The sequence below is a fragment of the Pseudorca crassidens genome, chromosome 12 (genome assembly GCF_039906515.1).
Source record: "Pseudorca crassidens isolate mPseCra1 chromosome 12, mPseCra1.hap1, whole genome shotgun sequence".
NCBI lineage: Eukaryota > Metazoa > Chordata > Mammalia > Artiodactyla > Delphinidae > Pseudorca > Pseudorca crassidens.
Genome location: NC_090307.1, coordinates 57078048 through 57366405, shown reverse-complemented (window position 1 = coordinate 57366405; position 288358 = coordinate 57078048). Strand labels below are relative to the sequence as shown.

General features: G+C 41.8%; 3 protein-coding genes, 1 non-coding gene and 1 pseudogene across 6 annotated transcripts; 2 read left to right on the top strand and 3 right to left on the bottom strand.

Moving 5' to 3' along the window:
* The first annotated feature begins 1937 nt into the window (after positions 1-1937).
* Positions 1938-84753, top strand: LPIN2 (lipin 2). 3 transcript variants are annotated; one of them, XM_067699590.1, is made up of 21 exons: positions 1938-2064; positions 45023-45223; positions 53131-53226; positions 55448-55749; positions 61904-62011; positions 62638-62761; positions 63267-63579; positions 66292-66426; positions 66577-66676; positions 69516-69703; positions 71908-72001; positions 74011-74080; positions 74790-74879; positions 75611-75693; positions 76767-76911; positions 78175-78323; positions 78958-79044; positions 80009-80161; positions 80449-80563; positions 81175-81278; positions 81581-84753. In XM_067699590.1, exons 2-21 carry the CDS (start codon positions 45032-45034, stop codon positions 81723-81725), a joined length of 2793 nt encoding a protein of 930 aa, XP_067555691.1. In that variant the 5' UTR covers positions 1938-2064; positions 45023-45031; the 3' UTR covers positions 81726-84753. The 3 variants fall into 3 exon arrangements, 2 of the variants coding, with proteins under 2 accessions (XP_067555691.1, XP_067555690.1); XR_010933119.1 differs by lacking the exon at positions 81581-84753 and having other exon boundaries at positions 1940-2064; positions 80009-80171; XM_067699589.1 differs by lacking the exon at positions 66292-66426 and having other exon boundaries at positions 1940-2064.
* Positions 84754-87214: 2461 nt separating this feature from the next.
* Positions 87215-138063, bottom strand: EMILIN2 (elastin microfibril interfacer 2). The gene is made up of 8 exons (XM_067699587.1): positions 137832-138063; positions 137173-137295; positions 114088-114263; positions 105882-107792; positions 91982-92350; positions 90626-90658; positions 89947-90075; positions 87215-88232 (listed from the first exon to the last, which is right to left on the bottom strand). The coding sequence occupies exons 1-8, from the start codon at positions 137963-137965 to the stop codon at positions 87895-87897; spliced, it is 3213 nt and encodes a 1070-aa protein (XP_067555688.1). The 5' UTR covers positions 137966-138063; the 3' UTR covers positions 87215-87894.
* Positions 111594-111700, top strand: LOC137204236 (U6 spliceosomal RNA). Its single transcript, XR_010933474.1, has one exon. It is a non-coding gene; the product is annotated as a U6 spliceosomal RNA (small nuclear RNA).
* Positions 138064-159164: 21101 nt separating the features above from the next.
* SMCHD1 (structural maintenance of chromosomes flexible hinge domain containing 1) lies at positions 159165-288010 on the bottom strand. Its single transcript, XM_067699586.1, has 48 exons — positions 287486-288010; positions 278074-278149; positions 277255-277416; positions 272763-272845; positions 271970-272100; positions 256548-256662; positions 256306-256425; positions 252224-252390; positions 250166-250256; positions 249248-249458; positions 246729-246849; positions 246467-246650; positions 244349-244543; positions 242718-242831; positions 242039-242145; positions 241224-241306; positions 240926-241039; positions 236611-236688; positions 236412-236531; positions 232604-232748; positions 227082-227178; positions 225642-225714; positions 223516-223655; positions 222746-222880; positions 220548-220775; positions 217552-217700; positions 216099-216187; positions 215344-215462; positions 212135-212302; positions 208867-208992; positions 206636-206715; positions 206244-206401; positions 204016-204131; positions 202900-202964; positions 197225-197312; positions 196472-196603; positions 195424-195573; positions 188902-189028; positions 188613-188732; positions 187548-187633; positions 186794-186916; positions 185135-185325; positions 183237-183346; positions 182778-182848; positions 176545-176716; positions 167833-167991; positions 167438-167540; positions 159165-160221 (listed from the first exon to the last, which is right to left on the bottom strand). Exons 1-48 carry the CDS (start codon positions 287660-287662, stop codon positions 160197-160199), a joined length of 5994 nt encoding a protein of 1997 aa, XP_067555687.1. The 5' UTR covers positions 287663-288010; the 3' UTR covers positions 159165-160196.
* Positions 191662-195415, bottom strand: LOC137203445 (essential MCU regulator, mitochondrial pseudogene; annotated as a pseudogene).
* Positions 288011-288358: the final 348 nt, after the last annotated feature.

Below are 288358 nucleotides of genomic sequence, written 5' to 3'. Positions count from 1 at the left end.
AGTTTGTTGGTGACTCTGGCCTGATGAACGTCAGGGGCGGAGGAGAAATGAAGGCTGTGAAGAAATGAAAAAGGGGGGCCTCCTCTTTCCAGGGAGCTTGGCTGGGGAGTGAAGCTGGCAGAAAAGTTGATGGCCTGGGGACAAGAAAGTCTACTACTTCTTCTCCTGCTTCTCCTCCACCCCGCGCCCCTCGCGGCTCCCTGGTGGGAGACGCCTGAGCCTGCTAACGCTGAGGGGGTGAGTCCAGAGTTGGGGGAAGGGACACGGAGCGGAAGGGGGTGGGGTCACTACATGTGAAGGAAGAGTTTCCTTCCTCCTACATTCCAGTGGACTCAGTGGGAATCCGGGGCTCCCCACACACTTCTTAGGTGTCAGGGGAAGGGAGTGAAGGCCTATCGTGCAACAGGTATTTCATGAGTCTCTGTTTTGCTTAGGGGGTGGTGTAAAGCAGGTAGACACCAGAGAATGAGAAAATCGTAGACACCTGAACCAATCATTCAGCTGAGGGATCAAATCTCAGGTGGGTTTGGAGGAAGGGAGGATGTCTAAGGCTTCCTGAATGATGAAAGGAAGGAAGGAAGCCTGGCAGAATAGTTCCTTCCCAAGGCAGGAGGTAGTGAAAATAGCCTGAAAGAAACAGGAAAAATCCAAGTGGGAAAAATGGAAAGAAAAAAAAAAAGCAAACAGCAACAGCACGCTCCGGGTCCCAGACGCTAAGCTAAATTAGGCACTTTACATGTAATGGTGTGCCGTGGGAAAGTCATTACTGTTTCCATTCTATTGATGTAGAAACTGAGGATCCAGCTATTCTTCTCGCTTTAATTCCACTTCTCCAGAGCAGAGTGAAATGCTCCTGAAATATGAAGGGGGAAGTCCAGTCCTTGTCTTTGAGAATTTTTTTCTGCTCGTGAAGCCAGGTGAAAGGCACCGAAGAGGAAAATTCTACTAGTGACCTTGGGCCTAGGAAACCACCTTCGTTTCCCCTGGGCCTCGGTTTAGGATGGGGCAAAGCTTGGCTGAATGCTTGAGAAAGGCAGAAGGAACTTGGATGAGGAAGTGGTTGCCCGGGTTCCTTCTGCAGAACCAGCCCGGGGGCCCCTATGGCAGGGCGCTGGTCCCCCGGTCGCAGCACAGCCCAGTCACACCACAGCCCATCTCTGGGAAGAGACTGTGCTGCGGCTGGCTCGGCACGCAGGAGCTTTATATAAATGCCTATTTTTCAGTATGCTCAAAGGTATCCCCCACAGGACGCGTATTGAGAAATTAATGGCATTTGGTAGGAACACATGTACTTCCATCCATAACTTTCAATAGCGGCAAAAGCAGCAAAGAGATCAAAACCAGTGTGCAACAATAATATACAGCCCTGGCAATCCATTTCTTTAAACAGTATATTTTTAAAAGGGGATGTGTAGTAGGACTTGGGGTGGGGGTGGGGGGGAGAAAGTAAGCAAAGAAGCAGATGCTCTACTGGTGATCAAAAGTGGATTATAAAACATTCATGCCGTGAGCATTTTTTGCACTTTAATATTTCTTTTTCGGTAATTGGGCTCTTAAGATCCACGTGACCCGCCGCGGTTGCCATGGGGACCAGAAGAAACTTGATTGCGGAAAAGTAACGTTCGGGTTGCAGCAAGCACTCGAAAGGCCGGGGCCTTCCCTGGAGCGCGGTAGATGGGCAGCGCGGCGGCGCGCGGGGCGGCTGAGCAGGAGGGAGTCCGCCGGGCGGCGCGCGGCCGGGAGCTGGCGGCGGAGCGCGGCGTCACGTGGCGGGGAGGGGCCTGCGCACCGCCCGCTGCCGCCGCTGCCGCCGCCGCGCCCGCCGCGCCGCGCCGTGCCGTGTCCCATTCATGAGGGCCGCCCGGCTCGACTGCGGCCCAAGCGGCTCCCGAGGCAGCGGCGGCGGCGGGCGCCCGGGCCCCGCGCGCGCCCCCGGCCGGCCCCGCCTCCTCGGCCGCCCGCGAGCGCGCCCAGCCGGGCCGGTCCTCATCGTCGCCGTTCGGCCGCCGCTTGCCTTCGGCCGCCTGCGGGCGCCAGCGCGGGGCGGGAGCAGAGTCGCTGCAGGTAAGCGGCGGTGCCGGGCCGGGGTCCTCGGCGGCGGGGTCTCCAGCGCGGCGCGGGCGCCGGGCCGCCCGGCAGAGGCCGGGACCCTCGGGCCCGCGCTGGCCGAGCCCCCTGCTCGCGCCCCGCCGCCGGCGTCATCTAGAAACACGGACTCGCGGGGTGGGCTGGGGGGTCGCGGCGGGCGGAGAGACTGAAAAATTTGGTGCCCCCGCCGCGCGAGCGGAGGGTCACTTCAGACCCCCTCCTCCTGGCTCTGCGGTGCGGAAGCTGGAGCTGCGGCCCCGGAGACGCTCGGCCCAGCGGGTCCCGGTGAGGGAAGCGCCGCCGGAGGCCGCGTTTCCATTCAGCTCCCGGGCCTGGGGGAGGGGGCCCGGCACGTGATACGCATCGCGGCGGGGGCCCGGGAAGTTGCTGTTATTCCTCTGCGGCCGTTCGTTTGCCCGGCGTCTCCGCCTCAGGGCTGTAGACCGGATCCCCAGTGTGAGTAGTTTTTCACCTCCCAAACCCCCTCCCCTCTGCACATCTTAATCTGTGTCGAACATGTTAAGGTACAGTTGATGCTGAGGGTTGCTCTCTCAACTTCTAACCCCGCGGGTCATCGTTTCTCCCCCTGCCCGGACAAACTGAGACTGTTCTTATTGAAAACTAGGGATGTCGTTTGGAAGGCACACTTACGAAAAACAGGACCAGAAAGATCATCCTTCCTTTCAGAAAGTGTTGGAACTCTGAATATTTGGAAATGTTAAGAATTACTTAACAAACCGCTAGGCTGATTTAAAATGCACGTTTGGGGATTATTTTTCCATACCTTTTTTTTTTCTTCTTCCTTTTCCCTAACTGAAAAAGTGTCTCTTGCCTTGGTGTCACGCCAGGCCCTGTTGAAGATGCTTGGTAAGCGCTACTGGTTATTAAAACTTGGCCTGGCTAGTTTGTAATGCTTTGAACAACACAAAGTCAGTTTTGAAATATATTTTGAAGAATTTACAAGTTAATTAGTGCCCCCTTAATGGCTTATATGTCGATGGTTTGATACTGATTGTGCTCAGCGGTTTCAGATTGAAAAGTGCGGCAGGTGTGGCAGGTGTAGCAGAGGTGGGAGCGGCGGGGGAAGGATTCGAGTAATGTAGCCCTCGGTGGCTGGTCCCCTAGTGCAGCATCCTCTTTGCCCGAAGGGCAGTTACCCTCAGGCCATACTCGGCCAGAGTATGAGAAGCAGGCCCAAGGACACGTGTGGAAGAGCATTGGACGGTGTGGGTGGCTGCTTCCCTCCACTTACATGTGGTGGTGATGTATCACATTGCAGTATCTCCAGGCCCAGGTGTGGGTGGTGATGGCTGTAGAATGCTAGAAATGAGATGGTAGGTGCTAATGATGGATGGCATGGTTGAGAACTAACAGAGAAGCTTTGTTTTGGAGGAACAGGAAAGGGGAGCATAGGAGAGCCATCCAAAACTACAGTGAAGCCACTGGGAAGAAGCACATAATAGGGTCAGCTGGGGCTCCGTGTCCTGTATTGTTACATTCTTATAGCCATAGAAGGTACTCCTCACCTGGACTGTCATGTTTTGGTTACTGACTGTGTTGTCTCCTGCGCTAGACCGAGTCCTTGAAGGCCAGACTCATAGCTGCCGGCACCCAGCGCAGAGCCAGCTTTTAGAAGAGACCCCTGCGGAGGTCTGTAGAATGAAGGTAGGAAGCAGCAGGCAGTGTGACCCGAGGGCCAGTTCACTCAGCTGTCCTGAATTGTGAGCTTTGGATGAATAATCCTGGCAGTGCCACTCACTAGAGGTGGTAGAAGGTTAAGTTAAGCTGACGAGCATTGCAGTGAACATTTTGCAATGTTTAGTTTAAATATTAATATCGAGTTTAAATATAGCTTGGTTCTCTGTGTCGACAGCTATTTCTCCTGGGTGTGTGTCTTCATATAGGCATTTCCTCATATGTGACAGCACGGGCACACTGGGCTTGTCTTGTTAGGAGGTAGAATGAGCTGCCTCCCGTGGGTGCTTCGCAGCCTGTCCGGAAGTTTCCCTTTAAGTCTGAGTTAAGTCTGCCCGCCTTTAATTTAAATCCTTTCCTTTTTGATGGGACCCCAGCGGCTGTCACTGCGTGTGTATGTGTGTGCACATTGAGTTTCTCATCAATCGCTGGGCAGTGGTTTGAGACCTTTATTTTGAAAGCCTGTTTTGATCTTATTCCCTTCATTTAGAAGTAAGTTTTCTTTCTGGCTGAGCCCCAGAGTTCTCTGACCTCTCATTTGCCTTCTTAATGATGAGACGGCTCACAGGTTGGCAAGCAGAGCCATCGGTTGGCAGAATCCTATATAAATGATGTCTTACTAAAACTTTGAGGATAGTTGCCACAGGCTGGAGCAGTAAGCTTTATGGCTATATTTTGGTAATATGGTATCTGAATAAGAAGTCGTCTTGGCGACTTTGCTGGCTATTAGCTCTGATTTTTGGAATCCACCTTCCCTGCCTTGGGCTTGATTCTTTATTTTAGTAACACACTGTTACTACCACTAAACACTTTACATGTGTGGCGTCCTGTAGTCTAGGATAATAATGGAGAAGTTGCTCACCCCCAGGGTCCAGGTGAAGTCACTTGGTATCTCTGTGAGTCCGTGGCAGCCTGTGTGGTGTGGCCACTCCAGCCTCTGCGGTGCTCCTCTCAGCCGCCCTGACTGACAACAGGAAGCTGGGCCCAGGTGGTCTGGCCCTGCTGTGGGACCCTGGGACTGGAGGATTCTGCCCTAAGTTTCCATTCCATCAAGAGGGAAGGAGAAGGAAAAAAGAATCCACTAGGAGATAAACGGTGCTGCGATGCAAGATAAAGCCCTTAGTGTGACTTTGGGATTAGAATGATGATACAGCACACATTTTTTCTTATTTGATGCACTGATGATAGTTTAGAATCTTTTTCCTCTGAAGGCTTTGAATGCTAAGTTTCAGTGCCGCTGTTTGTCAGTTAGATTGGTGTTAAAATTGCTACAAGGAAGTGAGGAAGGAAGGAGCCAGAGTTCATTCCCCCTTGTAAAGCGTGGCGCTGCGGTTGCAGCATCAGATCCTTTTCCTGCCTTCATCGCACGTCCGTACAAGGAGGGTGTGGCCAAAAGGCAAGGGGTTTATGTGTTGTTAGGAGTGGGACCTTTTAAAATTATTTTTAGGTTATTTAGGTCAAATGTATAATTTGAGAGACTACTAGAAGGTGATCTTTTAAAAAGCCATTTGGAATGTGCTGCCTGTTTTTGTAATCTCAGAATTTAGAACTTTATTATGTGGTGTTTATTTTGTGGTGTTTGTGTCTATCTGTCATATATTTTAAACATGAACTATCCAAGTAAGGCTTTCCTGCTTCTTTGGAGGAGAAACATTGGCTTCCAGAAAAGCACTCCTTGTAGAGTCTGGGTAGCTGGTGGATCTCCTTCAACTGACTTTTTGGCATATTTGGACAGTTTCAAAAGTCTTTACTTCTGTAGTTAACTTTATGAAGAGTAACTGCGTTTGTTGCCTTTATCTCATTTCATATCCTTATTTTTTGTACCAGTTCCCTTCACTTTATTGTTTAGTTATAGGTAAATTTGTCTGAACTGTCTCAACTTATTTTTTTCAACCAGGCAGAGTATAAGTAAAATTCAAAGTGGTTTACAAATTCTAAGTTGTTTTCAACTTCAAGCATCTTTTTCATCTTTCCTGTTCATGAATCTGCAATGGTCTGTTCTCGCCTATTTTAGCAAATCTGAGTTTCCCTGTGCTCTCAGTTCAGTTTTTTCCCAGCGGTCTCCACCTGTGTATTCAGTCCTCAAGACTCACTTCCCTTGATCAGCTGCAGGAGGCAAACCCTTCACAGTGTTGATGATATGGTTGCTGCTTTGCTTGTTCTGTGCTGCATTGTGTTTGCTCTCAAGTCACCTGGGGCTTTCCTCTAGCCTTAACCAGGATTAGAGGAAATAACGACTGTCTCCTTAATTTTCAGACACTCCCTGCGACCAATTTGCCTCCTTTGCTCTGTAAATGTTGAACCGAGGGCCGGAGTAGGAGAGACAGATAGTGTTGGGTGGAATAAGAAGCCAGCCTTAAAGGTTTGTCAGATTCTAGTAGAGAAAGGACAGCTTGAGGAGGCGGAGGAACATTTAAACATGGGCACTGTTGGGGGACGGTTGTGGGGACTGGATCTGTAAATTTAAAAGTCTCTGTGAAGGGGAAAGAGGGGAAGGGTCGGGCCCTCACAGGTTGATGAGCAGGAGGAATCGGATGGAGGGAGCCTGAGCGGCTGTGCAGACCTGGTACTTGCAGGGCATTGGGGGCTTTGAAGGTCTGTTGTGCTTTCTCCTATTATTTTGATTTTTAACTTTTTGGTCATTTGTTAATTTGTTGTATGTTTTACGTAACATTATAGGGAGTGTAAAGGAACATGGATTTGAAAAGTTTAAGAAACATGATTAGAGTCCCTAATATTTCAAAGAGAAGAGGTACCATTATCTAGGTTTAAAAATTATTTGGTTTTGGTGGTTATAATTAAGTAGTTATGGACAAAGAGGAGAAGCTGAGGATGGGGAAAGCATCCTTCAGAAACTCTAAGGCTGGAACTAGTGACTTTCCTGCAAGAAGGAAGATAGGTGTATGGTACCAAGTCACACCTTTAGTGACTGATTGAATTTCTGCATTTACCTATTTCTGAAATATAATGGAAGGGAGGGTTTAACCCATCTGTTTTTAAATCTGTAGTAGGATGTTTTCTTTTTTATAGAGAAAGTATCTTAATTATAAACAAAAACGTTCATTGGTTAATCTGGAATTGAAATCTACCTAAAAGCCTTTTTTCTACCTCTGAATAAACAAACGGGAGTTGTACAACGGCCAGGATGGTTCTCATCTGTTCAGTTCACGATGATGTGACAATTCTGGCTCCCAGCAAGATAGGTGTGTCCTGCTGTACTAGAGACGTGCTGTTTCATTCATTCTAAAAGAGAGGCCCTTCAAAGGTAGGAGCTATTCAATATAAAATCATCTGTTAATTTTATTGTGTGATTTTGTATTGTTATCAACTGTGAGACAGCAGAACCATCAGACAGTTCATGTGAATTAAGAAATCTGAGTTGCTGCTCCCTGATGTGATATGGTACTTCCCCCAAAGGTTGAGTCGTAGGTCTGTGATCCTTGTAAAGTGATGCGTCTTTTTTCTGAACCAGCCTAAGTCCAGGAATGCTTGGGCTTACAGCAGACCCGTAGGGAATATACTTTTTGTTTCCTTTAAGATTCTGTGTGAATATACTTTTTGCTTCTTTAGGATTCTACGTGTCATTATTTTTTTCTTTGTAAAACATTCCAAAGCATCTGCCCACATATTATATTTCTTTAAAATTTCAACAGTTTTCTGGATGAATTTCGAATAATGTTAACAGTCATCTCTACATATGACCTACACAGAGACAGGCCTTATTCAGGGAAGTATCACTTAAGAGAGAAAGCTCTCTGTTTTATCATTTAAAATGTGTGTTAAACAAATACCTTTTGAGAAAGGACTGATCTTTTGTTGCAGGGTTTTCTCACTGGCTCAGCCAATTAAAAAAACTTGCCTAAGTAATGTTATTTGAAAAGTAAGAATTTGGAATTTGGGGGTCTTTAAAAGATAGCTACTGAGACTCTTGGTCTGTAAAATGGTGCTGATGCCTACTTTTTAGGAACACTGAATTTCTAGGAGGTGTTTGATGTTTGTGAAAGGTTGCCATTACTGTTGCAGTTACATGATTGAACACTTTCTTTGCGTGAGGGCTTGTGGTTTACACAAATTATCTCAAGAGCCACAATGACCCTGCAAGATGGAGATAGTAGTCCCATTTTCTAGGTGATGCTGGTGGGGTTGAAAGAGCTTTGCTGAAGGCTCGCAGCTTTGTGGTGGCGTTGCCCTGACTCCATCACCACCAGACTGCCCAAGGACCGTAAGGATTCTCCTGCGTCTCCTTGACGTCAATTTTAGGGTTTTGTTTTGACTTGATTAGGTAGAACTGGAGAACTTATTCTTAGTGTCAGCATCTATAAACTGCTAGAAAGATAGCACCTGCTCTATAGGAGGCTTGGGTTTCTCTGAATCATTTATATGTGCAAAACCAACTGTGCCAGGGCGAGAAAAGCCAGCGGAGGGAACAGTGGAGGTGATGCCCCCCTCCCGCCCCCCACCCCGGGCGGCTCTGGAACGAATTGGATGATGTGAAGCTGATTTCCCTCTGCCCGCTTCCACAGCGTGATCACATTGCTATGATGAGTCAGGACAGAGTGTTTAAAACGGGGCCCCTAAACGCTGGCTAAATATTGCTCTCAGCTGAGCCTGAGAGGAAGGTGGTTCTATTTAGTGTTGAGAAGGAGAGCTGGGCTCAGCCATATAGTTTGTCAGACTCCAAACCCACCCCTTCTTGAAGGATCTTCCCAGGTACCTTTGACTGCTGATTTGAGGAGCGTCCTCTGTGACCCCTGGTTACCTGGGACTGGACCACGCATAGCAGCACTGAGGTCCAACATTCCGGAGTTGGACGGAGCTTCCAGCTTCCTCCTCCATATAGGAGCCTCGTTCCCCCTCCACCCATGGGGGCAGCTGGCTGAAACCCCTGATGTTGTTGAGTACCTGAGTTTGAGTTTTTGTGAACTGGTGCTCTCGTCACTGTATCATTTGACTCACTTGCCAACTACATCTGCAGAAAGATTCTAATGGAGGTTTTGTTTTGTTTTGTTGGCTGCGGTGGGTTGTCGTTGCCGCATGTGGGCTTTCTCTAGTTGCAGCAGGTGGGAGCTACTCTTCGTTGCGGGCTGCTCTCATTGCAGTGGCTTCTCCTTGCGGAGCACGGGCTCTAGGTGCACAGGCTTTGGTAGTTGTGGCACGCAGGCTTAGTAGTTGTGGCACATGGGCTCTAGAGTGCAGGCTCCGTAGCTGTGGTGCACGGGCTTAGTTGCCCTGCAGCGTGTGGGATCTTCCTGGACCAGGGATCGAACCTTTGGCCCCTACATTGACAGGCAGATTCTTAACCACTGCGCCACCAAGGAAGTCCTCTACGGAGCTTTAATGGTGTTTTATTTACTGTGAATAAATTAATGACTTGGGATTTATCAGTTCTTCAGTGCAGGGGAACTTCCCATTAAACAGAAATACATTCATAGACCTTCAGGAATTTCCAAGTCCTGGAACACACTTTTGGTGTTCAGTTTACTCAGTTGTCTCATCTGTAACGTGGAGACCACAGTACCTTCTGCTGGGCTGATTCTGAAGGTTTGAGGAGGTTGTGTGTTAAACCAGAGCCTCAAGCCACCCCAAGGAGCAGAGGCAGGGTGGCAGGCTGGGAGCTCTGACTGGACAAGGGACACCAGCGTCTAGAGGCTCAGGGCAAAGGGCAGAAAGGCGAGTAGAACAGCCGCCTTGCCCTGAAGTAGCTTGTATTCTTGTAGGGGTATGCTGTTATTCTTGCCATAGAATGGAAAAGGGCTTTTGTGTTAGGACATTTTGCTGCTCCAAGCTGTGCAGGGAGGGATTGAGAAAGGAGTACTGTACACGGGGATTGAAAGGGAGCAAAGGAAGCATCTGGGAGAGAGCTTCAGTGCTTACATTTTTAGCATGAGAATATGATGTTCAGTTGAAAGATGTTTATGTCTCAAAAATATTGCTTTCTGTGCTTGAAATTTCTTCCTTGACCCAGAACGTTTACCTTTATAGTGTCAAATAGGAAATATATTTTCGTGATTGAGCAGTTTTGTATGTGTCTTAGGCACTACGCATGTCTACAAATTTAAGCCTTGTGATTTTGGCTGTCGTTTTATCTCTGGCTGTATAAGTTTTGTTGTCCAGGCCTGCAGGTAGAGCCTTATTTTTGTAGTATCTAGAAAACAGAGCTGTCTTATGTATCTGGTATATATAGTGCAGGTGAATACTTAACTAAAACTTAACTAAAAGAAAAAAATTCTCTTGCTGACTAGTTTATCACGTCTCTAAGTAGTTGACATTTTTCTGCAAGCTCTAATCATTTTCAGAAAAATTTCCTTAGATTATAAAGCTACATAAAATTTTATTCTCTACTAGTTGAAAACTACTAATATACCTGTGTTGTTAGGATAGCTGATCTTTTTTTTCATCTGCTGAATGTCATCCTTTTAAATGTTGGCTAAATCTTTTGCTGATATCCTTGCCATAGAATGGAAAAGTGCTTTTGTGTTAGGACATTTCCCTGCTCCAAGTGAATCAACTAGATAACTTGATAGGAACTTTGCTGTATTTATTTATTTAATAAATTTATTATTTATTTATTTATCTTTGGCTGCGCTGGGCCTTCGTTGCTGCGCGCGGGCTTTCTCTAGTTGTGGCGAGCTGGGGCTCCTCTTGGTTTGCTGTGTGTAGGCTTCTCATTGCGGTGGCTTCTCTTGTGGAGCACAGGTTCTAGGCACGCGGGCTTCAGTAATTGTGGCACATGGGCTCAGTAGTTGTGGCTCGCAAGCTCTAGAGCACAGGCTCAGTAATTGTGGTGCATGGGCTTAGTTGCTCCGCGACATGTGGGATCTTCGCGGACCAGGGCTTGAACCCGTGTCCCCTGCCTTGGCAGGCAGATTGTTTACTACTGTGCCACCAGGGAAGTCTGAACTTTGCTGTAGTTAAATTTCCTGGTTCATTTGTTTTGTCTTGTTAATGAGAGATACCTGAGTCTCAAATGGACCACAGGGCTGATGCTGAGAGTTGGAAGAGAGCTTTTCCTAATTAAAAGCAGAAGAAAACAAAGCCCCACAGCTCGTATTTGCTGGGTATTTGCTCGTATTTGCTGGGTGTTTATTTTTCTTTTCTTTAGTAGTTTTCATTCCTGTGAATAAGATTCATTTTATAAGCCTGCATCACATAATAATTCTTTTCATCTTAAAACATCTTTAAGTTTTTTTTTTTAATGTATAGTTTAAAAATTCAAATGGGACTTTGAGGTATGCGGTGAAAAGCACGAGAGTCTCTTCCTCAGGGCTGTTGACTGCTTCTTAGAAGCAGCTGCTTCAACTCTTTTACCTGTTTCTTGTGGGGCTTGATTCCATGCTTGTTAGTTGTCATGTTGGCTTGTGTGTCGGGCCCCCAATTTCCGACAGAGCTCCAGACCCCTCGCCTGGTCTCCGTGACCCTCGCCTGCCTTGGGTCCCTGTGTCGGGTCCGTTTCCCACTTCTCCCTCGGCCTCCTGGTCCTGCTGGGCGTGGAGGAAAGCTTCACCGGAGGGCAAGTCCATAAGGTTTACGCATCTGGAAATGTGTTCTAGCCTCGTCCTTCATCGGGAGGCTGGCTGTAGAATGCTAGAGCGGAAATACTTTTCCTTTAGAATTTTGAATTGTTACTGTTGAGAAGTCCCAAACTTTTAAATGCCCGTGTCTCCCCCTCCCCGCCCCTCTTCCCGTCCTCTCCCCTCTCCAGGTGCTCTCGCCTGCTCTTTCTCCTCATGATCCCCAGCCCTGGTGGTGGCTGCGCTGGGCTGGGTGTGATGGGGCCCCGCGGCCCCGCCCTGGTGGCTTGCGAGCGTGTCTGTCCCCTGGTCTCGGTGGGTCAGAGGCCGGGAGGACACCCAGGGTAGTGGGCGCCCATCGGCCTGTGTGGCTTCACCCCCCGCAGAGCTCCCTGCAGCCACGCATCCTCTGCCCGAGCCCCGCGCGGTGTCTCTGAACCTTTCCCTCCAGGACACTGCGGGGCCCTGGACACCATCCACGGCTCCTCCCACCGTGACGGCCTTCTGTGGAGCCCGGCAGGGCGGCTGCCGCTTCTCCGCTGTGCTGGGCCCCGTGGGAACGTTCAGTTTGGAAAATTGTGGCTTTGACTCGGAAATTTTCTTATAGTTGTCATGGTTTTTGACATCTCTCCACCGAGGAGGGCTTTTGAGCCCTTACTGTCTAGTCCTCCTTTTTTTCTCCATCCGTCTTTCATCTTTCAAAAACTTGACCTCTTCCATTTCCTCTAAACGTTCTCCTCGTACTTAACAGTTACTCCTGTTACATTTCTTTCCTGTTGTGTTGGTGAGTGGATTCGTTTGCTAGGGCCACCGTCACAAAGTGCCACAAACGGATGGATTAAATAACAGAAATGTGTTGTCTCAAAGTTCTGGAGGCAGCAAGTCTGAGGTCGATGTGTCAGTGGGGCCGGTTCCTTGAGGGCCTCTCGGTTAGCTGGCGACATTGGGCATTCCTTGTAGGTGGCAGCACCTGGAGCATTGTCTCATGTCCTCACGGCGTTCTCCCCGTGTGTGTGTCTGTTTGTCTTTGTCCAGATATCCCCTTTTTATAAGGGAGCCAGTCATTGGTTTAGGGCCCGCCCTAATGACCTCGTTTTAACTCAGTTACCTCTGTAAAGATCCTATTTCCGAATAAGGTCGCCTGCTGAGGCGTTGAGGGTGAGAACGTCAGCTTACTCTGGGGGCACAGTTCAGCTCCTTAACAGTGAGTTTCAAGAGGGAATGAAGATAAAGTGTGTAATGTCCTTTGTGTCAACAGAATGTCTAGTTATTATAGCATTTTAAAAGATGCTTTTAGTCCCATCCGTCTTCACCAAGGTCAGAAAGCAACTCTGAGGAAGCAATTTTTAGATTACAACTGGAGATTTTTGTTCAGACTGTGTGACTGCTAAAATTTCCACTGGTTTCCTGAATGTTTTATAACGTAGTATCTGAGTCACCTCATTTTCTACTCTGGCTTTGTTTCTAAAGTAATTTGCAGGTTGGCAAAATGCCTAAAGAAAGAACAGCACCACTGTCTTGTGAGAAAGTGAATCCTGAGTCCGTCCCGGCGTAGTTAGGTGAACAGTGTCGGCCGGGCCCTGGTGCTCTGGCTCCCATGTTAGTTAGCTGTGCTCTATTTCCTTTTCAGATGTGGCTGTTACCTGAAGTCACCCCTCCTGCCCTTCCTCCCATACACTCTTTGACTTCCTTCATGATAGTTATCCCAGTCTAGAATTGTGTTTTTCATTTGTTGCCCCTCTCTCTCCTTAGCATTAGAATCTAAGTGCTGGGAGGGGAGGTACCTTGTCAGCCAAGTTCATGGCTTGATGCCATCTCAGAATCGAACAGCGAACAGCACATCAAAGTAGATGCTGCTTTTAAACAGATCGATGTGTGAAACGGGCTTTATTTTCCAACATTTCAAATGTTGCCTCACTGACTCGCTGTTGCTCTTGGAAATCCTTCTCTCTCATCTTGCAGGAGCTCGAGTGCAGGTCAGATCGTGAGCCCCCGCGGGCGCAGCCTCACCTGGTGTCTGCGGAGCTGTGTGACACTAGGGCACCACTCAGTGATGTGCGTGTCGGGTGGTGCTGGCAGCAGCGGCGCAGCTGCTCCCGCATCCTTTATCCACCCAGGTGTCCACCCAGAGCCCCGAGAGGGATGTCCCCCTCCTGACACGTCTGAAAACTACCGGGGTCCCGGGCGGCACTGTGCACGGTCCAGCATGAAGTTGGAGCTGTGTGTGTTTTCATTGTCATTGCTGGAAGACTCGCCCAGGTCCACAGCCTCGCCCAGGTCCCCGGGCCCCTCTGCAGCCGCGGTCTGGGATGCCCGGAGCTGGGTGGCCACACGGGAGGGAGTTCACATTCCTGGGTCCCGGCCTCCTGGTTGCCACGTGCTCTCTAACTGAGGTATTCCCAGAAAGAAGAGTAGAAGGCAGTGAATTTGTGCTTCCTGATCTAGAAGACTTCCCTCTGAGAAACTGGGGGCTGCATTTCTGAGAGTTAAATGCAAGGGAGCCTGGAGTTTGGCTGTGCAGTGCTCCCTTGCACAGTTTGGAAATCTGTGTTACAGGAGCTGAGGAATTCTCCTGATCACTTTTATGACATCAGTTAAGTAAGCTGATGGGTTGGTGCTTGTTTTTTTCTTGTTTGTTTAATTAGTGTGCTGCTAGTAATGAGGGAAGACCCTCCTCTCCGCTGCTGGAGTCATTAAAAGGTGATTGATGCAGTGAGAGAGGTTGGTCTAATTGTTTATGCGGCAGAAGTCACCTTTTAACTAGAATTGTGGCACCATGACCCCTGGTCCCATTGCAGCTCACTGACACCTCGGATGGTGTCTAGAAGGCGAGGGCTGAGCTTTGACCTCACTAATACTCCCTTGAATTTGAGATAAGTTTAGAGAAATACAAGCCTCCAGAATCGAAGTTGTGTGTTCGTGAAGCATTGAATCTGGCACCTCTCACGCAGAGGTTTACAATCAGCCTTGGGGTTCCTGGCAAATGTAGAGAACCTGGTGCCGGTGGCAAGGTCTCTGTAAAACCAAATGGTGGGGAGGGGGGAATGGGGTGTGGTTCTGTTGTTCTGGGGTGCGTGTGTGCATGATACTTGCTGAATAGACACATGCATATGTACATACTGTCCTGGGATGTGAGCAAATAGTCATTTCTTTCCTGCAGCCTCACGCTGCCTGCTGAGGTGGGAGTGATGGATGGTGATAATTGATGGACATTATTCATGATGAAAAATACTGCTGTTTAAATTACAGATGCTTATGTTATTAATAAGTCTGAAGTTTACCCCTAAGATCTAATTACCTCAAATTCTTCAGTTTTGCACTCCATTACAAATGGGTAATAAGGAAGCTGTTCGTACTCCTATAAAAAAATGTCTCTCTGAAGGAATATGACTAAAAACGTATGCAATCAAATGGTACTTTGCCCACTTCAGTGGCAATATATGCATTTCAGTGACGCTGTTATGATGAAAAACATTTTGAACACTCCTTCCTTTTTAAATTGCTTCAGTCTTGAAATATATCTTTTATGCTCAGTGGTGGAAGATCTTTACCCTTCGAGGTAGGTTAGGTTTTTGGAAATAGCCATAAGTCATTCAGAGCAACGTCTGGTGGACCAGGCACGTCAGAGAGATGAATCATACTTACTTTGTACTGTTTAAGTGTTGTGACTGCATAGTAATGTTACTGGTTTTTATCCTGTGTAGCACCTACATTTAATTTAAAGGTAGTTCTTTCAGAAAAAAAAGAAGAGTACTAATAAGATGCTGGACAGTGGTACAAAAATGGGATTGGTTTATTTTGTAGCCTCCGCAGTGATTAAAGGACAGCATTCACGTTAAGTAGAGTTAGGTAGCGTGGGGAAGATGCCTTCCTTGTCTCTTGGGGAGGGCAGTCTGCTCTGGGCACAGGGTGGGGGAGTAGCTGGATCTAGTAGTTGTTACCTGAAGACCCTTTCCTATACCTCTAGGGCTCTTCTCACCCATGTCAGTCCTAATTTGGCTCTTTGGGGCTGGAATATGAATTCGACTCGTGCTATTTGCACAAACAGGCTGAAGGGTAGACCTCATTTGGATGGGCCTTAGGCAACAGGGAAGTGGTTTGGGAAGCTAAAACAAAGAGATAAGAAGAGCTGTTGATCGAAGTGGGAATTAGGTCATAAGTCATTTGTTTACTTTCCTGTGTCCCTCACTAAATAGTGGGCTCCTTGATGGCAGGGATGCTAGCCTAACAGTCACCCGTTAGGCACCTACGGGGCATAGGTCTCAGAGCTTTTCAGTACAGATCTTCCTCGGCTTACGATGGGGTTACATCCTGATGAACCCATCCTAATTTGGAAAGATCCTAAATCGAAAATGCATTTAATACGCCTCACCTACCAAACATCATAGCTTGGCCTAGCCTACCTTAAACATGCTCAGCACAGTTCAGTAGCCTACAGTTGGGCAGGATCATCTCACAAAGCCTATTTTATTATGAAGTGTTGACTGTCTCATGTGACTGATTGAATAGTGCACTGAGAGTGGAAAACAGAATGGGTGTCTGGGTGCAGAATGGCTGTAAGCGCATGGGTTGTTTGCCCTCGGGATCGCGTGGCTGACGGGAGCTGGGGCTGCCTCCGCTCAGCGTCACGAGAGGGGTTCGTAGGGCAGGCCTGTCACTAGCCAGGAAAGGATCAAAATTCAAAGTGTGAAGGAGGGTTTCTACTGAACGCGTGTTGCTTTCACACCATTATAAAGTAAAAATTCACAGGCCAAACCATTGTAAGCCGGGGGCCGTCTGTACATCGTTTTCTAATGAAAGAAGGAAGCGATCTAATATCTGCGAAGTACCTAGTAGTTTCCAGGTGCTACTGCTACTGAACCAAACTTGGGTCCACTCGCCCACACGCAATAAAGCCAGCAGTAAAGCCACTCTGCTGACCCTGGGTCGTGGTGAAGGCAAGTGCAGCGTTTATTTCAGGGAGTCCAGGGCAGCTTGTGCTCCAAACACCCGAACTCCCCATGGCTTTCAGCAAAGCATCTTTAAAGGCAAGATGAGGGAGGGGCGTCCCAGCTCGTGCACACAGTTCTCTGATCGGCTGATGTTGAGGTAACTTGGTTGATGGTAAGGTAACAGGGTGGTGTCCCATTATCAGTCCTTAGGTGCCGGTAGGTCTCATGGTCATCAAGTAGTTAATTTCTTCCATTTGGTGGGAGTTTTAGCGTCTGTAAAAACAGCTCAGGAAGTGTGCATCAGATACCGTTCTCTAGGTACTTCAGAGAGGAGCTGCGGCCGAGGATGTGGGGAGGGGTCTGTCCCAGGAAGGCCCCGTAGGGCCCTGCTTACACCACCTCCTTGAACTGTGGAAGCAGTCCTCTCTGGCCACCGCTGTGACCCTGGGGAGGGGTTGGCTCTCTGGAGGGGTTGTATGAGGCTCAGGTCAGACTGAAGCTTAGGACGGTTACGTGTCAGGGTACCTGGTAAGTGGTGGAACGATAATTTAAAACTCAGTCTCTAAATTCGGAGCCCAAGCTGTGTGTGTGCCTGCCTGGCCCACCTCTAACCAGAACCAGTGTATAAATACAGGGCCACACGCTATCTAGATAAACCCATGGTTCACAGCTGGAAGAATTTTGCTCCCAGGGGACACTCAGAAACAGTGGAGGCGTTTTTGATTGTCACAGCTGGGGAAACTGCCACTGACATTGAGTGAGGAGGTAAGTGGTGCTAAACCCTCCACACACTGGAAAGGTTTTTCTACATCCTCAACACTTTTCAATTTGGTTTTTTAAAAAAATAGCCATCAGTGAGTATGAAGTGGTATTTCATTGTGGTTTTGATCTGCATTTCTTTGATGATTAATGATGTAGAGCAATCTTTTCATGTACTTATTGGCCATTTTCTTCAGAGAGATGCTTAAGCCTTTTGCCCGTATTTTAATTGGGTTGCCTTCTGTTGTTGAGTTGTAAAAGTTCTTTACATATTCTGGACATGAAACTCTTATTAGATATATGATTTGCAGATCCTTTCTCCCATTCCATAGGTTATTTTTTCACTGTCTTGATAAGGTCCTTTGATGAAGGAAATAAGTTTTAGGGAGTTCCCTGGTGGCTTAGTGGTTAGGATTCTGGGCTTTTACTGCCGTGGCCAGGGCTCAGTCCCTGGTCAGGGAACTGAGATCCTGCAAGCCGCATGGTGTGGCCAAAAAAAAAGGAAAGAAAGTTTTAAATTTTGATGCAATCCAGTTTATCTTTCATTACTCATGTTTTTGGTGTTATATCTAAGAATCATTAAGTTTCGTGGTTTTACCTCTTATTTAGGTCTTTGATCCATTTTCAGTTAATTATTCTATATACAGTGTCTTATACATTGTGTCTTTTGTATGTGTGAATTAAACACCAACAGTATGGTTAATTGGAAAGGCTCTGGAGTCAGAGTTGTCTCTGAACCATATGTGGAAGAGACTGTTCTTTCCCCATTGAATGGACTTGGCACCCTTGTCAGAAAACAATTGGCCATATATATTTGGGTTTATTTCTAGACTCTGGAATCTGTTCCATTGGTGTATATGTCTATCTTTAAGCCAGTACCACATTGTTTTGATTACCGTAGCTTTATAATAAGTTTTGGAATCAGGAACTTTGTTCTTTTTCAAGGTTGTTTTGGCCCCTTGCAATTCCATATCAATTTGAGGACTGACTTTCTGTATCTGCAAAAAAAAAAAAAAAAAAAAGAAAAAAATCTGTTGGGATTTTGATAGGGATTGCATTGAATCTGTAGATTGCTTTGGGTACTATTGACATCTCAACAATATTAAGTCTTTGTATCCATGAACATAAGATATCTCTCTATTTTAGTCCTTTTAAATTTAGCAATGTTTTGTAATTATAAATATGTAAATGTTCAGCTCTTTGGCTAATTTCATTTCTAGATATTTTATTCTTTTAGATTTATTGTATTTGAGATTTTTAAATATTTATTTATTTTTGGCCGCGTTGGGTCTTCGTTACTGTGTGCAGTCTTTCTCTAGTTGCGGTGAGCGTGGGCTACTCTTCGCTGTGGTGCGCGGGCTTCTCATGGCAGTGGCTTCTCTTGCTGTGGAGCACGGGCTCTAGGAGCACAGGCTTCAGTAGTTGAGGCATGCAGGCTCAGTTGTTGTGGCTCGCGGGCTTAGTTGCTACGCAGCATGTGGGATCTTCCTGGACCAGGGATCGAACCCGTGTCCCCTGCACTGGCAGGCAGATTCTTAACCACGGAGCCACCAGGTAAGTCCCTGTATTTGAGATTTTTAAAATATCTAGCACATCAAATTTGAGTTCCAAATTAAGTATTGTGTCCTAGAAGTTACTATGGAGACATCTTGAGGTTTGAAACTAAGTGGATTAGGGTTTGAACCTGGATTTGGCACTTTAAAAAATTAGCTGGTGGGGCTTCCCTGGTGGCGCAGTGGTTGGGAATCCTCCTGCCAATGCAAGGCACACAGGTTCAAGCCCTGGTCCTGGATGATCCCATGTGCTGCGGAGCAACTAAGCCCGTGTGCCACAACTACTGAGCCTGTACTCTAGGACCCGTGAGCCTCAACTACTGAGCCCACGTGCCACAACTACTGAGCCCCGTGTGCCTAGAGCCCATGCTCCACAACAAGAGAAGCCACTACAATGAGAAGCCTGCACACCACAAGAGAGTAGCCCCTGCTCACCACAACTAGAGAAAGCCCGCACACAGCAACAAAGACCCAACACAGCCAGAATAAATAGATTTAAAAAAAAACTAAGTTTTAACCAACTTGGTCACTATTAGTTGGTAACCTTGGATATAGTACATAATTCCTCTGAGCCTCTGTTTTTTCATTTGTAAGATATAGGGATAAAGCAAATCTGTCTTTCACAGAAGTTGTATAGATCAGAGATAATATGTGCAAAGGACTAACTCTGGAGTGTGACTCAGAGTTAGACACTAAATAAATAATGCTGGGTTGCCAATATTGTGTTTCCTTGTATGGTTTCAATGTAAATACTGGTTTACTGTACAGTTTCTCATGAACATTTAGCTTATATTACCTTTGTTTGCTTATTTCTTTTCACGTCCAGAAGTTTTATGATTAAAGTATACATTAAAAACTTGAGTAAAATTAATTTGCTGCGAAGGCTAGTGATTTTTACATAAAGTATATACCCTGTTTCTCAGAGAACCTTATGAAGTATGTTGAGTCTGGAAGAAAAATAAATTGTAATAAAATGTCACACTCATTTTTTGTTTCAGTGGTGCAGCATACTTAGAAGAGGGGGAACCTTTCTTCCAGTGTTGCTGCTTTCAGATGCCTCTGTGCTTTCTTGGATCCTGTGTGCGCCCAGACATTGCAGGGTTAAATGTTAGACATGTTACTAGCATTTAACCTCTCTGTAGCAAAGGTGACTTAAGGCTTTACCTTCAACGAAGGGTGCAGCTACTCCTGCCATCTTGGAATTGCATTCTTCTGTACGTGTGTAATATAACTGTATACATCTGGGTACCAGTACCACAAGTTTTACTTTTTTAAATACATCTTAGAGGAACTTTTTTTGTTGTTGTTGCACTTTGTGGCATGTGGGATCTTAGTTCCCCAACCAGGGATCGAACCTGCACCCCCTGCAGTGGAAGCACAGAGTCTTAACTGCTGGACTGCCAGGGAAGTCCAGGGGAACTTTATATTGAAGTAGGCAGATTCAGCCTCTGAAAGGCAGTAATCTAACAATTCTGATTTTTTGTTTTAATTTAAATTTCACTAGTTAAGTAAAATCTGGTAACAGACTTAAACGTAGCACTAGAATCTTCCAATTGTAAAAGTAAATTCCTTAAGTTATTCTCGTAGCAGCGTGGTTTAGTCATGTTTGCTGTTCATTACCCAAAGAACACAGTGACCTGTGTACAAGAATTTGAGATGGGGAGGGAAGGGTGATGGGAATGCAGTCAGGTTGAGAAACATGGAAGTTGGAAAAAGAAACAGAAACTGGGAGAGCAGGCTGACCACAGAAACCAAGCGGGGTTTCCAGGCTCCATTGGATGCCCCTTTAAGGCTACAGACCATCTGTCCTGTGGGGTGGCTCTTAGCCGCACTCATGATGATTCTTTATTAAAATGATAGTCCCAACTGCTTGGGTGGTATTTTGCTTAAGCCTGCTAACATGATAGCAAGCAAGTTGTGAATTAGACACCAACAACATGGTTAAAAGCAGAGGCTCTGGAGTCAAGCAGGCCCTGGTGTACATCCTGGCTTCTCCATGTAAGATGTGAACAGGTTCTTGATGTTCCTGATAGTTTGTGCTTTGTATACTTGTCTGTTGAAATCCTGGTATACTTATTATTATTTGTTTGAATTTTATATATGATAGAATTTTTATTCTCCCCAAGAAACTGCATATCCAAGAGATTATTGCTGAGTTCCTGGCTTCTGAGTAATTACTCGGCATTACCGTAGCAATTTGTTTATCCAGATGGAAGACGGCAGGAAGGAGAGTATCAGCTAATTACCAATATTTTTAAAATAGAGAAAATTGTAAGCAATTTTTTGGAGATGAAATCACAGCAGCAAAATAATTAAAACCACCATCACCAGTTTTTCAAGTGGTCCAGAAAATCTTTAGTGAAAAATGTTGTGTGGAACCAGCTATAGAAGTGGAAATGCCTCTTAGGAGGCGAGGAATGTGAGTGTGACTGACACGGGTCCCTACAGGACGCTGATCTCACAATTTGTGACATTTTCTCCTGTTTTTCTCCGGATTGTGTTAATAATCTCATCTGTCCTTGATTACTTCATTTGTTTGTTGTAATTTCCTTTGGCGAGCTCTGAGCCATTCCCGTGGACCCAGAGTGGGGAACCCCAGCCCTGTGTCTCCTGACGTTACCTGTACTTGGTGTCACTCCTGTTGCGATGCACTGTGTGCTTCTGCTAGGTGTGAGTTTATAGCAGAGAATTTGTTGTTAAAGATTAAAGGACCACACTTTTAAAATTATATACTGTTTTTTGAATTTGATAATAAAACGATTTATGTTTCAACAGGATTCCTAGAGTGTGAGCAAAATGGGGTGACACAGCCCTCATACAGAAAATTGCTTATTTTCTTGGAGTGTTGCCCCTGAGTGTTACCCTGGGTACAGGACCATTGCAAACTGCTATTCAGAGGGTGAAATGAGAGAAGAAATAGACAAACATTTAAACTGAAACAGTTGTGATTAACATGATGCAGACACACACACCCCCAGTGAGGCTGCTGCCCTGGGGGTTCTGAGCAGGGCAGAGGGTTTCCCACTTGGCTTTATTCTATTGGAAGTGTTGTCCAGAATGTGGGACACAAGTCAAGCCATGGTTCTTCTGATCCTTAATTGGGCCGTTTAAGCTTTGCTCTTAACGATCCCACACTTGACTGCTGCGGACAACCCACTATTGTCTCTCTGGTCTCAAAATATGGGGTGAAAGTTTGACCTAAAACATTAGTCAGAGAAATACAGCTCAGAGATCGTTTAGTCCCAGACTCCTTAAACTGGGGTGAGTACACTGAGGATATTTTAGGCCATTTGTACAGTAAACATGGTACATTAACCCTGGAACTTGGTAGAAGAAAACTTTGACCAGTTAGCCTTTTTTTCCCCGTCATATTTAAAAAAATGGATGTTTCAAAGTAGCATGCAAAACGTGTTGAATTTTAAAGGTAAAATGTCGTCTTCAAGAAGATTATTGTTGGGAGAGTCACTTTAAGCCGGGCCTTCTGACCTCAGGAGACGCTTCCTGTTTTTTCTCCTCTTTTCCTAGAATGACCTGTTTGTGTTTGATCATTCATTCATTCACAGCTCAAGTGAAATTGTCACTAACTATGCTGTTTAGAGTTTTGGGGGTTGTATGAGGACATAATGAAATACTGGAACTTGAGTAGATGGGATAGCCATTCTCCAATAAGTGGCTAAACTACAGAAGTTTGGAAAACCTCGGAGTGGTATCGAGAAGAATTTCTCTTGGTTTTGAAGAAAGCATATCTGTCCCTTTTGGGTTGTTTTCATGGGCAAACATTAATTACAAGTAATTCCAGATATGGAAAGAAAAATTTTATATGCATTAGTGTAGGCTCTGGTCCTTTTCTGTGTGGGTCTCTGCCATGAGTGGCCTTGAAAATGCAGCAATGCACCTGAGTTAATTCCTTCACTGTAGAATAATTATGGTGGAGATTATGAACTCTTTGTAACTGAGGCTTTAAAAAATATTTTCATCATAATTTTTTACTAATGAAAACTTCTTAGCTTTCTCACCTCTTCATTGGTAATTCAGTAGAAATATGTTGCTATTCCACATTATGACCACTGGGGGGAGTAGATTATGTATCAATATTTTCATGTTTTGCAGTAAAAACAGTATAACTTGTGGCATAAAGGTATTTCTGTTTAACCAATTAGCCCAATTTCAATTAAAAAATTTCATGTTAGGAAATTATAAATTCTTACATTTTTTAAGAAGCCCTTTATACCTAGTCTCATACATTTATGGGATTAGTGGTGGAAAAAAATAAAGAAGGTATATGTTTTACAAGCATCATCAGCTGTGGAATCGGAACAAGATTCTGACTCTCCTGGCCAGCATTTAAGTTTTGCGTCCCTGAGCTAGCTTTCAACGAATCTTTTTCTTGAAAGATTTAAGTCTTGGAAAAAAAGGCTTCCAACTTCCACCTGCCTTTTTGTTTTTTTTTTTTTTAAGATTATTGAAGATGCTGTGCAAAAATAAAAAGTAGTTTTTCTTGACGCACAACCATTTATTCTTCTCTTAGCCTGTAGATAAAAAGTCTTGACAATACAGTAGCATTTTTCTTTGAAAAAAAATCATAGGGATGATGAAGAATTGTTGGTTGTGATTTTTAAATTTTATTGACCAAGTCTGAAAAGCGCCACCACCAAGTTAGGGAAGCGGCAGGTCCCAGCCTGGGGGCAGGCGGTGCCCAGATGCAGCAGGAGGTGCGCGCCCTTGTGCGGAATTGGTGTTGGGGGGGTGAGCTCACCCTCTGTCTGGGTCTGTGGTCCATACTTTTTGCCGTCAGAGCATCTGAGAGTCATGGATCCAAACCACATGGTGAGACAGCACCCAGGCTCGCCGGAAGCCCAGGTGGCTGGCCTGGAGCCTGCACGTTGTGTAAGAGGCGGTGAGGTCAAAGTTGCCGGACGGCCTCTGCCCTCCTGGCTCAGGCCTCGCTCCCTCTCTCCTGTCGGACCCCTTCTCCCAGCACTTCCGTGGGGGCCTCAACCTGGCAGCATGTGCCCACTGAGCGGGTGGCCTTGGGATGATTGCCTGACCTCTCTGGGCCTCAGTTTCCTCACATTTAAAATGGATCAGGGTTTTCGCATTTGTCTTTTCCCTGTGTCTTCGCTCTCCACCCACCCTCCTACTTAGTTTCCCCTCTCCTGTTGTTCCACTGGCATATTTTCTTGTCTCTTCCAACTTCTATTTCCTCTGCTTTTCCCTCTTCCCCATCTTCCTTGTAGCTTCTCCGGAATCCCCTTTCTCCTTCTCACTTCGCCTTCTCCCTGACTTCCTACTTCTCCATTCTTTCCCACGGGCAGCACCCCAGTGTGGGTTTTTATTACCATCTGATGCTGAGGATCTGGGACTGCAGGGGGACATGGAGGAAGGAAGAGGTTTAAAATTTTATACACTGTGTAATAGACCAAAAAAATCACTTCCCTTGTGAAAGGGGGAATTTGTGTACGTGACGTGTATTGACTTGGATTACAAGTGCCCGTGGGCCCTTCATGTTAATGTGTGGGTAGAAGGCAGTATAATGCTTTGAATGCAGGATACATTTTCCCATTTCTAATTTTGGTGAAATTTGTTTTAAATTTTGCCATTTAACGTTTTTGTTATGTGTATCTTGGTGGTATATTGCTGTAGTAAATATTACCAACAGCCCCTTGGTCAAATATTTGGAAGTTTTGTCTTCTGCGATGTTTAGACATAGAGAAAAAGTTTAATGATGTGAACATTATTAAATATCTGAGGATCAGTTAGTATATTGATGAATTTAACTACTTCTGTGGAATGATGAAAACTCCTGTCACGCTCAGCTCTCCATTAATGGAACTCTGGCTGAATGTTCCTTTCCGCCCTTGTTCTCAAGATTGTCTCAGGACTGTAAAGTGGTGCTCTAGTAGAAATATAATGGGAGGCACATTGTCATTTAAAAATTTCTAGTAACATTAAAAAATAAAAAAAGGTAAAATTAATTTTAAGAATATATCTTATTTAACTCAGTATATCCAAAGTATTTTCATTTCAACAAGTAACCTTATATATATATATATATATATATAAAATAATGAAATTTCACATTTTGTGTGTTTTATACTTACAGCGCATATCATTTGGCACTAGCCACATTGCAAACGTAGTCATGTGGTTAATGGCTATTTTTAACAGCACAGTCCTAGACACTGGCTTGCAAAAAATAGTGTATTTTAATTTAAAAATTGACGTTTTGTCTCTGTGTTAGTGTGTTTTAGGTTTTTAGAAAAATTCACTTGAAGTTTCTGTATGTTGACTTACTAACAGCTGGAAAGGAAATACCAGGATGTTTGAATTTTAGTGTTGTATTGCCATACTCTTGAAGTTAAATTGTTTGTTATTATATTATGTAATGTTACTGTTACAACGTTAATATAACTAATGCTATGTTAGCATACAGTAACAAATTGTTATTATAACTTGTTCATTATTTACAGTGCTGAGCAGGTTAGCTCCCATTCAGAATTGTGAAAATATATTGGGTCATGGCAATATGACAAAGCAAAACATTTCAGTGATTTGAGTTCTATAAAGCATATGTCACCTGGCTGTCTTTGGGAAGCTCACTGATGCTTAGAAAGTATATGTAAACTGTGTTCCCTTACATGATTAATGTATTGAAGATTACTTCTTATGTGTAGTTGTTTTGATTTCTAAAAAATGAGGATGTAATTGATTTAGGGAATCATTAACTCAATTCGTGTCCCGTGTGATGGAAGCACAGTGAGGCTCCTGTGCTTGGGCAGGACTTGGTACCTATCAGTGTAAACATGCAGCACAGCCCATCCCATGCCCCTGCTTATCTGCTTCAGAGGGACAGGGTTGAGGCTTTCAGCAAATCTTACTGGTAAAGTCATGCATACATTGCTTTTTTTTTTTTTTTTTTTGAAGAGCCATTTCCTTTCAGTTTTAACCATATTACTGTGTCTGCAGACAGTTTGCCCAGCAGAACAGCTTTTCTGTTTTGCTAACTTAGAAGTGTGCCTTCATCTCTGAAAATAAGACATTCTGATGAACTAGTTCAGTTATAAGATGTTTTCCTTGGAAGATGATAGTGAAGATGAGGAGGAGAAGGTTGCTGAAGGTGTTTACGGTGGAAGGGCCCCTGCTGGCATCTTGGTGAGTTACATCCACCAGCTTCTGCCTCCCCGCTTTCTCCACCTGGGATATGCTGTGAGGAGGGGGCGGGAAGACCGCCGGGGAGATCGGCTGATGCCTTTTCCTTGGAAAATGTACCATCAGAATGAATTTTATTAACTTTTAAATGTTGTACTCAACAGGAATCTTTGGCTACCTGCTCTCCCTCCTTCACTCTACACCGTCTCTCTCCCCTTTTCTATTTATTATTTAACAAATAATAACTTTCTGCCTAGAAAAAAATGAAGTTGCTGCTTTAAACTGAGAATTTTTATGAAACTAGGTTTCCCAGGAAATGTATCTCGTTTCACATTCTCTTTGCATCTAAGTGTAGTAGTTGAGGAATAAAAACCATTGAAAAGGTTTCTGGGTTTTTTCCCCTGTCTTTCAGATTTTTTGACTGCCTTCACCCAGTTCCCCATCCCCCAGCCTGCCTCTGGTGGCCCTAAATCTGATCTCTCTCTATGAGTTTGTTGGTTTGTTTTATGATTTTTGTTGTCCTAGCCAAATATTTGAAAACTAAACTAATATTTTGAAACTGGCATCTTACTCTGATACGTGATGGGGAAGAGTGACAGCAGTCTTTTTTCTCCTGTGATGGCAAACAGAATTTCTAATCTTGAAATATGTGGGGAAAAATGCAGATTGTCTGAGTTTTTTTATCTAGAGTTTCCTCTCTTATGAGACATAAAATAAAACAGGTCACATGAAAGTGTAAGTTTTTAGAAGTCTGCATTAAGGAAACAATCAGGTGAATTAAGGACAATATAATTTAACTTTACCCATGGAAGCCTTTTCTGTAAAAATGATTTGAAGTAAATACAGTGAGGTGAAGGTAGCTTTTAGAAAATGAGGGGTGTACATTTTTATGAAAACAAGTGTACAATAAACAAGACAAATTATACAGTTTCTAAAATCTGTGGCTCATGATCAGGTTGATTTTAGTTTTAAAGTTGTGCAAATTTTTGTCACCTTTAAAAATGTTACACATCTGTGTGCTTTTTGCCTTTGGACCTGTTGGCAAAAATGTACTCGCTGGGGATCTCGGGAACTGGTGGAACTAGACATCGTTTGACTAGGAATGGAAGTCAGGGGCTACGGAGAGAGGTCATTTACTTTTGAAATTTCATTTTAATAGTACGGAGTATATGTATATACGGATTCCTGCGCACTTGTTGTAAAGGTCAGAAGGGAGAAGGGTGAACACAGCTGGCTGTGAAATAGTTTAAAAGTTCATTTAGTGAGTAGCACCAGCACACGCAAACCGCTCATCACAGGAAGAAGTTTGCTTCCTGCTGCTGGTGTCTTCTAGAGCGAGGGCAGCCGGTGTTTGGGCTGCATTTTATGACATTTCTTTTTGTGTTAACGTTATAACATTGAAGTTGCATGAGTCACCTCCCAGCTCCAAGAGAAACTTGTTTTTTCTGAATGGCTGGTGTTCAGGACACGGGATTTGCTATCGGCTGAATGAGCTGTGCTGATTGTGTAGGAGACTTTGTAACCTGGGTGTGGGCGGTGAGGGGGAATCTCAGGGTCCAGGCCCTCAGTGACCCCGACGCTCCTTGCTGGTCGTATGCTGTTTGCGCACACCTCCTGTTGGAACGTGAAAGTCTCCATCATAAAGGAGATGATTTTATGTGTTTGGAATGTAAATGTAAAAATCTCATAATTTAAAAAACCATGAGGAAACTTCTGGGCTTTGTTAGAAATGGGGAATTTTTTAAAAAAATCGTACTTCTATAATTTTTAAACAAAAGAATATAATTCCTTTATTTGGCAAGGAAAAGGCCAAGTTATTTCATATTCAAATAACCTTGAAGTTACAAAATAATCTGCTGGCCTTATTTTCCCCCACTTATTTTAAATTACTTTGCATTTTTTAAATTAGGGCAGAATGTACTACAGGAGTTCTTAGCCAAAGTTGTAATCCTAAGAAATGCTCCTAGAATCGAATCTTTCTGTGGGTTAGAGCTGGAAGGGGCCCTGGAGTGCATCTGGCCGCTCTTACTAGAGGTGAGAACCCCTGCACGGGGGTTAGGAGGACCTGTTCAGGCCGTCCTCGCTCCTCTGTGCTCTTTATCAAAGGGCCTGCTCGAGTCTAAAAAGCTCCCCTTTTTCAGAGAGAACTTTGTATGTTTATATTGTTTACTGCGCGATGCAGTAACATAAACAGAGGTGGAAGACAGCAAGTCACCCTGTAGGCGGGGCAAGTGCCTTATGCTGAGTTGGGTGCAGAAGTGGCCGCCCCCAGCTTGGTGCAACTGATATCACCCCCTGCCTCACGGAATCCTGGAACCACACTGGTGAATGGATCTCAAACCAAATGCTTTCCTCTAGGTGGACAGTGGTCACAACACTAATTAAATATTTAGTTGCACAGAATTTCATTTCCTCACAGAAATGTGGTGATGTTACCAGTCAGGCAGTTTGGGGGAGCACATTCTCCAAGAATCTTTGTTTTTACAACTTGATTGATTGCCTGTTAATACTGAGATCTCAGATGAGCTCAGGAATTTGGGGGAGGGTAGCTTAGAGGCTGTGGCCAGAAGTATGTACAGGCTGTTTGAAAGTTATTTATTATCCATTTTGCATTTATGCTCCATCTGTTTTCAGGAGAGACTTAGTGGTGGCCCACTGTTAAAGCACACGCTGCTCTGCACTGCTGTGTGGTGCGTGACTGAACCACCAGCTTGAAACAAAATTCTCTTCGTTCAGCAAATACTTATCGTGCCACACTGAATCCACTAGGTGCTCACAGATCTTTTTTTTTTTTAAATAAATTTATTTATTTCTTTTTGGCTGCGTTGGGTCTTCGTTGCTGTGTGCAGGGTTTCTCTAGCTGCGGCAAGCAGGGGCTACTCTTCCTTGAGCGGGCTTCTCATTGTGGTGGCTTCTCGTTGCGGAGCATGGGCTCTAGGCATGAGGGCTTCAGTAGTTGTGGCACGTAGGCTCAGTAGTTGTGGCTTGCAGGCTCAGTAGTTGTGGTACACGGGCTTAGTTGCTCCACGGCATGTGGGATCTTCCTGGATAAGGGCTCGAACCCGTGTCCCCTGCATTGGCAGGCCGATTCTTAACCACTGCGCCACCAGGGAAGCCCTCACGGATCTTTTTGTTTGCTGTTACTAATATGTCTGAATTATTTGCTGCTCTGAGTTTGTGAGTAGCACAGCTGGACAGATTTCCACCAGATGGCCGTGTGACGAGCACCTTATTTAGTTTGCCTGGATGCTCGGTCCTGGGAGCCCGGCCGTTGGCCCCATAGACCTGGGTGAGCCCAGGACTGCAGGTCTGGTCCAGGGCCACTTTGTGCATAGGATTGGAATTCCATCCCGTGTCTCTAGCTGTCTCGACCAGATGTCGGTGCAGTCTAGAGGGATTGGACACAACTCCCTGAAAGGATCAGAATAAAATCATTAACCTCGGGACTTCTCTGGTGGCGCAGTGGTTAAGAATCCGCCTGCCAATGCAGGGGAGACGGGGTTCGAGCCCTCGCCCTGGAAAATCCCACATGCTAGGGAGCAACAAAGCCCACGTGCCACAATTACTGAACCTGCGCTCTGGAGCCTGCAAACCACAACTACTGAACCTGTGCGCCTAGAGCCCGTGCTCCGCAACAAGAGAAGCCACTGCAGTGAGAAGCCCTCACACCGCAACGAAGAGTAGCCCCTGCTTGCTGCAACTAGAGAAAGCCCGCGCACAGCAGTGAAGACCCAATGCAGCCAAAAATAAAATAAAACAAATAAATTTATATATATAAAAAAAAGTTAACCTCTCTCAGCAAAACTCTTATCATTATATATAATTTGTGTTTTATATTCATATCTTAGGTATTAAATAATTCAAAACCAACCCAGTTCTTCTGAAGAAAAGATTAGACACCATTTCTAGAATCATTCTTGCATAGGTACCGTACATTGTCTCTTTGAAAGTAGGGAAAATGTTTATTTGATACTTTTGCTGTTTTGCTGCTTGTTCTAAAAAAAATACATATATAGGGCTTCCCTGGTGGCGCAGTGGTTGGGAGTCCGCCTGCCGATGCAGGGGACGCGGGTTCGTGCCCGGGTCCGGGAGGATCTCACGTGCCGCGGGGCGGCTGGGCCCGTGGGCCATGGCCACTGGGCCTGCGCGTCCTGAGCCTGTGCTCCGCAACAGGAGAGGCCACAACAGTGAGAGGCCCGCGTACTGCAAAAAAAAAAAAATATATATATATATATATATATATATATATCTTTTGTATTTGTTTCTTCTTTGAAGCCTATTGCATAACCTAGAATCATCTTTGCTTAATTTAAGACATTTAGGAAGGGTATTTTTCAATGGGTGGAAATAACAATATGCTGATCTTATTTTGTTGGATATCGTTTCATCTCTGCGACGAAATCATGTCAGAACTGTGTGTGCCCTTGGTGTAGCATCTCGGCCTCAGTCTGGATCTGTGTGGAAAAGACCTTCGTCAGAAACGTGCCTGAAGCCGGTTCCGGGAAGGCTGGAGGGGAGCTGTGTTATCTCTAGAGTGTGTCACTTGCTGAGATGCGGCTGAACTCCACTTGACCTGCGCGTAGAGAGGCTGCATTCAGTCAGGTCAAGGGGCAGTAGCTGAGATTGTAAAAACCTTTGGTCATCTTTGTTTTACATTCTAACAAAGCATGAAGTCATAACCGGAACCGTAATAGACACTCAGAAGATTGCAATTATGTTGGAAATGTCATTCCTTCAAGGGAGGCGGGACAGGACAGGCACACCCCTGGGTTCTGTCCCTCCCTGAACGCTGACGCACTTGCCTGCGGTCATCAGACACAGCTTGACAAGCTGCCATTTGGGGTCACATGTCCCTGTCACTTGGGGTGGCCTGGCCATCGGGATTCCTCAGGCCTCCTGGGTGATTGCTGAGCTGGACGGTCACCAGAGCCCCTGCTGAGCTTTAAGTGTAAAATATAGATTTCCCAGACAGACAGTCAGAACTGGGGAGGCAGTGGAGCCCGGGAATTGTTTTGTCTTTAAAGCTGCAGACTTTGTTCAGATTTTTCCTGCTACAGGCCTTTTCTGTTGGAGGATCCAGCCTGGGTTTGCGTGTAGTTGGTCACGTCTGTCATCTTCCAGTCACTGACCGCCCTCAGTCTTCCCTTTTGTGACATAAACTGCTGAGGTGAGTGCTGGTCAGTTACTCTGTGGAGCTCCCCTCAGCTGGAGTTTGTCTGTGGTGTCTCCTGATTAGATGGAGGTCGTGTGTTTGTGGCAGGAACAGCACAGCGGTGATGTGCTCTTGTCAGTGAGTCATGAGGGGTCCCTGGTGTTGGTTCTCTTGTTACTGGGGAGTTTCCCTACTTAATATTAAGGCGGCGTCTGTCAGATTTCTCTCCTGTGAAGTTACTTTTTCCTTTGGCAAGGAGTTTATATCTTGGGGAAGATAACTTGAGAATATACAAATACCTTGTTTCTCTTCAAAGTTTCATCCTCTATTTTTAACACCCTATGTCTGCCACAGGTACTGTAGTGTTCTAACAGTGGTCTTTTATTTCCCTCATTCTTTATGCATTGGAATTCATCTTTGAGAGAAATCTGTCCCTTCTCCCTACTTTTTTGATTTATATCAGTGTGGCCTCAAGAATATTCTGTAGGTTATAATCTGTCCTTATTTTGTTGCTCAGATTGTTCTGGGCACTCTTTCACATTGGCTTCTGTGTTCCTTTAAAATGCCCCTAATCCTTTGATTTTGAGCTCGGGATTCCTACTTTCTGGCACCATGAGATGTCCCAGCCCTGGGACCTTTTACTGGAGGATGGTATTTATTTATTTATTTAAAAATTTTTTTGGGCCATGCCATGTGGCATGTGGGATCTTCGTTCCCCGACCAGGGACCGAACCCAGGCCCCCTACAGTGAGTGGAAGCACGGAGCCTTAACCACTGGACCGCCAGGGAAGTCCCTGGAGGATGGTATTTAGAAACTAGGATCTGGGCTGTAGGTGTGCGTGCTGCTTCTAGTGTCTTTGATTCTCCATCGTGGCAGAGGGAGTAGGGATATTAAACACGTGTTCTAGCCCAGGTGTAAGCACGTCTGTACTTGTCCATCCGTCCATGGAGACTTCCGATGCCTGTCCACCACCACAGGGTTCATGTTAGCCTTCCTTCTAGGAAATTGTATTTTTAGAAGCTTCCCAGGTGTTGGGATTACTCAGACTTGGGGATACGAATCTGGATCCAAAGGCTCTTGTGGCTTTGAGTACTCACTACTGATGGACAGTCTCCGACTCAGTGAATCATCATTTTCCATTCTGGCTTAGTCGTCACTTCTTCTGACACTGAAAAGAATTACTTATTTATTTTTAAAATTTTATTTATTTTTATATTTGGCTGTTTTGGTTCTTCATTGCTGCGTGCAGGTTTTCTCTGGTTGCATCCAGCGGGGGCTACTCTTTGTTGGCGGTGCGCAAGCTGCTCGTTGTGGTGGCTTCTCTTGTTGTGGAGCCCGGGCTGTAGGCGCACGGCTTCAGTAGTTGAAGCACGCGGGCTCAGTAGCTGTGGCTCGTGGGCTCTAGAGTGCAGGCTCAGTAGTTGTGGCACACAGGCTTAGTTGCTCTGTGGCATGTGGAATCCTCCTGGACCAGGGCTCGAACCCGTGTCCCCTGCATTGGCAGGCAGATTCTTGACCACTGTGCCACCAGGGAAGTCTTGAAAAGAATTTTTATGTCCCTCTTAGCCCTTGTAACTAAGGGATCTCAGCCTCCTAGGAGTAAAAGTCCCCAGGTCTTTGTAGTGGAGTAGAAACCCATCCATTTTCATGGCTAGCATTCTTACAAAACTTTTTCAGAGAAACTGAGCACACCTGAGGGGGAATGTTCAGTGGTTTGAATGCAGAGGAAGGCCGTGTGTATATTAATAAACACACAGTCCATGCAAACAAGTGACACACCAGTTGCCCTAAATTTCACTAAAACCAAATTTATCTTAATCCTTGCTTTTCTTTTTGATAAGGCAGTATGCATTTTTTTTTTTTTTTCTAAAGTGTAGCTTGCTTTCGAAAGCAGGTATTTTCTCTTATCAGGCATCAAGAGGATAAGCCCTTCAGCCTTGGCTGTTGAGGATGTTTGGTTTGTGAACTTTAGACCTCCATGTGCTTGTCAGGTTAGCAGCTGTGAAGTTAGTTAAAGTAGTTGCAGCGAGTGGCCTTCAAATCCTTCTGGATCGTTCATCTGGCTTGTTTCTACCTGAGCTTAACCAGGTACCATGTGATGCAAGTGGAGAGCCTTTCAACCCAGGGAATTAACACATTGGGACAAGTTGAAAATTTGAACTTAATTTATCTGTGATATTAACTAAGGTTCTTTGAGGGCATGAGAGGGAGATGGATTAAGTTTAACATGTCTTTCTGTAGACCTGCAAACTCCAAGAATATGTCCATTTGTTGCCATCTCACAGCTGTAATTTCAATTGCAAAAGAGTCCTGATGTCAATTCCTGACTTCTAGGTCAGTGAGTAAATGGAAAGAACTTCAAGTAAAGTCGTATGTTTCAAAGGAAATTGTATCCTACCAATGTCTGACTAAAGTGATAGTTATCACTGAAAATACTACATATGTATGGTTTATATAGAAACTTGCTAAGATTGTGTGCCTTTCATGTGTGAAAGTGAGCCAATCAGATTTCCTGTTTTATTTTCAGTTGCTTATTAGTTATCAGTGATCACCACCAAAATAGGTTAGCCACAAGTTTTTATCCAAGAAAGTTTAGGATGAGAACATGTTCCTTAAAACATACATTTATGATCAAAATGTAATCACATCTTGAAGGCTACTCCTGATGAAAAGCGTTAACATTTTTCGTGTGTGGTAGCATGCGGCAGAATCGTGGCCTTCTAAAAGCCCTTATGAAATTCCTCCTCATTCGTAGCCCTGAAAATTACAAAAACTTGGCATTGGTGTGTTTAGGAGCTTGTGGCCCCAGGATACAGAAAGAGCCCGGGTGTTTGAGGCAGACATATCTGAGCTTTTGTTTGTGCTTGTCACTGTGTAACCGCCTGACTCCTGGTATGTTGCCTGTTTTCTCTGAGCCCCAGTTTTCTTGCTTGTTCAGTGCATCTAAGCTAACATTACCTCACCTAACCGGGAGGATTCAGTGAGATGAGGTGTGTACAATGGTGTTTACCCCATCACTGCCCCACGGAAGAGTACTGAATCGTAGCTTAGGTTACATGTGGTTTCTCAAGGCTGCACATAGTTTCAAATGTTAGGACGTGAGTAAATGAAGAGTTTGAATTGTCACCAGTATAAGTGGACCTATTTTAAGAAACTCGCATATATGAAAATCCAAGCTCATAAAACAGTTAAATTATTACCATTTTGTACAATGATTTAAGGAGGGATTTATCTTAATAGCAAACTCCTCTGAGTGCACTGAAGACATCTTTAAAACAATACTACTCCTAAGTATTTACCCAAATGAAGTGAAGCTATGTTCACACCAAAGCCTGTACACAGGTATTTTAGTAGCTTCATTTGTAGTCTCCCCAAACTGGAAACAACCCAGGTGTCTATCAACTGGTGGATGGATAAGCAAACTTTGGGACGTCCATACAGTGGGATACTACTTAACACCACCAAGGAACAAATTGCTGATACCTGCAAGAATATTGGTTAATCTCAAACGCGTGATGCTAAGTGAAAGATGCCATATTCCAAAGGGTACGTACTCTGGCTCCATTGATAAGGCATTCTGGAAAAGGCAAGACTATCGGGACAGAGAACAGGTCAGTGGTTGGCTTGGGATGAGGAAAAAGGATAGACTACAAAAGGGCATAGGGGCATTTGGGGTGGCAGTCTAGTTCTGTGTCTTGATTATCTTGATGTTGGTGATTGTTACGTGGTTGCATGGTTAAAACTATGAAAGGGTTAATTTTACTCCATGTAAAGTACGCCTCATTTTTAAAAATCTGTCTTGATAAGTTCAAGGTACCGCTATTTGAAATCTTAAAATTGCATTTCGTAGCAGAGTTGGCTTGAACATTTAGCTCGTTTTTATGTGCTGATAGGTATAACCATTACACAAAGGGTGACTAATGTCTTTCATGATTAATTATGAAGAGTCTTAAACTCAGTACAATTTCTTAGTGATTTTCCTTCCACGTTTCTCTCTCGTCTCTGGTGAGGATAAACGTTCCCTGTAACATTCTGATCTGTCACCTCAGGTACAGGTGGATTAGAACTGGGCATATTTTACACCATGACAAGAAGAGCTAAGAACTAAATTGCCAAAAGCTTCGTTACTCTGCCGTTTGGGGACTGAAGGGAAAAGCGGTGAAGAGCAATGCAGGGATGAGAACCATTGAGCTTCATAGAGCTGACTCCGGGTTCGGAGCAGGTTTGGTCATGGGAGTGATGTGAGGGTGAGGAAAGTCCTCGGGGCCTCCTCATGTGCTGCTTGCCACACATTTTATTCTGCGTAGTGACATCTGAAGGTAGGCGTCAGATTGAGCATTTAGCTCCCCTTGCTCTGTTACAGTTCTGTTGAAGAAAATGAACGTCCAGGTACATTGCTGAGCTTTAGGAAAATGAAACCATTGCGACCAGCCTTTTAGTGTGAAGGCTGTGCCTTGTGGTGTTGGGCGTTTGCCTGTGAGTAGACTGGCTGGTAGAAAACGATGACCTGAGTGTGTCCTGTGTCATCTGTTTTTCGTGACCGTCTTGCCCCGGCCCCTGACTTCCCCCCAGGCCCGGGCTCATCCGCCACAGCGGCTGGGCTGCGGGCTGCTCAGTGCTCTGCACAGCAACCTGCACGGATGTCCTTTGTTCTCACAGGGATATTTTTAGATTTACCCATCGGAGGCGGGTGTCATTCTTAACTGTCACCCACGTAGACTAGATTTATCCAGTTTTTTTTGGTGAGATCTTCAGGAGCATCTGGAGAAAAGCATTAAGTTCTGAATATCTGAGCATTGATATCGGAACGTCGGGTTGGCCTCCACTGTTGGCATTTTTTTAAAGTATATACGTACGTTACATACATATACATTTAAAAATACATACACAGTCTCTTCATCTGCCTCTGCCTTCTCTCATTAGGTTACAGTGCAGCACATAGTGTGTGCTCCTCCTCCTTGCTGCTCTGTTCACCAGACCTCGCGTTCATTGCTCCATCCATTCCTTGATCCAGAAATGTTCCTTAAGGACTTCCTCCTGCAAGGCACCGTGCCAGGCTCTGGGGCGACGGTGAAGCGGCGACACTTCTCCTTCCTTGGTCAGAACCGAGGGTCTGGAGGTGGGATGGACAGTGACCACGTGGGCCATGCTGTGTGGGGAGGGCGGGCACCCTGGGCCCACCCAGCCCTGCGCCGCCTCCTGCTTTCTTCCTGACCGTCCTTGCCCATCTCTTTCTGACCTTCTTTTCCATTGTGCTCTGGGTGTTCACAGTCTGTTGTGGACAGGCTTTATTTGTTCCCATCTCCTTCTCATCCAAGAAGCCTGAAACATCCTTGCTCCTCAAATAAAATATTAGATTGACAGCCAGAGTCGTTGATGGATGGAGAAGAAAACTGGTGTTGGATTTTGAAGGGTTGTCTTGAAAGTTATTGGACCAGGGACTGTGGTGGAGGGCGGGGAATTGATGGTTTTTGAAGATGAAATAGGTGACACTTACGTTCTTCCTTTAGTTGTATCTGTTGAAAACCTGGAGCAAATAGTTGATAAAGCTTAGGCCTCACCTCAGGAAAGAACATATATTGCTGTGGTGGCAAAGTGTCTTCCCTGTGTTGAACATTACTCAGCCCGAGATAATTGCTCATCTACTTTGTAGATAGTGTGGTGAGCTCATAGAGAAGTGAGCATTGAGCAGAAGTCCAGATGCCAGCTCAGGAAGAGTTCCAGAACTCCCGTCTTCCCAGCACCCAAGGCTTTAAGCCTTTGCAGCGTCCTTTTTACCAGAGTGATTTTGGAAGCAGCAAGAATAGGTATGATTTTATCATAGGGGCTCTTTTACATGGAGCTCTGCTTCCCTAATCCGGCTCAGCTTCATAATCAATTATTAAACTTTTTTTTTTTCTTTTTTTGCGGTCCGCGGGCCTCTCACTGTTGTGGCCTCTCCCGTTGTGGAGCACAGGCTCCGGACGCGCAGGCTCAGCGGCCATGGCTCATGGGCCCAGCCGCTCCGTGGCATGTGGGATCTTCCTGGACCGGGGCAAGAACCCGCGTCCCCTGCATCGGCAGGCGGACCCTCATCCACTGCGCCACCAGGGAAGCCCTAAACTTTTTTTAAAATTCAAGAAAATTTGCGTTTTTAAAAACTGTTCAGGATGATTTTCATGTACGAAAAATTTTGAACCAGTATAGTAAGTAAAATTCTTGAAGTTCAGCCTTACTGGGAAGTTCCCCACCAAATCTGCCCTTTTTGCTTCCCTAAGTTGATTTCTTCACTCATTTAAGCAATATTTGCTGAATCCCAGCTAGGTGCCAGATGTGTTTCTAGCTCAGCTTAGAACTTGTGGCTTGATCCTGACTGTCCTCTCCCTTCCCTCCCAGAACAGCCCTGCTGCCTCAGTCCCCCCTCTGCCTCTTCTGCTCTTGGAGCTGTGCTGTCTCTTGCTGGAATTGGTTGTAAGAGCTTCCGAGGTGGTCTCTGCCTCTAGCCTCCGCTTCCCCAGTTCGTCCTCCCCACCCCCTTGCCCCTGCCTGCTCCTGGCTGCTTGCCCAGATGCCCTGAGGGTGAGTCCAAGGCCTTGCATCATCTCACCTTTGCCTCAGGCTCCACATACCCTCCCCAGTCCCTGTCCTCCAGGAACCTCCTTTGTTTGGCCTGATAAACCCTGCCATTTTCGCCCCTAGAACAAATACATCCTGAAGCCTTTCTTGACTCTCCCATGCGGGTTTTCTTCTCCCTTTGTCTAGTCTTCCTAAGTCACCAAAATAGCGTGATCACAAGTTACTATGTAAATTAAGACAGTATTTATGCCTCTTTCTCTTGCTAGGCCCAGGACTTCTGAGGGAAAGAGGGCAGAGTTTTATATCGTAGGGACTTACTGTGGTGCCTGGCAAGAAGCAGGTACTCAGTTTTGCTTGACTCTTAAGAAAATCGTCCCAGACACAGCCTGGGATGATGGCTGTTTTGATAGGTGGATTACACATCCTCTGTTGTGTTTTCCTTGCAGGAGTCGCGCAGTCCTGCGTGATTGTTTCTAACTTCAGTCAGCAGAGGTATTCCTTTGAGGGGCCTTTCCTGGATAAGGCTTTCACAGCCCTCCTTTTCCATCCCGACAGGAAGGCCATGTGGAGAACTGCCGGGGGACCCTGGCTGTTGGGCTGTGGACTCCCGCACGGGGCCTTGTGGTCTGGGGATGGCGGAGCCCCCTGCCCTGCGGGGCCCTGACCCCGTGCTCTGGACAGGACACTGGGGGCAGTGCATGTGGGTGCACGGCCAGCGGCGTTTCTCAGGGACCTGGGGCTCCAGAAGGTCCGAGGGGCTCACGGACCGTCTGTTTGTGGGGCCCTGAGCCTGAGGACCTCCCCTCGTTGAGGGCGAGGGACATTCCTGGTGCTGCTGTTTCCTGTTCTGATTTTATAAAGCAAGAATTAAAGGCAGCTACTGTAAAATAAGAAAAATTAAACACATTGGCATTCTGCTCTGATGGTGAAAGAGACAAAACAAAACGGAGAGGTGTTGCCTTGAGTCTCTGCGGGAACCTGTCCCCAGGGCGTCTCCTGGGCCCTGGGACGTGTCTTGACTGAGTTAAGCCCCCGGGGGACAGGCAAGTCCCCTAGGCCCCTGCCCTCCCGGGGTGCAGCCGGGAGAAGCTGCACCTTCGGGGAAGTGACTGCAGATCTTGCGGTGGGGGGGTGGGGGGGAGGCAGGCATATGAAATTTCGAGACTCCCGTTGAAGGTCAAGTGAGGTATGTTTGAGAAAGTTCTTGAAAGATAAGTGCTACTCAAATGCAGAATGTAAGCTTGGTTGCCTGGAGCATAGGTGGGAGCCAGATGGTAAGAGGTCACGGTATGCTAGTGTTTGTTTCCTGAAGTTTCTAGAAGGTTCTGTTCCCTCATAGCACATTCTGTCTGTGAGCGGACGGTTGGAATGTTGAGGGCAAGTTCTTTGATAAAAGCTGTTCTTCTCTGTCCCTCGTGATCTCTCAGGACATCCACTTTGTGGGGGTCCAGCAGCGGGTGGTGGCCAACCCTGCAGGGAGGCAGGAGGGTGGGTGTGGCTTTTTTGGACCCTGTAATCACTTCACATTTGTGTGGCCAACCAAGTAGCATTATGTGAAAATAATGCTCCTGTTACTGGAAGCAGCAAGATATCTGGGGATATCAAGGCTTTTATCATCATTGCTTAGAACATTTCTGTCACTTAGAGATGCAGTTAAGGACATAGGCTCCAGTATCAGACTTGAGTTTGAATATCGGCTTTACCACTAAGTGCAGCGACCTTGGACAATTCTGAGCCTCCCTTCCCTCCTGTAAATGGGAATATTGATACCAAAGTCCTGGGTGGTTCTGAAGATTATATGAGATAATGTACAGGTTAACACAGCACTTGACATGTGATGGACGTGTAACAGCTGTAGCTGTGTTTGTTAGTGGTAGTAACTAGTAGTACCAGCTAACTAGTAGTACCCAGCATTAAGAAGGTAAACTTAAAGCTTACGAAACAGACTTTGATTATATATAAGCGTGGTTAACAATGTATCCATTTTTGTATTGATAACAATTTAGAAATCATAATATTTTAATAGCTACCTATGTCTCTGTGGTTACTCTTCCCTAGTAAAAGTGAGTTTTGATTGAACATGTCACCTTTAAATGGTTTGGGGGCAGTTTTTATCGGAGGGGGTTTTATTTGAACCCACTTACAGATGCATTCCATTTATAAATCTCTACTGCATATCACGATGATTGACTTTAGTTTCTCTGATGCTCAGGAAAAGCTGCTAAGCAAACCTTTAAACCTTTGGTAAATAATTGAATCTTGAAAGCTGCCCATCTATTCCAGATACTAGTGTATGTTTACTTTAAAATGTTTGATAAGAAAAGTCTGATCGTGGGCACCACTGAATTTCATGCATGAAGGACTATTTGGTCTGTTGGCTTTTGTGTGTGAAGGGCCATTTGGGCTCTAATAAGTATTTTAGTCGGTTACTGTCTACTGGTTCTTTCCGTTGTCAGTCTAGTGATCTGTAAGTGCCTCCCTGTCTTGGGAGCTCCCAGCATGTTAGCCGGCTCGTGTGCATTGTGCTCTCAGCATGGAAGCCTGGCCCCAGACACACACTGTGCACTGAGTGGATTGGGCATTGGTCAGGCCTGTCTGTGCCATAGTGTCTAGTTTGGGATCTTCCATTTAAAGGAAGTCAGTTCTCTAGTTTGTCATAAAAGTGAAAGTAAACCCAGTCATTTCAGCTATTTTAAGGACTAAGAATGCTTATCTCAGAATAGATGACACCCAGTTGGGTTGTACAGTAAACTCTTTGGTGTGTGGTGGTGTCCTTTAGAAGAGGGTGGTACATATGCAGTGGGATTTCTGGTGGACCTAGTAACCAGGGCTGTCTGTCTGGTATTGGGATAAGCCTCCTCATGAAAGGGGTGAGTCTCTGTCTACTGGAAGTATCCCAGAATTGAAAAGCAGTGTAGCATATGATGCTTAAGAAGATACTTGTCTTCAGCAGCTCAGGCTGCTATAACAAAATACCACAGACTGGGTGGTTTAAACAACAAGGATTTTCCCACAGTTTTGGAGGTGGGGAAGACCAAGATCAAGGTACTGGCCAATTCAGTTCCCAGTGAGGGCCCTCTCCCTGGCTTGCAGACAGCCGCCTTCTCACTGTATCCCCACGTGGTGAGGACCATGCTCTTGTCTCCTCATCTCTTTATTTATTTTATTTTATTTTATTTTTTTGCGGTACGCGGGCCTCTCACTGTTGTGGCCTCTCCCGTTGCGGAGCACAGGCTCCGGACGCGTAGGCTCAGCGGCCATGGCTCATGGGCCCAGCCGCTCCGTGGCATGTGGGATCTTCCCGGACCGGGGCACGAACCCATGTCCCCCGCATCGGCAGGCGGACTCTCAACCACTGTGCCACCAGGGAAGCCCCTCCCCCTCTCTTTATTAAGGGCATCGATCTCATCATGCGGCCCCACCCTCATGATCTTGTCTAAGCCTAATTACCTCCCAGACATCCCACCTCCAAATACTGTCACACGAGGGGTTAGGGCTTCAACATAGGAATTTGGGGGGCGGGGTGCACACTCAGTCCATAACAATACTTCACCTTTCCAAGCCTCAGTTTCATTATCTTAAACATATACCTGTAACCACCTATAAAGTGGTCCTGAGATGATAGTGCATGTATAAGCTTGAGAATTTGGTACATAGTGAGGTCTCAAAAAATTGTGATGATTGTTAACATTACCGTATTTCAGAGATGTGATAAAAGTGTTTTTGGTATTTGTTGAAAGACAGGACTGGATAACTTTTTCCAGTTCTGAGAATCAGTAAGTGCATTTTAATATTTTCCTTTGTGCCTTTGAGCCTGGGGACAGGGATGCGGCTCTGTGGGCATCCTTCAGGCACACGTTGCTCCTTCTGTGTGTGCATGTTTACATTAGTTGCTGTCTTTGTCTTGTTTCTGAATTTTCATGTGTCTTCTGTCACTCTGTTCTTGAATTCATTTCCCCGTCTTTTTTTTCCTCATCATTCACTCATCATAAAACGTGATGAATAGTTTACGATGTATATAATTTTGCTGTATTTTTAAATCTTTATTTCAAAAGCCAGTGTCTTCAGTGGGGGTGTCCCCCACATGTGAGTGGGTTACTTCATCCTCTGTCTTTTCTGCCCCTGTTCAGAGTCCCGCTTCCCTAGGTGTTGACGGGGACAGACTGGTGTCAGGGGCCTGACTCTTTTCTCACTGGGCTCTATCGTGGCTCCTGCTGGGCTGGTCGTGTAGAAGTAAAGAGTTAGGTGCAAGATTTGGCTTAAAGAGGAAGCTGTTTACCCAGCTCTTTCCCCAGCCTGGATAGGGTGCCCCTTGTCCCCGCTGTGGAGGCACCAGGCCTCCCTTTACTTTGTTTTCCCAGCCTTCGTGATATGAACAGGGTTGTTTTATATCTGCTGAGAGAAAACCAGTGATGTGACAGCCTGTGTTTTTCTACATTTAGCAACTGGCATTTACACAATAGACTTTCTTGTATAGCGGCATATCCTTTGACCATGGTAATTAAAATCATCTCGAATAGATGTAGTTACACTTAATTATGGATTCTGTCCTCTAATTGATGTAAGCTTATGACACATTTAGTTTATAAGACTGTTGTTTATGGCTGAATGTAGATGCTTAAGTTATCATTTTTCAGTTTCTTTTAAGAAAAGCCCTATATAATTTGTTAGGAATTTTTTTTTAGATTTGTAACGAAACTCATTTTAAAATTGCTGCCATCATCAGTCAAGCATAATACAAAGATTGATTACGTGGGTGCTGTTTGCTATGACAGGCAAAAAGGGTGTTGTGAACACATGTTACTTACAGAATATAAAAATTCTGATGGACTGTTCTAGGTTGCTGAAAAATACTAAAAGAGAGTGAAAAGATGAACTACTTAGGACTAAATTTCATTTCACTTCTGTTTTTGGAGACATTCTTAACATATAAAAATTGTACAGCGTGACCCCAAAAATAAGGAACAAAAAGATGTTTATTCCCTTTTCCTCTAAGTTAGTTGTAGTGCTCTTTTATAAAACAAAATTTAATTTTCCGCATCATTAGCCATTAGGTAAATGCAAATTAAAACCAGTATCACTGCATACCTGTCATCATGGCTATAATAAAAAGTAGTGACAATGCCAAGTGCTGGCCAGGGATGCAGAGACACTGTATCTCTCAGACATTGCTGGCCGGAGTGGAGAATGGTACAGCAACTCTGGTGGCAGTGTCTTTAAAAACTAAGCATGCGATCCCCATTCAGCCCAGCAGTCACATTCCTGGGCATTTTACCCTAGTCAACTGAAAACTTATTTTCACACAAAAACCTGTACGTGAATGCTTATCGCAGTTTTCTTTGTGATAGCCAAAAAATCTGAAATAGCTCAACTGTTCCTCACAAGTGAATGGTTAAACTATGGTGTATCCACACCATGAACTACTAGGCATCAATAAAGGGGAACAAACTGTTGATACATGCACCAACCTGGATGAATCTCCATAGAAATATGAGTGGGAAAAGGCAGTCCCAAAAGGTTAGATACTGTGTGATTCTATTTGTATAACCTCCTTAAAAATGGCAAAAATCTCAGAAATGAAGAACAGATTAGTGGTTGCCAGGGATTAAGGGGGGAGGGCAGACAGAAGGCAAGTAGGTGTGTGTGTGACTATAAAAGGCCAATAGGACAGGTCTTTGTGACGATGGAAATGTTCTGAATCTTAACTGAATCAGAGTTGATACCCAATTGAGCTACTGCACTAGAATTTTGCCAGATGTTACCATTGGGGGAAAGTGGGTAAAGTATACGTGGGATCTCTTTCTGTTATTAGTTACAACTACATGTATGTGAATCCACAATTATCACAATACAAGGTTAATTTTTAGAATATGAGATGTAATGCGAATATTCTGATAAAACACTCCTGCACGTTTCTTTTTTATTCTCTTTTGTTGATGGTTCGTTTGACCATTCATCCCATGAATATTTAAGAAATCATTATTGCGCGCTTGATACGTGCTTAATTTGGCCTTACTATAGAGTTCAAATCAGTTATTGTAGACCTGAAATCATACCAGCTTGTAGCTGTTTTAGAATTTGCCTCATAAAGGACGCCTGCCGCTGTATCCTGCTGTTTATTGGTACGTTTTGCAGCTGGTTTACATCCTCAAAGCCAGCTCCGTCTGTAAGTGCGTTTTGGAGCCTTGGTAGCATTAGCTTTAAAATATTCAAAACGTTTTCCAGGGTAAAGTTATTGTGGCTCTGCTCCATGGCATTAAACTGATGGGCCTTGATTACTGGGTATAAGAGCAGGAAATCCGGGCACTGCCCGTGGGTGCTGGCTCTCCTGTGAAGAGCAGTGGGTTTTTCTGCAGCAGGGGTGCTGGCAGGTCCCTGGGTTGTCCCGTGGATGGCATTCTTCTAGTTCAGCTTTGGACTTACCTGACAGCATAGAATGTGCCCTCTGGGGACTTTTTTGAGCATGTAACTTTGAACTCCAGGTAGCTCAAAGGCTTTTGATCTGGGTTTAGAAAGACAGCCGTGCTTATGGTGAATACCCTGCAGAATAGGCTGTCGGGTCTCTGGTTGGGTGGAAGTCGGCTTCCGGATGAGCAGAGCTGTGGGGGGTCTCTGGTTCCATCTGCATCCCTCCTGTCCTCAGGAGAATGAGTTGTGCTTAGTTGTGCTTTAACACTCTGCCAGGAGAGCCAGTGTCTAATGAGAGAACTGTGGTCGTATGGATAAATTTGACAGCCCTAGGACTAAAGTGTGGCTATTTTTTTCCTAACGAATGAAGAGTTGGGGGCACAGCCCCCCATCCTGTGGCCAGATGAAGCGTGTGGTGGCCCTGCGCCCCGGTTGGGTACCCTTGCCGCCTTTTTGACCCTTTCTGGAGGACCCTTTACAGTCTGGTGACCCTGATTTGAATAGTGCATTGCAGTTAAGGTCCAAGATTAAAACCCTTTTCTGTGCTTTGAACTTTGTGGGACGTGAATATATGTTCTAGTGAGTTGTGTTGAAGCACTGAAGGGATTTTCCTTCAAAGTACTGTTATAAATTGGTTAGACCCGGCCTAGCTCACCAGTTTGTTTGTTAATCTAGCGTGTCTCTGAACCATAGTCGATTAATTCCGTAGAAAACCCATCTCTCACTTACCTTCCAACAGGAGCTGCGTGATTTCAGGTTCCTCTTGGGGGTGATGGGGTGATCTTCAGTCACTTCTCTGCTTAGCTGCTTGGTCGGAGTGGATGCACTTTCCCCAGGTCCCCAGTTGTCTTGGGCAGGAGGGCCGTGTGGCAGTCGGGGCTCTTTGGGGGTCTCTGTGGGTTCTGAACTTTGCGGGGAACGCCTAGTGGCAGCAGGCCCGATCTGCGATGCTGGAAAGGGAAAGGGGACTTCTGCATGCCCGGCTGGGCTGCCTGTCAGCAGCAAGGCGGACGGACGGTGTGGGGCTGCCGACACATGGAAGTGTGAAGCGGGCGCATCAGCCTGAGTCGCAGGGGCCCAGCGTGTGCAGGGCTAATCACAGTCTGGAGTACGGACGAGCCATGTAGTTTTAGGCCCTGCGGTCTTTTCTCTGTCGCTGTCATTAGACCCACAAACTCAGCGTTAACATCTCATCCGCTTTTTTTCCTTGTCTTTTATAGTCTCAAACCATGAATTACGTGGGGCAGCTGGCCGGGCAGGTGATTGTCACTGTGAAGGAGCTCTACAAGGGCATTAACCAGGCCACACTGTCTGGCTGCATCGATGTCGTGGTGGTGCGGCAGCAGGACGGCTCCTACCAGTGCTCGCCCTTCCACGTGCGCTTCGGGAAGCTGGGCGTCCTGCGGTCCAAAGAGAAAGTGGTGAGTGCGGGCCTCCTGTCCTCCAGGAGGATGAGACGCCGGGGGTGGGGGTGGGGCAGAGTAAACCGTTCCTGTGAGCTCTCGGGACCTCTGTGTGTGTGTTTCTGTTTTGAAAACCCATATGCTTTTGAAGACAGCGGTATGGGAAGTCCGTCTTTAGTACTGTTTTTGAAGTTGCTTTTAAATTCAAAAAGCCCTATTACAGGAAGTCTAGGGGGAAAAAGAGGTGAACATCATCTTAATAATCCTATATGTTGCAACTCAGAAAATCAAAACAGAAACTAGAATTGTAAATGGGGAAATCAGGTGTATTTAGAAAAAGTTCCTCTACCTTTTACAGCACTTTAAAATATTTAATGTAATGCCTTCAGACCAGTTGTGAATGGAATGGATAGGCATGCTCAAGAGTACCTGTGTCTAAATGAAATACATTAATGCCAAATTTGTGCGTTTATTTTGACAAAGCTGTAAAATCTTACTTGTAATCTAAAGTTTATTGTAAACACCAGGACTTTTTCCCAAATCTGACTGAAATGAAAATCCACAGGCTTTTATTTATTTCAGGGAAGATTCTTTCAGAAAGAAGGTATTTGTGTTGGTTTTTTTTTTGCTTTTTTTTACATCCTCTTTCCTTCAGGTTATGGAGCACTTGGAAAGTCTGTTAGTATACCTGATCTGATATCAATCATGTTAGAAAAAGCTGAGCTAACAGTAAACTTCGCGGGTACATAGTAGTATTTTTCTTTCTACTCCTGTCCCACAGTATCTACTTAAGCAGCATAAGGAGATGTTGTCAGGATTTTCAAGCGCAGTGAAAGAATCCACACCGTTTTGTAGCACAGAAGTATGTGTTAGAGGACCATTGTCCTAAGTTGAAAACATCTGTTTTCAGATTTCAGCTAATAACATAGCTGATCCTATTCTTTTTTTTTTTTTTTTTTTTTTTTTGGCTGCGTTGGGCCTTCGGTGCTGTGCGCGCGCTTTCTCTAGTTGCAGCGAGCGGGGGCTATTTTTCGTTGCAGTGTGCAGGCTTCTCATTGCGATGGCTTCTCTTACTGCAGAGCACAGACTCTAGGTGCGCAGGCTTCAGTAGTTGTGGCGCGCAGGTTTCAGTAGTTGTGGCGCGCAGGCTCTAGAGCGCAGACTCAGTAGTTCTGGCGCACGGGCTTAGTTGCTCCACGGCATGTGGGATCTTCCCAGACCAGCGCTCGAACCTGTGTCCCCTGCATTGGCAGGCGGATTCTTAACCACCAGGCCACCAGGGAAGTCCCTGATCTTATTCTTTAAAATAGACATTTCCCTCTATTTTAATTGAACTTATGTTATTTTGAAAGTGACTGGAGAGCCATGTTTCAGGGTGGCAGGGCTTGTGTGGTCTGGCCTCTGTTCAGAGTCACTTCGGAAACCAAAAGCAGTGGTGATGTACTGAGTGAGTTGGAAACTTTCCATTGCAAAACAGTGTTCAGCCACAATTTAGCTTCTCCAGAATTTTTTCTTTCTTCTGGTAACACTAACCTGTAGTACTTTAGACCGTATCTGCTTTGGAAGCATCAGCAACAAACTGTTTATGCACTGAAACGTCCCATTAATTGTGCCAGGATCTATTTGTAAAATGGCTTACAAGCCTTCCGCACCCCGCCGCCCCTTTCCCATCTATGATCTGGGTTTTTGATCAGCAGATTGGATAAGTCTTCTGGCCTTCAAACTGGAACCCGCAGGCTGATGTATATAAGCATTTGTGCATCTGTAAATGCGACTGGGCAGATAAGAGCTCTCTTTCTGCATGCTGTATGCTTCTAATTAAGAAAGTAGACAGTTGCTGTATGAGGCTACGCAAATCATAGTGCTCAATATCTTGTCAAACCCTTAACTTTTAGTAGAAGTCTATCCAGTGAGACCCAGGAAAAGAGAAAAGTTCTTTCCCTTGGTAGCCCAGAGACCCAGAGGATATATTTGGGAGGAAATTCGGCTATTTGAACCAAAGCGTAGCATTCCTGTGACAGTAAAACCAAAACCATGTCTGCCCTGAGACACTCTGGCAGTTTGGATGAACTGTTGGTGTTATTTTAGGTCATTCTGGATTAGGGAAAGCTGTCCATTGACTTTAAATTAAGAACCCAGTTTTCAAATATGGGGACACCTATGAAGTGGACTTGAAATCATAACCACCTTAAAACCTCTGGTTAGAAAGATGCAATATAATAATTTTCCCACTGCCATTGCTATGTTCTTGTTTGATAGAACACAGTACTCCCTGTATATTTCATAACTCAGCAGTTGAATTTCAGAAGGTAAACCTGCACTTGATATTTTTAGATACTAATTTTGTTGATTTAACACAACTGATGATTTAATTACTTATCAAAGTTAAATAACCCAGTGTATTAGGACAGTTTCCATTGTGGATGACAGAAATCCACCTCACACTAGCTTAGGCAGAAAAGGAATTAAATTGGCTTGTGGAAGTAAAGTACGCGGGTGTTTGAACGAGTCAGGGCTTTACTTAGAGCCTCTGAAGGTGTTGACAGGACCGTCTCCCCTCACCTCTCAGCTCTGCTTCCTTTTGTGTCTGTCTGTCTCATGCAAGATGGCTGCCAGTATCTTCAAGCTGACTTCCACTGACTTCCCAGAGGGAAGACAGCGTCTCCTGCCTACAGAAGGACCAGTGTTAGCCGCCCTGTCAGCCTGGGGTCGCGTGTCTCAGGAACTAGTCACTGTAGGTGGGGGTGGAATATATTGACTGGCCTGGCTTGGGCAGCAGCCCCACTGCCACTCTCTGCAGCTGCACCGGAAATAGATGGCCTGGAATAGAGGAGACTAGATCCCCAAAGGAGACCAGAGACATTCTTACCCAAAGGATGGCCTGCCAAGACGAGTGTCTGCTACAGCCAGCATTTCTCAAAATCAGTTCTGTTTCAACATCTGTCACATATGTTGAGCAAGATTAAGGCACAGTGTAGGAAGTATGACTATATGGAAATGAGTGTTTTAGAAACCAGTTTACCAGAAGTAGTAACATCAAAATGAGTGTCCTCTTTACAGTCGTCACCTCGGGAAGCATTTATTCCAGCTTGGTGCCGTCTCAGAATATTTTTAGTGTTTTTCCTTTGCGACCTAAAGAACTCATGGCATGCACATTCCTTTAAGTATGCTCCGTATTGGCACAATTTGATATTAGGTTTAATTTTTGGAGAGAACCAAGCTCCATTGAGAGTCAAATCAAGAGACTAAAGTAGTCGTATTAAGAAATGTCGTATTTGATCCCTAAAAATACGGGCTGTAAATATAAACCAAAGGGTTAACTTTTCTAAAATAGTTTTAAAACAGACTTTGAATTTGCATCCTAAAGAAGCGTCATTCCGTTTTCCCAGCTACATTAGATAAATGGGTAACCTGCAGAGGTGAAAATTTTGAAGGACGATATTAGTTTGAATCTTTTATTTTTTATTAAAGTAAAATAACTTTAAATATTTCATTTGTACTGTTTAACTTTAAAATTTTATATAACAGCAAGTCAACGAACATGGCTATTTAAATTATTTTATATGTCTAACTTCTAGTTGAAAAAATGTAATTAAGTCATCCTGAGAAACTTGAAATCTGGCATTACAGAGTGAATTTAGTTTTTCCCTATCTTCTTGCCTATAGTCCAGAAAAAAAATTTTTTTCATTACTTTTTCTGTTCCCACATAACTTTTTCAGTTAGAAACATTCTTCCTATGATTGTGGAAGAAGCTGCTATTATTACAGCTGCTTTCGAAACCTTAGATGATGCGAGATGCTATGTGACTTCAACTAGTTTATTATGAAGAAAAAGCTTAAACACTTATCTGAAAGCGTGTTTTTCTTCAGCCTGGGAATTTCTGGCAGTACTTTGTTTTAGAAGAGTTAGGAGTTCATGCCATACACAACTTTTTTAGCAGTAAATGTTCCCAGTAATAGAAAGCACTAAGAAGGCTGGCTGGGATATGAGTTAGGGTTAGTGTTTGTCCTATGGAAACTGCTTCATGCAGCCCTTTCTTTTAAAAAGTAGAAGAAAAATGAGTTTTTTGTAAAATAATCATTTTATTAACATTTCTGAAATTACATAGGGATTTTTTAGTATAGGATTTTAAACTTATTTTGTATTCAATTCTTAGTTGCCTGTTTTTCTGATTTCCTTTTATAGTGTTATCCTTTTTTTTTTACAGCTTTATTTTATAATTAACACACAATAAACTGCACATATTCAAAGGATATATTTGGTAAGTTTAAACATGTGTGTGCACCCATGAAACCATCACCACCATCAAGATACGGAGTGTTTCGTTGTCCTGTCTTCTTAGTTTCCTCCACTCCGTGACAGTTCCTCAGTCTTTGTTTTTTATGATTTTCACATTTTTTTAGCTTATGTTAATTTTAGATGTACAGACAAATTGCAAATGCAGTTTTAAAAGTTTCCATAATCCTTCACCCAACCTCTTCCCCTAATGTTCACGTTTCACAAAACCATAGTTACAATGATCAGAACCGGGAAATTAACATCAGTATAAACCATTAGGAAAAGACCTTATTACGATTTCACCAGTTTTTCCACTACTGTCTTCTGTTTCGGGATCCCGTGTTGCTCTCACCCTGTCTTCTCTGGCATATGACCTTGACTTCTGTCAAGGTCTTTCCATACAACCTTGACTTCTGAAGAGTACAGCACAGTTACAGTGTAGATTGTCCCTCAGTGTGAATTTGTCTGGTGTTTTCTCCTTTTGGTGAGAATAACGCCGCGCGGGGGTGTGCCCTTCCTGGTGCCTCCGCTGAGGAGCCCCGCCCTGCTGCTGTCTCCTTCCTGGTGATGTTAACTCTGATCACTTGCTGAATGGTGTCTGCAAGGTTTCTTGGCTGTGAGTTTATCTGTGGGAAGAAGCGTTGAGACTGCGCATACCCTGTTTCTTGTCGTGCTTCCACCATGAATTTTAGCTTTTACACGGTGGACTTTGCAGCGGCTATTGCTGTGGTGTTTCCCGAATGGTGACTTTCTATTTCCATTCTTCCTGCTCCAATTATTAATTGAAACTGTACTTTGTCAAAGAGCTTTTCTTCTCTTATCTACTTAATTATTCAGTTATTTAATTAGATCAGTATGGACTCACGGATATTAATTTTGCCCTGTGGGTTATAGTCATTATTTCTGTAGTTGCTGAGATTGTCCCAGATTTGGCTGTTGGATGCCCCCTCCAGTTGAGTCCTTTCGAAACGCTCCCATCATGTTTTGAGCACTTCCTTACTCTCTGGCACCATAAGATACTCCAGGAGACTCTACTTTCCCTGCCTCGGCCCCAGAATTATTTTTATTTCTCCAAGGAGCCTTGGTTCCTGTTACTGGAGAACAGTATCTGGAAACAAAGACGTGGTCACTGGATGTGCTCATTAGCCTGAGGTATAATTGCTTGTAGGCCCTCTCAGCCCCCAGAGCTAGAAAGTCCATGTATGTATATACATACACGTGCCCACACCTGCATCTGCGTCCGTCTGAAAATCGGGAGTTCACAGTGATTCCTCCCTCTCCAGCCGATCGCCACAGGGTTCTTCCTCGTCTCCATATTTGTAGCTTCTTTCTCTGACGGTGAGAAACATGCTTCTCATTATCTACAGTATATTCACGTATTTGTTCAGTACTAGAATACACATAAAGTAGTTTCAGAATTGCTGACCCATGTCTGTGATTAAAAAAAAATTACTAACTACAGTACAATATTTGTTTATAGTTCTTTTTGTCTTCGGACTTAGAATTCTGTAGTCAACATACCGTTTTTCAAAGTTACTTAGTTTTCTTCTTCTTCCCTTCAGTGTGGTTATGTTATTCATACGTAGAATTTTCAAAACAAGCCTTGACAGCATATGTCAACTAATATTTTTTAATATGATGTTACTTATTCCGTGGCTCCTGGGAAGATGGAGCTGCCTTCCATGACTGGACGTGAACCAGGGCTCAGTCTCTGGTCAGAAGCGGTCGTTGGTCTTCCTTGGGACACACCCAGCAGACTCTACAGTTGTTCGCACCACGAGGGCCATGCAGAGCTAAGGACACTGAGGTTATGGACTGTTATACTTCTGTCTATATTATGCCTTTGTGTGTTCATCTTTGTATCCCCTGAACAGTCTAAAACCGGAGTTTACAAGTTATCCGTAAGAGTTTTGAAAGTTGGTATTTATTTTTGTAAAATATTTAAGAGCATTTATTCACAGCTTACAGATAAGCAGTTACATTATTTTTAAGTGATATGGTAGTACCTGATATATATATGTGTATGTGTATATATATATGTATATATGTGTGTGTGTGTGTGTATATAAAAACAAACATTCCTCACTTTGCATGGTAGTACAGACCATAAAAATGGGCAAGCTGAAACCCTGCAAAAGGAAGCTTAGTCGATGAGGGAAATTAGGATTCTTCCACGACCTCTGTAAGCTTTGGTCAAAACTTTTAAAAACTCCTACTCTTAGTTATAAATATATAAGAAAATGAAAAATAGTAAAATGGTGTTTTGTGCACTGCAATTTAAAACATTAGAAACAATGAGAACTAAATTTCTTTGTAAAAAACTCGTCAGGAGTAGTTTGAACAGGGCTTACCTTCTTGATGTAACACGCTATGGAACAAGCATCTTTTCTTTGTCTTGGTAAATTGTCCTACTCCTTTCTAAGTCTGCATCAGCTTCTAGCTTTTCATCCTTTGAAATTCCCATGTCATGAAGTATCTCTGGGAGTTGCTTCGACCTGCAGGTTTCTGCCTGTGTCCCTTCCTGTGGGTCTTCATCCTTTTGTCTCAGCCATGTTCCTCCTTTCTGGTAGAAACTCACCTCCAGGTTCCTCTGGCAGCTCATCCTGAGTCTCCTGTTCGCAAGGTCGGCTCTTTCTTCTGTAACTGCTGATGTTGAGTTTGATTTTACTTCCAGCACTAGTACTGTTTGTTTGTTTACTGCTCTCTGATCTCGGCCAGTTGCCTCTTTCAATGATCCATTGTATAAAATGTCAACTGGCTTTATCACTGGGAGACCAGGAGGCAACACAACCACATGCTTTGCCGCCTGTGTCTGAGCTGAGTAACAGATGTGCTGGGACTGGTCACCGACAGACTTTGAAAAAGTGACGTGATGAGTTACTGATCGTGATGGGCATCTCTTATGTACGTGCAGTCGCTCTTCTGTATCCATGGGTTCTGCATCCAAGGATTCACCCAACCTCGGATCAAAAATATGTGGAAAAAAATTTTTCCAGGAAATTCCCAAAGCAAAACTTGAATTTGCTGCATGCTGGCAAGTATTTACATAACATTTATGTTGTATTAGGTATTATAAGTAACCTAGAGATGATCTAAAGTACACAGGAGGATGTGTGGAGGTTATATGCAAATGCTACACCCTTTTATATGTAAGGGACTTGGGCATGAGTGGATTTGAGTATCTGAGGAGGATCCTGGAGCCAACCCCCTGCGGACACCGCAGGATGGCTGTGGGGACCTGTGGATGGAAGAGCTGGTGGTGAAACATGTGCCGCTCCTGCAGTTCCGCAGTCAGCATACTGTGGTAACTGAGATTTCTGCTGATCTGAGCCTCGCACGGTGAGGCCTGGCTGTGCTGTAACCTCCAGAGGGGCTCAAGTGTGTGTTGACGATGACATTTCCCCCATTTTATGACGTTTGAGAAATTAAATATATTTTAAAAATTTGTCATGAAAGTAGGTGATGGAACGTTTACTTTCAGTCTGGTGGTGTAGGGGTGGGACGTGGGGCAGGAGGTGGGGTCTCTCTGGGGCCGTCACCCTGGGAGCCTCAGTACTACGTTTGGCCTGAGAGCCCAGAATCTAGGCTTAGCTGAGCCTGAATGACAGACTCTTGACGCCAAGTCACACTTTGTTTCTCCTCGTAGATCGACATAGAAATCAATGGCGATGCAGTGGATCTTCACATGAAATTGGGTGACAACGGGGAGGCTTTCTTTGTGGAGGAGACCGAAGAGGAGTATGTAAGTCCTGGTGGGTCACATCTACTTCACACATTGTGTCAGGCCCACGGTGCACATCCCAGAGCAGAACGTTTAGCTTTCATGGTGAGCTGTGTGGACAATTGTTGCTGGTTAGACAAGCTTTAGTTTTAGGTTGAAGAACTCGGCTGTCAGAAAGGAGCTGGAGGGGCAGGAAGTTTCCCCGCACGAGTTCCAGGCTGCAGGGTGTGCTGAAGGCCTTGGCACTTACCCCTCTTGTGAGCTTCCAGTGACTTGATTAAGTGGTGTCTGTACAGTTTACACCTTGGCCTGAATACGCTCAGTTCCACCTGAATAATCACGGCGTATCTCTTCAGGCCGTGTCTGCGTGTGTACACGTGTGACCTTTAAATTTGGGAAACATGTTTTGCCGTTTTCGTTGGGGACATTACATCCCAAACCTTGAAGAGTCAGGTGCATTAGTTTATTAAAGTCTCAAGAGATTTAAATTAATTGGCCTCTGCCCTTTATGAATGATTATTGCACGTTTGGCCTCTTTCAGCAAGAGAGCACGATTTGCCCCCTCACGTATCCACTGATGTGAATGTTCCTGAGCTGTTCTTGATTGATTTAAAGTGGATCTTTATAAAACTTCTTACAAGGGGACTTCCCTGGGGGCGCAGTGGTTGAGAATCCGCCTGCCGGTGCAGGGGACACGGGTTCGATCCCTGTTCCGGGAAGGTCCCACATGCCGCGGAGCAAATAAGCCCGTGCGCCACAACTACCGAGCCTGCGCTCTAGAGCCCACGAGCCACAACTACTGAGCCTGCGTGCCGCAACTACTGAAGCCCGCGTGCCTAGAGACCGTGCTCCTCAACAAGAGAAGCTGCCGCATTGAGGAAGCCCGCGCACCGCAACTAGAGAAAGCCCACGTGCAGCAACAAAGACCCAACGCAGCCAAAACTAAATAATTTTTTTTAAAAGTAAAAAAAAAAAAGCAACTTCTTAGAAGGCATTGTTAATCTTTGATCATAAAGAATAAAATCTCAGCAAAAACAATAAGCTTCAAGTTGTTAAGGGCATGGACGGAGATACTTTTTTGGTTTTGAAGATGAACTGCCAGTTTGATGTCATAAATTCACAAAGAAAAGATAAACAATAGCAGAATGAGATTGTTTGCCAGTTTTTACTTTAGCCTGGAAGCCAGCTGCGTCAGTACTGTTCTGTAAACAGCAAAGAAACAGTGTTTATGAAGGGGAACCTACCAGACCAATATTCTTCCTAGTATCTTAATTACTTGTTTTTATATTACGTTATTTGCATTTACTTGGCCTAGAGAAAAATTTTCCTCATCAGAGACAGAGGCAAAAGGCAGAATGAAACAGTAAGCGAGTTATCTTAAGAGTAAAACACTTTTGATGTAACCTGTCGCACTGATTAGGCTCCAAATAAATCAGCAGATGCGGTCAGTGAGAGGACTAGGTTCCTGAGGGTCTGTTGCTTGCTTCTCACATCAGTTCTCATGATTCCGTTTAAAACTGTGCTTAGCAAGGTCAACCTGGAGAGTGTCAGCTTTCCAGCCTTTTTTTTCCCTATTCCATGTATGACCAAGTTGACCAGATTTTCTTTAGTATAATGTGCTTTTCTTTACAAATTAAAAAATTTAATTCATTCAACAACCCTGGAATTACTGCTCTCTGCTACAGAGTATGAAGAAAAGTCCCTCTCTCCAGGGGCTCACAGTTTAAAGGGGGATAAACATTACCCGAACCCACCTGACTTCCAGTTACTGACCTTTTGTTTCTCTCACTGTCGTCATTTAACTGTATGTCATCAGCACCCCTGCCAAGTCAGAGCTCTGGGTGGAACTTTGTCCTTTAACTAGCTGCACGGTAGTCCCTAGTGTGGGTGTACCACAATGCCGTTCCCTGAACTGTGCTCGCACCGATGGACATCGAGCTCATCCACCCCTGCAGCACGTGCATTGGCTGAGCTTCCGCGTGCTCCGTGCTGACTCGGCACGTCGATTCCTCCACTGCTCAGCGACATGGACCCGCATGAGCTGACGCTAAGCCCTGCAGGGGGGTGGAGGCCTATCTAGGTAGGGTGGGCAGTGCCTGAGCTCAGTGTGACACATTCTTACCTTTGGGAACTAGGTAGGTATTCTTTCTACCGCTGTGAAATTTAGATCCACCAAAAATGGTGGTGGTTTTGATGTACTGTTGGTCACTGACAACTTTTCTTTCTCCGTATTCTCTTGAAGGAAGAGCTTCCTGCTTACCTCGCCACCTCACCCATCCCTACTGAAGATCAGTTCTTTACAGATATTGACCCCCCTTTGGTGAAACCAGGTGGAAGTGAAAGACCATCACAGAGTTCAGACGTCTCCCACGTTCTGGAAACAGAGACAGTTTTCACCCCCAGTTCTGTGAAAAAGAAAAAACGAAGGAGGAAGAAATGCAAACAGGACAGTAAGAAGGACGAGCAGGCCGCTTCCCCTGCTGCAGAAGACGCCGTGGGTGTGGGGCTGAGCTCGGACGATGACGAGGCGGCCCAGTCGGCAAGGTAGGCTGGGGGTGGGGTGGGGGGTCTCCTTGCGCATGTGCTGTGGGCGGAGCTCGGCTGCAGCCGGTGCTGGTGCTTCTCCCCTGGGTCTGCAGTCTGAGGTTTGGACTTGTTTTTCCCCTGTTGGCAGTTTATCGTGGAATAAGTGGGAGAGGCATTTTCTTTTTTCCTTTCTGCAACTGTACAAAATGTGCTGTCAGACACCTTGCTGTGGCACTAAAATATCGCTTGAAGCCGACTGGCATTGTGTCTCATTTTACCCAGTAAGTTTCCAAAAGCCAAGGAAATCATACGTCACATAGAAGATCTGAACCTAGTGCCTGGCGGGCAGTTGGGACGCCGGGGGTGTTTCCCTACCCTGCTGTTGGTGCTCTGTCTGTCTGTTCCTGAGTTCAAGGTGGTGGTTTTGAGTTTATCATCAACATCCTAGTAAGCTGAGGGGGAAGGAGGGTTTTGTTTTTGTTTTGAAGTGAGAAATCTTGATCACTGTTATTTACCAGCTCAGTAGAAGAACTCAAAATAGATGACAGTTTTCAAGTCAATGCTGTCTGGGGTTTAAAACGTAACAGTTTGGGGTAAACTATGTACTTTTTCATTCAGTACTCGACTTTCATAAGACTCTCTTCCCCCGTTCCGCTGGGTGGCGGCCGCGGCGCTGGACGGACCATGGGTGTGGCAGCAGGGTGGTTCTTTCCCTTGGTGACTGCTGGACAAGTGATCCTGAATGTCCACACCCTGATTGAATTGGGGTGCAGGGAGGGTGGCCTTATGAGGTCGACGCTGTCACTGTATGCTCGCACCTCGGCTGCTGGAAGGAGAGATCGTGCCCCCCTTGCTGGGAAGGTTACTGCTGTTCAGGTTCTCTTCATCATGGAGAAGAGGGGAGGTAACCAAACGTATACCAAGCATACACTCTACCTTGACGTCTAGTGTTTTATTTACCAAGCTTTTATTTTAAATAGTCAAGTCAAGAAAAAAACTTACTAATATGTTGTTGTTATAATTATGCTGTTAGTGAATAAGGTAGTAGAATAATCCCTTTTTGGCAAAACTGTTAACTTGTTTTCTAAAATTTTAAAATCTGGATTGTAAATCCCAGAACAGACTCCTACATTTAATAATAATCTTTCATACGTGAAATTTTTCCTACTCATCAGCTGTCACATGGTGATTCACTCCCCCCGCAATGAACGTATGAGACCTGGGTTTCTGTTCTGATCGAAGGCAGAATTCTTGTTAGAACCAGACAACAGGAGGCCGTAGTGGGACAGTACTTTAGACTCTGCAGAGCAGTGTAAACCATTTGTACATACAAAACTTTAGTCTGCAATAACAAATTTGTGTGCCTTTTTTTTTTTTCAGAATCAAAACACTAGGTGGGAAGAGCTTAATTTTAAAAGTTCTGAACTCTACTTTTATATCACTGATTCCCAAAAGAATTTTAAGCTAATAAAGAAAAGTTCCACAGTTTCTTTTTTTTAATATATGTTTTTTTCTTATTCCTTCATTTATGGCCTCATTGGGTCTTTGTTGCCGTGCTTGGGCTTTCTCCAGTTGGCGGCGAGCAGGGGCTACTCTTCGTTGTAGTGCGCAAGCTTCTCATTGTGGTGGCTTCTCGTTGCAGAGCACGGGCTGTAGACGCGAGGGCTTCAGTAGTTGTGGCTCGCAGGCTCTAGAGCACAGGTTCAGCAGCCGTGGCGCGTGGGCTTAGTTGCTCCGCGGCATGTGGGATCCTCACGGACCAGGGCTCGAACCCGTGTCCCCTGCATTGGCAGGCAGATTCTTAACCACTGCGCCACCAGGGAAGTCCCACAATTTCTTAAAAAGGCACTCTTCCCATCCTTTTCTTCCTGCTTTCAATTTTTTAAGGGCTCTTTCTCCTTTGCTTCCCTAGGAATACAAACTAAGAGACCCTTTCAGATCTTCCATTCCTTGATTTCAGTGCTATTAAGAAGAGTGTAGGGACTCCCCTGGCAGTCCAGTGGTTAGGACTCCGTGCGTCCACTGCAGGGGGCAGGGTTGGGTCCCTGGTCGGGGAACTGAGACCCCGCATGCTGTGCAGCACTACCCCCCCAAAAGAGAACAAAACGGTGAACTACAAGGTGAATGTAAACAGTTCCTTTAAAAGTTTTGGCTTATTTATAATGTGTAGGTAGGCAGGAAACATGTTCTTTTGAGAAAAACTTGAAATACACGCACCTGGAAATTTTATTTGGGATAGCACTATAATACTCCCTTAGGCACCTTAATTCCTGAAAATATTTTTGCTAACTAAAACTTCCAGGATCTACCAGAAAAGACGCTGAAGTAACGTTTTGCCTCTGTAAAGGGCTGTTGACACGTGTCCTTTGTTATATATAATAGAGCAACACTTAGAACTCCTAAACAACCCGCAGCTTCAATTTAGGAAGGTGAAACATTTCTAAAACATGCAGAGTCACGTGCTAAGTGCACAAGTCATTGTTCTAAAGGAATTTTGTAAGTGAATGCACTGCAGAAGTATTAGTGCATGCCTTCCTTTTCCAGATTGTACGAAAGGCTCTATCAACCCAATCTGTAGGAGTGCTGGTCTGGTCCGCAGCGACAAATGCAAGACAAAATGTAACGGTCGTGCAGGTGTCGGCCTGAAATTCACGCTGAGCTGATAAGGGAGAGGACGGGGCCGTTACACGTCCGATTGTGGTCACTCTGGCCTTCGTTTCTTAGTCTGTGAAATCCGAGGACTGAACTGCATGGCTTGACAGACCCCTTCCCGCTCAGCATCCAGATTCTAAAATCGGAAATTTGGAGGAAGATATTCAGGGTCAAAAGTATTAACAGCATGTTAAAGAGCACATTAAAGAATCTGAGAGAAAAAGATTAGGAAATCAACTGCGTTTGCAGTTATGAGATCCACAGATTATGGGGATTTGGGGAATTTGTAGCTTTTAAATACCTTCCCCTCCTCAGCCCCTACTGGGTAGGAAAGAAATTTTGTTTTCAGAGAAGTTACCTAAACTTTGTTTTCAGAGAAGTTACCTAAACTTGATAAATAACATTCTATTTAAACTCCTTACTTTTCAAGAATGTCATTGATAATAGAATTAAGGTTAATTTAGGCTCCTTGAAGGAGGCAGCAGAAAGATGAAATTACTCTTGGAAGCAGGTTGGTGTTGTGTAGCCAGAGGAAACCCCTTTGTGGGAGCTGGAGAGGTCTAACCCGCACAGGGCTTTGTGGGAGCTGTGCCTGATGGGTCTCCCCTCCTGAAGGTGGGCTTCGGGCTTGAGTATAGCGTGGAAGCCTTGTCCGTCATTCCAGAGGACGGATGGATGGATGTACAAGTGTATATGTATTAAACACAGTGCACCTGGGCACTTGTAGCCTCTGGGAAGGAGGAGACTTTTCACGTGGGATAATGCTATATCACAGTCTTGAGTGCAAACATTTAAAACACTCAGCCGCTGGAAATGCAGTAACCGCAATGGAGGGTTACAACTATGCCGTCAGAAAGGAAACTCTACTTCTAATCCACCAGAGCAGACACACTTGGAGAGTTAGATCTGGGGGCCGAGTGGCAGGGGCCTGGGACCGCGTGTTCCCCTCCCCATCGTTCTGATCCAGGAGACACGTTGCCCAGCTCTCTTCTGCCCTGTCGTGAGGTATCTTTTGTGGGAAGAGTCCTGTATCCTAAAGCAAACTTGGATCATTAGTCACAGTGAGATCGATTGATCGGACACTGAGGGTGAGGGTCAGCGCTGTGCTGTGTTGACAGTGGTGAACTTTGGTCGGGGTAGTTAGCAGCCCGCTTTATCTCTTACGTACTTGCCGCCAGCTATGTAGACTAAAACTTATCTAGTCCTTCTGATTTATCCCACGTAAATAATTCAGGCTCCGGATTTTGACTTTGTCTTGGTTTTTGTCCCCGTTCTTTAAAAACTGAGGTATAACTTACATACAATAATATTCATGGATCTAAGTGTGCAGTTCAGTGAATTTTGATAGTTGTATACATCATGTAATTTCTGGCTTTTGAATGAGAAAAATAATCGTTTTAAAAAGTGAAGCTGAGCTTGGAGTCGTGGTGCTGGGGCGTCTGTGAAGGCTGAAGTGCTCTAGACACACTTCTCACGAACTTCAGCTGAACCTCCGCCAACCACCCTGACCCAGCCTTAGACCATCTGTTCGGCCGCGGATCCTCTGCTGTTCACCGTTAATGCAGCTATTTGTCCTGTCCTGTGTTTCAATGTAAATAGAGTCAGTGTTCATACTATTTCTCCACGTTCTAATCTATACTCTCCCTTATTACATCCTCGTGTCACATACTTAAAGTGACCGCGTCGTGCTTGGCCTCGCTGGCTGCCTGTCCTCAGCCATGTGTGCCGTTTTGAACATGCTTGGCAGATTTTTAGTGAGTCACAGGACAGAAAGGAACCTCAGCATCAGCAACCTTTTCTATCACTCTGATGGGTCTAAGCTAATGGGCTCTATTTTTGTCCGGATCCGCCCAGAGAAGACCATGTCCTGCCTTCCTGGGCTTGTAAATTCTTAAATGGTGCCTGGTCTCTCTCTCTCTCTCTCTTTTTTTCAATATTTTATTAAATCCAGTTTGCTTTGCTGTATTATTCTTGGCTTACCTTTTATACTGTGGTGAAATACGTTCCCAAAACAAAATACGTTTAATAAAAAATTTTCTACGGCATTTACGTTGCTCTTTTCAAACCACTTTCAAATGTATGAATAGTAGTGGGCCACGCTGTACTATCCTTTCAGATTTGGCAAATAAGGACTGTTCGTAGCATCCAGTTTTCCCTTTTTGCTTCTATACCACTTGAATTTCCTCTTTTAAGATATGGAGTATTTTTACCTGGATTTCAGCCTTTTTCAAGTATATGTATCTTTCCCCTTGAATGAGGTGGTATGCCAGAGCTTAATCCTTCTGAGAGAAAGAAGATTAGGGTTAGGTAAACCTTAAATTAGGAAATGCAGCTACTTGGAAAAATAGTTACGTGTCAGAGTTAGTGGTAAATCAGAGCATGTTAAATTAAGGTGTAAAGAGAGAAAAGAGATAATACAAATTAATAAAATGGTTTCTATCCCTATTTTTAGTCTCGCAGATTAAGCGATAGACCGTCTCATCATTTCACATCTTACATCTGTCCTGGTAGAACATTGAATTTTCTGTAAGAAGCTCTTAAATTTGCTTTATATAGTGTTTTACACTTTTCAGAGTTTTTTCCCTACTTTTCTGTATACTTTTCAGGGCTTTCACCACGACACACCACATAAATCTCGCATCAACTCTTATCAAATAGACGGGACAAGAGAAAAATTTCCAACTTAAAGATGAAAAACTGGGGCCCACAGTGCTCCTGAGGGGTGTTTTCAAGGTTATATGGCAAGGTAGTTCTATTAATTTTGCAAATTCAAGAAAAACAAAGGGTAAATTAATTAAAACCTTACTAGCATTAGTTAAGTCTCCTACAGTTCCAAGGTCTGTGAATGAATTTTGGAAGCATTTATCATACTTCGGTGTCATCTTCCTCGCATCCCTACATCACATAGATTCTAAGAGAAAGTTCTCAAGTAATGCTTGGGCCCAACCAAGAAGAAAATAAGTTCTGGGTTTTGGGTAGTTTTGAGCCATAGCTCTTGTCTTCAGTTGTTTGCTTGCTTACATTTTCTGTAATGTGCAGGAGAGTGTAGTGGAAAAGAGCAAGGGCTGCTTGTTGGGAATCCAACTACCTGGGAGCTTTTTTACTTTGGGCAAATTACTAAACTCCCGTAGATCCTTGATTACCTAATACCTAAAATAAGACTTTACTACTTCCGATTTGTAAGAATTGGACGCAATATATGTAAAGCCTTAGTTTTCTTCTGGTAGGCTCTGAATCAAATGCCCCTAACAGATGTAAAAAGGAGTTTTTAACCCCACCTTCTTTTCTGTTCCTCCTGTTTATCCCATGTTTAAATGCTGATTGCAGTGGTGTCCGGTGTGTAGCAACAGTGAACCCTCTTCTCCTTCATATTTTCCTTTTAAGAGAGTTAGTTATTAATCATTTGACTTTCTTCATTTGTATAACTTAGAACAGTGTGTCAGTGAGAATTGGGGGATATTTTAAAGCTGACATAGATGTCATTGTTTGGTCTCTCTCCCCCCCCGCCACCCCTTCACAGAGGATCTTCAAATGCTTCCTTAAAGGAGGACGAGTACAAGGAGCCTCTGCTTTTCCATTCTGGAGACCACTACCCCTTATCTGATGGGGACTGGTCCCCCTTAGACACGTAAGTATTTTTGAAATTTCTCCATTTCTTAAAGGAAGGATATACTGATAGCTTTTCTGTTACTCGACTTGATGATATTTCCACGTCTCTCACACAGAAGAGGAACTGAATGTGTGCTTTTAACACAGATATAGACCTTTCCTCTCAATAATTATTTTGTTCCTAAACTTGATCTGACTTATTCTCAGAGTTGGCCAGTGTAGACCTGTATCATCAGCATAGAATTTGACCCTCTACAATTCTTTTTCGTGTCAACTACTAACTGTAACTGTGGTTAATACTGTGAAGAAACGTGCAGTCACACTTTGTGTTCAAATCCAGTTTCTCTCTGTATTATGTTAACCCATCTTGACATGCATTTTCTCTGCTATAAATTACCTTTCTCATTGATTTCTTGTGAGAATCAAGTGGGATAATACATATTATTGAGGACCCGGGAAGTCCACAATAAATGCTAGTTGGCATTGTTTTTGTTATTATTAAAGAGCTCAAGTGGAAAGGTAGCCTTTATATCTGCGGGTGAAATTGATATATTCAAACATATTTCTTTTCATCTCTTGAGCTTGGCAAGAATGAGGTTCCTGACTTATTAAGAGTCATCACATTTCTTTGTCCTGTGTTTGCAGCCCCTACACCCCGGCGGTGTGTCCTAAGAGCGACTCAGAGCTGGAGGTGAAACCCACCGGGAGCCTGCTCAGATCCGAGTCCCACATGGAGTGGACGTGGGGAGGGTTCCCGGAGTCCACCAAGGTAGAGGGTTCGCCGGCCTGCGGAGTTGAGGATGAGGTCACAGGAACATAAGTGGTGGTGGTGCCCTCGTGTGGTCGCATAAGCGAAGCCGAGTTAACATCTCTGATAACGTTTGTGCTATATTTATAGCGGAAGGAATCCAACATTATTTTGTGTGTTCCTATTTCATAAATAATGTTGATTGTTAACATTTTAATCAGGAAAATTTTTTAAGTTCCTAAAGGAAACTAAAATTTCCACTGAAATTTTAAAATAGGAAATTGATTACGAAAGCTTTTTTGCCAGCTCAGGGTGAAAGAAGGAAGAATTGGAAAGATGCATTTCCTGAGAGGGGAAAAAAAAAATGTTTAGACCCTCTATTTTTTTTTAAATACACATTTTGCTTATTTATGTGATCGCATTGAGATTTGACTGCCCACGGTAACAAACTGCCCACAACGTTTGTTACGTTGTTAACAAACACCTTTGACAGTAGTTTAATTTCTAAACAATTCGCCTGTTTCAGGTCAGCAAAAGAGAGAGATCTAGGACAGCTATGATTACTCCATCAGAAAATACCCATTTTCGGGTAATTCCCAGCGAGGACAACCTCCTAAGTGAAGTTGAGAAGGATGCTTCCATGGGGGAGACGGTCTGTACCATCGTGAAGCCCAAGCCCCGGGCCCCAGGGAAGCAGAGGAGTGGAGCAGCCCTGGCATCGGGGCCTCGGGAGCCCCCCGAGGGGTCGGATGCCCACCACCCTCCTCCCCCGTCCTTCGCCGAGGCACCCTCAGAAGCTAAACCAGCCGCTAAAGCCGACTCGCCCTCGAAGAAAAGAGGTAATTGGTGGTTTGGTTTGGCCTCGGCTGCCCGAAATCTAGGTGGTAAATCTCTCCAGGGTTTCAGTTAATACTCGGGGGCTGCCGTTGTGTCTGTGCTCCTGACTGGGACCTGCCGCACTCAGAGGGGGCTCAGGCGCCCCTGGAGGTAACTCTGACCTCCTCCCTCTCCCGGCCGTGGCTGCTCAGGCCCCTGAGAAGCATTTACTGAAAAACTTACGAAAGCATTAAAATCAGTGAATGACTAAAGTTAACCCCTTTAATGACTAGGTGTGTCAATAACGTGACGTAGAATCCCAGACAGTTACGTTTAACAGAAAAAATTAGACTAGAGAAGTGCTCACACCTGAGACATCTGGTTAGTTGAGGCCAAGCCACTGCACTTTTGGTGCAGTAATATGGACCTTAAATAAATGCACACCAGTTACTAGTGTGTGTTCTCTTCCTTTGATTGTTGATTGGAATCCTCTAACAGTTAGAAGACAGGGTGCAGCTCCTGGCTCTGCAGCTCTCACTTTGGAAAGTAGTTGACATCCATCAGAACATTCTTACTGTTGAAAAATATAAAGTTGACATTGATACTGGTTACAGTATATCTGAACACTGGCTTTGGGCCTATTTTTAGGGAAGTAAAACCTTCCCTAAAAATATTCAATTGTCACATAGAGCCAAACACCTACTTCACTTTGCAAAACATGCCAGCACCATAAGTTAGACGATCACAAACTGACTTAATAGCCACTACAGGTATGGGCCTTCAGGGTCACTCAGAAGCAGTTCATTTAAAATAAAAGAATGTGACTGTCAGGGGTGTTCGTGGCCACATGTGCTCACCCGGCCGGTGAGGAACTAGGTACCTGCTTCTTCCTAGCTCAGCCCATCTTTTCAAATCACGTGTGCTACTCTAAGAACTGCTAAGGGGGTATCCCGTGTTCCGGTTTTAGTCCAGGGAATAATGACCCCTGTTCTCGGCACTCAAGGCAGGAATAGACTGGAGAGAGAACACCGAGTGGTGGTTTCCACCGTGGATTTGGCCTCATTCTTTTTTCCCCCAACTTTTTTTTTTTTTTTGCGGTACGCGGGCCTCTCACTGTTGTGGCCTCTCCTGTCGCGGAGCACAGGCTCCGGACGCGCAGGCTCAGCGGCCATGGCTCACGGGCCCAGCCGCTCCACGGCATGTGGGATCTTCCCGGACCGGGGCACGAACCCGCGTCCCCTGCATCGGCAGGTGGACACTCAGCCACTGCCCCACCAGGGAAGCCCTGCATTTGGTTTTTGTGTTTAACCTTTTTTGTTTAGAACAGCTCGTGTGCTTGTGCGCACACGAGCGCACACACGCACACACCCGCCACTACCACTCTTTCCCTCTCTGCACCCATGATACTGACCTTTTGAAGAGCCCAGGCTATTGTCTTGTGTACTTACTTTCTCACAGTCTGGATGTATCTGATTGTTTTTTCAAAGGGACATTCCCGTATTTCCTTAAACTGGAACTTAAGTCTTCTAACATTAAAAAAGTAAAAATAAACAAGTGAAACTAAGTTTACTAACGTATTCTATCTAAAGCAGTAATTTCAAACTATTATAGTTTTAACAAGTAATTAATGTAGACGTTATGGAGCTATTTTACATTTTTTATAGTAAGCCTTGGAAAGCTGGTATGTGTTTTTCGTTTTTTTTTTAACATCATTGTTCTTTGGATATATACAAATTAAAACCAGAATGACCAGAATAAAAATAGTAGCGCCATCATATGTTGGTGAGGAAGCAGAGGCATTGGATCATAATTTTGGGAAAATATACTAGACAAGTGAAAATTACGTTCACACAAAAACCTGTATGGTAATTTTAATAGCAGATTTATACTTAATAGTCTCAAACTAGAAATAACCCAGATGTCCTTTGAATGGTGAATGGTTAAGCAACCTGTAATAAGTGCTTCATACCATGAAATACTAAGGGAAAAAAAGGAACAAACTAGTGATAATACGCAAGAACTTGGATGAATCTGAGGAAATTATGATGAGTAAAGATAGCAAGCAAGCCAATGTGAAAAAGTTACATGTGGTATGATTCTATTTATATAACATGCTTGAAGTTACCAAGTTAGAGAAGGGAAGAACAGATTAGCGGCAGCTGGGGGTTAGCAGTGGGGTGGGGGAGGGAACAAGAGAGAAGTGGGTAGAGCTGTAAACGGTCGCAGCAGGATCTGTGTGGTGACAGTATTTTATATTGACTGTGATGGTAGACGCATGAAATGCACGTGTTGAAATAGCACAGAACTAAAGATAAACACGCACACACTTCTCACGTTTTACAGACCTCACTCAGATTAGGTCAGGTCACGTGCACAGCAGCCACGTGTGGCAGTGATGAGTGGGCAGCACAGCTCTAGAGGCGTGATTGGATTTGGGTTAAATATTCTTTATTTTTTGAATTGAAGATGCTCCCTACTGCATCTCATCATGTCCCACTATGAGATGCTAACCGTGATCCTGTGTCGAAGGCATTGACTGCCAGGTTTGCCCACGGTGAGGGGTCCTGCCCTCCACAGGCACCGAGTGAGCACCCTGTTCCCCGCAAGCCTCCCCTCGTGGCTTTAGAATGATGGCCTCTTTCTCCATGCTGGTAGTCACATCAGGTTCGGGTTCGGTCTCCTTTGTTCGTGCTGTAAATATAATAAACGTTAACCTTCAAGTGTAAACGATTTAGGGCCCAGGATTATTCACGTGAGAGCAGGTGAAAGAATGCGTGACTCAGCGCGTGTTTATTGGGCGGCTGTCAGGAGTGCGACCCTGACGCCCTCTTCCATTCGCGTGGATGATGAGAACCCACACAGGGAAAGAGGTTAGTTGACACCTTTAAAAATACAACGTAATTCCAATCATCGTCTGTTTTATTACTTGCAAACCTTTGTTTTCTTGCAGAGTTGTAAATGAAGAATAACCAAGTTCTCATCTCCAATGGTTTTTTTTTTTTTTTTTTAAACGAAAACAGGTGTCCACAAGAGAAGCCAGCACCAGGGACCTGATGATATTTACCTGGATGACCTGAAGGCGCTAGAACCTGAGGTCGCAGCTCTCTATTTCCCCAAAAGGTAGTGGATTTTATATTGAAGGGTGGGCAGCTCTGAAATATTCTCTATGTTTCTAGAGCAGAGCATTCTGTCTGAGAAAAAAGAGCATGGGGATGGTATCCTTTAGCTAATAAGTTGGATGATTGCTTCAGATTTTGGAAAATTCAGAAATTGTACATGTGTTGTTTTGACTGTAGTGATTTGAAATTAATAATTTACCTATTTATGAAAACATTTTCAATACAGTAAGAAGGTAAGGTGTACTAGTGAAGCCTACGTAAGGGCCTAACAGTGGGTGTGACTTCAGTTTAGCAACTCCTGTTCATTAGCATTTGTTTCCTTTACTATGTATTTTAAAGGTAAAATATCTTTATTCAGAGATGCTTTGCAAAGAAGGCCTCCACTCTTCACTGAGTCTCCGCTTGCAGTCCTGGGTCTGGTGGGGCCCCTTCTAGGGCCTGCGCACCCCTGGAGCTCAGCTCTCCGCAACCCCTGGCACCCCCTCCCCCTTCTCCGTGACTCTCACCTTGGAATAACACCGAGATCTCAGCAGCGATAGACTTGCACTGTTTTCCCAAGGTCACTTCCATTCTTGGGGAAATTCCATGATAATACTCCATCTATGATTATAAAAAACAATTTACTTTTCTCGTGAGAAGTATGGCTTGAATATACTGAGCCATAGTCACACATAATTAAACATTTTTAGGTAAATTATTGAAAAGCATGTCTTAAGTTTTTATTTAAAATAGAAAGATGGGATTGAACAGAAGATACTTAAATTTTTACAGATAGTTTTGGAAGATCCTTAAAACTCCTTCCTAGCTTTCTGCCCTACATTGTCTCCAAGTATACACTTCTTTTGAAGTAATAGCTGGGTTTTTAAGGTGAGAGAACTGAAAACTGGTCCTTTTTTTTTTCCAATAAGAAAGTTAAAATGTAAGCTGTCTTAAAATTATCTCTTTGTTTCCAATCTCCCAGTCCTTAATCATTTATTTACGCTGGGATTCCTAAGACAGATTTCTTAGTTTCCCTTTTAAAAAATGGGGAAGCGTGACTACTGCAGTGGGGCCTCCCTGTGCTGTTATAACTTCACCATCTGGGACTGTTGCCATTCACCAAGCCTTACCTCAGAAGCTGGTTGTTTCTAGAGACATTCATCAACACTGAGAGACAGTGAGATTATTGAAATGCTTGTAAGCATTTGTTTTATCATCGTGGCCATTGCCGTCTTGACTGAATAGCCAGTATTTGTAATTAGAGCTCAACTTTGCCCTAAATCACATCAGTCTCTTGGGTTTGGCGGCCTGTTGAGTCAGGTGGGTCCTCTGTGCTTTTAAGTGGTGGCGTCGGTGAGGGTCACACCAGCTGCTCTGACTGATAAAACTCAAGACCTTGGTGGCTTGACCACAGCAGTTGATTTCTTGCTCACGTGATGCTGTTCTAGTGCTGGTGTTTGGTGGGAGGCCTTGCACACAGGCTCAGGAGCGCAAGCTCCTTCCATCCTGAGCCTCCACCATGCCCTCCGGGGCCTCAGTGGGGAAAGGAGAGGATCACGTGGGGCAGTTTACTCAGGGGCCCAGCTTGGGGAGGACACAGCACACGCCTTCTGTCCACATGGACAGCTCAGTCATCTGATCAAGTGGCCACACGTGACTGCAGGGGGGGCCTAGCCGTGTGCCTAGGAGGTTGAAGACAAGGGTGTTTGTGTTTTACTCCAGGGGTCGGCCTGCACTGGGACCCCAGCGTAACAGCAGGTTTTGCTGCTTTAGGTGGCTTTGGCTTTTTCACCATTTCCAGTGAGGAACACATTCTGTTGATCCGATTGATCTCAGTATTGTGATATGTGTGTACATTGCTCTTAGGAGAGAGAATTCCCAAAAACCTAAAGCTTTCTTCAGAGGCTCAGATACAAAACATGATCGTGTTCGAAACTGCTTTCTATTTATGACATAGCTGTACTCTGCTGCCACCTACTGTTCAAATTTCAGATTTTTCCCTAACGGTCATATAACTTCACTGGATAGCCCATACATTCATATACTGGCTTTTTTTAAAAAAAAAAAAGTAAAAGAATTTGAAAATTCTAGAACAGTATTTCAATGTGACGTTGAAATAGAGCAGTAAACATTCATGACTAACAGACTTAACGGCGTCATTTCCTTGGTTTTTTTTTCTCTCAAACTTATGCTCCATTACAGAAAGTTTCCTTTAGGATCAGCTTCTAAAACCTTATTTAGAAAAGTGAAAATATTGAATACCCTCGACTTTGGTTCTGGCGCTCACTAGTGTAAAACAGCTTATTTCTAGTTTCTCACTACATTTTCTTTCTTGAGGTGTGTCTAGGCTCCTGAGAATTTTCACTTGGTTAATTTCTTTGTTGTATTTCGTGAAGTAACAGATGATTTAGAAAAGCCTTGTTTTTAAAAATAATACAATCTTGGACTACAGCATTTTCTACAGGATGTACATAGCACTGCAGCCTTTTCTAGGAAGTTAAGATCAAAAGGTTTTCAAACATCAGATTTTTCTTAATTACTCTGTCATTTTCATCATACGATGTAAATAAATGCTTATAACTCTTTTGCCCCTTTAAGTCAGAACTGCCACCTTTGAAAAGTTCGCATTACTGTGAATGACAGTAGTGATGTTTGTGACGTGTTCACTGTATCCAGTTAATTCCTCAGCAGTGCTGTTAGGTTATTTCAGTGTCATCTGTGATAGGATTTTCAGCACTCCCTAAGGAAAGCCGCGTCCGATGGCAGGTCAGCCTGCTCCTGTTCACAGCGCCCAGGGAGCCCTGTGGTTGGGAAGCTGGGAACGCGGGCAGCTGTGTGAAGGCCATACTTTCCTCCCGCAGCGAGTCGGAGCCCGGCTCCAGGCAGTGGCCCGAGTCCGACACGCTCTCTGGCTCCCAGTCCCCACAGTCTGTGGGCAGCGCGGCCGCCGACAGCGGCACCGAGTGCCTCTCAGACTCTGCCATGGACTTGCCCGACGTCACCCTGTCCCTCTGCGGGGGCCTCAGCGAGAACGGAGAGATTTCTAAAGGTAGGCCAGCAGTCACGCCTGCCCCACTGAGAAAGCAGCCTTGAGCCGTTGTGGGAATCCAGCTCGCGGGGTCTTGTGCAGGTAACCGGGGTCCCCCTTTGCTGTCGGACTCTTGGCCCTTCACTTAGGTACCTTGTGTTGGGGTGACGCCACAGGTAAATGGGTGGCAGATGGCACGTGTCTGGGGCCGAGGTCTTGGGCGGCCCGCCTGCTGGGCGGCCGGGGTCAGTGCAGCTCTGGCCACCTTCTCTTCTGTAAGGTTGTTGGAAGAGTAGTTGTGGGACTGGGGCCTGGCTGCCCCAAGTCTGAGACAGGAGAGGAGGGCCTGAGGCTGCCAAAATTGATTGTCTTCTGAGTAGATGGATGTTTCTGGCTAAAGGTAGAAGGGATTACTTTCTGTCTCATCTTGAGAGTTGGCGCAGGAGAGTAAAGGTGCTCAAGACAAGACAAGGGAGCTGCTTAGCGGGGCCGGTTCAGACGACTCTGCTGTGGCTTGAGCAGCCGTGTGTACGTCTGTCCCAAGTTATTTGGCCTTTCTGGTTTTCCCTCCTTTTGTAAACTGAACTCTTCTTAATGTTTTCTCAGTTTGGCTAGTGGCCCTTGATTGACTTTCCTCTAAGGAAAGATTTTCTTTTTACAACTAACATCATCCTTCATCTTCTGCATGTGGCAGGCCAGGCACCCTGAGCCTCACGTCTGTGCTTCCCTGAATCTTCTTTTTCTTAGCGTCACAGGGTGATCACTGTGCCTCTTTTCCACCTCTTAATTCTATTTGTTTGTTTTACTTTTTGCTAGAAATTAAGAGCGTGTTATTACGGCCAGTGGTTCCTTCTAGGGACAAAGTTAAATAGGTCACATTTTAATTATAATCCTCATAAGCCTTCACTTTAAAAAATATAGGTGGAGGAGGGGATATACAATTTATGTAAACTATAAAATTTATACTTAAAAAGAATATTGTTCACTTAGGTAGAGTTTGTCATTGGGGGAGGCAGAAACGGCAAGTAAAAGTAATAAATATACAGACTGCCAGGAGGAGCAACCCCAGGGAGAATTGCCTCTGTTGGCCTGCATCAGAGCACAGGGTTGCGATCAGCATACAGAAGTTCATGTGCAGTTCTCGTTTATTCTGCAAGAGCTTGGAATTTATTTCTTGACGAGACCCTACGCCAAATTCTGGTGTGTGTTTGGTTTCTTTCCTCCAAGCATTGTAAAATGTTCTGATTGTTTTTTCTAACGTAGCTTGTACTTGTGCACTTAATGCTGTAAGACCCCCACGAGTATTCCCCAGGTATGCAGTCTCTCCTGCTTAGAAGAATGAAGCTCAGTTTTCACTGGTTACGGAGTGGAGCGTGTGCACGTCTGTGCCTTCGTATCTTCCTCCCTCTCGCCACATCTGTAATCTATTTTCCTAGGAGTCCTGGTTTATCCCTTTCTCCCATTTTTCTTTTTTTTAATTTTTTTTACATCTTTATTGGAGTATAATTGCTTTACAATGGTGTGTTAGTTTCTGCTTTATAACAAAGGGAATCAGTTATACATATACATGTGTTCCCATATCTCTTCCCTCTTGCGTCTCCCTCCCTCCCACCCTCCCTATCCCACCCCTCCAGGCGGTCACAAAGCACCGAGCTGATCTCCCTGTGCTATGCGGCTGCTTCCCACTAGCTATCTACCTTACGTTTGGTAGTGTATATATGTCCATGCCTCTCTCTCTCTCGCTTTGTCACAGCTTACCCTTCCCCCTCCCCATATCCTCAAGTCCATTCTCTAGTAGGTCTGTGTCTTTATTCCTGTCTTACCCCTAGGTTCTTCATGACATTTTTTTTTCTTAAATTCTATATATGTATGTGTTAGCATACGGTATTTGTCTTTCTCTTTCTGACTTACTTCCATTTTTCTTTGTTTGTTTGTTTGGTTTTTGGTTTTTAGTTTTGTTTTATCCCATCTGCGGGAGGAGTGGTAGCAGAGGAGGAGTAGAAAAGAAGTGTTCTTTCTTGTCCTGGGGGGGAAAAACCCTCAAGTGTCTGACATTTGCTTTTGATGCATATAAAAAAGTTAGTTGGGTTTCTTGTTTGTTTGTTTTAAAGGACTTTTTAAAAATCTTATAATCCCTTCAATGTAGGTAGTATTGTGATAATCTCATATGGGTATTTATTTATGTAATCTCTAACCAAATGGATAATTATTGTTTTACACTGCAGAGAAATTTATGGAGCATATCATTACTTACCATGAATTTGCAGAAAACCCTGGACTTATAGACAATCCCAACCTTGTAATACGGATATATAACCGGTAAATACTCTTGCTTTTGTAATTATTAAATACTCTTGCAGGTTTTTTTCCCCAAGTGCTGTTTTTAACCATTACAGTCTTTCTTGCTATAAAATATGACATTTCATATAAACGAGCTAATGGGCAGTGAGTGACTCTGAAGTGAAGGTAAAGCCTCAGCTTTATTTTCAAATGAGGTGTTGAAATGCTACTCTGTTTTATATTGGGTGGGCCAAAAAGTGCCTTCAGTTTTTTAAGTAAAATTAAAGGCACATTTTTCATTTTCACCAAGAACTTTATTGAACAACGTATTCACCCTTTTGTTCCACTGCCTTCTGCCATTTTTCAGGCAACTTTGTAATTCCATCTTCCCAAAACTTTTTATCTTTTTTGAGCAAAGAACTGTTCCAGGTGCCTTTTGCAGTCTTCTAGGGAATTGAAAATTTCTTCCATTAAGAGAATTTTGTAAAGACCGAAATGAATGGAAATCCGAAGGTGCAATGTCTGGTGAATACGGCAGATGAATCAGAGCTTCCCAGACAGGCTGTAACAGTTTTTGCCTGGCCATCAAAGAAACATGCAGTCTTGTGTTATCCTGGTGGAAGATTACCCGTTTTCTGTTGATTAATTCCAGTCACTTTTTGTCAAGTGCTGCTTTCAAGTTGGTCTAATTGGGAGAGGTACTTGTTGGAATTAATCATTTGGTTTTCCGGAAGGAGCTCATAATAGAGGACTCCCTTCCATCCCCACCACATATACAACATCACCTTCTTTGGATGAAGACTGGCCTTTGGTGTGGTCGGTGGTGGTTCATTTCGCTTGCCCCACGCTCTCTTCCGTTCCACATTGTTGTACAGTATCCACTTTTCATCACCCATCACAATTTGCTTTAAAAACGGAATGTTTTCATTACATTTCAATAGAGAATCACATGCAGAAATATGGTCAAGAAGGTTTTTTCCCCTTAACTTAATGGGGAACCCAAACATCAAAGCGATTCCCATGACCAGGCTGGTGCAAATGATTTTCATACTCATATTTTGAGTATGTCAGCTATCTCCCATGTGGTATAACGTTGATTGTTCTCAATTATGGTTTTGGTTTGATTGCTGTCAACTTCAGCTGGTCTGCCCTGACTGTGGAGCATCATCCAGCGAAAATCTCCAGCACGAAACTTCACAAACCACTTTTGAAACGTTCAGTCACAGCACCTTCTCCATACACTGCACAAATCTTTGTGTGCGTTTCAGTTGCATTTTTACCTTTCTTGAAATCATAAAGCATAATATGCTGAAAATGTTGCTTTTTTCTTCCAGCTTCAGTGTTAAAATGGCTACACAAAAATTCACCAGTTTTGATGTCTTTCTTTCTTTTAAATTTATTTATTTTTGGTTGCATTGGGTCTTCGTTGCTGCGCGCAGGCTTTCTCTACTTGCGGCGAGTGGGGGCTACTCTTCGTTGTGGTGTGTGGGCTTCTCATTGCGGTGGCTTCTCTTGTTGCGGAGCACGGGCTCTAGGTGCGCAGGCTTCAGTAGTTGTGGCACGTGGGCTCAGTAGTTGTGGCTCACGAGCTCTAGAGCGCAGGTCAGTAGTTGTGGCGCACGGACTTAGTTGCTCCACAGCATGTGGGATCTTCCTGGACCGGGGATCAAACCCCTGTCCCCTGCATTGGCAGGCGGGTGCTTAACCACTGCGCCACCAGGGAAGCCCCATAAGTCTTTTTTTAAATGCATGCTGATGTGACACCTGTCACAATACAATCTAACAAAATTGTTTCAAATGAAGTTAAAGACAACTGAGTGCTACTAGAGCCATCCTACGGAAATAACCGAGCAAACCTTTTGGCCCACCCAGTACATTGTGCTGCTTCTCTGCTCAGAGAAGTTTGGCTTGAAGCAAAGATTACTTATGTGGCAAGCAACTGAGCTGATCATCTTTTCATTGAAGAGAATAAGGCATTTTATGTGGTATTTCTCCCTCCCGCCCTCTCCTCTGTTGTGTGACGGTCTTGCACGGTTTTACTCTCACAGTTACTACAACTGGGCGTTGGCGGCTCCCATGATCCTCAGCCTGCAGGTCTTCCAGAAGAGCTTACCTAAGGTGAGATCCTCCGCTGTTTGTTGCCCCCCTCAGAGGTATCTACAGCATGTAGTGCTTCGAAAAATCCAGATGTGCATATTTCTAAACTGGGTACTGTTCAGTTTGATTTAATATTCTAAAATTAGTATTATCACTCAAATTATCTCATACCCCAAAGTGTAGGAAATTACCTGGGCTGCCATATCTTTGCCATTTTTACTAGATATTTATACCGGTTTCTGATGATATATGAAGGTTGAGAGATTTTACTGATTGTTAGTTAAATATAGAATAAGTGAAAACATTTCCTCCCGTTAATATGGAAAGAAGCAGCGAGAAGAGGGTGATGTGGCCGCCAGAAGCGTGGCATCGGTGTGGTTCATTCAGCTGGTGGTTAAAACATGTAGAACATGAAGCTTTGCTCTGAATCTGTCCACCAAGACGACATCATCAGCCTAGCTGGTCCTCATAACTCATGAGAACCACGTTTCCCAAGGGTAGAGAAATGAGAGCAGGCTGCCTGCCAGCCCCTAAGAGGGCTGCTCCTACGTAGCCAGACCACCCAACCTCATACCACAGAACTGCCACAAAAGAGGACACTGTCCATCTTTCAGAGGAGTCTGAGAGGTGTGGAAAGCGTTGCTCACCATCCTGCACATTAATGGTTGAAAGGAGTCGAGTGCCTTGTGACTGACAGATGGCTAGACTCACCTGTGTTGATTGTTTTCAGGCCACAGTTGAGTCCTGGGTCAAAGATAAGATGCCAAAGAAATCTGGTCGCTGGTGGTTTTGGCGTAAGAGAGAGAGCATAACCAAACAGGTAACTGAGCTGGAGGTGATCCTTTCCATGGGCTGAAAAGAAGTGAATCTTTGGTTTATTCAAAAGAAACCTTTTTGCCAAGCACAAGTCGGGCCACATAATGCTCTTTTAATAATGTAGTCACCGTGTTTAAACAGTTACGTGGGCAGGGCTGATGCTAGGTGCTTCCCATGCGGCATTACCTCTCACCTTTACGACAGCCCAGCAGTGTAGATGTTTGGATCCCTGTTTTACAGGTGAGGAAGCTGGAGCACAAGGAGGTGACGTAGCTCGACCGAGGGCACGTAACTGGTGAGGGCTGGAGCTGGGCTGTGACCTTAAGTCTGCCCCAAGAGCTGATGCCGTTTCCACCGTGCCGCGTTACCGGCTGGAAGCCAGAGCTTGCCACCTTCCCCCGCTGGCGGGAGGGGCATCAGTCCCCCCGTTCTGCAGGTCCAGCATCCCTGCCGCGGACCTAGTTTTATTATGCTGTGTGACTGAGCTGGTGCTCTCTCAACAATTCCTGCCCCTGACTTTGTGGAGGCAGCTTTTTGCACAAACAGCATATGACTTCTCTCTCAGGTTTCTGTCCTTTTGGCTCAAACTAGAGGAAGTTTGTTTCTTAAGCGTTTTTAAGTTGCGGATTCAGAAAGCAGTTTTGCTTGTCCCTGGAGAGAGCTACTGTACTGAGGAACTTTTGCTTGTCCGTAGGGGGAGAACTGCACATTGTCATTGTTATCTTGCCGTTCCAGCTGCCAGAGGCCAAGGAAGGGAAATCGGAGGTGCCGCCGCCCATCGACCGGCCGTCGAGCGCGAAGGAGCCAGCCAGTGGCAGGTGGGGGCCCCCGGTCTCTCCAGGCTCCCCCGCCTCAGCCACTGCATTCAAGCTGATGTTGGCCGTTTTGTTTAATTCTTAGTCAGAAATGTCTTTGTCCTGTGGACGTGCATGACAGTCAGTGGCTTCCTTCTGCTGCTCAGTTAGCAGATGATAACTTCCGCTTTTCTTTAAAAAATATCATCAGCTTCAGGACTCCCCTGGCGGTCCAGTGTTAGGACTCAGCACTCTCACTGCTGGGGCCCCAGGTTCAGTCCCTGGTCAGGAAACCAAGATTCTGCAAGCCGTGCCGTGTAGCATGGGGGTGTGTGTGGGGTGTGTGTGCGCGCGTCTGCGTGTGCGTAGACTATATCATCAGCTTACAGTAAATATACTCCTCACTGCTTCCTGAATACCTTGCTCCTGTCCTGGAGCCATGGACTCGGATGCCCTGAAATGCAGGCCTTTGGGAAGCAGATCTTGCGGAATTGTGAGATGTGCTGTCCCTGGTGCCCTGCTCCCTGGCTGTCAGGCACAGCAGGGGAGACGTAACAGGATCTGAGTTGGGCGTGGGTCCCTTTCATTTCTTGGAAGGAGTAGAGCTGCCTTGGACATGTGGATTGGCTGCCCCGTGGATTGGTGCCACGACATACCCCATTCTTGTTTCTGCCACCCTGTTTCTTCCTCCATCAGGTTCTTTTCTCTTCCCTTTTCTCTAAACACTTGGGTTTATCTATCTTCTTGCTCTTTACCCTCTTCTTTTGAAAGGACTGTATAAAATCTTGTTAGTTTCTTAAATCACTAAGAAAGATTTTAAAGATTTGTATCTTTAGAAACATACACATCCTTTTCAACAAGAATCAGCGGGCCTAGTAGCATTCACTGGTTGTAGCAGAAAATGGCCAGTCACAGTGGGCGAGTAACCGCCGGCCAGTTGTAGAGGGAGGAGGAATACACAGGTGTGTACCCTGGGTCTGGGGAACGGCTCCTCCTAGAATGGATTTGGGATCTCTTTCTCTTCTTGATCCTAAATGAAAAGCTGTCGTCTGTAAAACGTCCCGCTGCCTCTTCAGTAACGGGGTTGTGTTGAACAGGCCGGCTGAGGAAGACTCATCGAGTGACGAGGGGTCCCAGGAGCTGGAAGAATCCATCCAAGTGGACCCCATCCCTACGGAGCCGCCGAGCCACAGCAGCACCACCTCCTATAAGAAGTCTCTTCGTCTGTCCTCAGACCAGATCGTGAGTTGCATGTGGTCTGGGTGGATCCAAGTCACGTGAGCTCAGTAACCGTTTAACTCGACGGGTCTCCTCTCCTGTCCACCTGGCCCCAAGCCTTACACACGTGGCCCAGCGTGTGGTCGTGGAAATGCTCACCTACGTCCGGGACAGCAGCGTCCCTCACACTGGGACCACCTGAGGACCTGCAGCACGCTTCCTCCTCCTCCACCCCCGGGCCTCCCACCTCCGTGTCTGGGAGTGAACCAGGGCATCTGTGTTCTCAGCCTGTTTCCAGGATGAATGTTTTTTTTGTTGTTGTTTGTTTTTTTAAAGAATTGTGTTGCATTCTTTTTCCTTTTTTAATTAATTTTTGGCTGTGTTGGGTCTTCGTTTCTGTGCGAGGGCTTTCTCTAGTTGGGGCAAGCGGGGGCCACTCTTCATCGCAGTGCGCGGGCCTCTCACTGTCGCAGCCTCTCTTGTTGCGGAGCACAGGCTCCAGACGCACAGGCTCAGTTAGTTGTGGCTCACGGGCCTAGTTGCTCCGTGGCACGTGGGATCTTCCCAGACCAGGGCTCGAACCCGTGTCCCCTGCATTGGCAGGCAGATTCTCAACCACTGCGCCACCAGGGAAGCCCCCTCCAGGATGAATCTTATACGTCTGGCCCAGCACTGGGCCACACACTGTCTTTTAGGAGCCGCAACCATAGGGAAATGACATTTTCTTACTTAGATGCAGTTTCCCCCTTCCTTTTTATTTCCCACTCCCTGACTTCCACCCATTTTCAATATGAAATTGTCCTGCTGTGCTCCAGGGCAGTCCCGGGTACAGAGGAAAAGGTTGGCGGGGGGCGGGGTGGGTTGTGATCAGAAGAGTGCCTGGCACCTAACACGTGGTTCAGGCAGTGGCTCGTGTGAGCCACGGGCGCAGCCCCGAGCCATCCTTCCTGAGCTGGGATCCCAAAACACTGCTGCTGGTTTGGGGAATGTTCAGATTCTATTCAAAAACTGTGTTTTCCGCTGATTTTCTTGGCTTTTTTTTTTTTTTTTTTTTTTTAAACAGTTACTATGTCTTGTGTATTTCCGTGCATTCTTTCTGTGTTCACACACACACATTTATATATTTAAGAGGCTGGGATCCTTCTTCACGTAACATTGTATCATAAGCAGTTTCTCTGACCACATATTCCTGGAAAGTGTGACTTAATTGTTGCATGTAATTCCATCAAAGTGATGTGCTATTAATTTTCAAAACTCTGATTTTTATTCTTATACTTCTTATAAAAGGCAAAACTGAAGCTCCAAGACGGCCCAAATGACGTCGTGTTTAGCATTACAACCCAGTATCAAGGCACCTGCCGCTGTGCGGGGACCATTTACCTGTGGGACTGGAACGACAAGGTCATCATTTCTGACATCGACGGGACGATAACCAAGTAAGCAGGAGCCTTGGGGTGACAGGGAAGGGGGCCCAGCTCAGTGTGTGGTGGTGGTGGGGGTCCCTCACCTGGGCAACCAGCCACCATCAGGAGAGTTTTTAAACTGTACACACTGAGATGCCCTGAGTGCAGTCCCCACAGAGTCATCTTATGGAGGGAGGAAATAGGTGGGACCGTACAGATATAACGTCAAAAATGACACTTGGGGAATTCCCTGGAGGCCCAGTGGTTACGAGTGCGGTGGCCCAGGTTCAGTCCCTGGTTGGGGAACTGAGATCCCGCAAGCCGTGCAGCGCAGCCAAAAAAAAAATATTAATGATAACTTCGGAGGATTTAGTTATTTGGTCTCCAGATTCTGGTATCGGGGGGAAGAAGCAGCTGTTGAGATTAGGGAGGAGAAAAACAGGATGTGTGGTGGTCAATTCCCTCATGTCTGATTGCTCTTCTGCAACCCTGGACCCCGGTGGGGTCCTTGTCTCCTGTGCACAGGCCAAGGAAACCGCCGTTGGGCATTGTCCCTCCACCTCTCCCCCGTCCGGCAGCTGCTGGCAGCTCGTATTTAACTAAATAGGTAAACACTTGGCTTTACATGCTTGATTCCTGATACCTTTGTCTGTTTCTGCCCTCTTAGGTCTGATGCTTTAGGACAGATCCTTCCACAGCTGGGTAAAGACTGGACTCATCAGGGTATCGCAAAGCTCTACCATTCCATCAATGAGTAGGTATCCCGACCCACGTGTCTGGTGAGCTAGAATTTTGCTTGAAAAAGCTAGGAAAAGGTGTTCATCAGCCAGTCCACAGAAATCTTGTTCATACGCCAGCTATTCCCGCTCTCCTTTCCCACCCCTTCCTAGAGCCTCACGCAGGGGAAAGTGTGAGCCGCCATCTGTGGGACAGGAGCTCTGTGCCCGGCATGGTATGCGTTGTTACGCATGTTAACCTTGTCATCTTGTTTTCACAGGGCTGTGGGTTGTAGGCACTGCCTGTGTCTATAATCATAGCTGTACTTGGGGGTTTTAGCTGTAATTTAACAGGAGAGCCAATTTTCAGGTTTGGTTTTTTGAGTATTTTTAATTGTATTGCTTTAAGTAGGTCATGCATGCATGGGGTAATCAATTTACCATGGGGTCCTCTCTGTCAGAGTACTTTTTTTGTGAGAAAATAGTGCCTTGGCCTTTGTGGGATCCCAGTACCTATGAGTTAAGTTGATCTGCAGAATTACAGTGTCTTAAGCACAAGTTGAAAATGTCATAATATGAAAATTATGAGTATGTCAGTTACCCAGGTAAAGTTTTGCTCCTTGTTTTATGGAATGATTTGCATTCTGGAAATTGCCTATATAAGTGAAATCCTTTGTGTCTTTCATCTATAGCAGATTGTTTAAAGATAACCTCAAATCTTTGTCTGTTTTGTCATTTGGCTTCCATGGACCAGACGCTGAAGCTATATCATTACTTGTAAATTTAGCGTAATCCCTAGTTGCATGTACCTCCATTTTCCACCCATGGCGTTTTTGATGGGATGGTGAGATCTTTCTAATCCTAACAATTTTTTCTATTAAATTTAAGAATTTGATTTTCATAGTAAACGAGAGGAACTTTATTTGGACCTTTAAAAAGAAAAACGCATTTTCCCCCCTTTAGCCAAAGCACACGGGCTAAACAGGACGCGTTCTCTTTCAGGAATGGCTACAAGTTCCTGTACTGCTCCGCCCGCGCCATCGGCATGGCCGACATGACCCGCGGCTACCTGCACTGGGTCAACGACAAGGGCACGATCCTGCCCCGCGGCCCCCTGATGCTGTCCCCCAGCAGCCTGTTCTCCGCCTTCCACAGGTGCCTCTGTGTGCGTATGCGTGCGTGTGCGTGCACCTGCGCGCACACGGGGGCCTGACGAGAGCTTCTGCATCTTGGTTCCGTATTGTTCTAACTCACACATAGCTCACCTGGTCTGTGTCAGACACGGTTGAGAAGTCAGGTTGGCAAAGAAGGAGAAAGACACCGGTTATGAAGGATTAAAAACATTGGTTGGTTGTGAGCACTGTAAAGTCTTTTTAGGACCACATACCAAGGAAAGCTACCGTTTTGGATTTGGTGATTATATTTGTATTTTCTTCTCCTAGGGAAGTAATAGAAAAGAAACCAGAGAAGTTCAAAATTGAGTGTCTAAATGATATCAGGAACCTCTTTGCCCCGTCTAAGCAGCCCTTCTATGCGGCCTTTGGAAACCGTCCAAACGTAAGTGTGTCTTCTGGGCTACACACTCGGATGTGGTGTGTGAAACTCAGAGGAGTGTACTTTTAGGGTATAGCCCTGTGTTAGTTCTCAGACCAGTTGTATAGGCACAGTGAATGTCTGTTCTGCTGATATCTGCTGTAAATTTTCTCCAGCGGTCAGGAAGGGCCTGTCGGTGGAGATGTGGTGTGTGACACCACAGAATGTAGGTGTGTGACAGAGGGCACGCCCTCTGTCTCTGTGGCTTCCATTCCATTTCCTCAAGCAGTTCCGACTCATGTTCTGAGTGATTCTAAGCCGAGTCTTGGATTCACCCCAGAACCAGGTCTCGAGGGCCCCCCTTGATTACCGCTTCCCATCTGCTGCTCCGAGGCCCCTGGCGTCTCCGTGGCGCCCAAGTTTTCTGGCTTCCCGAGCGCCCTCTGCGGTGGCTCCGCTCTTGAGTTTGTGTTTGTCTAAAGCTCGGCCCCAGTGGCAGAGCTGCGCCGCGCCAGCGTCACGTGATTTCCGCACACAGTCTCCCGTCGAGGCGATTTTCTGGCTCGCAGGAACCGCAGGACCATCTCCTCATTTCTTCTCTCTGTAACCACCCTGCCCCATGTTTTCTGCTGCAGGATGTCTACGCTTACACACAAGTTGGAGTTCCAGACTGCAGGATCTTCACCGTGAACCCCAAGGGTGAGCTGATACAAGAGAGGACCAAAGGAAACAAGTCATCGTAAGTGCGTTCCCACCCCTCAGCCTGGAGCCCCGCAGCCAGGGGCCAAGGATCAGAACTGCACCTGCCTCTGCAGGCTTTCCTCTCTGCCGCGGTGTCTTCTCCTCTGCCGTAGCTGTTGGGGGGGGGTTGCTGAGGGGCCTAGACTTTGAGGAGGGTGGCAGTGCCCTGAGAAGGAGGCCTGTCTGGGATCCTTCCCATCTGTGGAATCTGAGTAACTGGCTGTACAACCTACAGTCTGTGCTCTCAGATCAACTGATGAGTAACAGTTGCTGTGCTTCCTCCCCACTTCCTTCTGCCAGGTATCACAGACTGAGCGAGCTCGTGGAACACGTGTTCCCACTTCTCAACAAGGAACAGAATTCCGCCTTTCCGTGCCCGGAGTTCAGCTCCTTCTGCTACTGGCGAGACCCGATCCCTGAGGTGGACCTGGACGACCTGGCCTGAGGCCGCACCTCCAGAGGGAGGCCCTCCGTCACTCGCCACGCAGCAAGGGAAGGTGACCAGCCCTTCTGCTGGACAGAGGACATGGGGTCCCCTCCCGGCCACAGGTGTGGGACAAGACGTGCTGACAGTTGGGCACCAGCAGGGACGGGAAAGCTGCTGGGGCTGGAACCGCCTTCCCCCTTCCCCCTCCCAGGCCCTGAGGGGCTGCTGTTCGGTGCCGCGGCCGGAGCCGCGAGGGGAGCTCGGGCCTGAGGCCGGAGGCCTGGGCTCTTTTCACTGGCCTGTCCTCCCACACGCTCTGTGTTGTGTGCTGGGTGCTCCTTTAATTGCCTGATTTAAAAAGAAGGAAAAAGAAGCTAAGAGTGGACCAAAATGTTGCACAAAGTAAAGTGTTCTAATTTCCACTGGGCAGTTGAAAGTGTTTCTCTCAAAAGGAGGGCTTTCTTCAGGGGATCAGGGTCCAGTGGTGATGTCGGTCCAAACCGCCTGTGCACGTTTCTTCTGTGGCTCCTCCCTCCCTGCTCCACGGAAACGGGACGCTTGCTCGGGCCCCCGGGGTGACAAACGTGGGCTTCGGGGGAACATAAGGTCCTTATATCATTGCCTTCTCACCTGTGACTATTCCACGGTGGGGACCTGAACTGAGGTGTCGTGTCTCGGACTGGCAGGAAGGAGCAGGTCTTGCAGGATGTATGTGATGCCCGTAAGAGCCTTCCTAGCAGCAGGAGTTGGTTAAACAGCAAGGAACAGCTCTGTTCTTAGGGAGGCCTTGGAAATGCAGGTGAGCACTTGTGACGGGTCCTGGGAAGGGTCCTTTCTCCGTCCCCCTGCCTGCAGTCCAGTTTCCCAGCCTGGTTGTGATGAGCTCTTGTCGGACCCGAGCAGGCCGCCCCAGAGAAGGGGGGTTCTGTCCACAAGCCTCTGCAGAGCTGTGAGCACGAGCCTGCAGAGGTGAGGCTGGGTGTGGACGGTCCCCTTGGTGTTAGAATCGAGAAAACTATTAGACAGGAGCTCTCCTGAGAGCAGCAGGGCCCACACACAGCCCTGCGTTGGGTGAGAGAGCAGTGGGCAGGTTCCAGAGCGGAGGGCGGGCGCCCGATGGGAACGCTGCAGAGCAGTGCAGGCCCGGCCCCCGGCCCCCACGGTTTCCTTTCCCACCTGTGCTTTCCCTGTGCTGGTCTGGCAGGGGCACTCTTCCTTGTAGTTTGCTCCACCGAAATAATAGCTGATCTAGAGCTGGGGAAATGGGGGCGGTTATTTTCCAGATTGGAGAGTTGAAAGTCCCTGACTCGGTTGAGCCGTGTTTCCCAGTGCTGTTGGGTGCAGGGACGATGGCACAGTCCCCGGCACGCAGCTCTCAGTGGCAGAGGCTGGCGGAGCCACACACGCTTCCTCCGGTGCAAACCGTCCCGCCGTAAATAGCTCAAGGACTCATCATTTAAAGAATTTATTTATGTACAGTAGGCCAGGGAAAATAGGTTGTGCTTGTATGAAGTTCTGCCCAGTTAGTGAAATCAATTCCTTGTACGGTGGCCCTGCAGTTACTTCATCTCATAGATGCCATCGGCCTGTCGCCCCACGTTTGCTTTAGGCAGTTACCCTGAGCTTCGTAGGGCTTTGCTATGTGCGGTACGGAAATCTTGATAACGCACCTTCTGTAGTCTTTTGTTGGCTGTCCTTTAAGGAGTTTCTGACTAGACACTTTCTTTTTCTCGATAAGCTCTTCTCTCTGGACACAGGGGCATCTTAGAGGGTCGAACCTGGGAACCCAGGTCTCCCGGCCCTGCACTGAGGGTGGCTGACCCCTCTGCCTGGGGGCCATCAGCACTAGACTTTATCATTTTGTCACCGCAGATTGATCCAGTGGGTACATACGCTAATTAACCTGAGTCTTTTTCCTTATTTAAAGGAGTCCCTTTTGCTGAAAGTAGATGATTACTATTACTATAGTGTTAAGAAAGTGTTAAGTTTGTGCTGAAAATCCATTGCCATTTGCTACAAATGACATTTGTTCTTTCTGTGAAAGAGAGATGCCCTCGAGTGTGTTTGTACACAGACCCTTCTGATGGGAGCTAATGAAGGAGCAGCAGCCTCTCGCTGCTTTCGGGGACGGGCAACGTCACGGGGTGGGGGGGGCGAGGTGGACTGGGCTCTTCTAATCGCTCTCTCCGCTGCTCCACTGGTGAAATGGCCGTGGCCCCTTTCCCTCTTTCCAGTCCAACCCGACTTGAGTATCTGCCTTGGTGTCCGCGTGCTGAAGCTTGTATGGCTCTAGTGTTGACATCTGCATCTCTGCAGGGCTTACGAAGTGCGCGCGTGGGCCCAGAGCATGCAGACTTGGCCCGCGTGTCCGTATCGTGTTTGCTGTGCTTTAAAGTGCTTTAAAACATCTGCATAGTTTTCAGCTGGAAAAAGAAAAAGCTTACTAGTGTGATGTCATGAAATGAAAGCTGTTGACAGTCTAGGAACAAGAGCCAGCTCACCATCCGGAAAGTACGCGTGCCTTTGGCTGCACGTGGCCCTTCTGGAGGGTGTCCTTGAAGCTGCAGGCAAGACCGAAGAAATGGGCAGAGAGTAAACGCTCAGGTTTTGCAAGTTGGTGAAAACAGACTCTCCCAGGGAATTTTATCATCTTTTCAAGTATCATCATAGTTACTCTGGGAAGCCTTGTCTTCCTCTGTTTTAGAGAATGCTGGGTTTAATGAAACTGGTTGAAGATTGAGTTTTTGTTTAAAGTAAGTGCTCTTTCCAGGTGAAAACTACTTTATTTGGTTTGTTTTAAAGGTAAGAAAGGGAAGGGAACACTTTACTCTTTTAATTTAATCATTACGTTCAGTCTGTGATGACATATTTGATTATTAGGCACAGCAGTGCCACTAACAAGTTTTTTAAGTTGTCAGAAATTGTAAACATCAGTTCAGTACTTAGTTTATGGCGAAGACAACTGTCTTAAGATAAATGGCTCATTTTGGTGCAGTGTTTGATGTTCAAAACAAAATGTTACAACAATAAACGAACGTAAACTGAACGCATCTGACTCTCTCCTTCAGAGGACATTAAATCCTTTTCTCTAAACTCTTGCCAGAAATTGATAATTTCCATAAATTAGCATTTTGATCTTTGCTGACACTTACATTTGTGTATAGAAAGGACTTCTTTTTTGGTGCTTGTGTTTATAAAACCTGACTCCAGAGTGAGGCTACACCCACAGGAGCTAACCTCTCTTGCTTTGTAGGTTCTGCCAGGCAGTGACCCATTCATACATACGTGATTTCTAGGGGAGTCTCCCTGGCACCCTCCAGGCTGCTTCCCCCGCCCCTCAGCCCTTCAGGGGTCCCCTGAGCGCCTTGCATTAAACCCTTCCTCTGGTGAATACTACTTAGCCGTCCTGATGTTTTCATCAGCTGTTAGGAGAGTCAAAGTGGTCTTGGATCAAAAACCACATCCCCCGTGTTATGTTATTCGCGTATCTTTATCCCCCAGACGGCTAAGCACACACTGAGCCTGCGGGCTCTCACTAGCCGCTGGAGAGTGCGCCTCCGCCTCCACGTGGGGAAGCTGCCGCCACTCGAAGCAACAGAGTGGGCTGGGTGAGAGGTGGGGGGTGGGGGGGAGGAGGGAGCCGCGGCTCTGTGCGGTGTGCTCTGCGAGAGGAGGGAAGAGCTCAGACAGGGAGGTTCACTATCAGGAACTGGAACTGGCCGCCAGCGCTTGGGCAGGAGCGGGGGAGTGCCGAGAGCCCGTCTCCACCGCGGCCCCCGCTGCGCCACCAGACTCTGCGCTGTCCTTTCCCGTTGATGGGATGGGACGGGGACAGCGTGCGTGGATGTGTAGGAAGTGGGTGTGGATGCGTGTAAAGCCACGTTTCACATGTCTCTGATCACAAATACGTCTTTCCTTTCAAACTGCAAATTGTGAGAAATAAGGTGATAGGGTCACTGAGAAAGGTTAATGCACTAACATGGGAGTGACGTCAAATGAGGTTTGCACTGATTTGCAGTCTTTACCGCTGGTCGTCTTTCGTTTTTCACCATTTAAGTGTGAGGCCATTTGCTGATGTTAGATGTGGGGGCAGAACGTCCCGGTCCTGTCTCTGCTTCTCTGGGGGTGGGGGGGCGCCCTGACCTTCTTCTCAGCAACCCCTTGTTTCAGAAGTTGTAACCTTGTGCCTGATCGGAGTCCAGGGGCCTGGTCCACACGTCTCACTCCCAGGCTCACAGCGCCGGGCCGCTGACGTCTGGAGGAGCTGCTCCGAGCCTCCCAGCCTGAGCTCAGCCCAGATTGCTTCTCTCTGTGGAAGAGGACAGCCTTTCCCTTCTACAGACGCTGACTCCTGTGAACCACGGTCCAGCTTTCATCCCACTGAAGTCAACGCAGGACCTGCTGCAGTCGTGGATAGAGAGCGGAACTTCTCCGTTGTCAATAAATGAGTCAGGATGCACCGGCAGAGGCGGTGTTTCACTTACTGCTCTAAGCACCGACTGTGGAGTGGAGGAAAGTAATTCTCTACCTTCTGTCTGCTCCCTGCCTTTCCGGCTATTGAGCATTTGTCCCCTTTGGCACCAGGTAAGGTCTTTAAAGGGGGTGTGAGGTGGAGAGGGCAGAAGCGTGTGCCCACTGGGTTTTCCTGAAAATGCTCCACTGCAGTGGGGTTTTTCCCATGAGTCATTTCTAGGAAGCCACTGCTAGCCAATTCCCCAGCTGTAGAGATGGGACAAGCGTGCTGGCCCACCCCCATGCTGCGGACAGAGAGGCCCCGCCTTCCGTTCTTGGCCCCTTCGCCCTAGCTGGTGGAGGGGGTGAGGGAGAAGGCCGGCCTCTCTGTCCACTGGCCGCCCTGGGCTCTCATTTGCAAGCAGTCCTGGAAAAAACATTCTTACAGCATAAGAGTAACTTAGTGGCTTGATGTCGGCCAAGGAAACTTGTTTCTATTGTCCACATCTTTCCCTGGGGCTCTGGGGAGCCCCAGTGGCACTTGGTTGGCCAACAGGTTTTACCAACCCGATTAGCAAAGACCACGCGGAGCTAAGGGTCTGGTGTGGCTGCCCGTAGAGGAGTGGGGGGCCTGGGCTTCCCGGGAACAGAGCGTGCTCTCCACGGGAGGAGTCCTGCTTTCCTCAGATGACCTCGGTGTTCAGTGTGGTCGGTTTTGTGTTGGGCCTCTTGTTGCCTGGGAGCTCAGGAGTCCTTACAGCTGCATCTGCTGTGAGCTGGGCAGCTGCGGGTTCAGTGTGAATGTCCAGCGCCCCCTGGAGGAGCCCCCTTTTCAGCTGTGGGGCTCACATGGGGACTCTGACCTCCAAGCACATCTAGTCTGTCTGTCTGTACAAGCCAAGAACAACCCCCAAGTGCACGGCGTGCATGCTGAGGGATAACAGGTGCATGGTTGAGATGAATTGAATCAGGCTTACTTTCTGCAGCCATTGAAGTCATTTACTGTAGTTTGCTTTTCGGCAGCAACTCTCAATCCAGAAGGCACCAGACTGAACTGGAAGTGTTTTACATCTTTATTGACACTCCCTGTCTTGCACTTAAGTCGTACATGTCATTCAAGGAGCCCAACAAGCCACATGACAGTCTCTCTCGTGTCCCTCTCAGCCAGGCAAACCCGGGGTGGGGGGGGGAGGGGTGGCGAGCCAAACCTGGGACAGCCCACTGTCCACCCTAGGTCTGTGGTGGCACGTGCCACTTCAGTGTTTAAACTCTTCTCCCACATGCAGGGTAAGTGAAGACAGAAGCAGCTGGCAACAGCTCTGCTCCAGCAAAGCCTGGCCACTGGTGCCAGCTCTGCCTCCTCTCAGCGGCTCGTCCTTCTCCAGCAGCAGGGCGTGATCCCACCAGGCAGCAGTTGGAGCCTCCGCGGTCAGCACCCTGTACGCCCAGCACAGGCCCCTCGGAGAGAGCGCGGGCCACGGCAGAGCCACAGGTGGGAGCTGGGAGACGCAGGGGAGGAGCCGGCGGGCAGGCAGGGGCGCTTCCGACTCTTAGGCGTCGGGGCCACGTTGGCCCGTGGTTTGCTCCTTGCTGCCTTGGCAGCCAGGCCTGGCCTTTACCTGGGGAGGTGGTGGGGTGTCTGCAGGAAACTAGACCAGTGCTCCAGTCACACACACGCTGAATACATTAAAGCTGCCGAGTTCCTACAACTCTCCCCTTCCTTTGCCCGGCCACCTCAGAGGTGGGACAGGAAAGGATATAAGAAAACCCCACTAAACGTGGAGTACATTTCGTCAAAGTCTGTGTGAGCCAACCTGCCCCCGGTCACCACGATGTTGACGCCGTCCCCTGCCTTCAAGTGCACAATAAGGTGGAACGCCCCCGGGCCCCCACAAGTGTGGACGGCCCCCTGGGGCCGGTGGTACTCCAGGAATTCTCTCTTGTAGCCGGCCGTGTGCAGCTGTGCCACGCTGGCGTTGGCGACCGAAAGGACGGCTTCCACGTACGTGTCCCTCTCGGGGGTGAGCGTGGCCGTGATCAGGTAGCGCCCGTCGTACGGAGCTGTGAAGACCCCTGGTAGGAGGAAAGCAGACACGGTGTTCACGTGACGCCATCACAGCCTTTTGCGACCAGCTGACAACCCAGATGAAGGCAGACCAGCCTCTGGGGTTGCCCTGAGTGGCCTGGGTTTGGGCTCAAAGTCCTGCTCAGCCTCCCCCCGGGAGGCAGGCGCACTCAGGGGCGCAGCCCCTCTGCATACTAAACCCACCCAACGACGGTGACAGTCCCCTTGGCCCACACTGCTCTCTGCACTGACCTGGTCCTCGCTGCAGACCCAGCAGCAGCCTGAGGGAAAACTGGCCCGTTCCCCCTCACCGCCTGTCCTGGCTGCCTCTGGGGAGTTTTCTCTGTCACTGAAAGCACCTCGAGGCCAACTTAGAATCGACCTCACGGGCACAATAGCCACAGAACGCCTTAGCTGCCTTCTGGGGAGGCAGGACCAAAAACTCCCCACAAGGTCGGTCATTAACGTAGGAAGAAGAGACACCGAGCCAGGGGTGCAGCCACAGCCAGCCCTCCTCCGGTGGAAGAGCCAGGCTCCCTGCTGGACCAGTACCCAGCTGGCATCCACGCGCAGCCGCGAGCTGGTATTTAGACACGCTCTGGGGCTGGGAAGGCAGGGGAAGGGCTGGTCGGAAGTGGGGGGGATAAGGTTCGCAGATGTTGCCCATTTGCAAAGCAGCGGCACATGGGCCCACAGCCAGACCCAGTGCTGGCAGGAGTGGCCATTGCCCAAGGGCTCGGGAAGGGGGCTGGACATGGGCCACTGACCACGGGCTGAGAAGGAATCTGAGGGGCCTGAGTCTTTAACCTGCCCTGAAATGTGCCAGGCCGCCCAGCTCCCTTGCCCAGCTCTTCTCAGTAAATTTAGAGCCTGGGGACAGACGGACCCCAGCACTCCGGGCACATGGCCAGCGTCTGCTCAGGGTCACGCAGAACTCCCTTTACTGAAGACCTGCTGGAGAGAGCATGGGCATCCTGGGAACAGGAGAGAAATGAAGGTCACGGTCCCTGTGTGCCGAGAGCACCTGGCCTGTCGGCGTGGACAAGCTGTCCCCATAGCCGAGACTGCGCGGAGTGAGGGCCCCAGGGGAAGCCCAACTTGAGCACAAAGCGAAGCAGCCTTCTCACACCGCCGCCTCCAAGCCCGTTAAAACCAGAGTGTGATGCCGAGCTTCACGCCCCTGGGCCTGGAGGCCAGGAGCCCCGTTTTTCTACGCTCTGCACTTCACTCACTCTGATGCTCGCTAAAACCCGAGGCCCGTGGTCCTGAGACCCGGGGCCAGGGCGGCAACTCACATCTCTGCTCGCAGAGAGCCGATTCCCTCCCAGGGGCCACACAGAGCCCCGGCCACAGCAGCACGTGACACCCAGGTCCGCTGGTGCCTGTGGGCGGGGGGACAGCGGCGGACCAGGGGGTCCTGGCTCTCCTCCCGCAGGCACGATGCCCACGGCCCCGAGGACAGCAGCCCAGGCACCGGGGTGGCCTCCCGTCCCCGCTGTTCTCGGGGGCTGGGGACCACATGGACCGAACCCCCGTCAGGGCGAGCGGTTCTGCCCCAGAGCAGGCGCCCCGCACTGCTGCTGACCCACTTGGGGCTCAGAAACCAGGAATCCCGCAGGCGGCGGCGTGGGCGCACCTGTCGTGGCAGCGGGGAGGGACCTTCCTCGCAGCCTCCCGGCTGGGAGAGGCCTCCCGAGCGGCCGTGTGTGCGGGCGGACTCACCGGTGCTGGGGTCGTACACGTCCCCGTCGTTCACCAGCACTTTGTTAAAGAGGACGACGCCCGCATCGCTGGGGAAAGGCTTCCGGGTGAGCCCCGCAGAGAAGGACACCAGAGACGGCGCCGGGACCCCTGGGCGGAGAGAGGATGCGCCTTCAGTCAGGCCCCGTGCCGAGGCCTGCGCGCCGTCCCGAGGGGCTGCCTGGGCCTTGCATTTCGCCTCAAAGTGGGCACACCCCCTCCTCACACCCTGGGCCCAACAGCGCCCTTGTCAAGAGGGGCAGGCAGTTGGTGGGAGTGCGCATGTGTGGATTGCGTTGGCCGCTGCGTGAGATGGGAGGCTTCGCGCATGCGTGGGCCTTGTGCATGCTGTCTGGGGTGGGGGCGCTGAGGCCCCACAAGGTGCTTCTGTGTGAGTGCTTCTGAGATGAGAGCTGGGAGGCTGCGCGCGCACACGCGAGGCGGGGGCTTTGTGCATGCGTGATGCTATGCGGCGGGGGGGTGGGGGCGGTGCACGCACGCGCGTTTGTGTTCGTGCACACGCGAGCAAGTGAGCCGGGGAGGGCTGCACCCGTGCTAATCGCCCAGAGGGAGGAGACAGGACCCGCCGTGGGGGCGGGGGGGGGCGGGACAGGGGCTGCCCAGGACCACCCGCCTCGGCCTCCCGTCCCGGCTAACGTACCTGGGGAGGCTACAGGCGGTGACTTGGGGTACCCTGAAAAACAAAACGCAGATGCAGTGTCAAAGCCCTAATAGCGCACCTCATTTTCCTGAGCCCCTCCTTTTCTGCCTGTTCCTCACACTGTGTGTAAGTAGACATTAAGAGCACCCACTCCCAGCTGCCTGCACAGAGAAGACAGCCCTGAGGACGAACTGGCTGGGGGAATAGGAAGAAGATGGACTGGAGCCTTGGGGCCCAAGCCGGCGAGCAGGCTCCAGACTGACATGTCCACTCCCACGCTCGCCCTCCAGGAGCAGGGACTGTTCACTAGCTTTGCCCCCAGGTAGACTGGATGCAGTGTTTGTCGTGTGGATGCGTGGAAGGAAGGACAGACATACAAAGGAACAAATTGCCCAAAAGTATGTAAGCATCCAAGATACGTGGAACAGAAGGAAAACTGTCATCTTAGAAAAGTCCCCACACCTGCCTAAGGGAGCTGGGATCACTGGAGCTTGGGGTGGCTGAGAAGGAACGGCAGTGACCCCCACCTGCCCAGCAGGCACGGCGCTTCATTCAGGCAGGCTGTCCGTGCCTGTGGCTCAGTGCCTCCAACCGGCAGCTTGGTTGAACTCTGAGGCGACTGGTTGGTACTATCCTGTGACAGCTGACGTGAACTACCCCAAGCAGCGTCACGTGTTTATATGCGCTAGCCCAGAGCCTCAGCTTCCTCATCTGTCAGTAGAATATCAACTTCACGGTGCTGTAGGGAAAGCTGTAGAGCCAGCCCCTAGTTCAGCCCCTGGCATGCAGTGGGTGTCCCATAAATGCTCCCTTTTCCTTCTCCCACCTGCCTTCACCTCCTCCACCACCACGGTGCTGACCTTCCAACTCACATGAAGCACTTAACTGGCCAAGCACTGACCTAGGCTTTTCTCCATCCTCACAATAACTCTCTGAAGTCCTATTATTATCTTCCCTTTGCCGTTGACAGAGCTAAGCCTTACAATGACATAGCTAGGGTTGGAGCCAGAACCTTCCAGCCTACCCACTTTGATGTGTGCTCATCTTTGTGGCTACGCAAGCTCCTGGTATCCTCTTGGTTTCCCCGGTACACTTCCTGCTAGGGAGATCAAGGAGCTGCCTGTGTGGTCCATGGTCCAGGTATTACAGCCCATGGCCCAAATCTATTTCTAAGTATGATGTACTATCCCCAGAGTACCACAGAACCTTTGGAGAGCCAAGTTTTGGACCTTGTACCCTGAAGGCTGCACCCATGACCCGCAGAGACCCTGCAGCAGCCCCCTGGGGCTCAGGCTGCCCCCTCTGTGCATCCTCACCTTCCGTAGCTCAGATGGCCCAGCAGCGGGGGACCCTTACCTGGTGCTCCCGCGTAGCCTTCGGCCCTGGGGATGGGCCCCTGCCCAGTCTGGCCGTCCACGCCCCGGGGCAGTCCTCGCCCCGACATGCCCATCCTGCCCGGGGGCCCGGCCTCTCCAGTCTCCATAATGACCCCGGTGGAGCCAGGCAAGAAGGGCAGCCCCGTCCAGCCTGGCCGCAGCAGCGGGGGCAGTGGCCGGGGGCGTCTCTTGGGCAGGACAGGCTGCTGGCCTATGTACGGCTGCTGTCCAGAGTCCTTGGACGGCGGTGGAGGGGTCAGCGCTGGAGCAGATGGCTTGGTGGGGGCCTCTGCCGGGTGCGGGGCCTTCCCTTGGGGCAGAGGCTGGGGTGCTGCTGAGGGCTCCTCCGCTGAGCATTTGGAAAGTGGAAAGAAATACACAGGGTTCAAAACCTCAGACTTGACTGCTCGACCACAGGCCTCCTCTGTGAGACTTCCGTGGGTATGGCTCCCCGGAAGGTGTGTGCTTGGGGGGCTGGCCTGTGGCCTCTGCGGGGTCCCTGGGCTGGGCCCACCAGCAGACACAAGAGCAGCCACCACAGAGTGGGGACAGCCTGCCTGGACCCCCTGCCCAGGGGAGGGGGACCTTCACCCTCTTTCTTCATGATGGTCGTACTCTCCAAAACAGCACCCGAACCTCCCTGATTTCACTACATGGTGATACCACAGGGGTATCTGCCTGCCTGCTGCCACCCACGGCCTTGCATTCTCTCAAACAAGCTAGTCTCACGGTCGCAGTGGACAGCCTCACAAGCCGAGGACCTGCTGGGTGCAGACATCACGGGACCCAGGCAGGTGTCAGGGAGCTCGGGCTGCCTCTGCAGCAGGCACAGCTCCCAAAGGAGCGGCAGTGCCCCCCACCTCTCACCACAGCCTTAAGATCACCAACTGAGGGAATTTCCACTGCAGAAAAGTCGTGATTCACATTTCCCTGCCCTCTTGGGATGGCGCTATGCCACAAGCGGGAAGCTGCCACCCTTTCCTCCTATGAATACATTCCTGGAACTAACCTTCCAGGAAGCCCTTCCTGAAGGCCTGTAAGACATCTAAAAATAACCAGGATTGGTCACAATACCATCCTCAAAAGCCAAACCCCACCCACCTCCTCAATCTGTATTATGCCTGCAATGGCCCAGCTTCCAAGGCTACAAAATTATGACCAAGCAAAATCAGTAACTGCATTGTGCCCCACTGCCTAGTTTTGTTTTAAAACTCACAAAGGTAATTATGGCAGATCGAACCCATGCTCCCCCTCCACTCACAGGTTGCTAGCCCACCTCCAGCCCCAAAGGGAGACTATTTCTCAAATAGCCTTTCCCACCCAGTACTCCATGAGAGGATTAATCCCTAAGGAAAATGATTTGAATGAAGTGACCACTTTTTAATTTCCCCCATGGATGGTACAGAACTAATACCATTCTAGATGCACTGAAGATAAGTTAATTCACACCATACAGTGGAAAGGCATCAGGCCTTAATTCTCTTCAGGACTCTGGTGGGAAGAGTTGAGCTGGGCATAGAAACTGAGGCAGAGCAATTCCCGACACGGGGACACCACCAGCCACAGTGAAGGACAAGAGTGAGAAAGGAAACCAATGAACAAAAAGGAACTTTAAAGAGATAATGCAAGAAAATAAACATGTAATAAGGCGTGCTCCTCACTAGCAAGGATGAGCACAGGCTTCTCCAAGTGTGTAACTTTAGCTTCTGCACTAAATAAACTGCTTCATTGCGTGCTCTCCCACACGTACTGTGCTGCTAATAAACGCTGTGCCTGCTTTAAACAAAAACAAAGTAATAATCTCAGAAACAGAAGACACTGCATCCAAAGTATAAGAACAGATTGGTATTGAGAGAGGCCTAACCAGAGAATAAAGATGAGTCTTTGCTGATTAAAAATATACTTGCCAAAATAAGAAAATTCAATGAAATAGTTGGTAGATAAAATCAGGGTGCTCTTTCAGAAGGTAGACCAGGGAGAGAAAATAATGGACAATAGGAGAGAAACCATAGGAAAATTAGACTCTTTCCAACCCAGAAGTCTTTCCCGAAAAGAAAGATCAGAAAAACGGGTGTAGGGATGATGAGGTAGTAAGGAGAAACTCAAATACACAATTTCTCAGAACTAAGAAAGATCCCAGCACAATTATTAAATGAAAGACCCAAACCAAAGCATATTCAGAACACTGAGGATAAAGAGAAGACCACACAAACTGTCAGGGGAAAACTAAAAAGTGACCTCAAATCAGAAGGTCATCACCAGGCTTCTCAACAACAGTACTGGAAACCAGAAGACAAAAGAACACCTTCAAATTTTGAGGGAATATCACTGCTAACCTTGAATTCTATACCCAGCTAAAATATCTGCCAGTTGTGAAACTAGAATAAAGACATTTCCAGGCATGCACTATTTAAAGACAAACAAACAAGCAAAACTGTCGAGCACCCTTTCTTAGAAAGCTATTGGAAAATGTACTCCACTGAAACAAGAGAGTAAACCATGGAAGAAAGAAATGCAGAGTAAAGGAAAGGGTCTAAGACAGGAGAGAGGTTCAAGAAATTTCTAGGATGGTAGTTGAAGGAAGTTTCAGATTGAAAGCCTGAGAGCAAGTCCAGAGAATAAGCAGTCCAGACTGGGTCAGGAAGAGAGAACTCCCGGAGAGAGGTCACTGATTTAAAAAATGGAACTGACAAATGATCTGATAATTTTTATGGTATTGAGAGGGTGTCAGAGAGTGAGAAGAATCCAAAACAGATATGTAAAATCTAGCAAATAATAATGCAGCACCACTACTAATTCAGAGGAAAGCAAAACGAAAAGCAACGTGATCATATTTGGCCATTACTGAGCTGTTTAGCTCCTCATAGCATAAATACTGACGTGATTTTTGTGGCATAACTCCACTGGGAGCTGGGAGGAGGGGAAGCAGGGGGAGACACGAGAGAGCCTAATAGGCTAATGTCCACAGCTGATAAGTAATATATATAATGTCAAATAATACCCATAGAGAGATATCTAAAGCTAATAAATTGATGGTAAACATCAGGGGGAGAAAACAGCTGAAAGTGGCACGTGGCCACCTCTAGGGTGAGAAGGGTAACAGGGAAAAGGGGGCAGGAAAGCTGGTTTTCATTATGAACTTCTCAGAACTATTTCATTTTTATAAGACATAATTATGGAAGACACCCAGGGCCTGTTTCTAAACTTTTCCCTCCAGTCCAAGCTCAGGTCCTTCCCTGTCTGTCTCCCCTTCCTCCTCACGCTGTTTCCAGGCTCACAAGCTGGCCTCCCTCCCAGGGGCACAGGCTCCTGCCCTCGTCCCTCCTCCCTTCTCTGCTGGAGATGCTCCTCCAGCATCTCTCCTCTCTCCTCCATCTCTTTCCTTCCACCCCACCAGCTCCTTCCCTTTAGACCATGTTTATGTGTCTCCACCCAAAATTTAAAAACAAGTACTTTTCCTCAGTCCTACAACCCTCAATGAATTACAGTTGACAAAGCACCTAAAAACAGCCAAGTACAAGCCCGTCAACTGGGTCCTTATTTTGGTACCTATCCCCCCCAAACCCTTTAAACCAGCCCTCTTTCTCTGAAGCCCCCCTGTCTGTCGCTTGTCCCATCACCTAGTCCAGGTGCTCTCGCTTATCACACACACCCCCGATCTGGGCTAAGTCCAGCTGATTCTAATTTTGAATCGTCCTTTGGGTCCTTCCTCCACATCTTTCTCAGAATACTCTTAGAACGCGTCCTAGTCATCTTCCCTGCTCAGAAATCTCCGGTTGTCCTCCACTGCTCATAAAATCCAACAGAATCTCCTGTGTCATCCGTGTCCCCACCCCCTGCCCCATCGCCTCCTGCCCCCTTCAGTACGCCCACGGGGGCCCGGCTCTCAGCTGAGCATCCCTGCCTTTGTGCTTTGCTGTTCGCACTCCCTAAAATGCCTCTTCAGGTGCCCTCACCGAAACACACCTCTCCCTGCAGTCCCGGTTCAGATACCCGCTCCTCGTGAAGCTGGCATGAATCTGCCCAGTAGGGCTTGAACATCCTGCCTCCGAACCATGAACCACTTTGGCCTCTCGGGGGTCTTTGCAGGTTTTTTTCATCTCTCCTTTCTTGCTAGATGATGAGCGCTTGAGGACACATTTTAATGATCTTTTATCCCCAGGGCCTGGCACGTGACATTGAGACATCTAAGTATTTGGTGAATGAAGGCAGGCTGGAAGTACAGCAGGTACCATGGGCTGCACCCTCACTCCTGCCAACCATTAAATGAGGCGCCCTAATTTTGCCAACGATAATCGTTCTGGGGTCCTATAAGGGCAATGCCAGTACCTAGAGTCAGTGATGGTTCTCTTTTCCGTTCATCACTCCCTCAACACCCAGGCTTGTCATAGCAAGTGGAAGGCAGGGGGAAACAAATGAACAACCTGCTTGGCCCAAATATCCTCCGCCAGTCTCCGTGGGGAGTCCGTCCAGCACGCTGCGCAGGACAGGCAGCTCCAAAACACCACTCACGTCACAGCAAAGACGGTCATGAGAAAGCGGCCCTGGATCCAGGCTGCTCCCCAGCCCTGGCCCCCAGCACGGGCTCAGCCCAGTGCGTCACGTGGTGTTTCTAAAGCACACATTCATTACATGGTTGTAACAAAGGTTGGACAGCATGTTGCTCACTCTGGAAAGATGACTCTCGTCTTTCCAAAGCGAACATATGTTTCTAATCCAGAGAGTGACCATTTGTACTGAGTTCCTCGTAAGAGCCAAGTGTTGCTGCCCATGTTTCACGTGCGAGGAATGATCGGCCATACGTGTGCTTGCTCTCGTTCCAGAACTTGCCCCAAGGCGTTGGTCCTGATGCCACAGTGTGGCCTTGTGCCACTGTGTGCGGGATGGGCAGGGCCACAGCCTTACCAAGGATGGACCTGACCCCAGGTAGGAAAGGCCACTCCCTCTCCATTAAAGTTCTTATTAAAAGCCAATTTCAACCTTGCTAAGACAAAGACCTGCCTAAGGAAGTCCGCAACAGTCCACGAGACTGACATGCCTTCCTCCGCTCTCAGGAGCCTGGGTGGCCTGGCTCCTCCTGCAGCCGCCACACAACCCTGCAGAGTGGCAGCTAAATCGCCCAAGTTCCGGCCCCGTGGCTGTGCCTGGCCACTTGGTGGTATCTTGTCACAGAGCAGGGATGTGGGGACAGACACGGGCCTTGGACGTTAGTCTTGTTGGTGGTGTGGCTGAGGGAAAGCCACAGAAACCTCCTGAGTTATCAGCTCAGCCATCAATCGGGCTAAACCGGCAAAGACTCCTGACAAGCAGGCGGAATCGGTGCCAGTCAGATGAAGTGATGGGTGCAGGGGCACGTCCCTGACTGTAAAACACTGCAAACGTCAAGGGCAATTCCCAGTTGGGGGGAAGCTGAGCTGCCTGGCCTCCCAAGGGTGTGTCTGCTGACCAAACCCTGCAACTCCGGGGGACTATTTTAACGAGGTCAATCAAGCCTTATGACTTCATATTTTCTTTCTTTCTTTCTTTCTTTCTTGGCCACGCCGCACAGCTTGCAGGACCTTAGGTCCTTGACCAGGGACTGAACCTGCGCCCTCAGCAGTCACAGCGTGGAGTCCTAACGACTGGACTTCCACAGAATTCCCAAGACTTATGACTTAAAAAAAACGATCCACATGCTGACATACAGCAGGCTAAGTGGACAGAGGGCCACACTGCCCGGCAAAGCTCAGCTCTTGGGAAGCGCCTGAGAAACGCGAGGCTCAGCGGGAGGTTCTGCGGGACTCTGGTGCTCTCACTGACGGGCACAGGGCGGGCCCGAGGCAGGGGCTTCCGAGGAGACGCTTGCTGGTCTCCCTGCAGAAAGGCTGAGGGAAGACAGGCCGTAGAGGCATGTGAAGGACTCTCAGGACTGGGGAGACAACCCACAGAAACCCTGCACTGCTCCCCTGACAACAGAGGAAGGGAAACCATGCGTTCGCAGGAACGGTCCTACTCTGAGCAAATGGCAGTCGAAATGCTGCTTTGGGCTTTGGTTGGAATGAAGAGGAAAAGCATTCAAGCTCGTCCAAGGGGCGCCGTGGTTTCATCACAGAAGGGCCCGGACCGACTCTTCCTCTAGAGGACAGAGCCCACTGGCCCAGCCGAGAAAGGAGTCCAGACGTGATCACACAGAAGCTGGTGGAATCAGCCTCAACAGGGGAAACAGGCCGGCATTTCTGAAAAGTACAACCTAGAGAACACTGACACAGAGAGACGGCTCCGGCCGCTCCTGTTGACATCGGGGGCAGCTCATGTGGGACGGAGACTCATTCGATGTCACTGAATCCCAGAGAGGCCGACCCAAGCATCAGCGCCACTGGGGGATTTTTTTTGGTAGAAATTCACCAGCTGATTCTAAGTTGTATATGGAAATGCAGAGAGAGGATCTACCTGATTTTCAGCCTCACTATAAAGCGGTAGTAGTCAAGGCCTAAGGAGACACGTCAACAGCGAAGAGCAGAGTCCCCCAGTGGATGTGCACGTCACGGTGGAGCTTGCGTGGGTGGCGCTGGGTCAAGTCCGGGATTTTATCCTCTCTCCTCACCGCCCTCCCGCCCCCGCTTCTCTTCTTTCTGGGCACGGCAGCCCCAGTGCCGCCTCTGAGGGGGCCTGCCTTCCACTTCTGGGACCAGAGCTAGGGGGTTCTTTGTTTTAATTACAAATTTAATTACAAATTCCTGGATCTGACCTCATCCCTGCTGAGCAGGAATCTCCCGAGTGAGCCCGGAGTCCTTATTTTTGTAAAGCTCACAGAGGATTTTGCACGCAGCTGTGGGAGAGCCCTCCCGGAACATGGCAGTTCTAAAGTCAACGTTAAGATGGAGAAAGGCAGCTGCAACTTTCACCAACTAAAGAGCTTTACAACAACCAGATGCTCACAGGGCAAAAGGGCAGGTATCGTCTGGAGTTGGTGTGGTCTGAGTGTGGGCAGTTTGTTTAGCCTTATATGTATTTATAAAACTCTGACTTACTCCATCATAATATCTTGGACCTACACTGGCCCCAAACTCAGCCAATTTCAAGTTGAGGGCCAAAACCCTCATAACACTGGCATCAGGCCACACTTCCCCTGGCCATGCTTTACGGTTAAATGCTTATTTGAAAAATCTGTGCTTTTTCATTCTTACAGCACAGCTTAGGCTAAGCAACTGGATAAAGATGGGATCCTTAAATCTGTAATACCCCTGAATGAAACGTTATTAATATAATTCAAAACTAAAAATAGAACTACCATATGATCCAGCCATCCCACTCCTGGGCATCTATCTGGAGAAAACCATCATCTGAAAGGATACACGCACCCCAATGTTCACTGCAGCACTATTTACAACAGCCAAGACATGGAAGCAACCTAAGTGTTCATTGACAGAGGAATGGATAAAGATGATGTGGTTCATATATACAACGGAATACTATTCAGCCATAAAAAAGAATGAAATAATGCCATTTGAAATAACATGGATGGACCTAGAGATTATCATACTAAGTGAAGTAAGTCAGACAAAGACAAATGTCATATACTATCACTCATACGTGGAATCAAATTTTGTAAAAATGAAACAAATGAACTTGTTTACAACACAGAATCAGACTTACAGATATCGAAAACCAACTTATGGTTACCAAAGGGAAAGTGTCAGGGGGAGAGGGATAAATCAGGAGCTTGGGATGAACACACACACACTACTATATACGCTAGATAACCAACAAGGACCTACTGTATAGCACAGGGAACTCTACTCAGTATTCTGGGATCACCTATATGAGAGAAGAATCTACAAAAAAGAATATATGAATATGTATAACTGAATCACTTTGCTGTACACCTGAAACTAACACAACATTGTAAATCAACTATACTCCAACAAAATTAAAATTTAAAAGGAGAGAAAAAAAGTATTTATGAGAAATTGCCCTAAGACATTTGCAGAAGAGGTGGCAGATTAGAAAGAGGAAGCAGTGCCGCTGTCACTGGAGTTGCTGAAACAGTGCTGCGACGTCCGGCAGGCATGGTCCTTCTTGGAACCGTGACGCAGGGGAGGAGAGCTTCCCTGACGCGCAGACTATTCCCCTGCCCCATCTCGGCTCGGGTGGGAGCCCCAGGTTTCTCAGCAACGGGAACTCCCCTTATGTCCCAACTGGGAGGGGAACAGCAGAAACGTCACAGTCTGGTCCCGGGGCCCCGGCAGAAAGCAGACTCTGGCTTTCAGCCACGCTGGGGGCAGACCCTGGAGCTGCCAGCGACAGAACGACCCCTACCCGACAATTTCAGTCAACTTGGGGACAAGCTGCAGCTAAAGGAAAGGGACAGGGTGCTGGGGAGATGGTGTGAAGAACCAACACTGAAAACGGGAGCCAGTGGGACGGGGCACAGAAGCCCAAAGCCTAGGGCCACATCCACAGAAGAACAAAGGACTTCCCCATCTCCTTGCCCTTCAGAAGCTAATTTATTTGAACATGAATCCTGAATGCTAGGAAGGGGAGATTTCTAGGCTTTTTACACTTTCTCCCTGACTCCCAGTTTAGAAAAGAAGAAAAGGAAAGGGAAAGAGGAAAGAGACAAAACCCTCTGGCTTTCTAGAAACATTTGACAGAGCAGCCAGGAGCCCCACACCCAGGGCCCTCATCCCATGTCTGCGGTGTGGACAAGCCTGCTCTCACTCCTCTGAGGCTGCAGGCCCGGGGGCTGGTAGGAGGAGAAAGAGAGAAGTTCACCCAGGAGCAGAATGAACATCCACCATAGGGGACAGAGGGTCGACATCACAGCTGGCATTTACTGAGGGACTCCCAGGTGCCAGGCACTACTTAATACTCCACTAGTTAGGAATAGTAATCCTCATACTAACTTTCTGAAGTACTATCATGATTCGCTCCAATTAACAGGTGGAGAAAGTGAGGCATTAAGTAGATAAATAACTTGCCCAAAGTCACAAAGAATGTGTAGAGTAGCTGGGATTGCAAACCTGGGAAATAATAATCACTTCCTGGCTCTAAATTCTCCAAGAGTTTCTCATGATACTTAAAATCCGTTATCACAGCCTATAAAATCCCACCTCATCTGACTCCTACTCCCTGACCTCACTGCCTAAGACTTTCCCCCTTGCTCATAGACCTGATCAAACTGGCATTCTGAATCCTCAATCAGGACAAACACATTCCTGCCTCAGGGCCTTTGAACATGCTTTTTCCCTCTGCCGGGAACACAGATCTCTGCAGGGCTCGCTACCTCGTCTTATTCACGTCTCTGCTCAAATGTCATCTCCACTGAGCAACCCTCCCCGACCTCTGATCTAAAATACAAAGTCCCCCGTCCTCTATCACCCTCTCTGTTGGGTCTTTCCCCACACACTGATCGCCAGCTGAAATCAGATCTTCATTTGCTGAGCTGTGCATTACGTGTCTTACGCTCTAGAGTGTAAGGTCCTTCAGGGCTGAAACGCCAGCCCTAGGACATGACTCAGTAAGCATCTGTTGAGTGAATGACTACATAAATGAAGGGGTGGGGCATATGGGGCCCAGGGGTGTCACACCCACATCACAGAGCGTTAAGGTGAGACAGTCATGAAAATACAGTGGTTCTTCACCTTTTAGAAGTTAGGCAGTGCTGGGCTTCCCTGGTGGTGCAGTGGTTAAGAATCTGCCTGCCAGTGCAGGGGACATGGGTTCGAGCCCTGATGCGGGAAGATCCCACATGCCACGGAGCAACTAAGCCCGTGTGCCACAACTACTGAGCCCGCACTCTAGAGCCCGTGAGCCACAACTACTGAGCCCGCATGCCGCAACTACTGGCAACTACTGAAGCCTGCGCGCCTAGAGCCCGTGCTCTGCAAATGAGAAGCCACCACAATGAGAAGCCCATGCGCCGCAATGAAGAGCAGCCCCTGCTCGCCACAACTAGAGAAAGCTGCACACAGCAACGAAGAACCAAAGCAGCCAAAAAATAAATTAATTAACCGAAAAAAAAAAAAAAGAAGTTAGGCAGTGCTGAGTCCTAGATGACAGGCATGGACCTTTCGTCCAAAAAAGTAACCAAACATTTTTGTTTGGTTTATAATCTCAAGGATCAGAGGGATAAATTGGGAGACTGGGATTGACATATACACACTACTATACATAAAATAAAATAGATAAGTAATAAGAACCTACTGTGTAGCACAGGGAATTCTATTCAATACTCTGTAATGACCTATATGGAAAAGAATCTAAAAAAGAGTGGATATGTGGATATGTATAACTGATTCACTTTGCTGTACAGCAGAAACTAACACAACATTGTAAATCAACTCTACTCCAATAAAAATTAATTTTAAAAAAATCTCAAGAATCTCTTTTAAACCCCAGGGAGGAACATCTGCACCAACGACGCAGGAGGTGGCAGGTAACAAACAGACTCGGATCTATCTGAGCGTCAGCTGAAGCCCCTTCTGCTCCCCCGGCTGCCTCGTGGGTAGTTCTGCCCCCTCCGGGTGCTTCTAAAGAAAAGAAGGGGGTCTGTGAACAGGGCGGTAGAAACAGCAGAGTGTGAGTCCCTGGCCCAGCAATGTGGCTTCTGGTGGCTACATCCTGCATTCTCAGCTCTGGACCTTGGCTCGCAGTGGGAGAGATGATGACTGTCGTTAATATTCCCTCTGTCCTGACGCCCACCAGCCGCATCACCTTGCCTTGACAAGTGGAATGTGGCAGAAGGGACACCATGCCAGCTCCGGGCCTCGCCTGGAAGAGGCTTCCGCTTTCACCATGTGATAAGTCTGACTACCCGAGACCACCTGCTGTGAGGAGGCCCAAGTCAGCCACACGAAGAGACAGGATGGCTGTGTGGAGGGACCCCTGAGGCACCGGACACGTGACCCGTCTGCCTGGCCCTCCCAGCCCAGCCGGGCCCACCAGCCCCCTGACTGCAGCTGAGTGAGTGACTCACGCTGACACCAAATGGAGCAGAAGAACTGCCAAGCCAGTTTCCTGACCCGCAGAGTAATGGAAAATGATACAGCTCTGTTGCTTTAAGCCACCAGGATCTGGAGTAGGCTGTCACACAGCAGTAAATAACGGGCCCATTTACACAACTCCTCAGCAGGGATGTCCTCCCCTCCTGCTTTGCTGAACCCTACCCACCCCTCAGTATGAGCTCCAGTAACGCCAACGCCTCCTTCCAGAAGCTTCTCTCATCACTCCACCTCACCCTTCACTCCACCAGCCCCTGAACGCTCAACCTCCTCATCTTTGGAGGCTCCCTCCTCCGAGAAGCCCTCCCTGACTTCCACAGTGGCCATGTGCCTGTGCCCGTGACCATCTCTGTCTGCCTGTTTCCCCTCAGAATGTCACTGTCACACACACTGTCACACATCCACATACTGCACAGACATAGCTCATTACTCCCACAAAGTACGGGTTCAGTAAGATCCAATGAACTAAAAGGATAAACCCTGACACCACTCACTGGGCCCTAACACACCACCTCATTCATCCTCTCTGCAGACCAGTGCATGTCGTTAGCCCCGTGACTGAAAACGCCTGGAGCGTGAGGGTCGTGCTACTCACCTCTGCACCCCTCACAGAGCCCTGCGCATAGTAGGTGCTCAATAAATGTACTGTTGACTCTTTTTTTTTTTTTTTTTGGCTGCGTTGGGTCTTCGTTGCTGCGCCCGGGCTATCTCTAGTTGTGGTGAGCAGGGGCTACTCCTCGTTGCAGTGCACGGGCTTCTCATTGCGGTGGCTTCTCTTGTTGTGGAGCACGGGCTCTAGGTGCGCGGGCTTCAGTAATTGTGGCTCTCAGGCTCTAGAGCACAGGCTCAGTAGTTGTGGCGCAGCATTTGGGATCTTCCCGGACTGGGGCTTGAACCCGTGTCCCCTGCACTGGCAGGCGGATTCTTAACCACTGCACCACCAGGGAAGCCCCTGTACTGTTGACTCTTAACTGGTCCATGTGACCTGAACTCCAGATTCACCCACAGACCTCTCATGCTCCGGTTCTCCTAGACCTGGATGCACTGCAAGGATGGACAGACTCTGCCTGTTTGTCTCTTTCCAATCAATGAAATTCTCGGAAATCCATGCTTTCTACACTCAGAACAATGAGTTCATTCCGAAAGGATCATCTTTTGGAAGCCACATTCTCTTTAAAGGCGCTCACCCCCGACCCCTCCTTTCACAGCCAAGCGTGAAGGAGTAAACACAGCTTCCCACGCTGCCTGGGAGCTGCAAATCAACTGGAAATATCTGGTTCAATCTGTTGTTAAAAAGCACAGTCCAGACAGAACTGTCACCATGAGGGACAATCATTCTATGAATACACACATAGTCCTGTGACCTTTACCCAACATTCCAGAGATAGGGGAGCTGTGTGGGCCTGGGGGGAGGGGAGGGGGAGGGTTATAAATATAGGGACTGCCTGGGTAATTCCTTATCTACAAACTCCTTATCTCTGGGAAGGTTCAAAGCACTTCCCACCCACCACCTGGGACCCTCCCGCCTCCTGTGGACCAGGCCCTGGCTCTCCCCAGCCAGGCCAGGGCTCCTCTGCTTCTCCCACTCCAGCCTCCCCTTCTCAGGCTGTAAGTCTCAGATAGGACCTGATCCTAAAATTCTACAAGCTCACACCAGGCCAGGAACTTGCATCAACAGGTAAGGGCCTTTGTCACCTGTAGCTGAGCAAGGTGGAAAGGTGATAAAGGCCAACAAAGAAGACAGGACTGGTCAGGAAGTGGGGTCCTCTCGGGCACATGGCTGGCCCTCCCCAAGTCCTCATGGACCCAGTAAGTGTGCGTTCATCTCTGGGAGACATAGGGGAGATGTGTGCAGGCCTGGAGGACAGCGCCTGGGGTCCTCACCCCACCTCCACCACTTCCCAGCTGTGCGACCTTGGAACACATCCCTGAGGGGACTAGGCCAGTGCTGATTCAAATAAAAAGCGCTCAATAAATGTGAGCTCCCCGCTCATCCCTCCCGCGTGCATTAGAAAAGGCTGGCTCAGTACTGAGGCTACTGAATCCAGGTACAAGGGAGGCTCTACCCTTCAGGGATGACGTGCTGAACCCCCAAATAACAGAAATTAACTTGACTATATCACTCAATACTATTAAGGGACCATTCATCCACTCAATTCATTAATTCATTCAACAAACATTTGTCGAGTGTGTCACGTGCAGCCAGCATTGCCCTAAGCGCAACTTATGAGCGTCCTTGTTCTGGACACTATGGGGCTTTAAACAGTTACTGCCCCTGAAGTGCTTTTGTCCACGGTCCTGTCTCTGTCTTTGGAAAGGAATACAATGCATTCTACCTGCCATCACGTAGGCCCTAGATTTTAGGGAACAAGAGGATGCTCAAAGCGGATGCTCTGTCATGATAATGACAGAGATTATGACACCAGCAAACAGAAGTGATGCTCACACGGAGGTGAATGGACACACACAGGAGACTCCCTGAGTAGAAAACAAGACAACATATCCACTGCCCCAAGCTGTTATGCCACAGATCTGACCCCGACTCTAAGCTCACAGACATGACAGTATAGATCAACCTTCTACCACCTACCTGCGGGGAAGGACCGGTTCTCCTTTTGTATTTTCAATTTGCTGTCGGCTGATCATTTGCAAAATGCACAGATCATGTGCTTGAACGCTACGGTGACGTCAAATTATGTTAAAAGTTTCTAAATACTTTCTCTCGCTGTTGGTATTTGCCTTAATGTTACCCAGCACCCAACGATTCACAAACTGGCCCCCACCTATGAAGCACACTTCGGTTAGCAGTGATGTAGTTAATTCCACAAACCATCCAAAACCTAGCATAATACGTGTTGCAAACAATTACAAGAAATGGAATTGTAAAGGTCCACTTACTTGCCGATGGTTGAAATCTGATCAGGTCTTGCAAGTCCGTAGAAATCTGGAAAACATGGCTATAGAACTGCTGGACTGAATTCTTCAGGCCAGAGATGTCTCTGGAATGTGTCCGGAGCGTCCCGTTCATCTGCCTGACACAACTCCAGAGGCTGCTGACATGCTTGTTGAGCCCTTCCTTGATTTTCTGAAGACTTCCTGAGATGGAGTCCAGTTTGCTGCAGGTTTTCTCCATATGAGACACCCTGTCCTCCACCACAGAGACCCCCCTCTGGACCCCGTGTGTCTTCTCCTTACAAGCGTCCAGCTCGGCGAGGACCTGGCCCTGCAGCCGCTGCCACCTCTCCTCCAGCTGGTCGCAGCAAGGCACCGAGGCGGCCGGGGGAGACGGGAGGGGTTCAGCCCCCTTAGGAGACCCACGCCCTGCAGCCTTTTTACCTTCTCTACCACTGCTCAGCTCATTATGAAGATGACTCACGTGGTCTTCTGTGTGGTTTAGTTGAGAATAAAGAAAACTAAAATTCTGTTGAAGTCTCTGGATGCTACGCTCGGTTTCTTGAAACTTCCTATGCATTGTGTCATTCAGAGATTTCAAAAGGCTCAAAGCGTCACCTGCTGAAGGGTCGTCTCCATTTCGCAAAGTATCTTCTCTCCCACGAGGCTCTCCCTGGAAGTTCTGTAGGCACATATCCTCCACCACTTGCACTTTGTCCTTCAGGTGGTTTAACTCCACCATGACCTGTTCGTTCCCAGCCCCCGACCCATCAGGCGGGGCTGACGCTGGGGGAGCAAGTTCTGCCTCCGAGCCGTTGGCCATCGCCAGGAGAGCGCTCCCCAGCCGCTCCTCCAGAGACTGTATTTTCTGATCAAGAAGGTGCTTCAAGTCATCTACCTCCCCACTGATGGTCCCCCGGAGGGTTTCTTCAATGTAAAAGCAGTGTTCCTCTGCATTCTTCTCTGTCACGTTGATCCTTGCATCCAGTTCATTCCATCTGGCATCAAAGTCCACATCTGGCTCTGGAACTACGAGGCGGTCAAACTCATTGTCTAGTCGTCCGTTCAGCATTCTAGTCGCTTCAGCAACTCTTTCAATTTTCTGGTCTAACGTCTTGACCTGTTGCCCAAAGTCACCATTCTTGGCACCGTCACAGCAGTTTGCCCTGGTTGGAGGGTCTTGGACCCGGGCTCGAAGGTCACTGATTTCTTTTCTCAGGTTGGTTTCCTTCTCTCCTATAAGCTCCATCACTCCCAGGTAGCTGCTCCCATAGTCATCACAGTGCTGCTGGAGACCAATTAGCTTATACTCACACGAGTTCTTCAGATCAGCCAGCTTCCTGTCCATTCCCTCCATGAGCTCCTCTCTCAGGGCATCAATCTGACTATCGACATACGCTTGGTAGAGCTCATTGGTCGTCATGGTGACCGTAGGGCCCTGGGCCGCCTCCTGGAGCTGTCTGAGCTGCCCTTCATAGCCCTTCACCTTCCCATCCAGCTCTTCCAGCTTGCTACTCTTGGTCTTCAGGGCATCCTTGACTTCAGCCAATTCAGACTTGATGTCCTTCATGCCAGATTCCTTACTGTTGAGGACACCAGGAAGCTGGACCGTTTCTGGTTCTCCACCCACGGCACTGTCGGGCACTGGCTGGGGGTGCAGGTTACTGAGCCACGATGCCAGCATTTTGCTGGCATCATCCTGAATGGAGTGTTTGAGGTTTTCATTCACTCCAGCAATGGAAGACTGGAGATCAAGCACTGTCCTTGTGAGTCGGAGAACCTTCTCCTCAAGCACCTGGATTTTCTTTTCCTGAAGTTCTAGGGGCCCCTGTTTTGGATCTACGGTCCGACTTAGCTCTGCTGCAGGAGTTGGTGACAAAGTCTTCCCAGGCTCTGAGACTCGACTTGGTTCATTGTCTGTTACAAAGAAAGAGTTGGACATGACTTAACATCTTCTACCTTTACCCAGTTTCTGCAAAGACAATAAACAGGGTATTCAAGGGATTCACTTACAGCTCCCTTCTCACTGCAGGTAATTATTGTGCCAGAGTCGAAAAGACTATGGGCTTTAAGTAAAAGAGACCTCCAGGGGCATTCTGGCTCTGCTGTTTACAGCCTGCCCTCGAGCAGGCTAACTCACTTCTGTGAACTATAATCCCCTCATCTACGAAGCAGAGGCACTATCTTCCCTCTTGGGTTGTTAAGAGGATATTTACACGGCACATAATAGATACTCAATGGCCTCTTTCACCCTGAAGGGAAAATTCTTGATTTGCGTTATCATATGAACATACATCATTCCCTCATTAGTAACTGCACCCACACCCCGGTGGTTGACTGCATGCTGTAAAACCACAAGAACCCACTTGAGATCCACCCATTAGCAGTTGGGTGGTATGATATCACACGAGCAACAAGTTATCCTCCAAGCAACCCCTAAACGTTTGCTTACTTTTAATAGCATCCCCGTGCTAAAAGACTCTCATAGACATTGTTCAGTGCTGTCATGCAGCTGGAGAAACTAACAGCAAACGAGAGATAAAGCAACAGAGTCTACTGGCGTCTGCCAACAACAGAGCTACGTGGCCCTAAGCAGTGAGAGTCACTAAGTCAAAGAATACAAACATTGAATTGGTTTGTGGCCAAGCCCCACGTGGCTTGCTGGATCCTAGTTCCGGGACCAGGGATCCAACCCGTGCCCCGTGCAGTGGAAGCACAGAGTCCTAGCCACTGGACCGCCAAGGAATTCCCCAAACATTCCATTTTTGATAATCCTACTTTAAGAAATGTACCCTGCAAGGAAACAGTCCAAAAGAAAAAAATTATTATAAAATAATTGTGATGAGTCATAAAATGAAAATAAACTAACGTACAGAGAGAGAAATTAAACAAAAAGCAGGTTATCAGAATCTGAGGCACTGGACTTCCCTGGTGGTGCAGTGCTTAAGAATCTGCCTGCCAATGCAGGGAACACAGGTTCGAGCCCTGGTCCGGGAAGGTCCCACATGCTGTGGAGCAACTAAGCCTGTGCACCACAACTACTGAGCCTGTGCTCCGGAGCCCGCGAGCCACAACTGCTGAGCCCGTGTGCCACAACTACTGAAGCTCAAGTGCCTAGAGCCCGTGCTCTGCAACAAGAGAAGCCACTGCAATGAGAAGCCCGCGCACCGCAACAAAGAGTAGCCCCCGCTCACCACAACTAGAGAAAGCCCGCACGCAGCAACGAAGACCCAACGCAGCCAAAAATAAATAAATAAATTTATTTTTTTTTTAAATCTGAGGCACTAGGAGAATAAGCAGCAAACCACGCCCTTGAACACAGAATACAAGGAATTCTAGAATACCATCGACAAGCCTACAGATGATACTGAGACCTAGCGTGTAAAGTGGAAAAAGTCACACACGACATAGATTACAATGAAATAAAATGCATTAATGTAAACTGACAAACACTGGAAGTAAATTTAGAATGTTGTCGATATTTGAGCTTCATGTTCATTGTTTTCTCCTCCTCTAAACTTTTGAAGATGATCATATCAACAGTTATCATTCACTAAAATCAACATAGTGTTAAAACCAAGACTGGAATTCAGATGTCTAAATTCCCAAGGAGAAAACTAGAAAGAACACCTTGTTTTCCATACTGAAAAATGTATTCTATCTCAGGACACCAGAAATAAAATTCATTGAATCACATACAAATGAAATGTTGTTCTGAGCAAAGGAAATTTTTTTCTAAGGGCTGGAGAAGCAGGGAAGGATCAGGATGTAAGCAGAGGTTTTCTTCATACACTGCTGGTGACTATAAGAATTGTTACCACTTTTTGGAAGGATAATTTGGCAAGTGTATCAAAATACTCAGAATCCTTTTGACTCTGCAATTACACTTCTAGAAATTTATTCTAGTAAATAATAAGGATGAATCCAAAAATTTAACAGGAAAGAATACTATCTATAATAATGAAAAATTGCAAACAGTCTAAAGGACCAACGGTACAGGATAATGTCCAAACAATCACACTCCATGAAGCCATGAAGTGATATTGTAGTATATTTAATGACATGAATGTTTTTTCATGAAGTTAAAAAATAAGTTCCAGAAACAGTATGTTCATTACAGTGATAGTGGGTTGAGGATAGGCGCTTCCTTTCATTCTCTTCCGAAATCTCACTAGAATGGCATAAAACAAAACAAGCAAAACAAACCCCAACCAAGTCACATATAAAAAATTGGGAATCAGAATGGTTTTGGACATTTTCACAGTGCATTGGAAACTAGAAGAAAAAAAATTTTAATTGAAATACAGTTGATTTACAATGTTATGTTAGTTTCAGGTGTACAGCAAAGTGATTCAGATATATATATATGTATATATATTCTTTTTCAGGTTCTTTTCCCACACAGGTTATTATAAAATATTGAGTATAGTTCCATGTGCTATACAGTAGGTCCTTGTTATCTATTTTGTATGTAGTAGTGTGTATATATTAATCCCAAATTCCCAATTTATCCCTCCCCCGCAGTTTTCCTCTTTGGTAACCATAAGTTTGTTTTCTATGTCTGTGAGTCTCTTTCTGTTTTTCAAATAAGTTCATTTGTATCATTTTTTTAGATTCCACATATAAGTGGTATCATATGACATTTGTCTCTGACTTACTTCATTTAGTATGATAATCTATAGATCCATCCATGTTGCTGCCAATGGCATTATTTCATTCTTTTTATGGCTGAGTAATATTCCGTTGTATGTATACACACCACATCTTCTTTATCCATTCACCTGTCAATGGACACTTAGGTTGCTTCCATGTCCTGGCTATTGTAAATAGTGCTGCAATGAACACTGGGGTGCATGCATCTTTTCAAATTATAGTTTTATCTGGATATATGCCCAAAAGTGTGATCGCTGGATCATACGGTAGCTCTATTTTTAGCTTTTTAAGGAACCTTCATATTGTTCTTCATAGTGGCCGCACCAATTTACATTCCCACCAACAGTGTAGGAGCGTTCCTTTTTGGAAACTAGAAGAAAATTGAGTGATGCTTTCAAAATTCTAAAGGAAAATTATTTCCAACCTAGAATTCTGAAGCTGGAGTAAATATATTTTCAGAATATCAAAAAGTTTACCTCCCATGCAATCCTCTCATGAAACTACTAGAAGATGTGCTCTACCAAAACAAGGGAATAAACTGAGAAAAAGCAAGCAGCGGGTACAGGAAGCAGGGAACGGATGGGAGAGAAGTCAGTTAAGGTCACAGGGTGGCAGCTGTGAACAAGGACAAGCAGATGACCAGTCCAGGTGGGGCAGGTGAGAAGGCTCTAGGAGAGATTTCTTCAAGGAGATGAAACCGATGTGTCTGAACAAAACGAGGGGACATGCAGATAACCAGCGGAGAGTCTGGGTTGAAATAGGGATAAAAATATAGAAAACCAAGCAAAGGAAAACATGCTTATTAACTCTAGAGAAATCCAGAAACAGTGTAGGAAAGGCAGCATGTTCATAGTACACTACAGAGCTCCGCTGTAAACATTATATAACTACTACAATGTAACCAATAAATACTGAACAGATAAAAACACAGTATAACTGAATGGAAAGGATGGCAGTATAGGAGCCCCATGTTAGATGAAAGGGACTTAAATCCTCACCTTCCATAATGAGAAGTCAAGGGGTGTGGAGGTAAATTCCAAAAGACCACCTAAAGAGTTTAAAGCAGTGCTCACTTCAGCAGCACATTTACTAAAATTGGAATGATACAAAGAAGATTAGCATGGTCCCTGCACAAGGATGACAGGTAAATTTGTGAAGCATTACATATTTTTAAGCAACCTAAGTGTCCATCGATAGATGAATGGATAAAGAAGATGTGGTATATATATACAACGGGATACTGCTCAGCCATAAAAAAGAATGAAACAATGCCATTGGCAACAATATGGGTGGATCTGAAGGGTTTTATGCTTAGAGAAATAAAAGTCAGACAGAGAAAGACAAATACTCTGTGTTATCATTTATATGTGGAATCTAAAAAATAAAACAAATAGATGTATATAACAAAACAGAAACAAACTCACAGATACAGAGAACAAACTGGTAGTTACCAGTGGGGAGAAGGAAGGGGGGAGGGGCAAGACAGAGGTAGAGGATTAAGAGGTACAAACTATGTAAAAAATAAATAAGAAACAAGGACAACACAGGGAAATATAGCCATTATTTTGCAATAACTTTAAATGAAGTATAATCTATAAAAATACTGAATCACTGTGTTGTACACCTGTAATTAATATAGTATTGTAAATCTATACTTCAATTATTTTAATTTTTAAAGAGTTTAAAGTAATTACCCCTGAGAAGGGAAAGTGGGAGAGAAAGGGAATTTGCTAATACCCCTGAGAAGGGAAAGTGGGAGAAAAAGTGCTTTTCCTAATAGTCCTTATAAAGCTACTGAACTCATTAAACTACATGTATGTTTAAACTTTTATAAAATAAAAAGTAAAACTAAACAAAACAGAAATAAACTGTCCACTATGATCCAACACGCCCCCTCACTACTTGTCTAGTGTCTGCCTTTCATGAGGTCAGGGACTGTGTCTGCCTTGATTTTCTCTTTTCCTAAGAACCTAGTATAGAGCCTGCAGATATAGAATAAATATTTGTGGGATGAATGAATGAATTTTTCTTTAACAAAATGTATGTGCAGAAATAGAAAAGAGAATAGTGTTCTATAGTAAAATGTTAACAGTAGTTGTCATTTGGTGGTGAGATTATGTGTACTTAAATATTTTTCCTATAAACATTCTGTAATAGATATGCATTACTTTTATAATAAAAATTATTTTAAAGTCTGTTTTACGGACAATATTGGGAAACACCACTAGTTTCAAAATCGAAAACACAGGACTTCCCTGGTGGCACAGTGGTCAAGAATCCACCTGCCAATGCAGGGGACACAGGCTCAAGCCCTGGTCCGGGAAGATCCCACATGCCGCGGAGCAACAAAGTCCGTGCACCACAGCTACTGAGCCTGCGCTCTAGAGCCCGTGAGCCGCAACTACTGAGCCTGCAGGCCGCAACTACTGAAGCCCATGCGCATACAGCCCATGCTCCGCAACAAGAGAAGCCACCACAGTGAGAAGCCCGCACCCCGCGACGAAGAGTAGCCCCTGCTCGCCACAATTAGAGAAAGCCCGCGCACAGCAACGAAGACCCAATGCAGACAAAAAAAACCCCAAAACAAACTGAAAACACCTCATGGGAAAATATAATCATTTAAAGATGACTTAAACATTTAACTCATAAGAAAATCTAGGTTTTTCTCACTGAACTTTAAAAAACAAGAAAGATAAAGTAATGTAGAATAAAATGTCAAAATATTTTTATCCATAAAAGTCAGTTTCTTAATGTTACACTTAAAAGCCAAGGTGAAAATTGTCATTGCTTGCTAAGCTATTCATTGAGTTTGTGCTACTTCACTTAAAAAAAAATCAAAAGCAAATTTAAGAACAGCCTCATTGGACACTTCTAACTTGGGGCTTAGCTTTGCAAATATCTCACCCCAAACAGAATAAGAATGATTCTATTTACCTTTTTTTCTTTTGGAAAAAGAAACAATTTTAGTTTCTTCAAATTCAGGTTTATGGGAGCTTGTACATGAAAAGTAAAGTAAAAACAACCCAAGCATCATTACCTCGTTACACTTGACTCTCTTTTGTCTGTGCCTCAGGCCACACAAGGCTGAGACCAGCAGCATCTCCCACTCTAAGGCCTTGGCTTTCACAACCAGTTGGCCCTAACAAAGCAATTTACTTTTTTTTTTTTTTTTTTTGCGGTACGCGGGCCTCTCACTGTTGTGGCCTCTCCCGTTGCGCAGCACAGGCTCCGGACGCGCAGGCTCAGCGGCCATGGCTCACGGGCCCAGCCGCTCCGCGGCATGTGGGATCTTCCCGGACCGGGGCACGAACCCGTGTCTCCTGCATCGGCAGGCAGACTCTCAACCACTGCGCCACCAGGGAAGCCCGCAATTTACTTTTTAAAAGTCTGTCTTCCGATCGCTACTGCTTCTGCAATTAAATTTGTGTGCCATGTGTCTACTGCAGGCATATGTGCGTGTTTTGGGCAGAACTTGGAAAGCTCCACGCCATAACTCATAAATCCTGTAGTGAGAAGGAGCAGGGGCGGCCGGCAAAGCAGAGCGCAAGTCAGAAGGTACCTGTGGCTTTCTTCACGCTGTTTCTCGGCCGAGCGGGCGTGGGGCGGGGCGTCTTCATGGGGTCTCTGGGACCTTCTTGGCAGTCCCCTCCCCTGAAGCCAGGGCAGCACCTCCATTCCAGCTGTGTCACCGTCTTGTACCTGGTGACGTATCTGGGTCTGACATTCACACGATAACTGCCGAAGAAAAAAGGTGGCATCTCTCTTTACTGGCTGCTGTTGCAAACACCCCCGGTCCCCCTGGCTGAATCCGAATGAAGACGCTCCAGGTCACTGCTCTCTCCAGGCTGACCCAGCAGGGACCACTGGTCTCCTCTAGTCCAGCCCTGCCCCCTCCTTCCTCCAGCTCCTGCATCCACCTGCCCCCAGGTCCCCTCCCACTAAAGGCTGGAGAAACAGACAACTCAGAAAAACTTGGCCCATGAATCTCATTGGATGTGGACATTGTTCACAAACCGGGCTTTTATTTCACCGACAAACTTATACAATTCGCTGCTTTGTGGGGGTTTTTCCAAGGTAAGTCAGGACCATTTGGTTTGTGTTTTAGAGAGACACCCCGGGTGCCCTCACCTCCCATGGCCCCTTGTGTATTCATCTCGGCACCCTCTTTCCCAACACCAACAAAGGGAGCAGCGAGCCCCTGGAGACGCATCTCACGCTATTTGTGTTCAGATCTTTTTAAAAAGATGCCCCGGTCCACACGGCTAATGACAGAAATAAGGAAGCAGAATTGGAACCATTCAAAAATCCCGTTTATGGTGCACTTGTGTATCACATAGAGACCCTGGCAACAAGCTGGAAAGTCCTTTAGACCCAGGGCTGGACCTCAGCCCAGAACACACAGCGCTCAGAGGGACCAACCAGGAGCTCACCCCGCAGCGGCCCTCCCTGCTCACAGCACAGAGGCAAGCCGGCTCCTGGGTCACCCCGGCTTCTCCTTCTGACTGGGAACGACAGCTCTCTTGAACCTCGTCACTTTCTCTTCGTTTCCAACACCCCAGCACGAGCAGCTAGCCCCCTTTTGGGACCGATTCCCAGAAAGAAACGGGCTTTGCATCACGTCCTCAGGGCTGCTGTGTGCTGCTCAGGGGGGCATCCGGGGGCCTGATGCCAGCCTAGTGACTCCATCAGGCCCCGGCCTTGTGGCAGGTAGAGTTCAAAGCTACATTCCTGAGAAAATTACAAATGGCTAAATGTAATGGACTTCTGGCATCCTCCCTGAGGGTCCAAACCATGACACCCCAAACCTCACATGCCAGGAACCACCTCACGTGCCAGGACAGGCAAGGTGACCCTTCAGAATTCCAGGAGGGCCCGCTGACAGCACTGCCCCAGTGGGAGTGTCCCAGCACTTCACTGACCCGTCTCACCTGGTCTTGTAGGGCAGTGGTTCTCAACCTTGGCCGTGTGTTAGAATTACCAGGGACCTGTGAAAAACTACCCACGCTGGGGTCCCACCCTCAGAAGCTCTGATTTAATCGGTCTGCAGTGCGGCCTGGGTGTGTGGATTTTGAGACGCTTGGGTGGGAAGCGTTTGAAGGAAAACTGATGAGAAAGCCCAATAAGTAAAACAGAAAAGAAGGGCTGCTCAGGGGGTCAGGGGCAAAGCAGGTGCAAGACCTGCCTTCCCGGTTCTTCATTCTCTCATTCCCGCCACGTCCCCCATCAAGGCCCCACTATATACATCATTCCTTTTTCACAAATGAGAAAACAGAGGCTCGTAGAGGTTAAGTGACTTCTCCCAGTTCCAATGGTCAGGAAGGTCCAGGACTGGACTTTGAAGCCATGTGCTCGCCTGGACCCCGCAGGGCCCTCCCAGCGCACAGAAGCAGCCAGTCTTGCTGGCAACTGCCTTCAATGTGAAGCAACCGCGCCCACCCAGACATGTTCCAAAAGGGCCCACAAGCTGGGTAAGAAGGCAGCCTGAGCACTTAATTCGGTCCAGGTCCACACTAGCCCTCAGCCCCCTAGCACCCCACCTACCAAAGGCATCCTCTGTGTGGTCCCAGAAACTACAGGAAAAGAAAGAAAAATTCCACTTCGTTGTTTTGCAGGCTCAAGCGCAGCATAATGCTGGAAAAATGTGTCATCTCCGAAGAACTTGGTTCCTCTGAGCATTGAGGACTGAATGTGAAAATGTGTCTGCTCTGGGGTTTTCTCCGTGTGCCGGGAGATGACGGCCCTCATGAAACCCTTCTGGCCGTGGCTGAGCTGGGCCGAGGGGCCCAAACCCCGCAGCTTTGATGCCGAGGGACGACCCCCCACCCCACCCGGGGGACTTAGCCCCTCACCGCCCAGCCGAGCGCAAGAAAGTTCTTGCTTTTCCAACACACTTCATTCTTTTCGCTGAAGGCAGTGATGATTTCAGCGCTAGCGCATAACTTAGGAAAGCTCCCTGGAGCACCCTCCTTCCTCTCCGCCCCACCCCCCACCCCCACCCCCCACCCCTATTGCTCTAGGTTTCCGGTTTCAGTGGACTTCAGGTTGACTGCATCTCCAACCAAGTTTCCAGCCCCGCGTGTGAAAGCAGTGACAGCTGGAAGCCACTGGGGGCCACCTGAGCTCACGGCCACATGTCTGTGCCCGAGAACACGATCCCTGAGGCACCGGCAGGTCCCCAGGACTCATTTCAGGGGGGCGTGATGGGGGGAGGCGGGTCTGTCCAGCCCCACAGCCCTACTGGGATATCCTGGCAGAAACCGGGCTGCTGCTTCCACTGGGGCAGCCAAGGGGCCCCCCAGAGGATGGGGGAGCACCAGGCAGGACTCCCAGGCCTGCCCGCATGCCCTGGATCTGCGGGACAGTATCCTGGCCAGGGGGCCTTAAAAAAAAATGCCTAGGCCTTTACCCTCAAAATTCTAATTTCACTGGTCTGAGGTGGGGGGACCCAGGTGTCTGTACCTTTCAAAAACTCCCCACGTAATCGCCAAGCGCAGCCAGAGTTGAGAAGCACCCCAGACCCAGGCACCCAGGGGCCCAACAACCAGGCAGCAGCCCAAGCGTCACCCCAGGGCCCCTGGGAAGTGGGTGTTTGGAAGATGCTCCGTGGACATTTACTAAATCAGCAAACTGCACCCAGCTGGGGGCGGCCAAGGAAGGGCCCGCAGCCAAAGGGACAGAGTCACTGCCCGGCGGGGCTGGAGCCCGGGGGCTGACTGGGCTCCAGCCTTGGTCCCCATCCCAGCCTCGGGTCAGGTCTGTAACAGCATCCCTTCCAGGGGGAGCCCCGATCAGCTGCCTCAGGCACCCCTGGAGGTGGGCAGTGAGCTGCCCCACAGCCCTGTCCACTCTCCCCAACTCTCCCCCCCCCCTCCTCTCAAGCCCTTTTCGGGGGTGAGACAAGGGGTCACCATTTTTACAAGTTCAGTCACGATGTCAAGGCACCAGATGGGCCCAGGAGATGCTAATGAGAAGGAAGTTGGAAGAAAAGGACTGCAAGAGTTGAATCAGAGCTCAGGGACCACATGACGAAGTGTCCCTGTTAAAACAGAATGGGACAAAGTGTACATCCATTTGATGTCACCCCCACCAAGACTCCTTCCCACTGGTGGGAGGTGAGACCTCGCCTCACCTGCTTCCATTCACACTTGTATTTGCTCATCCAGAGTTCCTCCTCCCCGCCAACCGCGGGGCCCTTGAGGGCAAGAACGCCTGTTGGCTCTGCTCTCTACAGGACCCCCACTTTTCAACACAGTGTCTGTCCTATTGTGCTTAATAAATAACTGAGTATTAATCGTTAATCAGTAACTGATTGATCAAACAATTAATTAATGACACTAGGCCTACTTTTGACAAGGTTTGGGGAAGTCCAGTGTCCATAATAACAACCCCAGAGCGACCCTCAGGTCTAACCCAGCTGAACCCAGGAGGTTCAGTCCTCCCAGAACCCAGTCGAGCTCCAGGGTCCACAGTCACGTGAACAGGACAAGAATCAAACACCAGAAGGTGAGCCAGCGCTGGGCTTTCCAAGACAGCCATTAACCGGGGGGCGGGTGTTTAAATGTAAACTGATTAAAATTAAATAAAACCGAACATCTACTTCCTCAGTCACACTATCCACATTTCATGAGCTTTACAGCCACAGTGACTATGGTATTAAATAAACAAAGTGAATATCTCCAACATCACAGAAAGTTCTGTCGGACAGGACTGGGCGAGAGCGTCGCAAGATTGTCAAGGGAACAGCAACGGGCTCACGTCTATCTGTTCATCTGATTTCTCCTCCCATCTCCCCAGCACTGCAAGTAGAACATTGCTCTGAAATAACCACACATCACTGGCACAGGACCATCTAGACAGTGGTTCCACAAAGTAAGGATCTTTTCCCCGCGTTTAGTGTCCACCTGTATTTTATTTTAACACTCTGCACAAACTGAAAACCCAGAGGACCCTGGGGGCACTCATTTGACTGGGATTTCTCCCAAGAATGGACTTGACAGTAAACTCCTCTCCCTCCTCCCGTCCCTGGCTTGCCTCCCAAAACCTGGAGTCAACTCTTGTTGCTTCATTCCGTGTGTGTAGCTCCGCCCAGTATCAATCAGAATGGGACAGAGGATGGAAAAGAGGCGCTTCCCCTCCCTGGTAGGGAGCACCCAGGCCTGGGGAACTAACCACCTCCCCAGGGACAAGGAAAGTCCACACGAAAAGGTGAGAAATCATCTGCCAGAGTTTCCAAACGCGCACCCAGGGCAGACCTGGGTGTCTGGCATTCAGCCACTGCTCCAGGTTTTCCACAGGGCGGTTCACTCCAGCCACAGCAATCCCATTGTTTAAAAACTGTGGTACAGTTACGTAAGTATTGTAAGTACACATTACATAAAATGTACCATCTTAACCGTTCTTAACAGTGCAGTTCAGTAGCACTAAGTACGTTCACAGTGTTGTGCAAACCTCACCACCACCCACCTCCAGAACTTTTGCATCACCCCAAACTGAAACCCCGCACCCATATTAAACACTAACTCCCCATTGCCCGCCCCAACCCCTGGGAACCAGCATTCTACTTCCTGTCTCTAGGAATCTGACTGCTCTAGGGACCTCATATAGGTAGAATCGTACAGTATTTGTCCTTTTGTGACTGGCTTGTGTCACTTAGCATAATGTCCTTGTAGGCGAGGAAAAGACTTTGCCTGTACCCTCTTAGATTTGTTCCTGGAGTCTGTGAATTAAACTGACAAAAGACAGATTAACAGGAGAAAAAGACTACAAATGTTATTGATATGAATATTTTTACGTGCATGGGGGCTTCAGGAAAGAAGTGAAAACTCAAAGTAGCAGTTAGACTCAGAGGCTTATGTACCATTTTAACAAAGGATGATAAAATGTGGAGAAGGAATCAGACAAAGGAAAGGGAGTTTGGGCTTCTAGGGGCAATAAGTTGTGGGAATGTGGGTAGGACACTAATGGGTGATAACGGCTATTTTAGTAAGGTTTCTTTTTTTTTTGCGGTACGCGGGCCTCTCACTGTTGTGGCCTCTCCTGTTGCAGAGCACAGGCTCCGGACGCGCAGGCTCAGCAGCCATGGCTCACAGGCCCAGCCGCTCCGTGGCATGTGGGATCTTCCTGGACCGGGGCACGAACCCGTGTCCCCTGCATCGGCAGGCAGACTCTCAACCACTGCACCACCAGGGAAGACCAGTAAGGTTTGTTTATACAGACTCCTCTCTGTGCTGGCTCTCTGTCTCTGGTGATTAGGGTCACACCCCTCATCCCGGTATAGGAGAGGCAGGAAACTCACACCCCGCTTTTGGGAATAAATGGGAAGGGCAGAAAGGTCTTGTCTCTGAGGTTTCTCAGTGGCCTTCAGCTCAAAATAATCAATATGGAAAAGTGGCATGTTTTGAGGTGGTCTGCCCTGATCCCCTTCATCTCAGGCTCATCCATATTATAGCATGTATCAAGATTTCCTTTTTAAGGGGGCTTCCCTGGTGGCTCAGTGCTTAAGAATCTGCCTGCCAATGCAGGGGACACGGGTTTGAGCCCTGGTCCAGGAAGATCCCACATGCCGCAGAGCAACTAGGCCCGTGCACCACAACTACTGAGCCTGCGCTCTAGAGCCCGTGAGCCACAACTACTGAGCCCACGTGCCACAATTACTGAAGCCTGTGCGCCTCGAGCCCGTGCTCCACAAGAGAAGCCATTGCAATGAGAAGCCCGCGCACCACAACGAAGAGTAGCCCCCACTCGCAACAACTAGAGAAAGCCCGCGTGCAGCAACGAAGACCCAACACAGCCAAATAAATGAATAAATTTATTTTAACAAATTTCCTTTTTTACACAGAAATTCACTTTTACAAAGTTGGGTCTCAGTGCTCTAATTTAGAAATTGCCAAGACAGTGGACTGAGTTTCTAGGAACTGCTTGTGACAAATGGGTTTGCTTTCTCTTTTGTTGTCATTCTACCAATCAATGAATAAATAAGTGAACTTTTTATTAAAGTAACACTTTGCCAAAAGTAAATACAGCAGTGGCTATAAAGTTTGAAACAGAAGGGATTTCAGGACTACATGAAGGAAAAGTTGTTCTGCACTAGCAGAAGAGACACTTCCATCTGAATCCACTGTGTCTACTGACGATCAAAAAATTGGCCATTTGAGGGGCTTCCCTGGTGGCGCAGTGGTTAAGAATCCACCTGCCAATGCAGGGAACACAGGTTCAAGTCCTGGTCCGGGAAGATCACGTGTACCATGGAGCAACTAAGCCCGTGAGCCACAACTACTGAGCCTGTGCTCTAGAGCCCGCGAGCCACAACTACTGAGCCCATGTGACACAACTACTGAGCCCGCGTGCCACAACTACTGAGCCCGCGCACTGCAACTACTGAAGCCCGTGCACCTAGAGCCTGTGCTCCACAACAAGAGAAGCCACTGCAATGAGAAGCCCGCGCACTGCAACAAAGAGTAGCCCCTGCTCGCTGCTACTAGAGAAAGCCCGCACGCAGCAACAAAGACCCAACGCAGCCAAAAATAAATAAATAAATTTGTAAAAAAGAAAAATTGGCCATTTGAAACCACGTGCAAGACAATCTGAGGAGGTGACTCTGGTCCCCAAGGCTAACTGTCCACATTCTGAAAAAGTCTCCCCCCACGAGAGAGTGAAGAAACCAGATAGCCTTCTTCCAGGTTAGAGCACATCACACACACAAATCACAGTTCTCATCTTATCTTTTTCTGCTACATTGCACATTTTTAATTAGATCCCTGCCTGGAGAAATTAATAACGTGGAAGGAAAGAAATGCTCAATATTTTGCTTGACTCCTTAGGACAAACCACTTAAGTTTTAAAAGTCAGAAGGCTTGGGCAAATATATTTCTGAAATACAAAATGCATCTGATGAATCTCGAAGTCATATAGAGGCACCTAATTAAAATCAGATTACAATACAGCTTTGTACATTTTTTTTTTTCTTTTGGCTGTGCTGGGTCTTCGTTGCTGCGTGTGGGCTTTCTCTAGTTGCGGTGAGTGGGGGCTACTCTTCATTGTGGAGCACAAGCTCTAGATGCACAGGCTTTAGTAGTTGCAGCACGTGGGATCAATAGTTGTGGCACACAGGCTCAGTAGTTGTGGCTTGCGGGCTCTAGAGCACGGGCTCAGTAGTTGTGGCGCATGGGCTTAATTGTCCTGCGGCATGTGGGATCTTCCTGGACCAGGGGTGGAACCCATGCCTGCCAATGCAGCGGATTCTTAACCACTGGACCACCAGGGAAGTCCCTGCTTTGTACATTTCTTAAATCACAGACCCTAGACCAAGGCAGTGTGCTCAAAATGAAAGTGTATGTATAGCAGATTGTCTGTTTCCCAGTACAAAGGAGATTCTTGCTGGAGAAACCACAATTGTAAGCTGTTTCTTTTTCCATTTCTTCTTGAATTAATTTCCTTCCGTATTTAGAGTGGCAAGTTAGATTCAAACCCTAAAACCCTCTTTACTTCTCAGCCATTTTCTCTGATCATACAGCATAATGAGTAGAATAAGTTTTCCCCATGACGGATCACCCTCCTTAACCCTGAGGACAGAAAAAATTCTACAGTCCTGAAAGAAAGGTGATTGAAGGAAAGCCCAGCGGCTCAACTGAGAGGCTGTCCCAACTCGGCTGCAACAGACAGTGAAGTGTCATTTTCAGATTTACCATAAGAGCGGCCTGTACCTTCCTTCGGAGCAAACTTGCATTGCTAAAAATGACATCATCTCCAAGCGCGGGGCGCGCCCAGCAGCATGAAATACAGTTTACGCGTGTGTGCTATGGAGTCCGCATTCTTGGTTTTAACTTCCTCACTTGGGGAAATACATGACAGAGCTCAAGTCTGCAGTGGGGGAAGGGCGAGCGAGCGCGGAGGCCTCCAGGGCCCGAGCACCACCCCGGCTTTCTGGCGGCAGAATAATCCAACACTAACGAAGGCCCACGTTCCCCTAACAATTCTTTTGGGGAAGGGCCATCGCCGCTGCAGGCTGCTTTCCGCAACTCCATTGTACAGGATTCCATTTCTCGAACTCACATCTCATCTCCTCATCCCCGGAGTCAGGATCACAGAGCACCCTCCGCCCCAATCGCGCCCAGATGCGCTCATTCCCCATGTTCCCACGGTGTGGCCCGGAAAACAGCTGCGGCCTCAGCCTTTGGCGTGATGCTCACCCCAAGGGTGACTTTCTGTGGTTCGGGAATGCAAATGTTTCTTCTCAGAGCCACTGAATAATTCTTGATCATTTCCTCTTTCTTTAAGAGGAAAAATGATTTCCTCAAATTCTCCTACAGAAGTCACAATAATTTCGAAAGCCCTTTTCCTGTGTGTCCCCTGCCTCGGTTTGCAACATTCCTCCCCCCTCAGGCTCCAGTCACTCTGTGCTTTCTCTTTCTCAACTTCCATATCCGCCAGCCACCCTTCAGCTTGCAGCTAGCTGCCCACCCGTCATTCTCAGTACAAGCAGCCCTCTGGATCGGCGGTTCCGTGTCTGCAGGTTCAACCCACAGCAGATTGAAAATATTCATGCAAAAAAAAAAAAATTCCTGGAAAGTTCCAAAAAGCAAAACGAATTTGTCATGCACCCAGCCACTATGTATTTATATAGCATTTACATTGTATTGGGTATTATAAGTTATCCAGAGGTGATTTAAAGTATACAGGAGGATGTGCATAAGTTATATGCAAATATTATGCCATTTTATATAAGGGACTTGAGCATCTGTGGATTTTGGTATCTGTGGGAGGTCCCGGAACCAATCCCCTATGGAGCCCAAGGGACGACTGTACTGCTTTTCCAAACAGAAAGGGAACTGGCTATGATACCCCATCTGTAATCAATTTTGGACCTTTGGATGGTGACCACGGATGGTGGCAAGCTCTTAAACAGGCCTCACCTGGAACTTGGTGGCAGTCACTTAGAAGCTTAGAAAATCCTAAGACAGTAGGAGTTTCTCTGCAGGTATAAAGACAACATTTTCTTCCTTTGGGCCAATTCATTCTCATTAAAAAAAAAAAGAAATCTGGGAATTGAAAACACAGGAACACTTATATTTCTTTTCTAATTTATATCACACTGGGGGAAAACAGGACCAAACTGTTATAACCTAGTTTCATATTTCTCACATTGTCCAGGCGAACCCCGTATTACTTTGTGTCTTTTAAATCCACACTGAACAAAGTAGAGACATTTACATTTGCCTGCCCTCTGCTTAGAGGAAGCATGGTTTTTCTTTGGAAGATGCTACCACAACCCGGCCCACCTCCAGGCCTGAAGGTGTAGACAAGGAGAGGGGGAGAGGCAAGATAAAAAGAAGCATTTTGCTTCTTTGCTTTTAAATAGAAAGGGGTGATGGAGGCTGTGGAGGAGAAAGAAGCGAGGAGGAACTTTTCTCCAAGGAGACTTGGGGTGGCCGACGGATTTTTAAGGCTGGTAACACCTGCCACGTCCGTTAAGCCATGTGTGTCGCTACAGTATTCACTGAGCCCTCGTGCTCATACCGGCTTGTAGAACTGGATTGTTCTTAAGAACCTGAGGGTGTGGTGTTCCGTACCTCGGCCAGACCCATGTGGTTCCGAGAAAACCCCCCGGAACCCAGGTACTCAGGGACTGCAGGACAAGAGAGTGTGGGAAATGTCCCAACCTAGAGGGAAGCTTCCAGGCATCACAGTTCTTGTAAATTGAGGGGAAGTGAGACAAATACACAGACTTGGAGGTGAAGAGGAGAAGTGGCTTGCTTTCAATCTCCTTAAAATCTTTTTTTTTTTTTTTTTTTGCGGTACGCGGGCCTCTCACTGTTGTGGCCTCTCCCGTTGCGGAGCACAGGCTCCGGACACGCAGGCCCAGCAGCCACAACTCACAGGCCCAGCCGCTCCGCGGCCTGTGGGATCTTCGTGGACCGGGGCACGAACCCGTGTCCCCTGCATCGGCAGGCAGACCCTCAACCACTGAGCCACCAGGGAAGCCCTAAAATCATTTTTTTTAAGAAAAATTACATAGATTGCATTATCTTTTGTTTATTTAAATAAAACCACTAAGATCTGTGGTTTGCATAGTAGCTCTCATCCTCCTCATAAGCTGGGGCCTAAGCTGTCCCATTACCCAAAATCTTCAGTACAATTTACTTCAATGAGTCTTTGCAAATAAAATATACAAGCAAACATAGTATTTTCAAAGACATCTCAAAAATAATCTTTAAAATAATTCCCTATATTTTCAGTATTTAACTTTCTCAAAATGCACTTTTTTTTTTAAACATCTCTATTGGAGTATAATTGCTTTACAATGCTGTGTTAGTTTCTGCTGTATAACAAAGTGAATCAGCTATACATATACATATATCCCCATATCTCCTCCCTCTTCTGTCTCCCTCCCACCCTCCCTATCCCACCCCTCTAGGTGGTCACAAAGCACTGAGCTGATCTCCCTGTGCTATGCGGCTGCTTCCCACTAGCTATCTATTTTATGTTTGGTAGTGTATATATGTCCATGCCCCTCTCTCACTTCATCCCAGCTTACCCTTCCCCCTCCCCATGTCCTCAAGTCCATTCTCTACATCTGCGTCTTTATTCCTGTCCTGCCCCTAGCTTCTTCAGAACCAAGGTTTTTTTTTTAGATTCCATATATATGGTTAGCATACGGTATCTGTTTTACGCTTTCTGACTTACTTCACTCTGTATGACAGACTCTAGGTCCATCCACCTCACTATAAATAACTCAATTTTGTTTCTTTTCATGGCTGAGTAATATTCCATTGTATGTATGTGCCACATCTTCTTTATCCATTCATCTGTCGATGGACACTTAGGTTGCTTCCATGTCCTGGCTGTTGTAAATAGAGCTGCAACGAACACTGTGGTACATGACTCTTTTTGAATTATGGCTTTCTCAGGGTATACGCCCAGTAGTGGGATTGCTGGGTCGTATGGTAGTTCTATTTTTCAAAATGCACTTCTGTCTTTGGTCACTGTATCCTCCCAATTACACCAAGCCATTTCTTAGAGCTGTGTAACATGAATCCTCCCAAAATCAAAGCTGTATCATACTTCACCCAGAGAGTCAATGTATGCTTACACCTTGGTAAAAGAGCTTTCCAAGGTCACAATGAGATGACCAGTTCAGGAATCTAAACGACAATGTATATCATTACTTTGCTTGATTTAACTGGAGTCTATCATATCACAAATCCTCATTTTAGCTGCAAGCCACTGTATTTTCATTCATCATGAACAATCATTTCAAAGACTATACGTATGTCACAATTTCCATTTTAAAAACAGCCACGGGGCTTCCCTGGTGGCGCAGTGGTTGAGAGTCCGCCTGCCGATGCAGGGGACACGGGTTCGTGCCCCGGTCCGGGAAGATCCCACATGCCGCGGAGCGGCTGGGCCCGTGCACCATGGCCGCTGAACCTGCGCGTCCGGAGCCTGTGCTCCGCAACGGGAGACGCCACAACAGTGAGAGGCCCGCGTACCACAAAAAACAAAACAAAACAAAACAAAACACACAGCCACGGACAGTTGTTCAAACTTATGGTCTCCGGGCCTGAAACCTGAAAACCAAACTTGGCACATATGAGTCTTAACAACGGGAGGAAAAACAAGCTAAAACCTTTCTCTCCCAAGAATGAACGTTAATGCAAACTATGGGCTCTGGGTGATGATGTGTCAGTGTAGATTCATCAGCGGTAAGAAATGCACTGCACTGGTGGGGATGTCGATAGTGTGGGAAGCTGTGCATGTGTGGGGACAGGGGTTTATGAGAAATCTCTTACCTTCCCCTTGGTTTGCTGTAAACCTTAAACTACTCCAAAAAAATATAGTCTTAATAAAAAAAATTCACATGCTTTCTCTTTCATCCATTCATTCAGTAAACAACCTACGGGTGCCCACCAGGACCACACTAGGGCTTTCCTTGGGCCACCAGTATCTACTATGGAAGAACCATACTTAGCTGCAGCCCATATACTCCTATTATCCATAACAGTCACTGTTCTAGTGCCAACTCAGCCAAAGAACAGTTACATCAGACAGGACATATGTAATTATTTTTACCATAAGGCAAAACTATGGGCTGCTTCTATAAGAATAGACCCAACTGCCCACATGCAGGATTAGAGTTGATTCCTGATCAACAAAGGTGGTGAATAATGAGGTCCTGATCGTTCTGTGGATAAAGGCAATACTGCCATAACCTCCAAACAACAGTCCATGAACGAATTCACTTCTTTCACAAGGTATGGTCCTTTTTACCCACACTGTTGACAACGGACTCACAGATGCTCAGAGACCCTAAATCTCAGCAGTGCTACTGCGCGTGAAGCACAGCGAAGTGGTCACCTGGCCGTTCCCACTCGGTCACTGCTCAGCCCTCCACGGGCAGACCCACTTCTTCCGCTACCTCAGCACCGCCCACCAGGGACCCCAGCCAGGCTCCCGACAGGGCCCCTCCTGCCGTCCCCCAGACCCCTCCATCCTCTCCCCTGTCAAATTGCCAGATTAACATTCGGAAGCTCTGCTGGCGTCCCTGATCTAAAACCTTCCATGACTCCCCTTCGCCTAAACGATAAAGCCCGAACTCCCAACCCTGGGTTACGGCTTGAATTCTCTGTCACCCCCAGAATGTTGGAGTCCGAATCCCAGTACCTGGGAATGTGGCCTTATTTGGAGGTAGGGTCTTAGAGGGGTAAGCAAGTTACCAGGAGAGCATCTGGGTGGGCCCTAGCCCTCATAAATAAGGGGAATGTGGACAGAGACATACAGGGAGACGGTGACCACCTACAAGCCAAGGGGAGAGGCCGGGAACAGAGGCCCCTGCACAGCCCGTCAGAGGGACCAGTCCTGCGGACACCGAGACTTACTCCTCCCTTCACCCCCTTCTCCAGGCCCTGGCTAACATCCTCTCTTGGCCTCTGCTGGCATCCTCTCCCATATGCATATATTTTCAACTGGAACCTGCCTTCAAAGCCCTGCTAGGATGTCACCACCTACAAACAAGTTCTCAGATTCCTCCTGGCTGGAAATAGTTTCCTCCACCTCTGAACATCCTCAGCTGTTTGTGCTTCTCTCATTGCAATTCTCTTGCCTACCTTTTACTTTGTAATTATTTCTGTTTATGTCTTATTTCACCTACTGGACATGAACTTCTGGAGGGCAAGAGAGAGGTCGGGCTCCTTGCTGTGTCCCCATGGGGCCTAGTCCTGGGCCAGACAGGGGCCGTGCCCAAAAATATTTGTTTAATGAAACCAAGGAACAAAGACTCTTCAAATAATAAGCCTACTTTAACCCTACTGAGCTGTGTGCCAATTCGAAATGGTGTATGCTAATTACGCAGCCTCAATTCAACATTTCCCGGGGCGAAAATGTGCAATGTGTTTTTCTTACTCCATTATGTTTTATCCAGCGTTCTACATCTGTTATGTATTTACCATCTCAATGGGTCTTCGGATAAATCAGAGCAGTAACCTTACTATCAGTATAAATGAGTTTCCACACTGTATTTCACCAGGAGTCCTCAGCTATAAAACAACTGTATACAAATGGTGGTGGACACATACAAAGGAATCCTACTGGACAATAAAAAGTAATCAGCTATCGTTCCACAGTACAACATGGATGTACCTTAACATAACCATGCTGAATGAAAAAACCTAACGTGATACCACAGACTGTATGACTCGACATAAATCTCTGCAAACTCATCTGCAGTGATGGAAAACAGATCATCAGTTACCTGAGGAGGGAATGTGTGTGGGCAGCTGGAGGAAAGGATTACAAAGGGGTGTGAGGACATTCTTGGGGGTGATGGAGATTCTCCATATCCTGGTGTGATGTTGGTTTCACAGGTACAGACACATGTTAAATTATACAACTTTAAATATGTACAGTTCATGTAAATTATACCTCCATAAAGCTGTTTTTTATATATATATGTACATGTTGTATATAATATATGTATTTTATATATAAGCATATATTTTATATATAACATACACCTTATATATATTTTTTTATGCATTCAGGTACTTTAAAATCTCATCAGGGACTTCCCTGGTGGCACAGTGGTTAAGAATCCACCTGCCAATGCAGGAGACACAGGTTCGAGCCCTGGTCAGGGAAGATCCCACATGCTGCGGAGCAAGTAAGCCCACGCGCCACAGCTACTGAGCCTGTGCTCTAGAGCCCGCGAGCCACAACTACTGAGCCCATGTGCCACAACTACTGAAGCCTGCATGCCTAGAGCTTGTGCTCCCAACAAGAGAAGCCACCGCAATGTGAAGCCTGCACAGCGCAACGAAGAGTAGCCCCCGCTCGCAGCAACCAGAGAAAAGCCTGTGCGCACAGCAACAAAGACCCAACGCAGCCAAAAATAAAATAAATTAAAAAAGAAAAAAAATCTCATCAGAATTGCAAAAGCAAAGTGCTAGATAGTCTTGACTATCTGATTATATATCTCAGTGAAGAGAAAACCCAAACCAGCATTATTAAGTCTTTTTCAGAGTTTCAAAATGAGGATTTAACTAGAGTTTTGTTGTTTTTGTTTTTTTTTTAATGTATCAGATTACTGTTCAGACACACAACCAATTGTTTTATCTACTGGGAACTCAGGCCTAATATTTATTTTTGTACTTTTGAAGGTATGGACCAGTGATTAAGGAAAATACAACAGAATTTTCCTTTTTACAGCCACCTTCAAATTGCCATTTTGTGTAAAATAACACAAAACGTCAAAGATGTAGATGAACATTTTAGACATATGACAAAGAGTGGCTCCTCACCAGGATGGCTATTTCCCACTGTCGATTCTGCTAAGGAGGGCTTAGAGGGCGTCGTGCAAATTGGTTCAGGAAACAAGCCATGAACGGTATTTCTGCCTTCCCTCCCTCCTGCACCGTCAGTGAGCAGTGCAGGGTTACATCTTGCTAGTTGTTTTCTGCAGTGATGCAACAGAACGACTCCCAGATACCTTGAGAGTGGCCAGAAGATGACGCAACATGTTGGGATGAGAACAGGCACATCGTTTATCATGACGGAGCCAGGGCCCTGACGCTGCACTGCGGTCCTGGAAAGCTGCTGCCCGAGCAGACAGCAGCTGGGGCATCTCCAAGGTGGGCCACCTGATGTATAAACCAGGCCTGAGCACCATCAGGGCCACGGCCGGCCTAGAGATTCTGTAATGTTCAAAATATCCAGAAAGGCTCGCGATGCCTCCCTGCGCAAGGCCGTCATCCCCCCAGCATGTGAGAGCTCTTGGGGTTGAAACCAACAAGAGCCAGAGAATCACTTTATTGGTGAAAAGATCTCTAGTGAAGGGCTGGATTGTGAAACTCGTCCCTGCCCCGAGCTCTGTTGCAATCACCACCACAGCTTTCGGGCTCCGCTTTCAAGATACACGGAAAAGCTTCAATTAGCAGAACACAAGTGGCATTTTCACCACCATGGTTTAGAAAAAAAAAAAAAAAAATCTAGGTACTTCTCTAACGATCCTTTAACAGCATCCGGGCTGGGCAGACGCAGGGAAGCAGCTTTCAGCAAGAGGGAAATCTCTAGTACCTCGTAACGGGCCATGAGCAAATCTCAGACAAGATGATCTAGTAAAGCCCGCACATGCGAGTGACCCTAACCATCACAAATGTGGAGAAAGATGGGAGAACGACGGGAAAAGCTGAGAAGTCTCACGGCAGATTCCCTTTTGTCGGAAGGTCAGCTTGAGAAGACCTCATCTAAACTACCTGTCTCAAATTTCTTTGAACCAAATGCTCAGCAAAATACACTGTCCTGAAAGGCTGATGCTGCAAAGAATAATTTTTAGGCGTATTCCTTAATCTTCTAGTATTTTTTTAGGTGGAAAAAAAAAAAAAGAAGCAGCTGGGTCCTGACACACCCAGAAAAGTTTGCTTCCACAGCATTTTCGAACCAGGAATTTGGTTCGTTTGAAACCTCCCTACTTTTTTTCAGCACCCATCACCACTTTAAAACAGGAAGGAAAGAAGAAAACTTATTGGTGAGCTTCGTTTTCATCATTTCATTATTTTTTCCAGTGGGAACTGCTGTCATACTGAAAACTACTCTGTTCTTCTCTTGATCCTCGCAGGAAAATCGTTCGTCAGGCAAAGCCACGCTCACGTCGTTTTATCAAGTGGGTCATTGTTATTTTTAAGTCCAGAAAAGTGCTTCGTCAAGCACAGAAGCAGTTAATTCTGAGTAGTGAAACAGTCATGTAACCAACGATAAATCAGAACATTTGGGTGACAGTCTGGAAGTAATCTGAACACTGGCAGTCTGTCAGTTTTCGGTTTTAAAAAAAGTATGTAAAACACTGGGTAACTGTCATACACAGTACCTGCCTCATTATTCACACTCAGTAAACATGAATAACATCTTAATGTTCCCAGCACAAGGAAGAGGAGTTTTTCCAAGAGCAAAGAGTTAAAACAGCGTGCTCTTGGCTGGATGCAAGATGGCCTGGGCCTCAGCGAAGGCATCCCTGAACACCCAGCTGACCTGGCTCTACGGCCCCGCCATGGACACCCAAACACCTGCAGAACCAGGAACCAAGGTTCCCATGGCAACCAGAGCACTTATTTAAATCGACTGTAACCGCTTGCGTGCTTTCCCCAAAGACACTCTACGAGTGGCTCTGCTTCCAAAACAACCTCTGGGTTTAACTTCACATTGAAAAGTCGATTTCAATCATTTCATTTTCTTAATTATTATCTTAGGTCACTGAATGTATTTATTTCATTCTTAAGCACCTCAGCCGTTCTCTAACTTGGCGGGAAAGTCAAAGTCTTCAAAGAGGAGACCACCCGAGAAGCAAAAAATCCAAACAGTGAGAACACGGGGTGTTCGTTAGACATGGCTGGTGACAGCTCGGTCACCTCCCCCATAATGTAGAGATGAGGAAAACGCGCCTCAGAGAAGCTGAGTGACTAGCCTGAAGTCACACAGCTCAGCGGTGGTAGAGGTCGGGCCAGAAGCCGCATTTTCTATCTCCTCTTCCAGAACACATTGGCCACACCAGCCAGCCTCGAGGAACTCCCTCAGGGGACACCTGCCCCCTGACCTTCCCCCGCCATCTCCCCTTTTCTCGCTGTCTCAGAACTTTAATTCAATGACCAAGTGCCAAAGTGGTGGAATCACGGATCGTTGGAGGAAGACCGGTTAATGGGAATAACATGAGGTTTCACAAAAACAAACTCTTTTCCTTAAGGCCATAACCGCTATGTGAATCCTATTCATTCTTCTCCAAGATAAGAAAGCTAGAAAGTATAGTCCATAAGCATAAAGTTCTTTTTCCAAGACCTCAATCTCTGCCCTACCTAATCTCCTGGCTGAGCTTGTGATGAGAATAAAATAAAATAATGAACGTGAAAATGTTCTGGAAACACCAAAGGGCTCTACAAACACAGCATCTTATCTACTGGGACCCCAGGAGGAGGAAAAGAGGAAAAAAGGCTAAAGAGCAAAGCCACTTGAAAGGAAGGCCTGAGAAGCCCAGGGAGGCAGAAAAGGCTGGTAAGGACAGGAACCCGAAGAGGGGGAGGCAGCAGGGCCCTAAGCAGCTCTAGGCGCCTCTGTGCAGGTACTCCTTCCCCAGGGCTTGATTTGGGGTCCCTCGGTACCAAGGAGCAAGCGCTCGTCACAGCCAACGAATCGCAAGACGTTGGCTAAAAAACAGAAGGAAGAGACACTCCCTCAAAGCTATACACACAAAAGGCACATTTTGAATCGAAAGGAATTCTCTTTCTAGAGACATAACACACGTAGAATTGGCTCTAGAAGATGTAAGCCCTCATTCCCCCCCCCCCCCCCCCCGATCTCAAGTGTTTTTCTCTTTTTAAGCTTTTCCTGGTTGAGATTGCTCCCTCATAGAAAACGTTTCTTCCAAATGAATGACCATCTGCTCCCCCTAGAATTGAAGGATTAAAGTAGTTTTGGAAACTCGGCACTTGGAATTCACACCTGCTGCAAATTCACAAATTCTCCCTCTGTTATCACAGCAGCAAAGGCTCCTCGAGTGGGCCTCACCCAGCTCCCCTGCCTGACTGATGAGATTTTTTTTTTTTTTAAGGGCTATTAGGAAAAATTTCACCAAGACTCTACACACCCAAGAAAGCGGATGGGGGCCGGGCTGGGTGGACGCTGATAAACCCCCGTGAGTTTGCAGTATCAGAGGGAAGTGAATACAGGGGAATAACCCTGCCTTACATCTGGGGTCCTCCGTGTTCTTACCAGCGAGGCAGCTGCTCTGCACACTGGATGCCCCCGAACGCCTCAAATACTAACAGCAGTCAGCTGGACCAAGCTGAGTGGGAGGGTCCAGGAAGGAGAAGAAAGACAGTGCTGTTTGCCACCAGCCGTGCACCCAAGCATGGCCAGCCCACGTGGAAGGGGGCTCTAAGGGAGCTCAGGCCCTCCCCTCCCCCTCCCATCACACCAGGGCTGTCAGTGCCACAGCGTCACACATGGTCGCGCGCACACACACACCCCCTCGGGCCGCTCCTCAGAGGGTGTGGGTTTAGACAGCAAGGGGTGCGGGGGTGTGGGGTGGGAAGAGCCTAAGGCTTAGAAATGACAGACCTGGATTTGGGGGTCCAGGCTCTGCTACTTCCTGACTACATGCCCTCCTGTAAAATTGGGATAATGCCCTGGGGTTGCTGTAAAGATGGAAGATAATGAACATAAAGGGGCTCATCACGTTACAAGGATGTGCTCTGGGGAGAGATTCTCACCAAGTCAGCCCTGGACACTGTATCAATCCTCCCAAGAACATCAACCTGCCCAATTCCCACCTCACAGGAAGAATTCTAAGTCGCCCACATCCCCATGTCTCCCAAAAGGTGTCCCTAAAACCAGCCCATGACCAAGACTGACCCTCTCCATGCTCAGGTGCCGCTGCGGAGACCCCAGACTCGGACGTGGATCCCCAGGGACCATCCCAAGTGCTACGTGGTGGGTGTGTGTGGGGGGCAGTGTGACAGTGACAGTCTACCAAACGGGCGGAACTGCCAGAGGTTTTTTTTTTTTTTTTTTACAATGAATCAGAAAAACTCTTCAATGCAATGAAATTTTAAAAGATTTATGCCTTCCTTAACATGGAAGTGTAAAGTGAAACAATGATCTCAGAGGGAGAAAAAATCCTTAGATCCATCTTAAGAATTAGGAGTAAATGGTAAAGCACGACCCAACTTTACGCTACTTCAGAGTCTACAGCTGCTGCCCTTCCTCCTCAGCGGATAATTATCACCAGATAATTCCCCTTATCTCCTCTTCAGGTCCGATCAGCCACCCTTAGGAATTAGCTGAGGGAAGACAAAGCGGTGTCTGTTGACACAATCCTGTGCTTTGGGGATCCAGACCGCTCCCACATCTAGTGCGCAAGAGACACAGACCGACAGATAGAGCCCTCATTTTAAATTCCTAGTGATAGAAAAGTCTTCATAAGAATTAAGAATTCTCTGCACACAAGAATGGTATCACTACCTCACAAGCATCAGGACATGAGTTTTTTTTTTTTTTTTTTTTTTTTTTGCGGTATGCGGGCCTCTCACCTCTGTGGCCTCTCCCGTTGCGGAGCACAGGCTCCAGACGCGCAGGCTCAGCAGCCATGGCTCACGGGCCCAGCCGCTCCGCGGCACGTGGGATCTTCCCGGACCGGGGCACGAACCCGTGTCCCCTGCATCGGCAGGCGGACTCTCAACCACTGCGCCACCGGGGAAGCCCAGGACACGAGCTTTGAATGGTTTTTCCGGAAGCATACTTTTACCTCCATCCCCCGGTGACAAGTTTCAAGGTGGTGGCTCAGCCGGGGGGCACAGGTGTGGCTTCCCCAATGTCTCAAGCTCCACCACTCCAGCCTCCCTAGTAGTATCCTTTAAACAACCAGCCTAACAACCCAAACAAAGAAAGCAAATCGGCCAGTGATTTCATAACATAAGAAACTGCACAGCACGGTGGACAGTGTGAAAAATGATGTGGTCCACTGTATCCTCACAAATGACCCCCGGGAAAGAGAGTAAAGCACATGGGCGTGAACACACATGCACATGCTTGCACACAGACCAATGATGCTCACTCACTTTTATATGGGAATTGCCTTCCGTGAAAGAAGGTGGAAATGTTCCTAGTAGTTGAGTAGTATGCTAGTGACAGAAGGCACACACTCAGACACACACATATACACACTCTCTCTCTCTCTGTGTCTGTCTGTCTCTCTCTATTGTTACAGGGACAGAGGCCGGTCCACAAAGGCCAGGTTTGGAGGCAGCTCAGCCACTTACCTGTCAGGCGACCACAGGAAAGTCAGGGAACTTCTTGCCTTGTTTATTCATTGGTAAAATGGGGACAGTGGTATTCATCTTGAAGGGATGTTGCAAGAATTAAACTAACATATGGAATGAACAGCCTTAACACAGTGCCTGACACACAGAAGGTTCTTTACGGCTTCAGGAAAGTGATTACTCAAAATGTCCACAAATCACACAGAAACCCTCTCTGCTCCCAGTTTCACAGGACGACACCCAAATTCACAGTCTGGAATCTAAGTCTCTCCATATATGCAAACGGAGCATCGTCTAAACCTTCCAGAAGCATACCCGTGCTAGGTCCCCACAGCCCATGGCGGCTGAGCGCCCAACGCCTCGCCGGGCTCAGAAGTTCTCCTCTTGTTGCAGGACTTCCCCATAGAACCCCTCGTTTCCCTGACGATTTCCCCTCAGTCTCAGAGCATATTCAGTCTCTCCCTTTGGCTTTTTCACTTTTGTCCTAAAACATGCCGAGTTTTCTAATTCTTCACCTGCTCAACTTCCTTTTTCCACCAAAACCTTTGCAACACACTTGATCCCTGGTAAAGGGGTTTCCTCACGACCCATGCCCTGAATCTCACCCAAGTTACAAGGCCTATACCCCCCGCTGACCTGAAGTTGCCTCCTTCTGTATAAGCAAATCTTCCTGCTGCCTAAAAGCCCTGGCCTTTCTGGTCCCCTCGGCCTTCCGGGCTTCTCCTCCCGGGGTCTCTAAGATGGATCTCCCTCCTCTGAAGTCTTGGCTTTGCTCTCTCTCCTCTCTTGGCTTCTCTTCCTCCGTTCTCTCCACCGCCCCTAACAATTCAGCTCTGCTCCGACTCTGTGAAGTCCTCACGGGCTCCTACCTGCTTCTCCCAGACACTCGACTGTCACCAGCAGCTAAACTTCACTCCTCATTCAAGCATCTTGCCAGCCTCCACGCCTGCACGTCCCACACCCGGAAAGGATCCCGCAGTAACTCCAGGCTGAGTTTCCCAAGAACCTTCACTTCCACAGGTCTCAGGTTCTAAGGATCAAATAATGAAAACCTGACAACACCTGTGAATTGAGAGGCGTTACTCAGGCTCCTGGACTCATCAGAAACACCTGGGAAATTCCGTGTTAAATGCCCCTTAGAACCAGAGACACAGGCAGTGTGACAGCACTGTGCCCTCTGACAGGTTACACAACTCAATGTGACCAAGAGCAATTCAATTTCGACCTCATGCTCTGCCTACAGCAAGTGGGGAATCTCTTCTAAGTTTCTGCTTGTTTTGTTGGGAAGGGGGGTTGTTTGTTTTTCCTTTCAGTTCTCACCCCAGCCCATGTGCAATGATCCAGGGACCACTACCACCTCATAGGCCTGAAGGCTCATCTACTGCCTTCTGACATAAGGTTTCCTGCAGCACAAGTTCCAGTCTGTCCCTCTGCTTTGCCCAAGACAGATCCGCCTACTGGCTATTCTTTGCTGTAAAGACAACTGTGCTCTGAGACAATCAGTTTATTCTTAGGGGAAAACAATTAATTTCAACCATCACATGCGTTCCCCAACAGCCACTGATTCACATCAGCTCATCCTCTGATATCTGGCTTACACAAAAACACAAAGACTTGCCAGATGACCACTGAATGAATGTAATGTATGTAACAAAATCTGTACTCTGTTGCTTCACTTCCTCTTTTTTTTTTTTTTTTTTTTAAGACAGTGAAACCTTTATAAGGAAGAAGATTAATTCTTCCCTTGGTCTTTAAGGACCATTCTCTCCTGACAACCACTTAGCTGAATCCCCCAAATCTAACTTGAAAAAACAACAATCGCACACTGTCAAGCAAGTTGTTCCTGGGGACTTTAGAAATCTACAACACCTACAACCGAAGAGGTCAGTTTTATGGGGACATTTGGACAAAACTCGCCTGTTCACTGGCTAGAGCAAACCTCTAGAGCAAACCTCTCAGCTAATCCTACATGTAAGTTTTCAGCAGTATACATTTTGGAATCTTCTCTGTGCCCCAGAACACACAATATGGATCTAATTAGGCCCAGCTGCTTTACGTTAGTAATAAAATTGAAAGAAAAAGAGAGAGAGAAGTGGAGGTCGGTGGCTTTGTTCGTCCCCTCCTATGCCCGGCGATGGCCAGGCCGGTGCATCCCCAACGCTGACTCCAGGCAAAACACGCTCCTTAAAAACCCCAGCGAGCCTGGTACCCTGCTCAGCGCTGAAACTTTTCAGCTGCTGAGTTTTCACTCGCTGGAAGAGATTTACTGAGCGGCTGGAGCCCAGCGCTCTGACCCCACCCCCGCGGCCCCGGCGCGCCCCGCCCGCCCCTCGGCTCCCGGGACTTACACGAGCGCGGACGGACAGGGCATCTGGTTCCAGGCACAGTTGTACTGAGCCTGAATAAAACTCTCACTTCCTTCCAGCACCGAGCAGCTCACGTTCTTGTTCACGATGTAGGCGCACCAGTTCCTGGGGTGGAGAGAGAGGGAGAAGGGCACGGTATAAACCGGGAGAACAATGAGGCTGGGGGAGACGGGACGAGCCGACCCGGCGGCTGACCGCGCGGGGCTCGGGGAGCTCGTCGTCCTCGCGGAGGCGGGAGCACGACCAGCAGATATTCGGACGGTGCGCGGGTGCGCCTTTGGAGAGAGTGCACCTTTATCCCACAAAAGACAGACGGGAAGAGCCCCCACGGCCCCAGGGGCCCCAGTAATTCCCGGGGGGAGTTTCCTGATCGCCCTGCTCTGCGGGACACTCCCTGCGCCCCACGGCCCCGGAGGCAGCACTGCTGGAGGCGAGGGCGAGGTTGCCCGGGACGCCCCGCGCCGGCCACGGAGCGCGCGGCCACCGCGGAAGAGGCGCCGCCCCGGCAGCCCGAGGGGGAACCCCGGCTGCGGCTCCTCGCCTCGGCAGGGCAGCTTCGGGGCCGGCGGCCGGTCGGGGAAGGGCAGGCGGGGGCCCACGGCTGTAGGCCGTCCTGGGGCAAGGAGAGGCCGCGCACTTACTTGTTCCTGGCGCTGGGCCGCGCGGGGTGCCTGGGCTGAGGGTCGGCGTGGCACAGCCCTGCGCCGCCCAGGGCCAGCAGCGCCAGAGCCCAGAGCCAGGGCGCGCGGGGCCGGGGCCGTGTCCGCTGCCACATTCTGTGCGCGGCGGGCGCGACCAGCCGGCCGGATCCGGAGCGCGGGTCGGGCGAGCGCCGGGAGGTTGCGGGCTGCCCGGGCGCGGCCGAAGGCAGGAGGCTCGGGCGCTGCGCGGCGCCCCCACCCGCGCTCCGCGGCCGCCCCCTGCGGCTTCTCGCTCCCACTTCTCCTTTTCCGCCCCGTGCTCCCGCGCTTCTCCCCCTCAGTGACGCACAGGTCCCCCCGGGTGCCGCCCTCTTTATTTCACTTCCCTCTCCGGAACGTGACTCTCGCTCCACCACGTCTGTCTCCAGTCCTCTTGCTTCTCGGCAGGGGGTTGTGGGGCATGAAAGGGCTGTAGGGTTTGGGAGAAGGGTCTCTGTTACAGAATTTCCAATTACTCATTCCTTTGGTCTCATCCCAGGAGCGGGGCAACTCCGCCTCCCACCTTCCAGCAGGCGCGCCCGGCCCCTCGGGAAGGGCCGCCGTCAGCGAGTCTGGCGGTCCACACGTCGGGCCTGGGTGCCGGCTTCCCAGGGCGAAGGAGAAACATCTTTATCAGTCCTTTATCGGATTCCGATTTCCTCCTCTGGCAAGACGCGGCCATTCCTCCGCATTTGAACTTGAGAGTTTAGGGGAAATGAACGCGGGTCCCCTTCTCTTTCTTTCCCTTACGCATCCATTAAATAGTTTCTAAGTCAACGTGCGGGGCAGCAGGGGACACTGGAAGCGACAGCCCCACAACTTCCCAGCAGATTCTGAAGCACAGCATCCGGCTCTAGTATACAGATCATCTCTCGCAGCCTCTGCTTCTGATGTCCTATTCTGAACTTTCTTTTTCTATCAATATTAAAGACATTTACCCCACAACAATCGCCTTTGCTTCTAGACAGTTCAGACACTGCTAGACATTTGTCGTTTCACTTGCTTGCATATTTTCTGCCTATTTTTGGGGGGCAGTTTTCAATCCTGTTATTTAATATGATTATATAATGAGCCATAATTATAATTTACCATAGATCTTAAATTTTCCTTTAAAAATACTACTTAATGGCTGTATAGTATTTCATTTTATTTCTGCCTGTTTTTGAGTTACACTAATCTCTACCAATTTCTTTTGGGGATGAAGCAACTCTGCAGAAGAATGTTACATAAAATCCCCACTGGAGTGTTGTGTTCTTGGGGTGAGGAGAGAACTATATATTGATATTTGAGTTAACTTACTGCATCTAATGAACCGGAGTGGGGTTATGTGTAGACTGCATAGATTAACTGCAATATCTGTGAGTTGACGGGACACTGTTGGCTGTGAATTGTGATGTGGACCATAATAACACTCTGCTATGTTCCCTACTGTAACTAGATGAAACTAGTGGTCCATTTTACTTGATATGCTTTGATGATGTTGTAGGGCCTTTTGATTTGCAAATAGAAGAAAATTCCCTAAGTAGAAACTTCACAAGAGCGAAGCAGAAAAATATACCATGTAAGGACATAGTCTGTCCATGAACTCTCTAAATGGAAGATCATGCAAATAATGGACTGATGTCATCCCAGCCTTCGAAAGAGCCACCCTGAGGGGGAAGGAACAGAAAGGGATAAAAAGCTGTCTTGCATAACCCTATCTCTATCTTTCTGCGTGGCTTCCCTATCCTTCCCATCCTAACACCATTTTTGTCCATGAAGTGTCTTAGGGAAGAAGCAGAGCACAGAAATGAAGGAGAGGAACAGAAGGGGAAAAATGGAGGAAACACACAAGTTGTGTATGTCTACAGCTGACAGCTAACAAACCACAACTTCTCTTAAATACTGGTAATTCTCAAACTTGAGAGTGGGTCAGACTGATCAAATCACATCTAGTTTTTTCATTGACTCAAAGTTATACCGGGAAGCTGTCTTCCAGTCCAAGAGTTAGGGACCAACTTTTTATTGAGATGACCACGACACCAAATTTAATCAGCTATAAATGGCATTTATCAGTAAATAAATGTTATTCTGAGAATCTGGTACGTGCGAGGCACCTTGCAAAAATAGTAAGTCATGGGTGAGTGAACACGGACGGGGGGCTGTGTTTACAGAGCTCCCAGGCCTTCCTGTGCAACGAACCATGTGATGTTTCTGATGTGCAGTCAGATAAGTTAGACAATATTTGTCCCATGCATCTCTCTAGACACATCTCCACGGGTACCCACTGTGGGGCTGCTCTGGGAAGATGGAAGACTTGAGGCCAAGATCTCAAAAGACCCTTTTCTTTTTTTCTTCTCTAGCCAGAGGAAGGGACCCTTCAGACTCAGGAAACAGAGAGACTTCCAGAAGAAGCAAAGCAGGAGAGGCTTCCTGGGGAGAGGGTGGAAGCACCTCAAGAAACAGTCTAACTGGGCAGATCATCTGGTCCCAGTCATAAGCAACAGAGTGGAAATGATGGGCAGAATGCTGCACGTGTGAATTCTTTGTAAGCTGCCAACTTCCTCAAATAAGCACTTGAAAGCTGTCAGTTTCCTGTAACAATCCAAAGTAATTTCTTTCTCTTTTAAAACAAACATGCCCCATAGTGACTTATATTCTTGATTGTGTCACCAACTTACAGAACCGAACTTGGGTCTGCTCTCCCCATGAGCAGCAAAGCCAATCTACTGATACCGGGTTGTGGTGAAGGAAAGTACAGCATTTATTGCAGGGCACCAAGCAAGGAAAACAGGCAGCTCATGCTCAAAAGACTCGAACTCCCCTTTGGCTCTCAGGGAAGGGTTTTAAAGGCAACATCTGGGGTGAGGGTCGCAGGATGTGTGATCAGCTCGTGGACTTTCTTTTGATTGGCTGGTGGGGAGGTAACAGAGTGATGTGGCAGGACCCTTAAGCATCAGTCCTCTGGTTCCACGTGCTTATGGTCAGCATCCTCCACCTGGGTGGGGGGGATGTCTTAGTTCCTGCAGAACAACTCAAAAATATGCGTCAGATTGTTGTGTACATCCCTTGAGGAGGAACTAGGACTCTGTTTTATTGCTCAACTGTTGTTTAAGCTACCATTACTTTTCTTGCTTGACTGCTTTTCCTTTGTTTCTGCATTCCCTCACTTCTCTAATTAGTAACTGCTTGAGTCTGCTCTTTGGAACGCAGGCAAGGCCTGAGAGACTAAAGCCTTTTTCTCTACAAAGAAGAAACAGGGAACACAGAGGGGCTTTTGTACCCAGGGAGGAATCACAGGGTCCTGCTAGGTTACAATCTCCACTTCTTTTTTTTTTTCTCTTTTTTTTTTTTTTGCGGTACGTAGGCCTCTCACTGTTGTGGCCTCTCCCGTTGTGGAGCACAGGCTCCAGAGCACAGGCTCAGCGGCCATGGCTCACGGGCCCAGCCGCTCCGCGGCATGTGGGATCTTCCCGGACCGGGGCACGAACTCATGTCCTCTGCATCGGCAGGCGGACTCTCAACCACTGTGCCACCAGGGAAGCCCCTTTTTTTCTTTTTTTTTTAAATAAATTTATTTATTTTATTTATTTATTTTTGGCTGTGTTGGGTCTTCGTTGCTGGGCACGGGCTTTCTCTAGTTGTGGCGAGTGGGGGCTACTCTCCGTTGAGGTGCATGGGCTTCTCATTGAGGTGGCTTCTCTTGTTGCGGAGCACAGGCTCTAGGCACGCAGGCTTCAGTGGTTGTGGCACATGGGATCAGTAGTTCTGGCTCGCGGGTTCTAGAGCGCAGGCTCAGTAGTTGTGGCGCATGGGCTTAGTTGCTCCGCGGCATGTGGGATCTTCCCGGACCAGGGCTCGAACCTGTGTCCCCTGCATTGGCAGGCGGATTCTTAACCACTGCGCCACCAAGGAAGCCCTCCACTTTTCTTGATATGCCTCAGTCCTGAGGGGAACAGGGGCTGGACAAGAAAGGGAATAAGGTTTTGTTTATTTATTTTTGGCTGCACGCGGGCTTTCTCTAGTTGCGGTGAGCGGGGGCTACTCTTCGTTGCGGTGCGCGGGTTTCTCATTGCAGTGGCTTCTCTTGTTGCGGAGCACGGGCTCTAGGCACACGGGCTCAGTAGTTGTGGTTCGCAGGCTCTAGAGTGCAGGCTTAGTAGTTGTGGTGCATGGGCTTAGTTGCTCCGTGGCATGTGGGATCCTCCCGGATCAGAGCTCGAACCTGTGTCCCCTGCATTGGCAGGTGGATTCCTAACCACTGCAACACCAGGGAAGTCGCAAGAAAGGGAATAAGATTTCGGGTAGAGAGGATAATCATAAACTCAGTAGGGGAATTCGGATTTAGGGGGACTCAGTCCCATTAACTAAAGCAAAAATGCAAAGTAGAACTATTTCATAAAATCCATTCCTTCACTATTGGTCATGATAAAAGAGCTCATCAGGCTCTGTACTTGGGGGGTACTTCTCGTGAAGCAGTGAGCCTGCTGGACCCCTACCACACCCAGACTCCCTTCAGTTGCCTGGAGGAGGAGAGTGGGTGACCATTACAGAGGCAGCAGGTGGGTTCATTGCCTCCACCCCACCACCAGTCATCTGGGCACAAGACATTTGATCAAGATGAACTGATCTGCATCTAGGATGTGGTCAAGAGTCATATGACTTGGCCTGGGTGTCCCAACCTACTCATTCCTCATCTTTTGTTTTCTAGAACTCAAAAAAAGTCTCCCCTGATTTCTAGCTGTAATTTTAGGTGTCTTAACTTCTTTGTGCTGTTTACTAATGATGAAAAACGGAAGTCCTTGAAGATAAGATATCTTGCATAAATTTTGATTGCAAAGCATTTCTAACATAATACACCCTCAGAAAATGTCTTACACATTCTTAAGTTAGTGATCTTTGTTTATTTGTTTTTGTTTTTTTAAGTGCGGTTGGGTAGGGAAGGAGAGACAGAAATGCCTCCAAGGAAAATGAACTGGCTGCACCACGTAGCTTGGTCTCTGCTTTGGAACGCCAAGATTTGGTTGATACAATTTTGTGTAGCTCCATTCGCCATAGGCACAGCATTTGACAAGGCCCTTTGGAAAGAAGTCAGTGAGTCCCCAGACTTCAAAATTTACAAACAAGGGCTACTTTCCCATCTTGTCAAAGGCTTTGCTCAAATAGACCCAAACTGAACAAAGAACAGTCGCTCTCTTCATTTTTTCCTACCTGTATATTTGCAAATATCCCATCAGCTATACAGAGCTAAAGATTCAAAGTCTCTTTATCTTCTGAACCCAAGACTGATCTTATTTATCAATTGATTGATTTAATAGCATTGTGAAAGATGATGGCCATTATGTTAATCATCTTTCATGAGAGATGCCAGGAGCATACCTCCCTTTATTGGTCAGGGGTGTGTGCCTTAATACATGCTAAACTATCATCTGAGACCTTCAAAACTGCGAAAAGTTGAAATTATGCCTGAAATCACACATGAAAAAAAATGTTTAGGAGCTCATGCAATGGACTTAGCATACTGTTCAAAACTGGGTACCCTCACCTGCTGAGCAGAACGACAGGGACAAATCAAAAGCCTCCCAATCCTCCATTTCCTCTTCTGGAAAGGGGATGTCTCATGTAGCTGTTGGGAGGGTGCATTGTGTTACCACATGTACACTGTTTAGCACAGTGCCTGGCACAGGGTAAGTGGAGGATAAATTTTCACAACTGTTATTGTTACCACTTTGGTACTGCAAAAAATTTGCAGTCAGGTCCAGGAGCTTTGTCATCTTTTTGTTGTGTCCACTGATGTGGGAAGCTGACCATCTACTGCAGTTCTTCTTTCCAAATAAGAAATGTATATCAAGAGGGCACGTGCACAACTCAATCAGAATGACTCTAAGTGTGGTCGTCGGGAACAGAACACTGGGTTCTTGACTTCTAGCTCAGTTTTCTTTCTACTGCTCTCCAAGAGAAAACGTATAGCTCAGCTGATTGTTTAGGAGATTTCATCCTCTACATTGCAAAGGAATTTATTTTAGGACAATTCAATGAAATCTTTGGGAGGATTAATAACTCTACAAAAATAAACTCAGATCATCAGGCAATTCGATAATAAGTTTCTTCTTCTTCCTCAAACAGATGAAACTAGTAACTAATTCCATTTCCTTTTTTTTCAGATGTTGCTTAGATCTAAAAATGCTTCCTATAGCTAACTGTGGGCCATATACTGCATTTGAGAATTCAGTGCTGTCACACTGATGGTGTGGTTTTGAACACATTTTTTTCTTCATAAGAAATATGGCAAAAATAGGCTCTTAGAATTTTGTTTGTTTCCAAGAGAATTATAATAGCTTAGGCAATAATGCTTTCATATATATGAGTCACATCAAACTATGTTGTATAGTTCATGATTTATTTATGGAATGAGAGTCAATTGTTCTGGAAACAACAGAGTATTTTAAATAGGCAGAATGTGTTTGATGATTGTAAAATAAATTGTTAAAGTTTAGGACAATCTTGGTCCATACTCATTAGAATAGTATTCATGAGCAAATGAACTCTTTCTAGTATGTCAGGTTGTGCAGTTCTAAACCATGTTTCAAGTATTTAAGTATAGTCAGCTCTCATTATTTGGTGTCGTATGTTCTATTAAGTTGCTGCAAACACTGAATTCATGAATACTGAACAATTGCTTGCAGAGGAAATACAGGAGTAAGAAGCCTCTGGTCAAAATGTTTTTGTCAACCAATCAATACATAACCTTCTTTTCTGTGTGTTTCTATTTAAAGACACCTTGTTTGATATTTATTATTGATTCATTGACAGTGAACTCACAGCCAACCCCACTATAACTTGTGCCTGAACTAAGCTTATCTCAAACACATGTTTTCTCCATAAGGCACATCACAGCCTTCTTGCGCTAAGGAACACAAGACAGCGCTTCAGCACTGCGCTTGGGGGCCATTTTAAACAACGAAATCACCAAAAAAAGCACAAAAATGCAAAAAGCATAGAATTCAATTTTCCATGAAAAGGACACTTCTTTACAGTATGAGACCTAAAACAAGAAGGCAGAGCACTGCCTTGCTAGACCTCAGCTGGAAGTGTGCACAGTTGGGCAAGTCAACATTTTTGCCACTCTGCTCAGGTCCACCGATGGCCACGAAAGTGCTCTAAGTATTGCTTTTGTAGTTAAAAATAAATTCCGTGAAGAGGCAACTTCACAAAATATAGAATCTGTGAATAATAAAGATTGACTGTATTTCAACTTAAGTCTGGGAACAGTAAGAAAATATTACATCTGGGAGGAAAAGGCAAAGTTCTTGGAATTTTGTGGCCATCAAAAGATTTGTTTCATCAGTAAGCATATTGAGGAAGTTCTGCGTATGGAACACTGCCAGGCAATATGTGAGCCAGAGAAAAAAAGATTTAGTTCTTTACCATCTTAATTGGCTGGAAAGCAAAACACACATGTATGAAATGACCTAACACATACAAAGTTACATTCAGTAAATAAAATATTGCATAGTAAAAACAGTGTACCTAGGTTATGATAAAGAAACAGAGCCTGAGGCAATCAGAAAAGTTCAGTATTAATTAGGAAAGACCGTGGAGAAGTGTGGGTTTGAGTTGAGTATTTCATTTTTTGTTTTGTTTTGCTTTGCTTTAAATCAGCTATAATATCAAAACTGAATGTGATTTGCAAGAGAGGAAGGAGCAATTAATGTGACCTTGTACACTGTATGTGTTTAGTAAATAAAGACATGGGCCAGCTTGTAGATTAGCTAAGCCAAAGTGTGTGGCCTTAGAAGTAGCCAGGAGGTTGCAGCAACATGAATGGACCTAGAGAGTATCAAACTAAGTGAAGTCAGTCAGACAGAGAAAGACAAATATATCACTTATATGTGGAATGTAAAAAAAAAAAATGATACAAATGAATTTACTTGCAAAACAGAAACAGACTCACAGAGATAGAAAACAAACTTATGGTTACCAAAGGGGAAAGGGAGGAGAGGGATAAACTGGGAAATTGGGATTAACAGATACACACTACTATACATAAGATAGATAAACAAGGACCTACTGTAGAGCACAGGGAACCATATTCAATATCTTATAATAACTATAATGGAGAAGAATCTGAAAAAGAATATATATTTTTTATTTATATATATGTATAACTAAATCACTTTGCTGTACACTTGAAGCATTGTAAATCAACTATATTTCAATTTAAACAATTTAATTAAGTTAAAAAAAAAAGTAGCCAGGAGATAGGTGAGGTGGGGAGGCCAGTTGGGATTGAGGGGTAATGAACACGAGGAAAGGGTGAGGATGTGTCACTGTTAAAAAGTACAATATAGGTTGGTAGAAAAAACAAACAAACCTCTAGTTCTTTTTTCCCCTCATCTAAAGAGAGGTAGGGTGACCAGATGTCCCTGATTTGCCCAAGCCAGTCCCAGGGTACTCCTGTTGTGGATCAGTTGACACTGTTAATTATCCTTAGTGTCTCCTTTAATCTTCCAAAGTGCCTGGGTTTGGACAATAAATTATATGGTCACTCTAAGGACCTAAAATGAACTGAAAATCACAACTCTGTTTAACACCAATATAGTGTTTATAAAAACTGAATGAAACATTAGTAAATATCAATGCAAATGACAAAATCAGAAAATAGGAATGAATTGGACTGCTGTAAGTCATAATTTTACTCAGGGCAAGTGCTTCTGTTCTGTTATTGCCTCATGCAGTTTATTTATTTATTTATTTATTGGCTGCGTTTGGTCTTCGTTGCTGTGCCTGGGCTTTCTCTAGTTGTGGCGAGCAGGGGCTACTCTTCATGGCGGTGTGCGGACTTCTCATTGTGGTGGCTTCTCTTTGTTGCGGGGCACAGGCTCAAGGCACGCGGGCTTCAGTAGTTGTGGCTCGCGGGCTCTAGAGAGCAGGCTCTGTAGTTGTGGCGCATGGGCTTAGTTGCTCCGCGGCACGTAGGATCTTCCTGGGCCAGGGCTCAAACCCGTGTCCTCTGCATTGGCAGGTGGAATCTTAACCACTGCGCCACCAGGGAAGTCTCTGCCTCATGCATTTTGGTGACGTATTATATTTTAGAAAGTTGATTAGGCACTGGAGACTTGGTTTGTTTAGTTGGTTGTTGATGAAGCTGGTTATTTTTTATTTATTTATTTATTTATATTTTTTTGCGGTACGCAGGCCTCTCACTGTTGTGGCCTCTCCCGTTGCAGAGCACAGGCTCCGGACACGCAGTCTCAGCGGCCATGGCTCACGGGCCCAGCCGCTCCGCGGCACGTGGGATCTTCCCGGACCAGGACACGAATCCGTGTCCCCTGCATCGGCAGGTGGACTCTCAACCACTGTGCCACCAGGGAAGCCCATGAAGCTGGTTATTTGCATGAACTTTCCTTGGCTCTGTCTTCTCAGACGTAATCATTTTAAACGTCATCCCCAAGAGCTACGGAAGAAGAACACAGTGCCGTGGCTACATTCTGCTTAAATGCTCCGGCCCAGCCACAGCTCCTTTAAATAGTGCAGAGCAGGGAAGACCCTACTCAACAGCGGCTCACAATCTAAACCCGCTAACATCTTTGAACACTTATTGGTTGAAGAGACTAAAACAACATAAATAATCAGCCATGAGCAGATAAAAGTTGCTAATGTCTTTTGACTAACGGTAACTACAATGTGAGACCAGAGTTTCACATTCAGAGAATGTTGAGGGGTCAAGGAAGAAAACTGCCTTCGTTTTTTATTGCATTCTCACATGTTTTTCCCCATCTTTTAAAAATATCAAAACAAACTACGGGACTTCCCTGCTGGTCCAGTGGTTAAGACTCCGCGCTCCCAATACAGGGAGCCTGGGTTTGATCCCTGGTCGGGGAACTAGATCCGGCATGCCGCAAATAAAGATCCCGCACTCTGCAACAAGATCCTGCATGCAGCAACAAAGACCCCGCATGCCGTAACTAAGAGCCGGCGCAGCCAAACAAACAAATAATAACATCTAATTAAAAAAACAAAACTTTATTCTCTGAGTATTCTGAGGTTATGCTTTCCAAAGCGCTGTTGGGGGCAAAGTGGTGTCAGGATTCCTGGGAGAAATAGGAAGGACATTAGAAAACGGGCACCAGAATTCAGTTCCTATGTTTTTCAACCCTGAAAGAATCTTCACGTTCCTGCTGGGGATTCCAATTTCATAAAGGTTTTTAAAAAATAAATATTTGTAGATTGTGGTTTTCTAATGTAAATTTTATCAAAGGATAGCATTCTTGCCAACAAGTGCATAAAATGTGATAAGCTCACTGAATTTTTCACAAAGCGAAGGCAGCTGTGTGAGCAGCACCCAGATCCTGAAGCAAAACATGCCTTCAGGGCCCCTCACAGTCCCTGCAATCTTTAACCCTCCCTTCCCCACAGTCACATCAATTCTGACCTCCAACACCATCACTTAAAGATTTGTTGAAGAAAAACTATTGATTTGTCTTATTTTGTCCATAATAACTGGCACAGTGCCTGGCACATAATACTTGTTTAATAACTTGTTTAATACTTGTTGAATGAGTGAAAGAAAGCAAACGGGTGTCTAACTTTTACAAGACAGTGGATCAAATTAACATACATAATATACTAGGGGGAAAGGGGCATTACACTGGGTGAGAACTGGGATCTGGGGATGCTAACTTGGACAAAAGTTGAAAACTCAAACTTCGAACAGAAGAGTACATTTTAGTTTTATCTTTTAACAAATGTAAACAATTTGAATAAATCTAATCCTCTGCAATTTTCCTTGGGCTTTAATCAACTCCGCTCACATCACATCCACTGTAACTGGTGAGGCCAACCTCCAGAGATCTTGTTTCTCTTTCTCATTTGTAAATGGACCCATGCAGCCAAGAAATGACTATTTTCAGCCCTTCTCCACCCGACTCTGAGGCCCAGTCAGTCAGAAAACAAAATAAGAGTCACCCTCTTCCTCAGCCAAAGCATGTGATCTCTGGCCAGAGCCCTTCCCGCCCTAATGAATGAGGTAATGAGGGGCCAAATAAGGTTTCATATGTATGTCGCCTCAGAATTACAGTTTATCTTCACTGTGCTTTTAAAAAGCTGGAATTAAGAACCTAGCGCTGCCAAATCACAGCTTAGAGAGATCTGTCAACTCTAGAGATAACAAATAAAAGGAAAACCCATTTCAAGCTTTGAACTGCTGCTCCTAGATGATTCCCAGGGAAACACAAATAAATTGTCTTCAGAGGACAGATTCATTATGAAAAACCTCATTAAGTTGGGGTTTTAAATATTTCTTTAAGATACTTCCAACCTTTAAAGGAAGCAAGTCTGGAAATGGAAACTATTTTGCTTAGAGGATGAAACCCTCCAATTTACACCACCCCCCGCCCCCGAAACATGTCATGCTTTATCATAGATGAACCTTCAAAGGCAAGGTGCAGAGATAAAGGCCAGACTGGAGAAACACACAAATCCACCAAATCCATTTAGTCTACATTAAAACTAGCCTTCAAAAACAGGAGTGTTTGATCCAGAAACAAATCTAATTTGCCTGAGGAGGAAGAGCAGGTCTTTTCCCTTTTTTACTTTTTTTCTAGTTATGTTTGATTGGAGGCCCGTAAGCAAGTATAATCTTTGCAAAAACTGTTCTCTGTGTGGAATTTTCTGCACGCCTGGAGAACTTCACCTATGAGACCCTGGCAGTCATTCGTTCTCTGAAGCTTTCCAGGTGCCTCCAAGCCCTCTCACATGTTGCAACATATAACTGATAAAGAATTGATAGAGGAGTTGATTTAACAAATGAACAAATCAACAAGAAAAAGAATCCAGGGACTTCCCTGGTGGCGCAATGGTTGAGAATCCGCCTGCAACTGCAGGGGACACAGGTTCGAGCCCTGGTCTGGGAAGATCCCACGTGCCGTGAAGCAACTAAGCCCGTGCGCCACAACTACTGAGCCTGCAGTCTAGAGCCCGCGAGCCACAACTACTGAAGCCTGTGCGCCTAAGAGCCCGAGATTTGCAACAAGAGAAGCCACCGCAATGAGAAGCCCATGCACCACAAGGAAGAGTGGCCCCCACTCACGGCATCTAGAGAAAGTCCACGCGCAGCAATGAAGACCCAACAACGAAGACCCAATGCAGCCAAAAATAAATAAATGAATTTTTAAAAATAATAAATAAGTTCCCTCTGAGGAAGTGACATTTAAAAAAAAAAAAGAAAAAGAATCCAATAGAAAAATGGGCAATCTGCCCTTCACAGAAGAGGAAACGCAAACGGCCAATGAAAAATATGTTCAGCCTCATTAATAATCATGGACGTGCAGAGTAATACCTAAGTAATTAATTAATATCTAATGCAAATAGATACCACTATGTACTACCAGATTAAAATTTAAAAGCCTGACAATACCAAGTGCTAGTGTGAATGCGGAGAGAAACTCTCCCTCACTGCTAATGGGAGTGTAAGCTGGTACAACTGCTTTGGAAAACAGTTCTGGCGCTTCCCTTGTAGCGCAGTGGTTAAGAATCCTCCTGCCAATGCAGGGGACATGGGTTCGAGCCCTGGTCTGAGATGATGCCACATGCTGCGGAGCAGCTAAGCCCGTGCACCACAACTGCTGAGCCTGCACTCTACAGCCTGTGAGCCACAACTACTGAAGCCCACATGCCACAGCTACTGAAGCCTGCGCGCCTAGAGGCCGTGCTCCGCAACAAGAAAAGCCACCGCAATGAGAAGCCTGAGCACACAATGAAGAGTAGCCCCCGCTTGCCGCAACTAGAGAAAGTCCATGCGCAGCAACAAAGACCCAATGCAGCCAAAAATCAATCAACCAATCAATTAAAAAAAAAAACAGTTCTGCACTACTTTTTACATTTGAACAGTCACGTACCCTAAAAGCCATCAACTGCACCCCTAGATGCATAACCTAGAGATGGATGAAAAAATTGGGGCTGCCAAGGGGAGAGCCTCAACACTATTCTTTTCATCTCAACAAGCCCAGAGTAAGCAGCAAACCCTATGCCATAGTGATGGTTCTATCTCTGTGCACAATTACTATTGTTCTTTTCAATGAATTAAAACAGTTTCACAGAGTTGTGATTAGAAATAATGGAATATGTTTAGCCCAGTTTCTAGGAATTTGTCTATTTCATCTAGGTTATCCAACTTTTTGGCATACTTTTTGGTTCATAGCAGTCTCTTATAACCCCTTTTATTTCTCTAGAATCATTAGTAAAGTCCTCACTTTCATTTCTGATATTAGTAATTTGTGTCTTTCTGTTTTCTGTAGTCCATCTAGCTAAAGATTGTCAATTTTGAACCAATTTTTGATATTAATTTTCTCTTCTTTTAATACTCTATTTTACTTATCTCTACTCTGGTCTTTATCATTTCCTTCCTTCTACTAGCTTTGGGTTTCATTTGTTCTTTTTCTAGATCTTCAAGTTGTAAAGCAAGAGTGTTGATTTCAATCTTCTTATTTTTTAATATGAGCATTTATAGCTATAAATTTCCCCCCTCAGCAGTGCTTTCATTGTGTTCCATGTTTTGGAATATTATGTTTTCATTTTCATTAGTCTCTAAGTATTTTCTGATTTCCCTTGTGATTTTTTCCTTGATTCATTGGTTGTTTAAAAATGTGTTGTTCAATTTACACAAATTTATGAATTTTTAGTCTTCTATTTCATTTATTTTTAAAATTGAAATATAATTCACATACTATACAACTGACCCATTTAAAGTTTACAATGCAGTCGGTTTAGTACATTTACAAACGTGCAACAATTACCACAGTCATTTTTGGAACCTTTTTTTTTTTGCGGTACGCAGGCCTCTCACTGTTGTGGCCTCTCCCATTGCGGAGCACAGGTTCCGGACGCGCGGGCTCAGGGGCCATGGCTCACGGGCCTAGCCACTCCATGGCATGTGGGATCTTCCCGGACTGGATCACGAACCCATGTCCCCTGCATCAGCATATGGACTCCCAACCACTGTGCCACCAGGGAAGACCTGGAACCTTTTTATCATCTCACGTAGAAACCCTATATTCCTTAGCTATCACCTCTGGTAGTAGTTTCCTAGGGAAACTTTGCCATTATAAAGTACCAAAAGCCAGGTGGCTTGAAACAACATAAATTGTCTCGGTTTTGGAGGCTACAAGTCTGAAATAAAGGTTTTGGCAGTGCCATGCTCTAAGAATCTTCTGTTTTAGTCTCCTTAGGCTGCTATAAGAGAATACCACAGACTGGGTGGCTCATAAATGAATTTATTTCTCACAGTTCTGGAAGCTGGGAAGTCCAAGATCAAGGTGTGGGCATATTTGGCATCTGGTGAGAACCTGCTTCTTGGTTCACAGAAGGCCGTCTTTTTGTTATGTCCTCACATGGTAGAAGGGATAAGGGATCACTCTGATGTCCCTTTTATAAAGGCACTAATCCCATTCATGTGGGCTCAACCCTCATGACCTAATCACTGTCCAAAAGTCCCACCTCCAAACACCCTCACGTTTGTGAATAGGTTTCAACATGTGAATTTGAGAAAGACACAAACATTCAGTCTGTAACACCTTCGTCGCCTCTTCTAGCTTCTAGTTCTTTGGTTTGTAGATGCATCATTCTCATCACATGGCCATCTTCTGCCCACATGTCTCCACACGATCTTCTCTCTGTTAGTGTCTGTGTCCAAAGTTTCCCTTTTCATAAGAACATGTTACATCGGGTTAGAGCCAACCTTAATGATCTCATTTTCACTTGATTACCTCTGTAAAGACCCTGTTTCCAAACAAGACCAAATTCTGAGGTACTAGGGTTTGATCTTCAGGATCTTTGGGGGGCATACAATTCAATCCACAAGGTTAACTCTGTATCCTTTGGCTATCAGAACCCTACTCCTAGACACCCCCCACCCCACCACTAAGCAACCACTAATCTTTGTTTCTATAGATTTTCCTAAATTTTCATAGGAGTGGAATCATACAGTATGTGGTCTTTTGTGACTGGCTTCTTTCACTTAATGTTTTTGTAGTTCATCCATGTTGTAACACGTATAGGTACTTTCTTCATTTTTATGGCCAAATACTATTTCACTGTGTGGATGTTAAAAATTTTGTTAATTCCTTGATGGACACCTTTTAGTTATTATGAGTAATGCTGTTATAACATTCATGTACAAGTTTCTGTGTGGGCAAATGATTTCATTGCTCTTGGGCATATACCAGGAATGGAATTACTGGGTCATGTGGTAATACTATGATTAATCATTTGAGAAACCACCTGATTCAGATTGTTCTCCAAAGTGACTGGATCATTTCACATTCCCACCAGCAATGCATGAGGCTTCTAATTTCTATACCTTCTTGACAAAATTTGCTGTTATCTGACTTTTTGATTATAGCCATCCTAGTGGATGTGACTTCTCATAGTGGTTTTGATTTGTGGTTCCCTGATGAATAATGAGGTTGCACATCTTTTCATGTGCTTGTTAGGCATTTGTGTATCTACTTTGGAGAAATGTCTATTCATATCCCTTGCCATTTTTAAATTGGGTCATTTATATTTTTATTATTCAGTTATAAGGGTTCTTTATATATTCTAGGTATGTCCCTTATCAGGCATATGATTTGTAAATATTTTCTCCCATTCTGCTGTGTTGTCATTTCATGTTGATAGTATGCTTTGAAGCAAAATTGTCTAATCTTGATGAAATCCAATTTACCTCATTTCCTTTTGTTGCTCTTGATTTTGGTGTCATATGTAAGAATTCTTTGCCAAATCCAAGGTCATGAAGATTTACCTCTATGTTTTCTTCTAGGAGTTTAAAATTTTTGCTCTTCTATTTAGGTCTTTGATACTTTTTGAGGTAATTTTTGTACATGGTGTGACGTGGGATCCAAGTTAATTTTTGCTTGTGACTGCCCAGTTGTCTCAGCACCATTTGTCAAAAAGACGATTGTTTTCCCTTTGGTTGATTCTTGACACCCTTGCTGAAAATCAATTGACCATAGAAGCATAGATTTATTTCTGAACTCTCTTTGGATAACTGTTGCTTTCTAGTAAATTGTGAAACTGAAAACTACATCTGCCTATTCATTGTTGCACATTTTCTCTTAGCCTCTGCTCATTTTTCTTCATTCTTTTTTCTCTGTTCAACCTGCATAATCTCTATCAATCTATCTTCAAGTTCACTAATTCTTTCTTCTGCCAGTTTAAATCTACTGTTGAGTCACTCTAGTGAATTGCTTATTTCAGTTATTGTACTTTTCAACTCCAGAATTTCCATATAGTTCTTTAACATTTTTCTTTTTATTGATATACTTAATTTGATAAGACATTGTCATTGCACCTTTAATTCCTTAACCAAGTTTTCCTTTAGTTCTGTGAACATATTGATAATGGCTAATTCAAAATATTTTTCTGTTAAATCTGACAACTAGTAGCTCTCACAGGTAGTTTCTGCTGCCTTCATTATTTCCAGTGTAGGAGTCATACTTCCCAATTTCTTTGCATCTCCTAATTTTTTGTTGGAAATGGCACATTTTAGATAACATATTGTAACAACTTTGGGTACTGGTTCACCATCTTCTGGGGCTTATTTCCTTACTTAGTGACTGGCTGGATTATTTTAGTGAAATCTGGGCCCCACCCCATCCCCCAGTGTTAAGTTGGATGCTCCTCTTCAGCGAGGCACAGCTCTAGGTGTGCCCCACAGTCACTCTGGGAGAACAGTGGTGGTGTTAGGGCTCTCTTCTCTTTCCTCAACCCTACAACCAGCTGTCAAACTCCATTAATAGCTGGTTGACTGCTCTATTTTTTATATCAATGCCCGGAACAAAAATTCCTGCACAAACTAATTTAATCAAAGTATGGCTTTTTTGATGGGGATGGAAGTTTCTGAGGTGTTTGATATTTGTTCTAACCCAAGGTGGGCTTCTTCCAGGTGTCTTATTGCTCCATTCTCTCCTGAAAACTAGCCAGCCTATATCTTCATTAGTTCCATGGACCTCTTCCCAATTCCCTATACAACCTCCACTATTTTTGAGAATGCTCTTAGGTTTAGATTTCTCCATGTTGTGAACGAAGCCAGTTCCTTTGCGAAGTGATTAGGAGCTATTTGTTTGACATGTTTATCTCCCCTCCTCCCTCCGAAACAAAATCTCAGAGCCAGGGCTCTGGAGCTGGGAATGATGGCAAATTTCTGAGTAACACCTGTGCCCTAGGAGCTAAACGTGGTAGAGGCGGCAGTAGCCCAAGATCCTCTTGGCTTGCTTCTCCTAGGGTGGAACCACCACCTCACGAGCTAGAGGAAGGGCTATCAAGGCTCCACTATTCTCAGCATGCCAGGTCCAAGGCGGAGCCTCCATCCCACAAGTGGGGCCAGGGAGGAAGGAGACAGCCCACACTTCTTGACCACACTGACCTGGGACTTAGCTTTCAGCAAAACGCAATTGTGGGCATGGTAAGAAACCACTGAAGTCTTGCTCCTCCTGGAAAGAAAGCCCTCTGGCTGGGAGATGGAGGGTAAAGGGAGCACAGGGTTCTTGGCTGTAGCAGTCTGGACTGGGGTCTCCACCTTGCTGAGCTGGGAGGTCGGAGGGGGACAATGAGGTTTGGTTTAAAATGCCACAGATCCTAAACTTTCTTACAGAATTTTCATAGATTTTCTTGAATAGATATTTCATTTACTGTTTGCCCTTAGGACCATTCCAAGAGGTTTTAAATGGCTGCTTTTAATACTTCTCACCAGCTATTGGGGAGCAGGGTCAGCAGAGCTCCTCAGGCTGTCTTAGCAAAAGTTAATCTCCCTCCACATTTTTTTTTTAAACAAACATCATCATGGAATTAATTTTCTTTTTTGACCACAGCGTGCAGCATGCAGGATCTTAGTTACCTGCAGGGATTGAACCTCCGTGCCCCCTGCAGTGGAAGCACCAAGTCCTAACCGCTGACTGCCAGGGAATTCCACTTTTTTAAAATTTAATTAATTTTTGGCTGCGTTGGGTCTTTGTTGCTGCATGCAGGCTTTCTCTAGTTGTGGTGAGTGGGGGCTACTCTTCATTGCGGTGCACGGGCTTCTCATTGTGGTGGCTTCTCTTGTTGCAGAGAATGGATTCCAGGCTCGAGGGCTCAGTACTTGTGACTTGCAGGGTCTAGAGCGCTGGCTCAGTAGCTGTGGTGCACGGGCTCAGTTGCTCCGCAGCAGGTGGGATCTTCCTGGACCAGGGCTCGAACCCGTGTCCCCTGCATTGGCAGGCGGATTCTCAACCACCGGGCGACCAGGGAACCCCCCTCCCCCGCCCCCCACTTAATTCTTAAAGCATAGGTTTGATTAGAACTGCTGGAAAACTTGTAGTTACTTGTATTGATTCAGTATTTCCTTAAAAGCCCAAAGCTTTAGAGGTCTGCTCCCAAATTAGATCTAATTTTATTTCCCATTGCACTCGAGTCAGACTGAGCTCCTTCCAAAGACATGCTCTTTTGTCTCACTGTCTTCCCTTATAGTGTCCTTTCAGCTCCTCCCTCCTTCCCCAAACTGCAGCATACATAAATCCTACATACCCATCAAGGCCCAGTTTCAGTGTCACATGCTCCGTCATCCCTCTGCAATTCACACTTACCTCTAGTCAGATTTAGTGATCATATCTTCTGTCCATGTAATTGCCTAACAAAGGGAAGAAAGTGATATCCATTGGAAACTCACCAAATGCCAGACCCTATACTAATCATTCAACTTTCATTTGATTATTAATCAACCTTACAAAATAGGTACAATTATCCTCATTTTAAAGATGAGAAAAACTGAGATACAGACAGGTTAAATAATTTGTCCTAGTCATAAAGCGGGTAAGTGTTAAAGCCTAGATTAGCATAGGCAGAGCTTACACAATGCTTCTTTAGCTCGGGGATCCAACATGTATGAAAAGAATATATGTAAATGTTTTACTCGGCATATAGAAGCTATTATCTCCTTCCACAGGTCAGATACGCTGGTTTGCAAAAAGCACATATATGTATTTGCTAAATTAATGAATTTATGAATGTTCCAATAAAAACCATTCTGTATTTATTTATTTTTTTTATTTTTTTGCAGTACACGGGCCTCTCACTGCTGTGGCCTCTCCCCTTGCGGAGCACAGGCTCCGGACGCGCAGGCTCAGCGGCCATGGCTCACGAGCCCAGCCACTCCGCAGCACGTGGGATCCTCCCGGACTGGAGCACGAACCCGTGTCCCCTGCATCGGCAGGTGGACTCTCAACCACTGCGCCACCAGGGAAGCCCTCATTCTGTATTTCAAACAACTAAGGCCAACTACTTTATAATTTTACATTTTGAAACATCCCAATAATCATATTTATAAATCTTATGAAACTGGCACTCCATTCTAACAATAGGATAATCTATATTCTATTATAAAAACATCAGGCAATCAGCACATGAACATTTAACACAAATGTAGCCAAAGCTCAATATATTATTACTTTTAAACACATATGATTGGTTTTTTAAAATGATTTTTGACTTTTCATTAACATTTGATACACGGATCACTGTTGAACTGTCAGCAGTCCTTTTTTTCTTTTTCTTTTTTTTTTGGCCACACCCCACAGCTTGCAGAATCTCAGTTCCCCGACCAGGGATTGAACCCAGGCCACAGCTGTGAAAGCCCAGAATCCTAACCACTAGGCCACCAGGGAACTCCCAGCAATTCTTCGTACAAGAGATTCACTCTGCAAAACTACTAAAGAGAAGTATGCAATATGCTTAACAAATCAAGACATAATTCTAGTCTATGAAAACACGGAAGTAAACTTTTTCACTGAACTTGGTAGTCATTTATCAATATATCACAGAACTAGTGAAATCAGAAGAAATACAAAGTAAAAGATTTCTCTTTTAAATACCATCCTATAATTACTAGCCCAACATAACGAATGGTCTTGTATAAAGCATAAAAGTGAATTCCAGGGCTTCCCTGGTGGCACAGTGGTTGAGAGTCCGCCTGCCGATGCAGGGCACACAGGTTCGTGCCCTGGTCTGGGAAGATCCCACGTGCCGCGGAGCGGCTGGGCCCGTGAGCCATGGCCGCGGAGCCTGTGCTCGCAACGGGAGAGGCCACGGCAGTGAGAGGCCGGCGTACCGCAAAAAAAAAAAAAAAAAAAAAAAATCCAATTATGTTTAATTATACCTAATAAAAAATTCAAATCTTCACCAGTGGACTACTAAATAGGTCAAGGTACATAAGTTTTTATTTCCACTAAAATGAAAACATAGAAAAATGAAATGCTATGTTCCATTTCCACCAAGAATTTAACAAGAGCTTAAGAATAACTGAGGAGAAACACAAGTGAAAAAGATGTAAACAAATTCTATTAGTAAGATTTAAATATGGTACTACACAAAGATATAAATATTTTCTAGTCCATGTTATTTGTTTTATTGGAGTGTGGTCTAAAGAATCAGAATACTAGGAATTTATATTATCAGACATTATTTTACTTTGAAATTAGGCTTCCTAACATTAAAAAAATATATCTAATGTCTCTTTATTGCTTGTCACTTGGGATAGTGATTCTTTAACACTAATTTGATCTCTCTCCAAAATACTTAAATAGTATCTTCAGATACTCAAGTTATTGATGAATTCATAAATGAAATAACTGCTTGCATAAGGTGAGATGTGGAGAAACTTTACCTTATATTTAAAGATAATTAATATTTTAAGGCCAAGTGTCCTACCATGAATTTTAATGCTGCTAACCTATCCCTAAACATATACCTGCTAAAAAGAAGCAACCTCTTTTTGAAGTCAAAGGAGGTACTATGTGTTCAAAAAAAAATGAGAAATATGAAATTAACATGTATAAAAGTAAATTTATAAATATAATTACATAACCATGAAGAGATGATACCATGAAAATGTTTAGCAGGTATAACTGAAAAGACATTATGACAGTAGAAAAATGATAGAAATTAAAATTTGTTTTACTAAAAAGTATTACGTGAAAGTTACATACTAAAAATATTAATCCTACCCATTTCATAATGACTGTAAGTAACCAAGTCATAACCTCAAGAAGTTAAAAATCTCAGAAGGTGAAACTTACCTTTCTGGCACTAATATTTAACAGTTAATAAGTAGTAGTTTTACTTACAAGGAATCCAATCTTTCTTTTAGTTAATTCTTATTACTGCCATTTTGTTTCTTCAACAAAACAGTTAAATGACTTCCAATTATAAAGAGAGGTTAAATATCATATTTTACCAAGGTAACTTTTATGGAGCTTTAAATTTTGAAAAAGGAAAACACACCTATTCAACAGGGAAGAAACAATCTTCTTTATTAACCTCACTGTATAGTCAGAAAGGATTAAAAAACACACACATTTCCTGGGCCACAAAACTGTACCAAAAGTATTTCCTTATAAAATAACTTCACAATCCAATAGTCCTGGACTGACACAAAGACATATATTGACATACATTAGCATGAATTAAGACACAATTCAAATGTTTTTGCAGCAACTTTCTAGTAGACCCTTATTCCCTTAATGAGGGAGGGTACAATGTCTTTAATCCCTTAAAAATAGTAATAAAAAATTACAAAATAACGTAAACATAGAATTAAGGCTGAGACTATATAATCTAGTATTAATAAAGTCAAACAATACTTATAAAATTGCTGCTGCTGCATATTATATATATATACACATATATATACAGGATAAGTCTTTAGAAATTTAAAATGCTACTGCTGTCACAAGTCCACCCATCACTTTAATGTTTTTCCATATATCTTAACATCTGAATTCCCAGATACATGTGCTTGTCTACGTTTATTCTGAATTCTTAAAAGTTTCCTTGCATATTTACAATTAAATACCTAACCTCTAGAATTTTCCTTAAACGCAACAGACATAACAGTTATGTTAAATAAATTCACACAAAAGTAATAAAAAGGTTTGCTTTCAAGAAATAGTTGTAGCATATTCATGATAAACATACTGAAAAATAGTACATACACTTTTCTTCAGGATTAATAAATGCTATGTGTCAGTTTTGCAGTCACTACCATAGCTGCATATCTCTGACACACCTGCAAGATAATGACAACCAAAGGGCATGATGACTGGAAGAATTCCAGTAAACCCATATTGTTCGGTGAGATTCACAAAACTGAATGGTTGTTTCCAGCGCCATCTGGCTAGACATGGAAATACATGTCTAGATACTTGTTATCATCCCCAGAAGTATTCGTCTGTAAGTCACCCTCTTGGTCTTCTGAAACAGAGCTGCAGAAGGCAGGGCATTCTTAGTGAGACCAATGGCCCCCTCTTCTGTCACCTCTCACACATCTGTTTTGGTTATAATCCTGATCAAAATGGAAAAAAAAAACACAGTAAATTTTATGTACCAAAGTTTTCCTTTCCTGTAACTCCCTCATCAGACCTGGATGGTTAAATATCCAGTGGAACTATGTTCTACTAATTATAATAATTCTTGGTATAAACAGACAATTAAATCCTTGTATATAACCACTTCTTTCACATGTATGCAGCAAACAAAAGCTTAACATAAAAACAGTAATTAATATATACAGAGGAAGGGATAAGTAATTTTTAGCACAGTTCTCTGGAATGGTGTATCCCAGACCCAAATTCTGCAGATTTTTGCCTATTTTCCCCTTTCCTAAAATGAAATGACCACTTTAAAAATTAACAAGAATTACAATGCTCATTAGAGAAAAGTCACAAAGACAAGCAAAAGGAAAAACACTTAAAAATACCCACAATTCCATTCACGTAGAGATGAACAGAATGAACATTTTAGTATATATTTATGCAGATATTTCCTTATTCAGATATACTTTTTATTTATTTAATTTATTTATTGCGGTACGTGGGCCTCTCACTGTTCTGGCCTCTCCCATTGCGGAGCACAGGCTCCGGACGCGCAGGCTCAGCGGCCATGGCTCACGGGCCCAGCCGCTCCGCGGCATGTGGGATCTTCCCGGACCGGGGCACGAACCCGTGTCCCCTGCAACGACAGGCGGACTCTCAACCACTGCGCCACCAGGGAAGCCCTATATTTCTTAATAATAGTTCCCTGAACTGCCATCTCCAAATAGAAGACACACAATTTTGATAAAAAGCTATTTTGTAATCTTTATTAGTAGAAAATCAGGGCTTCCCTGGTGGCACAGTGGTTGAGTGTCCACCTGCCGATGCAGGGGACACGGGTTCGTGCCCCGGTCCGGGAAGATCCCACATGCCGCGGAGCGGCTGGGCCCGTGAGCCATGGCCGCTGAGCCTGCGCGTCCGGAGCCTGTGCTCCGCAACGTGAGAGGCCTGTGTACCGCAAAAAAACAAAACAAAAAAACCCCCAAACTGAAGCCTCTACTGAAGAAAATGAGTCTATTGCATAGTATATATTGCTAAGTATATTTTGTTGATTCTAAAATCCACATTTTTCCACATTTAACATCTCTGAAATCTACCTTATAATGTCATGAGTTAATTTGCAGTGTTTTAATGTTTCATGAAAAATGGTGTTTCTAATAATTACTGACATCCTACAGTTGATGAAATATGGTATATAATCCCTATAAAAGCTAACAATATATAAATAGGTAATAGCCACATACTAATATAAATAATAACATAAACACACACACATTTTGCTATTATTTCCTACTACTGAATTTGTTTCCAATTGTATGGATGAAATATATCACTATTTCAGTACTGTTAAAGATACTTTAATTTCAAGTGCTGTAACATTTTTGATATGGTGTGATTTATGGAGAACAGGCAGAGACTGGGGCAGAGGCTGGGGATGAGGAAATTACTAATTAAACAGTGGCTTAAATTTTAAACTGAAATTTAAAGTGATTTTAAATTTCCCAAAGGTAAGCAGGATGCAAAAGGGAAGCCATAGGCTAGAATACACCAAATTTGCAACCTAAATCTTCTCACCTGCCACCACAAAGCTAGACATTTGTTTTCTGTGTGCCAAAAGCTGTACTGACAATATGGTCTCTCTTGCTCTATGAAAACATTTACACTCCTCCTCCTTTTCTTGATATTCTACAGTTTTGCTATGAATTATCTTGGTATATCTTTTGTCAGTCATTGTGCTGGGCGTTCAACCCTTTGAACCCTTTCATCCCTGGGAATTCTCTTCCACATGATTTTCTTCTCCATTTTCTTCTTTCTAGGATTCCTGATAGTCTCAGTTGGTTCTCTACATCTCCTCTCCTTTCTCTTCACATATTTTCCCTATTTTTCTGTGAAGTTTCCTTTACTTTAGTCCTTTGAATTTTTTTTTCCCCCTCCTTGCCTGGCTTCCCCCACACTTAGTTCTTTGAATTTTTCAATTTCAGCAACAGTATCTGTAATCTTGTCCTGGCTGTTTTTTTCTCCTAATACCCCCTTAGTTTCATGAATATAACTCCTTCGGCAATCTAATCAAGAATTATGTACAGTTTTAAAAGAGTTCGGTTGAATCATCTTCCAGGGGTGGTTTTGCTATTTATCTTGGATCTCCCCTCACATGTTGTTGACTCCCCTCATATGTGTGATGTCTCTTGGTTGTACGATTACATTTAAGAAAGAGGACTGTGCTGCTGGCCTGGATTTCTTCTGCTGTTATAAAAATAGAACTGTTTTCCCATTATGGCTCCTCTCTGAGTGGGAATTTTATGGGATAGTGGGAGCAGGGGCGTGGACAAACAGGCTTTGCTTTAAGGGCGTGGCTGGAGAGCCAACTAGTAGGTTGCTAGTCCCTAGATGCTGGCAATAGACAAGCCTCTAGGGTGCCACCAAGTACACCAGAAGCCAATATACCAACATTTAACTAACTAATTACCATCATTATCTAACTTCCTGGTGGGAGCTTTAATACCTGGAACAAAGGAACAAAGCTCTCAAAGTTTGGGGTTGAAAATTTGGCATGTTCTAGCCTAGGTTTCCTCTCCTTCTCCATTCTGCTCTCATCCTTCCTGTTTTGGGCTGGACTTCTCTGACTGAGTCTAGGGTTCCACCAGGCATTGTGTCCCTCTGTCTCTCGACCACTCCCAGTACCTTCTCCTTTAGTATATTCCAGCCTTGTTTCTATCCTGTAATTCCCAGAAAACCTCAATCAAATGTGAAGGCAGAAGGAAGACCGTTTCAGACATGCAAGGGCTCCAGTTTCTTTCTACACGCTTTTCATAAGGAAGTTATGAGAGAAAAAAAGACAAGGAGGGCTTCCCTGGTGGCGCAGTGGTTGAGAGTCCACCTGCCGATGCAGGGGACACGGGTTCGTGCCCCGGTCCCGGAAGGTTCCACATGCCGCGGAGCGGCTGGGCCTGTGAGCCATGGCCGCTGAGACTGCGTGTCCGGAGCCTGTGCTCCGCAACGGGAGAGGCCATAACAGTGAGAGGCCCGCGAACCGCAAAAAAACAAAAACAAAAACAAACAAACAAAAAAGAAAGACAAGGAATCCAAGAAACAATGGATTCAACTCAAGAGAGCTGCCAAGGAGGACCCAGAAGGCCTACATGGTTACTAGTTACTAAAGCAGGTGGAAGAATACATGATCAAGTTACATACTGAAGGAAAAAAGAAAATTAGAAACTCCACAGAAGTTAACAACAACCAAGAAACAGTCTAAATAAGAACTGGATTAAAATTTAACATGATTTTAAGAACTGATACAATATAGAAGATTTGACTTTCATGCTTGGAACACTGACTCACGGCCTAAGTAAGTGTCATGACGTTAGAACCTTACAAAGAGGGAAATGTAATCCTAGCACACACTTTGCCTACACTATATATTTACATAGCCATAATAATATATGTTGTTTATCACCTTCTACCTTTGAAAAAAGCATGGAGGACTGGGTTGATGGTTACAGGAGAGAATATAACTAAATAATCACGAGAAAGGGTAAGTTCTAAAATAATTCAGAACAATTTAGTCCAAAAGTCATGAGGTGGGCCAGGCAAGACAGACCTCCACACCAAGGTGTTGGGTGGGCTGTGCTGTCTGAAAGCTGATAAAACAAGACCAACATAATGTATACAAAAAATGGAGGCAACAACAGAATAACCACAACAGTTAAAACAAAGGTTGCCTCTGGGAAATGGGACGGGGTAAGGATACACAGGAGCAAGATTTCATCATCATAAGCTCTTTCAATACCTGTGCTGTCCAATCTGGTAGCCACTAGCCTCGTGTGGCTCCAGAGCACTGGCAATGTAGCTAGTCCTAATAGAGATTTGCTGTCTTCTGAATTTTGAAGACTTTGTATGAAAAAAAGAATTTAAAATATCTCATTAATAATTTACTATTTGCAGTATGTTGCAATGATAGTATTTTGTACACTGTGTTCAATAAAATACACTATTAAAATTAATCTCGCTGTTTCTTTTAAAATGGCTCCTAGAAAATTTTAAATTACATGTGTGGTTCACATTTTACAGTACAACACTAAATCTATACACCAATTCATTTACATACATGTATTACTTTAATGAAAATGATACTATTACTAACAACTTAAATATAAACTAAAAGAAACTTTAGCCCATACCACCTCTGAATTGCTACAAAATCTTAATAAATAAGATCCAAATTAATGACATCATTTGTAGTTCTGTAGAACTGTAAGGTCCTAGGCTAATTCAGTGCTGAGGCTGCAGGGTAGCCTCAAGAATATGTACTTTAAAACTGCTTGACAGGAATTTCCTCACTTGGTCTTTTAAAAAACTGGAAAAATGTTTCCCATCTTCCATAAAACACTTCTTTTGTTTGTTTTTTTTTTTTTTTGAGGTATGCGGGCCTCTCACTGCTGTGGCCTCTCCCGCTGCGGAGCACAGGCTCCGGACGCGCAGGCTCAGCGGCCATGGCTCACGGGCCCAGCTGCTCCGCGGCATGTGGGATATTCCCGGACCGGGGCATGAGCCCGTGTCCCCTGCATCGGCAGGCGGACTCTCAACCACTGCGCCACCAGGGAAGCCCCATAAAACACTTCTTGAAAAATTATGGCAAACCTACAGAAAAGCAGAAGAAATAATATAACATTTTGCCCACTCTTATTTTGATATGCAGTCGCTTTTTCATCCTGTAGTGTTTTAGAGTATATCCCAGACATCATGTTATTCAACTGGTAAATACCTCAGTACACATTTCTAACTGTATATTTATCTTATTATAAACTCTATGATGCTGTTATACACAAAATTCACAATTCCTTAATATATCTAATATCCAGGTGATTTAAAAATTTCTCCAAATTTTTTCAAAATTGCATTTTAAAGATTCAAATCCATATCCAAACAAGGTCTACAATTTGCATTTGATTATTATACCTTTCAGGTACTTTTATTCTATAACAAACAGTTCATCCTTCTCCCTATGCTTCTTTTATGTCATTAATTTATTCACAAAACCAGTCATTTGTCCTGTACAATGTTATATTCTTGACATTCTAGATTTGGCGTACTGCTTCCTGGTGGCATCATTTAACTTGTTCCTAAATTTCCCTTATTTCCTGTACACTTGGAGTTAAACTGAAGGCACTTCTCAAATTCGTGAGAGATTTAAGCTTTGATACCTTAAGGTATCTATTGTATGCAATGAATTAACCTCCTTCCTGGGCATCTAGAATGTTAGATGAACTATCCTGGGGAAAAGTCACCCAGTTTTCTGCAGTGCTTATTTCCTGCACAGAACCCCAGCTGAGAAAGGCTGACTGGAAGCTTCATTAGATTCAGGTTATTTCTCTACTGAATCACATAATAGCAAATATCCTGCTTTTTAATCAGTGGGTTCAGGAATGTCCATCTGATCTTTCCATTATTAGCATTACTATTATTTTTTTTCAGGCAAGGCTTTATTGGGGGCCCCTCCTACAGCAGGGGGGCCATTATTATTAACTTTCCCCCTCAACTTTTTACCTAATAATTTGGGTATCCATTGATTATTATTTCCTAAATCCATTATTTTATTAGGAGTGGCCAAAATGTGATGTTTTAATTTTATCATGCTTCTTATACTTTATTCTTATATAAAGAACTTTATAAAGAAGACCTTCTATAAAAAACTTTCTCCAATTATTTGGTTACCCTGAAAGTTCACATAAGAAAGAATGAACATGTCTTTTCTATATGAATATATCAATGAGTTGGTGTCATTATCTCACAATTTTTTTGCAAGATATTATTTTGGGGAGGGGCATACTATGGCTTCAGTCTACCTCTCCAACCACGTCTTGGGACTTTCTCCCTCTTACCCACTATATTTTAGACTCACAAGCATCTTCTCAGTTCCTCAAATATGCCAGGCTTGTTATTTTCTCAGAGCTTTCATACCTATTCTCCCTCTGACTGAAACCAATCCCTACATGGCTGGCTTCTCATCCTTCAGTTCTCTGTTAAAATGCATCTTTCCCAACAACCAACATAGTTTTCCCATTATTCTACATCACTTCATCCTTTGTTCTTTTTTTTTTAAATTTATTTTTGGCTGTGTTGGGGTCTTTGTTGCTGTGCGTGGGCTTTCTCTCATTGCGATGAGCAGGGGCTACTCTTCATTGCGATGTGCGGGCTTCTCACTGAGGCTGCTTCTCTTGTTGCGGAGCACAGGCTCTAGACATGTGGGCTTCAGTAGTTGTGGCATGCAGGCTCAGTAGCTGTGGCGCACAGGCCTAGCTGCTCCGCTGCATGTGGGATCTTCCCGGACCAGGGCTTGAACCCGTATCCCCTGCACTGGCAGGAGGATTCTTAACCACTGCGCCACCAGGGAAGTCCCCTATCCTTTGTTCTTTTGTAAAACTTAACATTATTCTATATTTTTACATATAGAAAAAGGTTTACTTTTTTGAATTGTCCTTCTTCTGCACAGGATTGCAGACCTCCCAAGGGGGCAAGAACCATATCACTTTTATTTACCCAGCAAGATACAGCACAAAATAATCAAATGGTTACTGAATAAATGTAGAATATGTGGATGGATAGGGCATAGAATACCAATTCTAAATACCACGGTCTCAAAGGAACTCCTCAAAGGTCAATACGAGAAACTTATTCAGGCAGGGTCTATATTTGAACCTTTTGAAATAAGGTATAATAAATCCCAGTACTATGGTATCTTTCTGTGGGATGGCCTTACTAGCATCTATACTGAAACAGACAATTTTCTTCACTGAGTTAGGATGCAGATGGCTTTGTTGGCTTCTTGGTGAGCTATGTAAGTGGTATCTGATTTTCCAAACCACATATCATAAGCAACTTCTATATGAGTAATGTACAAATGATTCTGCATATTCTATACTTAAGTTGCTGATCCTATGAAGCAGAATACAGTGTATTAGAAAGTTTCCAAATAATTTGCAAAAATCATTTAGAAAACTGGAGCATCCTAGGAGAAAATAATGATTACATCTTATCTTCATTACCCATCATCATTCAGTTCACTTAAAAAGAAACAAAATTAATTCTGGTTCAAGGTGGGTAAAATACCCTCATGCTATATTTAAAGTATAAAGAGCCAAAACCTTGACAAAGTAAGCAATCATAACTTTCGGGTCACAGTAGACTCACCTATTTTGTCTTGTAACTTCTCTTCTCATTCTCTTAGGAGGAACTGGACAGTCTGTCATTGGATGACGCAGTGAGTCATTACACTTACGTGTGGGAGTCATACCTGTAAAGACAGAAAATTTAGAAAATAAACCTTTAAAAGACTGGAATTATTATAAGCAATACAAGTGAATGTCTTAATTTATAGAAGAGTAATTAATAAATAATACTGAGAATGCTTCTTACTACTCTTGCTGACCGAACAGCTTACAAACATTTGTCAGTTCACTTGGAGGTCAAGAGTGTCTGTAATTTAAATTCTGGATCATTCGCATACTTTCTTCTTGTAGCTGAACTCTCTCTAATCATGAACACTATCTTCATGCAGAGAAAGATGTTAAAAAAAAATACAATACCTAGTTTTTGCTCTATCAGTTTGAGATTCTTCTCTTGTTCATCAAGTTCCTGTTTTTTCTTCTTCATATCCGGAGTGTGAAGGTATTCCAACTGCCCGTTAAGGTCCTTGTTCACAGTGCCCAACCTGCACACAGCAGTGCGGTACTGCTGAAGAAGATCTGCAAAGAAACCAAAGACATTCGATTAAAAGTACTGATATCATATCAAAGCAGTGTTTTAGGAAAGAAGAATCAGCAACACTGAGTGTTGTTATAGTAACGTGGGAACTACTTTTAACGTTCGGTGTAAACAAATACAATAAAAAAGCACAGTTTAGAGCCCAGCACAAGACTGGTGCTTGTTAAATATTAATTTTTTTCAGCTGCTTGACTTTAATAAATTTCTATGTCAGGAAAGAGTTTTCTATATAAAAGCACTCTGAATTAAATCACTCTCTCAGTCAGTGTTTACATCCTGTTTGATACTCAGTATTCAATCTAACTCCACAGAAATTTGTGAGAAGGGGAAGAATGCACTAAATATAGCATTATTAGAAAATCCCTGCTTCCCAGTACTGATGAACCTAGTGGCAGGGCAGGAATAAAGATGCAGACGTAGAGAACGTACTTGAGGGCACGGGGGGCGGGGGGGAAGGGGAAGCTGGGACGAAGTGAGAGAGTAGCTGACATATATACACTACCAAATGTAAAATGGATGGCTAGTAGGAAGCTGCTACATAGCACAAGGAGATAAACTTGATGCTTGGGCTTCCCTGGTGGCACAGTGGTTGGGAGTCCGCCTGCCAATGCAGGGGACACTGGTTCGGGCCCTGGTCCGGGAGGATTCCACATGCTGCGGAGCAGCGAAGCCCGTGCACCACAACTACTGAAGCCCGCGTGCCTACAGCCCATGAGCCACAGCTGGAGAGAGCCCGTGCACAGCAACAGGGACACAATGCAGCCAAAAATAAATAAATAAATTTTAAAAAAAAACAAAAAAAACAAAAAAACCTTGATGCTTTGTGACTATCTAAAGGGATGGGATAGGGAGGGTGGGAGGGAGGCTCAAGAGGGAGGGTATATGGGGATATATGTATACATATAGCTGATTCACTTTGTTGTATAGCAAAAACTAACATTGTAACAACACTGTAAAGCATTTATATTCCAATAAAGATGTGAAAGAAAAAAAAAGAAAATCACTGCTTCCAACAGACATGATCATTACCTTAAACACAGCTTTCAAAAACACTCTTGGATACTTAATTTTCAGAAAGCTTAACTTGCATTACTTTTTTAAAAACATATTACATTGGTCAAGTTTGAGACTATTTATTGCCTGTTTGTATAATTTATTAGACACCAAAAATTAAATACATTGACTATACTTTAGTCCAGGGGTCAGCAAACTATGTAGTCCATGGGCCAAAAATGGTTTATACAGTTTTAAATGATTACATTCTAAATGGTTATATAAATATGTTCATAGCACCCTCAATTTTGCCTCCTGGATCACAGAGCCTAAAATATTTACTATCTGACCCTTTGAGACTCTAGTCACACAAAGATTATCAATATTCATGGGAATGGGCATAAAAACACCCAATTGCTTAATAAATATATACAGTGGGTTTACATATAAAACTGTGGAAGAAATTATTTGAGTCAGGGTACACGAGATACGAGATATTCTATACTTTAAGGGTCAATAACAGTATTTTTAAAAAACTATCAAGCATTCTGGGAACGAGTGAACAAACACACACCTGTGAACACTTATGAGAATATTCATATATTTAAATATGAATTCCATATGTGTAACTGAGTGATGACAAGGTCCTTATGTTTCTTAATTCTTTATGATTTATTGGGAACTCAAAGGTAACTAAAAATGTCTGGTTTTCTGGTTTGATAGTATTTCTAATTTCATGTTAAAGTTATGTTTTCTATATGCATAAAACTATATTTATTTTGTATGTGAATGAGTTACAAAATTATGTTCAGATCCATATGTTAGGGATGCTGCCTAATTCAGAAGACGATACACAAAAATTTCAAGTTGCTAACGGTTGAAATCCTACTTCTTAACATAATAAGTTAGTTATGAGGTTCTTTTACCTTTTAAATACTCAAGAAAAAGTATGTTCAAAAGCTTTAACAGAACATTAAGTCAACTTGTTATTTATAAACTGAAAGATGGATTATTAAATACTTCCCATTAAATGGAGCACTAATATTAAGTTCATATTTTATGTATAAGGTAGACAGAAGCAACTTAATTTAATATGCCTTAGCAATTCCCAATTTTTTGTACATGAAATGTAATTTCTATTTACCATAGTGTCTATAAAAGTCTTTTCTAAGTCATTTAATAACATTTTGCCAAAGAGAAAAGCTAAAAATTCATATTTAATTCTGTTTATAAATGATTTTAGAGCTCTAACATTATATGTTGTCTGAAAATTTTAATTATCTAGGAAAAAAACTAATGATGCTTTACTGTGAAAACAGCAAAATACTTTAAAATAAAAAATTAGGGACTTCCCTGGTGGTCCAGTGGGTAAGAATCCACGCTCCCAATATAGGGGGCCGGGGTGCAATCCCTGGTCAGGGAACTAGATCCCACATGCATGCCGCAACTACGAGTTCGCATGCCGCAACAAAGACCCTGTGTGCTGCAACTAAAACACGGCACAGCCTAAATAAATACATAAATATTAAAAAAAAAAGTGTAGCTTAAAATTAAAAATAAAATTAAATTAAAAATTAGTTCATGTAAAGGGACAAAAGCTCAAATTACAGTGTGTTTATTTCTCTATGCTACATATTAAGAAAGATATATAGATTATTTCAATGTATTCAGGGGTAGACTCTCTGGGAACAAATCAGAGAAGTTCTTGTAAATTTTGTTACTTAATTTTTAGGTGACACATTGTTCACTGAGGCAGATCTGGAAAAATATATAGAAGAGGATAATGGAGAAGTAAATTATCTCAATTATGTAATTCAGGAAAAAAACATTTTTCTTTCTACTCTTTTGTGTCACTGTGCAAATGAATACATACACTGTCCTGAACTTGGCAAAGTTATCTTTTTTTTTTTTAAACATCTTTATTGGAGTATAATTGCCTTACGTATCTAACATTTTTGAGGTTGAAATTCCTCATCTGTAAAATGAGGGGAACAGCAGTAAATGAAATAATTCAAGTGACAACCTTAACAATGTATGTGGGACATAATAAGCCCTCAAATAGTAACTATTATTATTCTCTTGAAAATTGCTTATTCATGTTATCCACTCATTTTTCTATTAGTCTTTGTCTTTTTTCTTGATTTTTTTTTTTTTTTTTTTTTTTTGCGGTACGCGGGCCTCTCACTGCTGTGGCCTCTCCCACTGCGGAGCACAGGCTCCGGACGCACAGGCTCAGCGGCCATGGCTCACGGGCCCAGCTGCTCTGCGGCATGTGGGATCTTCCCGGACCGGGGCACGAACCCGTGTCCCCTGCATCAGCAGGCGGACTCCCAACCACTGCGCCACCAGGGAAGCCCTTTTTTCTTGATTTTTAAAGGTTGCTTTTAATAATAAGACTATAACACCTTTGTCTACTATATATGCAATTTTCCCCAGTTTGTCATTTGCCCTTCCATTTTCTTCAAGGTACTTTAAAATTTTTATGTAAACTTAAAATAAATTAACTATAAAATGTTTTCTCACATGTGCCAGTACTTGTCTGTCAAAAAGCCCTTCTCTCCAAGGTGGGTGTTTCTATTTTAGATAGGCTGATCAGGGAAGTCCCTGAAGGTGTGACATTAAAGTATAGAACTGGAAGGAAAAGAATCAAGCCATGAACGTATCTGGGGCAAAACCATTGGAGATAAGGGAACATTAAAATAAAGTGTTCCTTTCAAGATTAAACTTTCTAATTTCTATTCAACTGTGCTAAGAACTTCCTGAACACAGCTGAAGAATGGTGGTACTATAAGTTTTCTTTGCCTGTGCCATTTTGGGAAATAGGTTTATTAGTTTCATAAGATGCCCTGAGTGATCTCCATTTTTATCTATACTCTGCAACAAATTATATTTGAAATTCACTTATGAAAAACCTATAGGATGGAGTTAACTTTTTGAACACTTCTTCAGGCAATGGTCTGTATAAGTTTTCTTCCTTATTTAAATCGATTTTGTTCACTTGCAATTTTCTAGAATTTAGTCCACTTTATTTGGACATGCTAAATGTATTTATAATATTATGAAAACCTAAGAAATCTCTATTTCTGAATGCATCCTTTGAGCCATTACTCCTATTGTATTTATTTTTGCCCAAAGACTGTCTTTACAAATTGTATATTCAATACAAGGGTTTTCTTTTTTTGCAATCCATTTGGTTGTACTTGTTTCTTGAGATGTATTTTTTCCCTCCTCTCATTTGAGTTGAATGGTTAATTTGTTTTTCTCATTTAATAATAAAAGCGTTAAGCCTGTAGGTTTACATTTGATCTCAGCTGTCTTCATGCCTGTTATGTATAATGTGTAATATTCTCATTCTTTTTAATATTTAAACTTTGACAAAATAGTTGTTTCTAAATATCCACTATTTGAGCTTACTTTGGGAGGAAAGGAATAAGTTACTTTTTAGTTCTGTTACTATCCTAAGTAAATTTTGCTTTTCGTAATTTGTAGTCTCATTGTAGCTGAGTAGCAATTTGATCAACGAATTTATGGCCATTTTTTGTGACATATTACCTTCTTACCTAAGAAGGTACTGGTATTACAACTTATTAGGTAGAAAATTCCTTGTTTTTTGACTAACGACCTGTCATGGATTAATGGTTTCTCATAACAATATTTCTGTCTCTGTATAATCAACAGTTTTAAGAAATCTGATTATGTAATTTATTGCATCAAGTTAATTAACTTTTGGTCCTCTAGTATGGAATATATCTGTTATCAAAACGAATCTATCTTTGTTCTTTTAGTGCCATTGCCTTGAAGTTAACTTTGACACTAATACTGTTACTTGTGATTTTGTCTATTCAATGTTTACATTTCTTCTTTGTTAATTCTTTAATTTTACACTGTATTGGTGTAGAAGGGAGTTTCTTATAAAAGATATAAAGCAGTGTCATGGAGAGAATAGCCTTCAGGTACAGCTGGCTCTGGGTTTGAGTTCTGTTCTATGGCTTACTGACCATGTGGCTTCTCATGTCATTTAAATTTCCACACTTCTCTCTTTACTCACTTTATTTAACTTTACTTCCTGGCACATGTTAAGCACTCGATAAATGGCAGCTATTTTTAATATATCCTAGCACTAGATTTAAAAATCTGAATGTCTTTAAATGAAAGAACTTCATGTATTCACATGTTATTCAAGGTCTTATTTCTAATCATCTTATTTTACAACATGTAAATACTCATTTTTTCTTCTGTTTTATGCTCTAAATTTATTTGCTCTTATTTCATTATCTCATATCAAATACTATAATGCAAAACACGGTCTATGCAAAATTAGAAGACACTCTGCTTTTAATTGTGCTAGTAAGCAGGCAATTTTTGTGGTGGTAGTCTAGTTCAAAATTGCTTTTTCTCTGCAAACAATCCCATGATACACAAGGAAGAGTTTCCTCAAAGCTCTGTTCTATCTGATCCTTACTATGGCTGGCTGATTTCAGAGGGAACTTCTATCTCCTAGGAGGTGCGGGCTCTGAGTCATGTTAAGAGATGCCCTTCTAGGTGAAGATGCAAGGAGCTCACGCTGCTGAATGTCCCAGAGCCATCCTTGTTTTTGTCTTGGCTGTTTCCAATCTCCTTTGAATGTGTGATTTCCTCCACTTTCTTTCCAATACATTCCTGTTTCACTTAAAAGTGGTCAGGCCTGGGCTTCCCTGGTGGCGCAGTGGTTGACAGTCCGCCTGCCGATGCAGGGGACACGGGTTCGTGCCCCGGTCCGGGAAGATCCCACATGCCGCGGAGCGGCTGGGCCCGTGAGCCATGGCCGCTGAGCCTGCGCGTCCGGAGCCTGTGCTCCGCAACGGGAGAGGCCACAACAGTGAGAAGTGGTCAGGCCTGGTTGCTATCGCTTAAAATCAAAAGTACCTTATACATATCCAGTAATTTTAAATTGTCTCATTTGATTTTTCAAACCGTTTGTCTAATATTTGAGTGCTTATTGTTGAATCATTAGTCTGTATGTGGAGTGTATCTTTGAAGATATTTATCAAGAAGAAAAAGTAACTGTTATGTTTTTTAAGTCCTTGCATTATCTGTTAACTTTACATGTTTGACAAACCAATAGGGCACAGAAGTCTTTAATTATAATCTTTTCATCCCAAAGATCTATGGATAAGGCCTTACTGTTATACTGACAGTCAGATGCCCAGGTAAACTGGAAATTCTGTCAAAAATACCTGCGCATTTTTAAAGTTCCACAGGTAATTCCTTTTAGTTTGGGATCCACTGCCATAAACTGTAGTGCTGGAGTGATAAGGGTTGAGGGTTTTTTATGCTGATTCACTGCCTCTGACTAAATTGTTTTCTCTTATTTCTTATAAGTTTGTTTAGATGTTCACTTATTTTCTATAGAGAAGATTTTTTCATGCATTCACTGTCATCATTAACAGAAGTATGAAATTCTGTATTGTTTATAACTTAAACTTTCTGTATATTATGATGTTTTGACATCTTAAAAAGCCTTTCTGGCTGGCGAGAGATTGCCTCGCCTGGGACGAGCCAATTCTTAGAGATAGCTAAGCGTCTAGCATGCCTTTGATACACAAACTAACCAATCCAGAGCCAAGCTTCCTCTATCTGGCACCTGCACCCCAAGGAGTAACATTCCTCTGCCTTAATCATCTCAGAGCCAGGTACCAGGCAACTAGCTAGAAACCACGCCTAGAGCCCAAAGACCACTGAAATTATTCAAGCAGGTCAACCCTAAACTGTTGACCTTGTCATCCCTTTGCTGCAGAGACCCCAGTAAAGGCTGTGGCTGAAGTACTCTCCTTGCTCCTGTCTTCTGCCTCCTGACCACGCTGGTGTTCTTCCATATGGCCCCTGTGTGGCAGGCTGTGCCTCCTGTCCCTAGGACCTGTGAGTATAATAAACTTTGTTTTCCTGAGCCTCTCTTGTGTCTCCTCTTGCAGCTGCACCTGACTATCTCATAAAAGGAAATATGAGATATCCTACCATCTTTCTCAATTACTATTTTAAACATTGCTGGGGGCTGAAGTAATAACGCCAAACTGGATACTACCCAAATTCCTCAACAGCAGAATAATAAAGAAATAAATTGTGGTATACGTACACAGTGGGATACTAACCTGCAATTAAAATGAACTACAACTACATACACAGTGTTGAACAAAGCCAGACACACAAAAAAGCATGGATTGCATAATTCCATCTACATAAAGTACAAAAATGGGAAAAACTAATCTATGCTCTTTTAAGTCAAGAAAGTTGTTATCCTTTGGAGAGGGGGTCGGGCTGTGACTCGAAGAGCCCTGAGAAGCCTTCTGTGGGGCTGATAATATTCTATTTCTTAATACAGAAGCAGTGTTCATTTTGTGAAAAGCCTGTATATTTATGAAATGTGCACTTTTCTCTATGTATATTACACTTAAAAAAATTAACAACAAAATGTGGTGTATACAACACACAATAGAATATTATTCAGTCTTAAAAAGAAATTCTGACACATACTACAACACTGAAGCGCCTGGAGGACATTATGCTAAGTGACGTAAGCCAGTCACAGAAGGGCTAAGACTGATTCCACATACTTGAGGTGCCTACAGGAGTCAATGCACAGAGACAGAGACCTGGGCAGTTGCCAGGGGTGGGAAAAGATTTCTGAAGATTGGCAGCAGAAGAGTATGAATGTACTTAACACTAGTGAACTGTACATGTAAAAATAATTAAGATGATAAACTTTGTTGTATGTATTTTATTACAATTTACTATATATTTTTAAAGTTAACAAACTACTTTTTGCTGGAAAAGTAGATATCCAAGCATATTAGAACTATATAAAATTAAGAGCAAACAGGCTCTTAGATGATGGCCTGCAGGGGAACGTCCTGTGAAGTATAAGCACTTCAAAGCACAGACGTACAGATAATTATATCGGCCAACTAAAAACAAGGGGACACAGCCTGCAGAAGGGAAAATGGGGAAGGGAGGTCACATGTCACACACACTAAAAAAGATGTATCTAGATAGTTACCAACTTTGAAATAAAAAGAAGTATTATGATTTGATGACATACTAGTTTCCTCAACAAGGAAATCTTTTATTTCAAGGTAAGAATGAAAATATGGGGCTTCCCTGGTGGCGCAGTGGTTGAGAGTCCGCCTGCCGATGCAGGGGACACGGGTTCGTGCCCCAGTCCGGGAAGATCCCACATGCTGCGGAGCGGCTGGGCCCGTGAGCCATGGCCGCTGAGCCTGCACGTCCAGAGCCTGTGCTGCTCCGCCTCAGGAGAGGCCACAACAGTGAGAGGCCCGTGTACCAAAAAAAAAAAAAAAAAAAAAAAGAATGAAAATATGAAGGAAAACCTACTTCCTATATACGTATTTCAAAACTACTTGGTGTAAGAAAGCTGGAAGTACTGGACAAAAACATCTTATTCATATCTGTTACTGGTTACGTTTTGATGTTAGAGTCTTGATAAACAAGGTCCAAATAAAGGGTTAAAATCAAATGAGAAATTATTAAGTACTTATTTAACCTACCTATTTGTTCCCCTAAGATCAGGCACTGTTTTGGTACTGGAGCTCCAAAGACCATTCCCCGAAGTTTATCCATTGGAGGAGCTTTATTCTGAAGGCCCCCAAACTTTCCATTACTTCGAATGCGATCTCCATCTCTGGTCAGCAGTGTAGGACAGTATGTAATTTTAACAACCTATTGTAAGTAAATGGATATTAATTAGCGAGTCTATAAAACTTATTTCAACTGCTCTAAGAAAACAAATCACTTAAGGGTTCTGAGATAAGAAATGACATGATCATGGTAGTATTTTCACAAAATTAATTACCTAGTGATGTGTAAGATGACTAGGGGAAAAAACCAGAGGCAGGGAGATGATTTAGACTACCTCTCAAGGGTTAGCCTAAACTAGAATAGTGACAACACAAATGGCAAAAAGTGAAATTGATGACCTGATTGATGGCTTGACTGATATGAGGAAGGAAGAGAGAGGGCCAAGCCAGAGACCTGTGTGCTTCTGAAACCCAAGGCAGTACCCAGCCTGTAGCACTAGCTCAGTTTCCTTCTGTTTGAAGTTTTCCAGATGACCAAAGGCTAGCAAAAAGGATATTATATTAGACTGAAGAGAATGCAAACTCAAAAGCAAAGGGACAAATCTTCAGAGGACAATACTATGAGTTCAGTTGTAGGAGGAAAAAGAGCTAGTGTGTTGAGAATTGGGGGAACTAGAATTATATAGTAAAACCTAAGTCGTGGAAAGGGAAGTAGAAAGTGTTAGTCAAGAACTAAATTCTTCAGAGAAGTCAGAGAATAAAAGAAAAACACTAGATTTAGTATTTTATGATCTTCAAGAATATTCTTTCAAATAAAGGTCTAGGATATACAAAAATAAAACGTTCAACTTCACTGGTAACCAGAAGTGGAACTGAAATAACTTTAAGTGGAATTCAAATGAGATATTTTCACTACTCAAAAATGTTAAAATACACACACACACACACACACACACACACACACACATACATACACACACACCACAGAATTTTGGAGAAAGGGTCTTCTTGTACTAATCTGCTCTGGGACAGCCCTTCTCAAAGCAAATGTGACAAGTGTCTAAAACCTTAACAGTTAGGGACTTCCCTGGTGGCAGAGTGCTTAAGAATCCGCCTGCCAATGCAGGGGACACGGGTTCGAGCCCTGGCCTGGGAAGATCCCACATGCCTCGGAGCAACTAAGTCCGTGCGCCACAACTACTGAGCCTGCACTCTAGAGCCTGAGAGACACAACTACTGAAGCCTGCGCGCCTAGAGTCTGTGCTCCCCAGCAAAGAGAGGCCACGTCAATGAGAAGCTCATGCACCGCAACAAAGAGTAGCCCCCGTTCGCCACAACTAAAGAAAGCCCACGCACAGCAATGAAGACCCAATGCGGCCAAAAATAAATAAAATAAATATATTAAAAAAAAAAAAGCTTAACATTTTGCATGACCCAGCAATTCCACTTCTAAGAATATTCTGAAAAAAATCATCACAGATGTGAACAATGTGCACTGAAACATTGTTTTAATAATGAAAAATATGAAACTTGCACATTTCAATGTTACATAAATAAATTATGGCACACTCACATAATGAAACAATGCATACATTAAAAAAATGACTAAAGAATAATTTAATAACATGTAAAAACACCTAATCCAAACTAATACTGTGGATTAAGTAGTTTCTGAATTATAAAAGAGTAAATAAAATATAATTTTTAAAAACGAAAAGCAATAGGACAGGTAATAAAAAATCATGACTAGTATTTATTCTTTTAATATAATTCCAAGGTAATTTACAGGTATTTTGCCGTCAAACTGGGTACTTTCTATAAAATTTAAATGCAACAGAATGTGTATCTCAAGAAAATCTGTGGTGAATTCTTTGGTGAAATGAATCTTTTAGTAAAACAAACCACCACACCTTACTTTCTTAGTTCTGGTTTGGATTTGTATGTTTCCTAAAAGTGAACATTAAAAATACAGACTGAATTAATGTACTATTACCATATTGTTATTAAATTATATAATATATAGTAAATTAAATTATTCTTATTAAATTATCAAATTTCAGGCAATGTTTTTACAGATTTAGTACCATCTTAAATAACAAATACACTCAAATTTCTTGTCTATTTTCTTGTTAACACACTCACTGACAGTATGAGTTACAGGCCTCTGGCAGAAGGGACAGTTTTTCAATTCTCAAATGGCACGGAAGAAAGGGGAAATGACAAGTTGCTATTTAATGGGTACAGAGTTGCAGTTTTACAAAAAGAAGAGAGTTCTGCAGATTGGTTGTACAACAATGTGAATGTAACACTACTGAACGGTGCACTTAAAAATGGTTTAGATGGTACATTTTGTTATATGTATTTTACTATAATTTACCATTAAAAGAAACTTCAGTCCTCACTAGGCACTATATTAGGACAAAAAAGATCATGACAGCTTTTACAAATTCAGTGAGTGAACAACAGTGCTACAGTTCTGGGCAATACTTATTCACAACTGCTGTAAGGATTAGCAAGGGATGGAATCAACAAGGGGTTGAAGTAGTATAAATGGTATGAAGAATTTAGGAAGAGAAAATGATAACAAAGACTACTGAAACCTAACAAAATCACCAAGAGATGTCATAACAGCCTTTTCTTAGAAGAGTTTTAAAACAATATTTAATAGGTGGATTGACCTCACTAAAAACTTTGGAAGCAAAGAAATCAGTATGTGCTGTTCCAGGTGTCCCCAACCCCCAGGCAGCACAGCAGAAGGTGAGCAGCAGGCAAGTGAGCGAAGCTTCCTCTGCCGCTCCCCATCACTCGCATTGCCGCCTGCACCATCCCCTCCCTCCCACCCCATCCTTGGAAAAACTGTCTTCCACAAAACCGGTCCCTGATGCCAAAAAGGCTGGGGACTGCTGTGTTATACCAATTATGAGGAACAAATGCTGTCCCCGCTTTTGTCACATATGCTGTTACTTAAAAAAAATTTTTTTTTTTGATGTGGACCATTTTTAAAGTCTTTATTGAATTTGCTACAGTATTGCTTCTGTTTTTCGTGGGTTTTTTTTTTTGGCCATGAGGCATGTAGGATCTTAGCTCCCAGACCAGGGACTGAACCCACACCCCTGCATTGGAAGGTGAAATCTTTTTTTTTTTTTTTTGGCTACATCAGGCAGGTGTTAGTTGTGGCACGAGGGCTTCTCTCTAGCTGTGGTGTGCGGGTTTCCCTCTGGTTGTGGCATGCGGGTTTTCTCTCTCTAGTTGTGGCACACAGGCTCCAGAGCATGTGGGCTCTGTAGTTTGCGGCACGCAGGCTCTCTAGTTGAGGCGTGCGGGCTTAGCTGCCCCGCAGCATGTGGGATCTTAGTTCCCCGACCAGGTATCGAACAAGCGTCCTCTGCATTGGAAGGCATATTCTTTACCACTGGACCAGGCAGTCCCTGAAAGGTGAAATCTTAACCACTGGACTGCCAGGGAAGTCCTTCCTACTTTTTTTTGAAGCTATGGATTGGTGTCTTTCATCAGTTCTTAAAAGTTTTCAGCCATTAGTTCTTCAGATATTACCTGTGATCCTTTTATCCTCCTCTTCTTGGCACTCTGATTAGATTTTTTTTTTTTTTGCGGTACGTGGGCCTCTCACTGTTGTGGCCTCTCCTGTTGCGGAGCACAGGCTCCGGACGCGCAGGCTCAGCAGCCATGGCTCACAGGCCCAGCCGCTCCACGGCATGTGGGATCTTCCCGGACCAGGGCACGAACCCGTGTCCCTTGCATCAGCAGGTGGACTCTCAACCACTGCGCCACCAGGGAAGCCCGTACTGGATCATATTTTAAACTGACCTCTGTTTTCTCTTAAGTAACTGCATCCTTACTCACTTTCAGCTATAATAATTTGCAAGCTTATAGTGTTTACATACATGTTTATCACCTGCTATTTCCAAGTCCCTAACACCATATTTATTAAATTTAATACTTCTTCTGTATCAAAGAATTCAAAGACCTCTGGATTTCAGATCCAAAGAGACCATTCCTCTACTGAAATTTTATTCTATTTCTATTTTATTATTTTATTCAATCTTTACAGCAGCCCTCTGAAAGGTGTTTCTTCACAGTGGATTGCCTTTCTTTTCTCATTAAGTAAAACTTAGAAGTAATATAGAAGGGATAATCTTTCTTAATATATACAACAGTATACAATATATTCTCCCATCTTGTTTAAATTACATAAGCTTATTTTTAAAAGGGCATCATCTTATATATTATCATTTGGCAACTTTTCAACAAAACAATATATTTTGTACGTCTTCCTTGTTAGGACATATCTATCTGCTTTATGTCTTTTTAACAGCTACATACTACTCTACTGTATAAATTACTGTAGTAGAGTTGTGCAATCCCAACTGATGGACTTCACACTGCTTCCAAAGTGTCTTAAAAATTCTTAAATATTCTAATGAATATTCTTTTTTTTAAACATCTTTATTGGAATATAATTGCTTTACATCTAATGAATATCCTTGTACATATCTTTATATACTTGTGGGAGCATGTCTGTAAGATAAATTATTTTAATACGTTGTGATGGTACAAAGATGGCGGCAACTTCTTTGCCCCTCCCATGGAGAGGAAAGAGTCTATTTCAAACTCCCCACTCTCCGATGTGGGTCTGGGCTGGCCAGATTCTGAACTGACTGCTGGGACTTAAGAGACCTGCAACTTCTGCCATCACTGCTCTGACTTCCCTTCTTAGGTCCCAGATTCCATTTGAAAAAGCCCCCAGCAGCCACAAGGAGAGAACGGTTTGCATAGAGATATCTAAGTCTGCCAGCCTACCAAGTGCCAAACCAGTAGCCAGTATCAACTAGCCAGTACAGGTGGGAGATAAACTAAGTAGGAACTAATTCATTTTCAAAAATAATTTCAAGGAAATATTTCCAACCCAGAACTTGCTGGGTTGGACTGTTTTTCCTCCCCAGCCTGTTCAGCTAACAAAACATTCTTGAAAAAGAAACGGAAAGCCTCAGGGTTAAGATCAAATCCAGGGTACAGCCAGTAAAATGTGGCCTCAAAGTCAAAAATCAAGTGAAGGATGCCCCTATGTTGAGACCTCAGAAAGATTTAAGGCACTACTTTCCAGATCCTCTTAGCTAGAAAAAGGTTTCTAAAAGCCTTCATGGCATTATCTCACACACCCGTTGAGTGGGGGTGAGAACAATGACCCCAGCAGACAGCACCAGCTGAGCCTCTGGCCAACTCCAGCTGAATCCCAGATGGCTACCAGCATCAACTGCCAGCTACCTGAGTGAGGCATTTTGGAGCTTTCACCATCTCAGTGCAACTAGCTAACACTACTGGGAGAAACCCACAGAAAAATGAGTACTAATATGTTGTTACTGTTTAAAGCCACTAACTTCTGAAGTGCTTGTTATGTAGCAATAGATAACGGAAACACTTATATTGCCAAACTGCTCTCCAAAAGTATTATGGGTCGAATTGTGTCCCTCAAAATTCCTATGTTGATGTCCTAACCCCCAGTTCCTCAAAAATGTGACCTTATTTGAAGACTGGGTCTCTATAGAGGTAATCAAGTTAAAATGAGGTCATAACAGTGGGCTCTAAGCCAATGAGTAGTTTCCTTATACAAAAGGGAAATTTGGACACAGATATGTATAGCTGCGAACAGACACAGGGAGAAGATGACCATCTATCTACAAACCAAGGAGAAAGGCATGGAACAGACCCTCCCCTCATAAGCCCTGGAAAGAACTGACCCTTCTCACACCTTGAATTTCGGTTTTAAGCCTGCAGAACTGTGAGACAATACATTTCTACTGTTTAAGCTACCCAGTCTGTGGTGCTTTGTTACAGCAGCCCTAACAACTAATAAACAAGGGCTACGTCAAATTACATTTCCAACAACATTATCTGAGTGTACTCTTTTTCAATACCACCATCAATAACAGATACTGATTTTGAGTCTTAGGACAATTTCATAAACATCTCATTTTAATTTGCATCTTGGCAAATTCATTCCTATATTTTGCCCAATTTTATGCTGCTTATCAATCTGTAGGATTTAAATTGGTTTTGACAAGGTTACTTAGTCATTTGCACATGTAACCTAAAATAAAATTATTTCTATACAGAGCTATGTATTAAATTTTTAAAGTACACATTAAAATTGGAGCTACAAATTAAAAAATAATTCAAATACATACCTCTTTTCTATAATGATTAGCAGCATCCAAATTATCCAAAATAATGGTGTCTCCTAACAGCATACCAAACACTAAAAAATTCAATTAACGAATTATTAAAATTATGACATCTTTTTTGGTCATATTAAAATATTAACACAAACTTCTGGTGGTGAGCATGCTGTTGTGTACTCAGAAACTGAAATATAATGATTGTGCACATGAAACTTCTATTTTTAAAAAACTGAGATATTTTAAAAAATCTTAACATATATTACAAAGTTTTATTAGAAATAATGCTAATAACATAAGAATTTTATTCAATATTTTCCTCTAACAGGAAAAATGAGAGAAGTAAATATTAATAAAACTATCACTTATAAACTAAATAAGAACATAATTTTCCATAGTCAGTAACTTATGTATCTGGATCACAAATGTTAACATCTGTATAAAAAAAGCCATCATAATTTCCTTTACCTGTTTCACAATGTTCTACGTTATCTGGAAACGTTAACAAATCTCGGGCAAAGACAGGATCTCCAATGGGTTTAAAATACAATTTTCCATTTCGGTAATGAGGCAGAGGTCTGAATTTTAAAAAAATTTAAACAAAACATGTAACTTTTAATCAAAAAGTATATATATACTATGAAAAACATATGAATATACTGATTATTTTTGTGATCATTTAATCAACTCCCTATGCAAGGTAATACTGCTAAATTATTAACCGTTATGCCTTTAGAAATGAAAACGATATTTACCGTATAAAAATATCTTAGTTTTATCTGTACTGCTATTGTCAATTAGTTTGTAAAATCAATATAAACTAACCTTTGTTTAGTTTGACAAGGAAAGGAGAGAAGCAGCCTCTCAAGCTGGCCCTAAACGAGGATGCCAATGATATGACTGTCTCATGTGGAGAGTGGCCCTAGAATAGACGGGGGGAAGGGGCAAGGCCCAAGACTGAGCATACGAGAGGGAAACAGCCCAGTACTCTGGCCACCTATCCTCTGACACACTGTACAGAATGAGCAACTGAAGTCCAGGGATAACAAGGAGATTCAAGAGATGGAGGCTGACTGGGGTGTCAGGGCTTTCCCCTTCCACATACGGTAGCTTTTCCCAAATCTTGTAGGTAGGAATAGAGGTTGGGGTGGCTTTAAGAGCTAGTTAACTCAATCCCAATAACAGGCACAATACCAGAAAGAGAGAATAACTAGCTTTTAGAGCAAGCATTAGCCTTAAATACCAGATTCATACTTTCCCTAAATCAAGAATTCTTAACTTGGTCCTCAGGGATTATGAAAAAAAAGAGAGAACCTCCTGGAGGTAAAATTACTTTTACAAAAATTATTACCCTTATAAACACAGTCATTATGATTTGATAGGATTTCCCATGTTGTTTAAAATGGGTGCTGACTGGTAGCAGAGTAGGAGATTTTAGAAGCAGATAGATTTGAGTTCAAATTCCAGCTGTTTCCTGAATATATTTTTAGATTACAAAGTGAAATAAAATGTTAGTTTAATGACACAGTAAGCTCTTAACATTAGTTTCCATTCTCCTTCAAGTCCCCATACCTACCCAACTGTACACCTTGCAAACTTGTTTAGGAATCTGAGAAAATTATTGGTCAACACTCTGTTATACATTTTAACATTTTTGTTTTGTTACCACCATTTTGTTTTAGTCTTTTAAGGTAGATTTTTAAAAATAGCCAAAAATTAGAGAACATATAAAATATTTTAAATTTTAGATTAAAAATGCCTAATTGGTTTGCACACTTATTTCCTAAAAACATACTTTGAAAAGTAAATGGGAAAACACTTAAAGAAACCAGATTTATATTAAAACAAAGATGTAACCTCCTTAAAAAAAAAAAAAAGGTGTAACATCCTAAGTAGATGGTCTCTTATATTTCAACTTAGCTAATGGCAGTTCCAATAGAGAAACCTTCTCTACCTAAATGATGGCTGCTTATTTTCACACGACATAAATAGGACAAAAGACATGTATCTATACTCTTACTCCAAATAAAGGTGTTCCATATTCTGTTAAGAATAATGACATCTTACCATCCTTCCTGTTGCAAAGGCCAAAAATTCGCTTTGGGTTTGTGTGTTTGTATGTGTCTCTCTCATACATACAAATAACATTTAATTGGCAAATTAAACTTGGCCAGCATATATGATCAAATACACTGCAATACTGATCTTAAAGAAGATCATATTTGTGATGAAGACAAAAATAATGCACATACTTTGAGTCACTTCTCTGTTTAAGCATCTTTTAGAGAAATTTTAAAATTCGGTGATTTGATAAAAAATAGAAAAGAGATTTCTGAAAAAAATCATTACTTTCACTTTTTTCTAACCTTTTCCAATCTGGAAGAGTCTTCTTATAAATAGAATCAAGGGGCAACACCTGCTGACGACCTTGGGTTTCATCATAGATACGACGTGCAGCATCAGTGGTCAGGGTGACCACACAGTCCATGTCACTTGCCAGATGCCAAGAAATAACCATTGCGGCTCTATCATCTTCAATTTGTGCCAGGTGCGCAATCTATAACCCATTTTAAAAATCAAGTAAAAAAGTTTTAAATATATATAAATTTGACATTAAATATTTTAAAAGCCCAAGTCTAAAGCAAAAACACTTTTTTTGAAACACTCACATAAATTAACAAAAAAATCTCAAACTGTAAAAGCTTACTGGCTTAAACATATTAAACTGTCTCTTCTGCTATTAAATTTTAAAAAACTGTTCCCCAGATTAAACTACAGTAAGTTTTGCAAGTAACCAAATAAAAATACTTGGAATATTATCAGCTAGGTGATGTACTTTTCCCCCCACATTTAATATCTCTACTATTGGGGTGTGTCAACTGATAAAGTAATCATAAAATACACTTAAACCTAAATATAGTTATATACTATACCCTTCTAAGCAGATCTTTTACTCAGATGACTTTTCAGAAAACAAATCTAAACATCACAGATAAGAATCATTTCTTCTGCTTATATAAACACTTTAGAGCTTAGAATTAACAGTCACTCTCCTATTTACAAATACAGTTGACCCTTGAACAACGTCGTTAGGGCCACTGACCCTCCAAGCAGCCGAAAATCTGCATATAACTTCACAGTCGGTCCTCCATACCCACAGTTTCACATCTGAGGATTCAACCATTAGGCAGTACTGTAGTCGGTATTCAGTTTTAAAAAAAAGCTGTGTATAAGTGGACCCTCACAGTTCAAACCCATGTTGTTTAAGGGTCAACTGTATAGCAAGTCCATCAGTATCCATAGGGGACTGGTTCCAGGAACCCCCTCAGATACTAAAATCTGTGGATACTTAAACCCTTTATATAAAATGTCATAGTATCTGCATATACCATCTTGTACACTTTAAATAATTTCTAGATTACTTATAATACCTAATACAATGTAAACGTTATGTAAATAGTTGCCAACATATGACAAACTCAAGTTTTAGTTTTTGGAACTTTCTGGAATTTTTCCCCAAATAGTTTCCATCTGCAGTTGGTTGTATCTGAGGATGCAGAACCTGTGGATACAGAGGACCCACTGTATTTTAGTCACAAGCTTGCTCAAAGTCCAACAAGGTTGAAATTTTGTGGCAGATTTCTAAACCTCATTTATTGCACTGATATGGTCACATCTACCCTTTATTCTTACCTGATCTGGTAGCAAAAACCTGCCCTAGCAATGAGAACATCACAATGTCTACTCTTGTACAGCAGTCCCCCCTTATCTGTGGTTCCTCCTTCCCCAGTTTCAGTTACCCACAGTCAATGGCAGTCTGAAAATATTAAATGAAAATTTCAGAAATAAACAATTCATAGGTTTTAAACTGCACACCATCTCAGTAGTGTGATGAAATCCCACTCTATCCTGCCTGGGATCCCCAAATATCGATATCGTCATGGCTCCATGATCTAGGATCACCCAAAGCAGATAGAAAACAAGATAATAAAATGTAATGCCTCTTAAAAGGCTTAAACACAAACCTTTCCTAAAACATCTCCACTGCCTTTAGTATAGTTTGGAAGAGTACATGATCTTCTGGGTTTTTTCTTTAGTTCTTCCTGTTCTGACATCTTATTCTTCAAAAGTGCTTCAATGTGTGGCATCTGTAATTTAAAAAGAAAAATTAACTGCAAGGCCAATTACAGTTACTCTTGTACCAGGCAGAGAAAATAGCAGAGAAAAACCAACAATTTAGACAACACGAGAACATAGTTACAACTCAAGAACATAAAAGTTACTAAGCAGCTAGCTATTCCTTTCTTATAAGAACATGACCATAGTAATGTGAAGAGTCAACCTCACTGATTCTTTTTTTTCTTAGTTAAGAAATATATAACGTATAATAGGACTTATGAGTTATACACATAAAGAATGTAAGCTTTAAAAAAATCTATTGTCTTTTGTTACTTTCTCTCATTTTCTTTGCCACCACATATACTGATTATCACTTAGGTCTCTTCAACACAAGTTCTCAAGTTGGTGTATTATTAATTTAATTTACTGGTGTCATTAGATTAGAAACACAAACTGCAATTTCTTTGAAAAGAGCACTCCGTCATTGTTAGCCCATTTTAATGTCTAGTGAGTGACTAGATTATAATCCACATATGGCTTAGTACCCCAAAACAACAGTGTACATAACATTCCTAATAAAGTATGAATGGTAAAAAAAAAAATTATAGGTTAGAATTTAATTAAAAAGAAAAAACTTTCACATATACTTGGAAACTGTACCTGTTGTGTTGTAGGAATGTCAATATTGTGTGTTTTTAGTTCATTTCGCAACTGGGCCTCTTTTAATTTTGCTTCTTCAACTTGGCCTAAAATTAAAAACAAACAAACAAAAACTATCAATTTGTGATAGCCCCCAAAATATAGTTTTTGAAGAATGTTTTCAATCCCTTGTTTTTTTCCTTTTAATGACTGATGCTAAAATGAAAAATGAAGAGTATTATAGAAATTTTAAATTAAACTAAAATCTAAAATTAAAGTTCATTTCTAATAAGGGAGAAATGAGCTAAGGCAGCTAAGGGAGGTATTATGATATGTTTGTTGCAAACCACAAGTAATCTTGGAAAAGCTATTTAATTCTAATCCACATGACTATACATAATTTATACATAATTGCATAAGGTTATTCTAAGAAACAAATAGGACTTTTTAAAAACAAAATTTCAGTGCTACAAATTGTGTATTATTTCATTACTCTACTTAGTTCCTATTATCCTCTAAATATCCTTGACCTGTGGAAAAATCCGACAAATAGAGCACAACTCAGCAAATGCCTTGTCTTAAACAGTATACAAACATTATTAAAAACTGTAGCAAATGTTCCATGTATTTATTAAAAAATAAATTACATATTTCTCTGCTGTAGATATATTTTTTGCTGCAGATATTTTTAAATTGAACTACACACAGTCGCATGGCTCAAACTAAAACTTAAATTACATATCACTCTTTCAGTGATATTGTCATCCAATGTCTTTTGCCAAATGCTAGAGCTAGATAAAAACCTTATTACTGTTATGTCAAAACCTTTAAATTTCTATAGATTCAGATTTCTAGTAAAAGTTTCAAATTTTTGTAGGTACACAAGATATACACTTATTTAAAATGCAGGAATACTTCATCTTAAGAAGATCGAATGATGAGTAATATAAACCATCACTACCACCTTTCTGCCGTGTCCTGCAGTTTACTTCTAAGTTCAGGAAATTAGACAATGTTTGTGTCTCATGGCCTCAACCTTCTACCTCACTATTCCCCAAAGCATCATTTGAACACAAAATGACTTACACTTCATCTCATCAAGAAGCTGTTTGCTGGCATCAAATAAACTTCTATACATTATAATGGACTTAGATAATTGGTCCTTTTCTTTTGTAAGTGCTGCCATTTGTTGCTGCTTCTTAACATCTAAGAAAAAATATTCAGACAATTTATTTCAATTTTTAAATTGTGACTTTTCCGAAATGTCATAACATGATTAGATAACTAGTAAGCACCATGTTAATGGAGAGCAAAACAAAGTTATATAAAGTACCACAAACGTACGAGTTTATCCTCTATTTTCCCAGAAACTTACCATTGTAAAACATAAATGGTAGGATATATGATTCTAATGTTCTTGATAAACCTGGTAGCCGAGGCTCAAACACAATAAAATACTCAGTGCTATCCCTTCCAGGACTATTTTCTGCCAGAACTAGACTCTGTATAAAGAAAAAAACAGCAAGGAAAAACGAGATTTAAAAAGGTATTTGTAAATGTATAAATGTTATATATCTCATTGTACTCTGTTTTCAAGTAAGTGGTAAATTTTAAAGGCAAAAGGCAAAATTGACTGACCTGTGAGATTCATTAAGCATTCATTAAAACATCAGCAGCACCATCCAACACATAGAACTCTTTACCTTTTGTTATTGGTTTGAAAGTCAAATTATCTTATCAATAAATAACTTATGCAAAAATTATATACAATGGAAAACTATAAGAAAAAGTATCTTTCCAGGCCAGAAATATCAATGGCCACTTATATCCTGACTAGAAATATCTTCCTGATTCCAACCTTTAAGTTCAAGCAGTGTGAAACAGCTGACGGTATGAGTTATAAAAATAATCACAAAGAAATGCACAAAGCCCAATGCTGAGTTTAAGTTACAGCTGTTACCATGGAAGTAGACCCACCAGTCCCAGGTGACCAAACAAAAGGTCCTGAAAAGCTCTAAAGATTTGTTTTTTGTCTTTTTTAATGTATTTTCTTCATTAATGAGCACACACACACACACACACTTCTGATATACTTTGAGACCATAACATATAACTAGTAAATAATGCAATATAAATATTTATATCCTAAATAACTTTTTCAGTCTTACAAGGAAACAATAGGTACTAGTTGTTTTGTTTTTTTAGACCACAATAAAATTCAGATATAAAATTTTAAAAAATCTAAATTGATAGAACATTGTAAAACAATCCACGAAATAAGAAAATTATAAGTCCATCATTAAACCAATCCCCAATCCCACCACTTAGTTTCTGAAAACTGTTTTCAATGTATTTACATGAATATAAACACAAAAATAAAACTGCTTGCACTTTAAAAATAACACACTTTATACCGTAGCAATTTGCTTTCAGCACTCATTTTGATCTATCAATTCAAGTGAATGTTTAAATACCAATTTTTTACATTTATGCATAATATAGATACAATACACTATAATATCCTTTCACTGGGTGATGAACATTTCATTTAAAAATTTTTAGCTATTATTTATAATACAGCAAAGAAAGTAGCTTTCAGTACTTCTTGGTGTATTCTCCAGAATAGAGAAATATAATGACTTTTTCCCCCATAAATTTTTGGGGTTTTTTTTGCGGTACGCGGGCCTCTCACTGCCGTGGCCTCTCCCGTTGCAGAGCACAGGCTCCGGACGCGCAGGCTCCGCGGCCATGGCTCACGGGCCCAGCCGCTCTGCAGCATGTGGGATCCTCCCGGACCGGGGCACAAACCCGTGTCCCCTGCATCGGTAGGCGGACTCTCAACCACTGTGCCACCAGGGAAGCCCTCCCCCATAAATTTATCTATCTATCTATCTATATATGGCTGTGTTGGTTCTTCATTGCTGTGTACGGGCTTTCTCTAGTTGAAGTGAGTGGGGACTACTCTTCTTTGCGGTGCGTGGGCTTCTCATCGCGGTGGCTTCTCTTGTTGCAGAGCACGGGCTCTAGGCGCGTGGGCTTCAGTAGTTGTGGCACACGTGCTCAGTAGTTGTGGCTCCTGGGGCTCTAGAGTGCAGGCTCAGTAGCTGTGGTGCACGGGCTTAGTTGCTCGGCAGTATGTGGGATCTTCCCAGACCAGGGATCGAACCTGTGTCCCCTGCATTGGCAGGTGGATTCTTAACTACTGAACCACCAGGGAAGTCCCTATAGTGACTTATTAAAAGTTTAATAGGTAGTATCAAATTTCCCTTCAAAAAGGCTACATCAATTTATCCTCTCACCATCAGTGTATAAGAATATCCAGTTCCCCTGATGTGTCTGGCCAACACTTACTATTTTTTTTTTGTTGTTGTTGTTTTTAACATCTTTATTGGAGTATAATTGCTTTACAAGGTGTGTTAGTTTCTGCTGTATAACAAAGTGAATCAACTATACATAAACATATATCCCCATATCTCCTCCCTCTTGCGTTTCCCTCCCACCCTCCCTATCCCACCCCTCTAGGTGGTCACAAAGCACCGAGCTGATCTCCCTATGCTATGTGGCCGCTTCCCACTGGCTATCTATTTTACGTTTGGTAGTGTATATATGTCCATGCCACTCTCTCTTTGTCCCAGCTTACCCTTCCCCCTCCCCGTATCCTCAAGTCTATTCTCTAGTAGGTCTGTGTCTTTATTCCCGTCTCCTAGGTTCTTCACGACCATTTTTTTTTTAATTTTTAGAGTCCATATATATGTTAGCATACGGTATTTGGTTTTCTCTTGCCCTTTATTATTTTTTCATCTAAGGAATCCAAGTTTTGAAAGAATTCTAAAAAGTGGTATTTCTCAAGGAGTTTTAAACAATCAAAGCTTCTTCTGATTGCGTGGTATAACTAGCCAGTGTTACTCAGCACAAAAGCTGAGCCTTTAGTTAGCCTACGCAGCCGCTGGGCTTTTGTAAATAAGGAAGATTGGTCCCAGGTCCCCATGATTACCTTGTGGATCCATAGGGGCCTGGAGGCCCTGGGTTGTAAATCAAAGACCTATTTGTTCAGCTGATAGAGATAGGACAGCAAGGTGAAGAAACTGCAACTAGAGCCTACTTGTATTGAGAAAGTTCAGCCATCACTCAGTCATACAGAGCTGATGTTTATTATGTTTATTCACAATTTGATTATGCTCAGTGGATAGCACATCTCCAGGAACCTCCCGGAGCCTGGGGATCTGAGCTATGGTCACAGACCATGCAGGACGCTTCACTGGGGTTGGGAGGCTGAGGGCTTTCCCTGGGCCCATCTGCTGATAGGGAAGAGGAGAGGCTGCGAGCATCACCATTTCTTAAGTTAGGGCTTTCTCCTTTCTATACTTCTCCACGCCCTATTAGTCGTCGTCATCATCATCCTCTGGAACAAAAGTATCATGCTCCTCAACTAGAGCAGCAAAGTTCTTGCTAATTAGCGTCCCGACATAGAGAAAGGGGATCACAATGGAGAACACACGGAGAGGGCCGAAGGACATTTTCACCAGTTTGGGCAAAATGGCGCCGCTGCGAGTAACGATGACTGACCTCGATGGTACCAGACTCCGAATTAGCCGCCCCGTCCGGCGGAGACATCGCCACCTTTCCCCGGACTCAGCCCGCTCCGGAAAGCCCCAGATCCGACATGTGCCAACGCCAGCCAGCGATCCGCTCCGGACGCCATCTCCCAGCTCCTCCCCTCGTCTGGGCACCTGCACCCCACCACCCGGCCCCCTGCCGCCCTCGGGAAGCCAACACTCACTATTAATCAAGTACTTCTTTCTTCTAAAATGATGTATTAAAAACAACCAGTCATCATTGTTTTAACTAGCATTTCCCTGATTAGTACTGAGGTCATGCTTCCTGTTTATTAGTCATTTATACCTTCTCATCCATTAACTACCTGCTTCTGTTCTTTGGTCATTTATTTTTCTACTAGATTGTCTTTTTTCTCATTGATTTGCAGGAAGTTCTTTAGCATGTTTTAAAAATATGTTCAATATACTGTACTAATATATTGTTATACCAATATATTAATATTATTAATCCTCTATTTATATATATAAATATAAAATCTTTTCCTTTATGTCCTGTTTAAGGAGGCCTTTCCTATCTCAAAGTTTTATAGTTTGTAATCTGTGATGTACAGTTTACCAAGATACATGGAATAACAGAACTGAAGAGAACTGAGGAGTCCAAAACTGCATCCATACACAAATGGCAATTTGGAATATGAGAAAAGGATAAATATATAGCAGAATAAAACTCAGACACCTCTTTCAGAAATTCCCAGATCAAGTAGGCAAATAATATAAAGAATTTGAATAACACAATTAACAAACTTGAATAATTATAAATTTAGATTAAAACTTTAAAGAAAGCAGTACAAGTTCTTTTTAAGCAAACAGGGAACATTTACAAATGATTGTGTTTTATACCAGTGTTTCCCAAACATCCCTAATGATAAGAATCACCTGCAGAAACCAGATTCCTCAGCCCTGCCCCAGGCCTACTTAATTAATATATGGGTCAGGAGCCAAGTAGGACCTGAGAGATTTCTGCTTATTCAGTGTGATATTAGGAACCTCTAGTGGAAATTCATATGCATGACATGAAGCTGAGATTCCATATGCAGCTGTGGGGCAAGCCTCAGAAATGTGTACAGCAGGGTAAGTAATTTCAAATGCCCGTGGCAGGGCCAAGGAAATAGGACAGAAGTAACCAGGATATAGGTAGTGGGCTCCGTGTGTTCCTCCAATACAAACCGACTCTGATACTCAACATGTCTTCCCCACCCTTCTTTGTTTTTCAACCTCTGGTTTTCATTACCTAATTTTTGTTAGGGTACAAGAAAATTTCACTTTACCATCCACTATAAAAATAAGAGAACAAGTGTAAATATAAGTAGCAACTGACACTTGCTCTCAATGTCAAGGGATGAAAAGAAGTATCATGGATGCAGCTGACTGGAAAATCCTGCTGCTTTAAGAGATCTTGGCCTCATACTGCCAAGTCTTTAGAATTCTCCGAATAAATCAGGAATGCAAATCTCTTTGTGAAAACTCCAGAATTTTTAAAATGTTGAGAACTAATTAAAATGGAAATGCTGTAATGTTCGGTGACTGCCAGACCAACCAACAAGTTGAACTTTAGACCAGGTACAAGCTGGCAGTCTCCCCTACTGTAAGCCTAATATTGCTAAAACAATGTGATTTTAGCCCTGGATTAGATAAAAAGATAAACACCACCACCAACAAAAAAAATACAGAAAAGGTGAAATTTCATATTTAATGGTACAGGAAGAATTATTCAATAAACGATACCCAAAAATTTAGTTAATAAATTTAAAAAAAAGATAAAAATAAAATCAAGACCAATAAAAAAATTAAAGGCCTAAGAATACAAGAGCTATCACTGTGAATACAACCCTTCCTCCTGCCCTAATATAAACAAAGTTAAAATCTAAAAGACAAACTCAGGAAAAAGCTACTTATACAAAAAAGAGCATTAACTTCTTTAATATAAAATTAAGAAGAAAATGATGAATCTCCCAGAAGAAAAAGAGTTAAGGGATATAAAGCAATTATACTCCAATAAAAATGTTAAAAAAAAAAAGTTAAGGGACAATCCTACAAAGGTCAAAACCATGAAAAATGTTCAAACCTTCCTAGTAACAAAGAAAATACTTAACAATAGGATGAGTGGTTGAATTTTAAAAACCATTCTATTCAGGATTGGTAATATGAGAATGTACACGTATTTCTGGTGGGAATATAAACTGAAAGGCAATTGGCAATAACTACCAAAAGGCTAAAAATGTACACTCCCTATCTCCAATTCTATTTCTAGCAATTTCTTAAGGAAACAGATTTGTGCAAAGGATATACAAAAAAAGCTGATGGAAGCACTGTTGATAAAACTTTGCAAAGAAACTAAATTTTCACTTAGGATTGATCAAATAAATTATGATCATCAATACAATGATGTAGGTTTATACTTGCTGGTAAAGAAATGTATCAAGGATGTGTTAAATGAGAAAAGATTTTCGGGTTTCCCTGGTGGTGCAGTGGTTGAGAGTCCGCCTGCCGATGCACGGGACACGGGTTCGTGCCCCGGTCCGGGAGGATCCCACATGCTGCGGAGCGGCTGGGCCCGTGAGCCACGGCCGCTGAGCCTGCACTCCGCAACAGGAGAGGCCACAACAGTGAGAGGCCCATGTACCGAAAAAAAAAAATAAATAAAAAATAGGATTTTCATGAAAGCAGAGTTCTATTATATTAATGAAATTTTATACCCTCCTCCATGTCTATATAAATCATACTCACAGAACACATCCATGCAGTGTCAGTGTATACACAGAAAAGTGTGGAAGGTTATACACTGAATTGCTAATCATCAATCTCTCTGAAGGGTGATGATACAGTGATTATTTTTGATGTTCTTGCACTGTGTATTTTTTATAGAAGTAAAACTATTTCCATTTTGGAAAAAAAAATGAATAACAAAGGTTAGCTGGTTTTACTAAACTTTCCTAGATATATGTACATTTTACCTGGGCTATGTTTGATTCTATTTCTAGCCACAGAATGGTAGCTTTTCAATGAAACATGAATATCAAATTGTCACTGAAGTTAAAATCACTCCAGTTACAGAAAACAGTCATCCACAGGGGAAAAGAGGGTCTTTCTAATAGTAACAATGATCATGGGTTCACTGTGTAATAGCTTAGAGCAAAAATCTCAAAATATTTTAGCTGACTTTCCAGTTTAATGCTATAATTAGAACATCTTCATAGCTATACAAAAGAACAGGTATTGTAATACTGTGGTTTAAAATATTAAATATGGAAACCTTATCTACCGGAAGACAAAAATATTACCGTGATTTCAGCTGAACCTTTCACAAAGGGAAATTCAAGTGTTCTAACTTTCCCAATAAAGAGTGGGGTGTCATCTTCCTCATTAGAGCCTTTGATGGTAGCCATTACAGTGCCAACCAAATCAATTCCAGTATGATTGTTGTAGCCATCCTTAAAGCAAATAACAAAAAGTAACTAATTAGAAGAAGTAGAAAAAGATTAAACCCAGAGAAGGGCATGGGCAAATCAGAAATATGACCTATTTATAAAGCCCCAAATATTAAATCATTCTGATCCTTCTTACTCCAAACACAAAATTCAGTTCTCAGAGTAAGTGCTCCACAGGCAGGAAATAATCCCAGAAACCATAAAAGAACCATCTAATACAATAGCTTCCATCTAATACAGTGGCTCAACTCTATTAAAAGGACTCCCATTTAAAAATTAGCTATGTACTATACCTTCAGCATCTATATGTGATCTAGGGAAGACCAGTTTAAGAACGACTCATGTGTCTAAAACAAGAAAATACACTGAAGGAGTTAAGTACTCTATCAGCCAAACTTTTCATAAAAATGAAGGGCCACTAGTGTGTCTTACATGTTTTTGTTAATATTCTTAGCAGCACTATTGCTGCTTACCCTCTGGGTAACTGGAAGCTTTGAGGAGCTCATTATGATCAGCCATGAGAGCAGATCTCTTCAAAATAAATACTTTAACTACTTCCTGCCCCTCAGTGAAACGGACACTGAAGAATCAACTTACTTCACACATTCATAACGCATACATAAAATAGTGGATTAAAGATATATTAGGAAAGGTAGGCAGATTTCTGCATTTTTTAGTAATTTCTACTTAGTATATCTGGATTTTATGTATAATGTTAAACATTCTCTATTTGTATTCAAGTATAAAGATATTGATAAGTATTTCATTCATCTGCACAAAGTTTTCCTATAAACTTAAACTGAATAATCCAGATATGATTCTATAATAACTATCTTGCACCCTAAAACTAGGAATAATTTTTCTTGTTACCCTTTGTAATTTGGAAGTAAATAAACATTACCGTGATACGAAGATATAAATCTTTGACCAAGGTCCTACTGGCAACTGAACGAACATTTGAAACAGCTGGTGTAGCTGGCTGAATTTCAGGAACTAACTTCACAGGTTGATTAGGTAGAACATCCACTATAATCTAACAAAAGAAGCATTCTGATTAACAATACATTAATGGCTTAGTATTAAAGATGAAGAGAAGAAATAGAGAGCATATACTAAATGAAATATTACCTTCTAAAATGTATTTCCATTAAATTCTTAAAACTAATCAACTTGTAAAAATTGAGGATAAAAGGAATATCAGATTAATTTTTGAATGTTTACCATCTAAAAACAAATTTAGAAACACTTAAAAATATATGTAATTAAAAAAAATTTAGTGCAGTAACAATAATGAAGACAATGTATGTTAAACTACCTTAAACTTCATTATCTAGAATCCTAGTACCTGAAATGTTATTAACTGAAACATTTTCATGTACAATTGATAGGAGTAACCTTACCATGATATAGATTAAAATGTTTACTAACTGAGTCCTCGATATAAAGAGGGATGGAAAAGTAACTTCTGCATCCGGTCAAATTTAATCAATGTAATTTAAGTATGTACTATGCTAAAATTCCTGAAGATGGCATTATTTATACCTTTCAACCAATAATTAACCCACTTGTAAACAAAACAACACACTCCTCAACCAAGCAAGAAAATGTGAAGCTAACTAAAGCTAACAGCCATGCATAAAAAGAATAAACAAACCTGCTCACTGTTAAGGATATTTGCTTTATCCATCATAAAACCAAACTGGATACAATATGTCCCCACTTTGTTAGGAATTGCTTTATCCCTAAGTTAAAAAGAAAGAGACAAGATCACTGAAACCTTTTAAATAAAAGGGGAAGAAATTCAAAACATTAACATTTCTTTTCCTTCCACAAAAAGTAAATGAGTAAGAGGAGAGTTACTATTACTACATTCACCTTCATTCACCAAATATTTCCTGCAATATCAGGCTTAATTCCAGATCCCTCTTACCTGGACATTCCATCACAAAACATCTAGAACACAAACTCTGGGTGTGGCAAAAAATGAAAGAATAGGAATACAAAGTTGACAAAGTAAACACAAAAAGTGCTGAATTATATATCAACTGAATTTTGCTTCATTTCTACTCAGTTTTATGTTGTGAATTTCCTACTCAGTTTTATATTGTGAATTTATAGATTATCCAGCTGATCTTTTTTTTTTTTTTTTTTTGTGGTACATGGGCCTCTCACTCTTGTGGCCTCTCTTGCCGCGGAGCACAGGCTCCAGACGCGCAGGCCCAGCAGCCATGGCTCACAGGCCCAGTTGCTCCGCGGCACGTGGGATCCTCCCGGACCGGGGCACAAACCTGTGTCCCCTGCACCGGCAGGCGGACTCTCAACCACTATGCCACCAGGGAAGCCCCCAGCTGATCTTTTTATGTTGCTTTGTTTTCCATTTATATATTCTAAATATATAACTATATATATATATAGAATATATTTATTGTGATTTAATTATCAATAAAGAACTCAGTACCTAGTAAGAGGTAGACTTACTAGACTATTTTGGTCACAAACACAATGAATATATAAACGACAGTCTACGGTATACCTTGTCTGATACGTGCAATATGGTTCATGACCTCTAAGTTGGCTCTGCCATGTCATTCATATTCTCAAAATATTGGCATAATGTAGTAAACAAAGGCTGTGAACACACATCTGAATTGAAATTCTGCACTATAACATACACACAACCTTGGAGAAAATTATGTAACCTTTCTCTAGGTTGTGTTTTTCTCTGAGGATAATTCCTAATAGAGTTCCAGTAAGAATGAAACAAGACTTCTGCTCCCAAATGGCAGACCAACACTTCTGGATGAAGGTAAGTAACCATATTAAAAAAGACATCTGCTTGAAAATGTTTAAGAGATAATAAGCAAAAGTGAAAAAAATGACTCAGCAGGATACAAGAGAGCACGGAGACCCTGGGAAGTCAGTTTCATATTTAAGGTTGCTTGACTCCTGGGAGAATATCCTAGGAGTAGAGGTGGACCTAAAGCAGACAGGCTCCCAAGGGAAAAGCAACTGAGCTTAGAATTATCTCAATCTCTGAAAATGGACCAAAATGATAATAGACTGCTAGTGTCTATCCCAGACAACAGACAGAAGCAAATGTAAACTCCATCTAGAGAAAGAGAACATCTTAGACTTCAAATTATTTCTATAAATATGCATAAATAAAAAGTATGGTAAAATAAAATAAATAGATACATGAAGAGGCAAGAGAATCAGAATGAAAGCCAACAGAAACAAGAGACAATCAAAACAGACCAAAACAAACTCCAGACAGATTTCAATAAACTCTGATTACTGCTCAAGGTAATAAAAGACAAGACTGAAAATTCCAACAGAGAACTGGACCTTTAAAAAAAAAACTAAAAATACCAAACAGAAATTGATAATTCAAAGATGAATTTAACAGCAATTAGATACCACTGAACAGAGAGAGATTAGTTAATTGAAGGTAGCTGAGAAGAAAGTATCTAGAATGAAGAAAGACAAAAATATGGCAAATAGAGAAAAGAGGGTGAGAGAGAATACTGTAAGGACTAAGTGCATGTAAATAAGAATGTAAGGAGGAGAAGAGGGAAAGAATGAGGCAGAAGCAGTATTTGATGAAATAATGGCTGACAATTTAAAAAAACTGAACAAAGACCACAAAATCAAAGCCTATGAAAACCAAACAGGATAACTTTCAAAAAATCCAAACATAGGCACATCACAGTAAAACTGCTGAAAACAAAATTCAAAGCAACCAAAAAGGAGGGTAAATGATAACTTTTCAAAAACAGTTAAGACTGATCGTTAACTTCTAAATAGAAATGATGGGACAGTGAAGGATGCCTTGAAAGTACTGCAAGAAAGAAACGGCCAACCTAGAAAATCATGTCCAGAAAAATCGTTTTCAAGCATGAAGATGGAATATATTTTTAGGTAAAAATTAGATAATTTGTCACCAGCAGCTGTGCACTCGAAAATATTAAAGGAACTTCCTCAGATGAAAAATGATCCCAGATGGAAGCCCTGAGTTGAAGATTAACAGAAAGGATAAATGAATTAAAGTCTAAATGAACACTGACTATATAAAATAATGATGCCATGAAAGATTTAATATACACAACAACAAAGGCATGTTAAGTTGGGAGAGAGAAAATGGAACTTAAGTGTTCTATGATTCATGCACTGACCAAAAAGAGGGTACAAAATGTAAATTGCCATTTAGACACTGATATGTCAACTATGCATGTTGTAATCCCTAGATTAATTAATTTAAAAAATAAACAGAATCACTTAGAAAATTGTAAAAAATTGCATAACTACCAAGTTAATGAGGAAAAGAAAATGAAAATAAAAACAATAAATTTTTTTTTAAAAAAGAAAGGAACAAAGAATAGTTGGATCAATAAAAAACAGTAAGATATAGACTCAAAAAGCAAGCATTGGATTGTTCTCAATGGTGAAAACCTGAAACCATTTCCAATAAGATCAGGAACAAGACAAGGTTGCCCACTCTCACCACTATTATTCAACATAGTTTAGGAAGTTTTAGCCACAGCAATCAGAGAAGAAAAAGAAATAAAAGGAATCCATATCGGAAAAGAAGAAGTAAAACTGTCACTATTTGCAGATGACATGATACTATACATAGAGAATCCTAAAGATGCTACCAGAGAACTACTAGAGCTAATCAATGAAGTTGGTAAAGTATCAGGATACAAAATTAATGCACAGAAATCTCTTGCATTCCTACACACTAATGATGAAAAATCTGAAAGAGAAATTAAGGAAATGATCTAGCTTAAGGAACTAAAAAGGGTTGTTTATAGATGTTGATTTCAATGTTATTTATAATAATGAAAATGGAAATAATCTAATTAGCCCAAAATATGTGAATAGGTAGGTAAATTATGCTGTATTTTCAAAATAAAATAATCTATTAAAAAAAAAAAAAAGCAAGCATTGGACTTCCCTGGTGGTGTAGTGGTTAAGAATCCGCCTGCCAATGCAGGGGACACGGGTTCGATCCTTGGTCCGGGAAGATCCCACGTGCCACGGAGCAACTAAGCCTGTGTGCCACAACTACTGAGCCTGTGCTCTAGAGCCCATAAGCCACAACTACTGAGCCCGTGTGCCACAACTACTGAAGCCCACAGGCCTAGAGCCCATACTCCACAAGAGAAGCCACCATGATGAAAAGCCCACGCCCCATGACGAAGAGTAGCCCCTGCAAGCCGCAACTAGAGAAAGCCTGCACACGGCAATGAAGACCCCCAAAAATAAATTAACTAATTTTAAAAAGGCAAGCATAGGGCTTCCCTGGTGGCGCAGTGGTTGAGAGTCCGCCTGCCAATGCAGGGGACGCGGGTTCGTGCCCCGGTCCGGGAGGATCCCACATGCCGCGGAGCGGCTGGGCCCGTGAGCCATGGCCGCTGAGCCTGCGCGTCCGGAGCCTGTGTTCTGCAACGGGAGAGGCCACGACAGTGAGAGGCCCACGTACCACAAAAAAAAAAAAAAGAAACTCTTGTCTGGGGCTTCCCTGGTGGCGCAGTGGTTGGAAGTCCGCCTGCCGATGCAGGGGACGTGGGTTCGTGCCCCGGTCTGGGAGGATCCCGCATGCTGCGGAGCGGCTGGGCCCGTGAGCCGTGGCCGCTGAGCCTGTGCGTCCGGAGCCTGTGCTCCGCAACGGGAGAGGCCACAGCAGTGAGAGGCCCACGTACCGCAAAAAAAAAAAAAAAAAAAAAAAAGGCAAGCATTTTTGAAATACGTAATAGCTAAACTTTTTAATTAAAAATTATCATTATTATTATTTTTTGGCCGCATTGCGTCTTTGTTGCTGCACGCAGGCTTTATCAATAGAGAGAAAACTTAAAAGGAAACCAAAAACAAATTCTGCAGCTGAAAAGTACAGTAACTGAAGTGAAAATTTCACTACAGGTATTCAAAGGCAGATTTGAGAAGGTAGAAGAATTAGCAAACTTGAAGACAAGACAGTGGAAATGAGAGTCTGAGGAACAGAAAGAAAAATGACTGAAGGAAAGTGAACAGAGCCTAAGGGACCTGAGATGCTATCAAGTGGACCAACATACACATTGTGGGAGTTCAAGGAGAAAAGAGGGAAAAGGGGGCAGAGACCATGTTTGAAGAATGGCTGGAAACTTCCCTAGTTTGATGAAAGACATGAATATAAGTATCCAAGATGCTCAAGGAATTCCAAGTAAGATAAACTCAGAGACCCACACCAAGACACATTATTACAAACTTTCAAAGGACAAAGAAAAAGAGAATATTAAGAGCAGCGAGAGAAGAGCAAATCATTACATACAAGGGATCCTCAATAAGATGATGGGATTTCTCATCAGTAAGTTTGGAAGCCAGAGGCAGTGGGCCAATGTTTTCAAAGTGCTAAAAGAAAGAAACTGTCAACCAAGAATCCTACATCCAGCAACTGTTCCTCAAAAGTGAGGGAGAAATTAAGACATTCTCAGATAGGAATTCCCTGCAGTCCAGTGGTTAGGACTCTGCACCTCCACTGCAGGGGGCACGGGTTCAATCCCTGGTCAGGGAGCTAATAAGATCCTGCATGCCACACAGTGCAGCGACATTCTCAGATAAACAAAAGCTAAGGGAGTTCATTACCACTACACCTGGCCCGGAAGAAATGTTCATGGGAGTCCTACAAGGTAAAATGAAAGAACAATAGACAGTAACTTGAAGCCACATGGAAAAATAAATACCTCAACAAAGGTAAATACACAGGTAATTGTAAATGCTGGTACTATTGTAACAATGATTTATATCTATACTTGTACCTTTTGCTTTCTATATGGCTTAATAAACTATACACTTAAAGAAATAAAACAAAGCAATTATTAGTCTAAAAGGAAAGAAACATTTTTAATAAATAAAAGAAACCTTAGACACCATCTCTCCAAAACCATTTTCAGATTTCAAAGTACAGGTCCAGACTAAAGAAGCAACACTCAAAGTCACATAGTTAAACAATAAAAACCTAGTTCAGCTTTTTTACTTCATAAGATCTTAAGTTTAGAATTACAGAAATGTCCTATATAATAAAATATAAAGTGCTCTGACAACAGAACTCTTCTGATGTTTTTGATAGTTTTGAAAACAAATATATCTATCACAACAATCTTTCCCCAAACCGTTTCACAAAGTTTGCAAACAAAATATTTTCTCAAAAAACTTCCTGACCAAAAATTAAGAAAATAACATTTTCTATTCAATCATTAATTATTTCTCCCTAGCTGAGCAGGCAAATGTTGCCAAGGCTGATTAACTTCATAACAAAATATGCATTAAAATATGAAACAATTTGAGAAATACCTGAAGTAGAAGCAGCCATCTTCCTTGTCATTATCCTTTATTTTATTACAACTAAATATTTCTGCCTAGAAGGAAAAGTAGGGAAGAAGGGGGAGAGGGAGAAATCACAAACATTAAACACAGTGTATTTACGATAAAAATTTCTTTTTCCTTTCACCAAGTGTGAACCCAGATCACATCTGGATTGATAAATACACACAAACACACCCCTACATGTATATATCTTTACCATGCATGTATGACACAAAAGCGAGATTAGTCACAATGGAAAGATATACCATTAATCATTAAAGGGCACAAAACAGATCTTAAAGGTGGTGACATAATTTTAAGGTAATAGCAGCTTGATGGGACTGATGGTATAAATTAAGGAAGCTAGTTTCCTAAACAGATGACTAAACTGAACCATAAATCCTCAAAGATGTCATTAAATCAGGACCCCTGATATGGCTTGGTTTAGTTTCCAATTTGAGATTTATTTTAGATTGGCACTGTCTGGTATGGTAGCCAATAACTACATGTGACTACTGAGCACTTGAAATGTGACTGGTCCAAACTGAGGTGTTGTAAGCATAAAATACAAACCAAATTTCAAAGATTTGGAAAGATACAAGAATGTAAAATATCATAATTAAATTTTAAAATATTGAGTTCATGGTGAAATGGTAACTTTTTGTATATTAGTTTAAAACTATATTAAACTTAATTTTACTTACTTCTTTTTATTTTTTAATGTGGCTACTAGCAGAATTCAGAATATGAGTATCACGTGTGGCTGGTATTATATTTCTATTGGACTGTATGGCTTTGGACTCTCAAACTGTTCTCTCCACTCTACCCCCTTCTTTAATTTACTCTGTAGTCTATCAATCACATCTCCTTCTCTCACTTTCTGTACTATCTCTCAGTGATATTTAGTTTTTTGCCTGTGCTACTGTTCTTTAGACTTAATTCTGAAACATACTCTGATGCATCTTTTAAAAATCCTAAGTGATGGAATGGGTTACTTTCTAGTTCTCCAGGATATACACACTGCATTTTTATATTAAGTTACATTTAATTTTATGTTAAATGTAAGAGCTACTTTTAATTTCTAAAATGCTTTCTATGACTCACATTTGCTGGTGGTCGGTTCCCACTGTTTGACAGTTTCCACATTTTCATGGAAATACGTGCTGGATTAATATTTTTAATGATACTGTCATCTTCAGAAATAACAGTAATCATAAAATCTGTAATGATGAACATTAAAAAATTATTTTCTTTCTAGTTCAATTAGTGGATTTGGCTAAATAACTGTATGTCTTAAAGCATACATCTTGTTTAAGTGTTAATAATAAAATTCTAATGAAGAAATAAAACTATTCTTTAATTAGTCTTCCCCAACAATTTGTCTACAGAACTTAATCATAACAGGTAACTCTCCAGTGCTAAATCTCCCACAGAAATCTAATAAATACATCTTTGCTATTAGTAATCCTTTGTCTTATTTTCACAGTCTGCCAAGCAAGACCAAGAAGGTTAGACTGTGTTATTTGTAGCACAAGGAACTATATTCAATATCCTGTGATACTACTGGGCATATACCCTGAGAAAACCATAATTCAAAAAGAGACAGGTACCACAATGTTCATTGCAGCAGTATTTACAATAGCCAGGACATGCAAGCAACCCAAGTGTCCATCAACAGATGAACGGATAAAGAAGATGTGGCACATATATACAATGGAATATTACTCAGCCATAAAAAGAAACGGAATTGAGTTATTTGTAGTGAGGTAGATGGACCTAGAGTCTGTCATACAGAGTGAAGTAAGTCAGAAAAACAAATACTATATGCTAACACATATGTATGAAATCTAAAAAAAAGAAAAAAAATGGTTCTGATGAACCTAGGGGCAGGACAGGCATAAAGACGCAGACACAGAGAATGAACTTGAGGACACGGGGAGGGGGAAGGGTAAGCTGGGATGAAGTGAGAGAGTAGCACTGACATATATACACTACCAAGTGTAAAACAGATAGCTAGTGGGAAGCAGCTGCATAGCACAGGGAGGTCAGCTCTGTGCTTTGTGACCACCTAGAGGGGTTGGATAGGGAGAGTGGGAGGGAGGCACAAGAGGGAGGGGATATGGGGATATATGTATACGTATAGCTGATTCACTTTGTTATACAGCAGAAACTAACACAACATTGTAAAGCAATTATACTCCAATAAAGACATTAAAAAAATACATCCTGTGATAAAGCATCATGGAAAAGAACATGAAAAAGAATGTATTTATATGTATAACTGAGTCACTCTGCTGTACAGCAGTAATTATCACAACATTGTAATTCAACTATACTTCAATAAAAATTTTTTTAAAAAAAAGGTTAGACTACAGATACTCAGCAATCTAGAACAGGCCAAACGGTTACAAATCTATATGCTTTATGTAGTCTGAGAATACAATGTTTACTTTCTTTTATGATTTTCAATAGCATACAGTAGCTAAACTATTATTACTTGTAATAGTCCCTTATATTTATCACCTGGAATATTCTCTTGTCACCTATTACAGTTTTTAATCACAGGAAATAGGTCTTATCTCCCCTAACAGATTTCAAAGGCTATAATTATTTAAAATTATTGTTAATATTTCAATCTAAATATTTCTGGTCTGCTTCTTTCACTGCTTGTAACTATGAACAGGAATTCATCCTCTCAAGAAAACCAAAGTCTTCAAGAAAATTACCTATACAAAGCAAATACAATTTCCTATTGACTTGGTTCCTGCCATATTACACTGAAATCATTTGCTTACTTGACTGTCTCCTACATTAGACTGAACTCATTGAAAACTGTCTTGTTCATTACTGGAATTAGGAGTCTAGCATAGTGGATGGACATAGCAGGTGTTCAGTAAATGTTTGTTGTTCTGAAATATCTTTAATCATAAATTATGATGTGATGCATTTCCATCCAAATTAAGTTGAACAGTCCTGGTTCTGTCTGGTTTAACAGTGCAACATATTTAGTAGAACACACCCCCACAGTTTTGCCATTTAGCAGTTCATACTTCTTTTGCAGAATCTCACAATTCAGCAAATGAACAAACACAAACTGGTTATCTTAAGCTATCAGTTTATATATGAACTTTTAGTTCATTCTTGACCACTAAAGGAATGTAGGATATAGGGGAGAGGGAAGACATAGCTAAGTCAAATGTACTTTCTTATTTGAAAAGCCACAACATGCTTGCTTTTTTATCATGCTGAACACCCAGGATAAATAATTTATTCCATTAATGTAAGAGGCAAATTAATACTACAAATTTATTTTAAAACTGTGAATTACTCACCAGTGAAAATACCCCCTGCTAAAAAGGAAGCATCTTTGTCATATTTAACATTGAGACGAATGGGTTTTTCAGGGTCTGGAAGAATCATTAACTTAATTATAGGTCCTTCTATGGTATTCTTGTTATAAATGGCTTTAACCTGCATAATATGTTCTCCTCTAAAAAGAAAAAAGGGGAAGGGGGGAAGGGGGTTCAAACTTCATTAGTTATAACTAAAAATTCTGAGACAATTTATACAAAGTTTAACTCATTTAGGAAACCTCTCTACTCCTGTTCCATTCCAACTCCTGACTATCACTAAATAGAAGGCTAGTTACTACTCTTAACTTAATCAAGTAATAACAAAAATCAATCTCTATAATACCAATAACTATCAAACTTTCAGTTCTTACCTAGGGGCATAAACACTGAACACTCCCAAATTAGCCCTGCCCCTTTCATCGGTTTTATGCTGTTGGTTTGAAGGAGTGAGCTAAAAACAAAACAAAACGGTTAATTAGAAAATTCTAGGAATCAAATTCTTTTCCTCTATTACTATTTAAAAAGCTACATTTGCACACAGTCTAAAATCTAAAATTGTCTAATTTGAACTAGTTGAAATGATATAATACGTAATCACATAATCCAAAGGATAATAATCACTCACACTCAATTAAACTAGAATTTTGTGTATTTCAATTATTAAGTTGCAGAATTCAATGTTCAGTTTCAATAACGCTGATATATCAAGTGAAGTTTGGTCACACAAACACTGAAGGTATATTCCAAAACTGGGGGGCTGTGAGAGTCGGCGCAGGAAAAATAAACATAAATACACGTACATAATTTCAAGTCAAGGCATAATACCATGTCCATCGTTAGTTACTTCATCTTTCTCTTAATATTTACTCAGATGTGCTTCTTAAATCTTTGTTGCAATACTACTTTTGCATTGATAACCAAGCTTTTACTTTTAAGTGCTTAAGAATCAGTGGCCACATTTCCTAATCATTGGTTAGAAGAGTCTTTCAGTCTTTTGCAGATGCTTCTCCAAAAAACTAAGATCATACTCTTATTACCAGTAGGAAATAATCACTATTTAACTCTCTTGGAAGCAAACATTAAGAACAAAAGTAAATGTGAAGACCGTAGAAGCAGGAAAATCAGACTCTCTCCTAAATTCTAATACCAAATTTCTGTTTATCGGAACCTGAAGATTAGGTGATTATGGTACATGCAGACAAAAAAAAAAAAACAAAAGCAATAGTTGGTGAGACAAAAGTGAGAAAGAGTAATTGAACTGCTAGAATAAAACCCTATATTTGTACCTGTCTCATTTACCCTCCAATCCATCTTCTCTCAACCTATCTCAAAGTCTTTCCTCCATCTGGGTCCTAAATCTTTGTCGCTAAGCCAGAGAAGTAAGTCTTCTATTTCAGGCTATATAGCAGCAATACTGTAGTCTTTTTTGACAGGCTAAGACCTCTGACCCTTTTCACTTTACTTTGAAAATAAGTTCATGCGGATCACAAGTCATTCTTGGCACTTTAATCTCCTGTATAGCTTTTATTTATTTATTTATTTTCGTTTATTGTCTTTTGGCCACGCACATGGCATGCAAGATTTTAGTTCACCAACAAGGGATTGAACCTGTGACCCCTGCAGTGGAAGCATGTAGTCCCAACCACTGGACTGCCAGGGAATTCTCTCCTGTATAGCTTTTAAGATAAACTTGTTGAGTCCTACAAAATCCCCACTGGGATTCTTAATGAACTAATAGATTAATTTCAAGTGAACTGTGTATTTATATAATACCAACTTTTTGCATCCACTAAAATTATAAAATTCATGGAGGGATATTCAAGCCTGGCTAAATATAACTCCAAGAACTCGCTTCTGTGTTGCCTGGCAACAACCTGGCTGGGACAAATGAATTCCCTTCAACCAACAGGAGAGACTTGTGAAAATATAACTTTGCAAGGGACTGGCAGCTTCTTCCCTCACCCCTTGCAGGAGGGCATAAACTTTGTGCCAGGCATCCAAAGTCCCCCCTACATCCTAGTTACCCCAATACTAATGTAAACACTTGGTACCTAATCTTGGACTCCCGGTATCCAAGCACTATGTGTGTGCCCAAACATTACGAGGCCATGTTCATGCTTGCCGAATTCCCTAGAACACAAGCCAGTATAGGTCTAACAGCTATGCCCAGGCCCTGGTAGCTCTCCAAAAGGTAGGTGGAGTACAGCTACTCGCATGACTCTTTTCCTTCACCCTTAGGGCTTGTAAGTTTCCCCAATAATACCTGTTTCATAACCCATACTGCAGGTCATTGTATCTGCCATCATTCACCTTTGTCAGCATTATCTATTCTTAATCTGAAATCCAAATATTATTAATATTGTGTAATAAACACTCAGACATAACTGCAGAATGTTGCTCCTTGTTACACTGTTTGCAAGATATAAACTATACTTCCTCAAACTATTAAAAATTTTAGGTTAACTTAAACTAAGCAATAATGAAGATTATATAAGACTATTTTTTTTTAAAAAAAAGAAATGTGACACCTAAAGACGTAATCCTGAGGATGAAAGCCAGAATTTTAAGTAAGTGAAAATGTTTAAGAATGTTTAAAACTTACCTTTAAATTGTTAGCTTTTATAAGGCTTATTTTAACCTGTGGCACAAGTGCTGGATTATCCCACTGATCACAAAGTTGAACAATGAGAGGATTCTGTAATTCTCTTCCGTTAATCACTGGAATGGACTAAAACAGATATAATAATTTTAAGAAGCACTAAAACATATATGCCAAACAATATGATTACTATTTAAGTGAAACAATCACTTAATGTATCTGTTTTATTCACAAATAGCTCCCTTCATCGATTAAAATAAACTTCTGAAAGTCAATTATGTTGTCACAAATGATCCTCTTCTTATAGAAATGATTGAAAATTTGATAAACGGGAAAATATCATTTGACATTACTGGCTTCTAGAGCCAGTCAAGAATTCTAAAAATTACATATTAGAAGGACTTCCTTGGAAACAGAAGCTTATCTTAGGTTCTCATCTTTAGCGCTGTCATCTACAGTTTAACTCCTCCATCAATTGTCAGCACTCTGCCAGTCTACACGAAGCAATAATGCACAGCTTTCCAGCTCTTGGTTAAACAGGACTAGTCACTGATAATCTACACTGTCTTGTTGGCTTAAGATGTTTCTTGCTTTTCCATTACTTCATGTAAGGCCTGTGTAGCTCTGCGAATTTGTGTGCCAACCTATTAATACTGGATATATCAAAGGAAAACACATTGTCAAGCAAGAAACCTGTGAAAGTCCAATCCTCTGTGTCAGATTTTAAAAGTTAAAAAAAAAAGAAGATAGGAAAGATATAACTAGCAAAAAATGAAAGCTGACTTATCATCTCTCTCCTACTAATAATGTTCCCTCCGCTTCCTCCACCCCTCACCTTACTTGAGGAAGTTGTTTACCAAATTACGTTAGGAGGTTGCTAAAAGTGGGAGAAAAATTAATAATGTGTTAGGGCTAGAACTTTTTTTTTTAAAGATACCCCTGAAGCTGGTTTAGTTTAAATGCTTGACTACCAAAAGATTTTCATGGATAGACTGTATTTTATCTGAAAAAGTTTATAAAAAGCTTGAATATATAAAAAGTGCTGATGTTTCCAAATGTAAACACTACAGGGTCTTTATTCCTAATTATGTAATTGTCTGTCCATCAAATAGTAACTACTTTTAAAGAATATCTTTCAGTAAATGACTTGTAGCAAAAGCTTTTAGTTGAACATTTTTCTGGGTAGTAGTGGGGAAAGCAAATATCCAAAATCAAATGTTCATGAATACAAATCTGTCCTTTGCCACTTTTTAATATTGTCGTGTAATGTAATATTTCAGAATTTGTTTCCTATTTATAAAGAATGATAATATATCATTATGTTGCTGAAGATTAAATGAGAGAATATATGTGTATATTTAATATATTTTTTCTATTTATCATGCTTAGGTGTTAAATCAGTTCCCCTTTTCTATTAAAGATCCTGTAGGGGCACGGTAGGTCAAAAATTAAATTAGGAAATTCTAGGAAAACCACATATTCAAATGACTACGTTTTCAAGCTTACCTACATATAATGTATCTCTTAACAGAATGAGAAATTTGTTTTAGGTTTTATTTTTAAAACTGTTGGATTTCAATGGTATCTGCAAATAAACCTTGTAATAAGTTTTTGAGTTAGCAAGCTGTCATTATTTTTTATATTCCCCTCCTACAAAATCATATAAAAACATGAACATGTAAAGATTTTTTCCACCTCAAATGTACACAATTATTCCATGATACAGTCAGTCAACAAATCCTTTACTGACATCATTAGGCACAAAGAATGTATTGATTTATGCAATATATGTGCTTCCAGATAAAAAATAAGTACACTCACTTTTCAGTGAAATCCTTCAGTCAACACATTACAAAAAAAATTGTTTTTAAAGCACATTCATACACTAGTTTATCTGTTTTTTTAAACTCACAAATCAAAAAAGGGCAATCTCAAACTAGGGTGCAGATATGTAAGCTTTTCTTACATGATCAGTTCCTTTACAGGATAATTTCATTTACTACCACGGTCATGTGAGATCATTTCCCATTAGAAAAAAATAAGCTTTCATACCAACAGATAAGGCCCTGCCACACCATAACTGAACACCAGAATGTGAACATTTTAAAATGAGAATTCTAAAAATTGATTGAAAACTGAAAGGTAACAGATTTGATAGACATTTGCAAAATTAGTATTGAAGTATTAGTGATTAGTATTTAATTCAAAAAGAGTCATGTCCCACAATGTTCATTCCAGCTCTATTTACAATAGCCAGGACATGGAAGCAACCTAAGTGTCCATCGACAGATGAATGGATAAAGAAGATGTGGCACATATATACAATGGAATATTACTCAGCCATAAAAGGAAACGAAACTGAGTTAGTTGTAGTGAGGTGGATGGACCTAGAGTCTGTCATACAGAATGAAGTAAGTCAGAAAGAGAAAAACAAATACCGTATGCTAATACATACATATGCAGTCTAAAAAAAAAAAAAAAGGTTCTGAAGAAGCTAGGGGCAGGACAGGAATAAAGAAGCAGACGTAGAGAGTGGACCTGAGGATGGGGAAGAGTAAGCTGGGATGAAGTGAGAGAGTGGCATGGACTTACACATATTACCAAATGTAAAACAGATAGCTAGTGGGAAGCAGCCACATAGCACAGGGAGATCAGCTCAGTGCTTTGTGACCATCTAAGGGGTGGGATAGGGAGGGTGGGAGGGAGACGGAAGAGGGAAGAGATACGGGGATGTATATATACATATAGCTGATTCACTTTGTTATAAAGCAGAAACTAACACACCATGGTAAAGCAATTATACTCCAATAAAGATGTTAAAAAAAAAGATTTAACTATTTGCATAGGAAGGCAAACTGAAGTTTTTATGGATATAATGAATGACTTGATACCTGGTATGCTTTTAAAAATTCCAGCAAAAACATTTTTTTAGTAAGTCAGTGAGAGAGAACAATGAAATAAAATTGGGCAAAAATCAGTAACTGTTGAAACTGGGCGTTCATTATACTTTACTTTTATGCATATTTTAAAATTTCTATTACAATAAAATACTTAGAATTTGAAGTATTACACTTTTTTAAACAAATGAGGGCACAGTGATGAATTAAATAATGAAGTATTAAAATTCATATTACTTTGTCCTTTTGTTATTGTTACTATTGCTACTGTTATTACTTCAACAACAAAATGTAACTATTCTGATCTACTGACATTTTGAAGCAGTAAGTCATGTGATATTAAATTCTGTCAATCAAGGCAGGAAGGTACTTACCTCCTTTAACTCTGGCCAGTCTACAAGGAGAAGTTTAGCTGGTGGCCCAGAAATTAGCTGCACTCGAATAAAGTCAGAAAACTCACGCCACGTAAAACAAAGATCCTTATTTCCAGGGGGACCTGGAATAAATTTGATGCCTCTCACACTTATACTTTGTGTATTTTCCTAATGAGGAAAAGCACATTGAAAAGAAACAGGGAGATAATGTTTAGTTTTCAGAAAAATGAAAGAAAATGTCGTCACCACCTATGTGCATACAGATGTGCTTCTGGTATAACAACAGCAAGTAACTTACACATATGCCAATACTGGAGTTCCTTGAATTTCATCTCCTTGAGAGGAGAAACTGAAATTCTTTTTTGTGAGGGAGAAATCTAAAAGGTTCAAGCTATGTCCTTTTTCCTGATATTTTCCTAATTTCCCTCTTATTTACACTTGCATTGTCTCCTTTTTGTTCCCCAAATAGCCATGCACGTGCTTGCCCAACACCCTTTGCACTCGCTCCTTCCCTGTGACTGCAACATTTTTTTTTACCTACATGGCTTTTCTTCAGGTTTTTGCGCACAGAATACCTTAACCAGAGGGGTTTTCTGTGACTACCCTATATGATGGTGCCCTATTCCCACAGCCCACTTTAATTTTCTTCCTGTCACTCATTTCCTACCTGTTATATGCTCTCCCATTACAAGGTAATCTCCGAGAAGGCAGGGGCTTTGACTTGTCACAACCCCATCGCTGGTACTTAGAATGCCTAACATCTGTTAATGGGAATCAATGACACTAGCCTATAATCTTTGCCAAGTGACTGAAGTAGATAAACTGATTCCATACTGGCATGAGCACTGTAGTATTCACATTTTAATAGTGACCCTTAATGATTTCATCATCTTAAATTTCCATTAAGTACAAATATATTCCAGAAGATTTTAAAAATCAGAGTTAAAATGTCATGTTTTATGATCTGAAACAACTGTTCGTAGAACATTTTCTGTAAAAAGACATTGCAAAACGATAAAAATTAATCTCCCCAAAAAGCCCACTGAGTGCAGGGGAGTTTTTTCATTATTTGGAAAACAAATTAAGCATTCATTAGTACAACACATTGAAAAGTTCAAAATACATGAAGTCTATAGAATCCCACATTTAATAGTGAAACACCAAATGCCCTTTTGAAGAGGTGATGTCTTAAGTAATCTTGAAAGTTATTCTGGTTTTACCTCATATCTTAAAAATAAAATTTGCATGCACATTAACAAATTGTAGATGAGTATAAATAGAATTAAACACAAAATTCTGAAAGGCACTCTCTAAGGTCTAATGTTGATATTATCAAGGGAATGTACTTCAGAAGAGCAGTACATTTTATGAAGATGTGGAAATGATTTTAAGAAACAATGGCAGGGCTTCCCTGGTAGCGCATTGGTTGAGAGTCCGCCTGCTGATGCAGGGGACACAGGTTCGTGCCCCGGTCCGAGAGGATCCCACATGCCGCGGAGCGGCTGGGCCCGTGAGCCATGGCTGCTAAGCCTCCGTGTCTGGAGCCTGTGCTCCGCAACGGGAGAGGCCACAGCAGTGAGAGGCCCACGTACCAAAAAAAAAAAAGAAATAATGGCATATTAAAACCAGTTTTTTAAAATTTTTTTTTATTTTTTTGCAGTACGCAAAAATAGTGCTTTTAAAAATAGTGCTTTTTAAAAACAACTTTGGTTTAAAAAAAAAGAAAACAGAGGCTCCCTTTTTTCTGTAGAAACTTGGGGTAGACTCCTATTGTTTTGAAAGTGAGTCAAGATAGTATACATCAGTTATAAAATGACAGCAGAAACAAAGAAAGTCAATTTGACTGGAGAATGAGCCATGGGAGGAGATAGGTGTGCTGCAGTGGAATACTATGGAGTACTTTAGGTCACCCTAAGGAGATGGAGTCTATAGTATAAAATGCTGATAGGTGGCATAAGATGGGAACTGAAAACTGACACTAGATTCGGTCAGGCGGCACAGGGCAGAAAAACAGTGACAGTGGCTTGCCTGGGAATGATGGTGAAGAATGTGAAAACAGAGAGTAGACACAACTCTTCCAAGGAGCTGTACTGTAAAAAGGAGGAGAGAAGGAGGGCCGTACAAGGAAGCTGTGAGCGTTTTTTCATTATAGCCTGTCTATATGCTGATGGGAATCTAACTGACAGGGAAAACAAGATGTAGGAAGATAGGTTACAATTTAGGAATAATTAGTGAAAGAGGATGGGAGCCTGTGCATAAGGCGACAGGAAGCAGAGATAGTTCATGTATAACAGCAGTTATTATCTGACTTCATCTACACAGAGGGCGAAGCTAGACAAGAGAAGAACCTGAAAGTCAAAGATGAAACCTTATCTTTTACAGTAAACAAAACACCATTAAAAGTTCCTCAGCAGTGCTAAGATATAGTGAAAGTGGTGTTCTGAAAACTAGAAAATAATAGCCCAGCAGATTAGTGGAAACAGAAATTCTAGGTGGGAGGGGCAACAAGGAGGCTATTATGATCATTCTGTCGGGTAAAAGGTATAATGGAGGCTCCAAAAGGAAGAAGAGTTTTGAAAACCATTAAATGCCCTAAATGGATTCAACTTTACTTGGGCCTTAGAATTCCTTCTTTTTGACCTACTCGAGCCTGGTAGGTTCCTTGAAGGCTCAACTCCAACATCTTTTCTCAAAAACTGCCTTTAATCTCTCCAAGAAGAATACATTGTGTTTCCTTGCTTGTTTTAAACTGAAATAATTCCACCAGGGTTCTTATTTTTCAAGCTAATCTCAATTAACTGCACAGCTGCAAACTTTCACCACTAGTTTTCTCCCAGGCATTCTATTTAATGCAGGGACTGAGCACCAAGAAATTTTACTCAAATAGCTACATGAAAAACTATCTTCATATACATATCAAAATATTTAAGGATGAAATGATATGATGTATGGAATTTGCTTCAAAGTGATGGATAAGGGGGAAGTGATGAATGTTGAAGCTGACTGATGGGATCATGGGAATTAATTATACTATTTATTCTATTTTTGCATATGTTCAAAATTTTTCATTATAAAACTTATTTTAATGCCTTTTATATTTTTTCACTGTAAACACTGAAATCAAGTCTCTCTTATTTTTGTTTTTCCCAAACATTTTGTTATATATAAACTGAATGGAATAAGCCAACTGTTATGGAAAACAGCCATACCTGAAAAGTAGTTTTCAAATGTGAGCTATCAAGTCCAATCCCAGCAATTCCCAAGGAAGATAGAGAACTTGGTGAAAATGCTTGAATCTGATTTCCATACTGATCTGTAACTATTATAACTATAAAAAGGGGAGGAAGTTTAATTTTAAAGTATCAATAAAATATACAAATATCTATAATAAACACTTATACACTTAATTAAAATTATACTTAGAAACTCATTCTAACTTTGTTCTTGTGTATTTTTGTGGTAAAAAGTAATTATAATCACTTCTTTTATAATCACTATAAAAATAATAAGAATATACATAAGTACACTTATATTATTTACATATTTAACATGATGCTGATGTTAATCATATTTACATATTTAACATGATGCTGATGTTAATCAAGTTTTTTACCATGAACATTTGAAGGAAATAATTTAGTATTATGTAATATTCTAGATATAAGAAAAATACAGGATACATATGAACCCACTAATATATTTACTTTTCACTCTTAATATTAACTATTATCATTTCTAACAAAAGTCAACATTCTTTTCAACAAACTATTTTTGCCAAACTGATTTCACAGTTAGGTCAGCATAGGCAAAGACAGGGAAAATGCTTCAATCTTTCCAACAATGGAATTTAAACCATAAACCGTATATAAATCCCAAGTTTTCCTTTCAGATTATGTATGCCAAAACATGAACGTAAGGACATATTATAGAAGTGTTTTAAAGAAAGAAAGCAGGCCATACTAACCTATTTCTCCTTGAAGCTCTTGGCCCATCTGTACAGTTTTTCCTCCTTTTAATTCACATTTTAGATGTTTAGGTTCATCAGGAAGTGGTCTGCAATTGATTAACAAGTTAAAGGCCTTACTTGCACCATTAATTGTAGAAAAAAATTAGTTTAAATATGCTAAAGAGTAACAAATACAACACTAATTTTCTAAAACTTAAAGTAACACCCCTCTAAATACCTCCATTTATATAACGTAACTATTAACCCAAAAGGAAAGAGAGAAAAGATAGCTTGCAAAGAGAGTAGAGAATACTGAAAAAAAAAAAAAATACACATGTGTTAGATCACAGTTAGCTATGCTGGATTAAAAGGAATTTATGCCATGAGAGCACTGAGAAAGAAAACAGATGGGTCTGTAAGAATGACTCATCAAGAGATCTGTCTCTGGCTGAAGAGTTGTACATCTTATGATTTTATCTCAAACGTGGAGCTATTCTAAGTGTTGGAATAGTATGGAAATGTGTAGAGGAATTAAAGTGAAAAAGGTTTGGCTTCCCTGGTGGTGCAGTGGTTGAGACTCCGCCTGCCGATGCAGGGGACACGGGTTTGTGCCCCGGTCCGGGAAGATCCCACATGCCGTGGAGCGGCTGGGCCCGTGAGCCATGGCCGCTGAGCCTGTGCGTCCAGAGCCTGTGCTCCACAACGGGAGAGGCCCCAGCAGAAAGGGGCCCACGTACCGCAAAAAAAAAAAAAAAAAAAAAAAAGTGAAAAAGGTTATTAAAAAAGAGGCAGCCGAGGAACTGACAGGCCAGGGTGAAGGACAGGTTTTCAATATAGCTACTTAAATCTCCCCCTTTTCTATCAGGTGGACTCAGCTTTGAAAATCATCACTAACCAATGAAAGCATTCTTCCTTCTGAACAACACACTGACTGATCACACTGTATCTTTTGGACTTTTCATGTCTGTCATTCTCCATGAGTTTTCACTGTTGCTTGTCCTAGAAGGGCTTTCCTTTATCAAAAGTTCTAGTTCTGACAGATACTAGAGGGTCAATTAAGCAGAAGCTTGTAACGATTTTAAGAATTAATCACTATCTTCAGTGAAGCTTTATTCCAAAGACAACCTATTTCCAAAAAATTGTGAAAATTTCTATATTAAAAAACAACTTTGGGGCTTCCCTGGTGGCGCAGTGGTTGAGAGTCTGCCTGCCGATACAGGGGACACGGGTTCGTGCCCCAGTCCGGGAAGGTCCCACATGCAGCGGAGTGGCTGGGCCCGTGAGCCATGGCCACTGAGCCTGCGCGTCCGGAGCTTGTGCTCCTCGATGGGAAAGGCCACAACAGTGAGAGGCCCACGTACCGCAAAAAAAACAAAAAAAAACGACTTTGGCATGTGTGCTTTGGAGAAAAGCACTTTTGTCGCCATATGCTGAATTTTGAAATACCTCAAAATATAATATGCCCACAAACCTTACTGTAAATGCACTTTCCAAAGACACATGATCATCTTGGAACGAAACCTGGCAATAGCGCATATCTTTTACAGATGTTGGTACTTGTACATCAGGAAGCAGACCCTGTAGTAAGTGCTCTTTGTTAATCTCAGGAGTCCAGTTAACCTAGAAGAAAAATTATATATTTAATAACAATATAAAGCTTAATCTAATGCCTTCCAACTGCCACTTATCTTACCAAAGACTCTTAAAATTATAACCCATCCTCCCCACCTCTAAGGAAAAAGCCCCTGATGACCAGAAATGATGGTCGTTCATATATTACTATAATAAAAAAGTATCTTCCTCATTGTCTTTCCTGATAATGTTGCCACCATATCTTTCAATGCAATAAAATAAATATTCCTAAGTCATTTCTTTAGCTTTTGTCACAAGATTATCACTGTGGTCATTATAGTTTTAAAAAAATCATGTCAATCAAATCATGTGATCAATTCTGAGAATTAACAGTCACTCTGTTTTTTTGAAAAGAATCTTATTAATACAGGTTTTAAATGAGATCTAAGTGGACCTGATTCAGCAAGGTGAGAAAAAAAGTTAAATCCACTAATGTACTTAGCAGCCTGGTCACATCTTGATCTTAATCCACTCTGGAATGTTTTCAGCTCTAATTTTAACTTTATATCTCTTAAATTCCATATTTTGTTACCTGATCCATTTTTTAAGTTGATTACCCTACACTATCCTTTTAAACTTCCAATCCTTTCTATTTAAGAATTTTTACCTCAACTTTATGCTTTTAGCCTTCTATAGTTGTGATTCTTAAATCATTGATATTCTAATATTTTAATCCTAGTTTATGTTGTTCTTTCTTAGTTACCTTTTTTTTTAAAAAAATAAATTTGTTTATTTTTGGCTGCGTTGGGTCTTCATTGCTGCGCGCGGGCTTTCTCTAGTTGCGGCTAGTGGGGGCTACTCTTCGTTGTGGTGCACAGGCTTCTCATTATGGTGGCTTCTCTTGCTATGGAGCACGGGCACTAGGCGCGCGGGCTTCAGTAGTTGTCACTCGCGGGCTCTAGTGCGCAGGCTCAGCAGTTGTGGCACACAGGCTTAGCTGCTCCGCGGCATATGGGATCTTCTAGGACCAAGGCTCGAACCCATGTCCCCTGCATTGGCAGGTGGATTCTTAATGACTGCGCCACCAGGGGAGTCCTCTTAGTTACCTTTTTAAACCGTATTTTTATTCTTTATCATACCTTTTTTTCCTTTTTTTTAAATAATGGAAGCAGCAAGCAGGAGTTACACAAAAAGGCTTTCTTCTCTCACCCTAGTTGTGCTCTCTTTTCAATGAATTCCTACGTCAGTTTGGGTTGACTTTCCTCAATACTGGAGAATTCGCTAAAGACTACAAAACCACTTTAAGCATATACATTTAATAAAAGTATTTAATATCCTTTATTATCAATAAAGGTGCATGTTTTAAAATGTTTGGAACCCAAGAAATATATAACTACTAGAATTGAGGCAAAATGTGTCAAAAGCTGGCCATGAGCTTAGAGAATGGCAAAAAGAAGGTTATATACAAAAAAAGGCTCTGAAGTCAATGTTTCTCCTTACCCTTAACATGAAAGTAAACTGTGGAAACATTATGAGAAAGCAAGGAATCAGTTCAGAAGCTAGGTTGCTGGTACCACTTTTAAACTACTTGCCTTCAAATCTGCTGACAGAGATAAAAATGGCTTGCCTCCCTTCCAAGCAGGATAAGGATTATTTATCTCGAAATCCTCCCTTCCCTCATTATGGAGAGGAAAATAAACTGGCTGGAGCAAGGGTTATTCCAAGTAAGATTTAAAAAATGTCAGCCGAATCCTGGTAAACAATTCTTTTAAAATATCAGATCCTATATTTGGAGACTCAGGATGGCTACAGAATACAGCAGTGCAAAAGAGTGGAATTCCCTGGTGGTCCAGTGGTTAGGACTCCACACTTTCACTGCCGAGGGCCTAGGTTCGATCCCTGGTCGAGGAACTAAGATCCCACGAGACACACGGCATGGCCAAAAATAAATAAATAAATAAATAAAATAAATTAATTAAAAAAAAAACTCTAACCATTTTGATTTGGTTCTCTGTTAAGTGAGCTGTTAAAGTTTCAACATATAGATTTACCCTATCAAGGAACAAATGATACATTTAGATGGCAGGTCTATGAGGACCATCTGAAGCTACTGAGAACTGACAAAAGCATTGTCTAAGGATCACACTTTCAGAGATTGCTATACCAATTTCAAATGGCCAAATCAGGAGTCTGTAGTTAACAATACTGTTTTGCCATTTTCCTTTAACAGACTTTTTATTTAGTGCCTTCAGAATAGCTACAAAAACACTGATTTGGTTGGGGACTTCCCTGGTGGCACAGTAGTTAAGAATCTACCTGCCAATGCAGGTGACACAGGTTCGATCCCTGGTACAGGAAGATGCCACATGACACAGAGCAACTAAGCCCGTGCACCACAACTACTGAGCCTGCGCTCTAGAGCCTGCAAGCCATGACTACTGAAGCCTGTGCTCTGCAACAAAGACAAGCCACCACAATGAGAAGCCCGTGCACCGCAACAAAGAGTCCCTGCTCACCGCAACCAGAGAAAGCCTGTGTGCAGCAGCGAAGACCCAACACGGCCATAAATAAATAAAATTTACAAAACAGACAAACACTGCTTTGGTCAAGTGGTGATCTTGATTCTGAGTATAGAAATACAGTTCATCAGGACTGGAATTTTGTTTAGGTGTCAAAATCATTTTTCTAAGCATGAATTTGTCACACATGAATCATTCAACATTTCAATCTAGTGCATGAAAAAGTATCTTATTTAGCCCGGGATTTTATATAACAGTACTATTTTTCTTTGATAAGCTTCTTCTTAGAGGATAGCCTACAAAACTTGTACAGAGTCTTCCAAGCAAGAAAATGAACAGAATTCTTGCAAATAAACAATCTGTTTGAGATACTTACTTTAATTTTCTCTGCTAAAGCTGATGTTATATGGATTTCTCTTTCTCCTTCATCATACATTTGAAAAATAAGGTTATGCATAGTATCTCCTGCTATCCAATTAACCTCATCCTGATGTTTGATCTGGATTGCCTTTTGTCCTTCTACACTGAATATCTGTAATCTTGCAACATGGCTACTGGGAAGCAACTTAATAGTCTTCTCCACAGGTGCCACATCTTTACAACTCTAGGAAGAGAGGAAAACACAAATATATACTGAATGACATCTGTAATGAAAACACAGTTTTTGGCTTTAATGGTGAATCTTCCATATTGCTTAAGAATTTATTTCCAATATTATGGGAGATCATCTTATATACTGTTAACATTCATAGATTTTCTCATTAAGAGGATACTACAGTATTAATAATTCCATATTTTATACCATGAAGTTATAAATAATGACAGGGGCCACATTCTTAAAACCAAAAACTAGCATATCTGGACTTAAAAGAACTTCCTTCCCCTTTATTTGTAAACTTACTTAAAAGTGTTGCAAACCTGTGAAATTTTAATCATGACACAGATTTGGTGACCAGCATTTATTAATAAAAATAAAGGTGTAATAAATTAAGAATTTTCTATAAATTAAAGATAAATATTGCAATAAAATGTCATTTAATGAGCTTCTAGAGCTTTTTCAATTCATTTTACATTGGGGTGAGTGGACAGAGTTGCTTGTAGCTAGATGAGGACTCTAGATGCCCCTAAAGGTTGAGCTGGCGTATTTATAATTTGTTATGGGCATATCAGTGTTCCAAAGATCAGTAACGATGAGCTTGTGTGCTACATAAATTGATTTTAGGCACACAAAATTAAAACACTACATAATTATTTCAGAATGTAGGTGTAGTGCATTCCACAGGATACAAAAAATTCACATAAGTCTAAGCTTAAAATACCTCTACAATCCTATTTCACTCATGTCTCCTTCCTCATCCAGTTGCAGTCATTTTACTGAAGCCCATTCACATGAACAATGACATATTCAAAATTCCTACCTCACAGAGTATCAGGCAAATAATCCATCCCCTATTATAAGCACATCTTATTTGCCTGGCTCAAACTTAAGAGTCACTGCTTTTGGATAATATGTTCTAACTGCAGGTTACAAGATATACCTTGGTCTTTGTCTTAACTGACCAGGACTCTTGGTGTTCTGCCTGTTGCTGCTCTGTAGTATTTACATAATTATATGTAAATGCTCTCTTGCTCTCAAGCCCAGATTTCTCCCTAACTCCAAGTCTTTTTCCTGAATCTCCTCATCTTTTGCAAGATATGGTATGCTCAAAAATATGTTGCCCACATTATTGAAAAAAGGAAATGCATAACAAATATTTGAAGATTATCAAATATAACCAGCTTCAAAAGAAAAGAATTAGAATAAAGTCAAATCATTTCATTCTAATGTAAAAAAATAAAAGCTTTTACCCTTTTGAGGCTCAAGATATGTTAGCTGATATATACTTAGTAGGAAAAACATTGGTTAATCAACTGATCAAGTAATTTATCATCTACTAACCATATCAATTATGAAGAAATCACATTTAGGTATTTTACTTGTATAAGTATTTGTTATCCCATTTAGCAGTCTTAGGAAACCAAATGCTTATATCAACTGCCTGTCCTTCTCTAGGCTGGCTTCACCTTCAGCCATGATGTATATCCAATAACCAGTATCCTACTGGCACGTTAACACAGCAATCTCTTTATAGGAAAACACTACTGAAAAACCATGTATTTACTTTGTTAATTATACACACATATTAAATGTTCATATATCCTTCCTTCAGTGGTGGTTCCATAGGGACATTTACCAAACTTTCTAACAAACAAGTGTAAACTGTAAGAAATAAGAGAATAAAATAAAACTGATAATTGTCACATTTTAATATAGGAAAAAAAAATTTTAGGAACATGTAATCAATAATAGCTATAGATATTATAAAAGGTTTGATCAAGAAAATTACTAATATTTGATACAAAATGTTATTTACTATACCATTTCATTTTTGCCTTTTCTTCCCTCTGGCCAGAAGAATCACAAATATCTCATTTTAAAAAGTCAAACAACTTTACATAAAATATTATAAAGCTGTTAAAGAATATTTGTATGAAGACTCAATATAATACCAATGAATAACAGTAACAACTTACAGGTATTTCAATTTTTGCTTTAAGCGTCTGGTCTTTTTTGATATTCTGAACTTGAATTGCTGGTCCTGACAAAATACTGGTTCCAGAACTACTGCAATCCACAACATAGAGTGGAAGGTTTGGAGCACCTGAAAACTATTGGAAGCATACAAAATAATTTAAGACCTCAATCAAATGTAACTTATTATTCAATAACTGTTATTTAAATTTTCAAACAATTTAGTACAGCTACTATTTCCGGCTATAAATTAGAAAACTATAAATATAATTCACTAATATACTAGACAATTTCTGAATGAAAAGAGTAAGTTTCTATAATTCTAGGTAAAATTTGTTGATTTTGGAAGAAAAACCAACTTCCTAAACGATTATTCTTTCTTTTTTAACACCACCTATTTGGGTTTTCCTTTCCTTTTTGTGCTCTTTTACTCATATTCATTTATCCATCCATCCCCAATCCTAAAGGATATTTCCACCATCCTACTCATAAATTAAATACTTCACCTGAAATGAGGAGGATGGACTAAGGAAGGAGAGGGGAGGAATCTGTGGTCCAATACTTGGCACAGCTGGCATCATTACTGGCTTAGGGATGCTGAAAACTATTGACAATGAGATAGCCCAAAAATTTCTCCATGGAATAATCATTACACAATCTAGATATAATATAAGGCTTACTATGAAGGAGCCAAAAGATATAGTGATTTAGTGATTTCCATTTAGTACCACGGGACTCAAAATCTACATATTCTTATCTTATAACAGCTTACCTTACAATGAACAATCAATTTTGGTTGTGCTGTTATATTGTCTGATTCATCCAAAACTTCTACCTGAAATGGGAAAGCTGTTCCATTTTCTATAACTAAAATTTCAGAATCAGGTTTCACTTTCAATCGATGAGGGGGACCTACCAGAAAATTATATAATAAAATAGAGATTCAAGTTTCTAAAACTGAAATGTTAAAACAGCAAAAGAAACAGCTTTTAACATTTCAAGTTTTAATATCTTTTAAATAATGCCAAGAGAGAAAAAAGAAATATCCATGTTTAATCATTTCTATCCCCCAAATGCATATATTCTATACATCACGAGAGTGGTCTCAATTATATTAAAATGTTTGATGTCTAGACTTAGTTTTATGTAACAAGCTAAGACATGGTGATAACTCATGTTAGAAATCACCCAAACGTGAAATACTAAAAAGATTCTGGAAAAAAGTATTCAAGAATAAAAATAAAAGTTTATTAAACTACTTTTTTATTTACTACTTTTAACTTTACACAATGAGACTGATTTCTCAGGCACACTACATACCTGTCTCAGGTAATTTTGTTCAAAGGATCAGTTCATATAATGACATAACCAGATAACTTACTTGTTAAGACTGCCCACAACACTTTGATATCCTAAGCAAGCTGCACCACAAGTTTCCTCTAAACTAATAAAAGAGGGTTTATATTTCTGCAGCAAGATGACCTGATGTGCCCTATAAACACTGATATTTTAAAATACAATTTATGCTAAATAATGGGAACACAAGTTTACAAAGAACAGTTATATCAAAGAACAGTGTTTTTACCATATGCCAACTCTGTTCTCAGAATCCTTACAATGATCTTGATCAAGAAGGTAATATTATTATCCCCATTTTATGGATGAGGAAACTGGGACCCAGAGAGATTAAGTATTCTGTCCAGGTCACATGGCTACTAAATGGCAGACTCAGGTTAGATCCTAATTTTGTAATTTGAAACCTCTTGACCATTATCACTACACAGTCCCACTTGCTACTTTACCACGTTTACTTGCAAATTCTAAAAAAATATTAGAACTATCTGGTTAATAAGAATTTCCTTTGAGTAGATTTGAGTAATCCATACGTTTTAGCTAACCTCTTAAAATAAAAGCGTTGTAAGTAAGTATTAACACATAACAGTTTTTTCTTATACATCTACCAATGGGCCAATCTTTACTTCTAAATCAATTCATGCCTCAGGGAAAGCTCAAACTACACGAATTTGTGAAAGGAAATAGCTATTTTGTTTCTTTTCATTAAAACCAGTAAAAAAGGTCATATATGGACAAAGATATGATCTCAGTATTATTAATATTAGAGCTAAAACTTTCATAACAAGTCCTGTTCTAGGTGTTGTACAGCATATGCACTTCTCACTCCGCACAGTACTGTGTTAATGAGAACTCATGCATATTGGAAGCGTATCCTCCACTGAGTTACCACCGAAACCATGCAAAGTAAGGGCTGCCCATATTAACTCATTTAATCCTCACAAAAACCCTGTGAATTATGTATTATCTCATTTTACACATGAGAAAACCGAGGCACAGAACAAGTGTACCTCACTGGTAAGTGTCAGAGCTTAGATTCAAACGCAGAAGGGCCGATGCTAGAATATACTCTTTGAACCTCCACAATAGACTGATTCTCAAATTAGCTGGCTTTTTCTACCCTAACTTTACTGCAACTTCATTTACGAGTTGATAAATCATTATTCAAATTAACAACATAAAAGCATAAGAAACTTTCCTTCTTAAAATATTAAATATTTAGTTATATCAGAAAAAGGACAGATCCAGTTCTAACGTAAGTCTAATTAGTATATCCTTAAGAACAGTTCCCCAATATAGTTTCAATATTCACATTTTTCTCCCAAGATTATTTTTAGAACTTCACTCAAGTCTTTCTAAACATTTTCCTGTCTTTTATTTTTAACTGGTCATTTCTGTTAGCACTATGTTTGTCATTCAAATGTATTTTCAAGATTTGTACCATATCCAAACCAAAAAACACTTCACCTTTATAAGTGTCATTATATTTTATCATAAGAATATTATTTAAAAGGTAATTAGGAATATTTCTTAAAGTAATATTACCTGGCAGTAATCTAATTTTCTGAACCTGTGAGTCTTCTTTTAAACCCGGAAAAATAACCTTCAGAGTAAAATTCTGTTGAAAAAATTATTTTAATTAAATTTAAGTCCTAAATAAATACTTAAGTAATTTACTACCTCAATTCTGATTTACTTTTTGCTTTTCATTTTCATACCATTATAGAAATCTACTCAGCAAATTTATATTGACTAAAATTATCATATATATGTATGAAAGAGATGCAGGTGAAAAAACTGATTTATATTGCCTTCTTTATAGATAATACTATCTTTGAATTCAAAAGGCATAACCTCTGAATAATTATCAGAATTAGGATGGGCACTATAAAAAATGTGGAAAGTAGTGAAATGGAAATAACCCAATATCTAGACATATCTAAAAACAATGCAGTGTTCTAGATTAGATCCTGGAATAGAAAAATAATTGTGGAAAAACTGGGAAAATGTTAAAGCCCAGAGTTTTGTTAATAGTATTATATCAATGTTAACTTCTTAGTTTGGATAAATATATAATAGTTGTATAAGATGTTAGTAGAGGAAGCTGGGTGAAGAGTATATGTGAACTCTCTATACCATCTCTGAAACTCTTCTGTAAAACATAATTATTTCAAAATAAGAAGGTTTTTAAAATCTAGAAATCTTTTTAGCAAGTTTATCTTACTAAAGTCAAATTTTCCACACTTTTCAAGTTCTTTTTCCAGAAAAAGCTTAATTCAGAAAGATGTACAGAACTTGCTCTTTAATTTGATTAGGTTATACAATGCAGTATAGTATACAGTACTTAAACTTACATGCTCTATTTTAAACATTATTTTGATAGGGAAAATTTTTAAAATATATATTGAAGGTAATGATACAATGGAAAAAAAGTAACACAATACTTAAGTTACTAGCCACAGTGTTCACATTAGTCATATTAATCTATTAGCTACTTTATATACTTAACTGAAAAATTACCTTATTGGAGTTTGTCTTTACTATCTCTAACCTTATTCCTCCCAAAACACTTCCCTTATACAAATACCAAACCCAATACTTCTACAGAAGTGAGCTAAAGTTTCTCATATTTTTGTTCCTATTCTAAGAAAAACATTGAAAAATGAAAAAACTTACAGAGAAGAAAGAAGCAACATAGTACTAGATAACTGTTGTAAACGGCTTTGAATGCAAAAAGACTGGAATGAAAATGAAGACAGTTGAAAATATTTAATTCATAAACGTTTAACAAACAACAGCAGCAAATATGCTGGTCTTCTCAAGAGATGTAAATGGTAATGGTATGTCGGGTGACATGATCCTGATTAATTCCTAAGAACCTGACATTACTGTCATCTTGTCACAAAAATAGGTTTTTAAATTTCCAATTTCATTTTTACCATATAAGAAATAACATGCATTATAACATGTATGTACAATGCTTACCTTGCCTTGACAAGAGTTTACAGGGCCCTTAGCTGTAACACCTCGAATGACACAATTTGGGCCTTTGGTTATTTCTTCATAACGTAAAGATAAACCACTGGAAAAAATAAATTATTTTTTAACTTTCCCTCCATTACCTACAAATAAGCTGCAAATGTTCTTTTCTCTTTTCTTTCTTTTTTTTTTTCTAGCTGTGCCACATGGCTTGCAGGATCTTAGTTCCCTGACCAGGGACTGAACCCGGGCCCTCAGCAGTGAGAACACGAAGTCCTAACCACTGGACTGCCAGGGAATTCCTGCTGCAAATGTGTTTGTCTTCTCATATGACATTCTCATTTTTAATTCATTTTTCTAATAAAATTGTATTTTTTTAAAAGAGAGAAACAAATGAACAGAAGCAAATTCCCATGAGATTTTTACAAAGAAAAATGATCCAACAAGTATTAATAAGTGATACCATTCGTGCAGTGAGTAAAGATACAAGGTAGGAAACAATGAAATGCTAGACCATGTATACAGGCCAAAGAAAATGAAACATCCAAATCGATCAGGCTTAAAGATGTCTACAGACTTTGTCCTGGATTCTTTCAAATCCTTCACCCACAGGGATTTTAGAGACTTTCTGGCACCTATTAAACTGAATGGCAATTTTAGATAAAGTCCAAATAATTAAGTGCAGCCTTGTGCTAATGTAACCTTGCTAGAATGTATACTGAGACCCTCTAATCTACTACTATGAGTAATGTGATTCCTAAACCACCTTTGACCACCTGTAGATACTTACAGTGTCAACATTTTACTCTGTAAGGGGTAAGGTGATAAAAAAGGAGGAAAGATATACCATGATGGAGAAAAGACCTAATTTTTCTGAAGAATGAAATTAAATATTTAGATATTATCTGAATAAGCTGTAAAAATTAAATAACATGGCTTGTTTGAAAAAAGCTCTAAAGAGGCATGTAAGGTAAAATAAACTCCCTGAGAAAGATGGACATTAACCACAGACATCTACTTTCACTATCTCTTAAAGCCTCACTAATATAAGAACAAAGGGATTCCTTTTATTTACTTTTAAAGGCAAAGATATGGGAGGTATGGAAGAAGAGACAAGGACAATAGAAATTATCTGCTAGAAAAAAGGATAGACAAGTGGCAAATGACCTAGTAACTTCCCAAGAAAACTGAACTGTGAAACAGCAATGGAAGAAGCTCAAAACCAATATATACCACAGAATTCCCAGGTACCATTAAGGAACTGGTGTTATTAGGTACCCCTAGAAGCAGGGCCAAAAAGAAAGGCCAAAAAAAAAACAGGTGGGGGGTTGATTAAAATTTCGATCCCCAGATCTCCCCTCTCCACCTCTGGCAGATGACTGGAAAATTATTCTCTGAAAAGGTTTAAGCAGAGAATCTGTGAACCTGGGCACAAAAAGTAAGTCGCAGGAAAGGGTAAAATACTAAAAAGAATACAAGGGTAATCCTGAACGGACCGCATAGGGATACTGAGACCTTTTCATTCCCATTCCTACCCTAGTCTTGCTCTTGGACTGGCTAGGAACCTGGACAGGCTAGGAACCTGGACAGCCAAATTATTCCCCTCCAGGCAAGAGACTAAAGATTGTTCTTTGAGCAAACTACCCAGCCCAAGAAAAAGACCTCAAGATACAACAGGATTTCCCCCAACAAAATGTTACAGACAGATCATCCTGTAGTGGAGTTCACACTCAACAGCCTCTCCCAAACTCTCACACTCAACAGCCTCTCCCAAACTCCTATGTGCATTTTAGTTCTCCATCAGATATAAAAGCAGATGACCAAAGATTAACCAGATATATGAAGAAACAGATCAAAATCCAACAAATAAAAAGCAACTAACTTGGAGACAATAAACATTATCAGTGTAGGTAACCTTTTTTTAAAAACTACCATTTATTTATCAGCAAAAAAAAAAAAAATGTGTTACATTCATAAAACAAGAACAGAATCTACAAAAGAACATTCGGAGAACCAGGAAGAACACTTGGAAATTAAAAATACAGCAAAAGGAAAAACTCAATGGAAAGATATAAACATAAAATTGAGAAAGTCTGTCTAAAAGTAAAACAAAAACACAGAAAGATTAAGAAAAATGGAAAAATTAGGAAAATCAGAGAACCAGTCCCAAAGGTACATCATCAAATAAATAAGGATCCCCCCCTTCAAAAAAAGAGAAAACCGTGATGATGGAAGGTAGAAAATGAAGTACTTCAAATAATGAAGAGACCTATACAAAGATGTACCATTATAAAATTTTGCCCTGTTGAGAATTAAAAGTGGGTCCCTATAAGCTTCCAGACAGAATACATAGGAAACATAAAAAGGAAAGTTAATCAGAACAAGTTTAAATTTATCAGCAACAGGAGAAGCTAAAAGGCAAAAATGGAGCAATGTTTTTGTAATTTCGATGGAAAGTAGTGTTCAACTTTCAATTAAATCAATCAAGTAGAATACAGACATTTTCAGAGCAATAATTTTATCTTACATGTAAATCCTTTCTTAGGAAACTAGTGAATAATGTACTCCAGCAGAAGGTAAGGGACAAGGGATTCTTTCAAAATTGAAGACCCAGGGAAGGTTAAATGCTAAATAAAATAAGCTACTTAACAATCTCACAAATTCAGGAATGTTTCCTCAAGGACCTGAGAGCGAACTCTACGAAATTTAATCATCAATAAAGGTAAACCCCTATCTCCCAGTTTCCTGGGCCTAACTTCTGATCAATTGACTCCAAATTGCAAACTCTACTCCCAGTCATAAAGATACTTAGCAATTTTTCTTGAAAACATGAATGTGATAGATTTTATTTACTTACCCATGTAACAGAGTAAGATTTCCTTCCTTGCAATCTCTATCAGATTGTGATGAGAATAATCACATTCTGGTTTACTGATTATTCAATAACAAAATTGTCTTCTTTCTCTTCTACCTTTGTGAAGAAGTTTTCTAGCTTGACAGTAGGTTTTGTTTTTACTATATTTCCCCAACACAAAAGACAAAGGGTACTCCCAGGATGAAAGTGAAGGAAGATCACAGAAGGACAAATGTAACAAGCGTAAGAACAACTGATCCAGACCAGAGCACATGGCAAAGTTCCAAGAAAGATGTCTACAAGAGTATGAAACTGAGGGACTTCGCTGGTGGTGCAGTGATTAAGAATCCGCCTGCCCTTGCAGGGGACATGGGTTTGAGCCCTGGTCTGCGAAGATCCCACATGTCGTGGAGCAACTAAGCCCGTGAGCCACAACTACTGAGCCTGCGTACCACAACTACTGAAGCCTGCATGCCTAGAGCCCATACTCCACAACAAGAGAAGCCACCACAATAAGAAGCCCACGCACTGCAACGAAGAGTAGCCCCCACTCGCCGCAACTAGAGAAAGCCCACGTGTAGCGACGAAGACCCAATGCAGCCAAAAATAAATAAACAGAGAAAAAAATATGAAACTGATAGGTTATCTATGTACCAAGCATCTTGAGAAGAGACCAGGCAACTGGCAGAGAGTTACTTAGCAAAGAAAAAAAGAACAACAGTTGTGCAATGAAGAAAGTAATTAGCACTTACATAATCATAATAAAGCAAGCACTAAATACTGATCAAGCCAGAATACAACTTTAATGAAGAATGTGGGAATAGGAAGGAGGTTTATTTGTAATGTGAGTGGCAACAAGAGAGTGTGTCCTCATCTTCCATAAGTCAAGAGATAATGCTTAAAACTGAAGAATCAAGAAGTAACAATATAAAAGTTACTTAGAGGGCTTCCCTGGTGGCGCAGTGGTTGAGAGTCTGCCTGCCAATGCAGGGGATACAGGTTCGTGCCCCGGTCCGGGAAGATCCCACATGCCGCGGAGCAGCTGGGCCCGTGAGCCATGGCCGCTGGGCCTGCGCGTCCGGAGTCTGTGCTCCGCAACGGGACAGGCCACAACAGTGAGAGGCCCACACAGTGCAAAAAAAAAAAAAAAAAAAAAAAAGTTACTTAGATATGTGCAATAGGTACCAAAACATTCAAGTAAGAAAGCTGAAAGTGGTTCTGAGAAGTCGATTGTGGGTGGGGTGGAGAGGGCAGAGGAACTACTCTTTTTTTATATAAACCTCATCCAACTATTTGATTCTTTAGGCTACATGTGTGAATGATTTTTTGTTTAATTTAGTTAACACTGAGAAAAAAACAAACAAATTTACTGAAGGTAAATTCACATAGCCAGGCCACCAAGATTTTTTTTTAAGCCCCAAATCTTAATTACCAGTATGTACGTGTGATAGAGACTTTGTGTGTAAGAATGTCCTATCAAGGATAAGAAGGAAGTTTAATTGAAAACAGGGGTCAACTAATGCACAAATATTTTCCATTTGTGACTAGACATTATTTTTAGTGTTTCTTATTAAGCACATAGATGCTTAAGTATTCAACTCTTCCATTATGGTTTAATATTCAAATGAATATAATATGTCAAAATCACTTTTTGCAACTCATTTTCAATACTTTTTGTAACTCTGTTTTGTTTTTCAGGAACTTAACCATGGTATAAATCTGGACACTAAACTAGTCTGTGAGCTTCTAGAAGGCAAATACTATGCTCTTATTCACTTCTATATCTCCAGCTGGCAAATGCCTGGAATACAGTACGTAGTCAAATGATTAAAAGAGTGAACAATTACACCAACAGGGGAAAAAAGTACACGGCGATAGCAAAAGCATACATTAAAATGTGGGCCCAGGGACTTCCCTGGCAGTCTAGTGGTTAAAACTGCGCTCCCGCTGCAGGGGGCACGGGGTTCAATCCCTGGTTAAGGTATGATCCTGCGTGCCTCGCAGCGCGGCCAAAAAAAAACAGTGTCTCCAAAAACGACAAATTTGGCAGAAATTTGAAAAACAAGAATTCTTCCTAGGCACCTCAAAAAAAGGTAATGGAAAACAATGAACATCCTCAATTATATAACTGGACACATTGTTTTTCAGGGCTATTTTTTAATATAAGCCAATCATGTCACTCTATAGAGCTCTTAAGTAAAGGCAAATTCTAAGGAAGGACACAATTTCCATGGAAAGTGTAAACTTTATTGCTATGGTTTTAAAAGCAAACCAAAATAAATTTTATTAGCAGGTTAAAAACCTACCAGTAGGTAACCACTAAGTTTAAATGGCCATAATTTCTAAGCAAACAACAAAATAAACATGGTATGGTTTATAAAATTGCCAGGAGAAGTCATATTATACTTGCAAAAAGAAATGGACTAAGACAGAACTATATCAGTCTCACCCAAACAACTGTAACAGTAAATTCAGTCAAAACAAACTTTATTGAGGTAATGTATGTATGACACTACAGCCACAGAGAATAGACTGGGACTAAACAAATCCCCCAGATATCATAAAATATCCACTAAGCATTTTAAATAATAAATCTGAAGTTAACCGAACATAAATAATTTAAGCTAAAAAAAGAAAAAAGTGAATACTTAGCAAATATGAAAACTCAGATTACCTTGCTTCAAAAACTGGCTGAATATCAGTTGATAGTTGACTAGTATGACCAAATTCATCCTGAAACTCCAGAGGGATATTGAATGGGACTCCAACACGAAAAGGAGGATCCAAAGGACCAAATAAAAATTTCTCTGGTTTACCCTCTTAATAAAAAAAAATAAACATGAAAAGAAAATTCATCCGTCAGAAGATTCATTGTAGGTAGAAACATCCATTATATATATGGAAGATTAGACTACAATAAAGATGGCATTTTAAATCTGTGCAAAGTTTATATAAATTATATCTATAATCCACCTGTAAAAATAATAAAGCTAGAACTTTATCTCACACCATGTATAAAAGTCTAGAGATAGAGATAAATGTGTTTTCAAACTATGAAATTTTCGAATATAATAAAGGAATATGTTTATAATTTTATCATAGGAAAAACTAAGGCAAAACACAATACTCAACAGCTATACAACGATGTATTTGATAAAGTTCAAAATATTTTATTAGATACAAAGTTAACAGAGAAGCTCTATATGAGAAAGTACTTGCAACGTATGCAATAAAGGATTAAAATCCACAATACATTAAAACTTCCTATAAAGATAACAGTTTCAAGTCATCCCCTGGGAAATTATTAGAAATGCAAATTCGAGGGCTCACATCATCCTACTGAGTCAGAAACTCCAGGAGTGAGGCCCACCAGTCTGCATTTTAGTAAGCCCAGCAGGTGGTTCAGGTAAAACTTAAATTTGAGAACTACAGCTTTACACTATTAAAATAGGCATAGTAGGCACTTCCCTGGTGGCACACTGGTTAAGAATCCGCCTGCCAATGCAGGGGACACGGGATTGATCCCTGGTCTGGGAAGATCCCACATGCCACAGAGCAACTAAGCCCATGCACCACAATTACTGAGCCTGCACTCTAGAGCCTGTGAGCCATGACTGCTGAGTCCAAGTGCCACAACTACTGAAGCCGGCACGCCTAGAGCCCGTGCTCCACAACAAGAGAAGCAACTGCAGTGAGAAGCCTGCGCACCATAATGAAGAGTAGCCCTCGCTCCGTGCAACTAGAGAAAGCCCGTGCGCAGCAGCAGCAAAGACCCAGCACAGCCAAAAGTAAATAAAATAAATTTAAAAAAATTAAAAATAAAATGAAATAGGCATAGTAAAGGAACAGACTTTCACAGATGACAATGTCCAATAAAGGCTAGAAGAGGTACACAACCTAATAATTAAATAATTTAACCACCAACTAGGCTAAATATTATAATATAGGTTAGCCACGAATGAGCATAGGGAAACAAGAACCCTCAGTCTGTTGATGAGGGTACAAAACCTTTTGGGAGGGCAACCTGACAGTAAATATGTATAAAATGTTAAAGCACACACATTGCAGTTGGCAATTCTACTTCTTGGTATCCACTCTAGAGATATTCAAGCACTTGTACACAAAGCATCATAATTTTTTTCCGTATAGGAATGTGATTTGTAACAGCCAAAAACTTGGAAACACCTGAAATGTTCATCAAAGAAAACTGCTGAACTACAGCATGTCCGTACTGTAGAATGTTTCACAGGTGTATTTAAAGAACATGATCTGTATGTACAAAAAGGAACACTCCCCAAGGTGGTTGTCTGATTAGAGAAGGCAAGGTAATCACAGGCACTTAAATCAGCTCTCTAAAACCCCATAAAAATGTGGCACTACAGAGATTTTTTTCAAAGGGGCCTAAACCTACAAAAACAATGAACAAGAAAAAAGACAACAGTAACAGAATTTGAAAGCTGGAGAATATATGGGCAAGTATAACTGACTTAGCAGAAAGACTCAAGAAATCAAATCCTCAATCATCAACAAAGCAAGCAGGGAGCCAATTTAATTCACACTATATTAACACTCAAAAGTCTCAAGAATGGCTCTATCAAGTAGGAGTGAAATTGAAATAAAAAAGGAAGACTTGTTCAAGTTTGTTTGAGAAACAGTTCCTCAGATCCCACCCCTCAACACACAGAGCCAGTCAACTGCCTTCCTCATCTTCAGCAATATCTGGAAGGTTTCTTCTCCAGGAAAGGTTAAGAGTTGGTCCAAGGAGTAAGGGACACAGCACTACTGAAAGCATTACAGTTTACTGAAAATAGGAAAATCAAGTGAAAGATCAATACTGAACATGAGCAATCCCACAACTGGGCATATACCCTGAGAAAACCATAATTCAAAAAGAGTCACGTACCACAATGTTCACTGCAGCTCTATTTACAATAGCCAGGACATGGAAGCAACCTAAGTGTCCACCAACAGATGAATGGATAAAGAAGATGTGTACATATACACAATGGAATATTACTCAGCCATAAAAAGAAACAAAATTGAGTTATTTGTAGTGAGGTGGATGGACCTAGAGTCTGTCATACAGAGTGAAGTAAGTCAGAAAGAGAAAAACAAATACCGTATGCTAACACATATATATGGAATCTTAAAAAAAAAAAAAAAGGTTCTGAAGAAGCTAGGGGCAGGACAGGAATAAAGACACAGACATAGAGAATGGACTTGAGTACACAGGGAGGGGGAAGGGTAAGCTGGGACAAAGTGAGAGAGTGGCATGGACATATATACACTACCAAATGTAAAATAGATAGCTAGTGGGAAGCAGCCACATAGCACAGGGAGATCAGCTCAGTGCTTTGTGTCCACCTAGACAGGTGGGATAGGGAGGGTGGGAGGGAGACGCAAGAGGGAGGAGATATGAAGATATATGTATACGTACAGCTGATTCACTTTGTTATACAGCAGAAACTAACACACCACTGTAAAGCAATCATACTCCAATAAACATGTTAAAAAAATAAATACTGAATATGAAACCTCTAACAGTCTTCCCCAGCTTGGCTCCCCAAATGCTGGCACCCAGGTGTTTACACTCCACTCTGGGAAATCTGAACAGCCAAAGAGAAAAAAACCTAAAATTCTCTTATCATAATCTCCCCAAATGATATAAACACTCTCGAATGTTCTATTCTTAACTGTGTGCAAATAACTAGTAATGTAAGAGAGCATCTAATAGAAAGGACCCAGAGCAGACGTGTAAAAAAGCAACATGGAGGAAACAAGCTATGAATAAAGTTTGAAAGCGTCAAGAAAAAATGCCACTATTATTAATAGCCTCAGAGAATTAATAGATACTGAATCCATGAAGTTGGAGAAAATACTTTGAAAAGGGAATAACCAGAGAATATTTCAGAAACTAAAAAAATTATAGCAGAAAGGAAAAATTCAATAGAAAGTGTCGAACATCATGTTAAAGAAGTCTCTTGTAAAGTACAGAAATAAAACCAAGAGATGTAAAGCAGAAAAAACAGTATTAGTACACCAGTCAAGAGGTCCAACGTCTTAACACTAGATGTTGTAGAAAGAAAAAACAGAGTAGGAAATCAAAGTAACTCAAGAAAAATCCCTAGAATTTAAAATTTCAGAAATTGGGACCCCCCCACACACACAAAAAATTATCCTAACTTCTGGGGATTGCGGAAGAGGGAGAATAGGGGCGGTTGGACTGGGAGTGGAGAGTGTTTAACATGCAAAAGTTAGGAATCAGAATAACTTTAGACTCTACCAGTAACAAGGGAAGCTAGAAAACAATGATGCTTTCAAACGTTTATAAGGAATATGATTACCAAGCAGAATTATAAAGCCATTCTAAGACCAAGATGGTTATACAATTGGTCAAACATCTTTTATTAAATTACCTGTTTCCCTCTTGATTTAAAATGCCACCTTTAGCATACAGAGTTACATACTGGTGTTTTGCTTACCTTTGACAGAAAATTTAATTGCTTTAGATGGTAGTGGTCTTCCTGCATAAGTGTCTGCATTACTTTCATTCAGTACAACTTGTAATTTCAATGTATAATTCCCCAACTTTTGAATATTTTCTGGACAAATTAAGAAGAAATTAAAATTCAAGTAAATGTAATACTGATAGAATTTTTAACATTCAGAATAATAACTCACCCATTTTTTTAAACCAGTAAGGCCATTTTCCTCCATGTTGACTAATATGTGAAATGATTTCTTTATTTCCATTTGGAGCTTAATAAAAGAAAAAAATTTTGAGAAATTAAATATAGAACATGAATAAGAAATGTCACACTAGCATCAAATGTCTACCTGCTATACATTTTTTAAGGTAGTTTTGAAACCTCGAAAAATCTAAAGCTATCCTATTCAAGTCAATAGCATAATGAAAATTTATTCATTCAGCTGATTAAAATTCCTTTATTTCAATTCTTAAAAATGTATCTGTAAATAAGCTTAACTGGCACAAACAAAAGAATATAGAAATAATTTTCTTTTGACATTGAAAATCATTTCTTTAAAAGTTTTCTTAAAGAGGAAAATAGCATACTTTATTTACATAGAGTAATCTCTAAGACCTAGTGCTCTATTAAGAGAAAAAAGCAAGACCTAAAGTAGAAGAAAACAAATAGAAGGATGATATCACTTCTCTGAAATATTCCTTGTTATTTATTTTTGACTTTGGAATTACATGACTTAAAATATTCACAAAATAGAATTAAAATAAAGCAATTCATAAGCAAAACCAAAATGTAGGTAGGCGATATGACCATATTAAAAAATTTTTTTAAATTATTTCAACTGACTTCAACTTTAATAACTTTAAGGACAAATAGCGCTTCAAAGAAGTCAAATTTAATCTAATAGTACTATTAGTAATTTTATAAGTATCACTATTTTGAAACTATATTATAGGATAAAGCAGTAACTAACTGTTAATGTTGTTAAGAATCAAGATTTTCAACATAAAAGAAATGAAATCAAAGTGGTTAAATAAAAACTCAGAATATCGATATGAATTCATGTTTTTTCTTTTCCAAAAATATTCATGCTTAGCTATCAATCGAAAAGGCTTAGAAACAATTTCGCCCAGTGGCCATGAGCAATCCTAACACTCAGGCCTCTAAATGCCATTCCCCACTGAAAGGAGCGGGGACAAAGTTAGAGAGTAGCATGTACATATATACACTACCAAATGTAAAACTGATAGCTAGTGGGAAGCAGCCACACAGCACAGGGAGATCAGCTCGGTGCTTTGTGACCACTTAGAGGGGTGGGATAAGGAGGGTGGGAGGGAGACGTAAGAGGGAGGAGATATGGGGATATATGTATATGTATAGCTGATTTACTCTGTTATAAAGCAGAAACTAACACACCACTGTAAAGCAATTATACTCCAATAAAGATGTTAAAAAAAGAGTAATGGGTGAATTGAGGTTTAGGGTAAACATGTACAAGAAGATTCTAGGATGTCTTGAGCCAGAAAGCAAGAAAGCTCAAATCAAAGACAAAAAGGGTCTTATCAAGAGGACAGAGGAGCAAACATGAAAGCACATCAAAATCAAGGAAGCATGTCAAATCTATAAAACCCCATACATTCAGAAAAACACATTTATAAAAATCAAAAATAAACAGTCTCTGAGCACCACAGTACTGTACCAATTCCTGACTGGTAATTTGCAATTAAAGAAAAAGGATTAAGCCTTTATACTGCCTTTCCTATAAAAGCTGTGTTTCAGAGTAAACCAATGACCCTAACTGAAATTTATTACTAACAAATAAACTAGGAAGGATAATAAACTGGGATAATAAATTAGGAAGAAATAAAAGAATGAGGGGATCACCATTTTGCATACCAAATAACTAAGCAAAAATCATTAATGGATGAAACCATTACATCACGGATGAAAGGAGAACTTTATAATCATATTAGCCAAGTGAATTCAATAATCCATTTTAGCAGCACTAAAAGTAGGACAATTAATTACAGTCATCAAACGCCTCTTGATGTAATACCCTAAGAAACACAAATTCGCTATGGAGTATGGATTCTTGCTTTAGGGGGGAAAAGTGGTGAACCTAAATCTGTTTAAGCTTTTGGGGTGATTTCCAGTCTTCAGGAAATAGAACAAACAATGGAACAAGTTAAATGACATTCCAAAGAAACAAATATGTGGAACACTCTACAGTAAAGTGTACATTTAAAAAATAATTGAAATGGTAAATCTATTATATATACTTTAACAAAAAAAAATCTTCTAATTAAAAAATATATATATATACAGGCAGACCTTAGAGATATTGCAGGTTTGGCTTCAGACCACCACAACAAAACAAGTATCGCAATAAAGCAAATCACATAAATTTTTCCGTTTCCCAGTGCATATAAAAGTTATGTTTACACTATACTGTAGTCTACTGAGTGTGCAAGAGCATTATTTCTTTAAAAAAATAAAATGTTCATATCTCAATTAAAAAGTACTTTATTGCTAAAAAATGCTAACCTTCATCTGAGCCTTCAGCAAGTTGTAGTAATAACATCAAATATCACTAATCACAGATCACTGTAACAAATATAATAATGAAAAAGTTTGAAATGTTGCCAGAATGACCAAAATGTGACACAGAGACATTAAGTGAGCAAATACCATTGGGAAAATGGCATTAATAGACTTGCTCAACACAGAGTTTCCATAAACCTTCAATCTGTAAAAAAATGCAGTATCTGCAAATGGCAATAAAGCAAAGCACAATTAAACAAGGTATGCCTGTGTGTATTTTTGGTTTTGGTTTTAAATAAGACAGAGGCAGGAGGGTCAGAGTCACAGAGAGGCTGGAAGATGCTACACTGCTGGCTTTGAAGATGGAAGGGGCCACAAGCCAAGGAATGTGGGTGGCTTCTAGGAGTGGAAAAGGCGAGCCTTCCCTAGAACCTCCAGAAGGAACACTATCCTGCTGACACTTTGATTTTAGCACAGTGAAGTCCACCTGGGACGGATGACCTAGAGAACTGTAAGATAATAAATATATGTTGTTTTAAGCCATCAAAAAAAGTTGGAGAAATATAAAATAGAGTGTCACAGAGGCCAAAAATAAGAGTACTGCAGTAAAATTAGTCAAACTGTTCACTGCTGCCGAGGCTAGCAAGACATTTATGCAATGAAAGTATACATGACCATTGACTAGTTTATAAATGTTGGAAATAAACGCATAGTGAATAAAACGTCTTTAAACATCTTTAAAATCCATGGACCAGACATGCAACATATAGTGATAGAACAATTACTGAAAATATAAATTGAAAATACTTTCAGGCAGTCAAGACAAAAACAACAAAGAAAACCGTAATTCAAAAAGAGTCATGTACCAAAATGTTCATTGCAGCTGTATTTACAATAGCCAGGACATGGAAGCAACGTAAGTGTCCACCAACAGATGAATGGATAAAGAAGATGTGTACATATACACAATGGAATATTACTCAGCCATAAAAAGAAACAAAATTGAGTTATTTGTAGTCAGGTGGATGGACCCAGAGTCTGTCATACAGAGTGAAGTAATAAGTCAGAAAGAGAAAAACAAATACCGTATGCTAACACATATATATGGAATCTTAAAAGAAAAAAAAAAAAGGTTCTGAAGAAGCTAGGGGCAGGACAGGAATAAAGACACAGACATAGAGAATGGACTTGAGTACACAGGGAGGGGGAAGGGTAAGCTGGGACCAAGTGAGAGAGTGGCATGGACATACATACACTACCAAATGTAAAATAGATAGCTAGTGGGAAGCAGCCGCATAGCACAGGGAGATCAGCTCGGAGATCAGCTCCGTGCTTTGTGACCACCTAGAGGGGAGGGATAGGGAGGATGGGAGGGAGGTAGACGCAAGAGGGAAGAGATATGGGAACATATGTATATGTATAGTTGATTCACTTTGTTATAAAGCAGAAACTAACACACCATAGTAAAGCGATTATACGCCAATAAAGATGTTAAAAAACACAAAAAACAACAGACAAGTTAACAAACAAGGTGATTCAAGTTAGGAAAATACAAGATGAGCAATAATATGCAGTTCTTTTCCTTTACCAAAGAGTGGGCCAGGATTCTCAACTGAAACAAGTACTTCTGGCCCATAGGTTCAGAGACACAGTATTTTTGATTGAGAAGGGATCATAAGGATTATCCAATCAAAATTCCTATTGTACAAACTACTACATGTATGCACATCATATCTTTATTTTAGCCCACAGCTACCTACATAGGAAAATTCAGAATAAAATGTTAAAAAAAAAACCCTCAGAAAACAATTGATTTTTTTTAATGTGAATTATTCACACCTTTGAAACTCCTAACTTTAAACAAATGTACTATCTATCAGATTGCTAGCTCATAATTACACAAAGATATTAAAACATATGTTATATATTTAAGAACAACAATAAAGATCCAAATTAGTTTGTATACTTACAGTGTAGTATAACTTTGAGCTCAACCAGGAGTTTCTTTGACCCTCCATGACTTGTTCCTGGAAGCTTTTGCATTGCTTCCCCCTTTTTATTCAATATTTCAATTCTTAATGCACCTATCAGTCCAAAATTAAAAATAAGAATGTCTCAGTCACACCCAAAGAATCTGATGAATCTGCTAGGTCTTCACACAGCACTTTAATTTTTCATGGTCTTTTACTATGAAATGTAAGATGTAAGAAAAGCATTTTTTCAGTATTTAAAAACAAACAAACACACACAAAAAACCCAAAAACATACCAATGGGGGTTCCAGCAGGCCTAATCTCATTTGGCAATAATTCATCTCCTTCAGGCCAAGTTACTGACAATCTATCAGGGAGCCTATTATGAAACCAGCATATTAATTATTCATGAACTGTGTTAATTATGGTCTTATTTTTAAAAATAATAGTTACTAGAAATTTTAATATTTATTTCTAATTTTTTTTGACAGGTTAAATCTGAAATCCTGAATGATTAATACTGTAAACATTTCCTTCTCCTCAACCACTGTTGTGGTTACAGAGTAAGACAAAATCTCCTGGTGTTAAGAGCCAGGAACTGTGGTTTTTTGAGATTTTTCTATTCATTTATAGTACAAGCTACCTTTGGGAGACAGGATAAACTCTACAAATAAAAGAATTACCAGTGAGATTCAGTAGGAATCACAATGACTACGTCATTAGCTATACAAGAGCCACAAACCCTTTTATTTTTCGATTTCCTTTTACTTCTTTTGTACTAATCTTTATCTCTCAGCAGTTACTACCATTTTCTTCTAGCTGTAGGCCAAAGTTTTTTTTTTTCTTTAACAAACTTAATCATAGTGCTGATAACAGTGACACTGTAGATATAAGATTTCCTCATTTTTCTATGAAATACAGGATTCTGTTTTTATAACAGAGAGCTCTCAGGTTTTTTTTAACAGCAAGAAGTTTGTCACAATACACACATCTAAGACTACAAGTGCCCAAATAGAAGAGCATAACGACACACTCAATAACTGCTAAAAGGACAATTCCTCTTGATTTTTCTTGTTATTTTTTACCATATGCATCTTGAAATGTAAATTACCTTGCCATTTCATCTTCTACATATTTTTTCACAGCTTTCTCAGCAACTGTCCTATCCAGCTTTGCAATTGGCACAGTTTTTATTTCATCATACAGTGCCTGAGGTTCCTGAATAAATAAAATTTACACCAATATTTAAAAAAAACTATTTAAGTATAGTTGCAACAAGAACATTTCTTCCAAAGAAACATATTTTTACCCTAGTTAAGTATATAAATCATAATAGCTATTATTACATTATACCACAGTGTTTACTTCCATTTTTCATGTAAACTCCTTAGGCCTAATTAAATAGGCCTTAGGCCATTCAAATTTTAACAAGAGCATAGTATAAGGATAAAACCAGTTCTAGTTTTGAAGTTTTTCATTCTTGAGATAGAAGTCCGGCTCCAATGTTTATGTTTGTGGGCCTTGGATGAAATGTGCACTTTACAAAATTACTGTGTTAACTAGCAATAATATATGTAACATTAATTAAACACTGGGCACACAGATGTTGTTCTATAGATTATTAAAAACATCAAATGTGAAACATAAAAATTCATGCTACCACTACTTTAACCAATGGAAAAGCCAAATACGAGGCAAAACAGAATACCGTATCTTTATTTTAACAATTAAGCAAAAGAACATAGTACCAAGAGACTGAAGAAATATTTTTTGTTATTTGGGGGTCTTACCATTGCAATTTGAACCTCTCCTCCTGTAGCATATACTTCTCCATCATGATCACCATAAAGAAAAAATTTTACAATGCTTCCATAAAAGAGAGGAAGTGTCTTGATTGTCTTGACCTAATATTTAGTTTTAAAACAAGGATTTAGTATTAATATTTACTTTTAGAAAAACAGGTTTAACAATTACTTAACAGAACTACGTTATGCAAGGGGAAAACTCAGCATCTATCATTAGAAAAATTAACAAAAAAAGCATTCTAATATTCTAATAAAGTTATATTTGTGAAGTTCTCCACTTATTTGTAACATATCTTTGAAAAGACACAGTGGCTTCTTCATACAAAAATGTCATCGCTATGCATGTGTCTAAAATGCCCAAAGCCTTCCAAATCAATTATTATTAATGCAAGTTATCTCAAACCCCCATAAATGTTCCTTGCAGACTGTGAACGGTGACTTACAAAGTCATCATTTATTTCAAATAAATTAGCTCAAAACTTGCCTATAATGTATTTCTTCTCCTTACTTGGCTTGAAAAATCTAAGAGTAATTTCCATTAGTCCAATTCAAAACTTCCCAACTACAAGGACAACAAAAATTTACACCCAACCTACCTTCCAGCCTCATTTCATTTCTGAACTATTTCTCCTCACACACACAATAGGTTGCAGCAACCCAACTCTGTTGCTTGCGGTTTCCCTGCATTTACCTGTCTTTGTCTGTGCTCAGATTATCTTCTCTGAGAAAGCGTTTCACTTGACTACCACACAGAATTTGACAAAACTGATCACTCCCTCCTTGTAACTCTTCACAAATACCTTATTCTCCTGGTTCCCTTCTATCTCACTATCTTATCCCTTTCAATTCTCCTTTGTCAGCTCCTCCTCCTTGTTTTCCTAACCTCTAAATGTTGGAAAAGCAAGCTGTAGCTACACACACTACTTCGAGGTGACCGCATCTGATTCCAAAGCTTTCGATATATGATGATGAGAGTGTCACATTTGTGCATTTATTACCTTCATAATTACCTCTGCAAACCTGAGCCTTTACCTCTTTCAAGTTCCATACACATGCCACTTCATGCACAAAGAATTGCATGATACACCCTCTTCTCCGAGGCCAATCCGAAGTCAGAAAATTCTCTCCTAAACCATGAGCACTATTCATTCTCTTTTCATAGCACTTGCCCCCTTCTTACCTATGATTATCTGCTTAGGTTATCTCTGTTTTCAGGCTGTAACAGCCTGAAGAACAAAGGACATCCCCTAGACCTCTGCATTCTCCACAATGCAGTCAATAGCACAGTAACTCACGAGCAGCACTCAATAAAAATTTGCTGAAAAATAATTTCTCCATATCACAATTAAAAAAACAAAATGGAATTCTCCATTTGAGTAAAGTTTAGTGCAAGAAACAATAAAAACCTTGTTAATTGAGCCTTTGGCAAAAATCAAGTTTTTTATAAAATGTCCTGTTAAATTACATAATTAAAATCCGTTTGGCCTTTTCGTTCTTTTCTGGCTCCCAAGGAGCCAAGAGTAAATATATTATTTTTGGTTGTTGATAAATTCTAATACATCTAATTTAGTTTCAAATTCTACTAAAAATTAAATCTAAAAATAAGTTAAACTTACCAGTTGTCCTGCTTTGTATATTTTTCCATCCCATTCTATTGCTGAATAAGTCGCCCAGGGGCCCTGCTTTTTAGAAGGAAGATCAGGACGTGTAATTATTCCTTTAAAAAGTGTAAATTTTATTTGTTTGTCATACTTTTCATGACAGTCCTTCAGCCATAGAGCAAATTCTCTGTCAATTTTCATTCGCTGCTCCTGTAAAATTTTAAAATGTTCTATGAAATATAGCTACTAATAAACAAATACAACCACAGACACTTCTCATTCATTTCATTTTTCCTTTCACATACCTGCCCACCCCAGAAAATCTAATAAAAGACTAAAATATTTTGCTGGATCCTTCTCCCATATGAATTTAGATTTCTATCAAAGACATTACTAAAGAAAGAAAAATCTTTGCTACACCCTTGGGTCCAAGGTCTTAATGGTCAATATCAACAAAGATTTGCTTCCCTGTTTTAAATCCTAGGATATACCAAAAAATGACAAACACTGGCTGCCTAGGATAAGGAGAACTAGCTGATTAGGGGAAAAGGGTAAGTGGAAGTCTTCTTACTGTGAACGATGCACATTCTCAATAGGGCAATAAAAATATCTTTTTATGTATCAGGCACAGATTTAAATACATATAGTACTTAAACATATATATGGTATATCTATGGTATTAAAATGTCATTGTGGGGAGTGATTAGGGGGAGAAAAGGTCAAAAAAGCTCTTTTTATAAAGTGATAGTGAAAAAAAGGTTGACAATCATTGCTATGCAAAACACATCTTTCCTTTTAATTATGTATTATATATCTATATTTATTCAGAAAATAAATCATAAAATAAAAATTGTTTTCTAATAATATATAAGAAAAAAATGTGCTATTGCTTATCATTCTTCACCCTGATGGGAGACAGTATAGAGATTTACATTCCAGCGTAAGGTGCTATATACTTGTTTAATGCTTATCTTTAGGAGAATGAGTAGGGAAGATAATCTTTACATAACACGCTTTCACAGAAGACTTTGCATAAAGTTATAGAAGTTCATTTCCCCCTATATATCTTATTCCACAATATACCATTTCCAAATGAAAATGGGGCAAAACTAAAACTGATTTCAGCTTAAGTTTTTGCAGCTTATAGTCAAAGGGCCAGTATGTTAATCATTAAAAAGAAAAAACTTTTGGTTTTAAAAAGTTATTTGAATAAGAAGTAACATGTACATTGTAAACACTCAAAAATGGCATATACCTTCAAGGAAATCTTCCCCCTAATCTGTTCCCAGGTACCAACTCCTTCCTGAATCAGCAAATTACTGTTATCACTTTGTCAACTTGACAAGAATATTAAAATTATTAACTAGGAATGGGATAGTCCGCCTACCAAATTTTTATGCTGTATTTCAATGTACAGCCCTCGTATTCGATAAAAGTATATAAGACTCAGTATCTTTTTATTAAGAGCAAAATGAATTTCAACATGTTGTAGGGATGACTGACTATAAATACTGTGTGTCATGTATTGTGCTTATTGCTTAAGCAATTTTAAATTCAGAATAAATGCATCCATCTCTTGGCAACTTAACATTAAACTACTGAAAGAGTAGCATCAAGTAAGTTTCTGAGGTGCTTAGGTAGAATAAAAGTACACTAGTTCTATCCTATTTTTTAAAAAATTTATCACTTTTTCTATTGATTAATGTAGATTTTAATACTGATCAATCTAACAGCACCTTTTAGCCCGAAGTATTTCATAGTTCTACCTCAATTTTACCCCCAAGATTAGATTAAAATTGCATATTTAGGTTATTAATATATAAACACAGCTTTTGTATTAGATAAAATTGTTCTTATATGCTCTTATCAAATGGACATGGTTCTGTAGCTTCTATTTACTATGTCAAGGTACTGATGAAGATCTGATAAAAGATCTGTAAATTTTACCTGAACAAGATCTAATCAATTTGAAATTTTTGAGTGAACACATAAATGCTCATGAATGAAAATTTATATTCCAGATTAAATAAAAAGTATGCAAATTGTCAGTACAAATCTACACTACTAGTGACTTTTGTTGTACTTAAAATAGAACACTTGCAAATATTCAAAATTTGATACTTAAAACCATACCTGTCCATTTAAAATCCTTGTAAAAAGGGTGTTCTTATCTTTCAATTTTAGCTCAAGATCCATAAAGGTCAGTTTATTTGTGCTGACCTGGAATTTGTCATTAGTGAATAATGCACCAGATATCCTATTGTAGCACTCAATCGGTGCAAGCCCTCTCTTCTTAGGAGGAGTACACCAGTCAAAGCTTGAACAGAACAAAGTATTAGTTAGTAAAAAGATTAGATCACAAAACAATATAATTTCAGCAAAAATCAGAACTTACTCTTCAACAGATGTATATGGTATTAGTCGTCCATTCCAAAAACATTCAAAAATAGGTCTTTTCCCTCTTGCTGCTTTCTCAAGTATGAAACAGTCATCATCATCATCTTCATCTTTTAATTCTAGAACAAAGGAATATTGGAACAAAATGTTTATTGCTATAAAGTATACGCAATTTTTACCACTGAGAAATCAATTTCTGTAAGTGAAATGTTAAAGCTACTTCAGAGAAATGGTAACAAAAAATCTTATGATCTTTAACATTGCATTCTATAAAATCGAAAGGTGGCTTTATTCTGTTTGCCCTCAAAAAGGCAGATTTTCAAAGTGGTTCCACATTACCAATAGTGTTTCTCATTACAAAGTCAATAATTGCTAACATACTAATCCATCTGTGTTAGGAGTACTATAGTAGCTACTGAGCCTGCAATCTTTAAAACCTATTTATAAATATGGGAGCTTGAATCCTGTACCTAAACCACAAGCTTCACAACTCTGTCACAACCAGTTTACTTACATAAAAATCATCTGGAAAATCTACAGTATCGAGCAACAGCAAGTTTGCCTAGCTTGGACAAATTAATAACACTGAATGTAAGTTTACTTTATGATACAGCTAGAATTATAACCTATGTTATAAAGCTCAACTGTCTACATTTTTATGTTTGTTAGTAATACATTTTCATATATTTAGATAAATTAGATTCAAACATCATGATCCTGACATAGTAATACCTCAGTTATTCTGGCATTAAGTCATTCCCCCCACCCCCAATAAAGCCTTCTTCTCCCAAAAAAACCCTCACAAGTCCATCACAAGTAAATATTCCTTTCAATCACACCATTTCACTTGCTCTTAGAGAACCCCTCTGATCTCATTCAACTTACTGGCTATTATTTTAAGACATCATTTGAAGAACTTTATCTTTTTGTCTATAAGCATGCAAAAATTACAAATGGCAAATGAAAAACATGCTAGAGACTTCACGGGAGGGAAGGTCACTGAGTAATAACATGTATGAGCACTTACTAAAGAAAGTCAGGCACTATTCTGAGGACTTGAAGCAGTTTCTTATTCAACCCTCACAACACATCTATGAGGCAAGAATTATTACCCCCCCAACTTTACAGATACTGAGGCAGGCGGTACTTTGTCAAAGTTTACACAAAGTCGCAAAGATAAGATTCAAATCAGGAAATCTGGTTCCAAAACCTACAATATTAAGGCTATACTAAAGAATTATTCTGAATGAGAAAATTTAATACTGTTAATCTATGAAAATTCAATGCCATCTCAATAATACCAGTAGGATTTTTTTAAAGTGAAAGTACAGTACAAAGTGATTCCAAAGTTTATCCAGAAGAGCAAAAGATTAAGCATTAAGAATTTTCTCAAAAAAGAACAATAGTGTCTTGCCCTATAGATATCAATATACAGTATAAAGGACAAGAGAGTATCATTACTCATGTATAAAAACACAAAATAGGGACTTCCCTGGTGGTACAGTGGTTGCCACAGTGGTGGCACTCTGCCTGCCAATGCAGGGCACATAGGTTCGAGCCCTGGTCCAGGAAGATCCCACATGTCGCGGAGCAACTAAGCCCGTGAGCCACAACTACCGAGCCTGCACTCTAGAGCCTGCGAGCCACAACTACTGAGCCCACATGCCACAACTACTGAAGCCCGCGCACCTAGAGCCCGTGCTCCACAACAAGAGAAGCCACCGCAGTGAGAAGCCTGCACACCGCAACAAAGAGTAGCCCCCACTCACAGCAACAAAGACCCAACACAGCCATAAATAAATAAACAAATAAATAAATTTATAATAAATAAATAAATACACAAACTAGATCAATTCCTTATAGTAAAAAATCCGGATCTATGCACTTATGGGAACTTTGTATTATTATGAAAGTGATATTTAAACTATTACAAAAATCATAACGTTCAATAATTGGTGCTAGGAAACTGGAAACCCACAGGGAAAATATTAAGTTAACCCACACACAAAAAAGATTAGAGATGTGTTAAAGATGTAAACATAAAATGATTAAGAAAAAAAACCACAGGATCTTTTTTATAATCTTGAGGTATAAGATACCTTTCTATAGCAAGGCAAAAATCAGAAAGCATAAAGAAAAAACTAGTGTGACTAAGTGAAGTTTAAAACTACTTTATAAATACCTACAAAGATAACAGGAAGACAACATGGAGAATATATAAAGGATTACTATGCAGTATATAGCTAAAAATTCACTTCAGGAAGAGATCTATGATAAAAGAATATATAATCTTTCTTAAAGCCACTGCTTTATTTCATCTGGAAATGAATATACACAAAAATTAAGAATTATAAAAATTATAACTACTTTAATAACTTAAGAAGATTTGCATGAGGGAAAAAAGTTTTTAAATTTATCTAACCTCAACAGCTCAACTAAGAATTATTATTAAGAAAACAAATCACTATCCTAAATCACAACTTCACATTTTGTAGCTAAGATAACAGATTAACATACTTGATGGAAAGCATGGATCATCAGGATACGTTTCTCTATCATATAAAAAAGGGTGATATCGGATAATCCCTTCCACTACACCATCTCCTTCAACATGAGCCTTGAACTCAAAACTATCGGCTGCTGTATTTATATACAACGTCTGCATGTCATCTTGTATTTCCCTTAGGTTGATAATCTTAGGTGTCTTCCCCTTTTCAAACATAGAAATCTAAAATAAAAATAAAACAAAAACAATTAAATTCTATAGTGACTTTACTTTTGTTCTCACCTATGATCCAACAACAGAACAGGCAAAAACTACTTTTATTTGTACAAGTAATCATCTAGCTTATTGAAATACATATATATTTTTATTTGGATTAAATAGCTCTAAGTAGCATCTCAAAAAAAATACACTATAAAAAACTGAAAGTAAGCAAAGAAAGAGCAAAGCAGAGCTGAAGGATATATTAAGTGATGAGTACATTTAATTCAAGGTTTCCTGCTAGAGGTAGGAAGTGGGATAAAGATGTACATGAAATTCTTCCTGACGTGTGGGCAAGGATACTGAGAACTCAACACTCAAATATTCTTTTCTTCTAAATCTTACTTTACCTGTTATAAGACTTCTGTGAACAAAAGAAACTATTTATTCCTTTTCTTCCCTGCTTTTGAGACATGATATTCAGTTAACAGCTCATATCTCTAGAGAAGACAGAGAAAGGAAAAACCATATACTATAGTAAACAAAGGTTCCACAAAAATACATCTAGGAATAATCTCTTTACTTGCATATCAAATTAGGGAAGCGTTCTGGTAAAAGACAAGGACAGAGAAGTTGTCTATTTACTGACTGAGTTTTCTTGTCCAGAGTAACTTGGAACTAGAACAGATACCTAATAATTCACAATACTTTAAGAAAGAATTTTATCTTACTTCAATATCAATGTTGTTGAAAGGTCCAACTTCCTTTGATGCACGTTTTTCATTCCCTTTTGGGCCATGAATATAGTAATGATAAATATGCCTAAAACATAGAAGAATACCTTTACACTTTTAAATCACATAAAATTACAGTTCATCTAATCTTCTACCAAAAAAAATTCTATAACTACTATTTGGCAGTACTTACTAGGTGCCAAGCACTATATGAAGCATTTTTAAACAGAGTAAACCATTTAATGGTAAAAACAATCCTGAGATTCAGATATTATTACCCTTCATTTTATATAGAAATTGGAATGCAAGAAACGTATATAATTTAATTTACTTAAGGTCACAGAAGTATAGAGTTGGGGGCGCTTCAATCCAAGTCTTTCCAACTTCAAGGCCCAAATACTTTAAGTATAGTTTATCAAAAAAACTAAAACTAGAAGTTAAGAGGCTATAATTCTACTTGTTAGGGATGTTCTACAAAGGACTCAAATATCAGGGGCTATACAGGATTCAGTAACTTTAACTTATGTCCCCAACATGAGAGTATCATTCTGTAACTCTCATCTTTCTTCTCCTATGACACTGAAACAATCTTATGCCAATACTCCTAAAACTAATAAATTCAACATTATCCCATCAAAAACCACCACTTCAGAAATCTTTGTTATTTTATTTTGGCAAATGTTTCAAAAGATTATATTTGGAGGAGATTATTCACCTCTCCCCATATCCCGTATCACATGTGTAATTATTCCTCAAGCAGGAATTTAAAATATTCCTTCATATGAATTTTAACTTTTTAAAATTACATTAATTGTCCTAGTTTAAAACACTACTAAGATAAAAGGAAATCACTGAAAATCATGATTTCTTTCTTCAGACATCTCAAAAGTGTTAACATCATAGTCAACAATAAGTTTACAACCATACATTAAGAAAGAGTGCTATAAATAGCTTAGCAAGCGTCTATTTCAACGAATGGTTAAAGTTATACATCATTCTTTTTAAAAGCAAGAGTTAAGTTATAATTATGTCATTAATGTACACTGAATTCCTTCAGTTAAGAGAAATAATAAAATAACTAATAAAAGATGTTCTTAGAGAAGAAACATTCCAAAGTCCTATTTAAAACTCTTGTGTTACAGAGCCAATAAACATCAATATTCAAGAAAAAAGGCATTCCTAAAATCAATTTCCCCATAAAAAATTTTAATTGTTAATATATATGTATAAAATAGAGAATCTCAAAGTAAGTACAACAGCCCTTTGAATAAATAAGAAAAGATACTTTCTTTAAAAACATGAATTTTGTACAGTATACCCATTTTGCAAGACTAATTAATTCAGGTTAATACAAATTATGGAAACAATCCAGTCAAAGGTCTATACTGTGTAACTACAGAGGAAAAAACTTAAGAGCCATTAAATGTATATACTTCTGATTTGATCTAATGGAATATATACTTCCTAAAAGTTTTCCTGGAATAGATACACAAAGATTTATTTTCAGTATTACTCATGTCACATGAGTGATAGACTCAATACATTCAATAGACTCAATACATTTCAATAGACTCAATAACATTCATTCAGTAAACTTTTATTGAGCATCTACTATGTAAAAGGAAACACTGGGATACAGCAGTGCATAAAAAACGACAGACATTCCAAGGTAGAAGGCAGACAAAAATATAAGTAAACTGTGTGGTATGGAAGATTATAATACATGCTACACAGCAAAAGCACAAAAGGGGGATCTGGGAGTGATGAGCTGAATTGGATGAACTCAAGTTTATTTTAAATGTTATCACAGTTGTCAAAAAGCATGGGCCTCATGTTTGTATTTGTAATGACCAATACATTACCGGTGATCGGTAAAATATTTACAGAATACAGAACCACTTTAATGCTAATATCAGAGTAATGATTCCTGTACTGAAGGGAAGGAAATGGGATAGGAGTAAAGCAGACAGCCAAGAGGCTTCAATATGTCTGTAATATTTTCTATCTTAAAAAAGATAAGAAGAAACATGTCCTGAATCAAATGTAAATACTTACGTTAACTGTCTCGTCCAAAGAAGGAAATAATTTTTCAAGTACTGTATGTGTTCTGGTTGTACCCCTGTGATAACCACAGCAGTAAAGCTATCTTTTTCCTTCTCCTCTGAGATAAGATGATGTAGAAATCTTTCATCATCATTTGTAATGTGAACAGAATCAGACGGCTACAAGAGTGAACATAAAGTACAACACATTACATGCACCTTAATTGTAATTAACAAATAACATTTACATCAACCTTTAATGTGATTCACTTGGATAATTTCAAATACAGGCTTCAAAAATCTTTTGGAGGAAAATGGCCAATTGCAAATCAGCTGAGTGTGTGACAACAATGCTGTGAGGAGAGGGAAACTTTTACATAGATTGCTAAACTGGCATACATCAAGGAGAATGCTAAACCATAATGCTACACGAACTGGAGAATCATAAAGAAAAGGGTAAAGAAAAATAAATACTGAGTTTAAAACTGTGCCCCAAAATTGAGAACACTTACCCTAAGGTGGAATGAGTCCTTGCTTGGGGTACCTACCACTTAACTTGGTCAGGACCAATGCCCAGCCAGCCCTCCAAGTTCAGGAAAACTAGGATGCAGCCTGAACCCAGCTGGCTTAGCCCAAAGGCACTCTGTTTAAAAGGGAGTAAAATCATCCTGGGCCCCAGTCCACTTTCAGAGGGAAGTGGGGAGGGGGGAGTGGGGGAATGTTTGAGGATAAGAATTACAAACTTCTCAGTTTTTACTATGAGTCTGTATGTTAAAAATTTCATGCATATATATATACTATATAAGTTGTACACATAAAAACGTATAAGGATAAAGATACACACTGAACTATTATGTCTAGGAAACTGGTTTTCTTTTTTTAGTAAGTGTGTATTATTACTTTCTTAATAAAAAATAAAAACCAACCCTCCAATACGATTCCAATGCATCCCTACACAGTAAATTACTAATATTATAGCTACAATACATAATACATAAGTAACATTTTATACAGTTTGAGAGTTAGTAGATTAGCTTGGGTTTACTGATGAGGCAGGTTCATTATCCAAATATTTGGATAGCACCTTCTAAGCCCTATGACTCAACTTGGGCATGAGGAAAATAGGGTTCAAGATAAAAGAAAGAGAGCATCCTTCCTCCCTACAAATTCCATCTAATAGATGAGAAACAAATGATTATAAAACAATGTGCCATTAGAAAGCTATAAGCCAAGAACTACAGAGTTAAAAAAATAAAAATGGGGTGACATTCACCCAGCAGATGACTTAATAAAAACATCCCAGACCAATGAGAACATGAAGGATTTGAGACTATAAGGGATACAAGGTAGTTTAGAATATATGTTAAACATATGATGAAGGACGTGGCTGGAAAGGCTGAATCAAGCAGTGGAAATGAGTGCAAGAAAGGATAAATGAAAGGAACTATTTTAAAAGAATTAAATGTGGTGAATGATTAACAACAAGGATTACAGTTACTACTATACTGTTAATAGTTGGAGGAAAGGGGAAGAAAATAAGAAATGCTTATAGATATTTGATTTCAGATGTACCAAAAGGGAGTTATTTACAGAACCCGTGGAGAGGGACATCTAACTCAAACTGGAAATGCGTGTGCTACATAGGATCAATTGGTATTCAGCTGCCATTTGTACCACCTTATGTTGTCCCCTCCCGGGCTGCAGAGGATGGAAAGAAATCAAAAAACATCTATTTCTCAGACTCTTAAATTTTTGCTTGTGGATGCAAATTAGGTTTCACCAATTAGATGTACTAGCCAAAGATTTAGAAGGGAAAAGTGAGGCAAAGGCCATCTCCTGAGGTTTCTTAAAAGTTTTCTGTTACCATGCAAGGTACTGAAAGACCAGTATCCAGGTTCCAGCTTAAGCATCAGCACTGATACAGCACTAGTAATGGCCAGAAATTCTGTGTCCATTGTTGGAACAATTGTGGCAGCAAGACTTTTCCAACTCCTGGATCAGAGATAAGGTACTGTGTTTCTGAATTCCAGATCCAGCTGTGGTCCTCCAGCTACCTGATTACAGCAGATGTTGCAGCATCCCTAGAAGGTCAGTTTGGAATACCTTGGCATCATTCTACAAGACTCAGCCTAAAGATCATTCCTTCAGCCCAATAATCATCTAAGCATCTAACTCCCTTTATGAAATCCTTTTCTGTTTAAAATGGCCAGAATGGTTTCTTCCCTTTAAGGAGTCCAGCCTGATTCAATGTTTCAATCTTAAGAAAAAAGTCTTGACAAGAAATACATATTTGAGAACTGTTGGTATTAAGTGGTATATATAAGAATGAATATATATATATATGGGGGGGGGGGCGTGTGCATGCTAGTCCCCATAGATCAAAAACCATCAACCCCCCACACACCGTACTAACTGATAACAGCTCAGGAATAGAGGAGGAGCCCCCAAAAAGTAGGCTGGAAAGGACAGGTCAGAAAAAGAAAAAGACTAGGGACCTACTGGTACCCATGAAATGTTTGCTGGGATGAACTAAGCACAAAACACAGGAAAAGCTGGAAGAAATGATAACCCAAGAGACCTCAGTACTATCCAAGCTTTATCATATCCATACAGTTCTGAAAAAAAATCACTTAAATTCTCTGTTTCTATTTTTCACCAGTTTTAACACGGCAAATAATATTTCCACCAATATACTTTATAGGGCTTTGTGATTTTAAGATAACATAGAAAAGATAAGACAGAATACTGTTACATAAACAATATATTAAGATATGTAAACTGTTAAATAAATGCAATAAATTTAAAGAGGAAAAGGTGGAATGACAAAATGAAGACATTTCTCGGACAGAGGATAATGTTCAGTTATAAAGAAAGTAAAAGTAGCTAATAAACATGAAAAAAATTCAGCCCACTAGTATGAAAGAAAAGGTATTATTTTCACTTATCAAACCACTAACATTCTGCTATCATTCTTCCCTCCCTGCTTTGTTCTTTTGAAAAATAAGGAAATGATCCAACAGGCACTTCCAATATACCTTTGTTGGGAGTGTATTTGATTTGGGTTCAACCTTTCAGAAAAGCGACTTTGTAATATACACCATAAATATTTCTAAGTTCAAATTCCTTATAACAGTTATAAAAATTCTAACAATTTATACGAAGAAAAAACTGCAGTTCAGGCAAAATGTTGTGCAAAGATACTAATAGCAGTGTCTTTACAATTATAATAAAATCCTTCAAGTAAGCTAAATGCTTAACAGAATAGTCAAATTACTGTACATTTAGCCAAAGATACTATGAAGCTATTAAAAGTGTGTTGTGTACCAAAATACTTTCTAAAATGAAGTAATACTCAAAATATTAATAAAACAGAGCTCAAAGCATAAGTATATGATAAAGTTTAAACTAGAAGAAAATTCGACTAAATATGTCATAAGTACTTTTTTCTGGTATTTGAGACTATTTTTATTTTCTTTATAAAATTTTTACAATTTGCTTTGTAAGCAGAAAAGAATTTTTTAAATCTTACTTTTAAAAAAGGTTTTAAAAAATTTTTTAATTCTAAAATGTTTCAAACAGAGAAAAGCTGAATGAGTAATACAACAAATACCATGTGCTCACCAACAAGATTCAAATTTGTGAACACTCTGCTTATTAAAATGAGCATTTGAATGCAAATTTATAACAGAAATAAGTTTCTCGTTTACTTATTTCTCTGGAGCTCAGATTTCTTAAAAGTCTATTACCCTATCACTGTTTTCTACTCTGCTTCTATAATTATTATACAACAAATACTTAAAAACTCACACTCAGTTCAAGGAAAAAAGTTTACAATCTTATGAACAATTTCCAGAAAGCTTACTTGGCTTTATGAGAAAATCTGTTTTCTGAAGACTTCAGCCTGAGAAAGCACATAAATGATCATGTTTGCTATTCACATAATTAAAAGAAAAAGAATGAAAATTTAATTTGAAAATTCCATATCTTCAAGTTTTTAAAATGACATTAGTATCTCAGAAAATGAAGAAAATGTTCTTGTCCTATCATCCATCCAAAGTAATGCATCTACAATTACTGAGTTCAAATGTATTGTACCTTTCTGTTTCTAATATATCCGCTATATATTGCCTCTTTATTTTTCTCCTTCTTCTCAAAATCTTCTTTAGAAAGTACAAGTTCATGAACATCCTGGGAATCTGCAGGTTTGCTTATCATCTGTTAAATATTTAAAAGAGTACTTTATAAATTCCCACAATTTAAACTGGATAAACACATTTAGAAAGTCAACCTCAAAATATTTTGATCAACTTTCACTTTTAAGAAATATTTTTACTTACTCTGGCTGATTGTCCAACAAAGAAAACAGCCTGCTTGCCCCCAACACCAAAATAGGAAATATCACTATTTAAACTGCGTGGCACTGGTAGTGGTCGAACATATCCTGAATGATCACTAAAATAAAACATTACATTAATGCAATGATGTTAAACAAACTACTCAGGTGCTAAAGGAAATTGTTATAGCAGTTTTATAAGTGTTAATAAAATGATCCCTGAGCCAGATAACACCCCTATTCAAATGTAAAAGAATCAGAGCCAAAAGCCAAAACATCATCTGGTCCAATGGCTCTCAAAGTTTATTACCCAGACCAGCTGCATCAGCAACACCTGGAAATGCTAAGAAATGCAAATTCTTGGGCCCACCCTGATAAATCAGAAAATCTCAAATATCTGTATAACTCTACAATCTTCCCTTCAAAATTGTTTACTCCTTCAAAACATTAAAATATTGCCTCAATACTAATGGGAATTACAGCAAAGAGATTCTTATTTCCATGTATCATGACAAACGAAGAGCTCTGATTGAACCTCCTACTGCACCATAACAACACTCTGGAGAGTAGGCATCCCTGGTCTCTCCAAATATAGGCAAGATCGCTAGGGACACCATTTCCCAATATCAGAAATAAACAGAATTGGGGATGAGGCTGGAACCACTATTACACCAAATGAAAAGGTTAGAGAGCAGATGCAGCATAGCTGGAAAAATTTAGAGAACACAAAGATACGTTCAAAAACACTTACCCATAAGAAACAAAGAAAAAAAGGAATGAAAAATATCAAAGTGGGACTAAAAACATGAACGACTGAAGGATAGTATCTCACACAAGTTTAAATGTACTTGGAGAAAGAGAGAATAGATAAAAGCTGCAAATATTCTCAAACTACTAAAAGGCATAGATCCACAGATTCAGACCAAAAGAGCCCAAACAGGATACATAAAAAGAAATCTGCATCACAGTGAACACTAAAAACAAAACAGAAGAACTAATAAACAGACTGAGAGAGAAATGGCTTTGCAGGCTTTGACAGCAACAGTATAAGACAGTGGAATATTATCTCCAAAGGGCCAAGAGAAAAGGTCAACGTAGAACTGCGAACTAGGGCTAAATGAAGAAGTTACAGACGATATCCAAGGAAATTTACCATTAAGAGATTTGCTCTAAAGGAATGTTCGTACAAGCACAATCTGACATACAAGGTTATCATAATATGGTAAGTACAAAGGTAATTTTTAAAATATGTATTAAAAAATTTTTAATGTGTTGTTAGAAAAAATGGTGAATATAATTTGTGGGATTTCCGTAGTCAGACTTGAAATACTAGACAACATAAGTGTAACTTTGGGAAGGAAGTGATCAGAGATAAAGTGTTCCAAATTTTTTAATATGGGCAAAGGGAGGTGTTCTTTTAAATTTTGAAGTCTGACGTTAATACACATTTTTAAATTTCAAAGACAACCAAGAAAACAAACAGATAAATTCTAAAATATTAAAAGAGAAAAAAAGGGAGAACAACATTTTCAAAAGCAACAACAGAAAGATGCAATGAATTTAAAAACAAAGAGAAAACAAAACAAAGAAATAATGGGATAAATAAAAATATTTTAATTGGTATAAAAAGTTCTCACCCATATATCAATAATCAAAATAAAGACAACAATGACCAGGTAAAACACCGTAATACCAGACCTACAAAACAAAGCACACAAAAAATAGCCCCGACAACATACAACCGCCATACACAAACTCATCTCCACACAACAAAGACACAAACATGCCCCCATGCAAAAAAGCATGCATATACACAAACACCCCACACAATACACAAACCACACAACATGCATGCACACCTACAGTGCTCCCCCAACACAAACACACAATGTATACAACACCAACTATAAAAAGAACATTTAAAAGAGTCAGAAAAAACAGACACCATACATTCTGAGAAACAAAGATAAGAATGACAATGGATTTTTCACTGTAATCTGTGCAAGTCAGTAGAAATGGAGTAGCATTTTTAATGTACTGAAATGTTTAACAAAGTCAACCTAAAATTCTATACTCAACAAAAATATGTTTAAAGGGGGAAGGAGGGTAAGGAATAGATCCAAACTTTATCAGACATACAAAAGCTGAAAAAATTCACTGAGAGCAAACATGAATTATAAAAACTGTTAAAAGACCTTTAGGAATGAAAATGATACTATGGATTTAAACAAAGGAATGAAGACCACCAGAAATGGTAAATATGTGGGTAAACATAAACTGACTCAGGGACTCAAACTAATACTTGTATATGAACGTTCATAGCAGCATTATTCACAATATACAAAAAAGGTAGAAACAAGACAACCATCCATTAACCTATGAATGGAAAAATGTAGTACAGCTGCATAATTCAGCCATAAAAAGGGGTGAAGTTCTGATACAATCTACAACACGGATGAACCCTGAAAACATTACACTAAGTGAAATAAACCAGAAACAAAATGACAAATATTGTATGATTCCTCTTAAATGAAGTACCTAGAATAGGCAAATGCATTGAAACAGAAAGTAGAACTGTGGTTACCAGCAGCTGGAGGTGCGGAGAATACACAGTTATCTTTTAATGGTTACGAAGTTTCAGTTTGGGAAAGACAAAAATCTTTGAAAATACATAATGGTAATTGTTGTAAAACACTATGAATATAATTAATGCTACCAAATTATACACTTTAATTTAATGTTATACTTTTTTTTCACATTTTTAAGAAAATAACTGTTAAAAAGAGAAACTCATAGAAACAGCAGAAAAATGGTTGACAGGGACTGGGGAGTGTGGGAAATAGGTGGAGGTTGGTAAAAGGGTAAAAACTTTCATCAATAAGATGAATAAGGTCTGAGGAGCTAATGTATAACATCATTATGTACAGTCAATAACACTATTGTGTAATTTAAATCTGCTAAGAGAGTAGAACTGTGATAAATTAAAGATGTATACTATGCCAGCAAAACAACAGAACAGAGTAGCAGCTAATAAGTCAATGAAGGAAACAGTGGAAGCGTGCACACACACACACACACACACACACACACACACACACTCAATTTGAAATAAGGCAGCAAAAAGGGAAATGTGGGGAAAAAGGGAAAAATAAACAAGTAACAAAGATGGTAACCAAGCATACTGATAATCACATTAAATGTAATTGGTCTAAACATCCCAATTAAAAGGCAGAGATTGTCAATTTTAATACATAACCAAATGCTGCCTAAAAGAAACACTCTTTAAATATAACGAGACAGTAGGTTAAAAGGTTGGAAAATGAGTTACCATTTCAATACTAATGAAAACAAAGCTGGAGAAGATATATTAATATCGGACCAAGTTAATAAAAGAATATTACCTGGGAATAAAGAAAAATGAAACAAATATGCATGTAAATAAAATAGGCTACCTTTCTCTGCTTGAGTTTTTAAAATTACGTTAGACTGTTGAAATAAAAATAACACGGTCTGATATGGTTCTCAGTATATGTAGAGGTAACACTTAAAACTAAATTATAAATGGGTGAGCGTTAAAATACCTAAATAATTTGGTGAGATTTCTGTAATTCACTTTAATTGCAAAATGTCCATACTAAGAGACTGTAATACAGTATTCCCTGGAGCAGCCATTAAAAAATAAATAAATAAATAAAAGATATACTCGAAAACCACTATAAAGAAAACAGTGTAGTAAAATATGTTCAAGTAAACCGCAAAAAGGCCAGAAAAGACAAATGCAAAACAAAGGGAACAAACAGAAAAGTTAAAACAGGACATATTTGAGTCCTAATGTACCAATAATTAAAAATATGTAAATGTAATAGTACAAATACACTAAATAAAACTAACAGAGTGAATTAAAAACTGACCAAACCAGGGACTTCACTGGTGGTCCAGTGTTTAAGAATCCACCTTCCAATGCAGGGGACGTGGGTTCAATCCCTAGTCAGGGAACTAGGATCCCACGCACCGCAGGGCAACTAAGCCTGCAAGCCACAACTACTGAGCCCATGCGGTCTGGAGCCTGCACGCCACAACTACAGAACCCACGAGCTCTGGAGCCTGCATGCCACAGCTAGAGAGAAACCTGTGCACCACAACTACTGAGCCTGCGTGCCACAACGAAGATCCCGCGTGCCACAACTAAGACCTGACACAGCCAAAAAAAAAATTAAAATAATAAATATTCTAAAAAGACTATAGTAAAAAAAAATTTTTTAATAAATTAAAAAATTTTTTAAAATGACCCAACCATATGCTGTCTACAAGAAACTCATTTTAAATATAATGATATAGGTATTTTAAAAGAAAATGGATAAGAAAAGGTATACCATACAAACATAAACAAAAAGAAAGCTGGAGTGGCTACAGTATCAAATAAAATACACTTCAGAGCAAGAAATTATCAGGGACAGAAGCATTATGGGAACTTCCCTGGTGGCGCAGTGGTTAAGAATCTGCCTGCCAATGCAGGGCACACGGGTTTGAGCCCTGGTCTGGGAAGATCCCACGTGCTGCGGAGCAACTATGCCTGTGAGCCACAACTACTGAGCCTGCGTGCTGCAACTACTGAAGCCCACGCACCTAGAGCCTGTGTTCTGCAACAAGAGAAACCACCGCAATGAGAAGCCCACGCACCGCAACTAGAGAAAGCCCGTGCACAGCAACAAAGACCCAACGCAGACAAAAATTAATTAATTAAATTTTTTTAAAAAAGGCATTATGATGAAAGGGTCAGTTCACTGAAAAGTCCTAACAATCTCAATTATGCATACAAAAAGTAACACAAGTTAAAAATACACAGAGCAAAAAATTCAGAGAACTGAAAAGATCAGCAAACCTGCAAATAAGTGGAGCTCTTCAATACTCCTCTCTTCATTACTGCTACACAGAAAATCAGCAAGGATAAGAAAGAACTGAAAAATATTATCAACAGATGGAATCTAATTGAGATTTACAGAACACTCCTCCCAGCAACAGCAAAATACACATTCTTTTCAAGGACACAGAAAATTCACCAAAATATAGATCATATCCTAGGGCATAAAACAAATCTTAACAAATTTAAAAGAACTGAAACCATATAGAGTATGTTCTCTGAATATAATAAAGTCAAACTAGAAATCAACATACAGACAAGAAAATCTATTGGGAACATTTGGAAATTGAACAACACATTCCAATAAAGATCCATGGATCAAAAAGCAAGTTGCAAGGGAAATAAAAGTTACACTGAACTGAATGAAAGTGAAATTACAGCGTATTAAAACTTGTGGGATACAGCAAAAGTAGTCCTGAGAAGAAAATTTATAACACAAAATATTCATCTTAGAAAAGAAGTAAAAAAAAATCTGTAAGATTCCACATCAAGATACTACAAAAAGAGCAAATAAACCCAAAGTAAGAAGGGCATAAATAATAAAGAGCAGAAATCAAAGAATTTGAAAACAGGAAAACAAAATTCATCAAAGCAAGCACTGGTTCTTTACAAACACTACCAACAACTATATGCCAATAAAATTGAAAATTTAATGAAATGGACTAATTCCTACTAAAATGTAACTTACCAAAGCTAAATCATTAAGAAATAGAAAGCCAAAATATTCTTATAACTCTATGAAAAAATCAAAGCAATACTTAAAAATTCCTCCTGCAAAAAACATACCACACCCAAATGGTTTCCCAAGTGAGTTTTATCAAACTTTCATAAGTGGTTAAAGTATAAATTAATACGATCACTTTGGAAAATAATTCGCCATTACCTTGTAAGTTGGAACATTCATTTTTAAATCCTACAAATTCCCTCCTAGGCATATACCTAAAACTTACGTAGATTTGGACCAGGAAACATATATAACATACACACACACCCCATATATAAGATAGTACTGCTAACAATTGCTAAAACTTGGAGGAGAAAGCCAAATGCCCACTGACTGGAGACTGGATAAATACAGTGGGATCCCTTTTTGGTATATACTAAAGATAACATGGTTATGAAAATGAATGTTCTACAGACCCACACAAATATGCAATCTTAGTAACCTAATACTAAATGAAAATGCAAGTCCCTTGTAGATCAACATATAGTATCATTACATTTTTTCATATTATCAAAAACAAGCAAAATTAGATATATACATTTAAAAAAAGGAAATAGCTAACACATATATATGGAATCTAAAAAAAAAAAATGGTTCTGAAGAACCTAGGGGCAGGACAGGAATAAAGACACAGACGTAGAGAATGGACTTGAGGACACAGGGAGGGGGAAGGGTAAGCTGGGTTGAAATGAGAGAGTGGCATGGAGATATATACACTACCAAATGTAAAATAGATAGCTAGTGGGAAGCAGCTGCATAGCACAGGGAGATCAGCTCGATGCTCTGTGACCACCTAGAGGGGTGGGATAGGGAGGGTGGGAGGGAGACACAAGAGGGAGGGGATATAGGGATATATGTATACGTACAGCTGATTCACTTTGTTATACAGCAGAAACTAACACACAATGTAAAGCAATTATACTCTAATAAAGATGTTTAAAAGAAAAAAGTAAACAGAAAAACAATACAAGATACTTGTTAACTTTGGTGGCGGGGATGAGGAGGACACAGATATAAGTTACAGTATATTCTACTTACTGGATTAGGTGGCAAAATTCTGGTTATTCAGCTTATTAAACTTTTCAATAAATAAACTTTAAATGGGCATGTCCTGCATTGATACATTGTCATAAACCAAGAATTAATTAAATTCTATGAACAAAATGTCTATCAAGAAAAATAAAGAGTTAATAGGTTCTAAGACTTTAATTACTATGATAATACTTCTAGGAAATATGCTGAAAATACCCTCCCCTAAATATTCTCCTTAAAACACATATGGGGAAGTATAATAAAAGTTTGGGAGGGCAGAACTCAGAGATAAAACAATATATACATACTTAATCTGATTCAAAACTAAGAAATTCTGTTCACTGATTAGGAATGGACACACTTAATGACCAAGCAGTAAGTTTCCTTTTTCAACCTTTTCCCTAAGTTTCCTTTTCCATTCATGAAAGCCTAACCTAAGCAAAAACCCTAATACAGCAAATAAGGCTGAAAATACTAATTTCCAGTAGGTTTTAGACTTGTGTAAATGAGTCCAGAAAATTCCTATATCCACACTCACGGGCTATATAGATCTCCCTTCATGAAGATAAATATAATCTAAGATCTTAAGAAACAATTTTGCATCACAGAAGGAGTCCTCTGGAGAATTTAGAAAGTCGCCTCCCTCAAAATAAATTTCTATCACAGTCTAAAAAAGTTTCAGAAACTATCTCATTCTTATTCTTCATACAATATAAGAGGACACTATATCTTTGTGAAACAATAGTATTTATTAGAAAAGAGAAGCAAAATCTGCATGAAAATGTATGATAAAAGGTGTAGAAGGTAAGAAAAAGGAATAGGAGAGACGATCAAATTAGTAAAAAGAAACAATGTAAGTGATTGCCAGGAAATATGGTAGAGAGACTATGTATATATATTTAGATCTCACTATCTCCAATCTATCACAGGGGAAAAAAATCAGCCACAATGAAGAAAGTAACAAATGGTCATAGGTAACTAACTGAGCTTCTGGAATACACGTGTCTCATCTCGATACAGATGTGTCTCATCTGTGAGACACAATGGAAATAACCAAATTAAAGTAGGATGCCTAAATCTACATTCTCTAAATTCAAGTAAGTACAAATATCTACTTGAAAGTTCATCTCAATTGCAGACAATTGAGCTTTTCCTTTAGGAAAATTAGGGAAAATCCTGTTGGGAGTCCATTTCTACAGCCTAAAAGTGGCATGGGAAATGGGCCATGTGGCATGCTATTTTTATTTTCCCAAAAACGGCTGACTGAGTTGAGAGCTTTTTAATTGCTGAGCAAGTTTAAAGTGCAGAAAGTAGCACTGATCCAATACACATCTGAATTATGGCCACCCCGCTGACCTAACTGATGTCACCCTTCTTTCTTCCACAAAATAATTAAATGAACACATAGTATTACAACAAGGTTCTAGGTATCTAATTTAACTTATGATTGTAACAGTGCCTCAGTCATGAGCAAATTTCCTAGGTCCAGGTAATGTTCTTTACCTTAGGGGTTTGGATTAGACCAGTGTATGCACTTGTCAAAAATCAGTTAACTGAGTGATCACTTCCAGAAGAACCTATGAAAATCCACTCGTTGATAAACACAAAAACAACACCCGAACAAATTGTCAAATTCAACTTTTTCAGAACTGCAAAAATTAACTTAAGTCTTGCAACAATCCAAGGAGTGTTTATTTAAGACACATTGATGAGTTTTGGTTAAAAACTGCAAGCTGCTACTTTTTAACATACCCTCTCCCATTCCCCTCTCACCAGGTCCACAGAAGCCTTGAAAACCAACAGCCCTGCAATCATGTTGAAAACAGCTTAGGAGTCACTGGAATGTGTTTGGAGTTCCCCAAAAGCTCCTTCCCCATAGAATTGCCATTATTGGATCTGACAGTTCCATAGAAACTTCCACTTGCAGGGTTTGTCTTTATTTGACCTAACTCAGAACTTGCTCACTGTGAAAAGCATTTTCCTTGGGTCATTTGTCAAAAACAATCAGTGGCAGATGTTTACCATCAAAGCTGACTAAGGCAATGAAAACAGTTTGGAGAAAACAAGAATCTGGGCAAAAGCTTAGAAGAAAAAGCTGGGGAATAAAAGGTCCATAGTGGGTTTTTTTTTTTTTTTTTTTTTTTTTTTGCGGTACGCGGGCCCCCCACTGTTGTGGCCTCTCCCGCTGCGGAGCAGAGGCTTCGGATGCGCAGGCTCAGCAGCCATGGCTCACGAGCCCAGCCGCTCCGCGGCATGTGGGATCTTCTCGGACCGGGGCACAAACCCGTGTCCCCTGAATCGGCAGGCGGGCTCTCAACCACTGCGTCACCAGGGAAGCCCCACAGTGGTTTTTAAAACCTCCAACACAGTGATGAGTATCAAGGTCACACTCATGTGCAGGATTGTATACATACTCAAGAAAGAACTGAGAAGGCTCTAATCTCTTATTTCTGGTTGACTTTGAGGTTTGGTGCAACCAAGAGTTAAAGGCTAAGGCAGAGCTGTAAACTTCCTGCTGGAACAATAAAAACAGCCCAGTATGCACACAGAACCCCTTGGCAAGAGCTGTAACACTTAGTGGTGCCAGACATTCAAGGAAATGTCTGATCAGTTGACCACCAAATTAACTGAGCAGAGACTTAAGGGGCAACACAAGATAAAGAATACAGGTTTTACAGAATTAGTTTAGGGAAGTCACTACACAAACAACAAAAAGACAAAAGCAACAGTAAGCCCTGGGGAGAGAGATAAATCTGATTTCCAGATTTGCCACACTATATAATTTAAAATGTCCTATTCTAGGGACTTCCCTGGTGGTCCAGTGGTTAAGATTCTGCGCTTCCAATGCAAGGGGCACGGGTTTGATCCCACCTGCCAGGCGTGGACAAAAAATAAATAAATAAAATAAAATGTCCTGCTCTAAACAAAAAAACTATGTGCCACATCAAGAAATATTAAAGTCTGGCCTACACATAGGGAAAATAGCACTCAATAGAAACTGTCCCAGAGAAAGCCCAGGGATTAATTAGACTTACCAGACAAAGACTTCAGTCAGCTTTTTTATAACAAATGCTGGAGAGGGTGTGGAGGAAAGGGAACCCTCCTATACTGTTGATGGGAATGTAAATTGATACAGCCACTATGGAAAACAGTATGGAGGTTCCTCAAAAAATGAAAACTAGAGTTGCCATATGATCCAGCCATCCCACTCCTGGGCACATATCTGGATAAAAATATAATTCAAAAAGATACATGCAATCCTATGTTCACAGCAGCACCACTCACAATAGCCAAGATGTGGAAACAACCTAAATGTCCATCAACAGATGAATAGATGAAGAAGATGTATACACACACGCGCGCATGCACGCGAGCGCAATAGAATACTACTCAGCCATAAAAAGGAATGAAATAATGCCATTTGCAGAAACGTGGATGGAACTAGAGATTATCATACTAATTGAAGTCAGAAAGAGACAATTACCATATGATATCACTTATATGTGGAATCTAAAATATAACACAAATGAACTCATCAACAAAACAGAAACAGACTCACAGACATAGAGAACAGACTTGTGATTGCCAAGGGTGGGGATGGGAGAGGGATGGAGTGAGAGTATGGGATTAGCAGGTGCAAACTATTATATATACGACAGATAAACAACAAGGTCCTACATTATAGCACAGGGAGCTATATTCGATATTTTGTGATAAACCATAATGGAAAAGAATTTTTTAAAAAAGGAATGTTATATATATGTATAACTGAATCACTTTGCTATGCAGCAGAAATTAACACATTATAAATCAATATTTCAATTAAAATTTTTTAAAATAAATCAGCTATTTTAAATACATTCAGTGAACAAATAGAAATTATGTCTAATGAAGTAAAGGAAAGTATGAGAACAGTATTTTACCAAACAGAGAATATCAGTAGAAACAGAAACTACAAAGAACCAAACAAATTCTGGAATTGAAAAAAAAAACAACTGAAATGAAAAATTCAGTTAGGTGGCTCATGAGCAGATATGAATTGGCAGAAGAAACAACCAGTGAACTTTAAGGCAGGTTGATTGACATTATTCAGTCTGAGAAACAAACTGAAGAAAAAAACCCCATCAATGGAGGGGATAAAGATGAGCCACAGAAGGACAGGAGAGGAAGACTATTTGAATAATGGCCAAAAACTTCCCAAATTTGATGAAAACATTAATCTAGACATCCAAGAAGCTCAACAAACACCAAATAGTATGAACTCAAAAACTAGACATGCCACAAACCATTAAAAGCCAGAGAAAAAAGAGAATCTTGAAAGCAGAAAGAGAGAAGTGACTAGTCACATACAAGGGATACTCAAGATTAACAGGTGATTCCTCATCAGAAACTATGGAGTCAGAAGACAGTAGACTAATGTATTCAAAGTGCTGATAGAAAAAGACTGTCAACCAAGAATTCTTAATTCAGCACAAGTAGCTTTCAAAAGGGGGCACAGGTTCAATCCCTGGTCAGGGAACTAAGATCCCATATGCCGTGTGGCGTGGCCAAAAAACAAACAAAAACAAAATAATAGGGGCTTCCCTGGTGGCGCAGTGGTTGAGAGTCTGCCTGTCGATGCAGGGGACACGGGTTCGTGTCCTGGTCCAGGAATATCCCACATGCCGCAGAGCGGCTGGGCCCGTGAGCCATGGCCGCTGGGCCTGCGCGTCCGGAGCCTGTGCTCCGCAACAGGAGAGGCCACAACAGTGAGAGGCCCACATATCACAAAAAAAAAAAAAAAAAAAAGTAAAGGAAAGAGATTAAGACATTCACAGATGAACAAAACCTGAGGGAATCTGTCATCAGCAGATCTGCCGCAAAGTAGCTACTGAAGAAGAGTCCCTTGGACTAAACTGAAGAGACACTAGAAAGTAACTTGAATACAAGAAAAAATAAAGAGCAAAGCAGAGATAACTACATAAATAGAAAAAGACAGTATAAGTGTATTTTTTACTACTCTTCTCCTGATTTAAAAGAAAGGTGTATAGGGCTTCCCTGGTGGCGAAGTGGTTGAGAGTCCGCCTGCCAATGCAGGGGACACGGGTTCGTGCCCCGGTCCAGGAAGATCCCACATGCCGCGGAGCGGCTGGGCCCGTGAGCCATGGCCGCTGAGCCTGCACGTCCGGAGCCTGTGCTCCGCAACGGGAGAGGCCACGACACTGAGAGGCCCGCGTACTGAAAAAAAAAAAAAAAAAAGAAAGGTGTATAAAGCACTAACTATAAAACTGTGTTGACAGGGTTATAATGTATAATGATGTCCTTTATGTGAAAATAATAATACAGAGCAGTGGGAGGGGAATGGAGCTATACAGGAGCAAAGTTTGTGTGCATTATTGACATTAAATTGGTGTTAATCCAAAGTGGACTGTTATGTATTAAAATGTTAATTGTAATCCCTAAAAAAACAACTGAAGAAGTAGATTAACAACTATTCAAAGTATATTAGCGACTGCAACGAGAGACAAGATTGACTACAAGTGGTTACAGGGTTTCTTCTAGTGATGAAAATGTTCTGGAATTACTGGTGATGGCTGCACAACTTTGTGACTATATGAGTTATATTACCATAAAAAAAATTTAATGAAGATATACTTAAGACAGATGTGAGCCTTTCAATGTAAATTTTACCTCAAAAAAACCCCCTGAATTCTACATAATGATACCAATACTTAAAGCAGCAGGAGAAAGTTTACTGATATCTGTAATTTATTTTGAACTGAATCAAAAAATGAGATGACCTCAAGGTTAGTCGGATAAAAAGATACGTGGTAACGCAACTGTCAGTGGTAGAAACTTAGTATGAGTATCTTGGGTACTGACTGTAGAATGTCAACTTCTCTGTATATTTGAAAATATTCATAAAATTTTGAGGAAAAGAATAGTGTTCAGTAAACATTCAGATCCACCTTGTGGACTGTTCTACAACTAGCCTGAACTCTACCAAAAAAAAATGACAATTTCATGAAAGACACAAATGTAGGGAATTATAGAATAAAGGAGAAAAGAAAGACATGACAAAGGGGAAAAATCTGAATATGGGCATTAGATATTTTGAATCACTGAGAAATGTCTTGGGTATAAAGGTATTATGGCTATTTATGACAACACTGCTGTGAAGGAAATAGATGCTACAGTATTAAGCAGTGAAATACCATAAAGTTTGCAACTTACCTTCAAATGATTTAGGGAGAGAAAGTGTGTGTGCTGTGTGTGCACGCATGTGCACACCCACACATACATAAACAGATAGACAGAAGATAACAAATGTGGCAAAATGTTAACATAAATCTAGGTGAAGGATATATGAGTGCTAATACTGCTCTTTCAACTTATTTGCTGGCTTTTTATTTGACGTTTTTTCAACTTATTTGTTGGTTTATTTGAAATTTTCAAAATAAAAAAGTGGAGGGAAAGGTAGTACCAAGGTGGGTGAGAGTTAGAAAGAATATTGCCAAATTAGAATTCTCACCTCATCTCCCTCTACCCTCCCCTTCATATGCACTTAACAACACTGGTCTCCTCTCCGTCTCTCAAACGAAACAAGCTGATCACAGTTTCAGGGTCTTTGCATGTGCTGATGTTCCTTCTACTTGGAATACTCTTCGCCCAGATTTTCGCTTGGGTGTTTTTTTCTAATCATTCAAGCCTCAACTCAAATGTAACCTCAAAGAGGCTGCCCTCTTTTCTAGTCACCTTACCTAAAAGAGATGGCCATCAGGTTCTAACATTACTCAATATTTTCTTAACAATCAGTAACTGAAGTGCTTATACATTTTTTGGTTTACTTTTGGCTTTTCCTCTACTACAACATAAGCTACAGTCAAGATAGTCAGCTTTTTTGTATTTGTAGGCTGTCCTTCCTTTTCTTCCACCGCCTGTCTCCTATGATACCCATCCTTATATCCAATAAAAAACTAAACTGGAAGCAGTAAAACAAATGATAATTTTTTCTATAGGAGTAGAAGCTAGAGGAGTGAGGGGGGTACAACTGATGCTAACAGAAACTGGAGTGGGTTAAGGGACTGATACTGGACTCAAAGACAGTATGAGTACATAACAGCTATAACAACGACTGTTTACTGATACAACACCCATAAAAAGCTAGGACCTATAAAAAGCAGAACATGCAACAGGTAGATTTCTACCAAAAATTAAAATTTCCCTAACATTTGAATTAAGTTTAAAAGTCTGTGTTGTGCTAAAATCTAGAGAAATCTTAATAAACTGTAGGCTCTACTTCTTTCTACTCTTCCACTTGATTTAACTAACATTTTTCTGACCTTTTTGCCCCAATCTACCATCTGTTCTCCTTTCATTTCTACCTAATATTTCTATCTTATGCTAAATTCTATCTTTAGACTATGAAAGATGTGATCTTTGCCTTCTTTATGGCTATTTTATAAATCCTTGAAGTGGCACATATTCAAGAAAATAGTGAAAAAGAATAGTTGCAGAAAAATCTGAAGCCACGAATGAGAAGTAATAACTAAAATGATAGCTTGTATTTATTGACTGCTTATCACTTGCCAGGCTCTAAGGATTTTACAGTACTAATAACTCACTTGGTTTTCACAAAACCTTATGAGGTATTATCCCCATTTTACAGACATGTAACCTGAGATAAAGAGAAGTAAACTACTTTGACCAGTGTCATACAACTAGTAAGGCTAGAATTCAAATGAGACCAAATGATTCCACAGCCCTTGTTCTTCACTTATTGCTGCCTCTCATCATGGCATTGTAAGTCTTTACAATTTTGATGAAAATTCTGAGAGTGCTGAAATTTCAGAAGTGAGAAGGCAAATGTGTTAACTATATTAATTTTACACATTATTGAGACTGGTCCTTAAATTTGGGTGACTTTCCTTGACACAGCAGAGAGAAAAACAGGACACGAACAAATACTAACTACTTAATAAGAACACCAACTGATTCTTCCCTAATGTGTTTCCCGAAGAACACAACATAGCTGCCATAACTATCGTATTTAGAGCCACGAGGTTGGATGGAATCACCAAGTGAGGAATTACGAGAAGATAAGGGACCAAGGACTAAGTCCTGAGGCACTGAAACATTAAGAAGATGGGGAGACTTCCCTGGTGGAACAGTGGTTAAGAATCCGCCTGCCAATGCAGCGGACATGGGTTAGAGCCCTGGTCCAGGAAGATCCCACATGCCACGGAGCAACTAAGCCTGTGTGCCATAACTACTGGGCCTGCACTCTAGAGCCCACAAGCCACAACTACTGAGTCCATGTGCCACAACTACTGAGCCCGCGTGCCACAACTACTGAAGCCCATGCGCCTAGAGCCCATGCTCCACAACAAAGCCAAGCCACCACAATGAGAAGCCCGCACACCTCAACAAAGAGTAGCTCCCGCTCGCCGCAACTAGAGAAAGCCTGCATGCAGCAACGAAGACCCAGTGCAGTCATAAATAAATAAATAAATAAATAAAATTTAAAAAAAAAATTCCTATATACCTCAGGAAATGCAAAAAGAATCATTCAATGGAAGGGTGCAATGTGATTTATGCAGTTTTGACTATTTCTAAGTATTGTTCATAAAAACTTTATTATAAAAATCTAAATAAATATGCTGATAACATCAAAACCGCCAATGTATCATGTATAACTAAAGAAATATGAGTTCTTATCCTCATTAAAATACCCAGCTGCCCATAAAAAAAGTGAGTAAGGTTTTCTAACCTTTCAAAGTCACCTTGCCTTGTAAATTTTGACAACCTATACACGGCCCAGTTGTTAAGCTGTTTAGAGGTCATTCCTCTTCCATTATCTATCACTGCAACGGCAGGTTTTCCTTGTGTTTCATCAAAATGCTATGAAATAAAATAAGTTCAAAAAGATAGGAAAAGTCAAATCAATATTAAAAACAAGAAAGGTTAATATAAAAAAAGTGATTCATTGGGCTCACTCATACATTGCTGGAGGAAGTATATATTAATACAACTTTCTGAAAGGCACTTCAGCGGTATGAATCAAAGGCCTTAGAATTCTTCATGTCCTTTAACCCAGAAATTCCATTTCTCAGAATTTAGCTTGAGAAACTAATCAGAGATATGTACAAAAATCTATAAGGATACTCATCACGCCAGCACTGCTTACAATGGCAAAAATATAGGAAAAAAAATCTAAAAGTTCAACAACAGTAGACTGATAACATTATTTATATTATAGTCAATAAACCAAACTGCAGCAGTGGTATATTATATTGCAGAATATTCATGATATGGCTGTGTTTACAATGTACTATTAAGGGAAAATAAAAGATCACAAATAACAAAATGTACACTATGATCACACATACATGTATACATATATGCATAGAAAAAGGGCACGTGAAAAAATTTTAATGACTGAAGAGACATCAGATAATTATTTCTACTTTTAGTTTATCTTTCTTTCCTAATTCTTCTCCAATGAACCTGTAGTACTTCTATAAAAGGACAAGTTAAATTGCTTTAGAGTATTATTTCCTTACCAATTTGATCTGTATTCTTCTAACACCAGTGTTACGAGACGTGGCAGACAATGAATTATCAATTAATTCTGCAAGAGCAAATGCTGGAAGAGAATGAGAAACGTTATTGCTTAAATTTTCCCTCCTAAATACTTCATATAAAAGTTCAAAGTAGAAGAAACTCTGAAGTACCTTAAGCCATCACTTTTATTTTCCAAAGAGCTAGAATTAAAGTATTATCCTGATCCTAATGACACAAACATAATAAAGGCATCACCAATCACCACCAGCATAAAAAAGCAGTCACCAACCCGTACTTGCATGGCACTACACATCATGAGTCAGCCAGCCATGATTCCTGGCTTCAAGGAGTTTATAATCTAAAGACAGACATACACACATAAGAGACAAACAGAAGACCATAACCATAAAATCAAATAGTAGTCTGTGGTATGTAATTACATCATGCACAAGTCAAACGTAAGCACATTTTGAGATATAAGGACAACTATAAAGCAACTATAAAAGTGTCTATTGAGAGCTAATTTAAATACAGATATCTCACAACAGCAACTTGTGAAATGGCAGAATGTATCTGCTTAACTAACACAAAACTGCTCTTAATTTCCTACTACAAAATCAGCCTGACCTTCAGTTTATCACTGGCTCGGCATCGTTCCTAACATTCTCCTTTCTCCAGGGTCAGTACCCAAACTATTCCTCACTTTTATTCCCTTAATTAAAAGGGGGAACATAATAAATTAATGTCTCTTCCCCTGAGGCGTAACCCAACTTAAGCGTAATTAACCCACAGAGTAGCACTCCAGCAAGCACTTCCACACCCTCAACACTCAGGGGATGTCTATGTTTATAAGCTAGTTAGAAAGAAGTTACCACAAATCAGATATGTATAAAGACCTGGTGAAGGGTATTAACTAGGAAATGGAGAAGTAGGGACACTGTAGGAAATGCGAGGAAAAAGAGTTAAGAGAAACCTCAAAGAAAGAAATGAGTAGAATTTAGTATATGATTAGATATAAAGGGAGAAAGAAAAAGAAATCCAAGGTGGTTTTGAGTACTTGCTCTAGAAGACTGAATAAATGGTCATATTTTCCATAAAATTTGGAAGGAGAAAAATTTAGAAGGGAGGAAAGAAAAATTCAGTTTTAGATGCGATGCCCTATCACTATATCAAGCTCAGTGAGTAGAGGTGTTCCACAGAGCTGGAACAGACTATGCTTAATAGAGAGAGTAAAGACAGCCAGAGATAAATGCTTCATTGACACAGAATAGTTTAGGCTTGGGTAAGTTCACTTCAAGTATAAAAAGATCAACATGACTTAAAGAATTATCCACCATACAGTCAACAATAACCAGAAGTAGCATCAAAGGCACAGGAAACAGAGGCAGGGAAAGACCCAGGAATTTAATGTGAAGTTACAGAAATCAAAGCAGGAGTTTAAACAGTGATATTCTCTGCCTATTCATATAATGACAGTAGGAATGAAAACCCATATAACCAATCTGGAAGGTAATTAATCTATATCAAAAGTCTTAAAAATGAATGTATCTACTGACTCCCTGATTATACATTTAAAAACTTATCCCCAGAGAAAGAATTAAAGATTCATTCAATATGCAGATACTTAAACCCTTTCACCTAGATTTACATGTTGTTAACATTTTGCCACATGGCTCCTATGCATTTTTTAATTTAATTTTTATTTTATATTAAAGTATAGTTGATTTACAATGGTGTGTTAGTTTCAGGTATATAGCAAAGTGATTCAGTTATACATATATATAAATATATATATTCTTTTTTTACATTCTCTTCCATTATAGGTCTGTGCTATATAGTACGTCCTTGTTGATTATCTATTTTATATATAGTAGGGTGTGTATTTTAATCCCAAACTTATAATTTACCCCCCACCAAATGCATTTTTTTTTTTTTCGGTATGCGGGCCTCTCACTGTTGTGGCCTCTCCCATTGCAGAGCACAGGATCCGGATGCGCAGGCTCAGAAGCCACGGCTCACGGGCCCAGCCGCTCCGCGGCATGTGGGATCCTCCCGGACCGGGGCACGAACCCCTGTCCCCTGCATTGGCGGGTGGACTCTCAACCACTGCGCCACCAGGGAGGCCCCCGCAAATGCATTTTTGACTTAGAATATTTCCAACTTACATGGGTTTATCTGGTATAGAGGCATAAAGGAAACATAGTTTGCAATTTTAAATAGGGTGAACAAGATAAGTTTTGTTGAGAAGGTAATAGAAAAACAAGACTTGAATGAGGTGAGGGACTGAGACAGGGGCTATCCAGGCAGAGGGTCCTAAGCTGAGAATAAAGCTGGCAGTGAAGAGGAATGAACAACAAGAAGAGTTGTGGAAACAGAGTCAGAGAGATACAAAGCACAGCTTCTAAGACCATGCATGTAATTGTAAAGACGTCGGCGTTTACCCTTAGTGAAACAATCTGACTTCTCAAACCTTACGTGTACAGGCATGAAAAGAGAGAGACGAGGCCACTGTATAATCTCGGTAATCTATGATGGTGCCTCAGACCTAGTGTTACCAACAGAAGTAAAGAGAAATGCTCATTTTAAGATAAACACTGATGATAGTGCCAAAAGGATTTTCTGAAAGATTGAATGAGACAAAGAATCAATTGGATTTTTGGTTTAAGCAACTAAAAAGAACCAAAATTAATTTGGATGGAAAACTATGTGTAGTATATTCCCATCTTAGATATCCTAGTAGAGATGCCACATGGGCAAGTGGATAGACAAAACGGATTCAGGAGGTAAGTCTGGCATTATTTTCAATATTTAACTAAAAATGACCATTTCTCACTACCTCCATTTGGGAGTCACTTCCATAACTATGGTATTTAGAGCCATGAGATTGGATGGAATCACCAGTTGAGGAATTAGGAGAAGATAAGGGACCAAAGACTAAGCCCTGAAGCACTGACACATTAAGAAGATGGGGGGACTTCCTTGGTGGCGCAGTGGTTAAGAATCCATCTGCCAATGCAGGGGACATACTTCCCTTGTCTGGGAAGATCCCACATGCCGCGGAGCAACTAAGCCCGTGCGCCACAACTACTGAGCCTGTGCTCTAGAGCCCGCGAGCCACAACTGCTGAAGCCTGCATGCCTAGAGCCTGTGCTCCGCAACGAAGAGTAGCCCCTGATCGCCGCAACTAGAGAAAGCCCACACGCAGCAACGAAGACCCAACGCAGCCAAAAATAATAAATAAATAAAATAAATAAATTTATTAAAAAAAAAGAATTAGTCACAAGAACATTCAGTCATTTGTAACAATTAAAAAAAAGACTGAAATAACCTGAATGTCTAATAACAACAGTACACTGTTCAAATAAATTACGTTATCTAAATACTGTGTAACCCCTAAAACAAATATACATTGACATGCATATTAAAGATGTTCATTACATTTTAAATAAAAAGGTAGGTTAAAAAAGTATGCATTGGGAATTCCCTGGTGGTCCAGTGGTTAGGACTCTGTGCTTTCACTGCTGAGGGCCTGAGTTCAATCCACGGTCAGGGAACTAAGATCTCACAAGCCATGCAGCGCGGCCAAAAAAAAAAAAAAGGATGCATCATACAAAACCATTAAAAAAGAAAAAAAAAAAATCAAACAATATAAAGAGGTCTGAAATGATAAACACCGAAGTGTTGGTGGTAGTTACAACTGGGTGGTAGAGATAGGGATGTTCTTTATGCTCTTTTTGCTTATCTATGTTTTCTAATTTTCTACCAACTCTAATGCATATACAATGAAAAAAAATTTTAATAAGAAAGTTTATAGGGAGTTCCCTGGTGGCCTAGTGGCTAGGATTCCTGGCTTTCACTGCCAAGGCCCAGGTTCAATTCCTGGTTCCTGGTTGGGGAACTGAGATCCCACAAGCCACAGCACAGCCAAAAAAGAAGAAAAAGAAAGTTTATAATGAACATCTAAATAGTATTAAACACTTTGGCAGGGTCCAGACAGAAAAGATTCTCTAAATCAACTAGCAAACAATCCAAAGGAAGGATAAAAACTGGCAAGTAGTAAAGGTGGAAGGAAATGATAAAGAACACAAACCACTTACTTGTGCTGTTCAGCTATAAAAAATGTGCAAGATAAAACAAATATTTTCTCAACTGGGAGAGGTGTACATGAGGCCAGGAAGAATAAATCAGGAAAGGAGAGTGTACAGGAGATAGATGTGTAAGTACAAGACCTCTCATGAGTCGAAAAGGAATGAATTCTCATTCTACATTAGTTTTCAAGGAGAGGTATCTTTATTCTGAAGTAAGATGACTTAGGTAGAAAAAGAAATACACTGTGATGAAGAGACGAAGTAAGGACACTCACAAAAACTGATCACAGTCTGTGAATAAAGTAGAATGAGAGATCTTTTTTAAAGTGAAGGACTAAGACGTGTGATCAGGGGATAAAGGTGAGTGACAGTTTATCAAAATTAGTATAAATGGAATACTTACGTAAAGGATTTTGTCCTTCACTTGCATAATATTCATACATGCCACTTTTAACCAATGTGTCATAGTGAGGTAGGAAGTCAATTCGTTCTTTTGTAGCTGTTAGTAGTAACTGACTGACTGACTGTAGCAGGTACAGAGTGACTCCATCTTTAACAGTTTCATCTGTAATCAAGAGGTAACATCTTAAGTGCTAAGCTAGCATCTGAAACACAATGAATTTATAATTTTAAATATACAAACTGTATCTATGAAATGACTTTAAAAATTGTACAGGCAAATCCCCAAACAATGGATCCATCTATAAATTCAGTTGTGTTGTGTTTTGTTAAGAATATCAATGGAATAGGTTCAAATACTTCCACTCATCTGAAACACTCAATTCTTAAGTTGTCACAGAAAATCAGATGAGGAACTATATTAAAGTGGTATCAATATGAATGGAGAAGAATGATTAAATCCAAAAAGGAATCAGGCATGAAAAACTGGCAAGTCTTAGAACATAACTGGGTAAAAAAAGAAATGGAAGCATCCAAGTTGGTCAGAAGAATTAGCTTCTTAAGGGCCCAAGTAGAAGATCTGTGCTAGGTGTTGTGCTGAGCAAGGTCTCATCTTCTGTAGCCATAAATGATATCAACTCTTTTCCTATAATCTTGCTTGAAAAATATGACCTCTGCACAAACTGGATGCATATAGCTAGTTTCCTCCCCCATCCTCAAAACATCACAGTTTTTTGATGCTTATCTATCTCATAAAATAGTCATTGCTCTATGATATACCAGAACATATTAAATATAAAAGCATAAACATAACATTGCTTACCAAAATTATCACAGGTAATTTCTTTCCTACTTGTTGTTGTAATAACAAATTTTTCTTCAGGTGAAATGCCAAGTGTCTATCCAAAATAACAGAATAAAATCAATTATTATATAAAGGAAATAAATACACTATTCAAGTTTACAAAAATATGAAAATATTAATAAGGATATTATAATCTTCTAACAGTTAGTGTTACATTTATTTGAGAAATATGTCTTAATGTTCTAAAATTTTGCCTTTGCATAATTAACCACAAATCTATCTACAAATTACCTAGATTTTTCTGCTATTATATGTCACCTAGGAACACAAGTGATTAATTGAACATTTTGAAAGGGTTTAACATCAGCAGGGCTCTCTTAGAGAGATATATATATTTTATGTCAATATATAAGTAAACTTATTTGGAGCAAAGTAAACATATAATTTTATGTCAATATATAAGTAAACTTATTTGGAGCAAAGTATTAACATAACACTTATGTTCATATATATTAAATATTTAAATATGCAAAAACAAAAGTACTAGAAGAAAACAGAGGTTAATATTTTATAACACTGAGGTAAGTATAGCCACACTATGCAGGGTATCTGCATAAAGAATCTTTATATCTATTATAACCCCTTCCAAAAGTATAACTTAAAAAAATTAAGGCAACATAAATTATGGGGGGAAACTACAACAGGAAACAAAGTGTTAGCATCCTTACTTCTGTTTCAGGTAATGATGAACTAGTTAATCTAGACCAACCTTACACAGAAGATTACTAAAAAAATCTAGACTAATGATATTCAAGTCTTCAATACTGATACTAAAAACCCTACTGGTCACTACTGAAACTAACTGAGGCACTAACTCCTTACTCTGAACACTGACAAATTAAAGGCAAAGAACAAAGCATTTATCCTGTTTTCTTGTACCAATTAGATTTCAGGGTAACCATATATCTCTAATTGATGAGGCAAAGTTGTTCTTTTGCCTCATCGATTAGAGAGGCAAAGAATTCCTGCTAATAAATACAGGAGGAATGGCAATCAGAATAGCACCATCAATGAATGAACCTTAAATTAAAACTTGTTTATGGAGGAATCCTGCTGAAACCACCTGAATCCCACTAATTCAATCTTAGCATTTCTAAGAGTGGGTAAAATAGCCTTACATTATGTGCCTCCTGATATGATGTAATACGAAGTACCAGCACCACCTATGAAGTATTTTTTACTTCCCTACCCCAAAGAAGCTGAACCTAAATCTTAATTATAAGCCTTTAAAAATAACTTCTAGTTTATAGGATATGTTGAGTTAGAACAAGCTAAATTACACCATAAAGGAGCACAGACAAATCCAGAATGTGGAATATGAGAGACAAACCAACTTGATTTCTTCAACAAGTCAGTGTCAGGAAAAACAAAAAAGACTGGGGGAAGGTACTTTGCTCAAATGCTCTAAATTTTAGAAGAATTAAGAAACATAAAAAACCAAGTTCAATATAAGGACCCTGATTTAAACAAACCAACTATAAAAAAAATATTTCTGAGATAAACAAATCTGAATATGGATTGAACAATACTATTGAAAATGTTTATTTTGATGGTGTGATAATAGAAGTGCATGTTGAGTATACAGGAGTGAAGTAAACTAAGGCCTGGAATATGCTTCAAAAGGCAAAAATGAAGCTAGTGTGGTAAATACGTGGAAACTGTTGAATGTGGATGATTATACGTGGTTTCATTATACTATTATCTCTTGTGTATGTTTGAAACTTTTAATGAGAAGAATTTCTAACTTAAAATATACTATTATAGGGCTTCCCTGGTGGCGCAGTGGTTGAGAATCTGCCTGCCAATGCAGGGGACATGGGTTCGAGCCCTGGTCTGGGAAGATCCCACATGCCGCAGAGCAACTGGGCCCATGAGCCACAACTACTGGGCCTGCACGTCTGGAGCCTGTGCTCCGCGAAAAGAGAGGCCACGATAGTGAGAGGCCCGTGCACCGTGATGAAGAGTGGCCCCTGCTCACCGCAACTAGAGAAAGCCCTCGCACAGAAATGAAGACCCAACACAGCCCCAAATAAATAATAAATAAATAAATAAAAGCCATTTCTAAAAAAAAAAAAAGAGAGTTTAAAAAAAAAATATATATATATATACACTATTATAGACCAGTGGAAGAGAATAGAGAACCCTGAAACAGACCCACACATACGTACACAGGGAGCTTGGCAAATAGGGGAATGACATTACAGATTGACGAGAAAAGAATAAACTATTCAATGAATGTTACTGAGACAACTACTTAATTGTACAGAAATAGATTTTTAAAATCCCCATCTCAACATACACAATAATAAGTTCCAAGAGAACTAAAGCAGCTACATTTTAATCCAAAATTGTAGAGGAAAAATAGGGAGATCATTCTGAGAGGAGAGAGAAAGGATTTCTGAAAATACATAAGAAGTGCAAGCCATAAAGAAAAAAACTGGAAAACACGAAAAGATGCTCATCCTAGTTATCAGAGAAAATTAAAACTTTGATTATCATTCCCACAAGGCTAGTAAAAAATTTAAGTCCTGATAATATAAAGTATAGGCCTCCATTAAAAGAATCACACATGATGAAGTGGAATTTAACCCAGGGATGAAAGCATCTTTCAATATCAACAAATCAACGTGATACACCACATCAACAAACTGAAGAATAAAAACCATATGATCATCTCAATAGATGCAGAAAAAGCTTTTGATAAAATTCAAAATCCATTTATGATAAAAACTCTCCAGAAAGTGGGCACAGAGGGAACATACCTCAACACAATAAAATCCATATATGACAAACTCACAGCTAACATCATACTCAACGGCAAAGAGCTGAAATCATTTCCTCTCAGATCAGGAACAAGACAAGGATGCCCACTCACACCACTTTTATTCAACATAGTTTTGAAAGTCCTAGCCACAGCAATCAGTGAAGAAAAAGAAATGAAAGGAATCCAAATTGGAAAGGAAAAAGTAAAATTGTCACTGTTTGCAGATGACATGATACTATACATAAAAAATACTAAAGATGCCACCAGAAAACTACTAGAGCTCATCAATTAATTCAGTAAAGTTGCAGGATACAAAATTAATATACACAAATCTGTTGCATTTCTATACACTATGGAATGGAGAAAATATTTGCAAATGAAGCAACCAACAAGGGCTTAATTTCCAAAATATACAAATAGCTCATACAGCTCAATATTAAAAAAAAAAATTAAAAATGGGCAGAAGACCTAAATAGACATTTCTCCAAAGACAGACAGACAGTCAACAGGCACATGAAAAGATGCTCAATGGCACTGATCACCAGAGAAATGCAAATCAAAACTAGAATGAGGGACTTCCCTGGTGGTACAGTGGTTAAGAATCCGCCTGCCAATACAGGGGACATGGGTTCAAGACCTGGTCTGGGAAGACCCCACATGCCGCAGAGCAACTAAGCCCGTGAGCCACAACTACTGAGCCTGCGCTCTAGAGCCCGTGAGCCACAACTACTGAGCTCGCGTGCCACAACTACTGAAGCCCACGCGCCTAGAGCCCATGCTCCACAACGAGAAGCCACTGCAATGAGAAGCCCACGCACTGCAACGAAGAGTAGCCCCACTCGCCACAACTAGAGAAAGCCCGCATGCAACAATAAAGACCCAATGCAGCTCCGCCCTCAAAATAATGATAATAAATAAATTTAAAAAAACCAAACTAGAATGAGGTATCCTCGCACACTGGTCAGAATGGCCATCATCAAAAAGTCTACAAATATTGATGCTGGAGAGCGTGTGAAGAGAAGGGAACCCTCCTACACTGTTGGTGGGAATGTAAACTGGGACAGCCCCTATGGAGAAGAGTATGGAGGTTCCCTTAAAAATTAAAAAGAGTTACCATAAGATCCAGCAATCCCAATCCCACTCCTGGGAATACACCTGGAAAAGACAAACTCTCTAATTCGAAAAGATACACACACCCCAATGGACATTCCAGCACTATTTACCATAGCCAAGACATGGAAGCAACCTAAATGTCCATCAACAGATGAATGGATAAAGAAGATGTGGGGTATGTGTGTCTGTATGTGTACACACACACACACACACACACACACACAAAATGGAATACTACTCAGACATAAAAAAGAATGAAATAATGCCCTTTGCAGCAATATGGATGGACCTAGAGATTATCTTACGAAGTGACATCAGACCGAAAGACAAATATAGTATATCACTTACATGTGGAATCTAAAAAAAAAGATACAAATGAACTTACTTACAAAACAGAAACAGACTCACAAAAATAGGAAACAAACTTGGGGTTACCAAAGGGGAAAGCAGGGCAGAGGAGATAAATTAGGAGTTTGGGATTAACAGATACACACTACTAGGGAATTCCCTGGCGGTCCAGTGGTTAGGATTCGGCGCTTTCACTGTGGTGGCCCAGGTTCAATCCCTGGTTAGGGAACTACCTGCAAGACGCATAGCCAAAAAAAAAAAAAAAAAAAAAAAAAAATACAGATACACACTACTGTATATAAAACAGATAAACAACAAGAACGTACTGTATAGCCCAGGGAACTATATTCAATATCTTGTAATAACCTACAATGGAAAAGAAGTGTGTGTGTGTGTGTGTGTGTGTGTGTGTGTATGTGTGTATATATCTGAGTCAGTTTGCTCTACACCTGAAACTAACATTGTAAATCAACTATACTTCAATTTTTTAAAAAGTTCTACTAAAAAGACAGCTATATTTTGAAGGATAAAAAAATAAAGTATAGGCCTCCACATAGGGAAGGTGGATCTTACACATTTCGGATAGGCCCGAAAGTCAGTACAACCATATTGAAAAGCAATTTGGTATACTTTAGTAAAATTAAAAATACTCATATCCTATGCAATTCCACACAAGAGAAATGAAGCTATAGACATAAACTGATGGGGAAAAGATTCTATTTGTTTATAGAAATAAAAATTGTCTTCACAGATCTTAGGCTTTTGTATAATCAAGACAGTCTTTATTTCTCAGTTCTTTACTACTTTATTTCTACAATGTCCCAACTGTTAGATCATGTGGTTACATATCCTGTAGAAAAAAATACATATTTTTATAATTAAATTAAATCTTTAAGATCTATGTACATCTGAAAAGTATTTATATATATATCATACAATCTCTCCATAGTTTTATTATTCAATTAAGATAAATAAGCTATCTTTTTTCTCTGCTTTATCTATAATCCTTTATAAAAATTATTTCTCAAATTCATAACTTCTCTAAATATTTTATAGCTCTGGTATTCGACAGACATAAATTAAATATTTTTACATTATTCATTATGCTTTTATTCAAGATGTCATACTCTTCTCTCTCCAATTTTTGGTCTAAAAATCTATCTTATCAGATGTAAACTAAAGTCTTCCGTGTATCTGTACTCACCTGGCGTTGAATACAGATACATTTCCTCTGCCTTTCTCTATATGAAAGCAGGATGACATTCTATTTGGGCAAGAGTCGTAACTGGGCTTTTTCATTTTTATAAGAGCACTTCAATTCCTCCTTTTTCTGGGTTAATGTTAAAGCATATGGATCTTCCAAAGTACCAGCCCTACATGTCTTTAGGTTAGCTTCAAACTATCTGCTGCCCAACTTCTCTCAAAAGCCAATTTTAAGAAATATTTATGAAGGGCTAACTAACTTGTAGTCCATAAAATCCTGACTACTTTAAACTTCATCAATGGATTAGGTCACTCAGAAGTTATATAGTTCAATGCATCTCTCTGAACAAAAACTAGCCTTTAATGATGTGCTTTGGTATTATATCCAGTCGCTCTGTCCCTGAACCACACCAAAACCAGGAACACCCATATTGCACTTGGGCGAGAAATCTCTACAAAAATTTGGGTGGTAACTGCTTAAAGCAGGCTGCAATACCCTAAACAACACACAGCGTACCTTGCATTAAAAGACAAGATAAGAAGAGCCTCTCCTATCTCTAAGAATGTTGTCCATTTTATCAGGATTTGTGAGGAATCTAGGGAGAAATTTTTCTCAAATCAAAGTTTTGCATCGTTAGCAGCTGGAATGTTTTTATTTTATAGACATTGTGGATTTTGTATCAATTACCTTTCCTTCTTTGTTTTGACGCCCAAGAAACTCAAAGCTGATTTCATGGCTCAGCACTGGTATATGCTTTAATCAAATGAACTTCCACTTACTAGTTCTCCTCAGGTTACTTTTCTACTCTTTCCTGCATCTACCTTCTTTTACCTTTTTTCTTTTCAACTTTTGGAATTTTTAACGTAATATAGCTTATGTACAAATTGTGTTTGAAGGAACAGATTGATTCATTTAACTAAACGCTATAAACCAACTATTAGGTAAGGCTCCTACCTTCAAGAAGCAGAGACTATTTTTTAAGTATGATGGTATAACAAGTGCTATAGAAGGGTGACAAGGAATAGTGGAACCACACAAGAGAAGGAGTAGGCATTTCCTCAAAATTAGGGGTGGAGAGGAGGGTTTGCACATATGGGTCTTAATGCCTGGGCATATTAAGAACTAGCCAAAAAAGTTATTTTCTAATCTTTGATTCTGCAAGGTCACAAGGGCTCAAGTGAGTCAATAACTGCTTATCACAAGTGTAAGGGCTTCTGCCAAATCCACCTTTTCCTCTTCCTTCCTCTTGATTGCTCCTCTTTTCTACAAAGTGCGCTTTCCCCAAATAACGTTTTAGGACCCATAATACTTTTTAGCACTACAAAACACTTATTAGTTTGTTTTCAGTTTTAATGAAAAACTTTAATTTAGTGCACTATCTGCCTCTTCCCCTAAAACGGAAAATGAAGCCTTTAGTAAATAGTGTGGACATTGTGGAGATTGTTTTAAAAAAATACAAGCTTTAGAATCAAACAGACCTAGATTCCAATCCCAGTTTCATTGCTCATGAACTGTATAAACTCAGACTTCAATCAGTAACTTATTTCAGTTCTTCATGTCTGTAATGGGGACAAAGTTATGGGATTAGGTGGCATAATCTAATGATGTTTTAAATTCTCAAAAAAAAAAAAGTTAGCCTTCCTTTTTTTACTAGTTCTTCCCTCCCACTTCTAATCAAATTTAACCTTCTCTGTTCCAGCAGGAAAAAGTGGGAAGGAGAGGAAAAGAATTAGTCAAAGAAAATATTTTCCTTGTTAAAATACTGAAGGAATGGAATGAATATATCTGTTCCCTATAACAAAGAACATCATTTGAGGCTGAGTGGAATAACAAAAAGAACTTGGCTTCTGGGTTTGAATTCTAATTTTTGTACTATCTGTTTGACTTAAGTGAGTCACCATCTCCAAAAGTGAGTTTCCACTTCCGTAATAAGAGGTTATTATACTCTTCCCCTATATATGTAACAGACTTACTGACACTTCTCATATGGGAGAATTATTTCTAGAGGGAGGGTAGATTAGTACAACCTTTCTGAAAAACAATTTAAAAATACGTATCAAGAGCTTTAAAAATATTCCTGACCTTTGATCCAGGAATCTCACTTCTAAGATTCTAAACCAAAGAAAAATAAAGACATAAAAGACTATGCATATAAGGGGAAAGAATTTAAAAAAGAATATATATATATGTAACTGAATCACTGTGCTGTACACCTGAAACTAACATGACATTGTAAATCAACTATACTTCAATGTTTTTAAAAAAGGAGGAAAAAAAAGTTTAAAAAACAAAATAAAATAAATCTCCAAAAAAAAGACTATGCATTCAAACATGTTTATCATGGCATTGCTTAAAATTGGAAGTAATGTAAACGTCAACAAAAAAGAGAGATCTGGTTATGTAAACAGTGGTACAAAACAGACCACTTCGATTATGAAGACTTGCATTAAAACAGAAAAATACTGACAATATTAAGTGAAAAAAATGGCATATAGACATGTATTACGGTTATTTAAAAATGGGGGGTGAGGGTAAGGATACAAAGAAATAACTCCAAGTGCTAACAGTGGTTATAAATTTCACAGTGAGTAAAAGGTTTACTTTTTTCCCTCTGGTTCCTTATTTTCTTTAATGTGCTGATAGTTTAGAATCATTTTTACATGTCATGACTTTAAATCATTTACATATAATCAATATAAATATTTTATATAATCAACTACAAAAATAATAAACATGAAGAGTTTCCTTTCCCTGATGCATATAAAACATTCATCCAAAAAAAAGAGCATTCATTCATTCACTTTTCAAAGACATGGGAATCTGCTATAACCATACACAGAATGAACTTCTGAGTTTATAAAGTTTTGTCTCCATTCTAATTTGGCCATTTACTATGTGCCAGGCACAATTCCAGATGCTGGGAATACAGAACAAATCAAAGTCCTTCCTCTCAAGTCGTTTTTTCCCCTGAGTCTTGATTTCAATTATTTCAGCAACTAGTATACAGAGTTAATAGCACAAAAAACATCAGCCTGCTCAAGTTAAAACACTGCTTCACACCAAGTCCTTTTTCCTTGGAAGCTAAGTGTTCTCTATCGCTTAAAAAGAGCCCCAAGTGGTTAATGCAGCTGACGAATATACCCCTTCTTTGAAGCTCGAGCACCAGCAACACCTCAGATCTAGAAAAGACTTCCCAGTTTAAAGTAGGACTTTGCCTACATAATCATTAACTTTTAAAGCAAACTAGTACAGGGAGTATATAGGTCCTTTGGTGTTCCGCAGATACCCTCGGACACCATTTGAGTGGTTCAGGAACTCCCAGGGGGCTGGGGGATGCAGGAAACCAAAAGGGCAGCTCCACCTGCTAAGCTCTCTAGATCAAGTGCTTCCACTACGGAAGGACCCCGCCAGGGCGGGCCTGCAAGCCTTCTTGACAGAACGACCCAGGAAATTACTGCATCACTGAACGAACCTGAGAAAAATCGACTCCAGGAATTTAACAACTTCTATCACAACACTCCTAACAGAGCCATCGGGGAGAACTCCGCTCTCTTCTTTAAAAAAACAAAAACAAAAACAAAAGTTCCACCCGAAAGAGAAACAAGTGGCTTTCCCGACTGGAAGAAGAGCTGCACGGCCTCAGAGGCTAAGGTCGCCCCGGGCCCATGCAACCCGCGGTACCAAAGTCTGGGAGGCGCGACCCCCGGAACAGGGCCGGGGCAGAGGGAGGCCCACCAACCGCCGGCTCCGCACTCCAAGGCCCGCGCCCGGACCGGCCCCAGGCTTCGCCGCCCCTCTCAGGCATGGCGGGCACCCGGGAGGGAGAAGCCAAAGCCGCAGGACCGGGGCCGAGTGACAGGTTTATTGCCCCCAGTGAGCAACTTGGTCTTCTCGTCACTCTCCCAACCTCAACTCTACCCGCGCATCCCTCCTTAGCGTACCTGACACACTGAAGCGCGGAACGCCGCAAAGTCCGAGCGCTCCGTGACCTGCAGCGCCCGGTCCCCGAGCTCCGACTCCTTCTCGCGCCGGTCAAACAAGTACACCGTCCTGGAGCCGTCGCCTCCGTCGCCCTCTCCGGTCCCCACCGAGGGCCCGCCGTCGTCCGCCGCTGCCATATTGGGGAAGAGGAGAGAAAACAGCAGCGCCGGCCCCTGCGGCCGTCGCGCTAAAGGCCGAGGTACGGGCTCCGCGCGGCGCCTTCAGCTCCAGCCCCCGGGGCGGCACAAGGCCTCTACCCCGGCGCACTCAGCTCCTCCCTTGGCGGCGGCGGCGGCCGAGCAGCCGCAGGCGCGAGGATCACCCGGGAACCGATTCGAACGAGCTCCTACCCGTACACCACGTCACTTCCGCGGCCCGCCGCTCCCGCAGAGGAGGGGGCGCGCGGCGCGCTCCTCGGAAGGCCTGGTCCCGCGCCCGCTGCCGCCCAGGCGAAGTCGCAACGCTACCCGCAACCAGGCCCGCCGCCTGTAGCTGTGGCGCAGGAGAAAGAGGGGCCGCCGGCGGCGCGCAGGAGGCGGGGCGAATCCGGCAATCCGCGCGGGCCGGGGCGGGCCTTCGGAGCCCGCTGCCCGGGGCCCGCCCCTTTCGCCCTCGCGAAGTTGGAGGGAAGCGCGGTCCCTAGCGGGCGGCGGCACTCTGAGGGAGCGATCCGGTATCCGAGGCGGGAGAGCGTATCCCGCGAGCGGCGGGGGGAGTCTTCCGAGGGACTGTTTTCTCCCGGCCCAGAGGGTCCTGGTACCTTCCCGCCTCTCCATAACCCCGACAGAGCCTATCCGGCTTCGAGCTCCTGGCGCCGCAGCAACGGCTGCGAC

Excerpts from the sequence above, each read along its gene's own strand:
- LPIN2 (XM_067699590.1), top strand. The coding sequence starts at position 45,032 with ATGAATTACGTGGGGCAGCTGGCCGGGCAGGTGATTGTCACTGTGAAG. Across the intron at positions 66,677-69,515 it reads GCTCTCTATTTCCCCAAAAG|CGAGTCGGAGCCCGGCTCCA; the intron begins GTAGTGGATTTT and ends TTCCTCCCGCAG. Across the intron at positions 75,694-76,766 it reads AAGGAGCCAGCCAGTGGCAG|GCCGGCTGAGGAAGACTCAT; the intron begins GTGGGGGCCCCC and ends TGTGTTGAACAG.
- EMILIN2 (XM_067699587.1), bottom strand. The coding sequence starts at position 137,965 with ATGTGGCAGCGGACACGGCCCCGGCCCCGCGCGCCCTGGCTCTGGGCT. Across the intron at positions 114,264-137,172 it reads CCCTGTCCGTCCGCGCTCGT|TTATCGTGTGAATGTCAGAC; the intron begins GTAAGTCCCGGG and ends TTTCTTCGGCAG. Across the intron at positions 90,659-91,981 it reads AGGCTACGCGGGAGCACCAG|GGTACCCCAAGTCACCGCCT; the intron begins GTAAGGGTCCCC and ends TTTGTTTTTCAG.
- SMCHD1 (XM_067699586.1), bottom strand. The coding sequence starts at position 287,662 with ATGGCAGCGGCGGACGACGGCGGGCCCTCGGTGGGGACCGGAGAGGGC. Across the intron at positions 222,881-223,515 it reads AATTGATTGTTCATTGTAAG|TTTTCAGGTGCTCCAAACCT; the intron begins GTAAGCTGTTAT and ends TGCTTCCAATAG. Across the intron at positions 183,347-185,134 it reads ACTCTTCCAGATTGGAAAAG|ACCTCTGCCTCATTACCGAA; the intron begins GTTAGAAAAAAG and ends TTTAAAATTCAG.